The 288358-nt window shown below is 39.5% G+C and overlaps 3 protein-coding genes across 8 annotated transcripts; 1 reads left to right on the forward strand and 2 right to left on the reverse strand.

Moving 5' to 3' along the window:
- Window positions 1-13434: 13434 nt before the first annotated feature.
- CNKSR2 (connector enhancer of kinase suppressor of Ras 2) lies at window positions 13435-219318 on the forward strand. Of its 6 annotated transcripts, XM_058044931.1 has the most exons (22): window positions 13435-13815; window positions 49378-49541; window positions 61402-61604; window positions 72790-72877; window positions 87821-87862; window positions 97677-97796; window positions 104229-104288; window positions 109008-109076; window positions 124365-124511; window positions 134151-134284; window positions 137965-138176; window positions 142101-142190; window positions 143596-143810; window positions 161684-161732; window positions 162586-162758; window positions 164852-164925; window positions 167240-167311; window positions 173101-173168; window positions 177742-177842; window positions 179064-179604; window positions 214333-214529; window positions 217558-219318. In XM_058044931.1, exons 1-22 carry the CDS (start codon window positions 13752-13754, stop codon window positions 217771-217773), a joined length of 3099 nt encoding a protein of 1032 aa, XP_057900914.1. In that variant the 5' UTR covers window positions 13435-13751; the 3' UTR covers window positions 217774-219318. The 6 variants fall into 6 exon arrangements, with proteins under 6 accessions (XP_057900914.1, XP_057900916.1, XP_057900915.1 ...); XM_058044933.1 differs by lacking the exon at window positions 124365-124511; XM_058044932.1 differs by lacking the exon at window positions 109008-109076.
- Window positions 219319-221359: 2041 nt separating this feature from the next.
- On the reverse strand, window positions 221360-223147 carry KLHL34 (kelch like family member 34). Its single transcript, XM_058018975.1, has one exon. The coding sequence runs from the start codon at window positions 223145-223147 to the stop codon at window positions 221360-221362; it is 1788 nt and encodes a 595-aa protein (XP_057874958.1).
- A 21082-nt stretch (window positions 223148-244229) lies between these two features.
- Window positions 244230-285357, reverse strand: SMPX (small muscle protein X-linked). Its single transcript, XM_058018239.1, has 5 exons — window positions 285229-285357; window positions 281624-281683; window positions 276576-276665; window positions 272819-272972; window positions 244230-244742 (listed from the first exon to the last, which is right to left on the reverse strand). Exons 2-4 carry the CDS (start codon window positions 281660-281662, stop codon window positions 272832-272834), a joined length of 270 nt encoding a protein of 89 aa, XP_057874222.1. The 5' UTR covers window positions 281663-281683; window positions 285229-285357; the 3' UTR covers window positions 244230-244742; window positions 272819-272831.
- Between the last annotated feature and the right edge of the window lie 3001 nt (window positions 285358-288358).

Raw genomic sequence — 288358 nt, forward strand, 5'->3', positions numbered from 1 at the left:
GACTGTCTGCAGACAGATGAGAGATGAGAGATGGAGGCAGTGGGAAGGGTGGGCTGTGAAGCTGATGCCCCAGTGTCAGAGTATGTGCTTGGAGGAGATGTGAACAGCAGGGGTAGAGACAATATTCATTGTCACTACCAATGATGTCAGTCTGCTTTGGATGTGAGCAGCCCAACTCTACAGCAATGATTTCAGTGCGTCTATGAGCAACAGCTTAGAAAATAATTTGGAAATGAATTATAAAATTCATACCTCTCTGCGACTCTGGTTAATAGACAGCTCCTTATTTTCATTGTTTTTAAAGGAAGTTTTACATTCTCTGTGTAATCTAGATGAGAAAAGTGCAAACCTACCTCCTTTGGATGAAAAAAGTCTAAGCTTCATGGATACTGTTGCTATATACATCTTCATAACTCTGTAACTGGACTCTAGGTTCCCCATGAAAATAGGTCTTGGAGGAGAAAAACTGATTTTTTTGGAAATTCTAGAACTATATTGAGAAAAATGTATAATATTAAAATTACATCAAGAATTATAGAATACAAGAATTACGTCAATAAAATCCCAAAGTGATTTATCTTTTGCTAAATGATACCCTAAATTTTAATACTAAACTTTACATCTCTGAGTTAGTTTAGATTATTTAATATGACCATATGAAAAATCTTAAACTATGCCAAAATTTTGTGGTTGACCTCAAATTCAACTTCTAAAGAGAAGCAAATATATAGGGAACTTATGCAAGAAAACATGCACACACTTTTGGAACACTCTATAACCAAGAGTCTATGAGAAAAGGAAAATATGTAAAAAAGTGGAGGCAGCTGAGACAAAGCATCAAGAGTTAAAAATATTAAGCTGATACTAAATATTTTTTTAAAAGAGAGTTCAGAAGTGTTGCCTATCTTACTCTGGTATTTTTAGATTTCTTTACACTTCTGATGATCTGAAAAAATTAAAAACTTAGTATTATTTGGAAAGCACACTTACTAGCTAATTAATGTATCCTTGCTGCATACTGTAACTGATATATTGGGCATGCCAGGGCAGCAGCCTCTCCCCTCCCTCTCTGTCCACCACTATGTCAGGGCATCCTCCTGTGGACACAGCATTTTGTTTATTTCTTGCTGTACCAAACCTTGTGAGATAAAAATCTCAGGGTGCTGTGGGACAGTCTTTTGGGAGCATCTCTGGGAGTTGTGGGCTTTATTTTGGAAATGCCCAAAAGGAAAGAGAGCCTTGAGGCTATGGGGCTGAGCCAGGACTCTTGGGCTGCCAGCTGTGCAAGCCCCATAGCTTGCTTTGCCCTTCTGTGCCAAATTTTTGACCTCCACAAGAAGAGGAATATAAATATTTCAGATGGAAATATTACACTTTTCCTTGTTTTAATACTCATACTGCTTGAGACCCCTGAGTGAGAGATGCCATATAAATATGAAAGCAGTGACAAGCGGCTTTGTCAAGCACCAGGACAAATAGAGTGGAAGAGCTTAAAAGGCCAATCCCAAGTATGCACACATGAGTGCATGCAGGAAAGGAAAACCTCAGCTTGCTCAAGACATCCACGCACTTCTTGAGAGTTAATGTAAATAAATGGAATTGCCTGTATGAATATCATGAAGCAATATAGGCTGGAAACAATTAAATGAGTCTGCCTACTCTATTCTGTGGCAGAAACATAAACTACATGCTGTTTGCACTCAAATGTCACATCAAAAGATTAGGTGCATAAATTTGGATATGTGGTTGTGGAAAAATGCTTCTGGAGTACAGGAATATTAATCTACTGGTCAATCCTTCCCCAATGTAGCATGTTAAAAGATTAACTTCCCTTTAGTTCCAATTTCCTATTGAATATATTATTGAAAAATGCTAATTTTATGCAATTTTTAACTCTTGTGTATGAGTGACTTACATTGACTGCAAAAGTACACAATCCTGTTTTTCAGTCTGACATAGTTTTCTCTGATGGTTTGAGCTCCTCTAAGTACTCACTTGACTACAAATTATAACACACTTGACTTTTCATATCTAAAGGATAGCTTGAGATATTTTTAAGCTTTATTCAAAGTGTGCACACGCTGGATTAATATAAGTGCAAAACTTGCAAAAAACTCCAGTGTTTTCTCACCATGTGTTCTTTTTCTTTTATTTTTTCTGAAAATAAAAGAAGAGAATAATATACAATCTTGTGGTTACATGACTGTATTTCCACAGGTTTTGATATGCTTTTCTGTTGCAGTTGTTCCTTTAGAAAGAGCTAATATGACTGACAGAGCAGAACAATTTAACCTAGAACTATATATCTTTTTGTGGGCAAAAATGCCATGATGAAAGAATAACAAAATTGAAATATGATACAACTTTCGAAAACATGAAAAAACCCATTGCTCTTCTCTTTGACAAGCTTGTCACAAAGGTGAGACTAAAACAAACCTCCAGATACTCGATATTAATAGGCAATGATGAACAACAAGGTTCCTGTTCTCTCCTCATGTATGCCAGGGTGTTCAGGGGAAAGCAGTCTACCCTACCTAAGTCACTACATTGAATTCTCTTCCATACACTTAACACTCACTTGCTTGGTGCTTTGAAGTTAATGGAGTTATTCTGAAGTTAATTGGGTTTAACTCAGAGGAAAATTGGACCCACCAGAATGAGCACTAATACAAAAGGCTTTGGAAGCCAGCCTGCATTGCTGGTCAGAGATTAACAGTGCAGCAGAAAAGGACCTCTCAGAAAACAAGACAGGAGTCTGATGCAGAGGAAACTTGTCCACTCTTGAATTGGCAGCTGTAGCACATACTGTAGTGGGGAGACACTCAGCACCACTCTCCACCAGTTCCAATCAATTCTCTCCTTGGTTCTTCACCACAAAAGTAAGTGTACGATGTAGGATGAATAAAAGAGAATTTTCAGAGGGGTTAGCACAGGTCTGGGATAATGCTTACAGGGATCAAAATTAGTTAATCATATCTAATGTCTTGAAATTATGCATGCAACTGTGCTGAAAAAAAATAGATCCAGAAAATACATTTTATCGCATGTTGTTTAAAAATCTGTTCCCAAATTAAAAGGCAACATCACTTCTAGCTTCTCACAGTAACATTGGATCAGTTGGTCAAAATAGTTTCTGTGGTCTCAAACCAAGAGTGGTGCCACTAGCTATACCCTAAATTTCTTCCATGGTTACTGAGTGCATTTGCATAGTAATTGCATTTACAGTACAGTATGCAAGCCCACATAAAGTGCCCCAAATAAAATTAATTCCTAAGACTTTTATATCCTTCAAATGAATGCATATTAACCAGCAAGGTTTTATCTTTCCCATACTGACTCATTTCCTTCTTCAGCAAATGATCACTGTGTAACCCACTGACTTTCTCCATGACTACTGGCAGCTGTAAGAAAGATTTGTTGTGCTAACAATAAGACAGGTGCCATGTAAATTGGGTTCATTAATGTTGCTTTATACATATATATATACATAGAGAATTTAATCTATAATTACTGAAGATGGTGACAGCAATTTTCTGTAGAGTGCAAGATGTAAAATCTGCTCAACATTTTCCCCTGTTGAGCTGTTACTTTCTCTCTCCTGGACTGAAAGGAAAAATGGGCACTTGGTAATTTTTCAAATACACCACATTGAGTTAATGTTAGATTCATTGCTAGCATTGCCAGCAGGGAATACCTTTCCTTCTAATATGAGCTATGAACAAAGGACACACTTTTGGCTGTGCATGTTCTTGCTTGGCAAATAACTGATGCTGGTTGCCAAAAGTCTCTCATGAAAACAAAGACTCATCATGGTCATTTAGGCCATAATGGCCATTTGAGCCATCTCTGAAGGCTGGAGAAGCAGTTGGACTTCCTTCTCTATAGACCTTGCCTGTGAAATTACACAAGCAGCTTTTCTCCTCTGTTTGACACCTGAGTGTGACTGCTACCCTGATACAGCTGCAGGTCCAAGTACCTGCAGACATAAACCAAGAGGGTTTAGTGGGCAAGCAAGGACTGCAAAGGCTTTTGTCCCTCCCTACATCACCAGCTGGCATAGCATGTCATCCATGCCAAATGACCAGATCTGGTCAGGTGGCGATGGAGGCAGACTGAAACCAAAATGTTGACTTCACATAAGGGCTTCAGGGAGAGTTTTTAGCTGTGGAATCACCATGGGCCTTTCTGGCTTTTCTATTTCTATTGGTTTTCCATTAGTCAAGACTGATGGAACAATATTTTTCATCTGGTAATGGCAGGAGACCCAGTCCATGGCTGCCATATGCTGACTTGGTTCTGAACATTGTTGACTTCCAGGGTGGACAGATGTAATCCAGTCAGCTGAGAAACAACCTCAGCTCTGGAGTGGAAAATGTAAAATTCAGGCTGGTTCAAGAGACAGCAGCTGACCTGCAATGAGAATGAAAGTGGGCAAATAAATCATTGTGATGTCTGCAGACTCTGACCTGACCTTCATCAGTCCCAACAGACTCATTCCAGATAATTTGCAAGATGACTTATTTCTAAAAAGCCATATGGCCACATTTGCACAGTAGGAATTCACATCAGCACAATGCATTATGCAAACTCAGATACAAACCCTGTGCTCAGATGCAGGGCAGGTCTTAAATTGGATGCAGCTTAATTTTGGGTATGAAACCATATATGCTGCAGCAGTGCAAATGCTAATATGCACCTCTGCTATGTATCTGCTGCTGAAAGACTATTTGAACAAATCTGGATATGCTAGTGCAGTGTTCCCCATGCTGTTCAACATCACAAGAGGATGTTTTCCCAGTGTTCTCTGGGATTCACTCCTTCGAAAGACCAGAAGTCTCACAGTTATCAATGCTCTATGGCTAAAATGCAGGAGTCCTCTCTGTCAATGCTTTCCCACTGTAATAACTTTAATAACAGTAATAAAGCTACATGAATTGTGTGCCTTTTCCTCCTTCCCATGTTGAGCAAGAAGAGAACCAAAAATCTATATAAATTAGGTTATATGGTAGGCTCATTTAATTCTCTGGAATGCTCAGAATACTATGGAGAGGAGCACAATGGAAATGCCTTGGAAAATGAGATTAGATAGCTGGGATACCTGGGTGTCACTGGGATATAATAAGAGGGATTTTTTAATTGGGGTGGTTAAAGGAATCTGAAATGAGATCATGGTGTGCATTTTCTCTGAGCAATTATTAAAATTGCAGATGAGAGCTCTGCCAAAGTTTTCGATCTGTGACTCCCATGTCCTGACTTCCCACTGCTCATCCTTGGACAATTACAGAAACAAAAGCTTCTGGAGACCTCAGGACTGGGGCAGCACCATGATTACCATCAGACTGTGTGGATTGGAGGATGGGCCTTTCTGTTGGGACTTTGAGGCTCTGAAGGTAAAGGGAGCTAAGAAATGAGAGCAAATAGTTTCATTTGTAGTGTGCTATTGACTATTTATCCTCATCCTACTGCTTTTTCAAGCACAGGTATGGAGGGGCATGGAAAGGAAGCTGTTGTGATACTTCCAGTTGATTCTAAACTCTTTTGAGACAGAGCTTAGATTACCTTACCAGGTCACATCTAGAGCACTCCTTTGGGATTTATGACACCTTCAGGACATCCTTGGCCTTTGGTTGCCAAAGTACAGGGATTGAGAGACCAGATGGAGACTGTCCAGCCCAGGCTTCTCCTACTGGATGCTGCTTTCAAGACATAGTAGAGCAGAGCATGAATCAAGACATGGAAAGCAATGCCAGAGCTTGTGGTATGAATGCATTCCTTAATTCCCTAGGAGAAAATCTATCTAGATCCTGGAATATTTCCAGGCATAATAATGCTCAAATGTTGCCCAGCACAGCTAACATCTCCCAGACAAGTCCCAAGCTCTGTTAGGGTGTTGACATGGCCAGGAACCATTCAAAATATGCTGAGTACATGCAGCCACTTGGCATTGCAGGTAAAGGCTATTTAATGCTATGGATATGGGCCACTCTGTGGTGGCTGAGACCAATGCTTGAGAATGAGCCACTACTAATCCAGCAGAGCTCAATTCATTAGCTCTAGTACAACAAGGAACAAGAAAAATAAGAACAAAAAGCCTTTGTTGAGCACTTGGGCCTGTTTTGGGAGGAGCTTGCTTTCTTTGAATAATTAGTTTAACTACTTATCCTTGGCTGAATTCCTACTGAGTCACTTTAGGTATTTCAAATACACCCTGTCCAATCTACCTGCCTTTTAAAAAGAGCTTTTTTCCCTAAAATCTGTCCATGTTTTGGAGTTCTTAGTATTGACGATATTCACATTTTCTCATTTATTTCCTCCCATTTTTAATACTCTGCCATATCTTCTGACTTCACTCTTTCTCACTCTTTCTAACTCACCTACCCTTAATTCTACCTGTACCTACTGATTGATCCATACTAATATATATTTTCATTTCTTCTTATGCTTCCTGGTTTCCTCAGTTTCTTGTAATATTTTCTTCTGATTACTGTATTGCTTTCTGAAACGTATTGCTTCCTGTGTATTGTATTTCTTCCCTGTCACTTCTTTCATAATGCCACCTTTTCATCTTGACCCCTCATTCCTTTCCATACTGATACATTTCCTTCATTATTACAGCTATTTAATACTAGAAAAGTTTGCAGAAATATTCCTTGTCCTTCCCTTTGATAATAACAATAGTCCTTTTCCTTATCATTGTTTCTTACACTTTAACCAGGTCTGGCTGTAAACACAAAAGAAGCATAAGAAGGTGATGGTATAAAAAGGTCCAAACCATAATAATGATGTGATATATAAATGCTGTGTGGTATATAAGTCTAACAAGTACTCTGGTGAAAATCCATCTGCAGGCATTCTCTTGATTTGGCCATTAGACGCCCAAAAATTCCCATTGATTTCAGTGTGACACCATATGGATGAACCTTTAGGTCTATGTATAGTCCAAACAGACCTCCAGGAAGAATTTGGAGTCTGGGAAGGACAACTCACAGTAGAAGATCTTAGATCATAAATTTATCTGTAAACATGAAGCTGCATGCATTAAATCTCAAATAACTTCTAATCATAGCTTTATCAGGGCACATCAGAGCATATTTAATTGTAACACCAATAAGCTGCTGCACGCCAGGAATATTTGAAAATATGTGAGTTTTTCCTTTTCCTGTAAAGTGCATTTGAAAGCAACAAATGCTTCTTGAAATTCAGGACAATTTCAATAGAAACAATTTTTAGAGAAAGTTGTAAGGTATGAGAAATAAAGCAGACCTGTCTAGTTTCCCTCGTCAGTAGGAGCCAAATTATTGCTGTCCAGTTCATCCACAAAAGCTGGCTGATATGAAGTCTTCTGGCACTAGAAGATTTATATTCTCTTTAATTTTTTCAGAATAAATACTCTCCAAGCAGGATGAAGCCCGCACAGCACGAACAAAGAACATGCTATATTTAAGAGGTCATGTCTGACTTTGAACATATGGTAACGATTCTTGAAGTCAGAAATAAAATAAAATACTTGTAATATGGCATGTAATACTTTCTGTACTCCACCAAATTACCAGGGAGACAGATTGTACTTTTCTGAGTATACTGACAAATGTCCCTCCTCATTATGATTTTGCCCTTTTTGTATTACCATATCATTATTCTTTTTCTTCCGTACTCCAGTGTGCAATTTAGATGACTGCATTCTTTGGCAACATTAAATATTTTCAGGATTGCTTAGAAAATTATCAGATATTTATTATTTTTCGATATGAATTCATCAGTAGAAATATATACCTCAAGGGGACCCACCCATTGCATTTAGCCAAACCAGCCAACCATTCCAAAGGCAATAAAATAGCATTTATCACCAGGAATAAACTCTGACATTTCCTTCTAATGAGGTTTCCAAGCTGAATCTTGTTGGCAGCCATTTTACATTTGTGATGCTAATAATGTGGGGACCTGAGTAGGAACCTGATGTTAATAATTAGTTGCTGTTTTATTTTATAATCTTCTGTATGATTTTTGCACAGAAGCACACTTCCCTTGGGTTTCTCATTGTTTGGGGCAGGGCATTTGTGTGGCAGTAGTAGAGGTGGAGCCTTAGCCAAGCTGATGAACAAACAGGATCCATGAGCTCGTGTCTGACAAACAGAAAATGAGAAGGCCCATGTAGCACAACCTATGTGTATTTATTTTCACAAAGGAACAGAAAGCTATTCTTTGAGATGGCAGCTCCCCACATAGCTCCAACTCAGTGCTCCTGACAAACCCTCTGCCTCTGCAGGGACATACCTGTTGCCCCTCTGCCACTGGCTTGCACCTTCCTCATGTCAGCGTCACTCTTTCCCATCTTTATTGTGAAGCAGCACCAGCTGGGAGAAACCATGAGCTGCAGAAAGGCAAGAGCCTTTCACATTTCCAGACATTCCTCTTCTTTTCAGTGACAAAAGGAACCAGCAACTTGACTCCACATGGAAGGAAATGAGAAATGGATACATTTTGGGCCAGAGAAAACATGATCAGAGGAAAGATAATTCCCACCACCACAGGAAAGGTTGGGAGAATTTCTTTGGCAGGAATCAATACAGGAGAACATGTCAGATGGTTGGGGTGGTCCCTCCTGGTAATCAAAACCTATGAAACCTTTGCACGTCCCCCCAAACCTGGGAAAGGAAGAGGTCTCAGCAGGCAATTAATTGAGTCCACTGATTGAGAGAGGAAGTGGCACTCAAGTTGTGTGGTTTCTTTTTTTTATTTTAAATGAAGAAACCTAATTAAAATTATAAGAATTTCCTGGGGAAATTCTCAGCCTCTTCATTTTTTAAGAGCCTTTGTATTACAAAAGGTGTTTGAAGTCCTTGAATTTTTACCCTTTAGCCACCTTTAATCTAATTTTTAATCTCTTAATAGCCTTAATTGAGTTCTGAATACTTTAAATTATCAAACATCTTTGGGGGATTATGATTTCTATTTCTGATTATACAAAATAGTATCAATTGCCCAACAACATCCCCCCCCCCCCCCCCTTAATATCAAATTAAACTACCAGGGATGTAAGGCACATTGTAAGGCCAGGATATTTGCATTGAAAACACCTTAAAAGACTTGTGCTTTCAAGCAGGTTGAAGAAGATGAGTGGTAAGAAATGAGGGAGATCTCAATGTAGGTCCCAAATCATTGGAGGCTCATTGTCTTTTTGTCCCCTTTGCTGTACAGGTAGAGGCTGCCCATGGCCATGACCAAGCAGCGGCCACCTGCCAGGGCCATGGGCCATGCAGGTCCCTGAGGCACAGCAAGAGAGCCACCTGCTTTTCTCAGCTGGGATGGGCCTCCTTCCCATCCCCATGCTCCACTGCCAGGGACAAATGCTCAGATTTACACCTCAGTCTAATTCAGCTTGGGTCTTCAAGCGCATCTAAGCCCCTTTGCTCCTCTAAACTTTCTTATCTTCCTTATCTTATCAATGTCTACCCTTCTCAGAGGCTTACTGCCTTACTGTGCCTCTGATCATGAACCTTTTTCTTCCTCCTCTGCTTGCCCGTGGCCCCTGGAACCAAGACTATTTGTTATTTCCCTCCTCCTAAACCCTGGAAGATGCCAGCCCTGGCAGGGGCAGCAATCCTCACCCTGCTGAGGCACCAGTTCAGGCACTCCTCTGAAGGGAAAAAGGCTCTGGGGAACAGAGGACAGGCAGCAGCCCTCCCCTCAAGGAGAAGAGCAACTTGCTTTACACCTTGCTGCAAGCTGTGGAATAAAATATTCTCTAAAATGCAGATATGGCATCCAAACCAGGTATTTGTAGCATGAGCTAGTACCAGTGGAAAAGCTCGATTCTTATAAAGCCTCATTTGTAAAAATCAGGAATTTATTTGCTATCAAAATACAAACAAACTTCATTAATGTGGAGAAAGTATTAGCTTCTTTTCCACTTTGCTTGCTTTTGCTTTTTTTAAATTTTGCTCCAACTGTTTTTATTAGATCTAAGCTTTAGTTACTGTTAATTTGTCTCCACTTGTTTTCATCTCCCACCTAAGAAACAACTTTAATATCCAGCACCAGAAACAACATCTTTTGAGAGCTCAATTTGTTTCTCTAACTTCAGGGCAAGATTTAATTTCTGAGCATCTTGCAGGTTTTCTAGACACTCAAGCAAAAAGTCCATGAAGTTTCAGAGGCACCTCAGAACTCATCACTGATACCCACTGAGAACTCACCACTGATAGCCATTGTAGAGTCTGGCTTTATATTCATAAAACAAATGACTATTCATTGTACTATTGTTAAAACCTGGATCTAGCTGCCACCATTATTCAAGATGAACAGTGCTCTACTTCAGTTGTCCTATTGATGAAATATGCACAAAATGTACATTATTGGACAGACTTGAACTATTTACTGGTATTATTTTCAAATCTGCATTGCTGTAGCAGCTATGATTGCCAGCTGAGCTCTAAGTAGGTTGTTTTTTTGATAATGTACCATGCCAGAAAAAGCAGTATCTTCTGTGAGCTTGCAGTCTGAGGTGCTGATCCATGAGGTGTGTGTGCTCAAACTTAGCTGCTGAAGCTGTCCATCAGTATGTGTGGCTGCTCAGAGAATAGATACCTAAGCATATATATAGTTTTATATTTCTGAGTTCAGACTCACAGTTCAATTTTAAACTTATTCCTGTTCTTTTATTTTTTTTCAATATTGAGTTTTATTGTGTACCTTCTTTAACATTTACTACCTAATAAATGCTTTCTTAACAGGAACATGTATATTTAGACATATTTTTAAACATATTAATTTTTATGCACTATATGGATCAGAGTAATTCTAAAACATGAGTTAAGACATAATTCTGTAGTTCAGTGTCTCTGCAGGAGACTATCCCATGTGCTTTACGTAAAAGGCCTGACTCATACAAGTGTGATAGCAAGATGAAGGCCACTAAACTGAAAGATGAAAACACCTAAAAGACATTGGTTAAGGCATTTTGGCTGAAACACTTTAGTTTTAGAAGGTCAGCAGAAAAAGTCATTCAGCTCTCCTTCTTACCCTAGAAAGAGAGAACAATAATAAAATCAGGCAGAAATAAATTTAGAACAAATTAAAAAAATACTTTTATGTAGCACATGTCCTGACTATAGAATTCATTGCTGTAATAGGTCACCAAGTTAAATAGCATGGATGGATAATTTTATCATTACTCCTGAGCCAAGTCCTCCCTACCATTGCCAAGCCAACAATCTTCAGTGAAACTAAAACAAGATCTAAGCAAAACAGTGGAATTTACCCCAGTATTTATGACATGGCTATACTCTGTGAGAAGAACAATAAAGGTAATTAGAATCCATGCTCAGCACTTCATCTGTTTACTGAAGTGGAAGAGTGGACTCCCTTTTACCACCCCATAATTTGATAAAACCTCCATAAAGGGGTTTTAAAAGTAATAGACACTGACCATGGGGACAGTCTTGGGTCACAGATGCTTTACTGAAAAACTTGCTGCAGCTACATATTATGCTGACAAGCTATAGGAAACCCAGGGCATGCATAATTATGTATTACAGGACTACATACATACATATGTACTGAGAACCTACCACCCCGGTCCTCTCCTACAAGGAATGTTTCAGCCCAATAAGAATTACACAATGACGTTATAAATTACATGCCAGGCTTCAGTCTGATCTTGCATATTTAGGCTTTTAAACCTTTCAAACTACTGGTTTCTAATTAAAATTATGACATGCTCTTTCAACAACAATAACTCAGTATATAAGGATCCTGCATACCTTTCAAACCTTTCACAAGGAAAAAAGTCAGCCTTAGTTTGCAAGTGAGTTTATTGTTTCTGTGGCTTTAAGTAACACAACCTCGTTAGAAGCAGACGGCCTCGTCATCGTGCTGGCAGGAATGTGACACAGGAGACACGAGTCTAGAGCTAAATTCGAGGAAAATTACAGTGTGCAAGCCCCAGTTTTCAGTGAAAAGATTCTTCTCAAAGATAAATCACTACAACCTTTAAAGTGAGAGCCAAGTCTACCTAACACTGGTGGGGAAAGCCTTCCTGGGGCTCCAGGGAAAGGCATTCCCAACCCTATGGCTGCTTTACTGCCCCCCATCACTACTACTTCAGCCTCACATAACAAAGTGGGAAAGCTCCCGGCACTGCCTATACAGCACAAAGGAATTGATTCCTTTGCTATCAGCATTTCAGGGCTGAGGGAATCCTCTTTTTTCCTCACATACCCATAATAAATGTCAGTATCAGCAGCTGGCGCTCAGCAGCCAACGCTGTCAGAGGGAGCATCTCGGTGGTCATTGCTTCAGCCTCGGCAGGAGAAGCAGGGTGAATGCAAATACAGGCAAAGTCGTGTATTGGCCAACTTACCAGCAGGAAAATAAGCTTTAGCACTATCCTCTGCCTGGAGCTCCAGAGGGGATGCCACCTACTCAGAGCAGAGGCTCCTATGAAGGGTGCGGGAAAAGGGTGCCACAGCCATCCTAGGAGGAATCGCTGTGCCCTTGGGAGGGGTTCCTACCAAAACACTGCGCCACAGGGCCATGGGAATTGCCTTTTTGGGGTAACATCCAGGATGATGCAGCCTGGGGAGACAGAATGAGGAGAAAATGAACATCTCCAGCAACGATGACCCGCTGCAGGGATGAGGGATTTTCACACCTGCAGCCTCCATACGTTCGCGGTGCAACCCGCAGGACAGGGAGGCAGAGGAGCACCCGCGGTGCTCTCTCCATGCCGTGGTCGCAGGGGTCCGAGCCCCATTCTGCGGGCTGACTCCGCTCCCTATGGCCCCATTCCCGCACCCTCGGCGTGAGGCGGGCAAACCACAAGGTGCAGCTCCTCTCCTCTCCCTCCCCTGTCGGGGCTGCCCCCGCTGCCCGCACACCGCGGCCAAATGCCGCCACCGCACCGGTGCTGCTGGCACGGCTCCCTCGGGGCGCCCGGCGACACCGTCCATCACTGCCGTTTTACGGCCGGGCTTCACTCTCTCAAAAAAAAAAAAAAAAAAAAAAAAAAGACAAAAAAAATTACTTTTCCCGCCCACGCAGTGATGAATTAAGATTCAGGGAAAATAAAATCCAACAAACCCCCACTCGGAGCGCCAGCTCGGTGCCGCTGGCTGCGCTCCCCCGCTGCCCGGCCCGCCGGGAGCAGGTGTTCGGCGCTGCCGCCGCCCCAGACCCCCTCCCGCCGGCGGCGGCACCTTGCGAGTCATCCCGGCTCCCTCCCCTCCCCCCGCCCCGGGCGGCCGTCGGGTGTCGCTTCCCATTTCACTTGGAGATATTTTCGGGTGGCAGGAGCCGCCTCGTCATTTCCGCCAGGAGAAAAAGACACCGGCGCGGCAGCCGCGGCCGAGGAGAGCCGCGGGAGCCGCTGGGCACGCGAGCGGGCACAGCCGAACCAGTGCCCCGCTCGCCGCCGCCGAGCACCGACCTCTCGGCGGGCCCGGGAGCCGCCGCCGCTGCCCGCGGGTTCGCGGGGGCGGGAGGCGTCGGAGCGTGCCGCCCCCTTCTCCCCCTTCCTCCTCCTCCTCCTCCTCCTCCTCCTCCCCCTCCCCGCCGAGCCGGCAACATGAACTGAAATCCCCAGAGAGGCACAGAGGCGGCGAGCGAGCGAGCGGAGCAAAGGCAAGCGGGGATATAGCGGCTCTCTCCTCCCGCCGGCGGGATTCCGGGCAGCGCGGTCCCTCCGCCCCGCACAGCCTCGCCCCTCGCCCGGAGAGCGGCGGCCGCCCGAGCCCCGCGCCCCCGAGCCGCCCATGGCCCTCATCATGGAGCCCGTCAGTAAGTGGTCGCCGAGCCAGGTCGTCGACTGGATGAAAGGTGAGGAGCGGTGCCGGGGCCGCGCGGTGCCCTCTCCCATCACCCGCACCCCGCCCCGCAGGTGCGGGGAGCTCCGCGGCTTCCCCCGCGCGGGGATCCCACCTCCTGGCAGCGCCGGCTGCCCCCACGCTTTGCCTGGGCTGGGAAGGGAGGCGGGAGGCCGTCGGGGCCGCGCCGCTGGGGCCGGGGGCCGCGCTGCCCCCCTGCCCCGGGCTCAGAGCGGGGACGGCGGCTGGCGGCTGTCCATAGAGCTGGGGAGGGGGCCGGGGGCGGAGGCGAGGCTGAGCCCGGGGGTGCCCGGGGTGCTCCCGGGCGGCGACCGCGGTGTGGCGATGGAGCCGCCCCCCAGCCGCCGAGGGACGCGGGAGCGGGTCCGGCTGCCCGCGGCGGGCGCGGCGCGAAACGCCTCGGGAATGGAAGTGCGGCCGAACGTGCGGCACCGCCGGTGCTGGGGGCGGCCGGGGGAGACTCGGCTGCGACCTCCCCCGCCAGCAGGGGCCGGGGGCGCTCCGCGGGCGGCGGGGCCGGGGTCGGGGTCGGTCCGCGCCCCCGGAGGTGCCGGGGCTGCCCCCGCTGCCGGGAAGCCGCCGTGCCCGCGGGGGCCTCCTCCGGCCGGGCCGGGGGCTCCCCGTCCCTTCCCCGGGGCCCGCGCTTCAGGATCCGCGACTGAAGGGAGCGCGAACAGTCTGGGCTCTGGGCTGAGTGAGGCTGTTCCACTGCTCCGCTTCTCCCGCTCCCTCACCTGTCCTTCCCTCAAATAAACTCGAATGGGAATAAAATTTGGACCTTTTGGAAACGCTTTTCTTTTATTCTCTGTGTATGCCATTCTGACATGGCTTTAATGCTGTAATGTGAAAAGGTATTTTGTTGTGTAGTTTTTGTGTGAGGTTTTTTTTTTTTCTTTTCGTATTACCTTTAAGTTAGGCTGCAGCTGTGTTTTGAATAAATCACCATCTAGTGTTATATATCTCTTTATAAAGATAGAATGACCGGATGGGTACAAGTTTTGAACAACTGCCACATTGTGGGAGTTCTTTATAACACGCTGTGTGTTACCAATGTGACAGTTTCATCATCCTTAAAATTTCAGGCATATAGCATATGTTTTCAGTTATTCAATCCTGGCATTTATAGCTGGCAAGTTATAATTGTATTTAGTAACATACATAGTTTAGCACTTTTGGAAGCATTGTCACTCTATAGAATAATAATTGAAAAGAATGATGTAATACTTTATATCCTGGGAAATTAATAAATATTAATAAAAAACTTGAAGAAGCTACAGATGATCAGTATTAAGAGGAAAGCATTTTCAACATAAAAGTGTTTTTTACAGCAATTTAGCTTCCAACGTTTTTACTTCAAAATGAAAAGATTGTGTAGGACTTTTTTTCTAATCAGTGTCTGAGATACCTTCCCCATAATTTGGGGACTCCATAAAAACAATGAATTTGCAAGTAATGCATTTTTAAAACATCTAAAAAATGTAATGCATCAACTACTTTTCATAAATGACAGGTGAAGTGCGTTGCATATTCTGCTTTTGTATTACATTATTATAAAATCAGTAATTTGAAAAGAACAGGCTAAATGGTAGCATTAGAAATTGTGCAGTTGGATAAGGGTTTGTGGTTAGAAACCTGTGACTCACACTCAGAGCTGCAGATCTTTTAGAAATAATCATGTAAACTTTACCAAAAAAAAGGCAGTTATTGCAGTCGTGCCCTCTTTCTGGAATACAAAGCCTGCTTTTTAGTGTTTAACCTGTTTTTTCTGGCCTGAATGTTGGATTGTTTCTCTGGAGGACTTTCATTTTTACGGAGTGAATGCATATATGTTGCTTCACGCTTCCATTTCTTCATTTTGTATTCTGTGTAGCACGGGAACTTTCACTTAGGTGCTGCAGGGAGCTGAAAGCACCTGCCTGTGTCTGGCACTCTTGGAGAAGAAGCACCTGGGGAGCCATTCTGGTTTCAAAAGCTGAGCCTGGAAACGAGTATGACCAGTAGCTGGGGGCAGGTTTGCTCCTGCCTGATGGGTCACACCTTGCTGAGTTTGGTGGTGGTGGATAAGGGCAAGCGGTCTTTGCTGCAACACCTTTGTGTTCCTTACGCATAATTTGTAGCGTTGCAAACATTGGTATTGAAATCCATACGAATATCTGTTCTTCTAATGCTTTAAGTGCTTTGTTTCCAGCAAATTCTGTTTCTGAAAGTCCCCAAAATAGCTTATTTGTGTTTTAAGAGGTACCCAAGACAAGTTTGATGAGTAAAACACGAATGTGTCTGTCAGGAGAAGTTTGGAAGGAGTGCAGTAGTGGTCTTTGCATTACTGGCAGTCAAGTCTGGCTTGCAGAAATTACATTAAACTTCAAAATGTGAGAATATTTTGCTGACTTACTGGGGGTTATTTTACAGAATTATAAATGTTGAACTTGGTTTTAACCTCTTCCTTGAAGTAAGTGCCCTGCTATGTCAAATGCCTGCTCAGAGGAGCTCGGTAAAGAAAATTCTTCCAAATAGATTTCGATGTTCAAAGCAAAATCTTTCCTGAAAAAGGAAAATCCTACTGTTTACAGTTATCTGAAAGCAAGGGGAAATGAAACACTTTAGATTTTATTGTTCTTAGTGTTTTTGTGATGGTCTTGTGGGTATGACCTGAACATTTGCAGTAAAAGGCCTCATCTGGAATTCTTTATTTAGGCAAAAGAATCATTACCTCAGTGGCATTTTGCTCAGAGTAGTGATAAAGCATTGGGCCTGAAATTATAAGATGTGAGAAATGAACACGGGGAGAGTATTTCAACTCAAAGGGGTTAGATGAAAGTGCCAGTCCCTGGGCTGGATGTTTGTATAGGAAACAGACTCAAGACTGGGTATTCATGGAATAAATGCAGTTTCTCCAGTGTCTTGTCAGTTTTTAATTCCTTGACGGACACATTGTCTGTGGATCCCTGTAATGGCCTAATGCCAGTGCTGCTGAGTTACAGAGTTGTTCCTGAAACTGGTTATACAAATAAGTAACTACCTAGATTTTGAATATGAAACTGTGTATAACAAGAAGTTGTGGACCAAAGTACCAGTTAAAACTCTGTAAGTGAATGGGACAAAGTGAGGAGAGCCTGTGTCAGCATATGAGTTTTCCAGGGTTTAAAGTGAACCCAGAAGAGAAACTGTCATAGAGCTGGAAAAAGCGTAGATGGATTAGCTCATCTCTCCCACAGGATGGCATATTGTACAAGGAGGATAAAATGAGTATTTCAGTTGATTCAAACAATGCATTGCTGTGCTTTTCGTACATTTAGTACTAATTTTAAGGTCCTGTAGGGATCAGTGAGATGAAGGTGTGTCAGCCACCTCCTCTGCCTCCCCTCTGGAGGACACGTGTGGATTCCACTGCCGGGTCTCAAGATGTTGACGCGTTACAAAGGCAATGTCATCAAACGTCATGGCTCGCACTCACTCAGGAGGGGAACATGCCAGATGTAGTTTAGATTTCTGAGGCTCTGAGAACACTTAAGACACTCAGTTACTTACCAAACATTAGGATGTTTTTAACTGAGTCTTCTAATCTAACTTCTTTGGTCTGAGGTTACTGATGATTCCTATATTTTGATAAGGGCTTGCTGCTTTTAACAGTATTCAAATTTTGATTCAGTACCAATCTCTCAATGGCAGAATCTGTTCCAAAAGGCAGTCCACCTGAAAAAAAAAATCAATGTTACTTTATCTAACAAAGCTTAAATATTTATTTTTTGCTTGCTGAATGATAGCTCGTGGGGCTTATATGAAACTCGTACAGCTTAAACTGTTGTAATGGTAGTCATAATCAAGAAGTTGACATCTGAGGCATGGAGTTGCCTTTAAAGGCTTCTAATGCTAAGGAATAGGGGCTTTTAACCTCTATAAGGTCTACCCTACCAGGGTTTAGAAGGGTGCAGATATTTAGAAGGACTAGGGGGAGAGAAGCAGAAATATGAACGTGCTAGCAAAGTGAAAGCAGAGTGCAAAAGTTTCCCATCTGTATGATTAAATATCGCATGGGTTTGGGAGCTGTTTCTGTCTGCTGTTTGTGTGCTGAACTTCATGTCCATTTTCAGTGGCGTGTGTGTTTGCAGAGTCAGCACAGGCTGCCAACAACTGTGCTCCACTTGGTGTAGTGGGAATTGCATGTTATTCATCAAGAAAATGCAACAATTTGTGGGAATACTCTGACACTAAATACTCCAGTACTTAATGATGATTTAAAAAAAGTATTGCCATGGGGATCCTCCTACTCCTGTTGGTGCATATGCAGAGCCCTAGGAGTGCTTTGGCAGCACCCGGGTTCTGCTGCAGTTCCTGAGCCATCAGGTAGCAACAGGGAAGCTCATCAGTGGGGTCACAAATTCTCTCACAGCACTGGGATCTAACAAATCAGTTTAGGCCTTAAAAAAAGTCAGGGTGAATCCTGCCTTCAGGGTCACTATCAGACCAACCTCATTCTTGGCCATGGCTTTCTCTAAGGACTGACATGGACTGGGTTTAGGGGGGAGCTTTTTCTGGAGGATAGGATGGACCACAGTGTTACAAAGGCGCGTGAGCACCTGCTTTATATTAAAGAGGAGGTGTGCTTCCACAGATGTATGTGCCTTGTTTAGGGTTTTCAATTTTGCCTATAATTTCTAGTTTTTCTTCTAGTGGTCTATTAAGTTAAAGCTTCTTTCTTATGCCACTTCACATTGATTTTGGCAGGGCCTTTAAAAATTGTGACTATTGGAAATAGTATGGAAAAGGCTGAGTTGTCTCAGGGAAAAAAAAAGCCGGATGAGAATATGAAAAACACTTGCATTCTGAAACTTTGATTCCTTGTTAAGTGTGTGTAGGTGACTGATGAGCGTCAGAATAGTCATCAACTTAATAGTCATTGCTAAGTGCCATATGTGGAATAGATCAGGCATTTTACAATTTGTCAGCATGAAACCATTATTTTCTTTCTCCAATGTAAAGCAAACTAAAATTTTATAGTATTAGAGGGTACATGTAGTACTCCATTAGCTTTGAAGTGATGCTATTAAATGGATTTATGGCTTTTACTGTAATGCCTAGCAAAAAAAACTGTAGAAAAATGTGAAATAATTGCATAGCTGGAGTTTCATTTTGATGAGCACACAACCTCTTTAATTTATGGACAGTTACTCTGTAAGAAAGTAACAAGAATTTTAGTCGGACAAAGAGAGGGGAGTTTATACAAAGACAGGTAGTCAAGAGTCAAACTGCACTATTCCAAACTTTAAAGTACTCCAGCTTTAAAACTGGATTGAAAGCAGTGCTGGAAGATCTCTCTCTCTCTAGTTTATTTTTCCTGTGGATCTCCCACTTTTGTCTTGCCCTTCTGACATGAGGAGTTTTAGCAGTATCAATGGCTGCCACATCAATCATGATGAAATGTTTTAGAGCACCTTTGTTTGTGATTAGAAAACCTCTCCTGCCATTGTTTATCAGCAGAAAATGAAACTGCAATTGCAACTGGGATGTGTCAAAGCCTAACAGCCGGGTGTTGCCATAGCAAAGGCGATGTTACATAAGCAGCCACTCTGCAAATAATTCATGCAGCCAAATTTTAAGCATAACCTCAGAATTCATTTCTAAATTTATGATCTTTTTAGGAGGGAGCTTTCCTAGATGAGGTCATTTCAGTTGCTACTAAAATTGATGTGCTTAGTTGTGAAGCTCTTTTAGCACTGCCCATTTACACCTTAATTTTGTTTGAACATATTGTTCTATTTCTGAAACATCTGTTAGTTTAAATATGGCCTCACAATATGTTTTCTCAAGTGGTTTTTTGCAACAGTTCGGTACAGCTCTGTATTTTGATCTTATTCAAATTTATTTGCACAATGCAGCATTAAACCAAGCAATTTACAAATGCCTTTTCTGGTTAATGCATGTCAAGAATTTTGCAAGGCAGCAATATTAACCAGATCACTTTTCAGATGAGAGGATTGAAATATATATACAGATGTATTTTTAGAATCTTTGCAAGTAGTTGTCTTTAAGCACTTTAACAATAATAACCCAGGCAGTTTTATCTTCTAAACCTCAAATTGACAAATGGTCTAGCCTTTCTGTCTGATCTGCAGAAGTGTAGATAACCATTTAATCTCAGTTAAGTTGCTGTAGCTTGTGGTTGTACTGTATTTCCCTGAGTCAAGTAGTAATATTTGTTACCATTTTCCAGAGAAATAAGGAGAAGCTTTTTCCTGAGAAATTTCTCCCTGTATAGGCTTGTGTTTAAAGGTGTGCAATGAAGAAAAAGAACTAATTCTTCAAGGCTTCCATTCTGAGTAACTGCATTTTTTTTTCCAAGAAGTTGCAATATCATCATTAAATCATAACTGCACGGAGGATCACCTGTAGCAAGGGCTTACTTTCATCAGGATAACAACTTTAGATTTTTAGATCCAAATAAAGCAAAACTGTACTTTTACATTTACTGCTTAAATTATTTTCTTAATGAATACTCTAAACCTTCAGTTTAGAAGCTGAATAGTTACCAAGACAAATGCTGAAGAATAAGTTCCCAAATACCTTGTTAAAAAATCCTGTCTGGAAACACCGTGTTGGGAAATTCTAAAAGGTCAGACTTTCTTCATTGATTTCTTCCAGCTTTTCAAATGCATTTACTTTCTCTAAAAGATGAAGTGAGTGATGAAATTAATCTCTAAAAGATGAAGTTTTCAGATGAAAAATTTTGGGGGCTCAGTATTAGGCTCATGTTATAATAAATCTGCTGCCACAGGAATCTGCTCAGAGCATTGTCATTTTCCTGTTATGAGACAGGCCTAGCAGGGCAGCTCCTCTTCAATTTAAAATAGCTGACAGTCCAAGAGCAAGCATCTACTGCTCCTCATGATGTTCCTTTCTTGCACTTGAAGGATGAAGGGTTGGAAGACACAGATCCTTTGGTCTGGGGCAGTCAAGATCTGGCATGCTTAATGCACATCCTCTCTTAAACACATTTTTGCCCTCCCTCTGTAGGGGGTTTAGCACTTATCTGGGAGACAAAATAAATTTTTCCTCTAGGTTTTCAATGCAAGCATTTTTCTTATGCAAAGGGAGTCCAGCACTGTCTATAACCAGTGATTTTAGAGTACTGGAGGCTTAAAAATCTACCCCATTTTGTGCTACTTATCTGCCGGATAATATTATCTTGAAGAAAATAGCTGTGGATGTCATCTTGTAGGATGTTTGGCATTTCCAGCTTATCCTTTAAGCAGAAATTTAGGGCACTTGGTACCTCAGATGAAGTGGCTAGAACAGTAATTTCAAAGTGTTTGGCTTTACATGATTAACATCTGCTGCAGTGCCATATGGTGGGAATTTCCAAGTAAACTATTAATTAATATTGGAGTGCACCACAGTAAGCCTTAATTAAACTATATTCAGCTTAAGTGTATTATTTTAATATAGTCAGTTACCAAGTGGTGTACTTTTGTATCGATACCTTTTTCTGTCTTGTGAAAAAGAGGGAGAAATGTTGATGAGAATTATTTGAACCTTTAAATTGAAGGTTCAAGTAGCTTTTAAAATAAATGGTTTAGGACTCGCATCAGCCTCAAGCATCCATTGATTTAAGGGTCTATATTTGGTGATGTTGAGTTGTGCTTTGTGAATGCTGTGGTGACTCCTCTGCTAGGGTTTTGCTGGTGTGGGTGATCAGAGGGTGTCCAGCAGAACTGCATGTGCCATTTTCACAGAGCTTCAGATGTTGCTGGTGGGGTCCAGTAGCACTGGTGGAATGATACATTCCTGTGTGAGCTGGCCAGAACAGTCTGGAGGAGTGTTGGGGTAGCAGCTGAGGTTGTCCATGAGCGTGGGTAATGCTGGGACCTCTCCTGGCCCCTTGTGTTTGGAAGGATGAGCATACCCATGTATAGAGCTGAGCAGCTGGCAGGCTCACCTCTGAAGGGCTCTTCCTCCCACAGGCAGTGATTGTCAGCTGTAAAGAAACTGATAACATTACTGGTTATGTCAAAATATACAATTTATTTTTAGTTTGGCCAGATCCACCAGTTGCCAGTAACTACAGCTATAAATGACCTATTTTAAAATATGTATTATTTTTCCCTGTTTTCTCCTCCTTCTTTTATCTCCTTTCTCTCCTGGTAATCTTCACATCAATAAGAAGGTGAAGAAGTCCTTCCTCTGAGTATTGAGGCCAGGTAAATATAGGTGGGATGTGCCAGTGTTGTCTGAGTAATTCGCTAGGTGGCATTCTTCCCTCTGAGTCAACACTGAAACCCTTCATGGGAATGATAAGAGAACTTAGTCATTTTAGTGAGATGCCAACCTGAAATCTTGACCAGGTGTGGTTGCTGAAGGCTTGCTTCATTGTAGTGGCAGAGTTAGCTGCAGCACGCTAATTAAATCCCATGTTAATAATTAAAATCTTTGTAACTGGATTCCCCTCATCGATATCCATTACTGGCATGTGCCTGCCTTACTTTCTTTAATTGCTTTGCAGCTTTGTTGGTTGCTTTTGTGTACTTGATAGTTTGATTTGCAAGGTGCAGTGCTGTTTTTGTCCTTGTTTTGCTTCAGATTTTTCTGTTTGAAGAAATATTGGTAGAGGGATCTCTTGAACACAAAGAAGAAGTTGCTCTCTTAATAAAAATATCTTAGGTTGTGTACACTGAACAGTTGTGAACCTGCACTTGTCCAGTTTGGTGTGCACTTTTTAAACACCAAAAAAGTAACAAAACAATTTTCTTCTTGCTTAGTTTGAGTGAAGTGTGACTGGAGACTTTTTTGTGAGATATCCAAGAAGTACCTTCTTGAGTGTTCAGCATTGACTGACCTCTGGATGTCTTTATTGTTGCTTTATCATCATGGATAAAACCATGTGCCTTTTGTCTCCATTTCTCCTCAAACGTCAAGAATGGCTGCTTTTAGTAGACTTCATTTTATTAGAGCTAATATGAAAAGAACCCAAACCAAGTGTATTAGTCTGTTTTTATTTTGGTAGTCCACTTCTACTTGTTTCCAAAATTTTCTGTAAATGCAGGATGACAAAATGGTCCTTACTGCTTTTCTAGAGGTGTTAATTATTTCATATGTTGCAGTCTTCAAATATTTTCAAATAAAAGTATATGCTAGTTTAACCTAGAATGTGGAGGCTTAATGTTTCTTAAATTTCTTTTAATGTTTTTTGATATAGTGTTGAGTGTTGTGCCCCACAAGTCCTACCAGCAGTCTGTAAGTTCACTGTTGGATACTGGACTTCAAAAGCAGGTGTAGTTTTTGTTGCTTCAGTCATTATTTCATTGTATGTTTTAAACTGCCTGGATCTTAGCTGTTTAATGCAGTCTGGGGTCAAAAGCCTGTTTCTGGAGTTCTGATAACTGAGTCCAAGAGCACAGTGTAGTGTGAATAATTTGTCATGTTCTGCATGTGGATTTGACAGAATTTCAGTCTGGAAGTGTAATCATTGCACATAAAAAAATCCATATAAGTGTCAGTCTGAACTTTTGAGGGACATAGGACAGATTATCATTAGAAAAACAAGACAGGTTTATGACATAACTCCTTGAGAGCAAGTAAACTAATTTTTAAAAGAACTGGATAGTTCATAGCCTTCAAAGTACTGTATTAATTATGAATGCTTTAGCAGACTTCATTACTGAGAGACATTTGGATGTCTAATGAGTTGTGGTGAAGCTACTGTTTGCAAGTATAGAAAGTATAATGTATATGTAATCGTGAAGTTTCTGTATTTCCTATGATTACCATGTTTTCTTGTTGATTTGATAGGATTTTTTTGATGTGTTTTTTGTTGTTGTTCTTGTGGGGTTTTTTTCTCATAAATTGGTTTTGGCATTCCTGATGTACCTTGGCTGGAAGAAGACAGCTGAAGAGTAGTGGCCATGAAGAGGTGGCAGCCATCTCACAGAATCATAGGATTGTTGGGGTTGGCAGGGGCCTCTGGAGATAATCCTGTCCAACCCCCTGCCAAGGAAGGCTCACCTGGAGTAGGTGCCATGGGGATGTGTCCAGCTGGCTTTTGGATGCCTCCAGAGAGGGCGACTCCACAACCTCCCTGGGCAGCCTGTTCCAGTGCTCTGCCACCCTCGATGTAAAGAAGTTTTTCCTCATGTTAAGGTGGAACTTCCTGTAGTTTAGTTTATGAGCATTGCTTCTTGTCCTATTGCTGGGCACTATTGAAAGCAGTCTGGCACCATTTTCTTTGCCCCATTTCCCTTATGGAAATGTCAATATTTGAAAATGGTCTTGACTGTTTACCAGTCCAAGGTCTTAAGAAACAGCAAAAGAAAAATTACTTTTCTGTGGAAATCCCATGTACTGGGTGGTATTTGTTGGATGAGAAAAAGATTAAATCTGTTGCAGAGGTCTAAAGATAGTTTCCTTTCAGTTACTAAAATTCTACAAAGTTATTTTACAAGGAGCTCAGCAGTATTTTGGTTGATCTGTCTTGGACACTAAAACCCTTTCCTGTTACTTATTTGGGCATCATCTAACTTATCTCTTGCATCTTACCTGTTGTTGTTGAGCTCACTGTAAGCTGAGCTATCCAGTTATGAACTGGAGGTAACTAATGCTAATGAACTATGAATGAGTAAACCTGAACAGATTGGGCAATTAATGCCTGCCTCTGTTACCAGGGGTTTCACGGGTACTCCTGACAAAGTGGGCTGCAGTGGTGTGCTGTGATGGGGGACAGAGGCTTGAGTCTGCAGAACAGCATGTCCTGAATGTTTTTCACCTCTGCACATCTGAGCAAATTCCTCTTTAGAGGAGAGTGCTCCGTTTAATAGAGTAACTGAAAATAGAACTTCAATATGTGACAGGTCCCTTCAAAAACCCAAAAATTAATTAAAGTTTGTTTTCTAGTTCAAGAGAAGGTAAAGCTGAATACAAACCTCACTGCTCACTCTGTTACTAAAAAAAAAATTGTAAGACCTTTACTTTACAAATAATTTGTTTTTCGGTTGACAGTATATTGTAGTCTTTGGTGGGAATGGTGACATTTTAGATTGAAAGGGAAAATGAACATCTTAAAACTCTTCATTTGTGCATATACAAAGTCAGGCAGAATGACATAAGACCTAGAAACTGTAATATTGTCATTTCATTAGATTTTCTAACTTTGTTTGTGTTCAGCAATGTGATGTAGGTAATTCACTTGTATTTATACAAAGAATTAAAATTGTAAATCCTAAGAATTAAAATTGTAAACCCTAAGCCTTTCCCCTCTTGTTTCGTGCTCTCAAATACTATGAGGAGTTTCCTGCAAAATACTGTTTTGATAAATCTTACTGAATCAAACTTCAAAAATTACAGTGAGACCTCTGAAGGCAAAGATTGATGTGTATTGGGATTTAGTCTCAATCAATGGTAAATTTTTTTGTAAAATGACAAATGTATCTAATTTTCTTTTGATAGAGTCTTTGAGAGTGTTATAGCAGGTCACAAACTTGTAACTCAAAGTTTTTGAGTTCAAAGTATCTCAGTAATGCCAAATGTTTTAGGCCTGTACTCACTAGAAGGAAAGTGGCTTCCAGTTTACAATAATTCAAAAATGGGCATAGAAGGAGAGTTTTGGTGGTGTGATTTTGGTGTTTAAATCTCAAGAGATATTTTTAAAATTTTTGTTTGCTTGCTCTTGTTTTGTTTTGTTTTTGTTTGATGCTCACTATTTTAGGATTTTTTTTGTCCCTGTGGAACCACTCAAAATAATAAATAGTTTAATGGTAAAATTATACCATGAGTGTTGAGAATAATAAATCCTTGTAGTTTCTGTAGAAGAGCACACTCTTCTTAAGTGGAATCAAAGGCACTAAGAACAATTGGCTTGAACTTTTGATGAGTTCTTAAATGTGTTTCTTTCAAAGTTATTATCATATGACAGATGGGGAGTAAGCCATCTGGGAATTCAGAGAGGTCGGATATGGTCAGGTATAAAGAATTGTCTGCCTGATTGGGTTTTTGGGGATTTTTTTACCCTTTTTCCCCCCTTCCCTTAATGACTTTTTGCTGTGACATATGTGACTTAATATTTGAGTTTGCTCTGTGCACTCTAATCCAATTCCTTTGTTTAGTCAAATGAATGTTTTTTGTTTTGTTCTGAATTTTAGCTATTGGTTTCTGCATTAAATGTGCATATTTAATTAGGATATGTTATTAAAGATTAGATTCTCACAATGGGATGTGTGCCAGCTCATGAAATGAAGTCATGCTTGTCAGGAGATAGTAAATAATAAGCTTAGGAAGGTTTAAAAGATGTGTCTTGCAAAACATTAGCCCCTGTAATGAGTGCAAAGTGGCAACAGCACATAAATATCAATTGTTTTTCTCCAGTGGAGCCGTTTGAATATGAGTTTTCTTAATTTGAATTAAATTTTCTTTTACCAGTTTAATGAAACAAGCAAGAAGGGATATTTGTCTTTTCAGAAACCAGTTTCCCATCCCAGAACAATGGCTTGTTTTGAATTGAAGTGGAACAACCCAGCATTCATGCAATATCTTGTAATCTCTGTTCCTAAAACCACTTTAAGAAATAAGAAACTGCTGTCCAGTGAATCTCCATTTAGCTGCAAGGATGTGTCTTGGATTCCCAGCTTTGCTTCCAGGACTGTCTATATTTTGCTCTTCATTTTACTCAGGATCTTCTAATAATAATGGGTGGAAGGGCTGGGAGCTTAAGTTTCCCTGTGCTCTTAAATGCCTTGAGCATCCTGGCTGGTGTGCCCAGGGTGGCATTGGCAACAGCAGGATCTGGAGGCAAGGATGTGCCTGTCTGCATCCTAATTTGATCAGACAAAACTGCCTGCAATCATGCCCTGTGATCTGAAATTCAGGCATCTAATTTCTCTCTTCAAGTGCCTGAGTCTCTCTCCTTGGGCCTGGGCAGACTAAGTCTTCTGCTAATAATATGTGCAGTGGGATTTCCACTGATGTTTTTGATGTTGCCCCTGGTGCTTTTGGGAAAAGGAGCAGCTGGCACAGCCCTGCTTGGGTTGCACCTCCAGCACAAAGCAGAGGGAAGATGGGGACCTTATGTTGGAATGCAATTGTATGATGTGGAAAGCAGAGCCACTTAAGTGGAGCGGACAAAAAAAGGTCTATTATGCATAAACACATATTCTTAGTCCTTTTATTTTTTACATTATAAAATAGTGTGTCCCAAATATGCTGTGGGAACCATGCTACCACTTTTGGCCAACGCACAAAACATTGCTACTCAATACTGGAGGGACTTAGAATATCCTACAGTTAGTTATTTTTGCATGAAACTCTTAGCCCAGGTGTCTGGAAAATTATAGAAAATGGTCCTTTTTAGTGCTGATTTTTTTTTCTCTGTGCTGCTGGACCCCCTTTATTGCTGGCATTTCTGGGAAGTTACCAGTATTGCAGTATCAGGAGAAGGGGCTGCTCATCGCCTGCTACTTGGGGATATTGCTCTGGTGCCTCCATGTTATAAGAGAGGGAGAAAGTTTATTGTCTTATGTCATCCTCAGTTTTGGTGCACTGAAGCATTTCTGACTGTCTGCTTTTTTTAATGAAAGAAATTTGTCTTGTAACAGCTTTATATGCCCAGCTAATTAAAACCACTGTTATATTACTTGCCATGTATCCTCTTCGTTAGGCAGAAATTGTTTGCACTTTGGCAGATTAATTTCTTGTTGATATTAGTTTTGTAGGATGCTGCTAGCTCAGACTTATATAACTTAGAAATAATGAGCTGTTTTAAATACTGGCAAATACAAAGTTTTGTTAATCATTAACACAAAAACCATTTTCAGTCTTTCTTAGCTTCATAAGATATGGTTTGTTCTGCCTGTGTGAGTGCCTCTGCCTTATGTGGAGACTAAGCTGAGTGACCTTTAGTTTGATACAAGAAGCTTGGGAATGTGTTTTAAATAAAGAAATGGTTACAATGCCATAATCCATTTTTAAAAGGAAAAATGCTCTTTTTTAGTGAAGAGGCAGGATTGTCTATTCTTTCTTAGGCACTCAGTGGTGGCTGATGTCTTTCAAATTACTTGGGCATTGTGTGTTTGTTCTGTGGTATCCTCATCGCAGAGCTCTCATTTCTTCCACACCAATCTGAGCTTGCACAGGTGGGACCTGGAGACTGCTGGGCTGCCTGTCACTCCTGATTTGAGACTGGAGGTCTGAGGAGCTTCACCCACCTGGGAAGACTGAGCCACCTCCTAAACAAACTGTACTTTTCCTCCTGTCTTTTGCCAAAAGCTGTGGGGCGCATTGAGGATTAACAACCTCATTACTTTTGTCCCTGCTGTCAAGCAGTCCCTTGAAAAGGTTTTTGTTGGTCATGATGATGCAGATTCTTAGCACATTGAAAAGTAAAAAAGTCATTATTAGTGGCTTAAAATTTCACACATGAGGTTGGATTCTTTCTGTAAGTACAGGAGTCTTAAAAATTAAGACCAACCACCCCCACCTGCCCAAAAGTAAGGGATGGAGTGGCCTTAAGTAAGCACCTCTCTTCATCCCTGAGTGAAGAGGATGTTGCAGCCTGAATGGCACCAGACAAGGTGAAGTAAATAATTGTGTGGGTTATTTGGAGGAAGGGATCTGGTCACCCAGTGGTAATTGCTTACACTTCTGCCTGAGCAGTAGAAGCCATTACGTTTTGCTGTCTGGTTCACTATTATTCTGACTGACTATAGGAGAGATGAGATGTTTGTAATTCATAACCCATTATGTTGGAAGAGGCCTGGTGCCAGAAACCAGCTGAATGGGTGCCTCTTTTCTTGGGCTTTGTAAGATGTAGGCCCTGTATAACTTTGTCACATGTAGAAAGAGAAAGGCAATGTATGAGCAGACAGAGAAAAGGTACTGCAATTTTTTTTGTGTTATATATATTATATTATCTGATTATTTTAAGCAAAAGAAAGCCCTTCAGTATAAAATTCCTGCCTGGCATAACTTACAGGTCTGCTTTGATCTTGCACAGTACATATTACTGTTACATTGATAAGCAAGACACTGGAGAACAAATTTGTGTAGATGGAAAATAAGCGAATACACTAAAACCTACTTCAGAAGTTCCTTGAAGCTTCATGAGAAATACCAAAGCTGTGACAAAACACTGGTACATGGTGTTGCAATGGCCATATGCTGACTCTGCATCCTGTTTATTCCAGGGGCAGGTGGGGCTTCTGTACACCCTGCCCAGTAAGTCACCAATTGTGACTGTAATAGACTGCAAGGATTTTTAAAAGTGCTCTGAAGAGAAGTCAGTGTACCAGATAATTTGGTGAGTCTGTACAGTATGTTCATGTGTTAAAAGAAGCTCAGAATATCAGCTGAGGTCCTCAAGAGTACTCACTATTAGTAATGATAGTAAATGCTGACATTCTGGTAAGCTCTAGCTGTTATTTGCACCAGTATTTGAGATGTTTTTTAAAGGAACATTTTAATGGGTATTTATGGACTTTCTAAAGGAAAATTTGAAATTACATTATCTTACAGTTTGAGACTAAACTGTTTCTGAGTTTGCATAAAAGAAATTATGATGCTAAGATACCAACACTGGTAGTAAAAGCATTGTGACATAGAAATTACAGAAAGCAAAAGGTTACCAATGCAACATATCAAGTATAAAGGATGCACCAATTTTCTTGCTATATTTCCTAATGGTAAAATATTATGACAGCTGCTTATGGCATTTACCATAGGCCACAGGTGGATTACAGGGAAGGGCAGGTGGAGATGCTTTCATACTCTTGCTAGAGGGACTACAAGAAAGTCCTTCTAGGTGTGTCTTTGGCATATTGGTGTGGACACGGAGCTGCTGATGTAGGAGCAAGGTGAGGGTGGCAGGGCCACTGCTGGGCCACTCTGGTGCTGGCCAGGGGACATCTCTTGCCACAGCCCTGAGCCTCCCTGCAGCGCTCCTGGGTTATTGATGTGCTCAGCAGGGGGAGGTTGTCGGGCATGTGAGACAGGCCTGCATCCAAGGAAAGGGAGTGAGAAAGTCTCAGAGTTAACAAAGAGAATTCTTTCAGGTTGGTTGATGTGCAGACGGCAGGGGGAGAGTGGTAGTGGTAATATTGTGGTTTTGAGTTAGGTTCTGAAGTTGGTGACTGCCCTTGGGCTGTGAGGAGCAGGGGGAAGCGAGAGCCTTCCCAGCAGGTGGGTGTGAGCCAAGGCACCTGGTGAGACAGGTGGGAGACAGTGCTAAAGGGAGTCACTCTGTGTCAGCAGTGCTTAAACCAGCAGGTCTGGGATGTTCTGATTCTGACTCAAGCCAAGCAAAAGAGTCAAGTTTATTCATTGCTCCACTGTAGTGAGAAGCTCTGTGACAATTGACAATTATGTTCTGAACACTCATTAGCACTTCAGATTAGCTATTAAAGGACATGAAACATTTAATCACCATGTCTTTTCTTGTTAGCAGTAGTCACTAGCAGAATACTTGAAAAAAATTGTAATTAAGTGAAAAAATCGTACTTTAGCAATTTTACTTGGGATGCAGCAATTTCAGTCATTGACATTACTGCCCTGAGGAAACTACGTTTTCTTCTCCCTTAAATAATGTTTTTTAACTCTTGAAATAGTAGCATAATAATTCTACATGTCATTTTGAAGCTGAGAAGATCCCCTTTTACTGCCTCTATATGTTTGGGCATTTCTAGTGTGTCGTGCAAAGGTGGAACTTTTAGTCATGATTGAAATTGCTGATTTCTCATCTTCCCCAGTCTGCTATTTAATGAAATATAAGCGTGATACAGCAGTTTTCTGTAGCAGTGACACATTCATTGAATTGCTTTTCTCTTCCCTAATACTAGTTAGCTTTTAAAAAAGCTATTTGGAATAGACTTCTGACTAAGTTTAAGAAGGAGCTCTCTTAATTATAGATTAAAGGAAAATTTATGAGCCTCAGAAATCCTCAAAATACTGAAGCAGTCTTTTATAATGTTTTCAGCTTGATATTCAAAAGGTTTCAGTAAAATAAAACAGCTCGTTCTTTCAGGGTTCTGTAATTATAGGACCTATTTCTTAAATTGAGATCTGTTTCTTTGCACAGAATCAGCATTTAATCAAAATAATTTTCATATAACTACTTGTGCTCTAGAAGTACAGAATATGTGAAAGATAAAAACAAGCACCCATTTTTAATGGTATGTTCCAGCAAACTCTGAAGGGAATGCTGTGGAAATTACCAGTGAGACTTAGCTAATCAACGCCTGTCCTTCCCTCTACTCTTCTGAATAGCCCAGATCTTTCTCAAGTCGTGTCAGGAGACATCTTCACCATGAATGTGATGACTGTGGTGACTCCTGCCAGCTGTGCTTTTTAGGAGCTCTGTACCTAGAGATGTGTGGCATCCCATGGCATCCCATGGCAGGGGCAGTGGAGGAGGCAGCTGAAAGGCTGAGTGAAAGTGGGAAGATGGGGCTGTGGCTCCCTGCAGCTCCTCCCCTGGCTCTGAGGGGTGGGTGGCTGTTCAGCATGGGGGAGCTCTGAGCAGAGATCGGGGGGATTTGGGCAGAGACAGGGCATGGTCACACTGAAGTCTTCCCCAGATGGAATGGATGCAGTGAGGGACTCAAGTGTCCACACTGCAGGGCATGGACGGGGCAGGAAGAGCAATGGGTTTGTACAGGGAATTTGGGGATGAGAGAGACCTGGCTCTTGTGGGTGTTCCTGCTTGCACTGAAGTGTTGGAACTGGGCTGGGATATTCTTTTTTTCCTTTGCCTCAGCCAGCCATGGAGAAAGAGTGAGTGGAATGCAGGTGATGACTGCTGCAGTCAAAGGTCTTGGGAAGAGCTGAGATGCAGGAAAAATAGACATTTTTTTCCTATAAATGCTGAATGGTAAAGTTTTCTGTGAAACCTGACCATGAAAAATTATTATGTTTTTCCTGCATGCCAATGGGGTATGTTTTTGTGCTGGCATTTGGAGGGTGCTGAGTCGTGAGGACTGGATTTACAGTAGAAAGTCATCTCCTTCTCTCTGGAGCTTGGCTTCCTTCACGCAGAGGTAGGAAGAACAACCTCTTTGCAGGTCTGGCTGAAGTGCAGCCTTGGTAAGAGGTGCGCATGGTGAAATTGGAGATTAAGATGCAAACAAGAAAAGGTCAGTTATTACTTTTGTGGGCTTGACAATACAGAAAATAAAATACTTTTGTGGGCTTGACAATACAGAAAATACTTCTTTACAAAAGGGAAGAAGGATTGTGTATAATGCACAGCTTGTAGAATCCTAAAAAGGCATTTATCCTCGGCAAAGCATCTGAAGGTGTCAGGAACCATAAGATGTTACAGGCACCTCACAAGAAGACATCTGGGACCCTGATTCTTGAGATTTCAGTGCAGCTTTAGGCTGGAGAGCTTTTTCCTGTAGACAGCATGGTAGGATTTGAGATTCTCTGAAGACATGAGATGAAATTCCTGAAGTTTGATTATTGAGTGTTAATGTTCAAAACACTTGCAGATTTTTTTTTTAATACATTCTATATATATTATATTCTAACATCTATTCTAATACATTCTGGTTTTCCATTCTATAACATTGAAAATTCTTGAAGACCAAATTCATAAAAAGTTAGAATTTAATTATTTTGCCAGTATTAAAGCTAAAATAAAGGAACATGTCAGTAGGCCTTATGGTTTTATAAAACTGTATCTGAATTAATTTTGGAATATATTCTATAATTTAACTCTGTTTAGTAAAATATGTTTAATTGGAGGGCTTTTTAAAAATATTTCCAAATGCTGATGCTTTTGAGATTTTCACAATATTCTAAGGTAATGCCATTATTTTCTGAGAGAGACTGTGCAGGACATATACTTAGTCTGATCTATAAATTCCTTCAGTAATATCAATTAAATTATTAGGACATGAGTAGCTCCACAACTTTCTACTAGAACTAAAGCTTCATCACCTAACAAGATGTGCAAGGTCACGCTAACATAAAATGTTAGTGTGATCTGCATTAGTTTCAGTAGGAGTATTCACTGTCTCAGAGTTAAAATCATGGATGCTCTCAGAAATGAGGCCCATATTTGAGAACTGGAGTGTAGCTGTGGTATGAATACCTTAAAAAGCTTACTCTGGGGATTTTCTCATTTTGACTTGTTTGTTTCTGCAGCTTTAATTCTGCATTTTTGCTAGCATCTACCATTCAGTTTGCATGTAGTTGTTCCTTAGTTACTTTATTGAGGGTGGTATGTTTCTGGGTTGCCAGTAGCTGTGAAAATAATGTAATAATGAATAGTCCTGTAAAACTACTTTTGTACTGGCAAGGACCTCTGTTTTATCTGGGATGAAAGGTTTACTTTCTGGGAAGCTAAAAAAAGCACTTGTTGTTTTTTATGCCTGTACCCTCATAAACTTTTTCTAGTTGTTCTCCTCAAGGCATTTTAAAAACATTGCTTTCTCATTGGTTTTATTTAATTGCTTTTAATTGTTTTAAAATGTTTAGGCATTCACAGAGTGGTTTTTTTTCCCCTCAAGATGGGAATAGACTTTGAGAGGATTTAGAAAGTACAATTGCTGCCAGCTGTCTTAGATACACATTTAAGCTTGCTAATTTGCTTGGTAAAATTCTTTCAAAACTCAGAAACTTTAGGATCTAATGATTTAAGTTGGGCTGTGACAGCCTCTAATCCTCTGTGTCCAAACTAGCCTTCCTCATCCTGTGCACAGAAAGAAGGGAGACGTTTTGGGATGGAATTCAATAGCATCAGGCCAAACACTGAAAGATTGTTTGCACAGCTGTGCCTAAGCAGTGACCAAACTGTTAAACAACCTAGTGGGGAGAAAATGAATAGAAATGCCTGTTGGCCAGAGGAATGAGTTTCCTGGACAGTGCTCAGGACGTTATGAAGTCATTGCACATGCTGGGTCAAGGCTTTTACCCATATTTTCCCCTTGTGCTTGGGAAGACTTCATGCTTTGCTTTTCCATAATAATATAATTGGCTTAAAGCATCTGAGCAAAATTCTGCACTGACTGACGAATGATGCACCGTGGTGTACTTACCTTTAACTTCAATTAGGGAACCTTTCCCTGCCAGTAAACTGATTCACTGATGTGAGAGGAGACAGTGCCTGTATATCTGTCTTGCTTCCTTGCAAATTGTAGATTATGAAACTGGACTACTGAGCAATAATTTAATCAGTGGCATCAGAAGAGCATTAAGCTCCATTAAATGTTGGGTCACCATCAATGTCAGATGAGTATTAAATTATGGCTTGCAACTTAGTTGTACTCATCCAAAAACACAGTGCTTCAGTTCTTGGCAAGCATATAACAGTTTATTATGAAACAGATGCTTTAGAGCTTAACATATGACTGAAGTGTCAAGTTGTATCAGAGAAGATGGTCCCAGCAGTAATGTGGTGCTCAGACTTTGTGAGACACATGTTAGCAAATCACTCCCTACCTCAACGATGTGGGTTAAAATTATTTCATTAACAGCATCTCCTGTTGAATGCTTGGAGGTCAAAGCAGTGCTCTACCTGCCAAAGACTGGCTTACATAATTCTGTCTGCAAATGGTGGAGGTGCAGTTCTCCTGACAAGGAGGGAGAATCTCTACAGGCTGCTCACAGTTTGAGTTTTTATGTAGAGCAAACACAATTTTCTCTCTGGTTCTGGTGCACCACAACATTGCCAGCTTGGAATTTAGATGTCTTTGATACCTCTGTTGCTAGTGATGGATTTTCCAAGTGACATGAGTGAGGTGAAACTAGCAATGCCCTTCTGGGTGGCTTTGCTAATGTCAGCAGCAGTTCTCATGCAGCAGCTAAGTCTTTGAGGCTCTTGTCAGTCTGCTGTACAGCTCCTGCCACTTAGGAAAGCTGCAGGAGATGCTGACCTTGGAGCTGTGCGGGGAGGGAGAAGGATGAAAATTGGATGCTTGGATAAAATGTTTTTTCCATTCCTGTTTAAGTGGAAGGATTACAGGGTGGAGCTAAAGGAGAGAGGGAGTGGGTTGACCTGGGAAAGTAACAGATGTGCTGAGAAGAATTTTTCCTGGTGATGGTGCTGGGAAAGGAATAAATGACAGTGATGCTGATGTAGGTGGAGCTTACCTGGTCTTTATGCAAGCTCTAGCTCAGGGGTAAGATGGGTTCTCCAAACAGGAATCTGAAGAGGATCTCTGTACCCCTCTGCTGAAGATGGTGCTTAGGGTTCTTGCAGAAATTTTGTGTGTGGTTAAGATTTTCTTATCTGGTGGTAACCGCAAGTTGGCCACATAGTCTTATGAGCACAATATCAGGGCAAGATAGTTAAAGGAGTGTTATAGTTTTTTATTTATTGAGGGTTGTGTCACAGGTGCTCGGGTGTTGCCTAAGCAGCAATTTCTTATTGCTGTGCAGAAACCATAGTACTTTTTTTCGTGGCAGTGGACTGCAGATGAATATGCTGCAGTTTCAGCTGAAAAGGTGACAACTGGCTAGAAGGCAGTGGTTTTCAGGGATGAGTCCTATTAATTGGCTGCAGGAAGGGCTGCCTGAGGTGATGGAGCAGTGTGTTGCAAAACCACTCCAGTCAAAAGTCTCCTGAGTGTCCTTCTGCCCATAATTTTCACCCTAACATTTGGGGTTCATTTGCTTGTTTACTGTCCCAAAAATCTGCATGTCCTATATTTCTCTTTTCAAAACTCTATGAATAACTTGTTGAAATTTTGGTAGTAAGCTATTATTATCAAGTGTCAGATATTCTTTCAATTTGTACTTCTCTACCTATTACAGTTCTGAAACTGGCTGTTATGCACAGAACCAACTCTGATGGGAACTTCATCAGAGCAGAGCCTGTCATGAGGGGAATTGCACCTTATCTTAGGCATTAGAATTGTCATTTTCTCTCTACCAGAGCTTAACTTCATGCATGCTTTATTATTAAAAGCCCTGTTATTTCTGAAATAGTTCAAGTTAGGAAAGACTTCTAAAAGAACTGAAAGTTTTAAGGTATTACTCTTTCTTAATGGGGGATGTAGTAAAACACAAACACTAGCATGCATTTGATGCAATGCAAGATCAGAATACAGCTGATAGATACATGGTTGGGATTTAGAAATGGTGGTGAAATTTTGTGTTTAATACTTAGAGAAACACAAATTATGTGTTTCATAATTAGATATTTTTCTCTTAATAAAAATAAACAAAAAAGCACTCTAAGTCTCACTCAGAATGTTATTTTCAGTGAACCCAGAGGAGTTTGTGGCAGGTAGCAGGGACAGTCACTTCTTTCAGTTGTTAGCAACAAGTAGGAAGGCATGCAAAGTCAGCCAGCAGTAATATCAAAATAGTAATTATTGACTCATTCATGTTTTACAAGTACTTGAAATTATATCTGTCTAACCTTCTGTTTCAGGTATGTTTTAAAGGCTAAATATGGAATAAGAGAAGTCTTATACAGTAGAAAAATCAATACATATAAAAAGTCCTACTAAATTCAGCAGAGTGAAAATTCAGGGGTTTTCTTCTCCTTATTTTTGTTTTTGTCTTTCTTTGATTTCTTATTTTCCTGGCTTCTGATTAGGTATGGATGAAGTGCTAACAAAATACATAGGATTTTCATACTGTTCTCTTATCACTTTTCAATACAAATAATGCTTAAATGGGTAGGAGATAATGGAGCAAGACCGGGAAGTACACTACAGTTGGCTATATCCAGCTCGCACAGGAAATGCTAAACAGCACTTAGCATAAACCTCCTGCTGATGTCTTGTGGAAATGGGCAGGAATATCCATAATCAGTGCACTTTATCCCATGCTGACTAATACAAGCATTTAGTTCTACCAGCCAGGGTTATTGCAGAATAAAGGACGACGATCACAGAAAGAAAAGGCAACCTCAAAATTATGTCAGTGGCAAAATTTCACCTGTTTTGTTTTTGTTTTATTTTACTTTTCTTTTCCTTTTATCTGATAGGCTGAGGCCACAATAGACTAGAGTTGCAGTTGAAGCTCAACATTGTTTGTTTCCCATGCCTTCCACGTGCCTTGGGGCAGGGCTGTTTGTCAGTACAGCCAAGGGAAATGCAGGAGAGCATCGCTGTGCCTTGTGCTGCCTTCTGGAGGGCTCTGTACCAGCAGAGCTCTCGGTGGCAGCATGTTTTCTGTGATGTTCCTGACCTCTTTCTGCGTGAATTGCTTGGGAGGGTGAGTGTGGTGTGCATCTTCCACCTCCCCGCAGACAGTTGTCAGTGTTGCCTGAAAGAGTGGAAAGTGTGGGAATTTCAAGTTAGGATTTCCCAGCATTAGGCCTCTGAATGACTGAAGTAAATGTTTGTGTATATATCTGCATTATAAAATGTTAGTAGCACTAAATGACAGCATTTTGCACAAGTGTATTTAGTGTGTAATACTATTATTTAATGGATTACCTAACGCTGTCTTTGGGAAGGAAGTTTAGGGATTTATACCATTAATTTAGTGGTATGCAGTTAATAGTTAAAAACAAATTGTTATTATTTTTGTGTGTGCACATGTTACTTTCCATGTGAATGTTCATTTCACTTCTCTGGGAATGTAACATTGACAGGACTTGAAAGAGACTAATATGTCGCTGTAGATTAATTCAGTCTTTGAAGGGTCTAATTCCTAGTTACAGCTTTTTGCTCATATGGATAACTGGTACAAGCAAGTGATTATGTAAAATGAGAAACTAACTAAAGTGTAGTTTACTTGTCACTTCAACAGATTTTTTTTTAATGTATTTACAACCTCAGCAAAACTGACAACATTATTTTGAAAAGTATATTGCTAAAGAAAAACAACCCAACAGATATATTTTGCCATGATCCAGTTGTGTGGTTTGCATTTCCACTTTACAAGCTTGCAGTCCATGTTGTAGATTTTACATGATGGAATGTATTCTTCACTTCTAATGAGTGAAAGGAAGAGTGGAGAAGAGCACACATGTAAAGTTATCCTTGCCTATTCTCTTATGTAAAGCTCTCTGCTTTGGATATAGTTTGAAGCAGATTATGTTAGCCAGGAAGCTTAAAACCAAAATGTTTTTACTTCTTAACATATCTATGCATATCAGAATGTAATAAAGCTGTAATTACAGGACTGTTTTTAAAGTAATTTGAACATATTCTCTCCAATTATGGTTGATGTCATTGGGGTTCTCTCTTAATTCTGAAATCCTTCCTGAGAGCAGGCAGATAGAGCCAATGAATGCTGGATGATTTTGCTGGCCATAGAAGGAAAATCAAAAACAAGGAGAGGAAGAGTAATTTGAAGCATGGATGAAGTCATTGTATAAATACTCCCAACCAAACTTAGCATCTTGTCCTGTTGTTCTAGAGAGAGGTTCAATGTAACTGTAGCAAAACGATAGAATTGCTCCTGTTGCAAAAGAAATCGGTTTTAACAATCCTCCTGGGCTGTAAGAAAACCACAGACCCTTTGTGGAAACAGGACCAAATAAATCTTGAAGCCTTATTTGAACCATTAGCAGATTTCTCTAGTGGGTGGGAGACTGTAAAGTACAGAGGTAAATGAAAGCTTTAACAACTGTTGTATTATTTCTTCAGGGACACAGTGTTCCTGCTTGTGCCAAAAGGATGCCTTCTGGCATAATGAATTATTGGCAGCAAAGCTGGTTTTCATGGTGAAAAGCTCTAATAAAGACTGTGGAGGGGTTATCTGACTATTTTGCATAATAGCATGTATATTAGCCCATGTGAGGGAGGAAGAAGAGGAGGCCAGTTGTTCCTGTCGTGTAACAAGAACAGTTGGTTTCAGGTGGCTGCTCCAGAGCACGCTGTAAAAATGCAAACATGGGAAAGCATTTGAAAGAACAACCAGTACTTATTTACTTACTTGGCTGATGTCAGGGGTGTGCTTGGCTTACAGAAACATCTTTTGACTGTCTAACATATTATAGTTGTTTATTCTGTTTAATATATGATTCATTTATATTTTCCAGGGGTGTGGGATGGTTACTGAGACATTGTATATGAAGGGATGAATATTAGAATTATAGCTTTCCCTTTCTTCTTCAAGACACTCCTACACATATCGAAGTATTTGACCAGTTGTTTTAAGTTACAGATGTTTCTTTGTCATGTGCAGGGGGATGCGCAGCTTTTTCTGCCCACAACTCTAAAACCATCCCAAGTCTCACACTGTGCCAAGTTGTGTGAACTCATTCTAAAGAGTTTTGAGCCTGGGAAATGCATGGGCGTTGTGAGAAGGAAAAAGGAATGGGAGGGAGTTCACTCAGAGTTTGAAGAAACTTTCCCTCCTGTCCTGCCTGGTGCATGCTTGCACATTTGATGGCTTTGCACTTTCTATGGTTGTATGGTGTGAAGCACAGCTGCAAATAATCATGGGAGACAGTGAAAAGCTATGAAAAATTAAGGCTTTCATATCTTAAGTCCTGAGGGTGTGTTTCCGACTTAGCCTCTTCTAAAGTATTGAATAAGCCAATACCACACCTATTTAGACAAAGCCTGCCATCCTTAGGGAATATGGTGGTTGCATTTCAGTGCTTACAGTAATATTGGGGAATTTGATAGTTTGTCATTGTTACTTGGCGCAAAATTATTTGGGGGCAGGTGAGGCACATCAGTGCAGTTGTGCTCAGAGATGTGCAGCTGTAGCCCAGGGCTGGGACGGATGGAGGGCAGGTTTGCTTTGGTCCTTTCCAGCTCTGGCACTGCTGTCTATGTTGGTGGTGTGCTTGAGGATGGTGGTACTCCCTTCAGCCTGTTTTAATGTCGTCAGTGCTCAGTGCTTGCTAGAGAGATGTGTTGGAGAAGTAACAAAGCCACACTTATTAAATGGTCAGTTGTTTTTTCTGTGTAAACCAGTGGTTTAGCCTCTTTGTGTGCTGGTACCAGAATATTGTATTTTTGGGGATAAGCTGTGTTTTAATCTTATTAAAGATTAAAGTTGCTTTGTTCTTGCCCCCAGATACTCTAAAGTCAGAAAGACGCTGCTGAGAAAAACTTTTTGTTGTACTATTTGTATTGTATGAGGATCCAATTAGTAATAAAGTTACTCCTTATAGTTGGATGTGTAATAGCAAATTTGTAGGAAACATCAAATCCCTACAGTGGTAGGGGTGCAGACAGCTGTTGTACAAGGAATCATTTTAGAGAAGAAAAATGGTAACATTTGAAATTTTAACATTTAATGAAATATAAATCAAATAGGTGTTAGTTAATGGTATTTATAGCCCTAATTTTATGGTGGTGGTTGAAAAATTCCTATATGCTAAGATAATTGCAGTGTATTCTAGTTTATTTGTGATAATTGGAGCAGAAACGTGGTACTTGGAGGAAGAATGTTAGATTTTCCTTTCTTGAGGTATTCTGCACACTAGAGTACGTGTGAAAAAAGGGGAGAATGATTGTGAGAATACGAAAACTGCAATGTTAAACAGAATAGAAATGAAAGTAGCTGTTGAGGGATTTGCCTTTATTAGCTAGCCAGCGTGAATTTCTTGGGAAAAGAGAAGTATATTGAGCTTCTTGGGTCAGGGCCATGTCTCCTTGTATGTTACTTTGTTCAGTTTCTAGCATTGTGGGTCCCTGAATAAGGCTAGACTGGCTGGATTCTTAAAAATCATAAGCCTGGATCATTAAAATATATTATTACATGTAAAGTGCCAATGTCACTTTTACCTCTTGCTTTTGCAAAACTTTGATGGTACATTCCTGTCATCAGTTCTGCTCCAAAAATCATAAGGGCATAGACTTAAGTAAGAAAAAATAATGTAATTTCCTCTTTGAAATTTTAGGGGAGTATTTAATTCAGTCTTTATAGTCTTATAATCTTAATGCTTGGATAACTTTTTGGAGAACTTCTGATTTTGGATCAGATATTTCTGAGATGCCTCTCCTATTGGGCTGAACTTCTAACCTTGAACTTAAAAAGCTGTCATTTTATACATTCTACTATAAAAGTGAATGCACACTTTCTCTTCACAGCCCCAGTGGGGCTGTCCTAGGCCCCTGCAGTTGGGTATTGTGATTATCAAGAGTAAGTGAATGTGTTCCTTTCATTTTGCTTCATTTGAGGGATTCCTGATATTTAATGATGCTGTGGGTTGTTTGGCTCCTCTCCTTTCCTCTGTCAGAGATTTCTGCTGCCATTATCAGCTACACAAACTTTTCAGCACACTTCAGCAATTCTCATGTGTAAAGGCCACAGCTGTAGTTGAACAATGTGTTCATTGTAATCCAATAATAAAAGTCCTAAATATAACAATAATTATAACCCCTTACATTGAGAACAATATTGATAATCAGGGATACTAATCCTTGAATTTCATAAAAATGAAGCTCAACACTGGTTGTTGCAGTGTTATGCATGTTTTAAGGTTTAGAAGACTTTGCAAAACTGCTATGTGGTTGTGTAAAGATTTGGCTTAGCTATACAGATAGGCATAATGGAAGCAAAAAGTACCCAGAGAAATACAAATGATTACATTTACAGACAGCTAAACAGAACACTGTGGATATTATTCTTGGAATTAACAAGTCCAGCTTGCCATAATAAGCTCTGATTATAAGTAGTCTAAACTGATTTTATTAAAATAAGCCCTGTTGGACACAGCACCAGTTTGGTCTTGTGTGTCTTTAAGTCATGCTTATAGTTAGTTCTGCATCTACATTTTTGGTTTCTCTTGTCTCCTTTCGTTTTCTTTTTTCAATAGAACGCTTTTAAATTGGTCAGTGTGAAGTTCTTTGTATAGTAGAGCTTTAGATGAGCCACGTGTGATCCACAAAGTCTTTTAGAGATATTTCTTAGAGAAAGATATTTCTCTAATTTTCTGATAAACAGAATTGCCATGTATTGCCAACATGGTCATACAATTAATAAATCCAGATCTTATAAGAGGGCAATCCCAAAAAGAGAATGCACCTGTAGGCATAGAAGTAGCAGCTCCTTCACAGCTGGATTCCTTGAGCAGGATTTAATTTTTAATTGCAGAATTCACAGTGACTTGAGACAGTACATCTTTCATCTCAGGCTTCTGTTTTGATCCATTGCTGTCACAAAGGCACTCTTTGACTCCCAGGTTCTTGCCCAGTGTAATGCCCTCTCCTTGTTTGCTTGTGGCTTTCCACTGACCAACCACAGGTCCTTCTCCTGGCAAGGACCTTAAGAAGAACAAGTCAAGAGAGGCTGAATTTGAATTATGTTGCTGCTTTTCATGTTCACATCTCTCTTTTGTATTCTTCATTTTACAAACTTAGCATGCTTTTCTAGATGTAGTAATATATACCCAGTGGATATAAAGTGGGTTTTTTAATTCTGTTTCTCTTTCATTATCTAAAATAGTAGTTTTTAGTTAGCAGTACCTTTCAGCTAATGTTTTGACTGAACATTTGAAAATTCTTAGTAAAAAATACATTTAAACTAAACTGCACATAGAAAACATGTAATCTTATACTATATTCTATGAATACATGTTATGCTTGAAGGAATAATTATTTGGATGTTCTTGGTAATTTTTAATATTTCTCTTTAATGCTTTTGGAATTTTATTTTACTCTGCTATGTCATAGAGAGGGAGAGAAGGGAATAAGTAACAGAGTAATTCTACAGAGTGAAGAACAGATATGTTTTGCAGTTAGAGTGCTTTCATCTGAAATTACAGATAAACAGTGCACAAACTGATTGTCTTGCTCTTTTGCAAGTACTGCTGTAATCCAGGCATTTGGCAATTCTTTTTTTCATTAATCCTGTACCCATTCCTTAATCGGCCTGCAATTAATGTGCTGGGGTTTTTTTTCCAGTTTCAAATGTATCATAATGTTTTTTCAGTCTGTACTGAAAGCTGCTTCTGGTGGATCATGGAACATCCTTCCTCAGTGCTCCTCTGGGGTGGGGCATTACTTTTTTGCAGTTATCGTGTTCACAGTAGGCATTTGCCATCCACGGCTCTTAAAACGTTCTGTTCTTTGCACTGTCTTCTGGCACTAATAACTGTGACATCTGTTTGTCACATACGAAGCCCAGGAGGTGCTGAAGACCCTGAAGCAGTGAGCATCCCTTCTGTGGGCAGAGGAGAATTATCTTTGCCTTGCAGGTGGGAGGCGGCTGGCTTGGCTCGCCCCTGCTTTCTGTGCTGACATTCGGACTGAGGGGCATGGAGAGTTTCCAAATGCCCATCTCCCATGTACAGATTGTGGGGAAAACTGGCATTTCCCAGTCTTGCCTCTTATCTTTTGGTTCTGGGGAGAAAATGTGAGTGGGGATAATTGCCTGTTGTGACCTGCCAACAGTGTCTGTGCCCAGGAATGGCTCTCTTGGTGGAAGGGGAAGAGAGGGCGTAGTTTTCTGCTTGGTGGCCTTGCTCTTTGGCATAAGTAAAGCTTGTACTTTTGTACAATTGAAGTGAATAGACTAATAGCATATCAGCCCTGGATTAGTGAAGCCTAGGTGCAAATGCATATGTCATAGCAAAATTTTTAACTTACCTTCAAGTTTGAAACAATTTTTTAACTTCAGACTTTGAGTTTGAAACATATGTAGACTGATGTGCAGTCTCAAAGATTGACAGTCCTTAAGAATACTTGGCTTAAATTTAGTGGTGAGCAGGGATAAAACAACTGTAACTTTTGAGAGGTGACTTCCAGCATTCTGGTTTAGGTAAAAGCATTGCAAATAATAGCTTGCAATATGAAAAGGCACTGGGATAGTGCTACATATATGCACACCCAGTCTATATTACATTCTAGCTTACTTTTCTTTTTCATGGTTTGGTAAATTCTGTGCTGCAGTCCATTGCTTGAATTTTTATTTGTTAAGGTATAAAAGCTGTTGGAGTACAGGAACTCCTGTTCAGATTGAAAGATAATTTTGTTTGCCTTATATTTAAAGAAAAAAGAAAAGCCTAGACATTTCATTTTGTTTCTGATTTTTTTGGTTTTTTTTTTTAGTAAAGCTGTGTGCCTTTCCTTCCCATGCAAAATTATTCCATGGATTGTTTGTATGTTACTGCTTTTCAGTAAGTGCTGTATTTACAGAACAAGGACTTACTCAGGGAAGTTGTCAGTTTGTGTTCTCACTTTGATATACCAGAGTAGAAAAATATACTCCCTTGTCAAAGTTTCAGGTATGATAATTAAACCTGTAATGTTATCATCTTTTCCTTAAGCCAAACTGAAAAGGTGGCTGATAAGGACAGAAGGTCTGTTATTTCCACTGTAGTTTCCCAACCTCAAAGAAAAAAATTTTTACTGCCAATTTCGGGAAGAATATTCTACCTAGTTGACTCTGTTTTAGAACTGTATCTGAGCAGCTGATTTTATTCAGATCTAGCCATAGAAAGAGCCTATTTTAATATAGTCTCTTAGAGGTGGAAGAAACGACTGAACTGCTTGCAGAGAAGGAGCAGACTGAGATCAGAACCTCAAATATATTTCATGGAGAGGCTTATTTGAGTTTCAGTTATCACAGATGTGCATAACATGTTGGGGCACTGAATTACAGGGCAGTTTGTTCGTTGGCTTGTTTCAAAAGAAAACAGATGACCTGTTACACACATCAAAATAAGACAATTCCTCAGAATGATCATGAAGTTATTAGTTAGGAGACTGTGACATGGAGGATTTCTCTGGAGGGTTGTACTGGATCTTGCAGTCCAGAAAATCCTATGAATAAAAAAATAAAATTAAACCTTTCTTGATCACTTTCTATGATGCTGTTGTAGTAAAAGGAATTAATTACACAGAAATCTGTCTGATTTGCATCTGTGAAGTGTTAAAAATTGTTAGTAGTTTGATGAATTCTGAATAAGCCCATGCAAGGTAGAACTCAATGACAGAATTGGGAAAAAAACCAGCTCCAGTATGTTCTACTTGCAAGAAAAACTTTTCTAGATGAGGGTTGTGGGGTTTTTTTTGTATTTAAAGCATTGAGTCTTCTGTACAGTTTTTTTTGGAGGAGCATTTCTTACTTTCTTGCTGGTATTTATGTATTTAATCCCACAAGAGAGGTAGAGCTTGCTTGAGATTAAATGTAAAAAGTTGTTCCTTTTCTGTCAGTGCCAGAATGGTCCATCTGGTACACCAACACCTCAGGTACACACCAGCTAACAAAGATGGGCAGTGTTTCAACATCTTCATTGCTCTTGTAGGCGTGAATCGAACGGGCCAGGTAATGAGTGACAGTGGGGTCTGGACAGCATTCAGACTCCGTGGTTGATAAGCTCGGGTGAAAAGCATGTGGGGCAGGGGAGTTAAAATCACTGGAGATCTGTGTTACTGCTGGAACTCAAGACCAGGGATCTTTCAAGGAAAAAAGGTTATAGTATATAGTTTCCTTTAAAGAGTAGGTTTAAAAGGAAGAGGACTATCATCATCCAGTGTAAGAGGACGAGTGTCGTACTTTACCTCTCTTTCTGCTAAAACCCCTGTGCCTTTACATATTCAGAAATCTTACAGTTCTTTTGGGTGAGGAACAGAGTTGTTGAATATAAGACTATTACTTGTGTACTGACACCACAAAACCTGCTTTTTATATACTCCAGGGCCTTACACATCCAGAACATAATCATGAACCTGGCTTTTGGACTGAGGCCACTTCTTGAAATATCCAGGAGTGCTGGATGCACTGCAGTCTTAATCTCACACATGGCCAGGCACAGGGAGCAGTGCATCAAACCAAATTATTTGCTGGTATTGCTGTGATATGAGAGTTGGGTGACATCCTCTCATATGACAGAGGGGAAGAAGCAGAGCAGCCCTTGGCAGCTAGAAAAATTGCTAACTACATTGAGGTTGTGTGGAGTTTGGACTTGCAGGAAATTAGGACAAGACAGTACTCTTTAGGTGTTATTTTCACTTAGCTTCCTCTCCAGGCACCTGGTGTTTTTTGGTACATCTTGTCCTGTCCCAGGTTAATGGTATCATCAGCTGGGAATGCTCATTCCCTGCAGCTCCCCTCCTGTTGATTTGAAGGCAGCAGTGGCTGTCTGGATGTGTTGTGGCTTTGGGGGCAAAAGGTGTGGGAAAGGAATGCTGGCCTTTTTGTATTATTATCATCATCATCATGATTGTCATCATTATCATCTGTGCACAGTTTTGTTTACAAAAAGAAGAGTTCTCTAATTTGGAAATAAAATGACAGAAATAAATTACTTTAAAAGGATGCTTAAGGAATAAGGAGACATATTTGTGGCAAGCTATTCTGTAAACGTCATCCAGTATATGGTTAAATTATTTTGTTGTTTCCTGGCTGTAATTTATTTGAAATTGGTGAGTCAAACAATTGTCAGTAGTATTTTGTTCTCCTTAACTTTTTTCTCACCCTGTAGGGACTACATGCATCCATCTAGATTACATCTGAATGACAAAAATAGTTAGGTAGCAGGAGGAGGAAGAGTAATGCCTTTACGTAGAATTATCTGTCAGTAAGGGTTTATTAAGTGCATCTGTCATGTCTCATTCTGAATTTGTGTTGCTAGTGCCTTAACTGGTAATTCATTTTTTGATACCTGATGACGTTGATTATTTAATGTTATTCTCATTCAGGAGTCTGTGTGGGTTTTAAGTTCAGGAAGTGCAGAAGTACATTGAGTCCCTCATCCTGATCATCAATATTTTAAAATGGACTGGTCTCAACAGAGAATCCCGAAGAGCATCACTTGTGACCAGCCACCAGCTGGATTAACTCCATTCACCACCACTCCCAGAGCCCAGTCATCCCTCCAGTTTTATACCCAGCCAAGAGTACACCCATCCAAGCCATGAATTGCCAGTTTTTCCAGGAAAATGCTGTGGGAAATGATGTCAGAGACTCTTCTGAAGTCTATACCACAGCTTTTTCCTCATTTGCTAAGGGGGTCACCCTGTCACAGCAGGAGCTCAGTTGGTCAAAGAGAACGTGCCTTTTCTAAATCCGTGCTGGTTGGGCCTGATCTCCCAGTTGTCCCGTGTGTGCTGTGTGATTGCACTCAGGAAGAGCTGCTCCGTGGCCTTTCCTGGCATGAGTTCAGACTGAAAGGTTTGTGGGTGCCCAGATCCTCCTTCTAGCACTTCCTAGAGCTGGACATCACATTTGCTGACCTGCAGTCAACTGGAACCTCTCCAGTTAGCCAGGACTGCTGCTGTTTGGTGTAAAGTGGCTCAGTGAGCACTTGCATCAGCTCCCTCAGTACCCTTGGGTGGATCCCATCCAACCCCACAGACTTTTTTGTGTTTAAGTAACCTAATAGGTCACTGACCATTTTCCCTTGGGTCCTGGAGGCTTCATTCTGCTCCCCATCCCTGTCTTCAAGCTCAGGGGTTGGCTCCCTGGAGAACAACTGGTCTTGTTACTCAAGGCTGAGGCAAAGACATAAAGTACCTTAGTCTTCTCTTCATTCTTCCCTGCTGTGTTTCCCCCCACATCTGATAAAGGTGGAAGATTCTCTGTGGCTCTCATTTGGTTGTTAATGTATTTATAGAAACACTTATGTTTTCTTTTATGGCACTGGCCCAATTAAGTTCTAGTTGGGCTTTGGTCTTTCTGATTTTCTCCCTATATAACCTCATGATATGCCTGTAGTCCTCCTGAGTTTCCTGTCCCTTCTGCAAAAGTCATAAACTCTCTTTTTTCCCTGAGTTTCAGTCAAAGATCTCGGTTCAGTCAGGCTGGTCTTCTTTCCTGACAGCTCAATTTTCACCCTGTCACAGAATTACAGAATGTTCTGGGTTGAAGGGGCCCACAAGGATCATTGAGTCCAGCTCTTGAGAGTGGTCTGTACAAGGATCAACCCCCTCCCAGCTTTGGTGCATGTTAGTACCATGCTCTGACCAGCTGAGCTGATCTAAGCAGCTGCCTATGGAGGGGGCCTCTCCTGCCCTCTTAAGATTTCTTTCCTGAAAAATGGGTTGAGCAACTGATTGGAGAGGGCAGTGAAATGAAGGCAATAGCTTCAAGTGCTTGATTTACCTAGACCTTTAGGTGGTTATGTTTTGGAGGCAGAAAATCAGGCAGCAGGCTCTGGAAGGACATGGTTGAAGTCTGCTGGAACTGGGGACTTTCTCCTGTACCTTGAGACTGGAGCACTTTTTTTACAGCTTGTTTGTGTGTGGTTTAGTTTCAGTGTGTGAATTCTAGAGGTTAAAGCCACTCTGTCCATGCTATACCACCACAATATGAATATTGTGTTGGTGTAGCATGGACAGAGTGTGGGTGACTCCTGCCCCAGGGCTGAGCCAGGAGCAGCAGGCTGGCCTGCTACTGGGGCACCCCTGCCTGCAGCACCAACATGTTCCTCATGAGAGTCTCTTCTGAGGTGTGGCTACACCCTGAAAAGCATGAATGACAACCAAAAATGCAACAAAACCAGTTTCAGAGAAGCTTTATGTTGTATACCAGGGCTCTTACAATATAACTGGGGCTCAGCAGTCAGATCAATCTTTTATCTTCCATGTATCTTCAGATTTTTCAGACATTTTGATTAGCAAGTAAGAATGTTCTTGGTTTCTTCCAGTCTAATGAGCAGATGTCTTTTCACTCTTAGGGATTGTTTGAAGACATTTTTCAGAAAGGTTGTATTATCTCTCAAGAAATTAATGCATTTAGAGCTTTGTCAAGTCCTGTTGCTTGGTAGCAGTCATGTTGATCCATTGGAAATATTCAGACAGAAATGTTAAATGGACCACCAAATACCCAAGAGTCTTACTTATCCCGTTGGTACATGAGTGCACATGCTGCAGAGCTTCCCTGTACTGCCTGGCTCTCTTGGGCAAAGATGGATGGGCCAGAGATGTGTGATGGATTCTCTCACAATCTGCAGAGCTCTTTGCTCCAGGTGAATGTGTGGCCAGCTGAATATCACTGACTCATAATCAAACTGAAAAGGTAGAATATGGAGGCCCCCCAAAGCAGGACCTGTACAATGCTGCTTGAGCCATGTCCTAAGCAAATGTGGTGCATGACTTTCAGCCATGATTTTTGGCACAATGGGCCTGTTTCTGCTCCCTGTGTTCTGAGAAGTGCAGCCAGGTCTTGTTTTAAGTGGCTTTTCTTGCTCATTTGTGTAATGTCACTCTTTGCAGGTCTCTTTGTAGGACATTGAGCTGCATCTGCTGCTGAGTTGGGGCCCAGTTTTTGCATTTGCTGTGCTACTGCCTTTCGTATTCTCTAGAGTTCTTTGCAGCTTGTTTTAGAGGCTAGCATGATCTGTGAACTTTCAGGTGTCTCAGCAATATATTAGGGACCTTGGACTGGGAGAGATGCTGTGGTTTGGCACTGCCACTTTGACTGTTGTGTTCCATTTTCTCCTCTCCCCTTCCAGATGTGTGGAGGCATCCCTAGCATACCTGTTATTAGGGGCTGCCAGGTTGGCATTCATAGCACAGTAAACTACAAGAATTCAGGGCTTTTTTCAGGGTTCAGGATCAGTTGGTATTGTCCACAGGTATAAAAGCCATGGCTGTTGTAGCTCTTTGAATCTCAAGGTTCTTGGGTAAAATAAAGGTTTTTTTAATGTTAAAAGGCGTCTCTTAGAGATAGGGCAAGAATCCTCTTCTGCCTTAACTTTTGGCCAGTTTTATTTCCTATTAGGGTACAAAATGTTGCTAACTTTTGTCTTCCCTCCTTCTGTCCTTTTGTGCAGGTCTTGATGATTGCCTGCAGCAATATATAAAGAACTTTGAGAGAGAGAAGATTAGTGGTGACCAGCTATTACGAATTACTCATCAGGAACTGGAAGACCTTGGAGTCACACGAATTGGCCATCAGGAGCTTATCTTGGAAGCAGTAGACTTGCTCTGTGCACTGGTAAACTTCTTGGGGCAAATGGGGAGGGGTGAACAGTGTTCACATATTCACACTTCCTGTACTCAAATTGTTAGTCCTAAAGACTTGTCTAAGCAGCTCAAGAAACTCCTGATTTGTAATGTGTGAACAGTTTAGCATTTTAAACCAGGGGCAAGATAAAGGGAAAAATCTATTGATAGAGTTATGTTTGCTAAATAAACTCGTATCAGAGATTTAGGGCTTGCATATTTGTCTTTATAGAATAAAATTTTATCTGAGATCACTAGTTTCTAGAGAAGCTAGACTCTAGTTTGGAATGTAAAATAATTATATATGTGAATGGTGTAATTGAGTGTTGGTTGCCCTTTACAAACAAAATGTTCTGATATTAACCATGTCATTCTTCACTGGTCCTTTCATGCAAATTATGTTTTAGATGATTTTTTGAGCCTGATGAAACAGAGCTTCTTATATTTCACAGTTGAAAGGATTAAATACTGAAGTAATTACCTTATGTATAAATAATACATAAATTTTTGATGGGGCACATTGGTAATGGTCTTTTCAGTTAGGTCATGTCGTGCATAACTAGGATTATCTGCTCAGTGAGGGGTGTGGTGCTGACTTCACCCTCCTTATGAACTTCTAGTGTGTGTCTGTAAAGATTAGTGATAGATTGGGCACACAGCATTCTCCACTGTAGAAAAGATTGTGAATAGCTCTGTTAAGATGTACTTCACTGCCTAAGGTGCTGTTTTGTGGGTTTTTAGTACATGCTATTCTTCAAGCCTCAGAAGGAGCTTTTAAGAAAGCTGAATCCTGGGAGAGGCAATCAAAGACGGTAGGCTGAAAGGCTCTTCACAAGGGCTGGTTGGTTCTCCATATGCAGCAGCTTTTCGGAATACCCTGTTGTTACATTTTTGGGGTATTGTGAAATGTAATGAAAAGGAGAGAGTGAAAAAAAAACCATACGCAAAAAAAGTTTAAAAAAGGAGAAAGCTTTTTGGCACAGGAAAACATTTGATTTTAAACACAGATTATCTTCAGTAGAATATAGTTGCTAGTAGCGTTGCAGTGTGAGTCAGTGCAATAAGTTAACTCATCAATTTGTTTTTTAAATAAGGAAGCTGCAATCTTAAAAAAATGCTACTGATATAGAAGAGGACATAAAGAGTTATTCACAAAGTACTTTTCTTATCAAACAGTGCAAAAGAAAACAACAAAGTAAATACTTCAGTTAACTGAGAAAGATAAAGTCTAAGGGGTAGCACCAATGACCGTTTTTCCCAGTCATGCAGAGAAACAGATTGTGGCTCTTTGAAAAATAGATTACTGTTAAGGGAAAAAACCCCTTGTTTATTAGCTGAAATTTCTTTTTTCTTTGGTATGTAATTACAAATATAATCTTCAGACAAACAAACACAGCTTGTCTTTGTAGCTCCTTTATCTTAGGCAAAAATATATGGAACTAAGTTTAATATAAAATAAGGAATTTTTAGCAAAGGATAACACTGCATCTTAAATGCATGCAGCAAGACTCTCCCTTCCTGTTCTTGTTGCACATACAGTATTGTCTGCTTTTCTGAGTTTGTCTTAGAGAAAATTGCTAAGACACAGTGGCATGAGTTCAGATCGCAGCTTCTAATTTAGGATGAGGTTTTTGCAGTCTCACAATTGGCTCCTGATGGCTCCTCGAGGATACAAAATGTTATTGTTATATTGATTTCAGTGGACTTAATTTGAATTTATTGTTTACCAATCAGATAAACCTCTTGGAAAATTTAATTCAGAGGCAATCCATTTGGCTGGACTGGTCCTATACTTACAGGCTTTTTTTATTGCATCTGTGAGTGTCTATCCTGGGTAGGGCTTGTCCTTTCTTCTGGTTTGACTTTAATATTAGCTGTATTGTTTAGAAGAACATTAAGCCTATCACTCTCCAATATAGGATAACTGGTAATTCAGATAGTGGCTATGTAATTTTTTTTAAATTATCTGATTTTTTTGTTTGTTTGTTTGATAGGAGTTTGACAGAGGTTTCATGATAGAACTTAGCAAGAGTTACAAATACACGATCCAAATGAGTTAACATCTCTTTGGATGCTGGAGAATATGGTTGGGATGATGGACTATGAATAGTAAAGTTAATTATGCCTTGCAAGCTTAACTCCAGATTGATTTAAAAGCAAATATAAGAAAAATAAAGGATTGTTGCTTCTGCTTCTTCCCCCTTTCTCTCTGGGTTAGTGAGTGACCACCTAAACAGTTTTTGGCATTGAGTACAAGTGAGGGGACAGAACTTCTCCCACTGTTCATCTGTTCCCACTCTGCAGGGGAGAGTTTTCCAATGCATAGTTGCTGTCACTTAGGAAAGTTTCTGCAGTGTTGATTGCTGATGTGCTTTATTCCTGCCCCCCCCTTCCCAATATTTTTTGGGGGTAAACTTCTGCTTTCAGTTTCCTGGCAGCTGTGGATATGGCTAACAGCAAACCAGCTGCTTGTGTTGTATGCCTATAATTCACAGGGCTGCACCTTCTTACCAGGTGAAGGCAGAGAGCCTGAACAAGCATGTCTGGCTGGTATGGAGAGTGCAGGGGACATGCCAGTGGGGGCTCTTGGACTGTGCTGAACACACAAACTGCCACAGTAAGAGTTGGGAGCCAGTTATGATTGATACCACATCCTATTTAAAGGATGTTCTCTATGGGTTTTTGACAGAAGGTGGGTGGGTGGCTGGCTGTGGTCTCTCACATTATTTGCCTCCTGTCATCAGCACTTGCAACAAATGGATCCTCCAGAGTTTGTGAGCTGATCAGAGGACAAATGGTGGCGTGTGCTATCCATCTTTAGTAGAGTCTCTCTTGGCTGCCAGCCTGCCATACTGTGCTCTTGACAGCAGAACAAGCATTCAGGGGGTGATATTCACAGGTTTTCTTTTCCTGTGGTGCTTCAGGAAAGGAGGAATAAAGTTTTTGCCCAGCTGCTAGTGCTGTTATAGATCATGCTTGCTGGTAATGGTGGGGGTGTACATCCTGCATACCTTCACTGGAGCTGAACATGCTCTGGGAGAGGGCAAGCAGTCTAACAAAGGCAGTTCATCTCTTCCCTCTCTCCTTCAGACTGGGAAGGTGGGAGCATGTTCAATAGATGCATGCCTCGGTGCAGCTTTGTGTTTTACAAAATCCATATGTCAGAAAGGGCATGATAAAGGAAATGTTATCTGTGCTTAGAAGAAATAAGTAGTGATGTCTGTGATGGTATTTTGTTGCTGCTAAGAATTTGTCACGTGCTTTTTAAGGTGAGAAACCTTGAGAAGCCACCATGATGGATATATGCTGGCAGCATTACTTGATTTCCAGCAAGACAAATCTCCTGTTCTTGTCTTTCTGTTTAAATTGGGACATGCAATCAGGCTGGCGGTGTCAGCAGGTAGATTTTTACTTGATGTGGATGGGCATTTTTATTCATACTAACAAAATCACCCCAAAAAATTGTCTCAAAACTGGTGGAAAATGATAGACTGAGGAATTACATGTCCACCTCTAGAGATACAGGAAAAACTACTGAGTTGAGTGCCATGTTTCTCCACTATTCATAGGTAATAAAATACACAGTTGTTCATTAGTTCTAATAGTTGCCATTAAGATGTTAGCCTCAACATGATCATGTGTGAGGGTGAAGCTAGCCTAACACTGCCTTTCATTCAATCGTTAAACAAACAACAGTGTAGCGGACCTCATCATCACAAAATGTGATGAGCCTTGTTTCTTTGATGGTTGCTTTAAAAACTGCATGTGAATGAACAATGCCAGTAGAAAATAAATTGAGAAGAAAAGGAGATGATGCATTGGGAGAAGTGCATAATAAAGAACAAATACCTTAGATAATGCTGTCAGATCACTGTACCAGTCATCAGGTTTGGAATGCATTGGGGGATCTTGTAGCTTCTGCTATATGTAACTGGCCTGAAGAAAGCAAAGAAATTACATAATTCTTTTTCCATCATCTGTTTGTCAGGAGATGGAGTTTCATTTACGAAACTGGGTATGACTGTTTTTCCCTAAAAAAGACTACATGCTGCCTGGAGAACACAAAGACTGAAGACTGCTCAGCCAAACATGACTTCTTCCATCTTTAAGAAAATGGTCTAGTTATCTAGTTTACCACAATGCCTTGATAAATAAGATGCCAAATTAAGATTCTTTTTTTTTTCCTTTCCTGAATATCATGTTCATTGTGTTTGCATGAAGATTAAATTAATTTAATTTGATTTTGCAAATATTTTTAAACAGAGATGCTAAAGTAGATGTGTTGTTATAAGAATTTGAAAAGCTTCAAAAATGTATTTTGGATGCTTTGAAGTTTTTCATTAGCAAAGAACTTCATGAAGTTCCTGTGAATTTGCAAAATAATTCTTCAGGAAATCTTAACTTGTGTAGAATAGAGTTTAGTTAAAAAATAAAACAAAACAGCTTTTGCTTTATAGAGCATACTAGTTTCAGTACTAGTTTCATGCTAGTTGGTTAAATCTGCTATGGCTGTACAGGAATTTATTGCACACTATATTTGAATCTGTAAAGCTAGAAGATTGCAGCAGATGAAATAGCATTGTTATTTGGCAGAGAAAACATTGGTGTGCACTAACAGCATGAAATTACTTACCATTTACCACTAACACAAAACATTGATATGCAAATGAATGTAAAAAATAGACCTACTTTACCCACGAATGATTTGATTCCTCTTAAGAATTATGCCTTTTATCTTAATTTCATCTTCCTGCCATTTCTCACACAGAAATGCTTTTTTTGTACTTATCACTAGTCAGATCTTAAAACTGTTTTGTCAGTAACGGTGAATATTAGACTTAATCATTCTGGTGCTAAATGAAGTAGGCTTCATTTCAGAATGGAGATTTATATGTACTGAAGATGGAATTTACTGTTAGTATTCTGAATGCTCATAGCAGAAAAATTACTTACCGTTTTCACTATTGCCCATTGCAAGTCAAAGTTCTGCTTATATATCATATATCATATATCATATGACTCCCTGTCCTCAGCCTGAGCTAATCTAACTGCAGTGCAGGAAATCCTGAAGTCCATCACCAGGTCAATAAAGCTAAGGAGATAAAGAGTTTCTGATAGCTCATATAGATCACATCGAAAATGTGTTAGCAAATCTTTTTACACAGAACTGCAGTAAACACCATCTTGTGCCAAAGGCAGTAAATATATCTGCATGCAAAGGGTGAACATCCTTCTGCCCACCAGCCTCAAGAATCAGTCATGGATCCTAGATACTTTTTAATTGTGGATTTTGTTGGTGGTAGTCTTTTTCTTTTCTTTTCTTTTCTTTTCTTTTCTTTTTTTTTTTTTTTTTTTTCTTTTTTTTTTTTTTTTTTTTTTTTTTTCCCTTTGGACTGCTTGGAGGTTTGGGCAAGTATGAAATACATACTCTGGTTCATAGAGTCATAGTGTGGCTTGGGTTGGGAGGGTCATTCATAAAATTGTAAGCCCCAGTTAAAAGCAGACCAGATAAAAAGAGCTGTTACAATGTATAATGTTTCTAAAAGGTAATGTGTTCATAACAATACTTATTTCCTTTTTCAAACAATTATTTTGAACTGCTGATTAGCTGTTTAAGACTTTTGGAAATGCATGTAACTGGATATGGAACTGGTAGTTCAAATTATAGAGAAATAAGAGCATTTGGCAGGCTAGGGACTAAATTGCATGAGAAAGTAAAAAAACCCAAAAAAGTAATGAGCATTTGGTCTTCCAGAGGCTATTGATTGAATAAGAGAATGAAGAATAGTTTATATAATTGCTCTATCAGCACTACAAAGTATGGGCTTGGCTTGGCTTTTTGACATGTTCCTTGATTGTGGTGTAGAAACAGAAGGGCATTTTTCAAGGAGATAATGAAGATGACTTCAGAGTCATCTTTCCTGGGTTCTGCAAGGCTAGAAGTATCACACACCTGAGTGTTTTTCTGACTATAAACATTTAGGACAAATATTTATATTCTTTGAAACAGTTTGGCTTTTAATCAGTGCGTGTTTAATAATTGCAGTAAATCATAAGTGTCATTTGAGCTATCTGGGGTTTCTGTCCTTATCTACTTATTCTGTGTTGAAGAAACAGATGTGTCAGGATCATGTGTTGTGCACTTCTAAATTACCCCATATGCCAGTGCTATTTGAAGGAGAGATAACCTTAGTGTTAGCATTTCTAGATGCTGGAGGAAGGGCCGTTAGAAATATATGTTGTAGGCAGATCTGATGAGGTATAAAGTTACATAAGGCACCTTCCATATGACAAGCTGTGATATCAGTTGCTAGCAGCTTTGGGCTGGTAAGCTATCTGCCTCATACTTTGTGGGATGTGTTCAGCCAAATGTTTTGGAGAATGAGTTTCAGATCCATTTTGTTCATTTTTAAAATCAACTTCAGAGGTAAAGGGTGGAACTTATCTTGGTAAATTTTTGCCCACCACTAATTTTCAGGTGTGGTTGTGAAATGACTGCATGTGCTGTGATATCTGTGTGATGCTGTTTTGATTATTCATTTAAAATCTTCCTCAGGCTTTTCAATAAATGAGGATCCTGTGAACTTTACTGTTTCCAGGTTGTTTGTTTAAAAGCAAATAAATCATACGAACAGAAAGGAGTGTGGAAGGTGAAAACATTGGAAAGATAGTGAGGAAAAGAATTAAACTCACCTGAGGTGATTTTAAGTCCATTTCTTAGCAGCCATATTTATTCTTGCCTAAAACTCCTGTGAATAAGTGAAAAATGACTTTTTATTGCATTGGAGAGAAAACGTACTATTTCATTCTTGTGATAGTTATCCTTATTACTGAGATATATCAGATGTAGTTGAGAAGTTGCACTTCTTTACACATAATTGATTGCTCAGTACAGCTATCTAGACTATAAAATTTGTCTTTTCAAATGGTTGCCATTTTCTCTCTTCTTTAAATTATATTGTTTGTGTGTGTTACAAAAAATAGTTACCAAATTAAAATAAACCTTCACCTTCTTCAGTTTATACAGTCATGGTTGCATTCTGCAGAGGAGCAGCAGAAATTAATCAATGTAAGCACTGCTATCTGCTCCCTTGTCTGGTGAAGATAATGCTTTTATTTTCTTCTTGCCCACAAGCACCAGTATTACAGCAGGACCTTCAGTTCCCATCTCGTGTCTCTTCAGCAGAACTGAGCACTGGTCTCTGCATGCCTTTTGCTTCCCATGGTTTTCAGCAGTATTCTTTCATGCCTTTTGTTTCCCAAAGTTTTCAGATTTCTGGGCTGAAGAGAAGACACAGTGATTTAGAAAGGTAGGCAGAGAGGCCTGTCTTGGAGTGTTGGTAAGAGTCAAACAGTGTCACTGAACTTGATACAGCATTTGTGCTTGGAGACGTAGAGATATTCATGGTTGCATAAAAGTTGTGATCGAGACAGCTGTTCTAAGGGATTTCTGGGTTTGTTAATGGGACTGTGGTTATGTCTGTGTTGCACATTGTACTGAGTTTAGATCTGAGCTTGGCTTATTTAGGTAGCTGAGATGGCCTTGCACTTGGAATGGGCACTATAAAAATACCCAAAACCAAAGTCCTTGCATCTTCTAGACTGTCTGTCTAAGCCAGCAGAGATTAGTTAGCACTGTTCGAGTTTGGAACACTTTACTTTTTAGCTGTGCTAAAAGTGTCAGATGTATTTCCTACCATCAAGAATCAAGTGAATTTAACACAGGAAAGAGATGAGGTCTAAATTTTAACTTTTTTTTTTGATTGAGGGAAACAGGGAACATAACTAATGAACATTGATTAAACTATTTTAAGAAAAGTTTGCTTTATTTTCACATTTGGTTTGTGAACTCTCTTCCTACTCTTGGTATGCTCCTGCAAGGATGGGCTTGCAGAGGGACCAGGCTGGCTGTTCTCACAAAAATACCCTCAAAAAACTCCTCAGTGGTGATTAGAGCTGCTGCTTGTCAGCATGTGAAGAAAAGAGCTACAATTCCTCGCTCACACTGTCATGTTAAGTCACAGAAAAGTAATTAGCAGGTACAATGTCTATTAATAGCTCCCACCATCTTTAGTTCAAACACCTGCTGGCAAGCTATTACTCTGTGTAGTTCAGCTTCATCAAGTTCTTGTTTTATGATTGCCAGAAGGGACTCCATTAGAGCCTTTTCTGTTGGGGCAGGGTATCTGAAGACACTCTGTGGCCTCTCACTGGGGGAGTGGATGCCTAGGCTTGTGTCGCTTCTCGTAATCTCTACAGGCATGCAGAGATTTCTTTGTGGCTCTTTCAGTGACTGTGAATATATTTTGGCTAATGAAAGCACAACTTTTGTTAGTGCTGGCTAAATGCAGACTAGGGGAAAACAAAGAAATGTCTCCTTTGCCTGCAATTATCTTCTTACAGTGCTTGAAAATAAACGCAGTGCTTTTCTAACAAAACCGTGTTGTTAATAGTGTATTATTGAATATAAAGTATGATTCAACTTGGCACTTTTTATTTAAGCATGCTTTTTCCTAGTATTAGAACACACAGCTCTGGTTGCTTTTAACTTGGGCCAGAAATATTAGTGATAAACAAAGTGAGGATTTTGTTAGCTTGGCTGCTGCTTTAGGATCCTTCTACTTAAAGGCTTCAATAAATACAGCTGCCCTGAAATATATTTTGTCTGAAATTTCTCTCTGTATTTTCCATCTCTGGCTTTATCTGTATGATATTACAGATTTTCCAAAGCCATCCTCATCTAAGACTGAATTCACATGTGGCCTAGGCACAGTGTTTTGTGTTAACACACACGCACACACACACACACACACACACGTTTGATGAATAGGTGTTAAAACAGGCTTTGAATCTGTAATGCTGTCTCTTCCTTCCCTCATGATGGTGAAAAACAGCCTCTGAAAAAGAATGTGCCTGTAGGTGGCCATCACTTAGATATTAAGAGGGAGCGACTAAGGTTTTGTAGCTGATTTTCTAAAGTGTGTACATAAATGCAGCCTATTTTCCTGTTGTACAAAAAAACCGGAGTGTTTTGCCTGGTCTACAGTGTTCAATATTGCAGGTTTTCTTTTTTTCTGGTGCTTTACTTTCTGCTGGTGCTGCAGGTCTGCACGCTGCCTGCCAGGGCTCCCTCTGGGGTGGGCATGGCGGCCTGCACAGGCTGGGTACCAGCACCTGCCTGTCCGAGCAGGTGAGGGACAGACAGGGTGACAAAGAGGAGATGGCAAAAGAGGGGGAGCTGAAATAATCTGGGGTTGTTGAGGACCTTTGGGATCCCACCTCAGCATCAGCATGGTCTCCCCTGGCTCTGGGCCCTGTGTGGGGCACGGCTGGCGTGACAAGAGGTGCCTGGCCTTGTATGGCACCCTACCCACACACCCCTTCCTCACCCACCTTAGTTTTATTTTTGGATTATCAGACTCAGCTCCTTAGGAACAGCCTGCTGAATTAAGAAATTCAGCGTTTCAGTGTGTCAGAAAGAAGGCAGCCCTGTGAGCAGGCCCGTGGCTGGCCTGCAGCCTGTGGTTGTACCCCCACGTGTGGGAGTGTGAGTGCCATGTTGTTGGGGCTTGCTTGTGGCCGGTCTTTAAGACATTTTTGGTGATGTATCATTCATCCAGAATATTTTTCATTTATTTCTTCCCCCATTAATTTTGCCAAAATGAGCTAGATGCTCAAGAAGCAGAATGAAGTAAGAAAAAACCTGTTATCTTTTTTCAGCTTACTCCCCCCCCACTCCTTAATCGTGCTTCCTCAGCAGGCCAACCACAGAAAGCTACAGGAAAAAACAGATATATTTTTATCTGATGTTTATCTTCTTATTTTGGACTGGTTTAATAAGTTATGAGCTGTTTAGATGCATAATAAAGTGCATTTTTCTTTTCAATCCCAATTAATTGTTTTCATCTTGTAATCTCTATTTATAACCCAATACTATCTGTTGTATAATTGCTCTTAAATATGTACATGGTGGAAAGTTACTGCCTGAATATACAATTTGTCTAATTGGGATTGATTGTAGTGGCAGGGGACAGCATCTGTGTAGTTGAGAAACAAAGGCTGCAGAGCCTTTCTTGCCCGAGATAGGGTGTTCACAAAAGTTCCAGTAATGGTTTATAAAGTGCAATCTTAGTATATGGTCAGTGGCCTCTTCAGCAGAGTTCCAAAGTGCGTTTTCTGCTGCAGAAGGATGGTTGTTGGTTGAGCAGCTCCCTCACAAAGTGTGCTCAGTTTACAGGCACACAGAGCTGGCTGGGAGATGGCAGATGAGCTGTGTGCTGTAGTCTTTCCATCATGAGCCCCCTTGGCATGGGAGTGGATGTTGTGGAAGGGCTGGGAGCTCACTGGGAATGGCTTCAGTATAGTGTTCCTGCAGTCCCTGTGTAGTAAAAGAGGATGAAATTCATTTAGTAGGTGGTTTGGATTGGGAGCAAGACAACTGCTGTAAATAATCACTGCCTCACATTGTGCCCCCTCAATTCCAATAGAAAAAGACTAAGGTGAATAAGCTTCAGTAGTCTTCAATTAGCATTGATGAGTGTATCTTTTCTCCTTTCTCTCCTTGTGGACAGATCAGCATGAGAGGAGAGCTGGGGCTGTCATGGAGTGTCATTAGGAAGTAGATTTTTCTGTGTGCATCTGAGGGGCTTTGTGCATTCTACTTCATAGTTTGTGGTAGGAAATGGTCCATACTCTGTAATGAGTAGCCCATTTCATTGTCAACTGAGCAAGTTGTCAGCACCCCATGCTATCACCCTCTGATGTGGCTGAAGTGAGAACCTTCAAAATTCCGTAATTCTCTTAGAGGAGTACTAAACTCAAGTCTGTGCAACTGCTTATTCCTTTGCAAAGGCAAATAAGTCCTTTTTGTAATAACTATCACTCTTTGTGTATGTGAGGAAAACAAATCTTTTATAGAAATGACAAATCACTGATGGTACTTTATTCTATTGTAATTGAACATTAAATCAGGGCATTCTTGAGGGCTGTTTTGGTAACACTTGTACTTTTGAAGGATTTCCAGCTGCTGTTTGTTAATATTGTTTGTTTACTACTTTTTGTTAATATTTCTGCATAATTATTTATGTCTCTTCTGCACAGCTAAGGAATGTAATTTAAGCGAGTGACTCTCAAATGGAAATATAGTTTAAAACTTGACTTTAAATGAATGAATAATACAGGATAGAGGTTGTGCAGGGCAGCACTGTATTGTTTGGTATGTGATTGTGGTGGTCCTTTACTGCTAAAAAGAGCTTAAGTATGCTAATTAACTTAGATCTCTGAAGCCAACAAAACCAATTTAGTGCCACACCATGCCCATGCTGCATACTTCTGCAAGTTGCTGGGCCTGGTGCCAGGTGTGTCTGAGGAGTTGGACATGAGTATGGACATGAGGTACCAATCCCTTATCATCAGGTCTACAGAGAGAACCCTCTGATCAAGGCCAGGTTGGATGGGGCTCTGCTCTAGTGCAAGGTGACTGTGTACATGGCAGGGGTGTTAGAATGAGATGGTCTTGAAGGTCCCTTCCAACCCACACCATTCTGTGATTCTGGTAATCTACTGACAGTGATGCACTGCTTTGAAAAACAGTTTTCCAGACTAGGTTTTTTCTTTGAGATGTTTTTCTCACTACACATAGAACAAGCTAAAGGATCACTCATAATTTTGCTCTTCTTTTGTTCTCTTTTTATGCACTTCAGAAACAGAACATTCTATACATTTAAAAACTACTGAGTGGGTGTATTTCTGCCTTAATTACTAGGAATGAAGTAGAACATCAGTTTTGCTGTTCTTGGTTCTTCTGTTCATCTGTAAAGCTAACTTTCTTTTCTTTTTTTTTTTCAATGCAGAACTATGGTTTGGAAACAGAAAATTTAAAAACCCTTTCTCACAAACTGAATGCATCTGCCAAAAATCTGCAGAACTTCATTACTGGGAGGAGGAGGAGTGGTCACTATGATGGAAGGACCAGTCGCAAATTACCGAATGATTTTCTGACATCAGTAGTGGATCTGATTGGAGCAGCAAAAAGTCTTCTGGCTTGGTTGGACAGGTAAAATCTCCCAAATGTCTCACAGGTAACCAGATCATGCACATGAACAAGCTCCAACTTCTTTACAAAATGTAACATAGAAACTGAATGGAAGTAGAATTCATTCATATGTTCCAAGGGGATGTTGTACCAATTCTGCTTTTTTTAGGTCAGCATGCAATTCAGATTAGTGTTTCAATACAGTACCTTCAAATGCACTATGACCCTACACATATATATGCAACACATATAAGCAACAGGAGGACATCATTAGGTTATATATGTATTTTTTACTAATATAAAGCAGCAATTTAACTTGCATAAATCAGATTCATTGCTTTGATGCTATCAAGTTCCCAAAACTAATCATACTTTTCATTTTATGGATGTCAGCGTATAATTTCAGAGTGTGTGTGTGTGTGTGTACAAACATGGATGTTGTGTTTTAGATTTTTTTAAATAGCAGTGAAATACTTCTGATTTTCTAGAGGTAGTGCTCTACACTTTAAACTCTGTTACCTAGGACGTGTGTGGGACCAGGATTGAAGTGCTTTTGCTACATTTGTAGTGAATTTTTCTAATTATAACAAGAATAATACTCAGGTATTTAAGATGATCATTGAAATTCCTAAAGTGGTTAAAATTAGTCTATGTGTAAGTCTTTATATAATGCATCACAGTGGATTTTCATCAGAGAAAATAAAATGCTTATCTTGATTTAAAGGTGTATCTTATTTTGTTTCAAGCAGCTGAAGATGTGTTCAGAGTATATTTGTGTAACTTTTTTAATCCAACAGAATTATTTAGTTTTACTGTTGTGTATTTTGTTTTTCTGAGGAAAACCAACTACTGTCCCATAAATGATTTCCATATGAATGGTTTAGGTGAGGCCTGAATCTTTTCCACTTCTTAAGCTGAACTGGAAGCTCTTTGTTTTGTTCAGAAGATTGTAGCTACCATTGCTTCTTCTTTTCTACTCCCTCTCTAGCCTTTCCCCAAGGTTGAAACCCAGAGTACCTAAAGTTGGCTCCTAAATTTTTCTTTAGGTATTTAAGATCAGTGTGTAGGGAATTAGTGCAATCTCATGGAAAGAGTTTAGTACTGAGACTTGAAAATTTGGGAATATATTTTTAGCTCTATTCTAAACTGTTAGTGCTTGGAATATCTATAGGCTTCACTTTTTCTCCCCACAAAATTGTTATTGGCAGAAAGCAACGCATCATACTGAGTTTTGAAACAGAAAGAACAGTAGAAAAACATGTTCTTTTGCATAGATGAGTCAATTTTTGCCACAGATTTCTGTTGAGAAATAATCTTGTTTGGTTTCTCATTGAAACTGTGGTCATGATTAAAAGACTGTTGACTAGTAAGAACTCAGAGTTCGTTTTGGGTTTTGGTTGTTTGTTTGATGGAGTTTGAGTTCTTTTTTGATAGTCTGTTATTCAAAAGTAAATTTCATATACATGTACACACATTTAACACATTGAAGAACAATGGGTTATTTGCAACTAAATATAAATTTAATAATGGAAGTTCAGGAAGAAGATAGTTATTAATGCTAGAAAACATCTGTATCTGAGGACTGGTGTGTCACTGCAGTACTGTGCACTGCATGTACTTTTGCATTTAGCTGAAATGATCAGTGATCAAACCCAGGAATTCCAAGAAGTCAAAAATGAAGGAAATTATGGTGATATCACACTTTCAGCAATGCTGTCTTGAGTGTCCAAAAAAAGCTTCAGATTTCCAGGAAAGTTCTTTTGAAGATCTAAACACCTGGTTCTAAGAAATGTTTTCTAAAACGTTTTAAGAATTTTCTGATTTATGAATGTCTGGGTATTTTGGTAAAGTTTTTTCTTCCTAACTTGTGAAGACCCGAAATGAGGATGAAGGTAGGCCAATAAATACATTTTTCTCAGGAAATGGGAACATCTGGATATCGATATGATTCTGCTTCTTGTATGCCTTCTAAGAAAGTATTGGTGCCACTAGGGGGAGATAGAAAGATTTAAAAAATCGATTAGTAAAAGTTAGAAACATGGATTAAATTTTATTCTGCACACCTGTTACTATCAAATCTAGACCCCAAATCTTAGTTTTTTCATTGTTTTCTAGTACCAGTTCCATCTTAGGTTGTGAGAGGGGATGATTAGGATGAATGAAGTGGCTGTTAGGGTTGTCCGCCCCATTGCCCTGCTAGGCTGCCCCCGTGCAGTGGATTTTGAGATCATGTCTGGGAAAAGCAGCTAGCAGCAGCTCCAGCTTGTATAGACATGCAGTGATGGGGCTTTATACATAGGGAATGGTGACAACAACATACAGGTTGTGCTTCCCTTGTTGCTGTAGTGAGTGCTCTGGTTATGATGTTTCTGTGGGACACCTAAGATCGTAAAGGACTTTGTGATGCCTGGCACAGTTATCTAAAGGAGTGTGAGAGTTGTGATTTGCTGAGTTACTTTCACTGTGGTCTTGCAGACTGTGCAGGGCCGATCCAAGGACACTCTTTGTTTCAGGTCTTTGCCTGGAGCAGTCCTACTTCCAGATGTATGTCAGAAATTGAGTTTAACTGAAAATTAGAGTAGCTTTTATTGCCAGGCTTTAAAAGTGTTTTGGTTTAGTTTCATTTATGAGCTGGAAAACTTAAAAGAGAATTCTATTTTCAAAAAAAAGTTGTCTGAGGATTTTGGGGAGCATGGAATAACTCTGCTGTAACATGCTGTAAGGGAACTGTCATCACACTGATACATTTGAGTCTAATTTTAACTTCCTGTTACTTTCTCAGCCCACAAAATGTATCTTCTTTCGGGAGACTTCATAGCTTTAAAACCTTTTGTTTTATACTTTCTCCATTATCTTAAAATTCTTCCAAGTGAATTTCCTGACAAGATTGGTGCCTTGAAAACCCATGAGTCTTTTGTGAAAGGGTGATGCCTTTCTACTTGACTCCGAACGTAATGTAGACAGATGGAAACCCACACTTCAGGCTATGGCAAGAAACTGCTTACCTGATCAAAGCAACTTGGTATTGACTGTCTCCTGTGATACTTCTCCGGAATTACAGTCAATCAGGTCTTCTAATTACAGTCAATCAGGTCTTCTAGACTTCCAGATAAATCTCTGGAGTTCTGTTCAGTCTTTACTCCTGTAATTCATGAAAGTTATATTCTTTGGAATAGTAATACATGTCACCTTTCTTTGTCTTCCTTCTTCTCTGATGTGTCAGATTCCTGGAAATTCTTCTGCTTTCTGTAGGGCTGATTCACTCCATCCTGGTGAGGAATATTTAAAAATGTGTAAATTAATTAGGATTACTGATTAAAATTCACTACTGTGGATTTGCACTATGAATGTGTTGCAATTTTTTTGGCATAAAGGTATTTCTAACCTCATGAAAATATTTTTTTTCTATGCACAAGTATGTCCAATAGTATCTGCACATTTAATTGAAATTGAAATTAGGTATATTTACTTCTGTTAATCCTGATTAAAGTTTTATTCTTAGACCACACATTTATAATCCACCTGAAAAGCACTTTGTAAAATATTGCTTTATGTGTGGATGTGTTGGTATTCACTGCCTCTGCAATTTCTGAATTATGTATACATTATCCATCCATACATTATCCATCAATGGCTTTCATGATCTAAAAGGTACATATGAACACCTCAAGGATTTTGAGAGCTGAAGTTACTTTTTTCCATCTTTAACAAAATTCTGTTAGGATTTTACCATGTTACTTGCATCTTCAATGACACCAGTGAAAACTTCCCAGTTGTTGTCTAGAGGCAAGCATAAACTGGAAAGTAATGATATCATGGGGATCCCAGAAAATTCTTCTGAGTTTAGAGCATTTACCAGTGCCTATAAGTAGCTTTCTCTCTGCTTAGGACCCAGCCAGGTCTTGTACTGTACTCCCAGCTCATTTTTTTTCTATTGATTTGCTGATACCTATCAGTTGCAGTACTGAAATCACACTGAATCCTGAATTCCTGAGTGCTCAGATTCATTCAATAGATTTTCTCCCAGATCTTAGCAGACCACCTGACAGGCAAACAGAAAGTTGTATCTTCTTCAGAAGCTGGCACAACTCTGAGTGTTGAATTTGTCTCCTAATGAATCAGAAGCTGCAAAGGGAAGACAGCCTTGGGAGCAAAAGGCTTTTACAAATCCTTTAAGCACCTCATTCTTTCTCTTCAAGTCCCACTGTACATCATATGTTTTTCTTTCATGGGACTGCTGGATTTAACAGGTACAGCTCATTACTGTAGTCCTGACTGGGAAGAACTGTATTGTTCTTTGTGGAAGAGGAAGGATCCTTAGCAAACCTGGACTGAGGTGACATTTGAAGGCAGCTTCATGAGCTCTGTCTCTTCCCATTTCTCTCCTTGCTCTGCCAGCACAAACTTCTTGTGATGTCATCTCCTACGTTGTTCCTGCTTTGATATGTTCTCTTTTTTCACCCTCACCACATTCAGTTGTCTTTGCCAACCAAAATTCCTGGAAATCTGTATTTCCTGCAGATTGCACTAAGCAATAAATAGAATTCTTATTTGTGTTTCTGGGTTTCTTCCTGTCTAGTCCAGTGTTTGGGCCATGTTATGTGGAGTAAGGACTCCTTATGCCATATATCTTATGCAGCATCAATAGAACATTTTGGATCTTAACAATAGGAGTAATATCTGTATAAAGTATAAACACAGACTTAGAGAATTGTAGTGAAGAAGGATTGGTTGTTTTTAGGACTGTGTGAGTCCTCATTAAAGAGACTAAGATAATGTGGTAGGTTTTGGGGTTTTTTTAGTTTTAAGCATTTAAAAATACAGTCAACTTCCCATGAGATAACTACTACAGCGTTTTGCGTCTGTTGTTGTGTCACAGGTTTCAATAGTCGTGAATTAGGATTTGTCAAGCACCACTGGATTTTTTCGTGTACTGTTTGACTCAGCCATCTGTGTGGGCAGAGATTCAATATGTCTTTCACAGCAGCTCTTCTGTAGCTCTTGTTTTTCATACTAGCACTATCCTCTTTTTGAAAATAAAAAACTTGAAGTGCTGCTGCAGATTACACTGCAGTCTAAGTAGGAGAAACAAAGAGATTTTGTGGAGATAGATTTTTGTATTCAAGACTTTCAGTGCTGTGGCCAGAGAAAAGCTAGGAGGCTGACAAATGTGCATCAGTCTGATTAAGTTACCACTGCTGTCTGGACGCATGGTACATGAAGAAAATGGAAAAGAAAAAAGGTGAATAAAAACCTAACTGTAGCTAGAAGTTGTTGGTTATATAAAATATATGGTAAAATTGCTGATGGAAATAAAAAAAAAGATGTAAACTTTCACAGTGAAAGGCCTTTTAGGCAAGTCTAGGTTTGCTTTTAGGGTCATTCCCAGAATAGTGGGGTATAATCCTATAACTTGTAAAACTCAGGTGGGCAAATTATTTTGGTACTGGCATGAATTGCTACAATTCTGTGAAGCAGTTGTATCCATTCAGAAATCCTATTAAATAATAGTAAAACCTGTTCCTGAAGTTAAGGACATTTGAATGCTTCAGTGGCTGACAGCAGAACAGGATCTCCTTACACCATGGGCTTTTTTTGGTGATGCTTCAATGCATCAGAGAAGTGCAGCCTGCAATGATGTAAATGCTTTTGGTTTGTGACTGAACAATTCTGGGTGTTCAGGTTTAGCACACCCTCTAAGTGTGCATTGTGTAGAGCATTGTAGTAAGAGAACGCTCCCTACACCAAAATGGATGTCCTTCTTTTCACCATGGTGACATACTCAATGCATACATTTCCTTCCATTGTAGGTAGAATGTATTCAGCTGGGTTTCTTTGCCTCATTGTTTTTGGTGAATGAGCCCTGATGATGTTTATGGTGTGACTGTTTTGTAGTTTTAGTAAAGAGGTGCATTGTTTGTAAGCCCATAACTTCTTACTTACAAAGAAAGTGTTACTGGTTTAGTCTCCTTTATTAGAAACTTCATAGAGTCCTGCTAGCTGTGCTTGATTATTACTTGTCCTGACAGGGTAAATCTGCTTTGTACACAAGGTAGTGGGAGTAAACAAATGAAACCCAAGCAAAAAGAAATAAAAGACTTTAGTGGTTCTTTACTCACCCCACCAGTATTGCACTGTTTGTCAACTGGGTTTCAGCCTTAAACCTTTGAATCTTGTTTCCTTTATGCATTTCCCTTTTTGCTGGTTTGAGTGGTATACCAAACCTGTCAGTAAGTGCTGCCTCAGAATGCTATGGTACTTAACTGTATTGTGCTCCTGGAACAGCTGTAGAAGTTTAATAGAGCACTCATTTAAAGAGTTCCTTTGTCCAGTGTGAATTTTACTGCATTCTTCCCTGATTCTACATAAAGCAGTTCCATTAGAAATACAACTGAAATGTTTGTTTCATGAAAGCCTAGAACTATGAACCTTGGATGGCTTAGGCAGTGTATATACAACAGTATTGTGCATTCAGATTTTTATTTGACCTTAATATGTTGCCTTTGAAGACTGCATTATAGTACTGCTTTGGTTGCCTCTCTCTTGAAAGATTTTGGACTATTATGTTTAATCAAAAGGCTTTGAGGATGTTTTCCCTTGTTAGGGTGATAAAATAAGTATGATACTGGTTTTAAACCGCTCACAGTGTTTATTGTTATAAAATATCTCAGTACTACAACTAATGGTGAAATAGGATTAATTTTTGGTTTGGGTTATGCTTTTACTAACAGCAGTCTGAATTTGTCCAAATTGCAACTTTTTAAAGTGAAAATTGTTATTTCTATGTATTATTTCCCCTTAATGTTATATGAAGAAGACAGATAAGGAGGCTAAAGCGTATGAGGACAAGAAAGTTGATAATGTAGAAGTACTGAGGGTATGCATCTCCTTTGCAAATTTTTAATTGTTTTTGAAGGAGTTTTCTTCATGTGGAATCAGTAGTCGTGACTATTAATAGCTGTTGAATTGTATTATTTTCTAATTCTGTGATGGAATTAGCTGTGCTATGTTAATGTGGCTGGTTTTTCTAATAGTCCTTCAGGGTGGTTTCATGAATGAATGTTTAATAATATAACTTATTTTTTCATTCTGAAAGATGCTGATGCTGCTAAAAATGCTAATTAGGTCTCAATTCATAAAAGTGTACATATATGCATGTGTGTTGCAGCCTACATTACATGTGTATAAACAAAGTCACATTTCAGAGCTGTTAGATTATTTACGTCCAACACTGGTTTAAAAAAGTGTGAAAAGAACCTGTCGCCTTTTCATGCCTTATCTTAGGAAAACCTTACATACTATATAGATCAGGGCATTGAAGTTGATGGACTTTAGTGTTAATAAAAAAAAAAAAAAAGTAAGCACCAGTGTTTTTTCTCTGTAGATGAGGTGTTCAAAGCTCTTCATCTTACCCTGGTGTATCATAAGGTAAAGGTTCACAATGTGGGTTTGCACAGTGACAAAATATCATGGTTCCCACTTTTCCAGCTGTATTCATGATCAAAAAATGTCTATGAACTTAATTATCCTTGTAACCCATTACCCACTCATTTGTGAAAGTGGTTTGAAAATGACTAATGGCCTCAAGTGTTGGAAAGGAGAAGGATGGAGAAAATGGGAGACTTAAGGCAAAAAATACCATGTGTTTGCAAAAGCATTCACGTGATTGTGTAAATTTATTTTCCTTAAGATATCAGTTATAGAAGGGTTAGAGAAATAATGAAAATGGGAAACCAACAGAGGTTTGGAAGAGGAAATGTGGAAAGGGCATGTGGTAGGCATGCTGTGGAGCTACAAAGGTGTTTTCATGTGCGTGTTGTAAGGAAATCACAATTTTGAAGGAAGAACAAACAAATTACATGAGAAACAGTAAAAAAATCTTCCACAAAGAGGGACATGTGTATTGGAAATATCTTGGAAATGCCTGTGAGAGGTGAGACAATGAGACAGAGATCAATGTTACAGCAGGAAGTGAGACAACATGTGGCCCCAGAACAAGGCAGTTCTTTACTTCCTGTTTTAATTTAAAAGCACCAAATTGGACAGTACAGGTCCATTTGAAAATTGCAAGTTTTTCTCAGGGAATTTTCTTCACTGTAGTTGTATGAGGCTCCTCAGACCTGAAGGTCCTAGGTCTGTGAAAAATGTGGCTTTGAAAGAAAAGCATAGAAGCATTGCAAGTGATGGAAGTGACTTTGCCAAGCCAAGGATATATTATTTTTTTTTAAGTAGAGAGAAGTTGTCTAATTAAACAGGGAATTTCTTACACCTGGTGCAGGTCTCAAGGAAGAAAGTGTTTTAGCAGCCATGTGAAGTTATACTATATGTAGGCTTTATTTGCATTTATACAAGTTGATTCATCTATTCACAATCAATAATATTGTGCAGTATTAAAATTGTAAGCAATGGGTATATCACCAATGAAGAGTTTGTTTTTTTTTTGTCAGATTTTTCACTGTCTCATGTGAAATCCAGTTGGTGATACTACAGTGAAGTTTCTGTTGCTATTTTTTTAAACTGCTGGCATGTTGTTACACTGAATCTTGCTGGACTTTGGCAGCTGAAGTTGAGGCTTGATGGAATCCCAAAATACATTTCCTTTGGAGGCACATATTTAGAGAGGTCTTTCCCATTTATCCAGCTGCTTGTGTAGAAGTGGCTGTGTAATTGTGCATGTAGATTGCCTCCAGGGATGGGGTCTGAACTGGAGATGGAGAGAAAATACCCCAGAGAGGCAGAAATTGATGCAAGGGAGTTGGTTTAAAAGCTGCAGAGAACTTCCAGAGGAGGCAATTGGAGGATCCCTTTGGTTTTCTGCAGAAGCAGAGTTTATTTAAACTATGAATCTGCCTCCTTATCTTTTCAAGTTGTGAAGCACTTCTCAAAATCTTACATCTTAGTTGTTGATTTGTAGTAGTCTTCTTCCTCCTGCTGACACCCTTGCTGCCTGCTTGACATGCTGTTGCCAGTAAGTCTTCACTGGGATAACTTAAATGTAACTAAAGTGATTAATGTCTCAGTCCCTTTGCCTGCTCTTTAAAGTCAACAAAGTTTATTTGGGGCATTTCTAATGATTTTCACTAAGAGTAATGATGGTAAAAAATACTCTTATTTTTCTCATGAACCGTGAAACCAAACTAAATTATAAAAGTATGAGGGAGGATGATGTGGTATTAGAAGCCAAAGCCTACTGTGTGATTTTGTTTAGAGAAATGCTGGAGGCTGTGAAATGTCAAATAGATTCCAGTTGTGTAATTTCAGGATCAAATTGTATTAACACCCATACTTAAAGTAAAATAATACCATTTGCTAGTTTGATTCCATTCATCTTCAATAAAAGTAAGTTCCTAAATGAGCATGACCTTTTTAAATCAAGGTTTCAGGTAGATTTCAGAACCTCAGTAGTTAAAATTATGGAAGGAAAAATCAGTGGTTTTGTACATCTTGACTAATGTACTTCTTCAAACACAATCATCACAGAATCACAGAATCCCAAGTTAGAATGGACCCATTGTGATCATGGAGTCCATCTCCTGACTCTGACAATGACACCATGTGCCCAAAAGCATTGCCCAAATACTTCTTGAGCTCAGTTGTGGTTCATAACCAAGCAGTTCAGTTACCTTGTTACCTTTCATCCTTTAATATGCTCATATATGTCCTAAACTTCAGAAATAATCTCCGGGTCTGCCTGTGGGTTGGCCTGCTCTAGTGTGTCCCTACTGTGTGGTTGTCATATGCTGCAGGAAACTTGGACTCTGAATTGTGAGTGTATGTCTATGTCCAGTGACTATCATAAGGCACCTTTTGGAACTTACCTTAGCTTCCAGTGTCTGTACTTTCATTTTAAAAGAATGTACTGGTTTCCTCTCTAGAAAATAAAGGCAGAAAGTGGATGTCATTGTGTGATGTATTATATAAAATTGAAGCTGGTTGACTTAATTAAGCACCTCAGAGTTAATTCTGTTTTATGTACCATCAGAGCTGGATTGAGAGCCCTAGAGAAGAAAGAGAGCATGAGATGAAACCATCAGAGATAGTGGAGTTCACATGGGGTTATTAATGGACAATTCCAAATCTGCCCACACTAAAATTTCAGTAATTCTGTGTTTAGAATTAATGTAATTTAGAAACCTATTAGTACCAGTAGAAACAGAGTATTTACAGCTATCACTGGCACTTGCTTATAGCAAAGTTCTTTGTACTGGAAATATCTTTAGGCTTAAATAAGGAAGGCATAATACCAAGCAGTGCTGTAAAACTCTTCACTCCTCAAGGTAGATGCAACTGTATGCGAAGTGATGAAAGAAGCCAGTTGGGGAAGGTATCAGTCACCCATCCTGATATAAAGACAACCTCACTACCACCTGTTTTTTTGTGTGTTTTAAATGTTTGAAGCAGGTATATTAGAGACAAATGCTATCTTTGTGATGCTAATAATGCCCATAAAATCCTAATAAAGTCAAGCTCTTGACTCCTCTTAGAGAAAATAACATTCCTGCCTAGTGTTTGGCTACTTCTTGAATAAAGAATGAGTCACATACATGAGCTTACAGTTTGAGAGGCTTGTAGAACACAAATCAGATGACTGCCAGCTTCACTAACCAAATATATTTTAGCAGTGCCTCTAGAAGGCAGGCAAGCTTCCAGGTAGTCAAGCATTTTAAACATCCTGATATAAAGTTTTTAAAGGCTAGGACACATGTAGGTAAGGTCTGTGAATATTGGATTACACTGTTCATTTCACTAAGCAGTTCTGACTGTAGCACAGTGTGTGAGAATGTTGAGTTGTGCTTCCAGTTTAGACTTTGCAGCCACTTCTCAGCATTCATTGATGCATCTCTGGCTTTAAATGCTGTTTCCCCCTCTAGATTCTACCTATTCCAAGTCCCTCTACTACTTCTCCCAGATATTAGGTCAAATCCCAAGAATCCCAGTGAATCAGCCAAAAGCTTCTCTGATCTCATTCACATCTGGACACTGTTCATATCACAGGAGGAAGTAGTGCCTCTGGCTGTCTTTATAAGGGTATTCCCAAACCAGTGCAGAAGGCCAGCTGGGCTTCTGGGGGAGTAAAGGTAGTCCAGAAGTAAACTGTTAGGAATAATGCTTTTATAAATGGAATTTCTGAAAGAGGAACGTAAAACTGCGAGTGGATATCTGGTAGTGCTATTCAACTTTTATCTTTTTTTTCTTCTTTTTTTAGATCACCTTTTGCTGCTGTCACAGATTACTCAGTTACAAGAAATAATGTCATACAACTCTGTCTGGAACTAACAACAATAGTACAACAGGTATGAGACAGTTTGCTTAGCAGTTTATTTTTTTCTGAACTGTAAATGGCTATTACCTTTTCCCCCACAATTTTGTTTAACACTGGCTATATCATTGTCCAACCAAAATAAGGGAATACTAGTATTTAGTAAATGCTTTTTTAAAATTCTATTTTCTGGTTTTATAGTACTAGTTTCTGTTCTGTGTATATGGCTCTGCTTATCTCATCACTAATATTTATCTTGGGTTCTCTAGTATAATATAATCACTGTAAAATGAGGTAACTACCTGATAATTTGCATCTTTAATTTCTTATATTTTGTCTTTCAATTTTAATTACCTGTCTGGTTCAAATGATATATATTTATTGAACTTTAGTAATCCTTTCTTTCCTAAGGTTTGTATCATCTAGACAGCTGTTGAAACATGTTGCCATGGGGCAGTTAGACTATTTTGATTATATTTTTGTACATCCTACCTTCAAGAAATTCAGAAGTAGTTACTGAGAAGTAACTTGCTTAATGAGTTTCACTGGGGAATGCAAACCTGGGAACCTTCCCTGCCCTTCTGTCTGTGGGTTAGGTCTGTCTCTTGTTCTGCTGTCTCTTGTTCTGCTGAACTGTAAGGTCTCTGCTGCCAGGCAGAAGTCTGAGGGATGGTTTGCCCTTGAGAAGTTACAGTGGAGAAAAAGGGAGAAAGTGGGCTAGGCAGTAGGAGCACTGAGGAGACTTTCTGGTTTTCACAAGCATCACACCAAACTAAGAAAAACTAAACTTCTGACTCAGCTGTCCAGACTGGTCATTTTCCACTGTCCATCACTGTCTTTAGATAGTTTTTAGATGAGGGAAGGAGGACCTGATCAATTTTCCCTATTAATGAGAAAGTGGGTAAAGTAGCAACCACAGCAGTATTTCCCAGGAATTAGGTCATTATCAATTCTTCTGAAAAATTCATCCCTATCCATCATACTGCTAATTCACTGTGGTATAGGTTGTTATTTCTCTAGGTATATTTTTCAGTGTGGATGATAATAAATGTTACTATTTAATACCTTTGGAGAACAGCATTTTTACCTTCTCCAAAAATGACATAGTTCTGCAATCAGAAAGCGGTTCATGAATCCATACTTTGAAGTCAAAAGGAGCATTTATGTGCCTAAATCTAAGCATCTACTGAAATTGAATTGGGCTATATTCAGAAGAACAATAATGAAAAATTCCATTAGTGGTCTCAAACATGTGTTTTGTGCTCAACTTAAATGCATTCCAATGGTGCATTTCAAAATGTCCTAGCTGCTGTTTTTTTAATATGCTCACTGAACACACTGATTCTTCATTGTGCTTTCTTTTGGATGTAAATTAAATCTTTCAATATCACGTGGTTTTTCTGTCTCAGAGTCTTGTTTTCTTTTATATGCAAAGCATTTTATAGTACCTTACTAGCTTAGGGGTTTTTTATAAAAAATCTACAGAAGGCAATGTTGCAGTTTTTCTTTTTAACAGCAGAGAACAGTTTCTTACAATGCTTAAAGGTTTATAAAAGGTATACAGTCTGTACATTTTTAATACCTTTGAACTTTTTTAAGACTTTTGTAAAATTTAAAAACAGAACTTCAGTAGCTGAGTTCCATTAGGTGTTGATTAATTTATAGTCAATGTTTAGATTTATTAACCAAAACAAAAAAAATACCAATTCTGTAATCAATATGAAGAATAAAAAGCACTAAACTTAAAGTGGCTTGCTTGAATTATTTTGCACATTTTGAAGGCAATTGTAATACTGTGTTTCTTCATAGAGTTAAATTATATTGGGCATCTCCCTCATTATCAAAGCTAAGCGGATAATGAATTAAAATGACAGTATTGCATCACTCTTATAAGGATAAAGTCTAAGAAAACCTAATGAGTGTCTATGTTTTAACTTATAAATAATTAGAAAAGCTGGAGTTATAGACAGATTTTGGTATAAAATGTGAGAAGACACATGCTTTGTTTTAACTATCAGGTTTTCTATGTGTGTTGCACATTGCCCAAGGCCTGACAGGCCAGTGTGCAGTGGATATTTGCCAGTGAGAGCAGGCCCCTCAGACCACTGCAAGTTATTACTGTAGCCTGCACTAATCATCTGCTTCTATGCAGCTGCTTTATTTTGGCTGAGGTATTTTTTCCTCCCCCTTGGGATTTTAGGATATTGTTTCACGGCCTCTTCTGCAGGTTTTGACTCCAAATACTGTTCTCCTTGCTGATGGCTTCTCTAATTCAGGGCTTGCATTCTTGTTCATTTTTGTAAGAAACTTTCCTTGCAGAAAAACTAGAGGGGATAAAAAAGAATTTAAAAAACAAATCCATGAGACTGTTATTATTTTTTGCTACCATTTCCTTGCGTTCTCTCTCCTACACATATCTGTCTCTCAGTAGGAATTGAAGGCTGAGCATTATCTGTACTTTCTGTTTCCTCTGCTATGCATAAAGAAGGCATAGATCCTGTACCATCAAGTTCTTTCTTGATAGTACAGGATAGATGTCAAAGGGCCATGGTTGTGTGTATGTGAGATTGCTTTGGGTTGTGTTTGTTTGCCTTAGGTTCATTCATGAATTTAGATTTGTGTTGACAGAATTACTCCAGTCACAAATGTGTGTCAGGAAGAACATGAGAGCCTGTTCTTGATGGTGTTCATGGAAATCTTGCTGTTGACTTAGATAGCTGGGTTATTCAGCTTCAGTGGGAGCCAAGAACTGGTTGGTCCTTTTGAGTGTGCTCATTTTGGTTTAGAAAGGTAGTAGTAGCTAGACTGATAACTGTAGGGAACAGCAGATTTCTTGCTTTCTTTGGGAATCTGTAGATAGGTTTTATTTTTATTCTCAATGCTCTCATTCCTCAGAAATTCATTAAGGTTTCACTAAAGAAGCTTTCTTCTTTAAAATTGAAGCCTTGGAAATCTTGGGAATATCTGAAAAGCCTAATTTTATATTGACTTTGTAAGTTAACAGACAGTAAAGAAAATTTTGCTGCTGAACACACTATTTCTTTTGCTGCTCTTTAATAGTGATCATTAGTAGCCCTCATCACATGTTTTTTACTTTCCTTAATCAGCTTTCACAATGATTTGCAGTGTTTATTTCATTTTCAAACCACTGATGTTTATCTTGCAGCTTTAGTGTCTGGTGGGATTTACTCAGGAGTATGCTGCAGTAGGAGCATAGCTGTAGGCCTGTAAATGCTCCTTTAGAAAAGCTTCAGTGCATTTTATTCTCTGCCTAAAGACCTCTTTGAAGAGCTGTGGTGGAAGCAATGCTGTGTAACCGGGGTGGAGATGGAGAGCAGTCACTTGGCTGGCATGGATCTGCCTTGCATTGTTGCACAGAGCACACTTCTGTCATCAGCTGTCACAGCAACTTCTGGAGGTCACCTCAGATTTTGGATGACACAGGGTGAGAACCTGAGTGGTGCAATTTGGGAAGTGGCAGCCAGGATAGAAGATAGCAAAGAGAAACCAAGATAATCCTACACAAATGCACTGTCTGGACTTTATGGGCACCTGTGATTTTGGGCTAAGAGCTGTGCTATAGAGCACAAAGAAGTGCTCTGTGCACTGCTTTAGCTGAGAGGTTTGGAACTTTTTTCCCATTTAAAGGCATTTGAGATATAAAAGAGAAAGGATCCATATATTCCTTGCCCAATGGATGCACTTCCCATCCCATGGGATATTTCTGTTGGGCTTTTAGCCATGGCTGTCTCTCAGATAAAAGATGTTGAAAAGGATCACAAATTATTTCTTGGAAAATGCACTATTTTTTATGTCGTTGTGGGGTTTGTAATCACACGGCTGTAAACTCAAAAGAGAAATGTTTCAAATGTTAAGTTTCACTGAGAAATGTCAGTAGAGGCTTGTTTTCCAGTTAAAAGGATAAAATGGAAATTTACCTTCCTAGCTCCCCTGCTCTGACTCAGAATTCAAATGCAGTGATATAAAGTGGTTCTATTCATTTGCTAAGGACAGTATCAAAATCATGAATGAAGAAGAATAATTAATGTCCTGAGTGCCAGTCTTAGAAATTATCTCTCATCTTTTCCATCACAATTCCTCACTTTTGTTTTTAAGTCCTAATTATTAAGGACTTTAAGGACTCACGAAATATAGCTTAAAATTTTAAAATTTCAGGTCATATCAAATTGTTAATTATCTCAGGTATCTTTAGCTAATAAAATGGTTTTAATAGTTTAGTGGTGTGAAGCTGTGATTGGATCATCATTGAAGCTGCTTTAGGCCTCCAGATTGTAGGGATTTTCAAAGCCATGTGTGTTTGCTGGAGACAGTTGCATATTAAATTTTAAAGTTTTTTATTTACATTTTTAGCATTATTCATTCCACCCCAACTTTATTACCAAATGTTTGCATAAAAAATTGTTAGCCTGCTGTGGTAATAATAATTTCCTTCCCATCTGTTTAGGTAAAAATACTGCATGATTAGGAGGCCACATTCTTGAAGTTTCCTATTTATATGCATAGCACTCTGTTTATACAGTGTATATATTTTTTGTTTATACAAAACTGCCCCATATTTGTTGTGTTCAAGTGAGGGGGGAGTATACAAATAGGTAACTAGATAGATGTTGGGGAAAGTTATAACTAAATAGCTCCCCTTGAAAACAATTCACAGGCAATATCTGCCTATGTATATAAAATCAAAAGGGTATTCATATGAGAGTATTATAACTCATTGTCAGTAATGCTGACAGGAATTCACTTATCTTGTATCTTTCATGTGCTGCTCTTATGCAAGATTTTCTGTTCTATAGGTTTCAAAGCACCTCTCAGTAGTGGTGTTTCAGGATACATACTGATCTGTGCAGTTATTCTCTTCACTTTTGAAGGAAGTTAATGTGTATTGCATATAATGTATGTATAGTCAAAAATAGAAACTAAAGGATTGTGGGAAGCATGAAACTGTTGTTTGTTTACAAGAAGCTATATCAAAGTAGTTTAAATGTATGCTCATGTATGCTCTTTAGCAATGTTTTTCTCTTTTTCATAGTAAAGTAGCTTATTTCTTTTAAAGCACACTTTTATGGAAAATTTCAGATGTAATTTAATGTAATGTAAAAAGTGCCTGAGGTACTTAGCATTGATGCCTTTTTCTGATTCTGGTAGTGTGTTTCTGCTATTTGATTATACAGGTTTTTTTCCCCTTGAAATGGTTTACTTGTATATATATTCTCTTTTGATGTAAATTTTGAAGTGCTTTTTGAAATGGAATTGGGCATGGAATAACTGAAAGATTAAAAAGTCAATAATAGTCTATTGGGATGAACCTCTACTAGAGCTAATTTGATGACTCATTAGTTGTCCTTGAGATAGATGCTGTAAAGAGGTATGGGGTTTTCTTCCTAAAGTTGTGTACTGCTGTATATGTCTGTGATGTGACATTTTCAAAGTAGCTTATGAAGCTGCCACCCTGTAAAGGTGAATTTATTTTCTTTTCCCTTCTCAGAGAAAGTAATTTTCTTTTCCTAGGGGATAGAAGGAAAAAAAAACAAACCAAAACCAAAACCCACCAAAATACTCAATTGCTTAATAGGTAAAAAACTTAGTGACCAGAAAGCAAAAATGAGTTGGTATTGACTTGTTTTGTTATTTTTAGGCTTTTTTTGTTTTTTGTTTGCTTGCTTTTCTTCCAGATTAATGATTGACAGTATCTGAACATGGGGAAGAGTGAAACACAAAGCAGAATATTTTGTGAAAAAAGAGTATTCTTTTTCACAGGGCATGTGTTGGTAAACCAATGCAGCTGTTAAATTTTTCTAAGAAATGGAGGTTGAGTGAGTCAGGGTGAGACAGTGAGAGAGTCAGAGACTATGGAACCACATGCAGAAAGTTGCAGAAAAGTTGGTGAAAACTGAGATAAAGTGTAGATAGGAGAGAAAATGTGGTTTTGTATCTCATGTTTCCTTTAAACAAAAGCTTTCTTTACAAGGCTGATGTGGGCCCTGTGTCTGTGCACACTGAGTGGCATCACAGTCTCCATCTGAGTGAGGCACGCAGGATATGCCACTCTTACTGCGTAATTCTTTATACATGGCAACTTCCATGATTAATGGTGATGTGTGGTGTTGGTCATATCAGTAGATGTGAAGCCTGAGATTCTGCATTTATTACTTTGGACACTGAACTCCTTTCTCAGGGCCAGAGCACTATCTGTAATCAGGTACACTGAAGCACAATCCGGTTCAGTACAGTGAGTTACAGAAACCATGTGTTGCCAAGGAGCCAGTATAGTGTCTGTCTTCATTTCAGGACTATGAATGTGTTTGTTTGCTTAAATCCATTACAAATACATACATTTGAGATGATCCAATATGAAACATTGAAGTTGTAGCCGAGTCTGGAATGCTCTCTACCTAAATATTAGGGTTTTTTTTCAGTTCAAATAATTTAATTTTTTCTATTGGCAAAATAACCACCTATAAAAATATAAAACATGCAATATTTTGCTACAGTTGTATTTTTAAAACTGGGATTATTTACCATGACACTACTGGAAGAAAAGCAGAACTGAAAAATTAAGAAGTTATTTACCTCTAAATTGTCTTGGAAGTGACATTGAAAATTTAAGAACTGCAATACCTCGTGCTACAAGCTCTGTTTTGCATGCCAATAATAAAACAGTTTTGGATGCATGAGGCTTTTTTAGAGGTGTGGGAAGTGTTTTGAGTTTGTTTTTTTTTTCCTTTGGATGTACAATTTTTTCCTCAGTTCCTATCTCTCATCTGTTAATTGTTTCAGTGGATTTTTTTTTGCCTCTGAGAATGTCACCAAGTAGAGAAATCATCTGAGCAGCTGAAATTTGACTTAGGCCATGTAAGCACTTGTATTCTGAAGGATATATGAGCAAATATCAGTGATTTTACTGGGTGCTGAAATACTGGCTGTGGCTTCTGACTGAATGGTGTGCTGGCTCATTTTAGAAAAAAGAAAGAGGTGTAACTCTCTACATGCAAAGTAAGAATTAATATGTGACCAGATCCCTAAGGAAAGCAACATGATGTCTTTTACAGAAAGGAGAAATAATTGGAAATGGAAAATTACTTCAGAAAGATAGAATAAAAGAGCTTAGTGTACCTATTGCATCTCTCTTAATCCAGCAAGCAATTTTTCCCAGTAGTTGCTTGGTCTGTGGGTGATTTATGTAAGTTGTATTAAATTTCTACATGAAGTATTCTGTTACTATGGTGATAGGTGCCACTCCACACAGATTGTTTAAATAAAATTAAAGCAATTCTTTGTACTCAGTAAGCTGAGTAATTGCTATTAGTTTGTACACAGGGGTTATGAACTTAGAGTACTGCAGGTTTATTGCATTTTTAGGGAAAGGCTCTAGACTTCTAGAAGCATGTGTGTAGGTTGCATAAGAGATGTCCTTTTTTATAGCATTTATTTAGTTGGTTGCATTGTATTTTCCCAATAGAGATTTTTTCCTTCTCCTCTTACTGTGATGCCTGCTCACCATTCTGCTTTTCCCCACCTCTCTCAGTTCTTATGCACATTTCCAGTGGGCAGGGACAAAGTGGGTCCTGCAGGTTCAGATGAGTTTACTGGCATTAGTGTGGAGGGGAAGGGAATTAATTCTAATAGAATGAGGATGTTATAGATCCAGTGGCAAGAAACTGCAGGAATTGAATAACTGTAGCATAAATGAGAAAGAAAGCAAATATTTCTGAACGGCAGAGGGAATAAAATCGACAGGATTTGTGTGGGAAGCGAAGAGGAGTTGAAAATGGCACCCAGGTTGTGAGCTTGTGGGACATAAGGTGGTGGAGCTGTTGACAGAGATAGGGAAAGAAAGGGGGAACAGGGAGTGTTTGGGAAGAAACGTGATTGCAGCTCTTCAGCATCCTGTGTAAGGGCTGGTGGCAAATATCCAGAAGGAGATTCTGAACTGTGATTGTGAACAGAAGGGCTGAGAGATCTGTGACTCATCCACACAGAGATGATAATTAAAGCAGCATGATTTTAGGAGGCTGCTGAGCAATAGGGAGGAGGTTGCAGAAAAGGGGAGAGTTGAGGATAGAGCTCCCTGGGACTGTTGCAGTTGAAGCAGCCATAATGGGAGATTTTTGAGCAGCCCAGTGGAAAGAAAGTCATGGAAGTAGCATATTTTGGGATGGTTACTTAGAAATACAGCACAAATTTTAACAGTGTCTGTGTAATTTTAAAAATTCATTTCCTGTGGCAGCAGCAAAGGGTTACCTGTGCAAGCACTGAGTGTTGTATAGCTTGGAGGAGCTTGCTATTGCATTTTAGTTAGGTAAGAGACAGAAAAGTATTTCCTTTCCCCTTCTCTCTGTTCCATACATTTGTAATTTTCAGCGTCAAGGTCCATACCTTTTGTATCCAACAACCTGCCAGACCTCAAAATATAAGATGTGGTAAAGCACATCAGGAAGTGGCTGACTGTTTCATGCTCTTATTTCTTAGCATGTTGCCAGAGGGGAATGTTACCTAGCTTCTGTAGCTTTTGGGGCATTTAAGGTTTTTTGTTCCTTGTACTTTTAAAGGGGAGCTGGAGAAGGGGGTTGAAGGGAGCTATGTATCTGTCAGTTTGTTTTCTATTATTCCAGTAATTACCCAGTCAAGCTGTAAATCACAGTCTAAGCAGGATTCCATAATATCCATCAGTTTTCTAATCATCATGTTCTACAGAACACAGCATTTTGTCATAGGCAGCCATAGCCTGGGCTGCTTCAAAAGCAGATTGAGGGAGGTGATTCCCCCACTCTGCTCCATTCTGGTGAGATCCCACCTGCAGTGCTGCATCCAGCTCTGATGCCCCCTATAAGAAGGATGTGGATCTGTTGGAATGACTCCAGAGGACATCACAAAGATGATCAGAGGAATGGAGTCCCTCTTGCTAGGAAGACAGGCCAAGTGAGTTGTTGAGCCTGGAGAAGAGAATGCTCCAGGGAGACCTTTATAAGCATCCTTCCAGTGCCTAAAGGGGCTACGAAAGAGCTGGAGAGGGACTTTTCACAGGGGCGTGTAGTGACAGGACAAGGGGCAGTGGCTTTCAACTGAAAGAGACCAGTTTTAGATTTGATATTGGGTTGAAATTCTTCTCTATGAGGGTGGTGAGGCACTGGAACAGGTCTTCCAGAGGAGCTGTGGATGCTCCACCCCTGGCAGTGTTCAAGGCCAGGCTGAATGGGGCCCTGAGCAGCCTGGTCTAGTGAGGGGCATCCCTACTCATGGCAGTAGTATAAGAACTAGATGATCTTTAAGGTCCCTTCCAGCCCAAACCATTACAGGATATCATTCAAGTCTACTGTTTCAAAACTTTCATTGTTTATTCCTGCCATCAGCTGAATTAGATATATTTTCAATGTATTTTCTAATTAGTGAAAGTCTAAATTAACTCAACCTGTCTTACTCTTTTACCTGTTTGGAAACTATGTACCTGTGTCTTTGTGTGAGAAAAGTGGTAAGGATAATAATGAATGGAAGTACACTAAAGGTTATGAAACTTCTGCCACCTTCATGTGTTGGCCAAGCTTTAGACTTTGTCATCATTATTGTTGAGAACTTTTGTGAAGACCTTCAGTGATGAACAGCAAAACTCAGTCCTGTGGCTCTCTTGCTTTAGCTGAATTGGGCAGCTCATTTTCAAACCAAATGAGCCCTTCTAGAGCCAATGGCATAAGTTCCCTAGACCCAGCGACTCTCAAACAGGCACCTTGGAGCCAGAACAACTTATTTTGTACTCCTGAGACTGAAGGGGCTGGAAGTTATGATCTGGGCATTCTCAAGTTAATTATTTTTTATTGTTGCTAAGTAGCAAGACCAACAGATCATCCATTTGACTTACACTGCTATTAAAGTATTCAGTTACAGTTTTAATCAATTTGAGAAGCAAAGGGATGTAAAGGATTTTTTGATTTAATTCCAGCCAATGGCTACATTGCTCAAGAGGGTTTTATGCCAAAGGTTTGGCGATTTATGATAGTCTGAACCCCCTTTTAAGCAATCATGTAATTCATTATTTTTGTTACAAATAGAAAACTGGAGCTGCATAGCTTAGAATATTTTGCATGACTTGAAAAACAATGATGACAACAATTCCATTTGACATGTTTTTAAGCAATATGTAAAATCTAGCCCCCTTGAAACTAGACATGGAAGATGAGTGGGATTTCTCATGCATTTTCCAGGTAATTTTACTACTGCTTTTAAATGGTGTTCCTAACACATTTACCTACCAGTTTTCATCTGCCACATACTGGAAAAAACAGTGCAATATTAACATACATAAACATATATTAAAAAGCTTAATCACTTTGTTAATCATAATTAGCTTCCTGTAAATTCAGTTGGACTGCAGGGAAAAAGAAATTAGGAAATAAGTGAAGAAGCTCCACCACAAGCATCATAAAAGCTACCCAGAGATTTGATGATTTCATGGCAAGCTCTTGCTCTTCACAAGTTGCTCCAGTTGAATCAATCACACAGCCTGCCTTTTTAGGCAAGGCTATTATCATATGAATATACGAAGGGCACTTTTGGATTAATATGTTACCTGAAAATTTTGACGTTTTGTTCCTGAAAATTGTGTAGTCTGCTTCTATATCAGTTCTGCCTAGGAATTTGCCTTGCCTTATAGGAGAAAATAGATTAGGATGACTACATATACATGAGCAACTAAGGCATTCTGCTGAACAAGCAAATATAATGAAAGGAGTCCACTCCATCTCTGAGTGCTCTGATGTAAGGTTTACTAGAAATGCTGAAATGTTGGTGAAAGATTTAATGCATATATTTCTGCATTTCTCCCTTTTAAAAAAAATCCATTAACTATTTCTGTGTATATATTTCTTTTTCTGAACTAGCATAATTTATTCTGAAGTATGAAGTTGACAGGAACTTAAGACTGCCACGAAGAGTGCAGTGCATCAGCTGCCTGGAATACATGGCAAAACCATGAATAATAATAATAGTTGTACTAGTGCTAATAATGATGGAAAGTTTTAAGATTATAGCCTGCTAGTATACTGAGAGAAATGTTTGACAGGTGATTGCAATAGGTAATTTGACAGGTTGCCAACTTGGACTTGTAAACCAAATCATATAGATGCAAAAATAGAAATGTTTTCTGCAGAATATTTATCCCACAGTTATAGTAATGGAGAACTGCATGAACATTTTTTATCTGTGGGACATGGGAGCAGTAGGGTAAGTTGGCAGGTTGTCTGTACCTCAGTTCTTCACATTTTGAGTTCAGTTGAGACTTAATCAATGTGGGTGCAAAGAAAACAAAGAATAAGGAAGGTAGTAGTGTAATCAGCTGATCCCATTCCCCACTTCAGTGAGATTCTAAGACAAATGTTTAAAAAGAAGGTAGTAATACTGAGGATAGAAGAAACAAAAAAGGAAAATATAAAGCATCATAAACACTGCTTTTGGAAAAAAAAATCCACAGATATTTGTATTTTATGTGTTGGTCTCACATCTGATTTGTTCCAGCAGTGTCTGGGGTGTGATGGGTAAAATAATGTGTACATGTTACAGTGTTGTCACCAGTCAGTGGGTTTAATATAAACGTCCTCAGCAATTATTCCTTATGACATTATGGTAGGAACTGTGCAGATATAATTTTTTTTTTTTTTTGTAGAGACCATGTGAAGGTTGTGAAGGTCAGAACTTCTGGAAGAAAAAAAGCAATGCCTCTCAGTTACAGTGTGGTGTAGGTCTTGCTAGTCTTAAAATTAGGTTTTGAAATTGTACTGGGATTGAAGATGGAGAAGAACCTGCTCCTTGATTTGTGTGATTTGTTCTTGCTGCTCTTATCTTCCTCCCTTATTGCTTTCTTTTTTTCCTTCCATATTGGAGCTCTTGTTTCTCTTTTTTTAGGATAGTTCCAGCTGTATGACAAAGGTCCCTTTTGCCAGTTTTGTGTACGAGGCAGAGCTGGAAAGAGTGACCATGAAGATCGGATATTACTCATAAAGTTGTTCCATCATATTTCCCTTTTAAATCTCTCCTTTTTCTTGTGGATGATGCTCTGCTATTTTTCTCCCTTAAATTACTAATGCCAGTATTTGACTATATCTTCAGGAAATGTAAATCAACAGAATTTCTTTTTTTGCTTTATTAACAATGTGTGTCATTAATGTTTTCGAAAGTAATCCATAATTAGAAAATAACCTTACAGTGTTTCAGCTGAAGTTTTGTTTGGTTGGTTAGAAGATCACATAGCCTAGGTATACTTACAGTATGGCAGTGAATATATATGCAAAGTTCTGAGAATAAACAGGTAGAAGTAATACATCTCTTCCTTGCTGTAACCGTGCCTTTCAGTTCAGGGATAATCACAGTATTGGTTTAACTAAGTGAATAGCAAATTTTTAGCTTGTGTAGGAGTAAAGCTTGGTTGCAGATTTTTGTGCGTGTTCTTGCTTTTCTAAAGTAGAAAAAAAGTTGATGTTAAACTTGCATATGATCTGTTTCTTACCTTAATTGCAATATTTTGGTACTCTAGTTAAACAGATATTAAAGAAAACCTTTAAGGAGTAAGATATAGGCTTGTATGGAAGAGAAAGACATTCTCCAGGTGTGGGTGGTATTGCTACTAAGAATAAAAACTTATTTCTAATTGCATAGTTAGAGGCTTTTTATAGTTCTCAAGTGCTTTAAGCTCTTTTAGGTGAAATGAAATGGGCATAAAAAAGCAATAACTGTAAATGGTAGAAGCCCCCAGTAATAAGCAGTAAACCCAAGGGATGTTTGTGGAGGATGGGCACATTTCCTTTAGCCCTTGCTTAAAGACAAAGCACAAAGCAGCAGAGGGAAAGAACTGTTCCCTGTGACAGAAAGCGGCGTGTGGCTTTTGCTGCTGGGCTTGTTCAGAAGCAGTCTCAGTCCTTCTCTCTAGGGATGGCTGCAGGAAGTGGAAACAAGCTGAGGGATCTGCTTGGTGACCTTTTCCAAAGTTTCTTTGAGTCCTAGACTTCAGGGCTGCTCTGGATTGCCATCATAGTTCTTGCCATTCCTGCACATTTCCCAGAGTTCATGCCTGCATTATGTTTAGTTGAGTGTCATTCATGTATAGACAAAGTGTATTTTGGATTTATTTTTTTTAACCTAAGCATTGCATCTGCTGTCCTCCAGTCTTTCTGTCTTTTATGGTTTACTGAACTTTCTCTTGCCTGCATGTAATATCAACAATCTGCTGTTACTATGTGATGACTTACTTAGCAATTCTTTTACTCAAACCCTGGATTTGTAGGGAATGGTGTGTTGAGGAGGGAAATTCAGGGTGAATCTATTCATAGACTGGATGCCTGACAAGTTTTCCACTTGTTTTGCTATCTTTTGTGGATTCAGAAGCATTTTAATTTTTTTATATATAGTCTTGGTTTGCCAGAAGAAAGCATATTTCTTTACTTTCCTTCATGATTGTGGGGGAGTTTTCAATTCAAGGATTTAGCAATATTTATCTGTTATTCACTGCTTTCTTGTTTGTAATAAACTCCTACAGCATTTGAAATTAAATCTTTCTTCTCTTAGTAGTGAGACTTCTCAAACAGTATCCTCTTTAAACTGTGTTTAAACTTATAGTAAACTCTTCCTATTACCAATGAAATTGTCTGCTTAAAAGCACTTTTTTCTTCAATATAAATGTTGCAATCTCTTCCTGCTATTTTTACAAAATGATTCATAAGTAACCATGCAGAAAATAGATGTATCCAGATTGAAAATGTTACATGCCCTCCCACATATAACAATGAAATGTGTGTTTTGCTACTAAGATTGCAAATACTTCATTGATGTCTGCATATAATTAAATGTGTTAGATTTTCTTTCCGGCTAAACTTACTGGCAAATGTTTCCTGAATGCCAACAGCTGTTATTGGGAAAATGCTTCCCAATCAACATGCTACTTCTGCACACATGGCTTTATATAAAGCTTAAGGACACATTGGCTTTTCTTGCCTGAGTAACACTGGAAGTGTTTAATGGATTAAAAGTTCTTTTTTTGAAAGAGTTGCATATAAAAATGTTGGTTTCTTAGCAGGATAAATTGATTTTAAAATGAGACTTTAAACATGAAAACTTAGTCACATCTTGCATGTGGTTTGTTAGATAGGATGCAAAGCATCTGTTCCAAACAGAGCTTGCACTAATTACCACAAAGTTACAGCACCTGAATGAACTCAAGAGTGGTTCTTTCACCAATACTGATTGTATTCCGTGTGCTCTCTGCCTTGGGAATTCTATTTCCTTATATCCACTGAGATTCTAGCCTGTCAGAAAAACCTTTGCAGTCCCAGCCCCCCTTCTGTTGGTGTTGCTTATGGAAGCTGCCTCACATGCTGCATGAGGAACTGAGGATGTACCCAGGGTCCCAGCAGGCTGGGTGTGCCTCAGGTTTAATGAGTGAGCTTTGGGTGAGGTGTTTCTCCTCCCTCTTGTCAAGGTGTGTTATAAACAATCAACTCCTCTTCCCTCTCCATCAAGGTTCTCCTTCCCTTCTTCAACAGTGTGCAAAAATGTCAGTTCAGCTCAGCTAGAATTGTTCATCTCAGTCACTTAAACTGTTGCTGGAATCTCTGTTTTCCAGTGGGACCATTAGAAGCTGGTCATTTTTTTCCATGCTCAGGGGTGGCTGCTGGAAGGCACTTGGGTGGTAGACATGTGACTAGCTGGTACATGCCAAAAGCATGTAAAGTACAAAGAGTATTTTCTGTCTCAAGAAGGAAACAACTAGAGCTAGTGAATAGATAGAAACATTTAGCAGGATCTCATTTCCTTTAAGTGGTAGCTTCACACTTTCTTTCAGTTCTTTCTAAGTCTTTGAAATACTTTGTTTCATCCTAAAGACTTTTCAATTTGTTTCAAATTGCTTTAAGGGTAAGTAAAGACAGGGAAAATGATTGGACCAATTTAACCTGCTTTTTCTGCTTTCCTTTTTCAGGATTGCACAGTATATGAAACAGAGAACAAAATTCTTCATGTGGTGAGTACCACTTGGATTTCTCATAACCAAGTTTATAAAGACCACATAGAAGTCTAGAGCTGTGTGTTTTGTGCTTTTTGTATGCAGTGGCAGTTTGATAACTAACTAGACTGGGTATGACTGAATGAGTTTATGGAACTACTTGTGAGCAGGTCAGGAGCTTTGAAAGGGTTTGTGTTTGTCTGGCTCAGGCCCAGCTGTTATTTGTAAACCATGATTAGAAGAGTGATGTTTTTAAAAGGCAGTTTTTTGAGAGAGAGATGGTTGCTAGGCTTCTATGAAATAATTTATGTTTGTGTTAGTAATGTAGCTTAATTTATACAGCTTTATTCCCCATAGGAGCCAGGAGATAGCATTAATTTTCCTATAATTAGGCTATGTTTCCTTTTGAATTCTCAGCATAAATACAATTGTCTCTTCTGAGAATCTTTAGTGCTATTCATGGTAAATAAAGCAGATAAAAGTTATCAGGGTATCAGAAAACATGATGAGTTTAAAAGGCTGGTGTATAGAGTGTCAAAAGCTTGAGTAAACTTTGTCTGAGAGCTGCACCCAAATTTTGGGTATTAAATTGTATTTCAAGTTGTGAATGAGCTTTAGTGAGTATTAAGTTAACCCGCAGCTTGTTTCTAAAAGTTAGATATGAAGATAATCTCTTTAAGGGTGAATAATGAATTAGTTAAATTTATTTCGCATTCAGGTGGGTTTTGATATCCTACTGTTCTTATTACCAGAGCTTAAGCCAGAATATACTACATTTCTTTAAGTGATCTTCCCAGTAAATGTACTTCTTTTTCCATTATTTATTTTATCCACAGTGTACCTGTACAAAATGCTTGTCAGGCTGAATCCTGTAAGCTTTTGATGCTTTCATTTCACAGTGGAAACGGATGTGGAAAAAAAAGTCTCCTTGTATTTTTAAGTTTCACTGACATTTTTTCAGGTGTGAGACATAAAGAATTAGCAAATTTAGTGAGGCTGACATCGTCATCTACACTAGGTCAACCTCTGCAAGTATTTAAGTAATAAAATCTTTCATTACATAATCTTGGCAAAAGCTGAAGTGCTATGAGTTTGAAATTTATATATATAGCCTGGTTTTCAAAGCATGCTTGCTGTCTGCTGTAAGAGCTGAGAGTTCTGAAATCTTTTATATACACTATATACCTTATACAAATTGGCAGAAAGGATTGTAAAGAAAGCTGCCAGAATTTAGGACTGAGAAAACATCACTTTATACAGTCATTAACCGACAGTTTTGAAGAAACTGAGAGGAGTTAATTCAGGATACATGAGTACACAAAATCAAGACAGGTTTCAAAAGTTATTTTACATCATTCTGACTCTTGTAGGTTTATTTCTTTAGTCTGCAGTAACTTCATTGCGGTCACAGATGGACACAGGTATAAATGTACCTTCTGTGATCATTGCTCAAGCTTGAAAGAAAACATGAGCACAGACAGAGCCTTGAATGCCTTAGTGAAGCCGTGGGTTAAAAATGACCCTGTAAGGATTAAACACAACTATATGGATTACATGTAACTTGGAGCATTTCTGACCATGGTGCATATCAGCTGATCAGTGGGATTTGATGGGGAAAGGCTGACCAAAAGCAATTGGTAAAAGATAGATCTGTGACTAAGTAATTAAGTTATGGCATTTGAGATCATAGAGGCACGTAGAAGATACTCATCATATTTTCAGTTTGAAATAGTTTTTTACATGTGCAGGTAAAAAGGTTGATGAAAGAATTGGAATTGAAAGCAGTCACAATTCCCTCTAACCCTTTTCCTTGGAAGATAGAAAAAGGTGTCATGGGTTTAACCCTTTAGACAATCTGGAGGGAGCAATCCAACAGTGAAAATGGGTTTCTCTGACACAAAAACAGCAGTACTTGTGGGAAAGGCACAGAAGGAACCTTGAGTTAGAAATACTGGGAGAAATAGGAAAGATTGAGAGGACATGTGCGCAGATATTGTAGGAGAGAAAGTAAATTCTCTCTTTTTAAATTCTGAGATCACACCATTCCAAGTCCATTTGCAGAGTCCATTTCCCATCTGAAGTGACGTTTGACCAGTATCCTATCCAGCTGCCTTTGAATGATCAGATACAAACATAGAGCTGTGTTTGCTGAGCTGACTTAGACAAGAAGTTGAATTCAAAGCTGTGGGCTCATCCCATGTAATTTCATGTACTACTTTCTCTTCGTGACACAAGGAAACAAGTTTCTCAAAAAAGTAAAAAAAAAATTACTAACAATCAGTTAGCATTTCTTGCAATTAGCTTAAGGAAATCCTTTTTGCAAGGTATTCTTACTTAAGATTGAAGCCAAATTTTAAGAGAGCCTTCTTACATGAGTAAAATCGATCTAGAGCTACAGAAATAAAAAAAAAAAAAAAAAAAACAAACTTAAAGGACAGTTGTGTACTCTTACTTGTCAGGACACCAAGATATTTACCACCTTAGGAGCAGACTGTTGGATCAGAGTAGTAGATTTTTGTGTTCTGGGTTGAACATCTCCATTGTCCATGGAATGAAAAGTGGGTTGTTTTTTGGTTGTTTTTTTTTTTTGGGGGGGGGGGGGGGGTGTTTTGTTTTTTTTTGTTTTTTTTTTTCTTTATGATTCATGCTGTGGATCAAGGGCTGGAGCTCTGTAAGCACAGATCTCAGATCTCCTGTGGGGATGCTGCCCTCTTTCCCTTGGAGTGAGCCTGTGCCAAAGTGGGGAAGAAGAGAATGTGTGGGCACAACAGAGATGTGAGACCATCCTTGGCTATTGAATTACACACAAGGAAACCTCCAAAGTTAACCCATCACTGAGTCTTCATGGCTTCCTCTAGGGGGATAGAATACAGGAAAATAAAGATAGTGTAGAAAGTAATCTTATCCCTAAGGAGTTGCAGCTGGGCCAATTAGCAAAGATTAGGAGCAGGCCTGACTTTACCAGGCCACAGCAGTAACCAAGGAGAAGAAGATGCTATAAAAGAGTGGGGTGGCTGGGTGAGAAGGGAACTGGAGTTAGCTGGCTGCTTTGTGGAGAAGAAAGAGTCAGTGCTCTGAGGGGCTGTCCACGAGAAACACCAAGAGGGTGTGGAACTTCTGTGACAAGGAGACAACAGTATGGAGACAACAACCCCTGCAATAAGATGACAACAGCTTCCTCTGAAGCATGATGAAGTAGGCAAGAATCTCAAATAAATGACTGACTAGTTTGCTTTAATTAGGGAGGCCAAAAAAGAGTTCATGTGCTCATATTCTAACAGCACTAATTTTTTCTAAAAGCACATGAATGCCCTCTTTCCTTCAGAGGTGACAGTGTGTGACTTGTGGAGATGGCAGAATTGCCTTGTCCACAGACAGCACGTTTCAGTGTCACTTAATGTATTCACATGTTGACTTTTCAGGATTTGCTTTGTAAGAAATGGTATTTTGAAGACACAGAACTCTATAGCTTCAGCTTATATTCAGGGAAGATATATTTTTGTTTGCTCCAAGCAATATGAGTTTCAAATGTTTTTAAAAAGCATTTTGATTATCACTTATTGTATTAGGTTAGCCGGGAAATGAATCTATGTTATTCAAGTAAACATATAAAATGTATCTGAATGAAAAAGGTCTGACTGAATAATTATGAAGTTTTAAGATGCAATTACCTACTTGAATTTGTTTACTTCTTCTAAACGGACTTTCAAAGTGTGTCTAGGGAAAAAAATGTCTTTTCTATAATATTTTTGTCCTAGTGTTGAAAAAGCTATTTAAAGACACCTACATTTCTTACAATTTGGGGGTTTTTTTCTGTGACTTCTTTCTCAGAAACACTTGGTTTCTGTGGAATAAGAAGCATAAAACCGCACAGAAATAATGTGTTGGGTTCTGCTCATTAAATTTCTGAAATGTTCACGAATAAGGAAAAATGCTTTGGATTTCTGCCACCTCATTTCTCAGTATGTTTTTTCCAGGCTAGCTCCTCTAAGTCAGCAATGTAATAAATAATTAAATTATACTAATCATAATTTCTTGATATAAACAGAAGTGAAATAGCACTAGAAAATAATACTAACAGAAGTAGATGGCATTATTATTTTTTTTAGTATCTTAAAGAAAGCAGGTTTAGTATTACATATGGCCTAAATAGGGAAGGATAGGCCATAGGTGTGGTCCTGGCTTCAAAATTGAAAATTACTATGCTCTTGCTAGTTCATACTTAGAGTCTTTATATTGATTTAACTTGAGATGATAAAGTATTTAGAAAATTGCTCAACTTAAAAGGCTATCAGTTTATATCTGCTTATTTGGGGAATTATATGTTAATCCCTGCAAAATTCTGACTGGAGTTTTAAAATACTTGAAAAATAATTCATTGATTCCATCCAGCTGTTCAAGGCTGTATTTGATGGAAATACCCAGTTCAGATTAATCCACATGAAGCAGTAGAGTATTAAAACAAGAGCAAAGCTAGAAGAACTAATTATAGAAAGTAGAAGCCAGGCTTCGGTCAGATTAACAATAAGTTTTAACTGAAAATTTTTAATAATTTTTCTTTTAACTTTTTTAGATTAATTCCATAAGAAAAATAGACACTTTTATTAAGGAGTTTCTGTGTTTAAAAATTAGGCTGCATGTCCTGCAAACAGAAAATGCTATTTTTTTGAGTTGAAAAACTGTAGAAAGTGATCTGCAAAGGGAAACTAATATTCAGAAGTTTTTTAAAAAGCAAATGAGCTATGCAAATTTGAAGAGTTAAAAAAGAGAAACAAGCAATGGATCAGAATGTTCTCTTTTTCCAAGAGCCTCATTGAAACCACAGTGATGATAATTTGCTCCTGCCCACTGTATTTGAATCTTTGTTATAGAAGTATAATGGACTAAAAATACATTGTCAAAGGTATCATTTTATAGTCTTAAAAAAAAAGAAAATGTAACCACCTTCTGCCTTTCAAGAGTCTATACCTTGTAAATTGAACTGAACAAGCTTCAGTTTAATAGAAACTTCTCTTTTTACAGCCAAAAGCAGATGTGGTTTACTATTTCAACTTTATGTATGCATCAGTGCATGTTCAGGCCCACTTGGTTTTAAGACTGCTGGAGTTACTGATGTGTTCTGTACAATATAGCAATTGTTTTGGACTAAAATTAATTGGTTAATAATGATTTGGTTTGGCTTGAGTTAATTAGTTAGACTTCATTCATCTTTGACAGCTGCTACTAACTAAACTAACAGACTAAGCTTAACATTACCCAGACATTTTGTTTCTTACTGTTAGCCTTGAAAGTCCATATGTCTTCTGGGTATCCTGTTCCTCACTCTAATGCCATAGATGGGGCGCTGATGAGGGAGGCTGGTGCTTTTCTTCTCAGTCCTGGGAGCATGTTTAAGCCAGGACGTTTCAGTATTGCAAATACTTGGCAAGATAGAATTTAAACTTGGCCACTAGCCTGGGTAAAAGGAAGGGACAAACCTAAATCTGTTTGCTTGACCAGAAATGCTTGGTGACCCTAGAGCTGCCTGAGCTGAGCAGACAATGGATGGACAGACAGGTTGAGGAGAGGCCACTGAGGCTGTGTCCATAGGTTCTTCATCTGATGCAGAACACAGATGTTTTCCCTGCACAAACTGGAGTAGCCACAGAGAATCGAAGCAGATGCAAATCTAATTCAGTCACCTTTAGCTCCCCATCCCCCTGGCTGAAAGAAGGAGCAATTGTGGAAAAGCTGTTAGAAATTGGTACCTTACAGTCCAAAAATACAGGTAGAAACTAAGTATTATCTGTCATTCTTCATGCTCTGAGGCATAAAGAAGTTGCCTACTGAGGGAAAAATAATGTTTCCCTTTGAATTTCTACCAAACAATGAGGTGCTGTGTGGTGATATTTTTTGTTCTCCTTTGAGTCATTTAGCTTTGCACATAAAGACTGTGGTGTAGCTTCAATCTGCAATTATAGGTGTGTCACTTGAATAGAGAGGAGAATTTATTACTGAAGTGCACTGATGAGTTACTGCAAAAGAGAACTGAAATCGTTGCTTTAAAGGCTCATAGTGAGAACAGGGACCATGTGACAACAGGAGAAAATGTAATTATCTGTTGGTTTCTCTCAGTTAATCTTTTGTAACTTGCTTTTTTTTTGGTCTGGACAAATCCTTTCACTATGTGCAGATACCTTGCACACTGGGAGCTGAGTGCAGCTTGAAAAAGGCTGGGGATTTTTAATGCCTGCTGATTTCTGTGGGAGCAATTGGATCCTCAGCTTCCTGTGTGTCTTACTGTAACTAATACTGCATTGCAGCAGGCAATCAACACTTACAAAGGATAAAGGATCCTGATCTTGTTAACAGTGTTTTCATAATCAGAGGTGTAGTTTTACAAAGCCTCCCAAGGTATGACAATTTGAGAGGAAAGGTGACTGCCATCTGATTTTAGTGGAACTAAAATACATGTCTGTGGTACAGATTGTCCTGAATAATTCTGCTGAGAAATAATGTGCTCAAAAATTGTTAGGAACAAAATGAGTGGAAGAAGTGCAATGCTTGAGTGCTTTGCCATGTGGCTACATCTTTGCCTTGGAAGGACCTGATCCACTGAATGGCTCCAAGGTTTTTTCCATACGGATGCCTAATGGGGAGGAAGCACCTTCATGGCGAACAGACTGTTTTGTTTGTACACCGATTGATCAGCATGCTATCAACACAAATTGTGAATGAGAGATTCCTGAGAGTAAAGGCAAGGAAAAAAATGCATAATTTTGCCTGTGTCAGCCTTTGGACATGGTTCCAGTGAGGGCCTATGTACCCTGCTTTGCAGTGGGCAGAGAATATCTGCAGTGTAAGTGTGTGCTGCTTGCTGTCCTGACTCTCTCTGGACAAGTTCAGAGTTAATGAAAATTTGTCTTTATAGAATCACAGAATGACTAGGTTGGAAGAGACCTTAAAGATCATCAAGTCCAACCCATGCCCTAATCCCTCAATCAAACCATGGCACTGAGTGCCATATCCAGTTTTGTTTTTTTTTTTTTTAACACTTCCAGGGATGGTGACTCCACCACCTCCTCAGACAGGCCATTCCAGTACTTTATCACTCTTTCTGTAAAAAATCTTTTTCTAATATCCAACCTGTATTTCACTCAGAGCAGCTTGAGACTGAAACATACACCAAATAGATACCTGATCCTACTTATAGTTCAGCTCTTTAACCAAGGAATATTTAATGAAAATATTTAAATTTATAGTAGTTTATAGGGATAATGTGCTGCATTATCCCCATAATTAATTAATGTTGGACTGCAGTGGGAATATATAAGGAAGCTGTGAGACCCAAAAGGCAATAGTCTTTTAGAAATGCATTGAAGCATATGGCAGATTTTTTTTATCCTAGCAGCTTGGTGATTTTGGCACCTAATATTCCCAGCGCTCCTCTTGAGGAATATTCACACCATCTTTTTTTATGATTGCAGCCAATTAACTGTACTGGAATGCTGATCCCCACAGGCATTGCTGTGTAGACTGCCTGAACCCCTCTCATGGGGGGCAGAGGTGCAGCTGCTCCACAGGACTGTTTAATGCATCTCACCTTAGGCTTCTGCTCCATGCCACATCCTGGACTTGCCCAACTCCTCTCCTTTCCCCATCATCTGTCAAGGCAGCTGGGAGTGTGTTCTTCAATGAGGAGCCACATCTGTGAAATGCCATACCTTGTCTTAGGTGGTAGGAACACTCCTTTTCTGTGTATTTTGGCATCTCTCTGCAATGCAACAGTTGAAAATTGGAGAAAAAAATTAATTCACTATAAATAGAAGCTTTTCTGAAATTGCTAATAACTCCATATATTTAATGGGTTTAGAGGAGATTATTGGGAAGAATAGGTGGATGAAGTCTAAACATATATGAAAAACTCCATTTTCATCTGCAGAGAATAATTTATGATGTGAGTCTCTTCACTTTGCAGAAATAGCTGAGTGCTCTGTAATTTTTTAAGCAATTTTTCAATAATGCTCAGTGCAGTTCCAAGATGGAAGTAGAAATAACATGCCAACACTGTATTTAAAAACACAAGTCAACACAAATCTAAGCTTTCATTTTTATTATGTAATTTATTATAATTTTACCTTTTAAAAATGTCTGCTCAAAGCAATTTTCACGTGTCCAAAAGCCATTAAAGAAGCCCAAATTTCAATAAAGTTCTCTTTTTCACTTTTTTGTAGTTCAGCTGAAGCACAAACCATTCTTAACCTCATTTTATATATTTCTTGATGTCTTCTGTTTAGTAATGATTCTCCATCATGAAAAAGTAGAAGGGTGATGTATGTGACTGTGGTTGAAGGTAGTATTTTTTCTGGAAGAAGATCATGTTGGTATTATAAATTTTGTTACATTTTCCATTTGATTTTCTTATTCACCCTGAAACGTTATTGCTCAATAAAATAAGCAATTTTTACGTAAGCCTAAACTTTCATCTGTTTTTAAATACTTTAAAGAGAAGAAGAGTGTACTGGTCTGTAACAGGATTGAGATGTCACTATCATTGGTTGGGGTTTTTTGGGTGTTTTTTGTTTGATTTTTTGGTGGGGTTTGGTTTTTTGTTTTTTTTTTTTTTTTTTTACTTTTGTTTTGTTTGGTTGGTTTTTTTGGGGTTTTTTTTTTTTTGATGTTTTGTTTGTTTGTTTGATTTTAATCACTTTTTAAAAGTTTTCCTTTTTACATAAGGTATTTGTAGTTTACAATTTGAAATTATAATGGTGATTTGGCAGGAGGTTATATCTAGTTTTACATCACGTTTCCGTAGCATTGTTGCAGATGTTTTTACTGTAAGAACTGTACTTTGGGATCTTGGAAGATTGATTGGAACAACTGTTGTGTGCAGTTGTGTTTCAGTCATTTGAGAAGACTGGTTAGCTTTCATCTTTGGAATTTCAGAGGAGTTAAGCTGGTTCTTCATTGCTTTTGGAAATGCCCACAGTTTTGGGACCAGAACAATCTCCTAATCCCTGAATTTGCTGACAAAAGATGGAGTGGAAATCTGAATAGGGAAATCATTTAAAGTGGCTGAAAGGGGGCTTCCTAGAAAACATTGAAACTCTCAAAAATCATTTTCTTACAGAGAATGATAAGAAAGCCTCACAGCTTTCCTGCTTCTTAGAAGAGGTTGTTCAGGGAGTGAGAGATCAGGAGATGAAGCAGTACCAATTTCACAGTTTCAGCCTTTTTAGAATTTTTTTTCTGTCTTGCTGCAGAGGCTGCCAACTATAACTGGTTTAAGAGTTATCCCATTGTGAAGTGGCGCTTTATTGTAATCTTCATGTCTGCAACAGTAAATCATGTGTGGCAGCTGTAGAACATGGGAAATGCAGTCCAAGAACAATTAGCATGTTTTATTAGTATAGAACTTCAGAGTTAATGGGAGTTACCTGTCATCATCAAGAGCCTGATTTTCATCTGTGCTGAACAGCTGCACATTCAATGGAAAGCAGTGGGCTTTGAGACACTTACTGTCTTTGCAAAAGATGTGGGTGGGGTGGGAGCTGGGGTCACCACACATTCCCTGTGAGCCTGAGCAGGGCATCTATCCCTGAAAGTGCGTGGGAGCCCCTCTCTGTCTCTACTCAGATACAAAAGCATTGGCATCCTGTTCTTCCCTGATCTAATGCTGTTAGTTCAGGGTCATCACAGATTATGTATTTCATATTGTATTGCTGCCTGAGGCCTTTCCCCCTCTGCCTTGTATGAACTTGAGAAGCATGGTGATTTCAACTGTATATTGACATTCAAATAGTTAGCAGTGGTCTGCTTATTGTGACTTTTTCTTTTCTTTTTTCTTTCCTAGTGTAAAACTCTCTCTGGAGTCTGTGATCACATTATCTCGCTCTCTTCTGATCCACTGGTTTCCCAGTCTGCCCATCTCGAGGTGATCCAGCTTACAAACATCAAGCCAAGTGAAGGGCTGGTAAGAAGTACGCAGTTAATCAAACCCATCATCCAGGATGAGAAAGTGATGGTTTTAAAAGAAGTTGTATTTATGAAAATAAATAGGACATTTTAGCCTTTTCTATTTTAAAGTTTGAAAACAGTTTGATTCCTTTTGCTAGTTTGGTTTCTCATGCAGCTGGGCTAACAGGAAGAGATTTTGTAAAGCTGACTGAAGTATGCGGAGTTTAGTGAACAGGGAGAAATGAGTAAGAAATTCTTGCCATTTATACCAGCTTCTGAAAAATGGTTCAGATTGTTCTAGGATCTTGAAGTCGGAAGGGACTTAAATTGCTGAGATCAACTCAACCAAGAAGTTTGCGTGGGCTTATGCACAAAACCTGTCAGATTCTGGAAAATGCTTCATAGTGTCTCGGGGATACAAAGCTATTTTATAAGTTATTCCAGGGCTTCATAGCACTGCTGATAAGTAACTCATCGAATTTTACTGCAAGAATTCTGCATTCTTAATCAGGTGCTTGTGAAGGCTCTTAATGCAGCCATCCTGTGTTTTTTGTTCAAGAGCTGACCATTGATCTCTTGTTTACTCAAGTATCTAACACCCGCTGCATGGAAAAAACCAACAATGGTAACAATTCCAGATGTATGACTTTACATCTTTAATAATATCTGTTCCCATAATGTTTGGAGGTAGAAAAGATGTTCAGAATACAGTTAATTTTTTTTTTTGTCTAGAGAAATAGCTTTTGCAATTTCTGCCCAAGCTTATTCTCGTTCTATATTCTTGAATAGTCTTGAAGGAGGACTGTCATACTCTTTACAACAGGTTTTTGAAGTTGTCTGGTTGTTGCAGTTTTGGAGAATATTTTTGGGTGGTTGGTTGTAGCTGGGTTTTGGGTTGATTTGTTTTTCTTGGCAAAGTTGGTATGCCAAGTTATTTTGAGCAATTGTACACTAAATTAGTTTTCCATTCTTTTGGAAAATTACAATTGAAATATGAGAAAAACCTCAAAAACTTGGATGAGTAAATATGGCCCCATCCTTTGTTTTAGTCTGCAGTTTGTTTTCCCTTCCTCTTCTGGCTTTCTTTTTTATCTCTGAATCCATTTTAAACTTGTCCTTCAGGATTTCAGCTTCTCATGGATTCTCTGCTCCCTCTCTTTCCCTCCCTTTCCGCAGCAGTCAGCCTTTTGAAACACTTTCTTCTATTGTAATGAGAAAATCTTCCTCTTTCTCTTGGTCACCCTTTTTTGAGTGCTGTCCATTTTTATCTGAACTTGAATTTTTTTTCCTTTGTCTTGTGGCTGTTTTTTTTTTCTTTTTTTCCCCTTCATTTAAGTTTTCGTGTAGGTTGGTATGAACTCCCAGGGACCAAGAAATGTTGAATGGTATTTTTGTAACTAAGAGTGTGTTTCATGGGTCTGTTCCTGCTGGGTAGCTGATGAGAGAATCTCTTTCCCTCTCTGTGCCTCTGTTTTACACCCTCTGTCTGTCTTGTCTGTTTAAACTGGAAGCTCTTCAAGGCAGGGTTTTTTTCTTTTTATGTATTTGTCAACCAATTTAGCAGGGTCTTGATGTCATTGTCTAAAAAAATAATTATATGTAATTTTTTAAAAAAGGAAAATAGCAACCATGCAGTATACAAGCTTTAGAAGGATACAATGCCATTTTGACAGTCATGTTTTTTCCCCTCATCCTTGCCTGTGTGCCACTATTGTGTTGCCTGGGCCTTGTGCCTCTCCTGTAGATTGTGAGCTCTCCAGAGCAGGCTCCAAGGATGTGGACTCGCGCCGGGAGAGTGAAAATCGTCCCCTTCCCTCCGGAGCCGCGCCATTCTGGCCAGCAGACCACCTGTGTCGTGTGCTTCCTGGTGATTTATGTGCTCTTGGGCTTCTGTTTGCTTTGTAAACTAGTACCTGCCCCACTGAGTGCTGAGGGTGTCAGTTTAAGAACTGGTGGTGGAGCTTGGAGTTGTGAATATTCTTTGCACATCAGAAATGCTGGGATGAATGTGACGCTCAATCATTTCTGGACCTTCTTCCAGGATTTGTGCAATGATGGATCTGGAAAAAAGGTTTATTGTCAATTTTCCTGTTTCCAGATTTTTGACCCACATTACAGTTCTGTGCTGGCTTTACCAATCACCAAATAAAATGTTGTATAAAAACAGAAGGACTTCAGGCAGAAGAAAAAAGGCAAGGATGACTGCTAACTGGGAAGATTTTTTTGTCACCTATCATAAACGGAACATCTACCATCTCAAATTCAATAGCTAAGAAGCTAAAGTAAATGTGGGAGAGAAAAAGCAAAGGACATGAGAAGGAAGTTAAAAGGATTGGAAACAATGCTGTTGGTGTTGAAACAATTGGAAAACAATGCTGTTTCCCTAAACTCATGGTAAATATATGATGGAGTTAAGAAAATGCTTGAAGCTTTTACAATTAAAGAAGATTGGCATGATCAGGATATTTTAATCAGCACAAATAGTTCCTTCACTGTGTTTGGTCTTTTCATGTGAAAATGTAAGTATTTGTCAGAGGTAAATGTAAGTTTTCAGACTAATACCTGAATGAGAAAGGATTAAGTAAATGTGTTACCATGTCTCATAGATACTAAAACTAGCTAACATCTCTGACTAAATAACCTTTCAAGCGACTAATCCTGGCAAGCAGAAAAAACTGTTAGGGTGTGATGTAGAGAACCTTTTGTGTACTGGGTAAAGCAATGTTATGGGTGGGGTTTGGTATTGGTTTTGTTGTTTGGGGTTTTTTTTCTTTTTTTTTTTTTCCCCTCTATCCTTATGTCTTGTGACTGACTGCATTCATGTTCTCCGGTGAGTGCTGCTGGGGGAAGAGATATAGCCTGCAGTGGCTGTGCAGTAAGGGTGAAGAGTTCATGATAGGAACTTACTTAAAAAGCCTTGAAATGGATTAATGTGGTCAACTTTGCAATCACCAACATGCTCCCATGTTTAATCCTTTCTTTTTTACTATTTTTCCTTTGTGGATTTGGAAGTTGTTTCATCTGTATCAGTAAGAGAATTTAATTTTGTATGTTTTTACATTGTTCATATACAAAGAAACCAAACTGACTAGCTTAGGTAGTATGTTTTACCATGAAACAGACTTAAGAACGTCACTGTTTGACTGAAAACAGTGAATCTATTTAGACAAAAAGCAGAAAACCGGGTTTTTATTGGGCAGTTTTTCTGCAACAAAAAAGTCGCTTCCTACTTTATTTTTATTTTTAATATAGAAAAGAATATCGGAGATCTGTAGCAAAGGTTAATCTTGACTTTCAGTTGTTTCCTGTTCATGTAATCATTTTAATCCCAGGTAAGTGTGAAGTGATCTCAAGGGTTCAGAAACACAAAGGTAAATTCATCAGAATATGGGGTTCCTTTTTGCCTGCTGAAGCAAACACAAAAGAAAGCTGTAATGTAAAAAATTGCTCATAAAATACAAGTCATTGACACAGCAGGGTGTGGCAGCTGATTTAAGTGTACTGCCTACTCTCTTTCCAGGATTCCAGTGCACTACTATTTCTGATATTTCTCCTGAATGTTTTAGTTTGAAATACTGGAAGAGCTGGGAAAGAGTTATTAACAGTTGTTTGGGGTTAAAGAGGCACATGTGACTTTGGAGGGCTCCATGAAAGTCGAGTCAAAGTAAAAAATTCAGTTACATGTGTGATAAAATGAAATTTGTATCTTCTTTCTTCTTATCCAGCATTGCATAAATATTGAGAAATATGTTATAAATATATCACATTCTGTTTTCATTATTGAAAAATATAAACAAAAGCAAAGAAAAGGGGGGAAAAGAGCACAAAAGGTCTCTTTTCTAACCCTTAATCACCAAGATAAAGTGTAATGATTGGTTTGAAATTAGAGCTCTACCCATAACTGATCAGGACAATCTCTCATGTAATTAGGCACGAGTTACTCATTTTTTAATCTAGGCATACATTTATTCCTGATTACTAGATTGGTTATAATATGGTTATTTTAATAACAGGAATTATCTTTGCTTTTATCTGGTGTAACTGATTCTTGTAAATTCTTAGGGACTTATCTTTGAGTGTCTAAGACTGTATCTACCAATTTATTTCAGTGTAAATGGACAGAGCACACACTGATCTCCCCTGTATTCTTGATTGCTAAAAGTATTATTGATATTGTGCAGCCACAAGGAGGCAGAGAAAAGAAAACCTGCAGATGTGTGTGGTATTCTTATTTCCATTCCAGATCAAACAGTTGTAAGCCAGAAATGTTCTTTTCTCTGTACTATTTCCCATATATTGTTCACTTAAACCAAGGAGTGAAGAAACATGGGTGAAAAGGGCTTATTTTTGTGTTGCAAAATGTTACCTCTCCTCATTTAAAAGCTGCCTTATATCAAGAATTATGTTGGCTCTTGTAAAATTGTGACATGGTACAAATATAACATTAATTTTGCTGTTGTGGAATAAATATAATCTAGGGTGGATATTTTTCAGGTTCCTTCTTCCCTCTGTTTTTTAATGTGTGCAAAATCTAGATCCTAGCCTTTAAAGAACATTTTGCCAAAGTTCTTTCTCCTCTTTTGCATTTTCAAAGTCTTTTAAATTTATTAAAAAGACTAGATTGGATGTGAATTGTCCTCTGGAATGGTAGGACACTTGGATGAATTTACTATCCTTTGGAATAATGCTTTGCACAAAACTAAACACTGTATAACCATAAAGTGTGAGATTTTCCCTTGGCTTTCACCCTGATGTTTAAGGTTGAAAGTAGTAACTCACTGTGCATAAAAATAAAGATGTGGTTTTCTTCAGAAATTGCTCTGTTTGGGAACCAGACTCAAAGTTCCTGTCACCATGGTCACTGTGGTTTTAGCTCTTGCCATGTTGCAGGGTGTGTGGCCCAGTGACTTAGATGGGGATCCTGAGAGAGATTGAGGTCCCCATGAGTGGTGGTTTGAGGGTAGGTGTGCGTACCAGGGAACAGATACCAACATGATTCAGCCTCTTGTGTGGCTCATTATGCTTCCTGTAAGATATCTGTGTGAGTGTTAAGATGTGTGTATATTATTAGTGTTTCCCTACCTCACAGGGGTGTTGTGAGGATAAATGTATGAAAAAACCATTCTACATTTGAGTTAAGCAAATGCTGTGTGATGGAGCCAATCAATGGACAAATTGCTGAAGGTTCATAGAGATGCTGGAAGTTGAAGGATGATGTCAGGGGGTTTCTGACCATGTATTAATTAGTAGGTTCTGGATTATTTTACTTTCTAGCTGTGGCAGCTGAACATGATAACTGGGTGTGATGTGATTAACACTATGTAATTGTGCAGAACAAAATAGGAGTTCACTTTTGGGCTCCTTTCCAGAGAAACTCAGGAGGCCCCTGGCTTGTTTTACTAGGGATATTATCTACGTTGTTAATTTAGGTGTACTTGCTCATAGCTGCTACCAAAATGTGTGCCAGTTCTCGTCCCAATGTAGGTTAGTCCAACTTGATTTGTCTTCTTTGCCTCTTTACCATCCCTGCTCACCAGGGAGTGCACTGGGCTCCTCAGCTAGGGACGGATTTCTCTGTGGCACTCTGATTAAAAAGAGGAAGAGTAGGTTATGGAGAGGATGTTTACTCAGGCACTCAGTGTTTACCTGCTTTCTGTAAAGTGGTTGAGGTAAAGGAAATTCCTCAGAAATTATTGAATGCTCAGAATGTGCCAATTATCTCTCCCTTTTTCCTTCTCTCACTGTCATAGTAGATGTTGTTAAAATGTTTGAATTGAGGCTTGGTGGAAAGGCATATTTGAGACACTGTCTTGGACTATCCATGCCGGAACTTCTGTCTGTTCACAGGTTATCCCTCCTTTTTCATATTTTTTTGAAAGAAGTGGGGTAGCTAAGAAAGTTGATGTTGAATTTTCCATCATTGAGTTTTATAACTGAAGTGTTCATTGGGATGAGTGAGGCTATTGAGAAGGTCTTACAGCCACTTTACAGGCACAATTCCAAGCACTGGCTTGAAAGTTGTGTTTGCAGTGTTGCCTACTGAAGACTCCAGATGTTTTAAAACTCAATGTAGTTTTCAAAGCAAAACAGACATATTGATCATACTAAGGCAATTTGTAGTTCTGGGGATTTTGGGAAGCCATTGTTCTATTTGTAGTTGAAGAAGTGTGTTTAAAAATACTGGGAAGTATTTATGGACATAGCTGTGATAAACATTTTAGTTTTCTATTGCTAATTAGGGCCAAAATGATTTGGGCTGTTCTTGAAGTGTATAAAAAAACACTTTCTTGTGCAGAGACAAATTCCTCATGGCATGCAATAAAGTCCACATGTCTTAAAGAAAACAAAAAGAAAAGAGCGATTCTTTAAGAGATATGCAAGTTTTGTTTGGATGGTGATGGTTTGTGAAACACTTTAAAAATTCTTTCCCATAATGTCTTTTTCTTAGGGTATGTACATTAAGTCAACATATGATGGTCTTCATGTAATTACTGGAACAACAGAAAATGTAAGTATTGTTAATACTGTATGTTCAGACCTGGAAGCCTTTCTGACCTTTCCTGTGGTTAATGCTTTCCCTTTCCCATAAACTACATTTTGCTTGCAAACTTGTGCTGGTTGGCTGTTAAGAACCAATGGCATGTTGGACAGCAGAGATGCTTGTGCTTGTTTACCTCAGAATTGAAAGAGTTGTTTCCAGTTAAGGACCAAGAGAACCAGTCTTGATGTGTTCTTGCAAGACACCTAAAATGCTCTAGTTGATCCAGACAGGAAGCTGCTGCCTTGGAGTTACTTTGCTCTGTGAATAAAAGATAAATGTCTATATTATATGTAGACTGTTATGCTGAAGTTTGCTGCAGTATTAGACAAACAGCTTTTATATTTTCCATCTATCAAGCTTCATTTTTAAAGAAATGAGTGCATGGAAATGGACATCCCTTCACATTGACAAATAACTATGTATTTCTGCATGAACTTCTGAGTAATGCCTATGGAAAGGAACACTTATTACCAGTGTACTAATTCTCACTGAGGGCATTAAAGAGCAAGTAAAACATGACAGACTACTTTTCAAAAGCCTTTCAAATACAACCTCCTTCCCTTGTACACTATATTTAGGGAACTGGCTGTCTGTTAGGAGTTGAGAAAAATTATAATTTTGGAGGAAAAGACTTCTATCCCTGGTCTTCAATTAATGTGGAACAATCACTAAACAACACTGAACTGTTCCATAGTGGTTTAGTCAATTCCTTTGAAAGATTTTGATGGCATTTTCTTAAAATGAAGCTGTCAGAAATGTTTGTTTTATCATGCTACTGTGTCATCCTGTGGGATGTGCAAACTACCTACATGACATTTACAGCTGCTGCATCTGATGTGCAGTGAAGTTCTGTTAACATCTCAATAAAATAGGAATATTATTTTCATCCTTTCATAGGAGCTGCAATCTGATAGCCTTTTTCCTTTCTGTTTTCTGCTGTGGGCAGAATATCCATGGGTCATAACCAATAGATAATACTTGTAGAATTTGTGTGAATGAGATCTGTATTGGAATTTTAAAAAAAGTAAGGAATTTCAAGGAAAATAGAAATTCTAGAGTCAGGCCTACAGCTATAGACGTGATTAGTGAAATTAGCAAAACTAAACAAACCAAACAGAACTACAGTTGAACTTAATCTAGAAAGTATGTGAAATAAAGAAAAATTTTTATAGTTGAATCTCTCAAATTAAAGAAGGAACAATTTCTTTCCATAACTTGCTAATGGATTTAATTTCCCAGCGGCAAAGATAAAAATAAAATCCTGATGCATTCCCTCAAAACCCTTATCTTTTGTGATTCATGAATATAATTTAAAGCTATGTCAGGAAGCTTCAGTCATGATGACTCTTCTGCTGTTGTTACTGACTCTTTCACTCACTGTGACACCCTGGAGGTGCTCACAGACCAAGAAACTGCACTCTGTTATCAAGGGAAAAAGCTGCTGTGTGTTGAAGCAGATGTGAAAATGAGTAGTGCTTTAGAGAAAGAAGGATATCTCTTGCTTTTAAGAACACAGTTTCTAGCTGCTTTCTTTAACACACACCTGCACACACAAGCACAAAAGCACACAGAGTTTTGATTTTGGTAGATGGGAGGAGAAAGATCTAAGCAGCATGTCCAGAATAAGATCACAATGGTGCACATGTGATCTGACCTGCTGGCCTCAACACATTTACTCTTTGCAGTACAGTTTGAATCCGAATTCTCTTGCATTTCAACAAAAATTTGTGTCCTTTTCATTTCCAAGTCTTCTCTTCCAAGTGAGACAGTGACACAATTGTCTGAATGATCGTGGAGAGGAACGTGTCTGTATGAAACACAACATCATGGTAGTGCTCTCCACATTAATGTAAGAGTAGTTTTGCAATGACAGTTCTGCTTTTTCTGTCTGGCCTTTGAGGTCCTTGATGTCCAGCTGCAAAGCCCATTAGAGTTTGGATCTTACTGTTTGGCATTAAAACTCATCTTCTCCACCATATCAGCTCAGCAGATCAAAGCAACTGAGCTCTGAAGCTTGGACTGAGAGAGAGCAGTGTTCCTTACAGGTCACTGCCCTGTAAGGGCTTCTCTCTGGTGGCCTTGTAGCCTTAGAGCAAGCTCATCTTTCCAGCTCCTGTCTTCTGTCTTTTGTTTGGAAATAACAGTCTAAAGGGTGTTTTGATCCAGTGAAAGATTTTAGGTTCCTTGTTGAGTAGCCCATCTAGACCATATTGGAGAGATTCTTTCAATTCACAAACTGAATGTGTCCTTCAAATAAGACCATTTTGTCCTTTGGTTTTCCAATAAAAAAGAGCATTTTGGTAAAGTAATAGCATGCAGTGCATCTCCAGCAGGAATGTGGCTTTGGAGGGAGAGCTCCCAGTGTCAGTACTTACTGTGATCTGGTTTGCTTTGCACTGTGCCCTTAGATCACAGGGAAGAGAGATAATCAGAAGAAATACTACTAAAATCTCCACTGTGGGCATGCAGCAGTTGTGCTCCAGGGCCTCTAAACTGGACTTTCAGACAGTGTGGGTCTACCAGGGAAATAGGAAAAAGGCATTTAGCCTAAAGGGCAAAACTAAATCTATTCTAAAGCATAAATCCAAGCACGTTTTGGATAGCTTTTAGTTACTGATGTGTGAGCCTTAGTGACAGGTGCTTCCATCTCTTCAACTCCCTGTTGAACCAATTTACCAGCTAATGAGGATGCAGTTGTGGTGTGGCACACTTTGTTCCTCCTAGTAGGACTTCATGAGTGGATTCTGTGCTTAAAGATCAGCATATACATCTAAAAAAGAAAGACCTTATTGATTCTCCTCTGTTTTCCTTAAATAGCCATGATAAAAGATACTGTTTTACAAGCAATGTCTCTTTTTTACTGGAGAGGAAAAAGCAATAAGGAACAGGTGTTACAACCCCTTCATAAGACCACAGCCTTGACATATCTTTCTAAGTTTTTTTTTTTTTTTTTTTTTTTTTTTAAACCTCACCTTGTATTTGAGGCATAATTGCAATGAGGCATTTTTTAACATAGACTTTTCCAGTTTGAAGATTCTCAGACCATGTTTTAATGTCTTGGCAAACTTGACCTGTTTTTTCAAGATTTAAGCTGCAAATCCTGAAGACACTGTAAAGCAAAGGATGTATCATAATAAAGTCCTGAAGAGGTCAAGAGTAATGACACAGAATTCACTTGCATTTGTATTTTAAAAATCTTAGCTGTAATTACATCTGAGCTAAAATAGCTGTATTGCATAGGAGAATTGTAAAGATTTTAGAGGTATGAATGAGTAAGTGTGAGTAGTAAAATGGCAGACAGAAGACAGATTATTAGGACATAACCACCACTGTTAATATTTTTCCCCAGGTCACTCAGCCAATACCTTTATTGCTTAAGTAGTGCTAAAATATCAAGGCTGGTGTCCTTTATATAAAGTAAAATGATATTACCAGCCCAGTTTGATTTAGGATGTTCTGTGCAATGTCTGCTAGGAATGAGTCATGAGTGACCATTCTTTCAGGCTTTCGTGTCTCTTGGATATCTTTCATTTGTACACTGTCCTTAACATAGGCCGTGAATTGTATGCAATTGAACTAGAAAGTCATGGTTTAGCTGTGGGACATATGTTTTGAATGGGGATTTACTACATAGGTTATTACAAAAAGTCCACATTTCAGATGTGGAGCATTTTATTTAGATGACCTCTTATCTCACGTGAAAATTAAATTAATTTAACTCCTGAAAATAAAATTTATAGCAGTTTTTTTTTTTAAATCTGCTCCTGAGCAAAATGTTTCCTTTGGGTTCTTTTTTCAAACTGTCAGTCTCACCTTCTGCTGTGGAGTCAATTAAGTGCCTTCTGGCAGCCACAGTATTGTGAGAAAAATTAAAGTGTGGCTCTGAAAAACTGAAGGAATTTATTTTCCTTTGAACTTAGAACTATTCCCCTCAGAAAACAATTGGTCTACTGTAAAGAGAGAAGGGAATGTTCGGGGCTTTCATTTTAATGAAAGAGGCGGTTTTTGTTGTGGTTTTTATTTTTATTTGATTTTTTGTTGCTGCTCTCACTGAGAATTTTTTTGAGGCAAAAGCAAAGTACAAAACAACTTTGCTTTTTTGAGAGTGTGATCACTGTAGGATTCTGATGATGGTTACATTTCTTTCACCCTGATAGTTTTTCAAAACCACAGTTACCATTAACTTACTTGCTCTTCCTAGATTGTGCCTAACCCAATCTTCTCTTCTTTGCACTCTTTGCAGAACAGTAATTTACTACAGCTCTCTGCAACATATTGAAATGTTGTAGAATAAAAAGACAATTTTATGAAATTTGTTTAACAAGAATTATCAGCTAGTCTTGATAAGTTCAAAAGTCAGCCAGAGATTGAGTTTTGAGAGTTAAGATATGTCCAGCAGATTAAAGCATCCTTTTGGCAGGATGAAATTCAGAAGAAATCCTTAGGACTCAGTTACCATATATTCATACCTTTCTTAACATGTGATTTTATTGTGTAGAATAGTGCATATCATTTTTCTCCCACAAGAAAAAACTGATTTATTAAGTATTTCTTTAATTCTTTATTTCACAGTAGAATGTCTATCAATCTAACCTGATTTACATAGCTTAGCAATCATACTGCTGAAAGAGAGATGATGACCAGTAAGACCTGTATTCTTGATCATCTCTTTTATTTTAAATTCAGTCACCTGCAGATCGGTGCAAGAAAATCCATGCTGGGGATGAAGTGATTCAAGTTAACCACCAAACTGTGGTATGTATAACTATGTTCTGTGTCAATTGGAGATAGAGGTGTTGGGGCACATAGCATGCGGAGAGAAGAATTGTATAGAAAAATGTATTTTTATAAATCATTAATTCTTCTAACATCTAAGTTTTCCTTTTCTCTTTTGAAACCACATAGTTCTTAAGTCTTTAGCTAAACCCTGATCATCTGAGCATTACTGGAGATACCAAGTTAGGCTAAATATCTATGGCTTGGGAGATCTCTTAGGCTGTTTTCTTCTTGCCCATGCACAAGTTGGTTTAAGTGTAATGGAAATTTTGGGTTGAACGGATGCAAGGAGTTGGAAATACTGTGCCCATATGGGTTTCACATCAAGAATGCTTCCTGGAGGCTGGAAAACTTACTACTTTTCAAACACACTGGAAAGTGTAGAATGTGATTTTTAAGAAGACAAGCATGTGAAATTCCCATAGGGGTACATAGGGTGGTTGACCTAATGTAAAGAGACGTTTTAAACTTGGAATTTAAAATTAAACAGACCTTTCAGATATGATGGTCAAGAAAACTAATACTACGCAAATTGCCCTTTGTGGGAACAGATACTTGTTAGTGCCTGGTGATTTTATTTAGGATTAGTGAACTGTTAAATTAATTTACCTTTTCTGAGGTAAGGCTTTCTAAGAGAAAAGGTGGACTTACAATATAGGAGGCAGCTATTCTTTTCCCAAAGGATGAAGTTTCTTGAGAGTAGTGAAATTCAATATATGGTGTTAGTGCAGCAGCCATTTGTTAAAAGTTGTGTTTTGTCATTCCACATGGGACTCCACTTCCAGCTTTAGGCCATTGTACATCATGTCAGCTCGTCTGCACAAATTAGGGTAATATTTCACAATACCTTCCAGTTAAGTCGGAAATCAAATAAACTGTACATATGTGGACCTTAAGAGATGAGAAGCTATCTTTGGAGCTATGCAATGTAATTTGATAAATCCAAGCAGGTCAGGGTGAATTCTAATATCGTTTTGGCCATACAGCTTCTTTCTAAGTGTTGTATCCTATGATTAGTTTTCATGTACAGTTGATGACTAATTTCTCTGGTGTTCTGCACTGAGGGAGGTTATGACATCAATTTAATTTGAAAAACATTTTAGACCATTACTATTTTGGCTATTAAAATGTATACACATCTGAAGAAGCACATCAATAAACATTCAGTACTAGCTAGCTATTTTTCCCAAAAATTTCTGATGGTGCTGTAAAGTTGCCTTGTTAACTTGAAAATTTCCAGTTGGCTAGGTATTTATTCTAGTTTTCTTAGCACATCTGCACTGCATTTATTTGATGGAAAGATCAGATTCTTAACCCTAACACTACCAGTAATGTTTTGACTATCCTTAAGATAAGCTTTCTTACCTACATGGATGGAATATTTAATGTAGGATTTGAGTGTCTTGGCTTTTGCATAAGTGAAGTATTTTCAGAGGCACAGAGAGAAATAATTGTACTTTTAGGTAGAAGGCACCATAGAGAGCTGAGACAAACTTAGTTTAAATGGTGGATATATATAGCAATAGACTAAACCACACATTTACTTTGCTTTTCTTTGTTGTATCAACAATATAATTGAAATAGTTGTCATCATTGATATTGTAAACAATGTATACAAATAATTTTCTTGTGTCCTAGTGTTAATTTTCCACAGTGAAAGTCATCTAGGATTTTCTTAGAAATCTGATAGTACCTCTCACGTTATCTTTGCAAAAGTACACTGCATTCACTCTTCAATTTTATAAAGCCCAAATATTTATTTTTTTCTGTAGATTCTGCAGAATTTGATAAGAATCTAAGAAAATCCTTTTGTACTCCAGCCCCTGTCATGAGGAATTTACTGTCCAGTTCTAGAAATCTATTTTTCTGGGGAGAGGTATTATTCCTTACACTGACTCTTGCTCAGGAGATAAATAATTCTGAAGATAGTATATTTTGTTTTTACTGGTTATTGATTTTTTCACACTTGATGTACTACTCACCAGCAGCAGATACAGGACAACTTGCTCCCTGTAACTTATCATATATATCATATGTACATATCATACATATCATATGTAACTCATAATACTTATATCACTAGTACTGACCATAGAAATAATTTTTTTAAATCTCTGATTTTTAAAAATATCTAATTCTAAAGCTATAAGGAAGTGTTTTTCACATGGAGCTGTTATTAAGCTCATGTCTTGTAAATGAGGACTCAAAATGTAAAAAAAAAAATTAACTTTAATGTCTTTTAGACTTAAAGCCCCCTTTTGAAAAAATTTTCTTCAGTTATTTCAGTGTATTTATCTGTCAAATTGAAATGAATGTCTGTCTTATGTACTTTATATTTCAGAGAGTAAATACAAATATGAGGAAGAGAAGTTCCATACAATTGGTTTAAAAATCCAACTTGTTAGATAATACTTTTTACAAGGGTCATATTGTAATAACTATGAAAAGGCTGCTTTTTCAGAAAGTCCACTGGCTTTCAAATAAGCAGCATGACAAAGTAGGAGAATGATTAAGTGATTTATACTGATTTATCATTATGCATGTCCTAATACTGGTCAAATAGTTTTAAGTTATCTATTGACAGCCTCTGCTTTTAGTGATGCCTAATCTTTGTAGTATATTATTTGGCAGTGAAATCAAAGAATTTAAAGTGATTATTTTGATTGTTTGCTATTCAATATAAAACATGCATAACAGGATTATTCCATTTGTTGCTGGCAGGATGTTTGGACTATTGGAATCTTCTAAATTAAAAAAAATTATTAGGCCTAAAGTCAGTGAAAAGTTAATGTTCAGAAAATTGTCCTTTAAATAGTGGTTTCTTGAGGTTAAATAGCTATATGGGTCTTCTGTGTCAGTTTTGCTTTACAGGACAGATCTGTTCTTCAGTAGCTCTACAGTAACTAAGGGTTATAACTCCCTCCAATATGAGAAAGTCATGGACCTGTTAGATCAAGTCCAGAGGACATCACAAAGATGATCCCAGGGCTGGAACACCTCTCCTATGAGAACAGACTGAAAGAGTTGGGGTTGTCAGCCTAAAGAAGAAAGGGCTTTGAGGAGATTGTTAGCACCTTCCAGTAACTAAAGGAGCTGCAAGAGAGCTGGAGAAAGATTTTTATGAGGGCCTTTATTGATAGGCCAAGGGGAATAGCTTTAAACTGAAAGAGGACAAGTTTATATTCGGTGTTAGGAAGAAATTCTTTGCTGGGAGGCTTGTAAAGGACTGGAAAAAGTTACCCAGAGAAGCTGTAGATGCCCCATCCCTGGAAATGTTCAAGGCCAGGTTGGACAGAGCTTTGTGGGGATGTCTGTGCCCATGGCAGAGGGTTTGACACTAGGCGATCTTTAAGGTCCCTTCCAACCCAAATGATTCTGTGATTCTGTGACTCTTCTTTTAAGATTCAAAGGATTTAGACAATGTCTTCTAAATTTCCCTGCAAATTCCATCCTTTATCTTGTCTAAAAGCCTGCGTGTCTAAAATATTTCCAATGTAAACAAACAAGGAAAAACACCTTCCTCATTTGGATATTTCAGAATTTGCACTGCAAATTGATTCATTGCAGTACTCATGTTTCTGCCCATATATAATTCAAGAGCTTATTTTGGCTCAGGATAGTCCTTTCTTTAAGCAACTAAAAGTGCAGAACACTATATTACTGCTTAAATGAATTAGTACTCTCCACAATATTCTTCCTGGTTGCTGTTATCAGTGATAAACAGTAGAAAAAATACTGCAAGCAGAGAACAGGGATGTACAGACTCAGGATGGTATAGGATTTTTAATTAACAGTCTGTTCTTGTGTGATAGTTTTTTTATTTTGGAGGCATATTTGGCATATGCATATACTTTGAATACCATTATGATATGACTTATGGATTGAATACACATTTGATATGACGTGATAGAGTTGTGAATTCCCAAAATTTGTGTTTGTTGACTAAAACTCATCAGAAGTTATGTAAATATTGATGATGGGGAAATAATAGGTGACTATGGTCAATTATCAATCTGTTGCATGTGGAAGCTGGTAGGTTTAGTGTATTTAACACCTATAAGTTGGAATTGGTATCTTGGCAACTTGTAGTAGATAACACTTAGCTTTTATATAGCATATTGCTTACTGTGGAAACTCCAGTGTGCCAAACCAAGTCCACATAATATATGTACAGGAACTCTTTTTATATTTACAGTACAAAAACTTAGAGGAGATTTTGCGAAAATTCCTCTGAAACATGACAGATACATTTACAAGATCATACCTTGCCTTTTTGTAAGGATATGCATTTAAGGATATGATGCCTTTCTAGATACTCATCCTAAATTAAATCTTTGTTTAGGAAAATGAAGGAACAGATTTTTAAGTTTTACTGTATAATTTGTGAGGAAAGTTTGACTTTTGCAGAATGTCTTAAGATTTTTTGGAAGATGGTAAATTCCAGCTCATAAAAAATTCTGAACTTGGGATCCAAGTGAATCTCTAGAGTGTATGCACCCAAAATGGAGTTTGCAGTAGATGGCTTCTTATTCTGGGGGGACAACCAAACAAAACACCTCTAAGTAGAAAAATTGTGTTGCAAATATTTGTTTGTTTTTTCTTCACTGTTTCAGATCCAGCTAGGCTTTTTTTAGCACAGGTATTTCATTTATGGCCTTGTTAGCTTGGCTTTTAATGAGGCTGTGTTTCTAAAGAGGCTTAGTGGGGAAGTGGGCTGGAACAATGATGCCCTGAGAAGCTCCCTGGAACAGAGGCTAGACAGTGTTAAAGGAATAAAGTAGATGTTTATTGAAAGGCCTTCAAAGGACACACCTTGGGCAGTACAAGAGCCTGGCCAAGGCTACAGCCAAGATGGATGATGGGTCAGGCGTTTTCACACTTTTGTACGTTTTGGTCAATTTACATACTGGGGTTAATTGTCCAATTACAGCTTCAGGTTATGAAGTCCCATCCTCCCAGACTGCTCTCTTCAATTCACTGCTGTTTGTACTTTTTGGGCCTGAAGCTGTGATGGTATCCTTGGTTCTTGGCTGGAAAAGGATTGTTTTGTCTAACTAAACTGTAAAGAGAACTTGCTAACACTTTATATGAAGGTCAGAGTTATGTACTAATGCAGTACAGAATCTGGAAAATATGAAAGCTAAAACTTAAAGCATCAACAGTACAGGGGAGGGGACAGCCAGGTCAGTCCAAGCTTTTAACATAAGGTGTTTGACACCTTATACAGCTTCCATTCATAACATCTTTATTTAAAACAGTACTTTTATTTTCTTGTGAGGCTTGACTTGAACAAAAAAAAACCCCAACAAGTTTATAAAAGTTGATGGAAATAAGCATTTTGTTCAATTTCCTTCTATTGCTGTCATGCATGGGGTTCTGTGGAGGAGGAGATAGAGGAACAGCTCCCAAATCATGCTTTTAATACTTCCTGAATCCTTGGACTTTTTCTGTTTATGGAAGTTTGGTAAATGTTAACAAAAATATTTAGTTTTAAAGGTGGGATTTACATTTATAACCTTTATAGGGCTATCCAGAGACTTTCATGGAAGTCTTTATGGAAGTAACCTAGTTTCGTAGGGCTCTGTCCCAAACTCTTTGTAGTTTGCCAGGATAAGGGGTCCATACTTTGTGGCACATTTGGTCCTGTAGCCTGGGCTCTGGCATCTCACATCCAGTGTGCTCTTGGTTCTGTGCTCCAGAGCACCTGGTCCTGACCCTCTGCTGCAGTTTGGTGCTCTAGAATATGTGCTGGGCATGGTAAACCTCATCCATGGGATTGGTGTGGAACTGATGGAGCTGTGAACAGTCAAGCACTGAAAGGCTGATGTTGCTGTTCAAATCCTTTCAGGAAGTTCTTTCAAGAAGAAGTTGGCGCAACAAGAGATGGTCTTCATCGCATATGACTGGGACATGGCCTCAGTACCCATACATTGTATTTCTAGAGGTAGTCCCTGCCAGCTGATTATGGTCTTGCTCACCAAATGCCATTTGCTGTCCTACAGCTCAGTCAAAACCAGATTTCTTTTATTCTGTCCTGGCTGTACCTGGTGTACATATACATATAATCACACTTTACTTGTGTGATTATATGAACATACAGGGACAACATTCAGCAGACAAAATTCATACTGAGTTCTTAAATTATTTTTCTTTGGGGGGATACATTCTTTAGTAGTTGAGGGACATAGATTGCTCTCTACAGCTGTTGTTTAGGAATACACACCTGGGCTGACTTTCAGGCACCAAAGTATCTTTTAAAAGCAGTGTAATTGTGGTAAGAAATCCTCTGCAGACACCAATTGACTTTTTCTGTGAGTGTCACTGGTGGGCCTTCATAGTGTCACCACTGGCAATAGCCACGTTTCTGAGTCCATATCCAAGTCTAGTGTTTTATACAAGCTATACTTAGGACTATCCTCCTGAGGATGTGTTCGCTAAAAACTGCAGCAGTGTTCTGTGGAGTATTTTTGTGACCTAATTGATAAATTCATCTTTCTGCACAGAACACACTGGAAGATGATGTATTTTAATGGTTTTATTTTAGAGGATTTTTTTCTGGTTTGTTTTTTCCTCCACATGATAGCATTTCCATATGGAAAAAAACCCCTCTAAGTGGCTGTAAATGGTATTAGTATTTTCAACATAAATATTGAAAGACAATATACTGCCAAAATGTTTTGCATATATTCCTGATGAAAATTATTTTCATGTTCTCAGTAGTTGCTGCTGGCTATAAATCTAGGTACGATTTGTATTTGTAGGCAGTTTAAATTAAAATTTGAACAGTATGTTCTCTATAGTGAGAATACTGTAAATTCTGCAGTTAAAATGATTGTTTCAGAATATATAATTGAATTTTTTATGCCAGGTAGCAGATATTAAGTAGAATTAGAGTTTTATATTGTTAAAATTTTTGATGCCTGTAGAACAGAATACAGATTATGTACTTCTTTTTGTCTCCTAAGAAGAGGTTAAAAAGGCTTACTGTTAGTGTATGTTCAGGTGTGTGTATTTGAAAAGGAAGGCAGGTATTATTCTGCTGCTAATAATTTCCTTTTAACCGAGGTTGCTGAAAATTGAAGTACACTGTAGAAAAGATGATGAAAGCTTAAGGAGAGATGTCTTCAATGTTGTGCATATTAACACAACAGACATTACAGTTGTGCACTGGACCATATATGAGTTAGGATGGAATAATTTTGACTACTTCTGTGCTTTGTGCAGGTAGCAGCTGTGTGTACATGACACAGCTGATCTTCAGGTGCCAGCCTGATGTTCTGTTGCATAATTTGTTGTCTTATTCTGATAAAATTAGGAGCTAACTGTGAGGAAGTGTAAGACAGTGATAGTTGTTGTAAAAATTGGTCAAAACAGTAAGAAAAGCAAATCCATGCTCCCATGGGAGGAAAAAATAAAGCAAGGGAAATTCTATGATTTACTGTGAGCACGTTAATTTTTATTTTTAAAAAGTCAGTACCGGATTCAAACAACTCAGTGGCTTGAATAGAGTACGTAGTCTATATTTGATGATTTTAATGGAAATAAAATGAAAAAAAAAAAGAAAAGCTCTATCATGACTAAATAATTCCTGCATTTTTAAGACAAATTCTTTTAACTCCATATCTCTGTCCTCCCTCCCAGCTAAGTGATGCAGACTAAGTTTCCTTACAGGCTTATTTTCGATTTGGGTATTTTTTTTCGGTTTGCTTGGTCATTAATGTCCTTAATTTTGAGTTTCTTTGACAATTTCTATGTAATGTCTTAATTTATTTTCACTATATGAATTCAGTCTCGAGAAACATCTGCTTCAAGGGTAACAGCACTTGAGCTGGGGATCTCAAGTAGTTTATTTATACACTGAAAATCTGGGGGGAGGTCAAAGACTGTTGGAATTACTGACTCACTGGAATCATTCTAAAATAATGAGTTTTGATGATGTAAATCTAATCTGAAAGAAATATGCATATGTGTATGCATGTATGTTTCCATATGTTTGTTGTTGTAATTCCAGGACAAGCATTTGGGGATGAGACTGTGCAATGCACACACACCCAAGTCAAATTCTCATGGTGAGATTAAGCACAGGGCCACAAAAATGAGTTCCTGTAAGGCAAATGTGACTGTGGGTTAATACTGCAGGGTCACTTCTGAAGAGCACATTCCTTACGCCACATGAAGTGTGGAGAACTTGGCTCTTCCTCTCTCCTGAGGAAGAAGGAACCCATCCACATCCATACTGCAGCTTAATCTGTGGGAAAGCAGGGTGTGACCCAGTCTGCTGAAATTCTGCCTCAGCCTCCAGCTCCTGCCACCAGCTCTTTTTGCCTGTTTAGATGTCACTTGAGATTTCTTGGCATTCACCAGAGGCCACCCAAGGATGCTGAAAAGCCTCTTTGTAGGCTGGGGAGAAGCCCTGCTGAAATGAAAAGGCACCTGGGCTCTCCATATGTTCCTTGGAAGCCCTTGGAAGTGAGGCCAAGCAGGGACTCTGGTTGCAGCACCTTTGTTCATAAGAGTTTAATTTCTGTGTCCTTGCTGAAGAAAGGGGTAGGGCCTGCTCATCACAACAGGGCTCCCAGACCCTGTTCTCTGCAGTGTGTGTTAGTTTGTATTGCATTTATATTACATAAAAAAAGTGATGTTTGGGAATTGGGACCAGAGCCCTCATTGCCCATATGCCAGTGCAAGGAGCTAAAGGTTTCTTGCCTGTTGCATGATTGGGGTTTGTGTGTGCATAGTCCCATCAGCACAGTGCTTTGCCCCCATGGAAGTTATGCACATCTTGGTGCTTGAAACACCTTTGTAGTATTTGAAAGTATTTGACTGAGTTTAGTCCTTCTGAAGATAGAAAGTGCTGAGATCCATGTTCTGAAACTAGATGGAGAGTTGAGTAAAAACCTTCCAAATTGCCAGTAGCTGTCTTTTCTGGTTATCTGTGCTCCTGGTTGAAGAGAGAGATGCCTTGCAATTGCCACACTGCAGACAGCCAGTCACTGCAGGTACCCAAGTGAAGGAAAATGCTTCGAATTTCAGAGGTGCACCAAATCTGAGCTGGAACCAACCCCATTTTTTAGAGCCATACCCTAAAATGGGGAAATGAGACCCTTCTTCCTCAGAAATTGTACCTAATAACTGACCTTTATGTCTGTAAAATATATAACCAAACCCATAAAGCTGGAATCTGCTCTTCCAACAAATATGCTCATTTATTTGTTCTAGGATGTTGTACTAGCAATGACTCAAAAGCAATGGGGTAGCTCTGAGCTGAAGGTTGATTGTATCAGTACAAAATGAAAGGTAAGCATTGCTATTAAACAGTGTCCAAGCTTCAGTACAAAACTGATTCTCTGTTTCTGGATAAATCAAATTTTAGTTCCCTCACGGATAATACAGATGGTTGCCTCCTATACTGAGGTGCTCTGTAGTCATGTTACTAATATTTTCAAGTTTGTTGAATTATGATGGTACTTTGCTGTACTTGTGAAAGTTAAGCTCTGGGTCAGATACATGTTCTGACAAGGAAATGTGTTTAGGGCAGTTTAATGAGAGGTGGTGATTTCTGCACTCAACTCTCAATTTGGATCCTAACTTAGTTTATTCTTGGGAAAGTCTCTTAATTGTGATCTTTAGTATACATAGACAAAAATGAATTTAAAAATCACTTATTTCATGGCTTGATAGTAGTAAGCAGAAGATTTAGTGAAATATCAGGAATTATTCAAGTAAGAGATATGATTTTTTTTCAATGTACTTTACATACAAACTGTATTGTTGTGACTTTGGGGAATGATACAGTGCAGTATGATCAGTGACATTTTTAGGATGCACAGAACTGACTTTTAACATTGAATTAGAATTGCATTGATTTAAATAATGTAGCCAAGATACTCTTTAATTAGAATTGCAGCCTATGCAATCACAATATTATTAACCTCTCCTCTTTAGGAGAAAACCATTATGCAAGTAGGATGCTATTATCATGCTAGCTTAAGAACCTGGATAAATCCCTGAAAAGACATCTCCTGCTCTCCTGACACTGCCTGCCCTACTGCATACAGACACAGCTTTCATCTCTGTGGTGGTCCATGCTGTAAGCATCCTTTTGTGGTTCCCTCACTAGTTCTGTTTTCTGGAGACAGAAGACCTATGGCTTTCCATTAATTTTTCACCTTTTTAGGCATCTGCAGCAAAGGAAAGGGAAGAAAGATACTTGCTACTAACATTTGTTTCATGGGGCTAGTAGCTGACTGAGCTTGTTCCTGGCCAGTGTTCATGGAAATCAGTTTGCTAATTTAGCAACATGATGCTGTTGAATTTCTTGTCAGATTCTGAGTTGCTGAACAACGTGCTATGTTTGATATTTGTTATTTGAAGTGCAGTATTGGGGATTTTTTCCTTATGCACTATTTTTTTCATTAAATGCAAGATAGTGTTTGATATGGAAGTCTTTAAAAAAACCTATTTTTTGAGGTGAATGTATTTTTACTTCTAGAAATTGTTCAAGTTTTTTAGCCGAAAAGTTGAAGCCTGAAATGTTGATCAGTCAAAGTACTCTGGGTGCATGCAACTCATTACAGGCAACATTGAAAGAAAAAGAATTTTGGTTATCTTTCCAGTCCACGAACTTTTTAAAATTAGACACTAGAGTGGTTTTTGCATATTCCCATAGTTAGAAAATAGGAAATGGCTTAGCAGATTATATTTAGCAGCAAGGTATTATTTTTCCTTCAAAAGTGTAAGGACATTACTACTTTTACCTTTTCAAAATCTGCAATTTAGGAAATAATTAAAGTAATGGGGAAAAAAAACAGTTTTGTTTTCATGGATGCAGAAAACTTTCAGTAACTTTCATGGGTCACCCTTAGAATAGAATTATGCCTGTAAAAATGAGAAATCTGTTCTCTTTACCATTTGTCTGTTATCCCACCCTCTCAACCCTCACAGTTGCACTGTGTATTGGGTTTGCACACTGCTTTTAATTGATGTAGCTGTTCTCTGGGGATGCAAGTCATAGATTTTTCAGACTGTAGGTTATTTCATAGCATCCTAAAAATAGTTAGTGCAGGGCCATCCAATTGTATTTGAGCTGCCTGCTCAAATACTTTACAGATCTCCTTTCTGCATCATAACATACAGCAGTACTCATGAATGAGCACAGGACTATGGGAATACTGTCATGAGTGCAGCTGAGTGACAAAAAGATTCAATGAATGGTTGTGGTTACTTCCAGAAAAAGCAAGATTATTGCCAATCTTCTAAGCTTGTCATAAGGGGGTAATAGATTAATTTGGGGGGGGAAACCTATTTAAGAACAACTTTTAATTATTTAGAAGTGAAATTCTTGACAATTTAGAATAGGAATTCAAAATAAAAGTTTAATTTCAGGCTGTTGTAATAGTGTCATCCAGATGGACTTGCTGAAAGCCAAAGAAGCATAGAGATCTTTTAAATGTATCTCAGCTTGCTCAGAAGCATGTTTTTTTCCAGGTGATGATGGATGGGGACTTGTAACAGCACCCTTTGCTAAAGCTGCCTGTGATTTGGGTTAGTGGGTGCTTGGCAAGGAGAGGAGGAGGATGTGTCAGGGCTGTGCAGGGCTCCCTCCCCTGTGCCTCTCTTGCTCTGCTGAAGGAACCTGGCTGTCCTGAGTGACTCTGGAGCACCCTGTGAGGCTTCCCAGCCTGGCCACAGTCCCTGGGCATGCCGTGGTGGAATGAATGAGAAATGTGGAGGTGGCCTCATGCTGGTGCGTAGGCACCCTGTGTGCAGGCTGTGTCTCTGTGCAGGGTTCCCTCTGCTTTGGGAGTGTGGTGCCCCTGCCTGTGCCACCCCAGCAACGCTGTGGATCTGGCCTTGGGCCACCAGTCCATAGGTGTGGGTCACCCCTTGTGTCCCTCCCTGCCCTGGCAGACTCCTCCAGCAGAGCTGCTCTAATGTTGGCAAAACCATCTCACCCAGACCCTCAGGGCACCAGTGGCTGTCCTGGTGGCCATGAGCTGCACAGGGATTCAGGCACGGGCAGCGAAAGCCAGCGCTGGGCTTGGGCTGCCATCAGACACCTCTCCTGGCTGCTGCTTCCAGGGGCACTAGTTTAACAATGTAAATTTATGTTACTGTTGCTTGTTTTATCTTCCTTGCCCCATAAAGATGGCCACCTGGTCAGCATAGTGCACTGTTCTCAAAATTAATAGCTCAGGTTATTTTACTGTAAGTAAAGTAGTCTGCTAATACAGTCCTCTTACGTATATATTGAATTTTCAAACCAGTGTTGAAACTTTCTTGTTACTGTCCTTTTTTTGTAGTACATGGGCAAGGATATGATAGGAACTTTAAAAATTCTGCCCAAAATTTTGATGATTAGAAGTTGCAAATTTTTAAATGTGGTAATGAGAAAGGAGATGTTAGAGAGAGTAAAACCAAACTGTAGTTAAAGGGTAGGTTACTTGTCACTGAAGTGGAATTCTGAAAGAGTTTTCAGTTCCAGATATAGTCCCTGCTTTTTCCGCTTTGCAGCCTGACCTCCTCAAAAAAAATTGTTTTGTCTGTGTCAGAGTGAATTTTGAGAGTATCTGAACTATGTTGGAGCTGAAAACCAGGCCTCCTATGTGGGCATTGATTTCCTTCAATTGATTATTGACTACTTTTTATGTGACTTGTTCCTCTTAGGCCAGTTTAGTTCAGATTATGAGGAGTCATCAAGGCCTGTCTGAACAGCGAGAAAACTTATGTCAGGGAACTAGATAAAAGCAGAGGATGAACTTCATTTGAAATTTATAGTAAACTCAGAATTTCACTGTGAAAAATTAAGTTAAATTGTTTTTATTCATGAGCTTCTAAATTAAATACATCAGATTTAGTGCTTTGAAGCTATTTTTTTCTTTAATCCCCCAAACTCTTACGAAGAGACTAGATAATCTCCCATTTATTGCAATGTAATGCATATTTCAAATACACGAGGCAGTTTATCTCTGCAAAGTATGAAAGTACATTTAAAATTATTTTTAAAATGCTAGCATAGCCAAAAAGCCCCAATTTTATTTATATTCCTCTGGCTATTTCAGTGAGAAACACATGGCTTTAAAGTACAGTTTTCACATGCAGTATACTTCCAACTTAATTGGGAAGAACTTTACATCCTGACTCCATAACTGAGGTCAGGTCATGTTCTCCTCAGGGCTCCCTGTGCTGCTTTGTTCAGCAGGATTCTGCTCCACTAATCCCTCTTCAGTTGTTGCATTAGGGAATTACAGTGTGCAGTACCTTAGGTACAGAAATAGCTTACATGAACTGTAGGCCAGTGATTCCTTCTTTTGGATAGCAAATGAAAGCTCACATATGCCCACAGTGACATGATGTAACTGTAGGGAATATATTGCTTCTAAGCTGTGGTGAGAGTCTCTAAAATAAGAAAACAGTATTGTAAATAGCAAGGGGTTTTTTTAATAAGATTGCAGTGTCCTTAGACACACAGCTTAGGCTTGAAGATATTTTGTTTAAATGTTGTTGAAACGCAATGAAAAACTTCAGTGGGATGTGGGAATTGAGATGAAATTGGTTAATTTAATGTTTCATTTTGTTCAAAGTTTAATATCCACATGCCTAGTACATAGGAGTAAAAATAAGGATTTCAGCATGTTTAGAAGTTGTCTGTGAAAGCTGAAAAATATTTATAAATATGCATGTTATCAATACCCTTTTTCTTTGCATACAATAATCTTACTGTAGAAGTGCATCCTGGATATATTGGGCTTTGCTGTGGTGGAAACAGGACAGGTAGGTTCACAGGAGCTGGAGAAAGGGTGATGGGGTTTGAGCCATGTCTGTGATTCTGGGTTGTTGGTAAAATCAGTGTTGGCTCAGGTGGTTTGTTGGGGAGAAGCAGTTGTTAAAAGAAGTGATACTAATCAAAATAAGTGATACACCAATGCTTGGTGTAATAGGGAATAAGGTACAAAATAAGTAGCAAGAACCTACATGTGATTATCTTGCTTAGGCATAGGTAACATATGTTTGTGTCATGTTGCACTGTACCAGTGATAAGGAACATCTGTGCTCTTTGTTCACACTGTTAATGGGATTTTTCAATGTATTATTCAAATATAAAATAACCTTATCACTTCAAAGTTCTAGATCTTTGTTTTTCCTTTTCTCAGCTAGATAATTTTCTTCTTGACAGTGTTCTTGTACAAATTGTGAAAGAAGGAAAATGGCCATAACTGTGATCATTTGCAAATTAGGGAAATTTACTTGTTTGTTTAGCCAGGCAAGGGTGGGAAACAGAGCAAAAAGAGGTAGAAAAGCTGTCAAATTTACAGAAATAATCACTTTCTGGGTCTACAGGCCAAGATTTTGAAGGGATATATGATTCTATCTATTGCCAGTCTAGGTGCCAAAATTGAAAAAGCGTACTTTTACTATCCTAAAGCATTTTGCAATAGATACCCTGTAATCAGGCCATATTCAGACTTAAAACCATTGTCATAAATTAAAATGTTTTAGTATTTAAAGTACTTTTTTTAGTATTTAAAATACTTGAAAGTGCAAAATAAATTATTCAGACTCCTTGCATTTATAAATAGAAACTTGTTGCTTTCCATTTTAATCAAGGTTTTAATTTTAAAATATTTTGAAATGCTGTAATTAAATTAGGAAAATTTTATTTTGGACTAATGTGTAGTGACTGGAGTATATTTCTGTCATTGATTTACTGTATTTGTTTCTGAAATCATCATGAAAGAAACACTGTTTTAAAACAGGCCTTGTGATTCTGGCTTCACTTTTATAGCAGTGTGAAGAGTAGGTTTTCCTGAGCTGGTTTGTGCCTGCATAAGCTGCTAGGAGTAGTAGTGTATGACTACGTGTGGTTAGTGACGTTTGAATAGTAACCACAAAGTACAAAATGCTCAGTTTTGAAATGAACTGTCAATGCAAAAGGCAGGGCTTTTTAACTTTCTAGTCTCTAAAGTCTGTGTACCAGAGCTGAGTTTGAAAACACCTTGAGATTTAATTGTGCATTTTTCAGTGAAATAACAGTAGTTTATTAATTCTAAAACCTGACATGATGCATATACATCTTAATGCATTATAGTAATTATTTTAGTTTATGTGATTTTTATGCAGTAATTAAGTTTTGACATTTCTAGAGTTAATCTCCTTTATGATATATATACACTCCTTTATGTTATTTACTAATCTTATTTAAAAAGGGAACATTACATATTGAATAATGTACCTCAATTTTATTGTAATGATTTTACTGGTTACCAGGTGGGGTGGCAGTTGAAAAATTTGGTGAATGCACTACGAGAGGATCCGAGTGGTGTTATCTTAACTTTGAAAAAGCGACCTCAGAGCATGCTTACCTCAGCACCAGCTTTACTGAAAAATATGAGATGGAAGCCCCTTGCTCTGCAGGTAATGAAGCTTAATCATAAGTCATACACCATCATTTTAACTACAGGTTATCTCAATGATGCTTTATTGTGCTTCATCCTCAGCAGCATATAGATTTACTCTTGTATACTTTGAAAAATTGTTTCTGAAATTATTTCTATGTGATTTGTTCTCATAGGCTTAATTGAAATTAAACCTGTTAGAACTTTTCAAAGTTAAAAAATAACCATCCCAGTGTTCTACAATGCAGAAAAGTAGATAATCTTTTCTAGCTAAGGAGAGACAAACAATACTTCACAAATGATAAATTTTAGTTTGATTTCTTGTGAAGATCTCAGTACAGCATAACCTCAGAAAAGAGGGGATAAAAATGTTTGAGTTCTCACTACTGGAGTTATAGGAAAATTTATAAGGTGATTGTATTCAATAAATCACTTGACAATCAAAATTTCCTCACGTAAACAAAGCTGTATTTATGTTTGAGACCGAAGGCTTGCACGTAAGGAGGCATAGCACAGGATGTCTGGCTGGGCACATAATTTTAGTAAATCTGCAACGTGCTGAAAGCTGCGGAAGAATTTCATTAAAGCTTTCATGTTTAACTGTAGGATAAAATGTCACTGTGATTGATTACTCTAGGAAATAAAAGTTATGTTCAGACTGATGAAGGCATGTAACTAACTGATGCAACCAACAAATAATCCTTTTTTCCATTCAGTTCAAACAGAATACTCTTTAGAAATTTATTTTGTTTGCATAGAGAGTGCATTCTTTGGGACGTTTTTGTAACTGCACTTAAAGTTCTAATTAAAAATTAAGTACATATGAAAGAGAAAAGATGTCTGCAAAGTTTGAACAATAGGAAAATGAGATATGGAAATGCCCCTGCCATTATCTGTGGTCTTATGCCATTTGAAATATTAGGAGATACATTAAAAACTAATGCCATGAAGAACTTCTTTCATGTGTGTGTATATATATATATATATGTGTGTGTGTGTGTGTGTATAAATATTTATATAATGGTGAAATGTATTAGAGTCTTTGAAACTAAGATTTTAAATAATTGAGGTTTTTGGCCTTTCAGATATAAACAGCTGAATGCACACGTGACAAAAACTTTCAACCAGAAATTAGTATCTGGAGATAAAAGTGCAAATCTGGATGCATGAAATGAGTGTATGAATGTCTGTACTTGAAGGCTGTTTCCATAGCTTTAGTGAGAACATAAATACAAATTTGAAATTCACATCATTGCTTTAAATGGAGTCACATATTTTCAGTCTAAATCCTGAGTATGGGTGAGTTTGGTATTTCTTCAGGTGAATTGGACCAGGCTCCTAAATACTCCATTTTGCTTCACTTTATCATTTATTACCAGAATAATTACACTGCAGACCCCACATCGAAAGTTTCTGACAGGTACTTGGGTCTTACTCAACTGATCTAACTTTAGATCTGCTATGTAAATATCTACATGTCATTCAGGTTTCTCATTTAAACTCCCTTTGGCCAGCAAATGTGCATTAGTAATTACTGATCCATTCATCTTGGCCTGTTTTTGACTGATCTGCCTTTAGGATACAGTGAATTTGCTCCTGCACATGCCTCTTTCTCTGCATTTGATGATAAAGGGAATCTGGACAGCTGCTTTGAATGTGGATTTTCTTTACTGGTTGACATTGACCCTAGATGGTGATTTTCTGTAATGTTACAGATTTGGGGAATGGGGGGCAATGGGAGTATTGGGGTGGGAAGATCAGTTCTTGCTGTTAGCATGAAAAATATTAATATTTTCAAGGCTAAATAGAGCACAAATAGAGATACTGTTAAACATTGCAGATAGAGTTCTGGTATCATGATGATATTCTGATTTTATCAAACATGACACCAGGAAAAGGCCAGAACCTCACTCAGCACTTGTGTGCAGTGGGCATATGTGTGTCTGTTTTAATTTATAATTTTAGTGTGAGAAACAACAGTTTCCTTAAGTAGGCTAAGTGTGGACAAAGCTCCAGGGTGAAGTGCAAACTTCAGAAGATGCATAATGTGGAAATTTCTGTTGTTGATTTATGCAGATCAGAGTTGAACAGATGTTGAAGTCAGCTGATATTGAAGTTCAAGTGTAGCCTAAGTGTGATATCAGTACTGTATATTTTAGCAATAACAAGCATCAAAAGAAGTCCAAGTGCAGTGTAAATTTATAGCTGTTAAAATATGAAGAAATTATATTTAACTAATTGCCTGGAAAAAAAAATTCTTCAGAAAAACTCTTAAGTGTAACAATTGAAATTTGATGCTATGGCAGTTCTGAAATTTCTTATGTTCCTGATTCACATAAAGGAGCTGTTCTTTAATAAAGCTTGGGATGTAATGTGAGAGGAGAGGAAGGAAAGTGATAGCAAATACCAGAAAAACGTAAAGGAAAGCATTGCTTAACATCAACTTTGCAAGCAGGGGAGGTTATGCTAACTTGTTTTCCCATATCAGGATGTCTTGAAATGTTTGAGAATGTTACACATGTGCTGTCATCCCAGAGTTAAGTTAATTGAACTAAATGTATTATTCAGCAGACACAAGCTATAAGGAAATTGTGACTTAGTAATAATTCTGTTGAAGTGCAAAATATTCAAAAGATAATAGAGTGAGATATAGATTATAGAGTGAAATTCTGAAAAAATGGGAAATAGCATCAGCAAAAAAAACCTGCTGTGGTCTTTTTGTGTCTGCAAATAGAGTGAACACAGGAAAAATGTGGTGTCACAGCCTAATCATATTGTGATGAATGAGGGTGGAAGGTGGAAGTGTGCCCTAATGTAAGGAAGATGACACAAAATCAGACTGGATTTTTTTTGTATGCATCCCACCAATCAGTACATTTAATAGCTTATGCCATACGTGTAGAAGGTAAATTTTTCAGTGTATTAAATTAGAAGACTCATTTACATTAAAATTTACAATGTGATGTTTTAATTGCGAACCTCTGAAATTTAATTTTAGCTTAAAGTGAATAATGTGGAGGCATTATTGGTAAATGACATTCAGCTTGTTCAGTCTGCAGTTGCGTTTAAGAACATGAAGTTTACCATTTGCAGCTGCATGACAAACTAAGCTTAATGGAGAGATAATAAATATCCCTGTGAGCTGGGAAAGTGCTCAATGAGTGTCCCAGCTCAGGCAGTGTGCAGGTACCACCAGTGCATCGAGCTGGTTTGTGCGTGGGTGACAGGGTGTCCTAGGAGTTAAATTATAAACTGATAATGAAATGTTTAAGAGCTTTCTGCCCACTGTTAGTGATCTAGGTTAGCCATATGCCAGCCAAACATTCACAGTCTCCAAGTGTGGAAAATGCTTTTAGATCATTCAGATGTTAAATGGTTTTTAATTGGCATAAATGCTTCTTAGAATTTTTAGCTGTTTACTTTGAACAGCTCTGCCTTTGCATTGCAGTCTTGCCATGAGCTAGGAGTTAAATTCAGGCTACATAATTATTGATTAATTCTTAATTCTTGGTGAAGTTTTTTTTCCTTTTTAGCAGAAACACTTATATTTATTCTTTTCATAAATTTTCTTATCCTTAGAATAAATATGAAAGGCTAGGAGAGAGAAAGAAAGAAGAAGAAGAATTATGCATCTGATGTAGCCATCCTGAAACTGAATGGTTTGATGTGCAGTAAAATAATACAATTAGCCTTTGGCTATACCATGCACCATTACATAATGAGTTTGTATTTACAAGCGCACTAATTCCAGCTCTAAGGTCAATCAGTACAGAAAAAAAACCCTCCTTTTTTTTCCCCCTTGTGTCCTGATTAAAGAAAGTGCTGTTTGGTTGATTGGGGATTTTTTTTTTTTGTGTTTTCAGTGAGTTGATTGTCTGTTTTAATATCCATCAGTATCCAACCTCTTACTGGTAATCAAGGTTCTCCCATGATGCATTTTAGAATCATGTCCAAATTTGCGAAGTCAAGGGATTTTTCAGCCTGTGTTGTTTGTTACTGCTTTTTCAACAGTAGCATTAGACAGTTGTGGCCTTGGGGTATTTAGTGGTTGCCGTTCGCAAAGTTGAAAGTATTTATTAATATGGTATTGTACCATAAATGGTAAGGTGTTATGCCTGCAAGAAAAATCTTACTAAATTTGCCTTTCAGTTAACTTTTTTTGATAGACTGATCCATTGTGTGAGAACCTAGAATGATATTGCAGTTTGCAATATTTGTATTTCTGACTGCTACTGAATATAGTGAACCAACCAATTAACTTTAACCCTTATTTTTTTTTTCATTTTCCTTGTTTGATATAGAGGTGATTTTATCTTTGAACTGTCTAAATTTTTGTCTAGTTCAAAACCTAACCAAAATAAATTTCCTCTGCTCTAGATTGTCTGTTTTATTTCTCCTTTCCACTTTGTGTTGTTCTGGGGAGGTTTCAAAGGAAGGCTCCTTCAAGTGCTGTTGGAATAAAGGTGGAAAGTTCAATAGAGAAGATTCTCAGAGCATAAGAAATTTTGTGTAAGTTGCTGGCAGCACACTAGCAAGAACCTAGCTGCAAAGTCCTCCTTTGTCTTCTGGAAAAGTCTTTGTTAATTACTCAAAAGAAAATGGACTTTATTACAGCGTGGAAGACTCTTCATCCAGTTCTTTTTCAATACAGAAAAAGAGTGCCAGAGCAACCTGTGCCATGTTCCAGTTAATGTGGAATGCACCTGCTGGTGTCAGGGAGAAGGCTCTTCCTCCTGCGCTGAGGATGGGGCAGGTCCAGCTGCCAGTCACATCTGCTGTGTTGACTTGGAAAAAAATTGTCTGACCCCTCCTTCACCAAGTCTTTTTAAATGTCACCTTCTGTATATCTTTATAGTTTGCTGTACTGTTTTGTATTTGATTAAATTGTACTGTTTTAAAAGCCACCAGCAGCTCAGTATCTGTAGTTTTTGTAACAGAGTTTGTTTTGGATTAGATGTGCATCATATTTCCACTGTTACACATTGAGCTTTTCATTTTCCTAAGAAGCAAAGGCAGCAATAAGAAGCCCTTTGTTTGAAAGAAAATGATGCTTTTATTATTTTTATTCAGTGTATTTTCTTATTTGATTATATTGCCTCCTTCATTCATCTAGAAACAATGCTATACTGTTCGCATCATTTATGACTAGAACTAATGATCCTATCCTTTTTAATTATTAAATTTGAATAAAACACTCAATTGTTTGTTTTTAAATTACTTAGTTGTCTTTTAACTGCATGGGAACTGGGCATTCTTTGTAGCACTGTTAAAATGAACTCTGAATTAGTTACAGTGTCTCATTATTTCATGTCATGATTGTTATTATAAAAAAATATTGGAAACATTTTGTTCAATGTATTGTTGTAATTTTGATTCAATGTGAAAAATATATTGGTAGTAAAATCTGCTTATTGATGCAAATACTGTATAAAGATAATGAAATCTAAAATTTTGTATTAACTTTGCTTATATTTTGAAAAATCGTATGTCTTTTTTTGGAGCAATGTTTCTCAGACTTCTATTGCAGCTTCCAAGGGTGTTAATGAAAGGTTCAAAGAGTTTTGACATTTAAACATTTAAAATAATTTTAGATAGTGTATATTACATATTGATTACATCCATTGTTTAGATAGAAAAATCAAAAAGAATATGCTGATTCACTGGGACACCCTTCCAGTTTCTTCAGGACTGGGAGTGCAAAAAGCTGCAATGGGTCCTGTTGGCAAGAGGGGAGGTGGGGGCCACAGGGCAGAGCCAAACGGGCAGATCAGCTACTGAAGGGAGGGGACCTGTCTGCTGCCAGTCAGTGCTGACAGGGATTTCCTTTTTCCCAGCTGCTGTGAGTAAAGACTGTTGCTTTCCTGTTCTGCAGCCAAGCAGCAGTTTTGGGACGGTTCTGCAAAGACTAATGAACCTGAGGGAGGGTGGTGCATTCAAAATGTTTGAGAAATAGTACTCCAAAATATATTGAATTATAGCTTTTGTGTCTGTCATTGTGGATTAAGATTGATGCAGGGTCATTTGTGTGACATTTTTAGGTTGTTCCAGTTTTAATATGTAACTTCCAAACTTTCTCTGTCAAGCTTTTCCCATGGGCTAAGTATTCAATTCTTTAGACCTGAAAATGTTTTAGTTTTATTGCTGCTTCAGCAATCCCACTTGCCCTGGCCAGCCTGCCAGAAGGAACTGCAGCAGGAGAATCTCTACTCCTTGTCAGAGAATTAAATCAGTGATACCACTGATCTCCAAGGCATCCACTTGAGAAATACTTGACTGGAGTTGCCTGTGGTTTTGTGTCCAAGGAGCCTGCATGTGGCCCTCTGGGTGGCTGCCCCTGAAGCAGAGAACTGCATGAACTGTTTGCTTGCATGTGACCAGATTGACTTGAGCAGTTGAGGTCTCTAAATTCCTATGCAAAATGCTGTGTACATGTACCATACATTTAGGCCATGTTCTGAAGGCTTTCTTTTCAACCAGAGGGGTCTGAAGATGTTTTCATTCTGTACATAAAAATGAAACCTGAACTTGTACAGCACAAGGTGGTAGTTACAGCAAGGCTCTCAGTGTGTTGAGCTACTACCAGGAGAGACCATTTGTATGTTTTTACCATGTAAAAATTCTTACTAACCTACTGATTTACTGACGTAATCATGATAAATGCTGGGGTTTTTAAATTGGGATTTTGCTTTTTTTCTATTTGGACAATTTTTCTGTTTGTTTGGAAATAAGCAGAGTTGAGGTTGGCAATGCAAAAGCAATATTGAAAATAAATGAGACGTCCTAGTATGTTTTGGGACAATCCTAGAGGATTGTAGCTCCACATGGATTGGATTGTGATTTCTGTCCCCTTGGGAGCTCCAGGTGCCCTGGGACAGTGAATTTGCTTTGCCATCCTGTGAGGTACCACAGTCGGTCAGTGTCCACAGTTACACTGTGTCTCCACCTCTGACAGTGTCTGACAGGGAACCACTGGCCTTCAGTAAGTTGGATAGCTCGTGGCTTTCTGGGTTAAACTGAATACCATTTCTTCCTATTGCACTCACTGTTTCAACCACTTTCCTGTGCTAAAAGATAAACCAAAATACGCATTTGTCAAAGATGTCTAAACCCAGACTGATTTCCAGGATCATCCAGCAGTTTGCCTGGAGGACAAACTGACTTGTATGTCAGGGCTGTGTGTTGTACCAAACAGATTCCTCAGACTTCAGGTTTTTTTTTTTTTTTTTTTTCTAGAAGTTAGGACAATATCATTAGAATTTATATAGTTGCAGCCAGGTATTCTAGGCTGTAACACAAGGGAAATTCTTTCTCTATGTTCTCTAGCCCTGCAGCAGCTTGTCAGGATCACCAGAGGCACATCAAACTCTTGTAAGTCCAGAACACTTTCATGCTTGAGCATTATTTTCCCTATGTAAGATAAACCATAAGCTCACTGCTTATGGTTTGACTGACTTTGGTTTCATTGACTGCCACAATTCTGGTCTCCAAGTCCCCGTCTCCTCTTACCTCCCTTTTCATGCAGGTGAGGTAAAGGCTTGACTACTTCCTCTAAATGGAGAAGAGCAAACCCGTCTACGCAGTTTGTCTTCCTCTCAGTGCTTCTGCTGGTATGAGCCATGAGCAAACAGCTTGGGCTTAACAAGTGTAAACAGGATCTAGGTCACAAAATCCTCTTGGCTTACAATGAAAAATAATTCAATGGGCCACTCAGCAAGCCACGAAGTGTTCTTGTTAGAGAAGTGCAGGGTATCAGAAAGGTAGCAGACACTGTTGTATTAGTGGTTCAAAAACATCTGTGGCTACAGTGTCACAGATGAAAATATAAAGGATAAGATTTTTGTTTCTCTGAAAGAGAGAGGGAGGATGTTTAGGGTGTTTTTTATTGTTTTGGGTTGTTTTGGGGTTTTTGACCTGTTCTTGCCACCAATTTTATTCTTATTTTTGTAGATTTGTCTTGTTTTTAGTGGTTGTAAAGTCTTTTACCTGTCTGGTTTTTGTGTGTGTCTTTCTCCCTTTCTTTCTGTAAGTACTGGCAGTCTTTCTTTGGCCTGGCTGTAGGATACTCACATTAACTCTAATGAGCAACAGAAGAGTTAAGCAGTATCACTGTTTATAGGAGACAGATTTTGAACATTCAAAACCAGAAAACTTCTGTCAATTTATAGCTGTCGCTCTAAAGGTGGACTTGCAAAGTTTTAACAAGAAAATTTTAAGCATGTATTTTATTTTGTTAGGGCTACATAGCACCTAACACAGCTCTGTTCCAAAACAAGGCAGTAACTGGCTAAAGGATGAGGTTTCCTAAGTGATATTTGTTGTTCCTACGTACAGATTGTAAAAAAGTGGCACAGTGGTGGGGCCTTGGCTTGATAGGCATAGATTTGTATCTCTTATCACCAGCTGATGAAAGGCCAACATTCTGGCAACGATCCTGCTTTAAACTTTTTGGGTTTTCTGCTACAATGTCAAGATTAATATCTAGAAAATGAGAATTTATTATTCTGCACAGGGAACACCCTTTTGCTCTGTTATAAAGTATTGGTAACAGTGGTGAGAGAAGGACCTTTCTATGCACCCATTCAGTCCACATTTAGAGCTTCTCTGCTATCAATACAGTGTGAAATGTTTGTATCTTTAAGTAGTTACTAAGGTCAGAAATTTTAGGTATAGTGAATTCTCTTCAATCCTAGCACTTCTTTCTTCAAGGAGTAAACTTCCAAAAAGATGGAGGAGAAAAAACTCTTTCAAAGCAGAACTCAGTATATTTTAATATTGGATTCTTTTTTGGGTATATGAAGATACTCTTGAACTTGCTGTTCTGCTCTTTCTTCTACCTGATTTTAGCTGTCACACAAACCAAGCCACACAAGGCTTTTGTTTATAGACAGATGTGTTATTAAGTAGACTAAAGCAAAGTTTTCGTCTCATTTGATTTTTCTGCATCTGTGTAGAGACTTAGAAAATCTTGTGAAAAAATGTGATTAAGAGAAGGATACTGTATGGACTAGAATGATAGCTAGAATGCATTATTATTTTGAAAGGAAGGTACAGTTTATTTACCTGTGAGTAAATGTTATTTTGTGAGGAGTGTACCCAGGAGAATGAATAATAATAATAATAATCTCCAGTTGATTCTTTCATAGCGTGTGTGCTCTGAGGATGCAGCACCTGATTTAACAGCATCTGCAGGCATAAGCTGAGGCTTTTACAGTTAATTCTTAAGCTGTAGAGCAGATGGAAGGACTTGACATTCAATTTAATACCTACTTATGCACCTTTTGCTGTAAACACTAGACTTTTTCTTTACAATGTTAGTTTATTTAAGGAATTAACTGGATTCTGTTTGTTATTTACTCATTAAGCCTTCACCAGTGGCTCATGTGATCACTGATTTTATGGGCATTGGCAATAAACTTGCTGTTCTAAAGAGAAAAAGATGCAATCAGAGGAGTCAATTTTATAAGCACAATACGTGTCCATTTGTAGATCTGTCCTCTTAGCATGAGTGGGTTTTTAGTCAGTTTAAAATCACCCAGAATGTTAGAACTGCTAACTATTTCTTTAGACTTCTGAACTAATTCTGGTTTTGGCTTTTACAAATAAAAATGTGTAATATATAAGGATAATCCTGATTATTTCTCTTTCTCTTTTGAACCAGCCTCTTATTCCTAGAAGCCCTACAAGCAGTGTTGCTACTCCATCCAGCACTATCAGCACACCTACAAAAAGAGACAGCTCTGCCCTTCAAGATCTCTACATACCTCCTCCTCCAACAGAACCTTATGTTCCAAGGTAAAAAAGACCATTTCTCAGCACAATCGGATTAAAAAATGTTTGTGAAGTAACTGACCATTCCATTCATACCTATTTATTAGTCTTCCCTGTAGATAATACTGTATTAATACTGTATTTTGCAGGTAAACTGGTTATTAAGGGTAGATGTGTTGAATCAGACCCAGAATATTCTGAATCAGTATCTTGTCTGCAAAAAGTAGCCTTCAGAAAAGAAGGTCCAGTACCCTATTTTCTCCTATATGGGGTCATCAATTGGCTGCAACAGTCTCATTCAGAAGAGCAAAATTTACCTGAAACCCTCGATCTGTAACTAGGAAAGGAGCTCATATTTGTCCCCTTGCCCAATAATGATAATGCAGCAAGAGAGTCTGAGTTAAATGAAAGAAACTTTTCAACTCCAAGAACAGAACTGTTCAGTCCTGCCATAGTGTTTTCTTTCTCTGATATTTGAGAAATTTCAGATTTGTGTTTTAGTGTGGCCACTCAGACAGACTGTGCAGTAACCTTGCTGTTCCCTGTCAGTACAGCTGATACTCTGACCTGCCACCTGGAACAGCATTTTCATCTCTCCCAGGCCTCTGGACTTGCTGAGCCAGAAGAGCAGCAGATCCTCCTTGCAAATTCATTAGCCTACCTTTACACAACCACAAATGATTCACTATAATTCCATAATGTACACAGATTCCTGAATTCCTGAAATTCTGAGAGAATTATGGCCTACAAATAGTGCAAAAAGTGGCTGTCCAGAGTTTTAGGATTGTCTTTAAGAGGAATCAGAATTCCTAAAGCTTCCATAATCCTAGACACAGGTATCATATGTCCAGTTAATGTATTTTTAAATTAATTGTTGCTTTTCTTTTAGTTACCTTTCTTGGAAAGGTTATATGTTATATATATAAAGGTTGTATGTTCTTTCTTGCACCTCAGTGTCTCGTACCTGAGTTTTTCTTACACTTTCTTATCAGCAACTCCTCTAGCCAGTTGATAAGATGACCTGATACTGACAGGACTTTCCAGGGGCTTGTCCAAGAGTGAGGTATATGGCAAGTTAAATTGCTTCCTGGGGAGGAGGAGTTGACATTCTATGATAAATTATTACTTTTCAGATATATGAAAAACCTTCCAGGGCACAAGTGTGATTTTGGCTTCATGAGGATGTCAGAAGCCTTTTGTGAAGCCTTAAGCTGTGCCCCATGTTCCTTCCATGTACATGGCTTGGTTTCTGTTTCTCAGGGAAAAAAAGAATTATTTCAAATGTGGCATGTATAACCCAGTTGAACTCACCATACTTTAGTTTACTATAACTATTTTTTTTCTTTAGATTAAATGAGAGCATTCTTAGTCATAACACTTGAATTGTGCACAGTAATTAAATACATATTTTACCTCCCTGATAACAATTCTTTGTTATGCTCACATAAATATTTTAAGGGCACGGTTTTCAGAAAATTTACAGAAAAGAACCAAGTATTTAATTCCAATCCAAAAACATAAAAAAAATTGGGGGAGAAGAAAAACCCATCCAAAGAGTAGTCTTAGGTGTGTTTGTCTTTGAATGCAGTAGTCATTTGGTAAAAACCTAGTGCTCCTGAAACTGGTTATGTTTACCATCACAATATTTTTATTTGATAAGAAGTGCATCATCATTTTTAAATTATTTTTGCTAAACATTCACTACTCTTCAGTTTTTGAGTTCTGCGGTACAAATTGAGAACTTCCAAATGAATTGTGATTATTTTTAATAACATCTCTTAAATCATGATGATAATGCAGTAGTTTGGACCAATTCAGATTAAATCTTATAATACATATTAGTACAAGCTGTAATTTTGTTGAGAGATTAGGCTTGGTACATTTGAATTTTTTCATCAGCTTAATCCAAATGGACAGTTCTTGAGTTCACCTGTCTCATAGGGTGCAGTGTTTCTGAGTAATTTGTTAGGGCATTTCATCAGATTTTTTGCCCGTGATTAACTATATTAAATCATGTGTGTATTTTGGGTATTATCAAACTGCTCAACATCTATTTCTCAGTTTGTTGTTGCCATTCCAAAGGAAAAAAAGCAAACAATCAAGCCTCCTTTTGTTCCTAGAATAGAGGAAAAGACTCGATATTTTGATGTCAGTTGTAAAACCCAAAGGCTGGGTGATGATACCCACAGACAGTACAGCTGCTGACATATCCTCTCATGGATGGCATGACAAAAAGGGACCAACACTTGCCATGTGCTGGTTGCTTAGGAGTGCTGGTTGTGTGTTAGTGCCTGCTCATATTTATCAAGTACCTTTGGGGATGGGAACTGGAGCCCTCATCTCTAGAGGGCTGTGGCAAAGGGTGTTTGTCTGATGGCTCTGTATTAACTCCATGCTTGCAGTAAAGATCCCTCTAGGTCAGGCTGCACTGCCTTCTTTGGGCCAGCCCTGATGGTGGTTGCAGCATCAATCAGCATCTGGCTGGTTTATGTCAGTGTCCATCCTGTTACCTGCTGGGGTGCCCAGCTCTGTCAGCTCAGAAGGGCTCTCTGTGGCTGGAGGAGAGCCCACAGCCCTGTTGGGGCTGCACCAGCCTCTCCCCTAAGCCAACACCATGCCTGCTCTGGGAAAGCAGCTTGGCCAAAGTGAGTGTAGTGATCAGTGGGGGTTTGTGATGCTGCACTGTCACACCGAGGCAGGATGGCCTTTTCTCATCCTTCATGGCTGCCTGGGTGCCATGAGGAGGCTTTGGTTGGTCCTCAGATGGAGTCTCAAGATGCCAGGTGAAGTAGGGGTCAGCATGGTGGCCAGCTTGGAACTCACATGGAGGTTCACAGTAGCTGAAGGACTCCAACAAGAGCATATGGCCCAGCTTGTCTTTTGATTACCTCTTGAATACCACCTTCTCTCTTGACCACCTTTATTGTGCTGCCCAGAAATGGCTGTCTGATCAGGTCTTTTGCAGCCATCTCCAGGCAGTTGTAGCAGCACATTTACTAGACAAGTCCTGGTTCATCTAGTGCAAGAAAGGACTCCTAACCCAGCACTGCTGTTTGATGCCTTTGACTAGTTTCCATTTTCAAAGAGTGGGGCACAGGTGGAGGAAAGCAAAAAGATAATGGGGATCTGACACAAAGTGCAGAGTGAGCACTGTCCTGGGGTAGCAGCTGATAAGCAGGTGCTGCACACTGTATGTGAAACTGCGTGGATGTGCCTATACAACTTCTAGACCTGAAATGATTGTGCAAAACTATGTCAGGTGTCTGTACATCTTCTGTGCCTGGTTCATCTTGATCTGGGATAAAATGTGAGGAACCAGACTGAGTTTGCTGATGCTTACCGCGTAGACATGTCTTAAAAGTATGTGATGTAAGGCCAACATTTCTCCTCTTCCCTAAATCCCAAAGTGCTAGGTAGATTCCAGAAAAAACCAAGAAAAAATAAAAGAGTAATGGCACATCAATTTTATTTCTATAATAATTTTCAAGAGAAATCCATGAGATGGATAAATCAGTAACAAGCAGAAATGTGTGAGGTGGCTGGCATATAAATGCATATATGCTGTGTGCTCCTGATGTGGGGTGGATTTCATCTGTTTCAGCATATAAAATATTGGCATAGGCCCATGTTTATTGCAATATTCGCAGTATAAAAAATTCAGTGTCTTATCTCAATATATTAAAAACTTTTCTTTTTAACTGAAGGGATGAAAAGGGAAATCTCCCCTGTGACGATGTTGGCAGACATATAGTGGGCAAACCTGTTCATACAGGATCTGAATCTCCAAACTCATTTCTGGACCAAGAATATCGGAAACGCTTCAACGTGGTTGAGGAAGATGCAGTTTTGTACTGCTATGAGTATGAGAAGGGAAGAACAAGTGGTCCTGGAAGGAGAGAGAGCACACCAACATATGGTACAGCATTGATCTCATAAAGATAATCACCATTTGTTGATTTTAGGATTTTCATGCATCTGCTTTTGTTTTTAACCATGAAAATACTTCTGGTGGCCATTGATTTTGCTGAGAATTAAATACTACTTTAGTATAATTTCAGCCAAAGAGCTTATTCTGTTATAGGAAAGAAAAATATTTACTGTGATAGGTAAGTCCAGTTTAAAATTGATGGGATTTCTGTATATATATTTTTGCTATCAGCTTAGTTTTCCAGACTATGTTTCAGTATGATTTTATTGAAAAAACATATACCAGAAGCTCATATTTTTTTACTAAAAATTCAGAATGGAGTTTATCTCATTGGAAGGGCAAGATTTGAATAAGCTTTGGAATTCTTTGGGAATTCTAGGCTTTGGAAAATTTTTCTTAGGTATAACAACAATCAAATCCCTTCAGATTTACCAAGAGGTGACTTGCTGCTTTCATGCGGCACTGCTCTCAAAAACTCTATAATTCTTTAGTCCCAGAATTGAAGTATGACTGATGACAGTGGTCTTTTTTTGGTAATACTGTATTAACCTCCTGTAACTTCCTATATTACAAATGGTGGCTTTTTACATATAGCAGTGCCTTATTATTTGAGACCATAGGTTGTTACAAAAGGAACTTTGCATGTGAGCCCACATGTGTATTTGTGCTACATCCACATCTTGGATTTTGGCTTATTTTGGATGAGAATTCAGGAACAATTTCTGGTGAGAGTTCTGATGCTCAAACCCTTCTACTCCAACTTATTTTACCCTTGAAGCTGTTGGAACTCTACCTAGTGTGGTAACTGGTTTAGCTTTGGACTAGGAGACCTGGTTTTCTGTTGCCAACTATGAAATTGTACAGACATAGAGTTGGTAGGCTGTGGAAGAAAATGAATACGATATCTCACGTTTAAAAAAGTTATTTTGACTGCTGTAGTATTAGCTGAGCACACACTTGAACATTTTTTCAACCTACCTGCTGTGTTACTTCAGCTTTAAAAGTGAGCACAAGCTGTATGTTAGTTATTGTAACAGTCCTGTCATCATATCCCTTTGTGAAGAAAATAGATGTAAATTATGAGGAAGCATAGATTTAGTACATCATGCAGCTATGCCCCAGAATCACTTGGGAACCTTGATATAAATTGAACTTGAGCTGTGTAAAGTATCCTCAGGACCTGGAGCAACATGCTTGCACAACATGAAAGGTTGCATTTTCACAAAATGCACTCTTTCTACACAAGTACACCATCCTGCTGAAAAATCTTCAGAATCCTTTTGATTTCAAAGTGTTTTCAAGTGTTTCCTAACCATGCCCATTCTGTGCAAAATAACTAAGTTTTGAAAATGGATACATCAATTTTATTACTCCAGTATTTCAAATATTACAATTGGTGGCTGCAGTCAGTTCCATTAACAGAGATGTACTCACTGTTCCAGACATTAAATTTTAATGCTGGTGGTTGAGAGGGAAGAACACATTTCTTCTTCAAGGACTGCTGAATCTATTATTTTGTTATAGGATAGCTTTTTCTGCCTTTTTTTTTCTGTTAGCGGAAAGGGTCATAAAGACATGGATCAAAGACTCCACTGAAAATCAGTCATTATTTAACACATTTGTTTTACAGTCTTTCACTTTTGATCTCACTTTTTTAATGAATTCAATTCCATTTTTAATGAATTGTCAAGTCCATTTTCATTTAAGTGTATTTTCTAAAAATATTACCATTTCAGCATTAAATTCTAAAATTTCCCACATGCATTTGTTAGCATAAGGTTTGTGGGTAGGCATGGCCTTAGGGTTTCACAGAAATCTGGAAAATGACAATAACACTCTTCTGGCTTATGGTCACCCATTAAAGAAGGTTAGAGAGAGTTCCCAGGCCTAGAGAAATAATTATTTTCAACATGTACTTACCATTAATCTTGCGATTTTTTACAAAAATTTTCTCAGTTCTCCTTCGTGAGAGGTTAATAAGGCCCTCAGTAATTTCTTTACTGGAATTTTTTTATATTTTTGACAATGTTAACAAAGATATTTCTCTTTGTTGCTCTTACTGGCTTTGAGGTCTTCCATACTTGCTGCTAATTTGCCTTGGAAAGCTTCTGTTCACATGCAAGATGAAAATTTTCCTAAGTGTCCTTTTCATGGAAAAGAGATTAGGGAATCCATAGGGGTGTAAAACCAAGGTTGTTAGGAGAAGAAACAGACAAATGAAACTTGAATTTAAGGAAAGAAACAAATTTGATCATTGCAGTTTTAATGCCAGATGCAAAAGCAGGTGCTTTGAACAGCTGAAGGTTTTGCAGAAAATTTGTTGTTACTTTTAATAAGAGATTTAAACAATCAATTTTGTAGCTTTTCTATTTTATTAAGTGTGCAGTTAATAAGATACTATGTGTTTAGCCTTACAAAGAAAAGAAAGTTTTCTTTCTAGAAAAAGAAACTGTTGAGAGCTGTTTTTGATCAAGTACACATGAGCCGAATGCATTCCCCACTCAGGAAATGACTGTGTGCACTAAATCTCACCAGCTTCAATCAGACTTAAATATGTATCCCTAAATAGTAAAATTAATGATAAGAGAAAATTATGATTTTCCTGAGTAGTGAAGTATTTGTGACCTGATCCTGTGGTCTGAACAGAATGTACAACTTTTTTTGTCAATATTTTTTTTTAAGATGATAAAAACTTCTATCATTATGCTGGCTGAATGATGTTGGTGGGTTTTCCATGGACACAGTACTACAGCAGGGAGATGGACATGTTTCAATATTTGTTTTCATTATAAACATGTATTTTTTTTCAGTGTATCTTGAATTTAACCTCAAAATGTGGAGTAAAATTTTAATGTAGGAATTTTCTACTAAAATAATTTACAGGACTTTTGCAGTTTTTACTTTAAACTTTGCTACTTTTAAAATCAAACTATTTACTTGCTTTTTGGATTTTTGACTGGTAGATTGATTTAAAAAGAGCAAGGGCTGATCTTGTTGGGAAAACATTTTGTTTTCAGTCTTTCAGATAATATGCCATGTGCTATGCTTCTCTGTTTTGTTTCAATATATTATTTGCATACACTTTGTTTCAATACACTCTTTAACTTGCTAAAGAATTCAGACCATTCTAAGACTATTCTAAGTGGCCCCGCTAAGTTCCTTAGCACACTGATTTTACTGATTTACAGCTATATATGTGAAGTCCCTAAAGAGAAATCATAGTTTACAGCATTTTTTAAAATCAATTCAGCAGCTTCCAGTCAAAATTTAAAAGACAGAATAGTCTTCAGCTAGTTTTATTTTTTTTTTAATTATAAATATATAAAATATATTTATTTTTATTGCTGTCTGAGATCAAAGTGAATTTAGCAATAATAATGCACTTTGCTTTCTGTGGATAAAATGCTACAAAAGAAATGACATGTAGAGGTTTTCTATTTCCTTTCTCAGTCACTGATGGATCTTGTAAGCCCACCAGCAAATATGCTATTTGTGAAGGTACTTCAGTGATATGCACAAGTTTCTGTTACCAACAATTCCCATGTGCTTTAAAACAATTCTCCCATGTGTGTGCCAGGGGCTTCCAGAATAAGAAATAGATACTGCTCAGTGAAAGCTGAAGTAATTTGAATGTATTTTCAGTATCAGACGTCATTCCACTGATGACTTTGTAGGGCACTGGATTTATTTTCTAAACTTTAAAAAAATTCCATTAAATACTTAGCTGCTTCTTTTCTGTTAAAGAGAACAGAACTCATGTCTTAACCTCTTGTTCAGAGGCAATGCTGGATCCTCTTTCGTAAGCAACCCTGTAGAATTGCAGCTTAGCACATAATTTGTTCTTTCTTCTAAAGAATGTTGGGTTAATGCTGCCTTATGGTGCATGATCTCAATTTTTTCCTCTGTTTCCAGGGAAGCTGAGGCCTATTTCTATGCCAGTAGAATATAACTGGGTGGGAGATTATGAAGATCCCAATAAAATAAAAAGAGATACTAGGAGAGGTAAGTAATCTGAACACACATCTTATACAAGGCAAGGTTTTATCTTGCATTAAGCTATATATTTCAGCATCATTTTGCTGCCTGCTTAGCTATATATGTTTGTGAACCTGTTTTGGTATTTTCTTTATTATATATGCTTAATTTTTTGCAGAGTCTATTTTAGGATTAAGAAGTTGGTTGGAAAACATTCTAGACCAGAATGGGATTTACTTCAAAATCAAAGAGGATAAGTTTTTCTCTGGGTTGTGAGACTTGGATACATTACTCCACGTACAAAATTATGATAACAGCAACCTCTGAGATTGCTGTTATCAACCAAGAACAAGATGTTACAGCAATGATAGCTATTTCTGTAAAAATAACTAAATATTCAGTAGGGATCACAAAACGAAATACTTAGGAATTATTAGGAAAAGAATAGAAGACCAAATGAAATACTTAGGAATTATTAGGAAAAGAATACAAGACCAAATTTAGAAGCATTCTTATGCTGCCGTGTCAGTTGTTGTCATGGTATGTGTGTGGAATTCCAGTCTCTTAATCTCTTAAGAAAAATACAGTTGAATTCAAGAAAGTTTAGGAGACAACAAAAATTAATCAGATGCTTGAACTGACTTCTGAACTGGGGCCAGACTGCCCATTCTCAGTTTGGGAGCAGGACATAATAAAATTTTATAAAAGCTTGCGTGGACTGAAGTAAGGAAATAGGTTTGTCAGTGTTTAATCTGAAACAAGAGCAAAGAGCTCAAATATCCCTGTCAAATGCTGGATAAAAAGAAAATGAGCTGGTGCAGTTCATGTTCAAGCTGAAGAACATCTTGCCACAGGAGGTTGTGGGTACTAGAAGTTCACATTAATGCAGGGAAAGAGAGACAATTTTGTGAAAAAGAAATCGGATGAGGTTTCCTAAATTGACAGACATTGCTTCTGGGTCAGCTGCAAATTGGTACATGCTGAAGAGTATTCAGGGAAAGTATGTATGATATGGTGAATGATCCCCAATGAACATTCAGAGCAAATTAGTTTAAAATGTGTGGTGCCACTGACTTTTGTATTAATTATGACTCCTGGTTAAAAAAGTAGCAAAACCCATAAAATTATCATAGGTCCATCATTGCTCATTTGTTTTAAACTCCAAGACAAAATTTATTGATGTGCATCTTCTCTTATATTTTGTCCCCTTTATTTAAAACATACCAGAATAAGAGTCATGAATTTTCCCTACCAGAAGTTTTCTTTGTTATTAAATCTGAACCAAAGAAGCATATGGGTTTTGTAAATTAAATAGTCCCAAAGAGTTAAAATTGGCAGTAGATCTTAGCAAGAATATTGCATGTTCTGGAAGCAGGATTTACATGCATGTAAAAGTTCACAGTGATGTTTTGCATTACTTTCCTTTCAACAGAAAATTCATTGCTTCGCTATATGAGCAATGAGAAAATAGGTCAAGAAGATTACATGTTTCAAAGGAATAGCAAAAAGGATACTGGGAAAAAGTCCAAAAAGAAGGGAGACAAGAGTAGTAGTCCAAGTCATTACTCACTGTTGCCTAGTTTACAAATGGAGTCATTGAGGCAAGAAGTCATGGGCACACCTGGACCAGAAACTGCTATGTACCATGTAAGTAAAAGTAATATTAACAAAAGTCATTGCTCTGTGCTTGTGGTAAGAGACAGTCTTGATTTAATAGTGTTCTTCAAACCTTCTCTGGACTGCTGCTGTTGCACTGATTTATATTCTTCAGACAATAACTAAGTCTCCAAGAAATATTTCAGAATTCTTGATTTTGCTGTTAAGATGAAGGATGGACAGCATTATTTTATTTCCTGTATTTGAAAACGGCACTTTTGAAATGCGGTGTGGTATCTCTGCCTTGACTGACTTGCTGCTGATGGAAAAGGAAGCAGGAGCAGTTTCCTGACTGGCTAGATACCTTCTTCCCAGCATCTCCATCACTGCAGTATGCTAAGTGTTGTCAGACAGCCCCTTTACTACAGGTACTTGGAAGGCCTGATAATGGCAGGAAAACTTGTGGGAGGTGTTTGTTTTCCTTTGAGGTAAGAGGAGCTCTAATGCATATAACTGTTTTTAACATAAAGCCCTCAGGAATGCAGTTATAAATGTGAAGGTAGCAGTTCTGCTGGATAGAATGCAAAAGGAAAATTGCAGTAACTTGCTGGTTTTTAAGTGTGTCCGAAAAATAGAGTTAGAAGATCACAACATATTTAAAATAAGACATTCACCCCATAGCACTTTCCATGTATCAAGAGAATACTCATCTCTCAGTTACATTTGTTTCTCAGTATTGGAAAAACAGCTCCCAATATTATCAGTTCAGTATATGCTAAATTCCTGACACTATGCAGTAACAAAATCTTTTATTTTAGGGTGCCATCTTTTTTTTTTGCTTTAGTTCCCTCTGTAACATAGTAAGTCTAGTTTCCAAATTCTACAAAATTAACAATGCATACAGGAACTGGCGGATTCTCAAAGCTCTGGTTTGGAAGTTAATGAGCAACAGCAAGCATAGAATTGACAACAAGCATTTTTCATTTATTTTGGATATCCATCCACAAAACACTTGAAATGTTACCACCCCAAATTCCACCAGTATCAGCTAACCCTTCTTGTGCATCATTGCCATCTCTCTCTGTAATGCCGTTAAATCTTCAGCATCTATTTGAAAGTTTAGTTGGAGCTTATTACTTTATAAAAATAAATAAAGGTTATCCATTCTTTAGAATAAAAATCAGTATTGATCTGCTAACTGGTTATGGAGCAAAATGCTTGAAGTAAACTGAAAAAGGAATCTTGGACTATTGATTTGGTTATGGAACAAAATGCTTGAAGTAAACAGAAAAAGGAATCTTGAACTATTGATTTGTCCAAGAAATGGGAAATAGAAAGGAGCCCTTCACAAAGCATTTACAGTGCTCTGCAGCTGAATCTTGCTGATGCTGCCTCTGGAAGCTGGCTGCTATCATGCAGTTCCAGAGTTTCTGCTTAGTGGTAATGACACCCAAGTATTCTGGTGCTTATTTCTTTTGCCACACAGCAGAGTCAAAGGTTTTTTAATAAATTGGGCAAAACTTTTCCTCCAATCTTAAATAAACAGTGCAGTGAGCACACAAAGAATGAAGGAGTACAGATAACACACAAGGAACTCCTATCTGTTTGCAGTAAAATTTTATTAAGCTATAGATAACAAATCAGACAATGAAAACATACTTTATACTCAAATTACATCTTAAAGATCACTAAAAGAGTGGCTGTCCTATTAAAATTTTCTTTTTGCAATCAGCAGCTACCTAGTTTTTCCCAAAGATTTCAGATTATTTTTAAATTGAAGCCTCCAGATACGCATGAGTTGAGTGTAAAAGAACTACCCTGATAGCAGTGAAAGAGCTGGAGGGTTTTTTTTGTTTGGTTTGGTCTGGGTTTTTTCAGAAGTCAATGTTTTCATCATGCTAGAATATCAGGGGAAGAGAGAATACTGTGACTCTGTGCTGTGTATACCACAAGCCAGTAGATTTTTCTAAAGTAAAGAGCAGCCTTTACCATGTGCTTTTAGTTAAATTTGAACCTGTAGTGCCTCCATTGTTTGTATAAGGTCCCAGTGCTAAAGAACACTCCACCAGGCTTGTTAAGTAGCTCAAATCCCTCATTGCTCTTGTTTTTAAGAGTATTCATCTGTTACCCTGTGTTTACCTGGCTTCTAAGTCCAACCGTAATTTTAAATGTACCATTATCCATTATCCTCTGGTTTTAAACATCTTTAGTTACCAAATTTATCCCTCAATATAGGATTTTACAGGTTATAATCAAATAATTTTGTAGACTCCTCTTGCTTGCAAGAGTTATAATGATCTTCTTAGGTTTTTCTTCAAAAATTGTGTTTTCACATCCTTTCCTCATTCTCAAAATTCTTTCAAATCTTCATATCTAATCCTAAACTGTCTTAAGCATCCTTCCTAAAGTATGTATGCCAGCACAGCACATAAATTTCCAGAAGCTGCTTGGAAAGGTTACATAACCATTCCTGTTCACTACTTCTCTATTTAAATGCTCAAAGGACTGATTACTGATTTTATCCATAGCCTTGGAATGAGAGTGTGTTTGTTACTTGGTTTTAGTTTTATTTTTTCTGTAATGGTATTATTTCAAATCAGTTATAGGCAAGATGGATATTCCCAATCTAAAAGCTTTTATCTTGCATTCTTTGTTCTTAAATAGAGTAAATTGTATATGGTTGGTCATGTAACTTCTTGGATATGCTTGATGAATAATCCTTGTCTCTGAAGCAACCCTAAGTATGAAATATGTGAGGGTAAGGACTCTGGACCCTCAAACTGGACCCCCATGACTCTCAAGTCCATAAGAAAGAAGTATTGAAGCTCCAGGAATCTGGAGTCTGGTGTGGGGTCTCCTTGATCTGAAATTATATTTTTAATGTGTGTACTCTGTGAAATAGAAAGCATGCACATTTCATTTCTTCTTCTTTTTCTTCTATTTTTCCTTTTACTAAATTCCCTGGAGTAAAAGCCATGCTGCTCACTCAGCAGTAAGGTGTCATTCTCTGGTCTTTGATTCTGTGTTACCTTTATTCAGTGATGTTTTCATTCTTTTTTGACTCCATTGCTACAAACGTTAAATAATTTTGGACTAAAATGCATCCCACTGGCCTTTTTCCTTTTGGATTTTGCAGCCATTGACGTGAGCAGGTTGGTTACCTTTTTACTGTGAAGCTTTTCTGCAGAAAAGCAGCTTTTACAATAATGCTGACTTCAGCTCCTTCTGCTGCTTTTATGTATAGCTCTATAGAAAAGAAAAATCTTTGATCAAAAAAATACACTGCTGAATTAAATTACCACAGCAGAAATGGTACTATTTTTTGTGCTGTAAACAAAGTGGATGGTGTTAAAAAAATTACCATGGTAATGTAGAAGTGCCTGGTTGTTATTTGCTAAAAGCTATTCTGTAAAATGCCAGCAGATTCAAATTGTTATATTCTAAAATGATCACAAGATTGTGTCAGTCTAGCATTTTTCTGACTGTCAGGATACTAAACTTGTATTAAATCACTAGTTTCAAAAGTTTTTATTGTATTACTGACCTGCCTTTGCAATCAAAACTGGTCAAGGGTACATTTCAGTTGCAGCCTTGAAAAGTGAACAGGGTTTGCTTGTATCCACTGAACGTAACCAATATGATAGCCAATACCACAGCAAAATGAAAACTAATTTGTGTTGTGTCTGTGAACTAAACATCTCTTGTATCCTCTTCTGGTGTTTCTGAATCCTCATATATAAATTTTCTGAACTTCTTTGGTTTTTTTTTTCCATCCTAGAAATTGTTTTTGGTGTTTTGTTGATTTCTAGACAAGTTATTGTTCTTGCATTCTATTTTTCTTCCTCAGTATTGTAAAAGAAACCAACACAGTGTGTTAATGTTTTTATTAAGCTGAGGCAAACTGTTCGAGCTGTTGCTAATCTGACGTGCAGGCAGGTGTTCAATGTGATCTATTTCTGTAGGCAGAGAACAGCACATTTTGTCTTGAACTTTTGGGGCACAAGAGATGAAAACTCTGACATATTGTTGTAGTTTCTCAAGTTCATTATGTTTTCTGTAAAGGAATTTTCTTGGTGTGTTGTGCTTTGTTTTTGTTGAAGGAAAATAATGTGGTTATTTAGGAGGGAGATAGTCATAGGTCAGAAGAAGTTCAGTGTCAGGTTTATAATAATTTGCTGCTAACTGGATCAATACAACTTTCCCTTAGCCTAGAAGCAGCATTGCCATGTGAAGAAAAGCTTACAGGCTATTGTTGGTGGTAGTAAGTGAGATTGCTTTTTCTTGCATAACTCCCTGCTGTATACAATAGGCTGTAACCTCCACAGATAAACTTATATTATTGACCTTGTTTCTTCTCCCTTCCTGCATCCCATTATCTCTGCATTTTCCAGTGTATGCTCAGTTGTTCATGTGTTCTTACCAATACATAGTGACTCACTAGTTGTAGGACAAGTGGCAGAAAAATAACAGCTTCTCACTATGCTGTGATAACCAGACTATTTAAATTTGTTTAATTAATAGTGGAGTTTTCTTAGTTATTTTATTTGCATTTGAAAATAAGGTTAGTTTAGTATGAAATGTGTCACTTGAAGTTCATGTAACTGAAACAGATCGCTCAGTAGTGGGTTGAGCAGATAAATCAAAGTTTTGTACCATTGGGATTTTGCTAAATTTACGTGTGTTGATATGTACACATGCATTTTAATATTCCAGTTCTATTTTTAATAAGGGAGAAATGAAATAAAAGCTATTAGCTGGAGTTGTGCTGCAAATTGCATTAAGTTGGTCCAACTTTGGTAAACTTCTTTTTTTTCCTCTTTAGCAACGTATAACCATCCATGTGGTTGAAATGCAGCCTGATAACTCTTAATCACATAATTCACAGCAATACTTGCTGCAGTGAGCACCCATGGAGAGCCAGGCTCTCTCCTTCCTACTCTGCCAGGGAGGCAGCAAGGACCAGGGGTGTGAGCAGGGCTCACTTGAGCTGCTCCTCCCTCCACAACTCCCCAGGTGGCTGTGCCAGGGCAGCTCCTTGGGTTTCCTCAGCAGAGCAGGTGGGGCAGCATCAGCCGGGGTCAGCTGGCTGCAACAGTGATCTTGTTGAGAATACTTCAAGTGAAGAAGATTTGTTTATGGACCTATTGCAAAAGTCAGTTTTTAGCTAATAATATAAATTGGAAAGGAGACAGTAACTTTTAGCCAAAATTACTTCTACTTAAATCATGCATATTTCCAGGTTTTTCTTGCCTCCTACAAACCCCTCCAGAAAAAATACAGGAAAATGCTTTCTAAAAGTTGAATGCAAAATGTTTATGTTTAGATGTTGTCAATACAGAGAAGTCACTAAAAAACTCATGATTTTGAAAACCTCAGATCTAACTGAAGTGGTTGATTTTCCTTTACTTCTCCTTTTCCTTTCTGCAGAAAGGCTGAAAGGAAGTAAAAAGTGAAAATACTTTAAACTACATAATTTTTTATGAAAATTCTTGACTCAAAAATGCATGTATTTATAAAACCTTTAATCATAGTACCCAATAACTAGCATCTTAAAAAGTGCATAACATGTGCATATAGTTTCCTAATAAACTTATGTGCTAGCTACCCATCAACCTATTGCAAAAATTCTTCTTTATAAAAATGGCGTCTAAAACACATTAAATAGTGTAGAATGATTTACAAAAAAAACAGCCCTAACAAAACTACCCCACTGAAAAACTAGCAGTTTCCTACAATTTTGGATATCACAGTATTTAAAGAATTTCTGTTCAGTTAATTTTTTTGTTATGGGTATTTGTAAATAAACAAAAAATTTGTAGAGAACAGATTAAAAATGTGTTGAACAGATTTTAAGTAGGTGTCTGAAATTTTGAATGTCATTGTACCATTACAACAGATGGAGTTGGTTTTTTCGTAACTTAAAAGTGTCTGGAGTCCAACCATGGCATTATTTAAATAACAAGCCTCCTTTTTTCTTTTTCTCCTCCCTGTTTTCACAGTAGTCTATAGTTAGGCATGCAATTGTTATAGAATAAAAAACTAGCAGTTGGTATCAAAGTTCAGTTTAACCTGAGTGCATAGTAAAAAATATTTTCTAATAGAGTCTCCATAAATTTTGTTAATATTTGAATTAGTGTTAGTTCTTTGCTGTGGTCTTTCATCTCCATTTAAATATATGTATTAAAATAATACTGAAACTTGCAGATAGATTACAGACTTATGTGCTTTAATTATCTGCAAAGGAAATCTTAAACTCTCTTTTGAAAATGTAAGAATTATGTAATGTCAAGAAATTATAGTTGTGTTCCAGTTAAAAACCATTGGCATTTTATATTCCCAGCTAAGAAAGTGCACTGGATTTCAAGTAACTCTCCAGAAATTAAATAAACATAATGAACAGTTTTAGAAATAGTTGTGAAAAATTTCAGTGTCTAATTACCACAGTGAGAAATTATTTTAAAAATCATTTCTTTACTGCTTTGTTGAAAGTTATCCCTTTACAAATATAATTGTGCACACTGTACTGTGCTTCTACTCTAAAGGCAGAAAAATGCAAGCCTTTACTAAAAGTAGTCCATATGCTGTTAAAATGTCACAAGTGAACAAACTGTAATTTCTCCTGATGCCTGGACTGTTCAAAGACAGCTGTCTCAGACTGGGCTGGGAGGAGGCTCCTGGGTGCCTCAGGGCAGAGTCCAAGACTGAGCTGCTGTGGTGCCTGGGTTTCTCCTCAAGTGCTTCATGTTCATGGAGCTCCAGCAGAGCTTGGCTGGTGAGAGCTCAGCACCTGGATGTCCTCTCTGGAGATAACTGGAGCATTTAAGACATTTACATCTTTCTTCTCTAGGTTATACTGGTCACATCTCAGCTAAGTTTTTGTCGCCTTAGGGGGTTGTTTGTCTTGTTCTAAGACTTCAGCTCCTTGCTCCCTTTTCCATCAGTGTAATGAGGAAATAAGCTGTGATGGTAGCTAGGTCCACATGTGTGGAAATGGAAGGAACTCACTGCATTGCAGTAGAGCTGAAGAGGCTTATGAAGTTATAGAATAATTTGATTTGGAGTTATTTTAAAAGCCTCAAAGTCTATTCAGAGGCAAAAGTGCTAGTCAAATGTTTCATATAATGCAGTGCAGAGAAGCAAGTGCAGTTGTGCTGTGAAGACATCATGAGCTTCTATCCATTTCTCATCAGCCTAATCTATGGTTCAGGTATAGACAGCCCTTTGCTCTGAGAGACATATAGAAAGAACAATGCTGAAAAAATTAAGGGAAAAGTAGGATAAGAAAAAGAAACATAATAGAAAATTTTTACCTATTGCCTTTATGAGTCTGAAACACCATAATGTCCCATGGCCTCACTGGCCATGGGCAGCTTTGAGCGCCTACACATGTGGGGTTTCTTTCAGTTGGATACTTGTGGGTTTGTATATTTGGTTCAGACAGGAGAGCAGCATGTCTCACTCATATTCTAAAATTTGGAATAGTGGTTCCAGAACTTTGCCATCTTCTACATCCCAAAAGAAACCATCTAAACAGTACTGTATGTATCCTTTCATTTGAATGCAGCACTTCACAAATGTAGCAGACACAAGATAAGTGATAAAAATAGTGTTCATGTTGTTAAAATCTGCGTAGAAACTTCATCTAGGTCATAAGTGACCTGTATAGCATAATAAACAAACAATGCAGTGAAACAGTTAGTTAATAAGCAAAATATGCCTTTCTTGTGACAGTTTTATGCCATAGGCATAAAATTGTTGCGGTCAAAGGTAATTTTTGCTATTCCATCAGTTTAGTAAAAATTTGGTTCAAAATAAGTCTACATTTCTGAGAGAAAAAGCAAGAGAGAAACAGCATATAAATTCCTTGCTAATGGAAGTTGGCTTTATATTATTTTTAGTCTAGTGCAATCAACAGAGAGGAATAGAGAGGCCTGTGGGTCTAGTCCTCTACTATTACAGTTAATCTCTTTCACTTACTGTACTAAATTCCACATTCAAATAAGGTATGAATTGCTGTTACTAATGATGGGACCAGTAAAAGGTGATTAACTGGGTGAACGGGTAGCCAGTTGTCATAATTCCAAGTAAAATGTTGGATAGAGGGAGGAAAGACACCAGCAAGAGCAAGGCATCTAATGAATTTACTACAGAAAAAAAAAACCCAGATGCCTCAGAAACCAGCATAAAGTGCATAGGATAATAGGATAATTCAGTCTGGGAGCAACCTCAAGAGGTTCTGTGCTTGGTCTTTGGCTCAAAGTAGGGCAAGCTCTGAGGTCAGACGAGGCTTCTCAGGGTTTTGCCCAGCTGGATGCTAAACACCTCCTGAGATGGAGACTGAATGGACTCTTGGCCAACCTGCAGCACTGCTTGTGTGCCCCACGGCAGGAAAGTTGGAGATGAACAGCAAAACAGGTGTTTTGGCAATAGCTGAGAGGATAGCAACTTGCTCAGATTTAAGGGATAGTTTCTGTTGTTTCATTGCTCCTTAGCTAAAATCATCTTGGGGATGTGCCTTGGTAATCTCACATCTGTTTTCCCAGCTCTAGACTCTCAGTCCCTTGAACTCAAGACTGAAGAGAGCAGATGTGCATATGCAGCTTTTATATTTGAGTTCTGTTTGAGCATATATTTTGTGAAACACTAATACTTAGTCTCCTTGGGAGGGAGTGCTAAGTTCTTTTAATTATATGGAATAATATCTGCATTGTTCTTGAGGTATATTATTCCTGTCACAGATTAGAGAATATTTTCACATCTGCATTGTTTCTCTTTGAAAGAAATAGGTAATACCATTAATTTGCTCTTATTGGGGAAGTGGTTGCCCAAATGAAATGTGAAGGTATTGAATATGGGAGATTTTACATCTAATTCTATATACTCTCTGATCATTTCTAAAATCCAGAGTTACTTATTGCAACAAAGCAAAATCCTCTAGAGATGAGGTAAGATTTGTTTATGGGCCATCATGAAGCACAGTGGGAGTCTTCTGTGGGAAATTTTTGTTTAAACTTTCTCTATTGCCTTCTTTTGCATTGTGACCATGAGGGGAAAAAATGGCCTGTCATAATTTCTTTCCATAGCAAAGCTGGGGAAATCTTTAAAAATGAGAGAGTTACTGTAAAGGTCATCAGCTCTGCCAGTCTAGATTTATTCCTTACTGCATAGAATAAAATGATCTGAAAATGTAATTTTATATGATCTAGAGATGTAGATCCATACATTAATAAATCTCTCATCTCAGAACATTTCCTAATTTCCTTTCACATCCCCATTCTGTATTTTTTTCTGTTATGTATTTCATAGAATCATTCCTGATTTTATCCTGCTTCTATTACCTGATAGAGGACCATTGCTTTTGTAGGTATTAGCGTTGTTTGAACATGAGTAAGCTACATTACCTGTAGCTGGTACAATCACAGTAGCACAGTTTTATTTCTTATTAATGTAGAATAAGTGATTTAGTCCCTCAGTTATTCCCCTTTGATAAAGAAGAGATGAAGTCAGTACATTGTTCAGAGAAGTTTATGTCAGGTATTGCACAGAGGGGACTCAGCATGAGTTACCACTGCAATATGCTGGGGATTGTCACATCCAGGAAAACTTTGATCCAGGGCCTGCCTTGTCTAGTGGCTCTTCTCTGTTTTCCTTTCTGCACAAGGGAAAGGGAGATACCAGGACTCTGCAAGCATTTAACCAAGGACACTGGCTGGCATGTGTCAAGAAATTTGGCATTCTAAAAAACTTGTACTGAGTGGTGGAAATGTTGTTTGAATTAATGGAGCACATGTGCCTGTTTCAAAGTGCCATTTTATGTCAAAGCATCAAAATGCTTTGACAAAGAGCTCCATTGTTTCTGAACAAGGGATTTTTTTCCAAGTAGTGGTTTTGACTCCACAGGAGTCTCTGCCCCATTCCTCTACCCCACTTACACAGTGGTGGCCCCTCGAGCCTGCTGCTAGCACACAATATGGGAGATTGTATGGTTCCACCTGGGAGGAAAATGGCTCTTTGCAGCACTGCAGCTCCTGAACTGAAGCTGTTTTGTTGGGTGTTTCTGTTCTACTGGAGAGAAGTGCTTGTTGCTTAGTGCCTGATCCCTGAGTCAGCCAATCCATCTCTGCTACTGTGCTGTGCAGGAAAAAGCAGCCTGGTATTTTTCATAAAGCAATAACTGCTTTTTGTCCATTTCTCAAGTATATCCCTTTGCTTTCAGATAAACCCAAGTAGATAGCATTTCCAACACTACAGAATTCTGGCTTTAGAGTGATGTGTAAAATTTCTTGTAAGCTGGTTTGTACCCATAAAATCACTATGGCCAGCTCAGAATTAAAAAGACCTAGTGTTATCTTTCCCCACCTTCTGCAAAGTTCTGCTTCATCTTATGCTTAGAGGAAACCTTACTGAATTCCAGCAAGTAATGAGACCTTTATCCTGCAATGAACTGTTCTTTTTCTGCCTTAATTCATAATGGCAATGGAAGGATTTGGTATGAATTTTAACAGAATATGTAATTCCTGATGTACAGAAATTCTTTCCTTCTTTCCCCCCTGAAAACTTCCCCTCTTTTGAAAGCCAGAGGGAGTTTTCTGTTTCTTTCCCCAAAGGATATTATGTCCAAGTGCTAACAGAGAATAACTTGCAATAGTGTATCTTCTTTAAAGCAGAAATCTGTTTTCTCAGACCACCTACATCCTCTGCACTTTTTCTGTCACACAAAGTATGAAAGAGATCATGCTGAGGGGCACAATCAGAAGTGTTGCTCCCTCCTCCTGCAGAAGGAGGTGTTTGTGCTTGTCACCATAAGCAAGCACCAAGGTGTTGTAAGGGGGCATGAGAATTTTATTCTAGGCTAATGATTTTTCCTCTGCAAGGACCACGGGCTTGGTGGAAGATGTTGTTAATGCCCAAGGGGTGACTTTGTTTTACAGCAGTTTTTTTCTTCTGAAAAGGTCCATGTTGTGCTACAGACCACCTCTTGAATCCAATAGTACATCAAGAATAAGTTTCTGAAATCTGTTTGGATCATCTTGCTGTTTTAATGTTTAGATAAGCATACGAGGAAAACCTGCCTTCCCTGTGAATAACATAGAAATTTTCTAAGCAAACCAAGATTTTTCGTGGAGGAAATTGCAAAGTTTGGTATCTGCTGGAGGGGCGTAGCAGCAGGGCACAAGTATCCATGGGGTCTTTGGGGTGACTTGTCTCAGACACACTGTGAAAAGGACCAAAGGCTATGGACAAAAATTGAAATCCAGGAAATTCCATATAAACATAAGAAAAAGATACTTTTACTGTGAAGATGGTTTAACTGGAGCAGGTTGCCCATGGAGTTTGTGGAGTCTCCATCTTGGAGACACTGAAAACACAACTGGCCACAGCCCTGAACAGCCTTCTCTGCTGGAGTCTGCTTTGAGCAACAAGGCTGGATAAAATGATCTCCAGGGCTGATTTCCTGCCTCAGTTGTTTTGTGGTTTTTCTGACTGGTCCATTCTCTTCAGTAAGAGGTTAAATTGGGAACTGATGGGGAGTAGAAATCCAAATAAAGGGTTAAATACTGTTCTGTGACAGGTAATAGTTTAGTTTCTATTTTCCTTCTTAAATGGATACACTTGAAACACAGAGTGATGGGGCAACTGATGCATCTTGGACTTATGCCATTAAAGGATACATAGAGTTTTTGAATCCTCCCTTTCCCTCCTAGATTTCTTACTGTCAATAAAAAGTAGTGTGGGAGGTACCAAAATTGCATGTTTCAAAGTAGATGTAGAGCAGAAGAATGACCACAGAATAAATTATCCTAATGAGCAGCACTGGTCTAGTTTAACTGTTTATTCTCATTTGCTTCCAGCAGCTGTGACACTGCTGCAGTCCTTGTTATGTCAGTCAGAAAGACTGGGGGAATATGAGAACTCTCATTTAAAGTTAATGTTGTCCAGGAGTTTTGCTGCTTTGGTATTTCAATATTTCAAAGAGTCCTGTGGCTTAATGGCTAAGAAGGCAAGTCTTTCCCTAGTGGTGGAAAGCAGCACCACTGTATATTATTTTTTCCAAATAGCCGAAAGATTTAAAAAATCATTTTATTTTTGCATTCATTATGCTAACAACTTCTGACAAAATACTTGCACTACCTTCTGTAACTGCTGAGTTGTATCCAGCTACTGTAGTATTTGCCACAGATCCCCCCCCCCCAAATGATAAGGAAACATTTAGAAGTGGGAGAATGAATAAGAAAAGCTGTGCTTGCTATCACATTTCAGACAATCATAGTTCTGCCCTCAGCTAGCCTATTTGTCTTGGATAAGCTGACATAGGGGCAGTTGTATGAAAAGAATAGACATCTTAGATGTTATCAACCCTTGTAGATTATATGATAAGGAGACCATCCTGCACAGCTCATATAGCCATTGCTCACCTCAGAGAAATATATAAAATTTGGCAGCTTCAAAATATCAGCCTATGTTTTTTATGCAGTAAAAAGCTCTTGAGGCACACACATGCTGTTTCTTTCTTTTTGTGGACATTAACAAAATACAAGAAGGAATATCTGCTGCTGATTGGCAGGGGGTTTCAAACTTTCTAATCTGACAGAGGTCTTACCTCATCATATCTTTATTTTCCAAAAATATCCATAAAAATAATTAGTACTGTGTGCTATAGGCTCTTAATGGAGACTAAACAAGGTGGTAAACAGAAAAGATTTTGGCAAAATCCTGTGTTGTGAGTACCCTTAAGCATGAGATGTTAATACTGATATAAAGTGTGGTGTTGTATCTAAATAGGTTTGCATTTTCCCCCTTTTCAGTCTTTTTTTGGCTCTGAAAATTTTGGATCACAACACACCAAATGCAGAGAAATGTGTATGTGGTATATCAAAACAGTGAAAATAGAACATTGCCTGTGTTCTCAAAGCATTGAGAACGATCTCTCAAAGTGAGAGATCAATGATATGATTTGCAGAACCAGCTTTCATTTTTTTCCCAGATCCTGGCTTTTCCATCTGTAGCAGAAAGTTCCAGTAATCAGATGTGTTGCAAGCTATCCTGCTGAAACTAGAGAAAGCTGTCTTACAGTAACAGAGGGGAAGTGCCTGCCTGTAAACAGTTCCTTGGTGTCTAAACTTGCAGCTTGAGAAAAATTGGATTTGACCCGAGCTCTAAATAAAGCTATAGATATGTGCCATTTTCCCTTTCACTTAGACTCAGCCTACATTTGGGTAGAAGGACTGGATAATATTTTTTTCCATAACCTGGTTCTCTCTTCCAGCTTTTTTTAAATGAGTGAGTGAAAAATCTCAGAAGAATAGTGGAGAAACAAAAAAGCCCTTGAATGAGAATTTTAGGTGCTGTCCAATATAGTACTAGTTGCTGTGGTCAGTCTGTTCCTTCAGAGAATCTTCAGTTGTGCTCTTTTTTTGGTAGACCTACACATTCTGTAACCATGAAGAAGTTTTTATAACTGTTAGAATATATTTATGTTTTGGGCATGGATGTAATGTTCTGTAATTTAGGTCTTAGAGAAGTCTAAGGAACAGCTTAACCTCAAATCTTCAGACATCTTCCTCAGACTCTTGAAGTTTGTCAAAATAACTAATCTTCTCAAATTTATCATTTTGATAACCAATCTGTATTCTACTTTTATTTGAGCTATCAACTGGAATATAAGTTTTCTAGCTTTCATCATAACAGTTATATCAGTCTCCTCTTCTGATAGCAGTTTCATTCCAATTTAATATTAGTACTGAAAGACCATTTTATTAAGTTTCCTATTTGGCATGAAGCAAATAAATTCATTGAAACTTAAATAAATTCACACTTTCATTTAAATTCATTTTTCCAAATAGAGAGCTATGAAATTACTAGTAAATAAGTTACATTTTCAGGCTTCTGAACATTAATGACTAACTTTCCATCTGGTTTCCCTTCTGAACATTAATGACTAACTTTCCATCTTTTTTCTCTTCTGAGCAAATGCAGAGCAGTCACAGGACTAACCAATAATAAATACTTTCTCCCAGAAGAGAAACCTGAATAACTGAGAATGAGACAGAAACATGAAAGTCTCATTTCTTGAAAATGTGTTACACGTAGCAAGATGCTGATATGTTACTGTGTGCATGCAGAGTATTGATTAGAGCACCTGTGTGGGATTATTTTCTTGCTAAAAAACAACTACAATTACAAGCCATTGGTGATCTCTTTGGTTGGTATGAGCCTCCACCTGCAAGTTTTTTCCAGTGTAGCTGCATTGCTGTGTTATAATCCTAAAAGGCTTTGCCCTGGGGCAGGTTGCTCCTTACAGGTGCACAGTCTGCTGGCCTTTCGGAACTCTGTCAATCATTTTGAAGACTGTTAGAGTAAATCCAACGCACACAGCAAGTCTGGTAATGAACAGTTGCAGGAAGAGTGGGACTGTTGTGGCTCCTCCCTGAACAATTAAATCTCCATTGGCTCTGGTTCAAGCTAAGACCTCAGAAAAATAGGGCTAGAGGCATGCTAGAACATTGGTAAGAAAAACCAAACAGACAAAAAACAACCAAAAATCCTCACCCAAAAACCAAAACACCAAACCAGAAACAGAAAAAAACCTTTAATAAATGGTCTTTTATTCCTCTTAAAATACATGTCCTTTGAGGCTGCTAATAGGAAAGGCAGGCTTATATATACATTAAATGTTTCTTTGATATTCTCCTTAGAGATGCACTTGTCCAGGGGCTTTATTAAATAGAACAAGCTCAAAGATCACATATTACAGGAGAGAAAATCATTGTGTCTAAAAAAGTCAGTGAGTCTCAGTGTATTCAAAGGGGTTTTGATGAATGTTAAACATCAAGTGATACCTTGCTTTTGGGTAATGTAAAGTTTTTCTAGTTGTGTTTTGGATGATTTGAAAGCTTATAATTCAGAATATTATTAAAGAGTTTCACATTTTCTTCAGGAGTGCCAATTTCCATTTATCTTAAGGTACTCATCCATTTAATCTTTTCAGTGTCCATCTTGTTTCCATTTTACTCATTATTTTGAGTTAATAATGAATTTCTTTAATATGGAATGCTGTTTTCTATTTCATTTCGTGCTTGCTCTCAGAATTAGTAGAAGAGATGGATTCTTGGAAACTGGGACAAGATGTTTATGAAAGCAGTTACTCAAAGCCCAAGGTGTATGAGAATCAAAATGCAGTGAGCATACATTGAATCTGGCTTTGTGGGCAAGTGAATTAAGTGTCTTACAGCAAGTTTTTATTAGTACAGCTGAATTTCTTGGTGTAAATCCATGGTTTTAGGGTTCATGGCATTTAGAAGTCATAGTTACATTATTTCTGTATTTACCACATCACAGAATTAAGCTGTAAAAGAGGAAACATCATAGTGGCCAGCATTAGAACAGGTTGCTTAAAGAAGCTCTGGAAAGTACCTCTTTGGAGATAGTTTATCAAGGCTGGAGATGGATCCAGTGTTGGCTTCAAAGCAAGCCTTGCTCTGGTCAGGAGGAAGGATATGACCTCCTGACACCACTGAGAAAACAGCACTTACAACTGGTAAGGCTGTAGATTGCATTCAGTGAGTTCCTTACAAAGCAATAAAAGAAGCATTTTTAGATTTCATGCTCACTTTTTTGTTTTTGTTGTTGTTGTTCTCTAATTACATATGTTATATTACATATACATTTTCTGAGTTAAGAAAAATGATGGTGCTGTTTTTTGCAAAGGGTCAACTAACTTGAAGTCTGAAGTCTATGTAAAATAATCCAAAGTGTTAGTTAAAATCACTGCAGTGGAAATTATTCCTAGGAACTTCTCTCAGTTGTTGAATTTGCCCTTAATTATTATTTCATTCAATGAACTAATTTAGAATAATAGCTGAATTTAATAAAACCTTTCTATTTTGCAACATAACATAATGTATGGAAAAATGGTTAGACATGTAAATTACATGCTTTTTTCCTGTTAAAAACTGATACCCCTTCATTACCCTTTCTTCCCAAAAACTGACTCAGAAGTTAAGAGGTGTGAACTGAGGTTTGCAGGATCAATTTACAGACAAAACATCTAAAGAGAAGGCTTTTCATATGTTCTCACCTGCTCTCAGAATTACTTGTGAGAAAATGGAGCAGAGATTTTCCTTTTCTGTTTTGACACTGTGAAAATAATAGTGCAGAAAAGTCAAACAACAGAATGACATTGTCTGAGTTGTGAACTGAGAAGTGCTAAATTTTGGATTTGTATGTTTGTGTATTTTTTCATCCACTTTGAATTAAGTAAGATTTCCAGAGGGAGTTACTCATTTCTGCTCAGCCACTCTGTTATTCCTGGGTCATTAAGATCTCTTCTAGTCCTTCGCAGGTTGAAATATTTTGTGTGATGTAAGTGGGATGGGTGTTGCTGTCTTGGTTTGTTGAGAGCTGGTGCTGATTTAATTGGTAACCAGTAGCAGAAGAAAAAGGATAAGAGCCAGGAAATGAGAACGAGTGGGATCCTCTTTTTACTTCCCAGTGGAGGCCTACTTTGACCCACAGAGGTAGCAGTATAGGGGAGTAGGTTTTGTCAGATGTGGTCTCTGAGGGATCAGCACATCTAGCAAGTCAGTTAAATTTTTTAATTACACTTAATTATTGTCTTGCTAGTAATTATTCCCCATGGGCATGTTAGTTTTTGCTGCATGAAAATCTCTCAGCTGTGAGGCAAGAGACCCCTTTGAAGCTGAGTCTGCTGCATGTGAGCTCAGGGGTGTGGGAAGCAGGGAGGACAGACATTATTAGAATAAAGTCATTAAGGTTGGGAAAGAGCTCCAAGATTGCAAACTCCAAGACCAAACAATATCACATCAATTAAGCCATAGCACTGAGTGCCAGGTGCTATACCAAAGCTGCTCTTTGAATTGAACCTAGTCTTGTAAACTAGGGAGACCGTTTGTGTTACTACTAGGTACAGGATTTGGACTTGCAGAACTGTCAGTGCTTTTGCTTAGATTTATTTTTACCAAGTGGCACAGAAGTATTGATTTCTGTATTGATTCCTGGCAAGCTGAAATAGAAAGTTTTAATAAGCAGACATGCTAATGGTAACCTTTTTTTAGTTTTAACACTGATAACATTTGTCTGCCTTTCTAGAAAACTGAAGTTCAAAACAAGTCAAATCACATCTTTAAATTTTTGCTGATTCATTACACATTTATTAATTTTTTAGTTCAATGGGGACTGTGTTTATCTGAGTCACAGTTTTTAAACAGAAATTGTTATAAAATGTGTTAATACCTATTGATCCTACTAATAAACTAAGATCTTAAATAAAGGAGCAATTTCCATCCTGTCTCATTGTCAGGGGAGTTTGTGGGAGTGGATCAGCTGAAGGGAAATACTTCCACTTTAAAACCTGGTGAAAAAATAAAGTTCAGACTTTTTATTTGGGATACTTTTTTCCAGTTGTGATTAAGCAGAATTTACTGATGTCTTTCAGAATACTAGGCCTGGTTCTGAGAAAATTGTCTGATGATCTAATGACCGTTGTATGAATACTGCCACACCTGCATTAGGCAATGTGTTATTTTGTATATTTACATATAGATGTCAAGAATACTTTATTTAGTGTATGCATTAGAAATACATGGGCTGTGTAGCTTCATTACTGTACTAAACAAAGAGAGATATTCCTTCTTTATTAACAGAACAAGAGGAGAGGGACCATTTTGGGCAGAAACTACAGTTGGTTTGGCAACTTAACTGGTGATCTGTTTTGAGATGTTTGACAGTGTGCTTTTGCTTTACAACCTTATGAACAGGTGAACTAAAATCACCTTTATTCTTAGTCTAGAAGTCTCTTGGTTGGTGTTACCTGATATGACTTAATGTAACATTTCTTTTATTATAAGTATGTGGTTGAATATAAACACTGTAATTTCACTTCTTCCATTTTGATTTTCTTGTAGACATTTCAGCAGTCTTCTCTACAGCAGAAAAGTAAAAAGAAGAATAAAGGTAAAAAATAAATTTGTTTTCATACATGGGTACAAAGGGATTTGCCAAGATGAATTTTATGGTATTGCAGTATCTGAGGAACTCTAACTTGTTAGCTCCAATAAAATGTTCAATTCAGTTGATCATGTTGAGAATGTATTAGTCCATTTCTGATGTCTCAGTTACCTAATGTTCCTCTACCTTCATGTATCTGCTTTTATCTTTTTTTTTTTTGAATACTTAGACTCTAGCCTCTTTGGGGCCAGGGTTGGTTTTTCCAGCTGTGTTCAGGTAATGCCTCACTGCAGCACTTGCTCATTACCTACGCTCTCAGGTAATTTATATCATAGTAAATTTTTCTCCTTTGATTTTGAAGTACAAAGGCCTTAGGAACTGTTTAGTTTCAAAAAGAGCTGCAAAGAGAGGTTTGTGAACACCTGTGAAGTACTTAAATAGTCGTATTTGGTAACCAAGTGGGAAGTACATGAATTTATATGCTATGCGCTTTATTATAATGTGAAATAAGTTGAAAATTACAAACAAGCATTTTTCTTATTTTTAAATATCTTGCCTTTCTTTTCCCTATAGTGTCTTCTGTCTTCTCTTTCTGTGTTGCCTTTTTTTTTTTGTCTTATCCATAGGATATGAGCTCTGAGATGCTGAACATGGTTTGGTTTGGTTTGGCCTTTAAATTACGGTGGTGTGCATAAGCTTTGTGGTCAAAATAGAATGCTTATAATAATTTTTCATGGCAATTTGAGGTTGAAATTTTTAAATTCATTTTCTTAAACATATATATATGTTTCTGACTAGATATCTTGTTGATTTAGTGGACAAATCAAATGCTTTCACATCACCTTATTGTCATTTTCAGCTCCTATTCCTGGTAAAAGCAAAAGACGGATCTCGTGTAAAGATCTTGGTCGGGGGGACTGTGAAGGCTGGCTTTGGAAAAAGAAAGATGCCAAGAGTTATTTCTCCCAAAAATGGAAAAAGTACTGGTTTGTCCTGAAGGATACTTCTCTGTATTGGTATATCAATGAAGAGGTAAACACCTGTACTCATGGTCTTGATGAATGCTTTGTGTAGTGCTGTAGTCAGGATTTGGTGTGAAAACAGTGCTGTCAGTGCTTATATATGTTAATAACTTTATTCACCCAAACAATCATACTGAAATTAATATTAACTGTCTGACAATATTACCATGAAGATTTTGAGATATCTGTTCCTTCCAATTCACCTCTTACTACATGGAGAAATAACACAGTTTTCTGTGTCCTCATGACACCAGTTTAGAATAAATTTATCCTCAAACCCTTGAAAGTGAAAAGGTAATTACTTAATCCTGTCATTCAAGCTTAGTCATGGAAGTGTAAACTTTAATGTTGTGCTACCTGGTGTTTCTTGTTTATCTCTGCCAGGCAATTAAGGAAGATAGTTCTGTTTTCTCAGTTCTGTTCTCCTGTTGTTTCTTCTTTGTAGCTTTTGATATGATTTCAGTGCTCATAAATGCTGAACTTAAAAGCACAGGAGCATCCCAGCTGAATTGTGTACAGCTTTGATTATGCAACATTTTCTGCATTGGTACACATTTATTATATCAGCTTTAGCTGCAAAGCTTTTTGCCAGGGTTATGATACCTTGATTTTTAATCCTATTAGACTCATTAGTAAATATGCTGAGATAAAACCATTGTTAACATCTGTATGCACTCTGTCCGACTTGTTCTTTTAATCACATTAAGCATTTGTACATAACTTTTTCAAAGTAATCCCCAACTTCTCTCTGAGTAAACAGAGAGCAAGTTGTTCCAAAGCTTGTTTTCTCAGACTCATTCCATTTGTGCCTTGATCCCAGCTTCAGATCAGTGACCCTAACTCCCTCCTCTCCATTCTCCCTCCCTTGGCTACTACAAGGTTTTCATCAGGGCAGTAACTGATGCCTACAAGTGCAGTGAGTGGTCAGCACTGGGTCCAAGGAGCAGCTCTGAGCTGTGCTGTACTTTCCATGTGGAGTGCAGTGCTCTCAGCACCTCCATCTCCTACCCCATCCCAAGTTTTCCTGAGGTTTTCTGAATTTTGGTTATTTTTGAGCCCTCAGCTCCCTCAGCACAGTGTCTGTCATCACCAGTAGAGTCAAAGGCTGGTAGGGGGTGCCTCAGTAGCAGGTGGACAGACAAGCAAACGCTGCTCTTGCCAAAACTCTGCTTCTCTCGGCAACCATTCAAAAAAGAAATAGCAAGATTATTTTAAACAGTGTCTTTTTGATTTTAAAATATCTGCTAATGCAGAACCAGTTACAACCCTGTACCTTCCACATAATGACTTCAGCTCTAGTTTTATATGCTGATTTGTGTCTCTTACTTATTTTGAGGAAGGCATATAATCAAATGGACTGCATATGTGGTGTAAATAACCATTTAAGCTCTTAGAAAAAGATGTATATTTCTTCACATACATTTGTGTGTTTTCCAGTTTCATTTCTATGATCCTGTGTTAATTTTGCATGCAAAGTTATGAGCAGTTAAATAACCAAGTCTGTGTTATTGATGTAAGAGTATCTTAATATAAATAATGCTTTCAAACTGTGAAAAGTCAAGGGAGATTGCATAGCTGATAAAATAAACCCTGTAAAATCTTCAGAGGAGAGGGGAGAAAGGTCAAATATATGCTGAATCTTGTAGAGAGATAAAAGTAGCTGAAGAGATATCATGCCTCTTAGCTGTGATACATAAAATGATAAACAACACCCATTGAAATTGCTTTTTTTCTCTGTTTCTTCGACCAGGCTGCATTTCTCCTTACTAATTAGTCCATTTCCCCCAAAAATTAACTAATTACAGTAACTAATTGACTGAATACATTTGGTGATTTTGTATATTTTCAAATGTTGATTCAGCTGTGAAATTGTTTCAGAAAACTGAGTATTTAAAACTGTATTTTTCACCAAGGAATCTGTCTTTCTACCTCAGCAGAAGTCCCAGGGACTTCTGTGAGAGGTTTGCCAGAGCAGAGCAGAGCAGACATAAGTATTCCTTTTGTAAGAAGCAGGCAAGTGAAAATATTTGCAAGTTTTCAACAGGCTGTTTTTTTTTTTTCCTTACACTTTAGCTACAGTAATATCTGGAACTATCTTTGCAGGATGAAAAAGCAGAAGGATTCATCAGTCTACCTGAATTTAAAATTGACAGAGCCAGTGAATGCCGCAAGAAATAGTAAGCATGCTTAAAAATAATGCAATGATACAATAAATGAACTGCAAACATAAGACAAGGTTTTCCTTTAAAACAGGGAAATAATGGACTTTGTTACAATTGTCAAGAGGTTGTATCACAGAATAAGCTCATATGAAAAAAGCAAATTATTTTTTTCTGTTTGGAATGCCATCTTGCCCAAAGAAGGCTATTTTTTCACTTCATCATGAACCACAATGCTTGATTAGACCAAAGTTAATTATGAGCAAGAAGGCTGCTTGGCTGCTGCTGTCCCTTTATTTTCCTAGTTCTACTTTCCTTTGTTTCTTTTCTGTATGGGGTTGCTATTTTCTTTATTTGTTTGTTGAGGGTTGGAGAGTCTTTGTGTTCTTTATACTCAATAAACAGCTTTAAGCATAATACAGAGACCATCCAAATAAGAAAGTCCCCAAGTTCATGGCCAGGCATCAATATTGACTGTAACTCCAAATCCATTAGCATGATCTCAAAGTTTGCTGAGACATTATTTCAGTCCTGGGGCAGATAAAAAAAAGAGGATGACAGTGATTTGTTGTATTTTTGTTATATGACCTAAAGTCTCAAAGAACATTTCTTCTCACCTGTTTATGTGGCTGTCCAGGTTTGTGCTATTGCAGAAATCCATTTATTATTTAGATAAGTTCAAGCAATGATTTGTACATTTTTAAACGAGACTGGAATTGCTGAAATTTGTCCAAAACATAATTTTCAAATGCAATATGGTATGATTTGTACTACCTCTAGTTCTACAGAAAGCACCAACCTTGTATCAGTTGATCTAAATCTCTCTTTAGGATGAGCTCTACACTTCAAAGTGGTCTCAAAGGGCAGAAAATAAAAACTGTGAAGAAAAAAAAAAAGATACATTAGCTTGAGTCTGTTGTCCTGTGTTCTTGGGCCACATTGTTTCTTTTTTGGTGATGCAGCCGCATAAAGTCAACTCATTTTTCAGAATTGCACCCTGCTGAAATCGTTTAGTTTGGTTTTACTTGATTTAATGTCGTTGAATAGCAGCACATAAAATGTGGTTATTAAGATTCTTTGCTTGGGTGGCACATAAAGGGAAAAACCCACTAAGAATCCAGATGACAGATGCTGTAACAGTTTTAAGAAGTCCAGTTTTAGGTCTCAGTGACTTGATGATGTCTTTCTAAACTGGCAGATGTCACTGTACATCTGCTTTGACTTGCATAATACTGTTTGCTGTCATGTGATAGAGGAATCTGTTTAGTCTCAGTGTTATCTTCTCTAGAAGTAGCTTTCCTGTTACCAATTTCATTTGCCTGATTTCTAAAACACTGATATGTGTACATCTGTGTGCACACATACATGTATACTGAAAATTGCAAGCATGATAAGCATAAAAAAATGGTGATAAGCACCATTTTTCTGCGACTCAATTGATTAGAGAGTGAGAATTATTATATTACATTATATATGTGTGTGTATGTGTATATGTAGAAAATCTATTATGTCTCAGAAAAATGGTGATGATGCTCATCATGTATCATGTTTGCAGTTTTCCTTATTTTCTTTAGGACTGTTACATTTTTTGTTGTTAAGAGACACCTTCAGATTGTTCTCAAAATTATTCTTCTCTACTGTAAATTATTCATTATTTCAAATGCATTTGCTGGATCTTCAGGTACTTCACCGTAAATCTTTATCCAACATAGTTAAAAGACTCTTTCTAGTAATTTATTTCATATTATGTATGAAATGCAGTAATTCTCTCAGCCCAGTCATGTTGATTACTTTGGTGGAAAGGAAAGATGAGATGTAATTGCCCATTGCTTAGGATGACCTTATGTTGATTTATGACAGCTTTTCAGAAGTCAATCAGCACATCACAATTTCCTGCTTGAAATGCAATCATTAGAGCTAAAGGTAATGTCAAAGTCATTGGGATGTGGGAAATCACAAGGACTGAAAATTTTACTGTTGTATTGAATTAATTGTTTAGTCAGTTTTCTGTTCAGAAAAAAATTGATAGCTATATGTATATCAGCAAAATTACCCAATACATAAAATTCTATCCTTAACAGTACACTGCAGGTGATGGTTGAACAATTATTTATGCACATATGAATCAAGGATTATTTAGAAGGGTAGTTGAAGAGCACTTCACTTGGTGAAACCTGGCACAATCCTAAAAGTTGTATGTTCATATACTGTTTGGGGGCATGCAGAAATATGAACTCATCTCATTCCTTGGTGACCATGTGATCTTACATTTCAGAAAAAAAAAAAAAGAGTTGTGCCATTACATTTCTTTAATTGTGTTTTTCCTCTACAGTGCATTCAAAGCCTGCCATCCTAAGATCAAAAGTTTTTATTTTGCTGCTGAACATCTAGATGATATGAACAGGTAAGGAAATCTAGCAAAGTTCAAGGACCCACTCCTTAAATGTGAATTTTCTTGAAGCTACTAATAACATAGGTATAACAAATTACTTGCTAGTATAAAAAGATAAGTTTAGTTGCTGAGAAAATAGGTGCAGAGAAACATTGTTTCTGACTGGCTTCATATGTTAATTATTTAATTCAAAAATATTACCTCTTTTTTGACACAAAGGTTTGAAATCTTTAGAAACATGATTCCATGTTTCTAAAAAGAAATAAATACAGTGTGTGAAACAACATCCAAACACAATTTCAGAATTTCAGGTTTCTGTTTTTGGTTGTGTGGCACCTGCAAAGCTGAGGTAACTCCAACTCTGCTTCTTTTCATACTCCCAAACACATGATGCTTCCTCTGGGAGTCCTTCTGTTTCTTGTCCTGAAGGGAGTAAGAAGTTGGAGAAAGATTTAAAACAGTCATTGTTTTCTCATGCCAGTCTTGAAAAAGGAGTGGAAGTTACAATGAATTTTGCAGATTCTCTCCACTTCCATGAATTTTGAAGTGAAACTTTGGTTGTATTGGATTTGATAGGGAGCATTTCAAAAAGAACAAGGACTTAAGTCTTAGCTCTTTGAGTACTAAATTTTACTGTATCTGTTCTTGGCTACTTGCGCAATTTTTCAGAAAAATTATTGAAATTTCAGCACAAAATAAACACAATTCCTCTTAATTCATTTGAATGGTAAATTAGACCGTGAATCCCATGTTTATTCAAATATTAGGGGCTTTATTTCATTTATTTTCACAATATCAACAGAAATTAACTCAGTTCAAAATAATATGCCATTTTCATCAAATGACAGACAACACAAACAAAAATCAATTATTGCAGCCTGAGAATTGTTCTATCTTAGATAATGTCTGTTGATATCCTCACTGACCAGAGCTGTTTTCAAAACAGAGGAAAAAGGAGATAAAACTGAATCAATAAAACTTAGCAAGGCCTGTAATCATGGTTTAAGCTCTCCTGTGTGTACTAGATTCGACTACCTGGCAGAGCACCTTCAGGATACTGCCAGTTCATTGCTGATAATATTTGGGTGGAAAGGCATGCAGATGCTACACTGTGCCTGCTTTCCTTTAGAAATATCTGTCAACATTTTTTTCAGAAGTTTGTGCATGACTGAGGCTCACTGCAAAAGTCTCTTCACAGTTAGAAAACTTAAAACCTTTTTATTGGTTTGGGAAATTTTAGGCTTGCCTTTCCTTGATAATTCTGTCCAGCCAGTCACTCAAAAAGCAGTTTGTTGTGCAGCAAACAGAATAATGGCTTGGTCTGTATTCAGCATATCCTGAACCATAGCAGTAGCTGAATCATTCCTGTCAGCAGCTCCTCACTCAGTATGACAAGGCACCTTCTTTTTGAGGATAGAAATTTATATATTTTTTCAGTAATCAGAGAGCAGCAGCAAATGTGCAGCAATATTTTAAAAATATATTGCACAGTGAAAAATCCAGGAATTACAATATTTTTATTTTATCACCATAAATATTCTTTTTACCATATTTTGAAACTAGTGCATATTAATTCCTTTAGAATGATCTTGACAAAGTTTGGATCTGAGTTATAAACATGTAAATTTAAACTCTGTCAGGGTCTGTGGAATTACTTGAAATTCTTACATTTGAGTTGCCATCAGAGTCTCACCAAAGAATTTTATTTTTTTCTCTTTGTTTAATGTTTTAGAAAAATTATTTCACTTACACAAATATTCAGTTAACTCAATAGATGGGAAAAAATTTACTGAAAAATAGTCTTTCAAATGCAGGGATAATAAAATACTTCCTGTCTAAAAGTATTTTGAAGCCTAGATGAAGTAAAATATGGAATGAAATTATGAAGTTAAATTAGTTCTCTTTTGATCATTTTATGTTCTTTTTTTTGTCAAATTTCTAACATAAATTCTAGTTATGTATCAGGCAGTCATTTCAGTTTTGTTTATACTTGAAGCAGAAGAAACAACAGTAGAAAACTGCTAATATATGGAATGACTGAAAATTCAAAATCGTTCAATTCCTTCATCCCTTGTATAAAATGATTCAGTTGTTTCTATTAAAAAAATGTTTGCTAGCTATGAAGTTTTTGTTTGTGTGTATCTACTCACATAAAATGGGTATTTTAATCTCAGGTTATTCTGTCACTATTCAAATTTTCTTACTACTTTTATGACTGTGCCACACCATGGTGCTGGTAAGGAGTCTGGAGAGCTGTAATCACTGAATTTTGTTGCTGTGGCATCTGCAGTCCCATTAGTCCATATTGTCACAACAGCAAAATGTTCTTTGTACCTGTTAGCATGCTCTTTCCATGTGAGAAGAGGACAGAATATCCTTTATAGATGTAAAGTACTTTTTGTAGTGTAAATGTATGGTCATGGAAACATGTTGCTTGGAAATTCGTTGTTATTCTCTTCACTCTGGTTAAACTGCATTCAGGTATTCATAGACACTCTAAGGTATCCAGATTCCCATACAGCAAGTTCATCCTATAGCCTTGAGGTTTATGATTAAGGAGAATTTGAAACTCTGCTCTGACTAAATTTATTGCATCTACTTGAATGTGAGATAAGATAGAGAAGCGTTTCCTACTAGTCTGTGAGAGTGAGAGTACTGTGCATCCTTCCTTACATAAATTGCAGGTCTCCAGAAAGTCAGGGGGTTTTAATCCTGTTCTATGTGTCATAAAACTGTTTTAATTAAATACTGACAAGAAATGAATGTGCTGTTCTTAAAAAGAAAAAAAAAAGGAAACCTGAATGACTGCTGCAGTTACCAGTGACAGTGTATTGTCATACCTAGAAAACAGACTTTAGAATTCTCACAAGAAAATTGAAGCTGTATTTGCTGTAAAGAAACAATATGTTCTTGGCCTCTTGCCCTCCAAAGGTTACAGTGCCTACCAGGACACACACACTGAAGGGAAGAAAGATAGAAATCCTCCCATGGCCTAGGGCTTTGTATCTGTTAATATGCATATTAAGAAACATTTGTGTAGCTGTATGATTGGAACTTTTGTCCTCAGTGCATTGTAACCCAGGCATGTATTACTCCTCTTCCATTCTACAGGAGATCAGTGTGTTTCCTCTTTGATACAAGTCCAGTGTGTTGGATTTCTCATACAAGTCTGACTTGAACAAATCAGAACTTGAACAAACCAGAATAATGCTTTATTAAAATAATACTAATTCCCTAACCCTATCTGAAGAGGCTTTAGCAGCCACATATCAGAAAATATGCAGAAGAAGTCAATACCATTCCTTTAGTTTCCAGACTGGCAAACTGCTCAGAAGCTGTGGTTGTTCACAGTGTACAACCTCATCAGGGGTTACAGCCGCCTTCTGGTTCACCCCGCAGGCACTGCAGGTCACAGTGCACACCTCAACACAGATCATGACCTGCAGAAATTCATTAGAGGTGAAGTCAGTCTGCTCTCTCACTCAAGAGTGAGAGAATGCTACACATTTCCTGGGCTCTCATTAGATTTTATTTTTCAGGAAATAATGCTTTCCTGGAAACAGTCGTCTGTCATCTCTGTAAGCAGCTTCAATTGTCTGACAGTTGAGTGTTCATTAATTTAACTGGTTACCTCAATAATAAGCAAACTTACCAGGAAATGCTATCTCATGTTTAGGACAGAATGAAGGACAGGAGAATCTTTATAGCTCTATTGTCTAATGCTTTGTGGTCAGCAGCCCTACCCAGTGGGGCTCATAGGTGGCTGTTCCCTGCTGGCAGTGCAGGTGAGGGTGGTAAACCAGGGGTTGAACTGGGGATGTGAAATCCTGAAGAGGTGAGAGGGAAGCAAAGCACCATCCCCACGGTCTGCCATGCCATTTGACAGAGCAGATGCTTGTCATCTTGTGCTGCTTTACCCTCAGGGCACAGACAAGTCTCTGGCCTTTGCTGGTCCCTCTGCAGCACGGGGCTGGAGTGCTTTGGGTGAGGTCCCTGCCTCTGTGCCTCTGATTTGAGCTGGCAGAGCTGGCTCAGCTGGCAGCTGAGCTTTATTCCCCAAAGGAGGTCTTCACATATCAAAAATGTGAGCCTAAAATATGGCTTTTCTTTTGGCTTTGAAGGTGTAACATCATTGTCTGAGATGAGGTTTGTTGGATTTCTGTTCCTGTGTGCTGCTTGTTTTCACAACTGTATGGCACTTGCTAACAATTACAACTCAAATTTGAAGTGTCCTCTCCAGCTTCCCTATTCTTCTGGCAGAAATTTTGATTGTGTGGTAACATGAAGTATTCTGCAATCGCTTTAGGAGCAAATCCCTAGCTTTCTTCCCAATTTACAATGATTTATGGATCATTAATATGGTTTACAGATCAAAAATGTGGTCACTGTTTGACCACAGTGGAAAGTGTCCCTTCGCCCATGCCAGGGGGATTTGTAACTAGAAGATTGTTAAGATCTTTCCAGCCTAAAGCATTCTGTAGTTCTCTGACTCCATGATGACAGGAGTTAATTTCTAGGAAAGCAACTGTATTTTATGATTTGATGCTTGCTCTGCACTGCAATGTCTCAAAGGCAGGCATGCAGGAGACATTACAAAGATATGTCCTCTGCTGAGACAAACATCCTGTTTCTGTGCATGCAGTATGCAAACAAAACCCATCAGGCACAGGTTTCTGACATGGGGGTTTCCCATTCCTGAAGAAAACCCAAACCTGACTGCAGTTGTCTTTCTGTATACCCTAGCAGTTAAATTGCAAACCAGTAGGTTGGCAAACCAGGCCTGTCAAATTCTGGCTGTGGGATGACTGGAGCAAGTAATTCCAGGTTCACCATGGACTGGACAACACGGGAGATTGCCATGGTGGTTTAAAGCCTCGTTGATGAAGGACCTGATTCAGTGTAAGCATTTGGCTGATGAATACACTGAGAGCCCCATGGGGAAAGAGCACAGGTTGAAACTGCCCTGCCACAGACAGTTCAGTGTGTGCTTGGCAATGACAGCCCTACTAGAAGAGAGCAGCAATAGCTCATTTGCTTTTTGGATTGGGTTTTTTGTGGGTTTGTTTTTTGGTTGGTTTTTTTGTGTGTTTGGGTACTGGGGTTTTTTGTTTAGTTTTGTTTGGGGTTGTTTTTTTTTTAATTTGTGCAGTTTATAGAAGCATTTTTTCAAAGCTAAATTGGGATTAAAGCCTTAGATGTGAATTGCATTGAAGCAACTGTCTTTCTCCCTGCATTTCTGTGACACAAACACAAAAGTGAATTCTGATATGTCTCCTTGTCTTTGTACATGGCACTGTAGGTAAGCTCTAAAACATAATGGCATAATTAAACCACAATGTCTGTTTGGGAGTGAACCTTTTCTTTTTACTGCCATTTTCTGCTCTGTTCCTCTGCTAAGTTGCCAATTCAGGCCTTAAAATATTGCTTCAATCTCTGAAAAGTGGTATTTGTTCTTAAGAAATCAGAACAGCAGGAGTATTTGTGTAATGGCATATCTGTGAGCAGCAGACTTAACAACTCTTTGATTATCTCTAAATCCTTTATTTTACAGATGTTTGACATCATACATGGTTTTCCATTTGAAACAAAATCCTTGCTGTGAAAACAGTTTGTTCAACAGCAAAATCATAGATCTTTGGAGACTCCCTGAATAAAACTATCAAAGAGAACAGCTGTCTGATATGAAAAATAACATTGTCCTTAATCTCCTTCAGATGCTTCTAGGTTTGTTTTTGCTAGAAATGCATGCAAAAATTAAGAGGCTGGATGGGTATCACTGGTTTTTTTTAATATTATTTCAGATGGCTCAACAGAATTAACATGCTTGCTGCTGGCTATGCAGAAAGAGAGAGGATCAAACAAGAGCAAGGTAATGTGTTGTTATTTTGTTTTCTTCTGTCAGCTCTTATCACAAGTTCATCTGTTCTCTTTTCCCTGCTGTGTATCAGGCCTCATTCTCATCATCTGAAAGCAAATCACATATGGGTATTGCTGTTATTGCTTTAGAGAATTCCTTCTCTGACAGGAGCTCTGACTAATTCCTTCAGACTCTGATCTGCAGACACTTGTGAGATTATTTCTGAGAAGCTGCAAAAGATAGCTAAAAAAGCAGATGTACTGCCAGTAAGCTCCACTGTATGGTACCAAGGAATCTGTGTGCCTTATCAGAAGAAACTTTAGAATCTGGAGGCTAAAAAAAATATTTGAAACATTGCATTTGTGTTTGAATTCACAGAGGGCAGGAGTGCATGAAATTGGTCTTGGGAACAAAACCATTTTTCTAAAGCCTGTTGAGTTAATTGGATTTACTCTAAGGACTTTAATTTTAAGGCCACTTAAATTTTGTGATTCCTACTGGTTTTATTGTATTGCAGTGTGTTGCTACAGCCCTGTTGGCATTTCACTTTGAGTTGTAGGCTTACAACATTTTACATGTTTATTTTTTATGCCTAATATTTAATGGGTCAAAAAAACAGCATATATAAAATAATGTGTTGATTTTCTTTGAACTGTTGCAGTAGAAATTGTAATTGCAGACAGAAAAAAGAAAGGGTCAGTTCAATTGTGTTGTGGAGGCTGTTTCTTGGAATTGCCAGTGACATGGATGCACAGAAGGGTTCCTATCTAAGTATCTGCTTTGGCAAGCAGATAGCTTTTGAATTCATGCTCTTTTCAACATATGTGCCAAGCAGCAGGCACCAGAAAATTGCAGTGGTTGTGATGATCCAGAGCTTATCCAGATGCCTGTCTGCCTGCTTCCCACTCAGTCAAAATCTCAGTTTTTAATTCTGTGGCTCTGAAGCCTTCATCAGAAAGATTTTGGGTTTTGGGCCAAAAAACTCATGTCATTTTTGACACCAGGCCCTCTGCATTCCCACAGCCCAGGATAGCAGCACCATGCACACTGTTCTTCAGTCATGTTCTCAGTGCCTTACCAGACCTGGAAATCAGTTTGGAAACCATATTTCCAAGCAGCACTACTGTAACCTGTTAGAAAGAACCTGTGTACCATCTGTTGTCACTGCTTGAAGAGGCTGTGAACAAATTCTGAATCTCAGAGTCTTCGAGGAAATCCTCTGTTTTGGCATTCAAAGCCAAATTACAATTTTTATTGACAGCAGGTTGGCACCAGAATTACAATGCCATGTGGGGCAGTAAGTGAAAAGGTATATGTTATGCTAATGGTGTCCAAGTGCACAATTACACATTATACACCTTTCAAAATCCAGATGGACATGGAGAAATATTTTTGCTACTAAGAAATCACTGTGTAATAAAATAGCAGATGATCCAGATAGACATGAGATGATGTGCATTCAGGCCTCATGTAGCTTATTATTAAAATGTCTCCCTATTGAAGATAATCAGTGAATCCCCACTGACTATGCAAATTACATCCTAGGCACTGACAGAGTTCTTTATTACCACTAACACCATTCACTCATGTTGATTTGTTGCAGGCAGGTAGGTAGAACTGTTTCCTCTTTGTGTTGCTTAGTTGTGTTTAGTGTGGGAGGCAGTATCACATGGTCCCCTCACTGCCCTACACTGTTTTAATGCCTCTGGTGATTTTCCTTGGCTCCCAGCACAAGGGCTGTTACACAGCTCAGTATTGTCCCTAATTAGCAAAGTTAGCAAAGTAAAACCTCTCTATCAATTCGAGCATTTTTGCAATTATAGAAACTGTGAAGCTAGAATTTTCTATATTCAATGACTGTACCAATTGTCATCTGCATATTTGATTTGACAAAAGCTCTTTTCTTTCTGTGTGGTTCAGCCCTTTGCAGCAAAGCTTTATAATACCTCTGAAACAATTCAACAGGAGTTGTCAAATCTGTCTCAATTAAGAGTTGAATGGTTCTGAATCTAAAGTTCATAAATATATTTCAAGATCTTCAGAGATGCACGAATCATCGAATTGTGGGTGTACTGCTGAATAAAATGTTACATTCTGTACAGAACAGTTTTATAAAAATGCCTTCAACTTTTCATGTGAAATACAATGCATGTTAGCAATACATCAAGGGACTTCCTTGGATGGAGAAGTTATATACTTTCCAGTCACATAAATCAGAGGGAAAAAATCCCTAGTTTATATAAATAGAGTATATTTATTCAGGAAATGGCAGATCAGTGTTGGTTTATATATAATATATTCAGTCTGTTAGTCATTGAGAAAACTTTCACGATATGCCTGATGCATAGAGCTTGTCCATCACTGAATTGGACAAATCTACAGAGAGAGATACAGCAGCTGTTTCATAGCATCATACATGTTTTACATGGACTCTAATGAGTCAGTTGCCAAAAGCAGAGCATTTATAAAAATTGGTGGGAAGCCATTTTCATACATTTTATCTGAAAATTGACCCCTGTTACTGCAGAAATTTTCAAGACAAGCTATAGGCTGCCAACAGAATTCCCTGTCTGAGATAAGGTGTGCAAAAGCGTCATTCCACAGTGTTCTCTTGTATGTGGATTTGACAGGAAGAACACCTTCGTATTTTTAGCCAAAATTGGAACCTGCACTGAGGCTGCTAAATTTTGCTTTCAGAATAAACAGTTGAGCTCCAAGTCTGCAGAAATGTCACTGAGCAATGCAGTTCTGACAGGTCTCTCACCACACAGCACACCATTAGGCTTTGCTGCAATAGGAGCAAACATGCCTACCTGCCAATATTTTCAGCTGTTTTAAGTTGCTGGAAACAAGTTTTCTTAAAAGTAGGATTTATTTAGAAAGAGAGTTTTCACTGATTTAGTCTTTCATTCAGCAGAAAATAATTATTTGCAGATGTCTAGAGACATAACTGTTAGGATTTTTTTATTTTGTAGTCATAAAAGCTTTATTTATGCAACTTATTTATTATACTGTTTCAAGAGAATGTCTCAGCTGTAAGCTTGCAGAAAGCAAATGAAAAGGCTTGGAGTAAAAACAGAATTGCTATTGTGTGGGAAAATTGGATAGATAAATAAGGCTGTCCCCACCAATACTAAAATCTAAAAAAATACAAAACTATAGGGACTCCTGTTCAAGGTGATGTCATTTAAAGGTAAGTTTATGCTTTAAGTCTTGAATAAGATTAAATATGGTAGATCAGCGATCATACAATACAGTAATCGTAAGAGAAAATCATCAAAGACAAAATTACATGTGGTGCCAGATCAGATTTTTAGTTTAGATCATTTGTGAAGAAGCAATCAGTCTTTTTCTCCTTATTTTTCAAAGAGAGAGTAGTAATGGTGCACTTTGTTGAACATGTGAAGTGAAAATTGCCTGTGGTTAATCTGTGAGCAGTCTGAGCTATAGTGTCCTGTCACACTATGATTTACCCAAATACGGCGAGGTGATGCAGTCAGAAACAAAGTGACAGCAGAAATGTTTGCATAAGTCTTACAACATGCACAAATGTTAAGAGTTGTCTGTCTTGAACCGAGTCAGCAGTTAACTAGGGTTTGTTTGATTTTTTTTGCAGGAAATATTAAGGTTCAATGTCCTTTTAGTTAGGTGCTGTTCTACTTCAAAAAATATTTGTAACATAATAAATGCCCATATAATATATTCTTCTTTGTGTTTTCCCCTTTGAAATAAGCTTGGCCAAGACTTGATTTCCTGAAAAGATGAAATGTTTTAATTAAACCATAAACTTAACCCACAAAATCTATGTCCTTTATACTTTCTCATCCTTCTTTTTGAATTCTGTTCTTAAATGTCATTGTCATATTTTTCCTTACCATATCACCTTTATGTTCTTGCATGAACAACAGGGCAGCAGCTGTTTATGAAACAGATGTATGATATAAAGTTTTTTCTTTGTCTTGCCTTAAATACCACTGTTTGTTATTAGAAATTGAACTGAAAAACATGTCTGACTGGTAGAAAATAATGGAAAAAAAGGGTAGAAAAATAGCACTGATTATTCATGGGTGCAATAACTCCTACCTGTTTGGTTTTCCAGTTGGTTAAATACATTTGTTGTTGTTATTTGCAGTCAACAAGACTTTAGCAAAACTATGTTTTTAATAATTTCAGTTCAAAAAACATTGCAGGATTTTTCAGCCAATAAATATCTAATCTTAAATATTTTTGTGGCTGTATAAATATTGGAAAGTCTGATACACGTATTAAGAGTATTCTGTATGCCTGTTGCATTTTATATGGTGTGCACAAGAGTTAAATCTGTGGCTCATTTTCACATTGTTGTCCAATAGCTCTGTAATGGGACATTAGGTTTATTATACCTCATAATGTTTAGATTTTCCCTCTTTAGATTAAGACAATTCCAAGTTATAACAGGTAAGACTGACAGCATCAGCATTAGTATTTCACTGCCAACAATACCAAAGGAGGAATTTCATGTTGCTTTTGTGAAAGCACATCTCTGATACAAAACTGCATCAAAATGTGCTGGCAGTTTCTGACCTGATCCTTGTGTGACCCGTAGATTACTGGAGCGAGAGTGACAAGGAGGAGGCTGACACTCCATCGACGCCGAAGCAGGACAGCCCCCCGCCCCCGTACGACACCTACCCACGGCCGCCCTCGGTGAGTCACCTGCAGCTGGCCCTGGCAAGGGAATGTGTGCCCAAAGGGCCACCCCTGCAGCTCCCTAGCAATGGAATGTGTGCCCAAAGGGCCACCCCTGCCTGCTCTCCTGCCCAGGGGCACAATCATGCACCCAGGATGGAGCTCGACCGTGAGGTTTTTTAGTCAGTGCTTGACTGAAGGCATTGGTTAAGCAACACACATTGCAGACTTCAATGGCCACCTTTGCTGTTTCCACTGGTTTGTAGAGAACAGGGGTTTATAATCCCACTTGCTGTACAAAATAGATTAAATTACAGAAGTCTTTCTTCTTGTTCTTCATTCATGATGGACAGCTACTCATCCATGCAATCCCTCACCACCCTCTTACCAACTTTCTGAGAAAATATTGCCTCAGGAACAACAACACAGACTCTTCTCTACGGCTCCAGCAGTTGTTCTATGAAGCATTACAGTAACAAATTACACTTGAATTTCCAGAGAAATGCCAGCATAAAAATGTTCTGTCTTGTATTGCAAACAGCAGTACCAGGTGTTCTCATATTGTGAAAAAGTAGGTTTCTCTTATAGAGAAATATAAGTTAGAAAAAAGGGGGCTTATTTTGCTTGAAGCAGTTGTTGATATAAAACTACATTATAGACCTGTAGCTTTCTTTCCACTCTAAATTTTAACTTTCATCTCTGCATACTTAGTGTTAACTAATGCATCTTACTTGGATATGGATTTTGGAATTAACAATGGGGAAATACAGGGGAAAGAGAGCATTCATGATGTTTAATTTGAAGGCAGTACTTTATCTTACAAAATTATAGACCTTTGAATGGCAGTACTGAAGCACTGCAAGCATGATTCCAAATAAGCAAAATAGAATAACAGGCATTTGGAGAGCATTTTTAAGGTTTTGCATGAATTGGGTCTATGTCTTCCATAGTGCCATATTTTGCAAAGTTTTCTGCAAATTTTCATGGCTTATTTTATAGATTAAGTGACATAGTAAAGATACTTACTATGAATAACTATCAGTATTTGACCTACTGTTGTGACATACAGACATGGGTATGCATTAAAATTAGGATCAGGACAGGTTAATTAGGTAAGGTTGCAACTTATCAATGAACTGGGTGCCATGGCTGATAAGGAGAAGCGACATTGTAATTCTGTAATTAGGAGCCTCTCTCAGAGTGCATTGATCTGAAGGCTGCTCCTTGCTGCCGTTGCAGATGAGCTGCACAAGCCCCTACGTGGAGCCCAAGCACAGCCGCCTGTCGTCCACGGAGACGTCGCAGTCGCAGTCGTCGCACGAGGAGTTCCGCCCGGAGGTGGCCGGCAGCGCCACCGAGTCCCCGGTGCGCAAGACGGCGAGCCAGCGGCGCTCCTGGCAGGACCTCATCGAGACGCCGCTCACCAGCTCGGGACTGCACTACCTGCAGACGCTGCCCCTGGAGGACTCGGTGTTCTCCGAGGTGGCCGTGGTGTCCCCCGAGCACCGGCGGCAGTCCACCTTGCCCACCCAGAAGTGCCACCTGCAAGACCACTACGGCCCCTTCCCCCTGGTGGAGGGCGAGCGGATGCAGGCGCTGAACGGCAACGGGGGAAAGCCCCGAAGCTTCACCCTGCCCCGGGACAGCGGCTTCAACCACTGCTGCCAGAGCCTCTCGGTCGGCGCTGCCGACCACCACGAAGAAGCACAGCAGAAGGAGGTGGAGGAGGAGGAGGAGGAGGAGGAAGGCAAAGCAGCAGAAGAAAACCAGGAAGATAAAAGTAAGTATGGGATATTTCTGTGGCTTTTCAAGTGTCCTGTTTGTGTAATGTAGAGGTTGTTTTTCCTTTTTCCTATCAAAAATCCCCTACAGTCTTTCAACGTTCCCCATGTTTTACCAGGTCGCCCTTGTTGCACACCTCTTTGGTCTGCCTTGTGTATGAGGCCTAGTAACCAGAATGCTGCATGACCTCTCAATCCCCAGACATTTCCCTGTAGGCTGGTCACCAATCCCCTTCTACTAGTAATCCTTAGCTTAAATGGATTTTGCTTCCATGCTTTTCTTCATGTTTACACTTGCACAGTATCCTCCTCCAGTAACAAACATGTTTTTAAGGGACATACTTGGTAAGATTTCCAGCCAACCCCATCTGAGCTTAAAAACCTCTTGGTAAATCCTGGAGTGCAGAGTCAGGCTGTGATTGTGCAGTATCCGAGCAGGCAGGTCAAAAGACATCCCAAAATCTGTAAGAAGTTGAAAAAGAGAAGGTATTTTCCCAGTTCCTCTCATTGTGATTTATAAGGAAAGAAATTTAAAAAGCATTTCAAATCAAAAAAAATATATAGAGAACAACTGTGACCAGCAAGGCTTAAAAAAAACCCATAATGCTGAGTAACTGTCAGTCACCTGGCACAAAAACTCCATGGATATTAGTCCTACTTATCAAACATAATCCAAATGACCAGGGATTTGAGAAGGTCCCTGCCCCTCCTGAACATGTAAACACATTTTTGTGTCTGTTTCATGCTCTGTCCTTCACTGTCATTTGTGGAGCTTCTCAGTATGTGCTGCTAGCAACGTTGAGTCCACACCCAGGTTGTAGGGCAGTTGGTGAAGCCTGCACTCATGATTTGTGGGGTTGCACTGCAGTTAAGTTATCTGAAGAGGCAACGAAGGCAGCATAGCCCTTGAAGCTCTCCAAGAGTCTCTGCTATCTATTCCTTCAAATTCAGCTTTTTCACTGCAGTAAATAAGTACAAAAATGGTTAACAGAGAGGAAAGGGTAATGAAGGCTTTGTATGATTAACCATCTACCTAAGTTGATTCATTAAAGTTAGCACCTTTGTTGAGCATTAAAATTAATGTGGATGTTATTTGGTATACTTAGGAGAGATCAAAAGTTTTCCATTGTTCTTATGCTTTAGGCATTACCTTCTAAACATCTCCAATTCTTTACTTTCTTCTGCTACTTTGAGAAACAGTGGTTTCTCTTGCAGATATTAAATTTGATGCCATTAAAAGTTTAAAAAGGCACTATTTCAATTGTGTTCATGCATGACACTTTGCAAAAAGCTGATACATTTATTAGGGTAGTATTAGATTCTTACTGAACTGAAATGAAGCTGTCTAATTGACAGGGTTAAATTTCATCAACCATGCAGCACATTTCATCCTATTTTTAGCCTTCAGATTTGGTTTTCAAATGGGTTTTTACTGATAGAAATATAAAATTTTTTTCTAAAAATGTCCTTACTGAAATGGAAAGGGTCAAGGAGACTTTCCACTGGCTTTGCTGTGCTGTTTGGGCACTACTTACAGATACCATTGCAAGGTCTAAGAGCTTTTTTAAGTGTTTTAAATGTCAATTTCAATGCCTTTGTGTACCTGCTTGTAGCATTTTATAGCATGCTAATTACTAGTAAAAGGCTAGTGCTTGATTTAATCATCTGGGGTGTTTCTCCATCCTTCTATACTAATTTCCAGAAAAGGAGAACAAAGATGTAATGTTTGAAGTGATCTCCCTATATATACATGCTTATATTTTTTATTTGAGTGGGGAGGTTTCCTTGGTTGAAGCTTTAACAGATTATTTTTGAGTCACTGATGACCAGCTAGACAGGTCAAGTGCTCATGATGAGTTGTTGACCTTGAAATTTTACTCAGAGTAAAATTTTACTCAGAAGTAAAATACTGTCTTGTCTGTTGAAAAGTTTAACTGTTGAATTGCTTGTTGCTATGACTGCAATGTTCTGTTTGCAAAACTGACTTTTTCCAATGTCCTTACCACTAAAAGGCAGGAGGATTTCCTGCAAATGGTGTTCCTAAGTGCAAAATCCAGTGTCTGAGTTGAGAGGTTTGCTTACATCTGCTAAGTCACTACCTTGTGTGTGCTACCTCGCTGCCTCCTCCACTTCCATTGCTCTGGGAAAATGAAACACTGCAACTGGCTGGAGAAAGGAAATCCTCTCTCTTTCAGAAATGTTTTAACCTCACGTTGAATGTTTCCTCATGTGGTATCAGAATCTTTTAAATATATTTATTTGCCTTACACGTTTGTGATCCTGACAGAGTTCTGGGCTCTTGGATGATTATGTGTGTTCTTGTGTGTACTTGTGTGTGTTTTAAAGCTTAATCATTCCTATTGCTTTTTGTGCAAGACAAGAATGCAGCTCCTTTGCTGTTGTCAGATGCCATTGCCAAAAGTTTGTTCTCTCAGCTGTCTGTTGTTACATTCTCACTGTTAGAACCACCTGAATTTAAATTAGATAGTAAAACACAGTCCTGTTTCTTCCAACTTCTCTTGCAGAATTGTTTTCAAATAACTGCACCAGAAACTAGGAGCTCCACAGTTTTTTCAGATGCTGTCCCCAGCTGCTATAATTTAACATATTTCTGTTGATTTTGTGCTGAAGTTACGCTGATTTGCAACAATTAAGCATCCTCTCTCAGACAGTCACCACTTTATGTCTTAAATAGATATTTCAAGACTTTACTGATCCTGTAAATAGTTCTGTATTTCAACTCTTCTATAATGCCTAGATATATATGACAAATTGAAAATATGGATTGTCCTTTCCTGTGTTTATCTGTCAGGACCTAACTTTGTCGTGTGTTCAGGTGCTTATTTTTGTCCTGCTATATCACATTAACATTGCACTGCTAATCCTTAATGGATTGCTTTATTTCCCAAATGACTTTTGTGTAAATCATTTAGATGTTCCATATTGACACCATTTTGTAATGATCTCTTGCTTTGTAATCAAAGAGGATTCTCTTGTGGGATATTTGAGCTTTTTCATGTGTTTGTTCCTGATTATGCAAGTGGCAAACCACGTTCAGACCTGCAGCACCAGCATGCCCCTTGCTGTGCTGTTCAGAGGCAGCCTGAACACAGAGGGCAGGTTGGAGGCTGTGGCTCAGTGTTTGCATGTCTGTGATTCAGTTGTGAAGGAAAAGTTGGGCCTTTTCAGGTTTGTTTTCTGCTAGTGGGAGGTAATAGGAGACAGCAGCATATCATGACACTGTCACCCTCTTCCCCTCTGGCTCCACCTCTGTCTGCACTCTGTTTTGACAGATTCTGCCACTTAATGCAAAGAACACTTCTAGAGAGACTGCTTCCAAGTTTTGTCCCAGGAAAGCTTGTTTCAGTTTTTTCTTTATTTCTTTAAATTATCTTTGGTGGTGGTTCCTTCATTTTCAAAGACTTCTCTGGTTTGTGCATTACTAGGGTTTACTAGCTCTCTGCAGAGTGTAGCTAGCTGTTGATCCTGCAAGCCAACTAAGTCAACTTAGTTGCAGGAAATCCTGCACCTCTTTTGCATACTCCCTGAAAAAGTCTTTGGAGAACAGCTGTGTCTGGGGGAGTCTCAGGTGCTGTCATCTGCCCAGAGAGTGCTGGGACAGGAGCTCTGCTGCTGGCTCCAGGTGCTGCGGGGCTGGCTGGGGTAATACTGGCACACTTTCCAGGGACCTCACACCTGGGACCTGCAGCAGTGTGCAAGGGAGTTTTCCACTGTGCTGGCTCCATACAAATTTATTCAGGGAACATGGATAGAAAAGCACTGATGTCTGTGTTTGAGTCTGAAAAGGGATTTGCAGCAGGAAGAAATCACTTAGATTGTCTTCGCAGTTTTAAATCTCATTTCCTTCTGTGTTGTTTCTTGCCTCTTTGTTCTGCAAGTTTTCAGTCCTTTTTCTGCACTCTTAATACTATTGTTTTTCCTTACATGTGTTCAAGGACTTTTTTTGTTGCTACCCCATCATCTTAATTTCAGATAATACCTTCTGTATAGCATGGACAACTGTAAAAAAGTTTTACATAAATTCTAACAAATTACTGGCTGCCCTTCTGGGGCAATTAATGGCTGAGAGCCGCTTGTTTGCTGCACTGGTTTCACCCTCCAGAGTGTTTACAAGATGCTACAATCTCCCTCCTGTGACTTCTGCTACCTTTGAAAGATTTCACAGGGCTTCTGAAGGCTGGGCAAACTCACAGATGATCCCTGGCATTTTGCTGCATCACCACAATCTCTTGTGCAAGTTTCCAGCATCTCCTGGCATCCCATGCTTGGTCCCACACAGTCTTGTGAATGCTGCCCCAGAGGAACACAGTAGCCTCATGCTCCAGTCTCTGAAACCTGCCTTTTGACCCTAAACTTCTGAAAACACTGTCAAAGGCCAGAGCAGGAGCTAATGTTGGCATTTTGCAGCTCTGAGAGATGTCCAGTCCCTGTGAAGGGTTTCAGGAAAGCTCTCCTTTATGTCAGGGAGGGCTGGTCACTGAAACAGGTACCAAATGACTGTGCTGAGGTACCAAGCCTGAGAGGTTTTCTTCTTTTTTTTTCCCAATAAAAAACTACAAACCAGCCAGAGAATAAGGGAAACTCAGAACAATTTCTCCCATGTTGCAACTTCCCAGTTGCAGAAATTAAATTCAAGGTGGCAGTGCTTTCACAAAATAGGACAGAGGAGCTAAGGACTCCCATGACTGGCAGCAAGTATCATGCACTGTGCCCAAGGTGTATCCATGGGACATCCTACGCAGATTTGCTTTCAAGAAGGAGTTATTGCCAGTGAAAAATATACTCTCAATAAGGTCGGGTATTTCAAATTCTAAAATACAGGTCTAGGGAGGCTTCCCTCTTTGTAATGAGAGGGCTGCAATGCATGGTGCAAATGGTATGTCTCAGAAGGATCAATGTTTGCTAATTAAACACTATGTTGTGAAGTGGTACCCTGTGTACACTTCTAGGCTTTGCTTCTCTGCATTTTAGGCAGAGTGTCTTCACTTGGCAGGTTTTAGGCAGCAGTGAAATGTGGGAGTCAGGATGAATAACACATGAAGCCTGGATTGCACACCCTGGAGTTGATGAGGATGTGTGGCTGAATTTAATAGGACAGTTTGCTTTTTTGACAGCCTCTTTCCATTTTAGAGAGGACATCATTAGTGGTGTCCTGTTGTCTGACCACCTAGTTTTATCCTCACTGAGAGGCAAGGGAGGAAGCATTAAGATTTACTATATCTTCCCCTCTGGAATTAATGCCCAGGAGGGTTTTAAATAAGCAGAGTTATGAGAAACTGAGGTAATGTTTCACATTAGACATATTCCATATGAAACTGCTGCATAGCACAAAGTGCAGCACCTTCTGGGACACCGAGGGTGTTACTCTGACTTACTGCATCCACTATCCGTCCTGTGCAACCAGGAGCATTTAACAAGTAGGGGGTTGGGTTTTTTTGCCTGACATCCTTCTGGGCAACACAGTCCATGCATGCTCATACACTGGAGTAGGTTAGTGAAATGTCTACTTTTCCTGAGCTTTGTTTTTATAATCTGATTTTTCATTCCTAATTCCCTTTTGAGCCTTCCTGTGGCACCTGACTGGGCATTTGCACTCCTGTGGACTGAGCACCATCAGCATTTTATGCCTTGTCTACTTGTCCCATTGCCTCCAAGGCACTGATTTTGCTGTTAACTCAGATTGAGCTTACCTAAAAGTGCTGCCCAATTATGTTCAAAACTATGACTACCTTACATAAACAACTTGGAGTAGATATGTTAATTTCTGAGCATGTTCCTTAATTAAAATTTAAGATTTAGTAAATAAAGCTTTTTCAATTCTCATATGCAAAAGCAACTCCACTGCAGAAGTGAGTTTGTATTCTAAACAAAAATGATGGGATACAAAACCTCTATATCCTGATTTTAAATTTCAGTTCAAGGGGAAAAAATTGCCTGCAGTGTTTGAAAGCCAAGTATTGAATCATTTACTAAGTAGCAGTTCAGAAAGCAATATGAGCTGTCAACAAAAATAAGAATAGTTTTAATTTTATACTTGTTACTGTTTATACATATAGATGCATTTTGCCCACAAATATTTTGTTGCCACATTTAAAATTTTATTTGATTTCCATTGCCCATGCTGCTAAAAATACAAAGGAGAGATGAATTCCTACTTTTCTTTCGGTTTTAATAGCTTTTGGTGTCATTGCCAATAAAGGTCATCTGCTTTTGCCTGAAATATATGGATTAAATTATGTCTTTTTATGTGCAAAAGAAGTTCACAAGAGAATTTCTTACATGGCCATTCTTCCAAATTGCTTTTCTTGCTAAGTTTCCTCAATTCATTTTCTAAGCTGGGGACTGTCAATGGAGCTATGCTGTTCCCTACCAGAGACCCCTTTGGGTTGGGTGGTGAAACAAGGAATCTGTACATGAAAAAATATATTTCTGGTGGGGCTTTTTTATGTTCTGCATTAATTCTCTTGCCAGGTGTTGTGCAACCAGTCTGTTTTACATTTAATTTTTCCACTTCATGGTGTCAGCAAGCTCTGTCTCTGCTGCTGCCTGTCTGGGTCTGGCTGCAGAGATGCTCTCCTTGGGAAAGGTCACTCATAAATGGTAAAACACTTCACAAGCAGCAGAGGGAAGACAGTCCAAGTCCTCTAGGGATCTCTGTTTACCCCACTGCTGTTCCATCCATCAATTTGCTGGCCTGAAAAGTTTTGGTAGCAATATTAAAAATGCCCTTTTTTGTGCTTGCTGCTTCCACTCCCTCAATTCTTAATGTGCTTTCAGTCTTTCAATTCTGAAGCTATAGTCAGATTTTCTAAGTGAAGATACTTAGATTTTTTTGAAATTATTTTGTGGGTGAACAGGAAATCCAACTTTATTTTTTCATAAACCCATAGTTTTCCAGTGAAAATAGAAGGTTTTCCTGTCCTAAAATTTAAACTTACTTACATTTCTTTTGGTTTCAAACATGCAAAACATGCATTTTTAAAATCATTTTTATATAACTTCTCACTGAAACCTACGGAAAATTGTTATAAAGACATTCTTAGATTTGACTACTGCAATTTAACTGCAATTTTTCCATGACAAAGCCATTTCTCACTGGGATTTTTGCAGAACTGGCATAGTTCTTCTTTGAGATATAGCAGAGATTTGGGCTAAACTGAAGGTTTCTAAATGCAAAGGAAACAGAAATCCTCAATAAAATCTACTATAGAAAAAGTTAACTACCTATCATTTACATGAGAATGTTCTTTTGAAATGTATAATTTTAAATTTTCAAAGCTAAAAAATGATTAAACCCTTTCTATAATCAATTGCAATCAAGTCAGAAGATGATGGCATAGGGGGACTAGGGGGAACAGAGGAGTACTAAAATCTTACCAGAATGTCTTCATTACATCTCCAGGTGGTGCCATCTGTTGTGGGTGCCTCTCATGTTCTTTCAAGGCAATCATTAAAACAAGGATGAACTTGAGTCAGTAGTGCTTGCAAGGACATGGGAAGGATATGGTTTTATTAAACTACTGCCATGCTGAATGTCTGGAGGGTCACCAGACACATTGTTGTTTAATTAATATTCATCATGGGAAGGGGGATAGGCTATTAAAGACTTCAGTGCAAACAGTCAGCATCCTGCCAACATTTTTTTGCTGGACAGAGGACTCTAGAAAAGCTACATTTTTTTATGAAGCAATTGAGTTTAAACTATTTTTTAAAAAGAAGTCCTCAGAATTTTTGGATTTAAGATGAATATTTTCATGGAGGTCTGTGCAATCAATATTGTAGGACAGTTTTTTGTGAATTGTGAATTTTTGTGGATCCTATCATGCTAGCTTGGCCTTCTGGCTGCCTTTCCTTGCAGTCACTAGCTGCTGCTCCACAGGGTCACCTGCCAGCCCTATGCAACTTCCTTGGATAACCCTGGACAGCTAAAATGGCACTAGATGCTTATTTTTTTAGCCTCTTAATCTCCTTACTGGTTTCCTAAATCTTTCCAGTGCAGGAGGGCAGTGTATATAGGTTAAAGTCTTGGTCCCTGCAGTGACCCTGGTGAAGCTGTAAGTGTGATGTGGGTGCCTCGGACCCAGGAGCTGGAGATTATTTGGAAGATTTTCCATTGTAGCTCTGCCAACTAGATCTGGAGCTGCCATACCTTCCAAATTTAAAACACCCCTGGTGGTGGGCATTCTTCATTCCCTCCAGGCAGTGCTTTTCCTCTTTGCTGTTTTGGGAAGGAATAATTTTATTTTTTCCTGCTAATGGATATTGAATTGTTCCCTCTGCAATTTAAGCCCAGCATTTCCATTCCCTTATGGCACAGAAAACAGACTGCTCCATTACAGCAGCCCTTCTTCCCAGCTGAAAGGTTGCTGTGAAGGTTAGTTTGGTTTTTCCCATAGTTAGTGTTTGCTAGGACTGCTCTTGCTGAGCTTCCCTGGGTTTTCCAGGCTGACTCCCATCCCTTCTGCCATGGCAGTGTCCAAGCTGGGTGCATCACATCTGGTTGAGAGCAGGGAGCTTGCTCTGCCCTGGCTGTTTTATGCTCTGTACTGTGGTAAGCATCTGTTTGGCAACCATACTGTATTTTATATTTCACTCGGGGCTGTACAGTGTCCCAGATGGTTTTCTGCTTAATGCTTGTTTTTCTAATTGTAGTTGTTCTGATTTTTTTTTCTGGGCCTCTTACCTATCCACATTAACTAGCTCATGTTAATAAAAGCCTCAGCTGAATTAAAATGTCAAATTAATTGGGCTAAAAACCAACCAACAAATATATATGACATTTTGTAAAACTAACAGCCTGACTAAGTAAAAAAAAAAAAAAAACAACAACAACAAAAAAAACAAAAAAACCCACGAAACAAAACCTGGTGTTTGCCAGGCTCTGTGTCTGTTAGCGCAGCATTTACCATATTGATATATAAAACTTGGCAAGAGATTTCATCCTTCCAGATCATTCCAGCTCTGAAACTGTCCTCCAGCACTCTAGGAAATGTTTGCTCACACTTTGGTGCCTGTGGATTTTAATAAGTTTATTCTCTTGCACTGTTCAGGCTCTTGGTGCCATCTGGAGCTGTTTCTGGATGTAGAGCAGCCTCAGGGGAACCCCACATTGTGCAGCTCCTCCCTTTAACAGTGAGCCTCTGGTGTCTCCTCCATCTGGGCTTGGCTTTGCTATCAGAGGACACCTTGGATAGGAAAGGTTTAGGTATTGGGGGGCTAATATTGTTTACTTCTGAGAGCTGAACTTCTGTAAGGAAAATACAGTTCCCTGTGTCACAGACCTTCTGCATCTAAATAGCCAAGGCAGAAGCTACCTGGAGATGAGTGGGGAACAGAAGGCTCCTGCTTTTGTCACTTGGGATTCCATCCATCCCTCAAAAGTGTGCAATGCTCAGAGTTTATAGTAGCCATGTGTGTTTCATTTGTAAGATATTCTGTTAAGAATTAAGAATTAATTCAGAATTTCCAGTTCTTTTGAAACAAATGTGATAATACAGTATTAACAAACAAACAAAAAAGCCCTGTAATCTGGCAATTTTGCAGTTCTCATTCATTATTAAGAAAATAAATGTTTTGTCCCCTTTTGTGCCTCAAATTTGCAAGTTTTTAAATCTGTTGGATAGTTGACAGTCCAGCATCCTTGTACTAGTGTGGTGCTATTAGATACCATGATTTATGAACAAAGCATGAAAAAAGTGCTGTGCAGGATCTTACTGTATTTACATGAAGAAAATTACTGCATTTTAAGCAGGATTTTTGCTTTCTGGCTTCACTTTTTGAGTACTGCTGGTACAAAATAATATCAGCTCATTATCTCTTCTCTTCTGGATTCCAGAGGGATAAACTTCAGGCTTTTGGAATATAAAATATCACCACTGATTTCTTGAAAAGTATTTGAGTTGTTATCACCATCAGAGAGAGGGGAGAGAGGCTGCCAAAAAACTTCAATTTAAACCATCTTTCAACCAGTTTTGAAACGTTCATTTAATCATGAGATGATTTACAGGCTTCAAGGAGGAAGCAAAATTAAGGGAGCCTCACTTAGAAGATTTCTCCTGGTTTTAAATTCAGGAATGGCCAGAGATCAGGCAGTGGCAAGGGCAGGAAGTTTACTCTCATCTCTTTACCCAGCACTGCTGGTGAGAGTAAGCAAGAAACTCAGCGGGGGACCCTTGTGCTTTTAGTTCCATGTTGAAAGGAGCTCAGATTTTGAGTGAGGAGGGATGGCTTGGGGAGGCTCCAGGAACAGCTCCTGCTGTGGTACCCAGGGGCTTGGCAATGCCAGAATCCCCTGTTAGTGGGGCTTCCTACATGTGCAAAGTTGTCTTCATGGAATACTTGAGAGATGGTGAATAAGAGACACAATTAGAGAGTGTTTTCCTGTAGTAAAAGTAGCAAAATCTGGTTTAGAATTCACATAACAGTATTTCAATAGCTTCTACACTTGCCATTAAAGTGAGATTTTTTTGTTGTACTAATGTGCACACTTGAAAGCCAATCTAAAAATCATACTAAATCTATAAAAGACTTGAAGCTGATTATTCTGGGAGTTCTTGTTCTTTCCTCCCTGCTAGAATGTGTCCTGCCATTTATTTTAAATTTCTAGTTAAAAAAGAAAAATTATTCTCAAGACGTTTTCTTTTTTTTTTTTTTTCATTAAGCTAAGTATATGTACATAATTTTACAGCAAAACAGTTATATTTCTAACTTTATTGTAATGGCTTTAAAGACAACTGGAGTTGCTGGTTTCTGTTTCTTTAGAAGACAGAAGAGAGAAGTTTTATTTATTTACTTCTGATTGTGTAAAGAGCCTGGGGAAAATTCCATTTAAATTTTACACTCCAAACTAAAACTATCCAAGACTGAATTACTAATTTTTTGCATTGTTCTGCTTACCTTCTCCAGTGTCACTGTGTGATCTAGGTATTTAATGTCCTCTTTCTTAATGTATCCTCAGCAGTTTCATGTGATTATTTTAGGGGCTAGAAATACTTATTAATGAACTAGACTAATTTAACCATACCAATTTTTTTTTATACCAAGACACTGAAAATTTAACAGGATTTATGAAATGGTGAGACTGTGGAATAAAAATAAAATTAATAAAAAAGACCCAACAAACACAAATGCACTTTAGGCACTACTGCATTATGGATTAATAAATCAATAGTTTCCAAGTTCTCTGCTCACTTTGTGTTTTAACCTTGAGTTCACAAATTCTGTCAGCAGATAAAGATCTCTTTTTAGTGGCTATCATGAATCTTAGGCATAAACAGGTTGTCCTTGTATCTATGCAAATTGTAAGAAGTTGACAAAATTCATTTTATGAAAGCCTTGCACAATTTGTAAAGTATCTGTAAAATGTCTTTGTAGTCATATAGGAGGAAAAAAGATACATGTTAATTTTCCTGGGAATACTTGTGTAATACTTGCTTACTCGTGGCTGAAAGTTTTGGCACAATTATTGCTGAACTATTGTTAGAAGGTGGAAGGAAGGGTGAGTGTTTTCATAAAATTAAAAAATTATTGCCTTGAGTACTCACAGTTTGGAAATGGCTTTTACAGTTGATGCAACTCAGAACTATGTCAGCCACCTTCTTCTTGGCCTGTCCCATCCCAAAAGACAAATTTTCCTAAGCTTGTGTATGTAGTGGCTAAATATGACTATGGTATTTATAGGAGAGTATAAAAGTCACTTGAAGTAAAAACTAGATTCTTCACTTTTGAGAATAGAACTTGGATCTGTCTGGATTTCATTATTCCTGAAATTTAGAGGAGGTTGAGTGTGGAAGGATGAAGGCATGGTGGATGGCCATGAGCAGCCAGTACCCATGGCCCCTGTAGTTTCTACTTGGAGGAAAACAGACAGGGAGGGGTGATATTTTATATCCTTTATATCCTGCATGGATTTGGCTTTGCTACCAAGGCTGTCAGAAGGCTGTGTGCATTTTTCAGTACCACTGCTCCTTGGACTGATGGGGAGTAGGAGGTTGCTGAGAGTAACCCAATGAACAAAGGAAAGCACACACCCCCAGGGTGGTGGAGGCTTAATTTACCCCTTTTCTTGAAAAAGAAAAGAAACAGTTTGTGCAGTCTGTTCTGTAGCACTTGGGAACTGGAAACATCAGGGTGTAGCTGGGGAGGAGGTTGCAAAATTGAGTGGGGTGAGATGGAAGCAAAAAGTAGACTAGAAATAGGGCATAAATCTGTGATGGTGAGGTAAGCTATGGAACGAGTTTAATTAAGTTGTGATTGGTTTTTGAAATGAAAATCCCATCAGCCTCTAATTCTTTGTGCCACAATTGAGGATGATGGTGTTATAAATCTTTCCCCAGTTAGAAAAACTGTTTTAAAAGTATTTTATTTCTACAGTGTCACATTTCTCTTACAGCATAACCTACTGTAAATGCACCTATGCTGCTTTAGCCTTTATTTCAAAGATTTATGCAGTTTAGCATTTTGAGCCAAGGTGAGCCACGTGGATGGATTTTATGCTGGGACCATGTTCTGTGCATTGATAATGCCAATGCATTGAAATACTTCTCAGTGCAAGTTGTCTTCCAAGGAGGAGACTCTGACATAACCTCATTATTAAGTTGAAAACCCTGTAATATTAATGTCCATAATTAGTTGGTACAACAGTTATTTTTTGCCCCTCAGCTCTTGTCTTCTGAAAATACTAGCTGAGACTTTTTCTTCAGATGACTCTCTCAGTTGTGCTGTATGCAAATAGAGTAAATTTTTAAAAGAAAATTCATGAGGCTGTTTCTTTATTTTGTCGTTGTATGTTTTGCATTTCTCTAGTCTGATGTTGCTTATCTTTAGCAGTGTTATTAATGACCAAAAGTATACAGCCAAATTTTCATCTCTCATCCTCCTGGTTTTACTCACTTCTATTGCTCCTTCCAAGGCCAATGGTTGTGGTAGTTCCAGGTTGAGCAGGGGAGATTGTTCTCTGCACTTATACTTCAACTGTGGATTTCCAGTTCTGAAATCCCCCCAAGGTTTCTGCACACACCTTCTAAGGGGTTGTTTTAAACATCTGCAGCTTGAGCTGAGTGTGCTCTTGCTGTATTTTATAGTTCACAAAGTGTGTAAATCGTGGTCACCAACATTTTTCATCACCAGCTGTTGTGTTACCAGATACGTAACCAGAACAGATCAATTCTTGCCTGTTCCTACCTTCTCTTTTTCATAGAAAGAAGGAAACCTAAATATTCTTATTTTTCCATGGAGGTGTTGAATAGATCTGTCATATAATATACACTGAACTTTTTTGGTTACTCTGTAACTCCATGGAGTTGCCCGTTGCACTGATGGCAAGTCCTAGTGTTATAGTGGAAAATTATTGTATTTACTGACACTAGGTATACAACTTCTTTAAGAGGGAAGTCTGCATTATTCTGAAAAAAAATCCTTGCAAAATTAAAAATTCACTGAGCCTTTTATTTTTACTGTTTAATCTTGCAATCTAATATTTCCATTCTGCACAGCAGATGTGAGCTTAGCAAAAATTGTCTGAAACATTGGTTTGTCTAGTTCTATATCAGATATCAGACTCTGAGTTATTTGAATTTTAATAATTGAATTTAATATTTTTGAATCTTTCTTGTAACCCTTGATGGATCATTCTTCCACACAATAGTTTTATCAATTTTGAAATCAGGTGTACTTTGAGCTCTGTTATGTGGCAATAAGAAGTTGCACATTTTATCTCCTAACTAGAGAGACCAAGCATCTCTTCTAGTTAGTTTTAAACCTAGCACACAAACTTTCAGATGTTTCTGTTACTTGAAGAGGCAATTATGAACCTTTTTCTGCCTTTATGTCCTTAGAAAACAGGCTTCTGTTCCATCCCCCTTGTTTATAGGGGAGAAATCTTGATTAGCCCTAGACCATGTATTCCTTGCAGGAAAATCCTTTTGCACAACAATAATCCTATCAGCCCTTCTCTGCCTCTTTCAGTACTGCTTTTTTGAGGTGAGATGTCACAAATTAGTCTCTTTTTGTTTTTGGCTTCTGCTTTATCTACTCTACTTCCTGTATTTATATGTAGGTAGAAGCCAAACCTCCCTACTTCTCTGTTTTTGTAGAAGCTGATTTGACATTTTTAACAAGTGCAATCCAAGAAGAGAACTAAAGGGAGCTGTTTGGTATAAGATGTTTCTGCCTGATAGGGAAAAAAGAAAAAGGTTTGGTTTTGATGTTGGTAATGCATGAAAAAAGATGTATAGTACTTATTCATGTACAAGACTGCAGAGAAGAAGAAAGTGAAAAAGACAATGTAGCTTCTGAAGAAAATAGCAGAGAACAATAGCTAACTGAGCAGCTTGAGAAATGCATGGGAGGGAGGTTGCTGTTATGGGGTAAGAACAGAGCTCAGCTACACGATAGTCTGTGTTTTTCAGGCTGTAGAGAAGAAATTTTCTTTGTTTAGTTGTGGTATTTTGGGGAAAAGCACATAAGCAAACCAAAGCCAGAATGTGTAGCCAATTTCTGGGAATACATCCCTGCATACCAGCTCTGGGTTTTGGTGTAGCTTGTCCAGGGGACCCTTGCTCAGGCACGTGACTGGTGTGGACAGCAGAAACCCCTCCTTCCAAGCATCCTTTGGCTGACCATCCCCTGAGGGAGGGCACTCTTACCTACCATTTTCAAAAGGTGGCTGTTTTTACAGGTGACCCTTCCCCCAGCATCTCTGGGTGTTTTGGTCTGTTTGGATTCCCTTGCATACAAAGTCACCAGTTGTGGTGACAGTAAGGGATTTTCTCCTCGAGTCTCTTGATGCCCTTTGTGCTGCTGTTGGCAGGACCAAGGGCTGAGCACACAGCAGCTCTGGGCACTGGCGCTGCTGGAGGCTTCCAGGGGAGCAGGCTGAACCCTCCACATCATTACCCAGATCGAGAGGTTTCTTGTAAAACTAGTTATGTTTGAAAAGTGTCCCCACCTCCCAGCAGATTGCTACAGCACTGCCAGGGTCAGGTGTCAGTGGTGTCACTATAGTGGGTGCTCCCTCCCACCCAGCCCTTGCCTTTCTCCAACTCCTCTTCCTTGCCTCAGCCTGATCAGCCACCATCTCACACCAGCCATTCCCTGTGCCCAGCTGCTCCCAGAGCTGGGCAGCCCTTTGAGGAACAGCTGCCCTCACTTATTTCAGACTTCTCATTCCCTGGATATTGTTAACTTGGAATAAACTAAAAGTATTTTTCCCTTTTTGCGATCAAAAGACCTGGATGAGGTAGCAGAAGCTAGCAAGTAGTCATGGTCATTCTGAGATGATGGCACTCTCATTTCCAGTTGAAAACTGCAGAGATCCTGTTTTCATTCTCCTGAAAGAACACCACTTCCAACAACTCAAAAGGCTTCGAGAAGTGCCCATCTCCAACACAGCTCTGCTGGTTTCTGCCAGTAGAGGAGCTTGATGTACCTTAGGAATGGGGAGGTTGGTACCTGGTGGGCCCTGTGCACTGCTCCATCCCTCTAGGGGGACAGCAGGTCTCCCCCAGGCTCTGCCTTTCCACACTGGGGAGGGGTCAGGTGTGCAGGAGAACAGAACCAGGGCCTGAGTCACATATTGGTGCTGTATGTTCAGTGCAGGATTAATCTTTTCTGTGGAACAGTGCCATCATACAGAAGTATGGCAGCTACACCTCACCAAACTGTGTGTGATGGGCAGTTTTGGAGATGCTTGGGGATGAATTATGAAGGAAGAGGCTAAAGAGAAGCAATTTTCATACCTGTGTCTTTGTACCTCTGTGCAGAGGTCATTGAGGGTAAAACCTCCTGAGTTGGTGGAGGAATTGGTGGAAGAGTAGGAATTGATGGGAGTGTAGATGTACCCTCTTACTGGTTATCACCAGTTCACCAAGAACTTCATCAGGATCTTTCTTTGAAAACCACTGGGTGCACCACATCCTCTCACCAAGAGGGTCTCTGGTGGGTGAAATACAGCCTTTCTGTATTTCAGGAAAGGCTGGGAAGGAGGGCTAAGGACTCCTGCATGGCTGGGCATCATGGCCATGAAACCCTGGCATGGCATCCTTCAGCTTTGTCTAGGTTCCTGGCCAGTCTGATAAATCCCTTTTGCCATCCATTTTCATGAATGGCAGCCTTGTGATTTTCAGAAAGAGTTTAGCCAGCAGCTTGAACACATAAGGTGATACGACAAAATACTCCCTTGATCAGTTTGCTGGTTTTTCCCTCCTAAAGGGCATACTGAAGTATTGTCTTAGCAGGCTTCAGGAGGTACTATCCATGCTATATCTCATCCAGTCTAGCATGTTCAGGGATTTCAAATAATTTAAAATTTGCTATTTATTGCTATCTATAAAGTTAAAATACAGTCAGGAGATTCTGATGTTTTCAGCACTTGACTCCTATAACAGGAGTCCTTAGTGTAATGAAATCCCTGTGCAGCCCTGATTTTCTTTTATTACACTAGTGATAGCATTGTTTGGAATATGAAAAGTTTAAGATACACTTTTCATGAAAAATTTGTATCCCCTCTGAAAACAGCTCTTACACATTAAAAATATGCAAGCGATTCTTAACAAATAGCATAGCAATATTTGACTTGTCAGAAGAGTACCTTGCATAAAACCTTTCAGTGCAAGCTTTCTATATGGAGAAAATTATTCTCATAAAAAAATAATTTAAATTTACCAGATGAAAGTACAAGCCTTCAGCATCCAACAAGTGTGAAACATTTAATCAGTAATTCTTCATTTTATGCTCTCAAATAGGTAAGGAATTTCTCCCAGGCAAACAAGGAGGCCATTTCTGTGTTGGTTTGATGGGCTTTCAAGACACCATAGATAGCCAAGAAAGTAGCTCAGTCATTGGTTTAGAAAAAGAAAGGTGATTCCTGTCTTATTTTATGGGAACCAAAGTAATTAAAAGCAAGACTTCTAAAAGCAGTTTCTTTATATGCTAATTTTATGCAGTATATTTCAGGTTGTTGATAGGAGGGAGGGCTTCAGGTCTGATAGCATTCTTGTTACTAAATATGGTCCTCCTCAAACCTGAAAGACACCTGACTGAGTCAAAAATAGAGTTGGAGCAGAACAATAATTCTTGCCTGGGAACAGTCAAGGCAAGTTGGATTGACAGATGAAACACATGCTAGAACATGAGGAGAGGAGAAAGGAACACCTTTGTTAAACACAGCACAACCAGCCAGGAGTGGTGCCAACAATTCACTTGTTGGCCTTGCCAGGACAGTAATAGTAGAGTCCATGTTTTGTGTGTGTGCCCCTCCAGTGAGCTCCAAATTAAATTACAGTATCTCAACCTGATCAATGTTGGTATAACAATAATGATAATCTGCTCCCCTAATTTTCCTAGAGTAGGTTTTGACACCATTCCCATTGGAGCTTTTGGCAAAAGCTGCTGAAAGACCTCAGCTGAATGTGGCACAAAGAAGATAACACTTTTTTCTCAGTCTGTTTTACTTTAACCACATCTTATGCTGTCAGTAGCTTGCAGTGCTCAGTTGCTCTGTGCCTCTTTCATTGCCCAGTCACAGAAGGGGTCCAAGCCCAGGCTGGCAAGTTGCTTCAGCTGTCAGCAGCTGTGGCAGGGGCAGCTTCTCCATGCCCTGCCCTTGGATGTAGCCTGGCAGTGGGAACATGACAGTCTGGCTGGGGTTATTTAGTCACACCAGGGATTTTGTCAGTGTGTTGGTGTTTTTGTTATCAGGATGGAAAGCCCCACCAGAAAAAGCAATCATGTTACTTGATAACATAATTGTTATCTGTTAAAGTCTTCTCTGACCAAAGGGGATTCTACTGGTTGAAGTTAAAAATTTATTTGTATAAACTTAAATTTGTTATGCTATAATTAATTCAGTATGTTTCTGTCTGCTTTTGAAGCCCTGAATAAGTTAATGTAAAAAAAAAGTTCCAGAAATACAATTCTTGAAAAAGTAATTAGTAAAGTAATACACATTACAAGAATAATTTGTCACAATAATAAGACTAATTCTGCTTAAATACTCCTTATTACAAAAATCATTGATAACGATGCAACAAATTAGTCCGTTGCTTTCTTTTCAGGGTTGATGTCCAAAGCATTAGTCAGGAAACAGAGCTCTCATCTTTGTGTTGTACATTAACCCTTTCATGGGGTGATGGACTAGAACTACAGTTCCTGCTTTATGATCAGGAAACAAGGATATGGCTTTTCAAGTAGTTCCCAGAATAAACAATGCAGGAGGTTTAGTAGATTAAATTGAGTTTTATATTCCATTGCAGTCATAGCCTGGCTGATTCTAGCTTACAATACTACTAAGAATTGTATTGAAAGGAATTTCACCATTAGATATATGCCTTATGTACTTGTCTTTGGGATTTAACATAGACTTCTCCTAGGTGAGGCTTATCCCATAGGCTTATGTAACTTAACTCTCTGTGTAATCCAGCAGTTAGAGTGCCAATATGCAGAAATTTTAATATCATTATCAGAATTCACAAACTGCCCAGTGGGATGCTAAAGTTGTGATTATATCCTCTGCTTCTAAATCTATATAAAACTATGAGAAGTCCAGCCAGCTGGTCTTTTTTTTTTTCCTGAAAATGGTTATTCAGCTGTGTCTCACTGGTTATGTCCCAAATTAGAGGGCTTCCTTTCCTGGGAGCAGCTCTTTGTATTGCTTTGCAATTGTTACAAAATGAACTGCTCTGGAAAAATAACCTTATTTTCCGACATGACACTCAGACTGCTCCATCTTGAAGCTGTGCATTGTCACTCCAGTGAGACCCAGGTAATGAGCTGAAGGAGAGAGTTTTGCAGATATTAGAGAGATATCTGAACAGCATAAGAATAACCATGAGATAAACCTAATACGGAGGGACAAAATAGGGGCAGAATTAGAAATAATATAATATAATATATTACACTATTATAATATAGTAAGAGTTAGTGATTTGGCAATTTAATGTGCTACATTTTAGTTTGTTTAGTTCTTTAGTACTGGGTAGACAGGGTTATTTAGCAGTAGCTGTAGTACCTGAAGTGCATAGGAGAGCTGGGTTACATTTGCAATTTAGAAATACTGTGCTAAGTGGGAGGGAAAATGCCTGCTGAGCAGAGCCCTGTAATTTCCACTGCCTTGTTCTCATGGGACCCAGTGCAGCACCTGCAGAGGAGCAGGCACTGGAGGTTGTATGTGGGCTCACACCCTGTGCCTGTTCCTCACCATGGTGCCTTCCCATGGAGCATTTGTCCTCTTGGTGTTCCTCAGTGAGGACATGGGGCACACTAAAGCTTATATTGTGGTGTTGGAAAAGCTGAAACTTGCTTTTGGCAAAGAGCATACTCCTGTATTAGAATTGTTTGATTTAGTGCCCTTTACTGCAGCGTGCTGAGTGGCTCCTGCTATTGCTTCCATACCTGACTGGATTCCCACAGGATGATGTGGGCAGGCACTGCTTTGGAGTGCAGTGTTGGGGATCTGCAGCACCAAATCCCTCCTTCCTCAGGCAGTCTCACTGCCAGGCTCTACCAGCTCCCTTCCATCTCTGCATGGCATTGTCTGAGCCCTGGAGGTGGTGGGAGCTTCCCACCAGTGAGCAGCAGGCAGTTTGCAGCTCTGCCAGTGTTCCTCCCCAGCACTCTGTGTCAAAGGGCCTTGAGCCATTTCCCTGGTAAGGAGAAAGATGTATCTGCCAGTGCACTTCCAGCAGAGGCAGCTTTGTGGCACATGGGGAAGGTTTTCTCTTCCCTGCTGTTCTTTGCATTCATTCTTGTTGGTACCCTGATCACTCATGCAAAGGATTTACCTTTTGGGGAAAATGCACTACTAGATATGCTTCATTATAAGACTAGACAGTAGGTAAGGGCTTCCAGTCAAAGTTCTTCTCTCCTGAATATGTAGACAGATGCAGAAATAGGTACACAAAATAGGATAAAAGCTAAGGAAAGGGTAGATCTTCAAAAGGCAGGTACAGGTTTACTGATGGTCACTAGAGATGGGAAGTCTGAAATTTTCTAAAACTTCAGTATGAATTAAAAAATAAGTTAATTAACCTGCTATTCTTCAACCTAACCTTTCTTTGAAAAGAGAAGTTGTCATAAAAGTACCATTTAATGACCAGGTATCTTGTAGTCTGTTTAGGCAAAATATATCACGTGAAGATTGATAAGAAAGTGTGCCACTAAGTGGCAGTGGTAAAATCTTGTGCTTTTTATTATGAAAAAACTCATCGAAGTAAAAACCCTAACTTCATAGCTTCTCATTAGTGACTGCTGGTGTTCCCTAAACATTTATTTATAGATCAGTCTCAAAGAGAAAGAGTTGTATCACCTTCTGTGTCCCTTTCCTTACATAGGACTTCTTGTGTGAGAGTCATTTTGAGAACCTATTGATTGTGACTCTCAGATATTTCTCTCATGAGAACTTTCTGCTTCCCTTTGCTTCCATTTTTATTGGCTTTTGACACTTGGCCTGGAAAGGCACACAGAGCATCCCCTTGCTCCTGCTTGGTGGGCTGATCCCAGCCCAGGTGCATTCTGTCTCACCACTTTAGATGGGTAAAGTACCTCCTACTGCTGCAGCTTTGCTCAGATATAAAATTCTTCACATCCTACATGACCACTTCAGCTGAATAAATGGGCAGAGATTTACAGCAGACAGTTTTGGATCTGTGACCACTCTGGGGAAGTCCTTTGCCATAAAACTCATAATGCAGACAAAATTTGGTTGATAAATGCAGTAAGTTCACTTTGCTGTATTCACAGGGTCACATTCATTTTTGTATGTGAATGGCAGTTGTTTTATTTTTCAAAACGTTTCCAAGTCTCATGAGTTTCATAAGTTGTAGTGTCAATAAGTATCCGTCCAAAAGCACGTTACTCGTTCATTGTTATTTGTATTTGTTCTCCTTTAAAACAAATTTTAAAACCCTTATCTAGAAACAAAACCACATGCTGGAGATTTTTTACATAAATAATTTTGCTAATGTTAGTGATACAGAAAAAAAATGTGGAGTTTGTAAAAATAAGGAAAAATAATTTTTACTACTAAAAAGCAGATTTTCTAAACACTCAGTTACTATCCGTAAGTGGTATTGAAAATCTATTTAGAAAAGCCCCCTAGTGCCTAAGAATTGTAGTCACATTAAGATAAATAGGAAAGCATATGCTACCACTGACCTTAAGAGGTTAATGGAAGGCAGTTCATGCACAGTGACTAATCCAAACTGGGACAGTGAAAAATTACCAGTGTTTGATAATTTATATCGTTTATATAATAATAAAACCTTAGCAATATTATGGAATAGTCTTTACAAAAGTGTGTCTTACTAGCAGGGTTTTTTTCAGAAATAGTTTTCTAGTGTAAAATTTAGTTGAATTTTATGTACATAACACAAGTCCTGTCCCACCATGTGTTGAAGGTAGCAGTTCTTCCACAGATAGAGGACATGTCCCAGCCAGACTCAACTGAGCATGAGCAAGAGCTGGTATGGGCATCTGCTAGATAATGCCCTTGCCTTAACTTCAGTAACCCTCCTTTATTTCACAGCCACTTTGTTTCACAAAAAGGGAGCTTTCTTTTGCCAAAGCCTGACCTTTGAAACAAACTTCCTGAATTCTTACTGATTAAGTTGTATGAACAGCCATAAGATGACAGGATCTCCTGAAGCTACAGAAGTGATACCTATGAGGCAGCATTTCACTTAATGCCTTTTTCCAAATAAATCCAAGATTCTTATTTTCAATAAGAATTGAAAGCTACAACTGTTCATAGTATAGAACAGGATGAAATCTGAAAAACATTCCCTCTTGTGCTCTACAAAGTCTCCCTTTCCTCAACCCCATGAGTCCTGAAATGTGCTAGTTTGGCCTTTTGTTTGTCAGAGGGTTGGGGTTTGGTTTTGGGGGGTTGGGTTGGCGTTTTTTTTTCATTTTGGTTGTGAAATCTAATGGGGTTTTTTATTTTAAACAATAGGTTATGTAAAAGTTTCTCTTGACTGCTATACTTAGAATTTAGTTATATAAAGTGTTTTCCTCACACTTCTTCTTCCTCCTCTCCTTGTTGATGCACAGAGTCCCAGGAAATCTCAGTAATAGAGAAGAGGCTGAACTGGGTTTGAGTTCTGTGTAGCATTGCTCACCCTCTGCCTCTCTGAAACTCATTTTCCAATTGCTGCCATGTGTGGAGTAAATGTCACCAATGTTTCCATCTGGGATTCTTTCTACCTTGTGTTTTCTGTCCCTAAGAAAATATTTCTTGTCTGCTTTCAAGAACTTTTGTGATATGCTCAAGAATAAAAATGGCAATGCTTGATGCTTTCCTTCCTTTCCATCCTGTCTTTTGGAAAAAAATAATCTCTTTAACAGGGGTTAAACAAATCCCACCCGTTAATTGGAATGAGTTTGTACATCTTTACTTTAGGCACAGTTGAACTCTTTCCTGAAGTTGTTTTGTTTTTTTTTTAACAACAAAACATCCCCCATCTTTTCATATGTGGGATTCAAAATGACAATGGATGTTAAGATCCATGGAGTTTCATTTTTTATTACAATTTAGTGTAGTAGGCAATAGAATAGGGAATGCACTGAGAACAGCCAGGCTTTTGAAACTGCCAGTGAAGAGACTGCATATCCACACAGAAACTCTAAGTAAACAATTTAGCTGTATGCTGTTTATTCCACCTCTCTCTTTCTCTTTTCTTTGCTAACACAGGTCCACAAAGATTCTCGAGTTCTCAAGCCCTAGCTTATGGAAGTGTGTAATGTCAGTGTGGTTGCAAAATCACACGATCTCCTAGCTCTGTATCTTATCCTTCACCCACCATTGCACAACGCTGGACTGTCAGCTAGGAGAACGAAAGGAGCCAGATTGTGTTGTGCCACCTCTTTTTCTAGTTCTCGCATAAGTTGCCACCAGGATATTTTTTCTGTGTTTGTAGCACGTTCGGTGGATTTGGGGCACATTCTTTGCTTCCATTCTCCTCATTCATGTGACCCTTTCCCAGTGCTTCCAGATGAGCTAATGTGTCTTCAACATGGAGAAAACCAACTAAGTTGGTTAGGATGTGTATTGTTCTCTTGTTTTATTTGTGGGTTGTTTGGGGTTTTTTTAATTGGTCTTTGTTCTGTTCTTTTTAAAAAAACATATCTACAAAAAGAGAATATATAACTTTCTGCCCTAAATACCTCTTTTGCATCAGGGATGGATATTTTAATGGAGTGAGGTGTAATAGCAGAACAGTGCCATGTCTCTGTCCTCACAAGCATCGCTGCATGCAGATTAGAAAGGCTCTGTAGTGCTGCTACTGTATGCCAGATTTGCTATTTGCTCTTGTTTGCATGATAGTATTTCTAATTTACTAATATGATATGGAAATAATGGCACATCACCGATCTTTCAACATATTGTATCACTGCTTTATCATATTAGGCTAATACACTGCGAGAGTTGATAGCACCTCTCCATGTCAAATGGGAACCACATCTCTTGGCACTGAACCGATTGGACTCAAAGGTTGATAAACTTATCATTAGAGAATTGGCACGACGGAGACTCAACTTCAGCCTCTTGCAAGCAACCTAATGGCCTCCGTTCAGAAAGTCAGTTCTTCTTGAATAACATTGATGTTTATAACAGAGAACAGACCTGTTAAAGCATAGACAACCACATGCCTGAATATGAGGCCTCCAGGAAGGTGTCAAAGGGCATGGCCAGTCTTTTGAAGAATGCACCCTTTCCACAGTGGGACTAGGCACAAAGTCAGATCCAGTCTACATGGAGCACATTTGCAGAAAATACTGCCCCCCGCACGGGAGAACGGAAGGGGAAGAGGGTCTTGGCAGGGGAAGGGCTTTGATGTCACTCAGTTTTGTTCTGCACACCTCGAGGAATTAAAGAGGGATTCAGCCATGGTAACTGTAATTGCCCATTGCTTGTACTGAACTCCAGTGAACCCATTCAGGCCAACCAGACAGAGTCGTGTCATTTAAGCGTGCTTCACGTTAGTGAAGGAAGTTTCCTTACTGTGTCATGCTAAACTAAGTGTATTCTGTCGAGTGGAGGTATGTACAGACCTTTCAGAGACTTCCATTTATCCAGTGGTTTGTACTGAATTCCCAGAGGGTACACTGGCACTCGTTCGGACGGTGACGGAGAAGATACCTCACGCTGAGATTTATTAGACTCTGCAGTTCAATCTTTGGTTCCTCTTTATCTTCTAGGACTAAAACATGTGAGTGATGCTGCCTGGCCAAGCAGGCACAAAGTATTCTCTGTGTAACACCCAGACTCCGGAGGGCGGTTTTGGGGCCAGTATTTGTCTGGATGTCACTCAAAGTAGATTCAGATATTGTATTTATCATTATGTTCTGAGTCCCCTATGGGTTGATGTTTGCCTCTATCTCTGTGATTAGAATGTGGATTTTCCTTGATATATTTGGCTAAGGGTGTATTGTAATAATGTTAATGCTAATTACTTGATATTTCATACTATCTTACGGGGAGATACTTTTAAAAAATGTATTTTGAAATGTTTTCTTTCTGTTTGCTCAATGTATGGTATTGCATTATGTTAATACCAATAAAATTATATATATATATAGTTATATATATATTTCCCTTTTATAAAGAAGTAAATTATGCTTTTTTGCCTCACAAACAGGAAATGTGCAGTGAATAAAATTACATCATTCTGCCTTACAGCAGGTGACAAAGCTTATAATAGTTTTAATATTCTTTTTTTGAAAAATAAAAAGTATAGTATGACATAAATTAGTTGGAAATTTATCAAAATGCATGTTTTATATTTCTGCTCAATGGGACTGTCACAAAACAGCCTAAATATTTAGCAATGTTGTTTTGGCATCTTTAATTTTTTCTAATCAGAAACATGCACTGTATTGCTATTATTGATTACAAAACTGTACTGTCATAAATTTTTGCCTGTTGGCCAGATAGACAAACCCTCTGAGTTTGTCTGTAGAAATTGATTTTAAAATATAATTTAGTGCTCTTTCCAATGCTTGGCAAAGGCAGAATTTATTTTTTATATAAGGTTGCCTTTGAAGTACCTGCCTCTGCCAGGAATGATAAATCACTGCTAAGTACATAAAGATTCTGCAACCTGAAGGATATGTGATTAAAGTCTTGTTGGAATGGCCTGCAAACCCAGCCAGTCCTTTACATTCTGTCATTAAATTCCATAATTAGTTAGAGGTGAAATATTTTGGAAATGAATTAGAGAAGCAGAAGCAAGGATGTGACTCTAAAATGTCCTTTGGCTGCCATTTGGGGTAACACTGATGGCTTATTTGCTGCTTGTAGCCAAAGGCCAGCATATATCTGCACTAATGCCTATTAGATTGTCTTCAGCTTCCTCTCTTTCTTTTCCCCACCCTTTCTAACATATTGTATTGAGTATCTTTGTTTTGCAGAGGCATTCAGAAGGGCTGTAATTAGCAGTCCCTGGCATTTAATTGCATACACATTTGTTAAATATTTTTCTGTATGCCTTAAAATAAAGTATAGAAAATGGCAGTAAATGTTTCTTTAATGAAGGCATTTGATTTATTCATGAAGTTAGGATTTTTTAAAGGTGTTATTTTGGGCTTAATAAAGGAAATAAGCCAGCAAATTTTCTGTCTTGCTTTTGCATAACCATCGTCTGTCAGGGCTGACGTTCCGTTCCTTTCTCTTGTTCCTTTTGTGGCAAACACATTCTGCCCAATGGGGGAGGATTGGACCTTTCTGCTGTGACCACTCTCATGCCAGTTTTCTGAGCACTTTATGCTGAGGTTCATGCATGTTCACAAGGTCATTTTGACATCTGGTGACATGAGTGATGTCTGGAAGAGCCACGTGGAATTATTGCATTTCTCTCATCACAGCAAAAGCTTTTGTCCTGAAAGGTACCTTGAACTCTGTGTGGTGCTTACAGACCATGGGGGTGTGATGGGCATTCAGCAGCTGATGGGGGGTGCCTAATAGTTGGCAGTGTTGTGCCCTGCATAATTAAGATGTAACTCAGGGTGCAGCTTAATTAGGTTGGAATCTAATCAGTGCAGCTATCATAATGTGCAGTTATAAATCCATTAATAAATCTGAATATCTGAATAATTATGTCATCCTCTGGGATAACATTTTGGGAAGTATTTTGGGCCCCTTTCAGAAATGCCTCAGGAGGTGCTTCCCCAGCAGACCACAGTGGGTTACAGAGGTAACTGAGGCAGACATTCAATAACCTGGCCCCTGCCCACAATAATGTTTCTCCCATGTTGAAAGTAGAATTGCAGTTCCTCAGTGATGCATTTTGGAAAACTCCATTCCCGGTGCTACATTTTTATACAAAGAAGCAGCTTGGGGTGTGGTCTGAAGTGGAGTTCATGTTCAGGGTGGGTGTTGCTCCCCAGGAACGTGTCCCCCATCTGTTCAGGCTTGCTTTCAGGTATCAGTCCCATAAGCCTTGCCAGGCACTGCTGTTGCACGAGCGTGACTGTGGCTTGATTCTCACTGGTGAGTAATGTTGCTGGGTCCGTATCGTTTGTCACTTAACCTTTCACAACTTTGAGTGGTGCAACCTTAGGTTAGGTTTGTAATACCAGTATTTTCCTCAAGGAGTAATTGCTTCTATATATTACTTGTGATTATTATTTGTAGGGAACTCCTCGTCCTGTTCCAAAGCTACAGAATCCCCACATGTCTAGAAATTTTACCCAGTTTGCTCCAGCTCCTGCCTTTCCTCATAAATATGAGTTTTCTGTTGTTTTTGAGCTGCAGGGCCCAAGGGGAAGTGTACCATCAAAGTGGGATTGGTGTGTTTATTTCACTTCAGCATTGATAGCTTGTAGTAAAATTAAACAGCACTTATATCAGTGTGTGGCACAGAAAAATGTCAGGATATCCTATTTCATTGTGTAAAATTCTCCCAGAGAGTCACTAAAATCAGCAGATTAAGGTTAAACTAGAGCCTTTTTAGGCAGCTTAATGAGCAGAGTACCATATCCAAAACCAAGGAAGGATGCAACTATAACCCTACTGCAGAAAACTTCTGCCACTGATCAGAATTCCATTACTTTGGGAAGCTTTGGAGTGACTTCGTTCTTATGCCCAGGAATATAACCTCATGAAACAGCAGGACTGTGAGCTCATTTGAGGTGTGCAGGAGCTGTCAAGAGGCAGCACCAGCAGATAAAGTTAATTATTCCCTCTGTGTGTCCCCTTCTCACTAACACAATGACCCCTTAGCTGGCACCTGTGCTTCACTGCTCAGTGCATGTCAGGAATGGCTGAATGTCACTGTCAGCTGCACAATGCAGATCTGCAGGAGAGGGTTTTTCCTTAGTTTTTCCTCAGTTTCATTCCAGCTGTGTTTAGTAAGCAATTCCCGTTGTGTAGAAGGCTGCAGAGATGTGGCTGAGGTGGGTGTGGGACTCAGAGCAAGAGCAGCCCAAGTGTCCCATGAAGGTGGAGGCGGCACTGTGAACGTGCTCCAGCCTGCAGCTCACACTGCAGCAGCCAGCAGGGCACAGGAGCCTGTGGGGCCATGGCTTGTCCTTCAGATGTCCCCAGAAAGGTGACTCCAGTGGAAAAGAGATTCTCAGGGATCTGCTAACCCAAAAGGAAAACTGTTAGTGCCATAAGTAGTTCCCAATAAGAATTAGGCCTTGAGTGCCACAGCAAAGGCTTGGCATCTGTCAGGCCTGGCAGAGGCTAGGGCTGGATCTTTTAAAGGTGGTACCCACCTGATTCTGGTATTGAACTTGGCTGTAGTGGAAAATGCCTGAAATACCTTCAGACATCTGGCATTTGGAAGATGAGTTTTCCACTTGCTTGCACAGTTCACTTTATTTCAAGAAACCCAATTTATGCTCATGCATGTGAGAGGAGAAGCAGGCTGGTACCACAGGGTGTAAAACTGCAGCAAGTGCAGGACTCTGTTGTGTTGGTGCTTTCAGTGAGCACCCTCCCTAGGGAGTATCTTCTATTGTCTGCAGGCTTATGTAACAGGAGAGAATAGAAACTGTGTATAACTATCTTGGTAACCAAAAATACTTCCACTTTAGAGGAAATTATGGTATAAAATCCAGATTTAATACCTGTATTGAATAAATATAAAATAATAAATACAATAAATATAAAATTTAATGATACTCCAGCTACTGAAGTTTCACCAAACACATGGATCAAAGCTTGTTTTTAAACAATGCTCCTCCCTTCCTTGATTCAAGACTTCTGGGAAAGTCCTGCATTTTTACAAACACAGGGGCAGAAAGGACAGAGGATCACATGAATCAGAAGAAGGCAGGGAAAGGGAAGCAGTGCCAGAGAGAAGGGTTGCAAAGGTTGGATACTGCTCAAGAAACCCCTGTTTTGCTTTTAGTTTAGCTTTAACTCAACTTGCTTAAACTTTTCTTCAGTTGTAGAAAACATTAATATGCTCGTGTGTGTGTGTATAGACATACATATATATATATATATAAATATGTGTGTGTGTGTGATTACAGGTGTAATCACTTATCCAGTCAGACCTTGATGTTAAAGTGGCATAGGACAAAGCATAGGTATCTTTTGTACTTTAACGGGGAAATTGTTCTATTTTACCTAGAGCAGATGATTAGCTGCTGTTTCCATGCAGATCTGCATTTTGTTGCACCTCCTGCCTGCTGTACCATGCCAGGCTTAAATACTGTGTTGCTTCTTCCTTTTCTCAGTAATTAGGGATGTGACCTGTAACATTTTCCTAGGAGGAGCTGACTTTCCATGTCATTGTGGCTCCCCCATAGGTGTGCAGGAGTGACATCATGCACAGCCACAGCTCTGCAGACGCCATCTCCTTTAAGCCTTTCATTGATTTCACCACTTTGTTCCTTTTAGATTGTGGAGGGGGAAGGAAATACATAGCTTAGTCTGCCAGCCAGCCATCTAAATAATGTTAAAAATTATCAATTCCTGAATATTTGTATTTAAAGCATTTGGGTATGTCTCACTCTTGGGCAGTTTGGACTCTTAACGATTAACCTGACCAGCAGCAAAGATGGATTTAGGCTTTGCACTGAGAAACCAACTGCTTCTCTGGAGGATTTCCTTTCTCCCCTCCACTGCAACACTGCTAAAATCCACATCCACTCTCCTTTCATCCTTCTTTTTCACCTTCTATCTAGTACCTAGGGAGATCCCTTCAGTCTCTCTCCTAAGTGTTCCTGGGGTTTACAAGCCCAGCCAGGCTCTGGCAAACTGTGGCCACAGCCCTTGTCTGCCTGTTGGCACAGCTGGGGCTGCAGAGCTGCTGCAGGAGCTGCCCCTTCCCAAGGGCTCTGCAGGTCTCTGTGTTCTGCAGGAGCTGCCCCTTCCCAAGGGCTCAGCAGGGCTCTGTGTGCTGCTCTGCCTCCCTGTCAGTGAAACCACTGCAGGCCCAGGCAGGTTTGATGGTCCCTGTTGGCAGAGAGAACCTGAAGATTACAAATGCTTTCTTGCTGCTGGGATTATATCAGTTTTTAGTTAGCTTGTGGCAGACCAGGGTGTCTGTCCCCAGCATAGACACATCAGGGTCAAGAAGGCAAAGGGAAAAAAACCACCCAGAGGTTTGTGCACCCAAGGCTGTTTTATCTAACTTGAGACCATTTCCCAGAGGCCTGGGATGCTTCTTGTTTTGGGGGAGTATTTATTGCATTTACTGTCACTCGCAGAAAGTCTCTGGGACACTTGAGGTAAATGCCTCTCCTGCACAAAAGGTAAAGAAAAAGGCGTAGCTCTCAAATTGGAATCAAATCTTTGGGATTTGGAGGAAGAAAATAATGTGGCAGCTGCTTAATAATGTAATTAGTGATGCATCCTAACAAAATTGCCTCCTTAATATCCTGAGAAAGCTGAGGTTAGCTGGTTCCTCTGCCAGAGGGAGTGAGCTCACCGAAAGGAGTGAAAATGGGAGTTTAAATTTCAGTGGAGCCTGGAGATTTCAGTCTGACTGTGCCTTGTTCTCTTCCTGTCGCAGACTTCAGAGCAGCTTGGCTTTCTGGGGATTTGCAGAGGGTGGCACTTCTGCTCAAATGCAGGGCTGACTGCAAGGAGAGGAGTGGGCGTGTGTGAGAGGAGTTGCACAGCCAAGGAAAGTGCGTCACTGAGCAGAAAAGGCAGCAAACAGAAACGAGGAGAGTGGGAAATGGAGAATTCCATCAGGATGGCAGTGGTGTCCATCAGTCAGGATGAGAAGTCTAAAGGCAATGGGGTTGAGCCTGAGTGGTGTCTGGAGGCACTGGCAGAGACCAGAGGGGTCCCAATGAAGAGCTTTGATCCTTGAAAAACATCACCTTGTTGGCAGGGTAGGTGACAAAATTTATTAACTGTCCTTACACAGGCAGTTCTGTTCACTCAGCCCCACCTGAAATCATGGGCTCCTCTGGTACCTCACTGAAAGACAAAAACCATGCAAGATTGTGGCAGCTTGAGCTTTAGCAGAAAAGGGAATCACAGAAATGCAAGGACCTCCACTGAAAACTGCTGGAGGTTATTCCATCTATTTAGAGCAGATTTATGAGAAGTGTGTGCCTAGAGATTCTCTGTGGCCAGAGAGCAGTGTGTTAGCCAGCTGGGCTGCAGTGACCTTCTGCAGGGTTCTAATTCAGTACCATCTTCCTGAATCATCAGTTTACACAGACCAATCATCTCTTGATCCATGTAAATACCAATGGTAACTTTCTCTCTGGTCACTTTTCACAGAAGTACCTTATGATCTTGGTTTATAAGAGGGAAATAATGGAAAGATGAATTGCCAAACAGAGCCAGGAGGTGATTGCACTTTAGTACATCACAGAGCTTGGTGCTTGCTCTTTTCAACAGCAAGTGGCAACACAGTATGAGAAGTCCCACCAGTTCTTTCCTGAATGCCAAGAACCCAAACACCTGTTGCAGTTTTACCTAGTCAGCTATAATCTTCATCTCTCCCTCCTGAGAAAATGTAGAAGTCGTTACAAACATTTACTGCATTCTAAGAACTGAGGGCAAAGTACAAGAAATTCAGAAACTTTTCCTATAGAAAGCAGAATAGTGAAAAATAATAATAAACACAATGTTTACTAGACAAATGTACTCATTGTCTCCAGAACTGAAGCAAATAACTTTAGATTCACTTGAAGACAGCAGGAGCTTCTTTGTAACAAAATTCAGTGCCTGTATATTCTTGCATTTGGAAGACAGGGCTCTCACCAACTTTAGATCCCATGTGCTGCAGTTTTGCAGCTTTATTTCTGCTCCTGAGTTACAGAGCTGTTCAGGCTTCTGTGGGGCTGGGGACAAAATTAAAGCTTCAGAGAAGACACCCTGCTTTTCAGCAGTATGTGGAAACTGTGACCTGTACAGTGCACTCAGAGAAACAGGAAAGATGCAACCCCCTACTCAGCAGCTGAATGAGTGTGAAAAACAACTGTTGTGTTGGCTGCTGGTCTGAGGTCACCTGCAAATCCTATTAGACCACATTTTCTAGTTAAACAAAACATTACCAGAGGTCTTATTCCTCCTTAACGAGACAGCTATGCTATAAAAGCATGACTTGCATGCAAATCCACCAGTTTTAAAAAAGAAAACATGTTTCAAGCTCAGCTCTATATCTAACAGAATACCTCAGATGCTTTATGGTGCCAAGGGTTTCACCAACACCTACAGGAAATCAATCAAAGGCTCTAACAGAAGGCTGAGGGAGGGGAGCTGTGTGTGTAATCTCATTCCCGCCCACTGAGAGCCATTGAGAGCAGCAGCACCACCTTCAGCATTTCTCTGGAAAATATTAAGGGCTTGGGATGTGTTCTCATGCCACCCACTGCCATCTCCCCCACCATAGGTGAACAAGGCATCTTGCCCTCTTTAGAGCTCTCCCAGCCTCAGCAGCAGCAAGGCATTGAAGGGACTTGTTTTTCTTCCCTCCTCTTTCCTCTTTAGGAAATCCTGTCCCCTTTTTGACGTGCTGCTCACAGTGACATCACCAAGTCAGTGACAGAGTGTGGGGGAGGCAGCCCCAGCCTGTGGAGGTGATGTTCTGATGCCTTCCAAAGGCCTCCTGCCAGAGTTCTGCTGCCCAGCCCAGCCTGTGTCCTGCCCCACAGTCCTGTGCCCTCCCTGAGCAGCCTCAGAGCTGTGCCCATGCAGGGGAGGGCAGAAGTCCTGTGTCCATGCTCCCTCTGAGCCCACATGGAGCCTGTCCCAGGGGATGAGCCCAAGCCAGAAGAGTGGGGAGGGAGGGCAGGACAAGCCTCCCTGGCACAGGGTTTATAATCACAGGGGCCATGTTGCCATCCAGGTTCATTAAAGGCACTTGCATTCAGTGTTGAACCTTAGGGTTGAACTCAAAGGCTCTATTGTGCCATGGTGGGGAGTTGCTCTGTTTTAGGAAGCCATGGGTTTTTGATGGCAAACCTGGTGGGGTGGCTGGCTGCCAGTCCAGGCTCTAAATCACTCTAGCAAAGTGAATTTAGATGGTGTGGAACCAAAGGGCTGGCCTGCTGCTTCAGCAAGCCATCCCTGTCCTGATCCCCCCAGGTACAGCCTTGGCAGTGCTGCTGGGGAAGGGACACCTGAGGGAGGATCTCTTTTGCCTTGCATAGCAAGAGATGAGGAGAGAGAGAGAAACAGGTGTCAGATCCTCCTGTGTCAGACCAGGAGGGAGTTTCCCTTTGCCCTTTAGCAGATCACTCCCTTCCACAGCTGTCAGACTGGTGGGCATCAGCATTCAGCAATAGGAACTGATAGAGAGATCCCAAACTTCTGACCTCATTGCTGCATAGACTTCTCAAGAAAGCATAAAAATCAAGACCACAGAAGATTTTAACCACTTTCTAATTATTCAACTGCTGTATGTTTTGCCCTTTAGCCTATTAGATTTAGTTTTAATAAATTTTATATAGTTTAATTAGTTTTAATAAGAAAGAAAATTACAAGAAAACGAAAAGCATCACATTTCTATTTTATTTCAGTTCTGGCCACCATTGACAGTGATGAACCCTGCTCACCAAGCAGGGTAGCACAGGATGGGATGATTTAGGGAGCTCAAAATAATTCCATCAATAAAAAGTCTCCAACCCTTCTTCACTTCCATATCTCTTTAAAAAAATTAAAGTGTGTGCTTTAAAAACATTTCCCTTCTAAAAGGTCAAAGGAATAAACTGATGAGAGATGAAGCAAGATTAGTTGCTGATTGCAAAATTCTTGGATTGTGTAAAGATCTGTACAAATGCAAACACTTCTTGTGATGTGAGATTTGGGTTCCTGGAGTTCTTGCCTGAGCCTGAAGAGAGTTGTTGCCCTCCTGCATAGCATGGGCTCAAATGGGAGGTGGCCTCAGGCAGCTCTTGATGGACTAAAAATGTCACTTCTAAACACAAGCTGCTTCTCTCTTGGTGACTGATAACAAGCCCTCTAATCCCCTGAGGACACTGAGGCTCTTTACTGAAGGGTACTTCTGTATGTGGGAAACTTTCAGCCACTGGAAATCACTGTCTTGGGTCAGTCACAGGGTGAAGCTGATGCTTGGAACCAAGCAGCCTTCCTGCCAGAGCTTCTGGGAGAGCCTCTTGAGGCCACAGGCACCACTGTGAGAGCCAGGAGTGCCTGGGGAACCCAAGGCTCTGGGAGCAGCCAGGAGGCCACAGGCATGAACAGGTGCTGCATGAACCTGTGTCAATGTGCAAGGGACAGCAGGGACAGAGTAAGGGACACGGCCAGCACTGCCCCAAGGGCGGCCCTGGCTGCTCCTGATCCCCACTCTGCTAATCCTGGCTGCACTGGTGCTTGCAAAGCTTGTACAGAGTCACCAAAGAGTTTCCTCTGGGGAAAACATTGTGTGGAAGGTTGAAGTGGTTTGATGTTTTCTAAGTGAAGAATTTCAAATGCTCATATCAGAGTAACACTTCATGCCCAGATTTTGCTTGGTTTTGTTTTTAAAGAAGCAAAACCTTTCTTTTTTTTTTTTTTCTTTTTAAATGCTGTCAGTACTAGTTAGAACAAATATTTTAAACCTGTGATAAATAAATACTTCTCTTATTTCTATATTTTGTTATAGTACATTATAAATATTGATTTTTTTAAACCAAACCATAATGCAAACAGCTCTGTTTTGCTTTGCCATGCTGCCAGGTCATGCTTGTGCCGTTATATTTAGTCTCTAGTTTGCTGCTGAACCGTGAGGTAATAGTAAAGTAACAGACCAGCATAAGTGACAGCATTACTGACTATTGTACAACACTGCTGAGTTCAAAACTTAGAGACAAAAATAAGTGGACTTTCTTAGGACATGTCATTCCAGGGCCACCATCACATATTCTTGAGTGCTGTTATCAGCATTTCCAGTCTGAGATGTGATCCCTGATGGGCTCCTTAGCAGGGGCTTCCTCTGCTTGTAACAAGGAGGTCACCAGAACTAGGTAACTGCAGTACCAGAGATCTGATTTCTGGTAGTAAGTCACTGCACCTTGCACTATTTCTCTTTTTTCCCTGTTTCTCTGCATATCAAGTTTATACATTCTTGAAAGTTTTTCCCCCTTTCTTGTGAAGGCAATAGCAAGAAGGAGCAGTGGCAGTGCTCCTTTCTAGGACTTAGGAGGTGTGAAATATTCTCTTTATGGTCTAGTTAAACCTGTTAAACATTTGGCAAAGGTTTTTGATAGGTCTTCATGTAATCACATTAATGATGCATTGTTGCTTTCTCTATTTCTTCCTCCTTTTTTTTGTTTTCCCCTTTGTCTCATTACAGTTGAAACTATAGAGGAAAAAACAGCAGACTCCTTGCAAGATTTGTACAGAGCCTTGGAGCAGGCCAGCCTGTCTCCTTTAGGAGAGCACCGGATTTCCACTAAGCTGGAGTATAAGAAATGTTTTATAAAGAGATGTAGCGACCCAGTAGTCAATGAAAAACTGCACCAGCTGCGAATTCTGAAAAGCACTTTAAAGGTGAGATAAAGCAGGGAGGAAAAATCCTGCCCCAGGTTTGGATTGGGCTGTATTGTAATCAGAGATTATTGTGTGCAGCTGGAGTCCAGGCTGAGCCCAGTGTGCAAACAAGGGAGACATGGGGAAGCACTGCTTGAAAAGAAGAGGAAAAATGTGCCTGGGAGAGCAGTCAAAGTGAGGGGATCAGTTTTAATTTCTTTATTTTCTTGAATTTAATCTCAGTCAGCTGCTCCTCCTCTAGCTAGTTTAACAGAAGTTGACACACCAAATTATTGGAGGAAACCTTAATCCCTTTTTTGTCCCTGAACGTTTTGATTTACCAAAACACATTCACTTTGTAATTGCCAAAGTCTGAAGTTAGACAAAGCCAGCCTTTAGAAGGGAACAGTATCTCTTGCAACACTTGTCTGTTTTCTAATTGATGAGCTTGTCCAGAAGGAAGCTGTGTGCTTGCTTTCTGGTAAACTGATAGGATCATTGTATTTAATCAGTAAGATTGATTAAATAAGTGATGATAATGATAGATTTGAAAGTTTATCTGGTAATTTTAAATGTACTACAGCTCTTTTAGCCTCCTTGTCAGTTTCCTTTGTTACAGCAGTTTCAGTTATGCCCTGATAGAGATTTCAGCAAACAATATGCTGGATTTCCTCAGGGACCCTGTTAACTATATTAAATTACCACATTTTAAGCCACCAGATAATTTTACAGTGCATTTTGTAACAGCTTTCATCAAAGAGGGCTTTATAAACATTAATTAATTTAGTTTTCTATCACCTAGAGAAGCATTTAGACAATATTGTTTTCATGCTGTGGGGCTCCCATCCTGAAAAGAAATCCTACATGTGCTCAACTTTCTGTACTGTATCATCTCCTCAAAGGCAACTTGCATTATTATTTTGGTATGCAAGTCTTTGCAGGATTGAAGGCTGGCAAAACAGGGCAGCATTCACAGCTGTCCATGACTTCTACAAGCATGGGAAACTGAAACAAAATCTCAGTGCCCTCACACACATCGGGGTGGCAGGAGGGTCACGCCGTGGTTGTGGGTTTGTCCCACGGTGGGGTCACACCCCACAGCTGTGGTGCAGCACCAGCAGCCTGCTGCCGTGTGAATTGTCTCTTTGTTAGTGGTTTTTGATACCTGAGATGCATTATACCAGTGGCTTCCTGCAAATGAAACTGCTTTCCTTTAGGGAAGTCCAAAACACAGCACAGCCTCTTGATCCAGCAGTGCTTGTGTTTGTTCTTCTCTGGAACTTCTTTCCTTTGGACCAAGCAAACACAATTTTTTCATTCTCTGACCATGAGCTGTATTTTCTAAGCCTGTCAGCACTCTTGTTTGGATTGTGATTGGTGTGAATCATTGTTATGTACATGAGACCAATAATGGGAAATGTAATGGCAGCAAGGAGCAAAGACAGATAATTGTTGTTTTCTGCACAGAGCAGCAGTGTAGAGTGACACATGCTTGGTTTGCAGTGACATCATGGTAACTTGTGACTCGCTGTATTACAGCCCAGAGCTCCACCTCTCCCATACTCTTGGCAATTGTATCGAGCAGTAGCTGCTGCTATTACCCAATCAATTAGTCTTTCTTTCCATCAGTAACTTTGATTTCTCCTTCCTGAATGCAGCCAATTGCACTGGCCTGTTGGCACTGATATTCTGAACTCTCCTTGAATTTTATCCTACATAATAATATCCAGAGACAGTCCTCCAAACTGCTTCTGGCTCCTGATGTTCTAAGTCATTAATGAAAGACTCCTGTGCTCTCTATCTTGTGATAACACAAAATCATTCTCCTGTCATTGAGTATGAGCAGCCTTGGCTGGTAGTGCAGAGGTGTGAGACCAGCCACAATCTGTGAGAAATAAGTTATGGCAGCTCAAGCAGAGATCTGGTGATCAGGAGTTCCCATGGTTTCTTTTCCACAGCTTGCTCTCAGCTTGCCCTCTCTTTCTGGAAATGAGTATTCTAGCAGGTAGTGTTAATTTGCTGTTGTTTGCACACCAATGGAAGCACTGCTTATGGAAGATGTCTCTGACCCTTCTGATCTGTCCCATCATGCACAGCTTGGTATTTCCCCTTGCCATGCTACCCAGAAGGATTTAACATACTCATAGCATGGACATGGAAAATGTGAGTTAGCCATGAGGAGTGTGAAACCCATCTTGCAGGGAGCTTGGAGGGGGGATTGCTGGTGGCCAGGCCATTCCTGTGCTGAGGAGCAATGCTGGGAACCATAGGTGTGTGTTAGCTGTGTTTCCAGTGATTCTGGCTGTGGCATCCAGCTTCCTCCACTTGCAACAACCACGAGTGGCTGTGGGTACATCTGAGGCTTACTGTGACACTCAGCTCCATGAGCAGTCACCAGAGAGGGTTCATGGTACAGTCACTTCCCCTGCCTCCATGGGGCATAATGAGGCACCAGCAACTGTGTTATATTTCCCCTTTTTCTGCCTTCTCTCTGCCACATCAGTGGTAGAAGAGGTTGCAGCCAGCAGCCCGTGGCATGCAGTGGATCTGCAGTGAAGATGAGCTCTCATTCCCTGGGACTCCTTGCACAAACCTTTGCAGTGCAGAGCTCAGGTGCCCCATGGCAAGACTGTAAGGAGGTGTAGCTGTGCTGTGCCTGTGTCTGCATCCCACACACCCACACAGAATTTCTGATGTGATCAAGAGCAAACAGATGGCACTTCGCTGTGTGAAACCCATCCTGAGAAATGCAAGCAGCTAACAGTAAACAGGGCAGGGCTTTGTCTGAACAAGGGGGCAAGTGGGGGAATAGGAACTCTCACTGAGGGTTCTGGACAAGGCAAAGGAAGCCCAAGTCCCACAGGGGAATGTGGGACACCCTGTAGAAAGGCTCCTGTGTGTGAGTGCTCAGAGATCACATAGTCCCTGTGCTTTCAGGGGCTCTGAGGCTTGAGCTGTACCCTCCATTCCCTGCTTCCACCCACATGATTGATGTTGTCACTGACTGATCCCTTGCATTAACTCTCTGCTTGTTCCTTTTCTCTCACAGGCCAGGGAAGGAGAAGTAGCCATTATAGATAAAGTTCTGGATAATCCAGCCTTGACGTCTAGAGACTTTCAAGAATGGAAACAAATGTACCTTGATCTCTTCATGAACACCTATGAAAGCAGCCCCCGGAGGGACTCTGTTAGTGCCTCATCTGAGGTTGAAGCACTTATAGGCTCCTTAGCACACACTCACTCTTACATAGAAACACATGTATGAAGGTCTCTCTTTCTGTCCATTTGCTACACCCCAGCCCTTTACTTAAGTGCATAAAGTAGTTTTTATATCAATATGTGAGAGCTCTAGTAAATTATATTTTAATGTTACTCAGTTGTGTGAAACCTTCAATGGTCAGCGGTACCACTTCTTTAATGAGGATTTGTATATTTTATATGCTACCAATGCTCTGCTTGTGTTTACCTTCTGTGAATTAAAAAAAAACATAATCTTTAGCTATTGAAGAAAAGGATTTAAAAGCATTTTTGGAAGACTGTGGCCTTCATGCAGGAAGTTCCACATGCTATAAAGCTTTTGTTATCAAAGGTCATTTTTACAATGATATTTTATATTATATAATTCCAGTATTGCATTGCATTTTTGGAGTGCAGGTACTGTTTTGGTGGTGGGAGAAAACAAATTTTTATATTTCATGAGAAACTCTAGGAGTTTTCTTAAATAACAGGGAAAAGGTGTAATGCAGCTGTTGTGTTTCAGTTTTGTCAAACACATAAAAGGGTAAAAATCAGCAGACAAAGAAATTAATAATGTGAGTTTAAGTGTCAAAAGGTTAGGTCTTATTTCCTTGTGCTTTTTTTAAAGCCTGCTGCTTAGGTTTACCACCATTGCAAAGGGATGCTGGTTTGTATTATAATTAAGACCAAATTGTGTGTTGTCTCTTAATCGCATTAGGTTGATTTACAAAAAAAAAAAAAAAAAGAAAAAAAAAACTCATGGTACTGTGATTGATGAAGCTTTTGCACTGAAGGTATCAGTATAATGTGCAGATTTTGCAAAAGAGAAAATACAGATTTTCAACATCATTGGTAGCAGCATTTCTTTAGCCCAGAACAGCAGCAGTGGAACAGGTTTCCAATGAAATGCTTCAAGTCTGAGATGCTTTGAAGATTCCCACAATAGAAAAGGAGTGAACAGGATTTTTCAAGTACTTTCCTGTGTGTTTTCTGAGCTGTGAAATTTGGCTGTATTGTATGCAGGGATAATGTGTGATGAGAACAGAATTGAGCATGAAACCTGAAAAATAACCGAGGAGTAAAAAAGCTTCTGGTTTGCTTTTGAAGGGAAGGGATGTCTCTGGGCTCTGCTGAGTTCACAGAGCAATAAAAATGTTTTAAACTTCCATGAGATTTGTTATCTGCTGAAGACAACCCAGTGAATATGAGGGGAAGTAGCTCCTTAGAGTTAGGCACGTGCCTGAAATAAAAGTGGGAGGGAACTCTTAAATCATATGTTTACTTTTTATGAACTTGGTTCTGAGAAATGTTAAGAGCATGACACAATATTTCTGCTGCTGTTCAGTATTTTGCTGCGTAAGTAAGGACTCATGACATAATTTAATAATGCTCATGTGGAAAGAAAAAGCCTACTTTATACTTTAATGAGTTGTACTCTTAACCAACTTGAGACTATTGCCTGTACAGCTCAGTGAATGTACTTTAAACTTTATGAACTCTGATATTTCCTGGCAGTTATATCCATGAAGGGATGAAGGAAAGAATGGATGGATATATTCTCTCTTTCTCTCTTTCTTTCTTTTTCTTTCTTTCTTTCTTTCTTTCTTTCTTTCTTTCTTTCTTTCTTTCTTTCTTTCTTTCTTTCTTTCTTTCTTTCTTTCTTTCTTTCTTTTCCTCTTTCTCTCACTCTCTCTCTCTCTCTCTCTTTCTCTCTCTCTTTCTTTCTCTTTTCCCCCCTTTTACTTTCTTTTCCTCTTTCTATCCCTCATTTTATACCTTGTTATTGCTTTTGGATTGCAAATGTTCTGCAGATTTTGCACAACTGTACAGAAGAGTGGCCTTTCTGTAGCCCATTTTCAGTAATCCTATATTCAAGTTGTCTGGATGACAAATCATGTATTAACATTTGTATAGAATTCTGGATCCAGTGTAAGATTTGTACTATTAGAAGAATATTGTTTGTATAAACTGGACATTTATTTACTGCATGGGTACTGACTTGTATATTAAATTTGTGAGGTTTTTGTAAATTTCTCTTAAAAATGCTTGACTTGAAATGGATTGTGCTATTGTTCCAAGCATTTAGATTCTCTTGCTATTGTTTTACTGGACCAAAAGTAAATATATTCATATGAAAAACTCTTTATATCTGATGGATGTATATGCATATTGTGTAGTTGATTCCTTGTCAAAACCAAGGCAGTTCAGAAGACTTAGATCTGTTGCCATGCAACAGCCATTCTGCCTGCACTTTACATTAGTAAAGTTAGCTTGATTGCTTTAAAGGTGAAAATTCAACATTACAGTTTTTTAAGCTAGTCTAGTGACAAAGAACATGTGTCCTCTCCATTGTGCTGCCTTCTTTTAAGACTATTAAATGTTCTTCTATATATATTTTTATTGTATTAACTCTCAGCCTAGAAAGGGAACACTGTAAAAATGAAGTACAATAAATTTAGCTTTTAAATGAACATTTATGGCTCAAGATTCACTTTACTCCATACCAGATTGATTCTATGGCATCTGACCATTTTGTCTGCATTTCACATATCCATGTATCTTAAAGTGCCCCCTTGTGACTTCAAACACAGCCAGTGTGGCCAGAAGGGAGTGACACTATTGCTGATTTGTATGTAGGCAGACAGTGAGTAAAGACTTCTGAAAACCTTCAGTTACCTCCCTCCCCTTTGTACTCTTTGATGAAAGTAAACCTTTTCTGACTGCAGGGTTCTGTCATGCAGCAATTCAACAGCAAGGAAGCATTTTGCCCTTATGAGCAGGTGTGATAAAACAGCAAATGGTGCCAAGGTAAATGCCAAGGTGTCAGTGACATCCTGTTACTCCTGTGAGAAGCTTCTTGGAGGCTAAGGATAAGGATATCCACTCAGTTCTTGCCATCTAAGCTAACACAGGGCTGGGACACAAAAGAAATGTACATCACCAGTAGTGTGCATCTTTAAAATAGCACAAAATAAATATCTGGAACAGATGCCACTGAGAGAGAAATGGCTTCTATCAAACAAACACTGTTTTAACTTTCAGCTGTAACTGAATCTACGCAGTGAAAATTCCATGCCTCTGTCCAGTAATTTCATACTGGTTAGCTAAGACATTCTTGCCTAGTAAGTAGTATATCAAATAATACCTTTTCCTTGGCAATACTTGCTACTAATTCTTGCAGGCATCAATTTTCTAGTCTTTATACAGCTCTCTTTCCTTTTGCTTAGCCATAGCATAAAACTCAATAGCACTTACCAGCTGGGAAAATCACCTCTGATTAAGAAAACAGAAAAGACGGATTATATTTTTTAATATTTGAAAAATCCCACTTGCAACACCTACTAATTGCTATCTAGGTATTATCCAAAAGTCAAGGATTACAATTCTCACTCATCACCTCTAAGCAAGCTACTTGCTACATCCTTGCTCAGTGAGATCAGCTTCCAGCTTTATAAATCCTAGATGTGTTTCCTGTGCTGGAGCCAGATTTTCTTGCCTGTTTCCACCAAGCATTTGGCTTATCCAAGCAAAACTTCCACTCTCACATTCAGCGCCCCTGCAATTTTCTTCTTCTCCAGGACTGCCCTGGGATGGGCATTCCTCAGCATGGGAGCTCAGCAGCTGGGCAGCTTCTTCTGGTGGCTGTCACTGTCCTGCTCCTCGGCCACCTCGGAGAGCTGGAGCACGGCACACTGCAGCCCACACCAGGGCAGAGGGGCCTTGCAGATCTCCTCCCAGCCATCGTTGTCGATGTCATAGCCAACCACGTCTTGTGTGGAGACCTCCAGGGAGTTTTGCCACTTCTTTCCCCCAATGAGAAGAGCTGTTTCCTCCACCACTGCCAGGCCGTAGGAGAATCGATCGTAGACCAGGGGTTTCAACCGAGTCCATTGGTTTTGATCTGGGTCATACCTTTCTATTTCAGAGAAAGGTTCATATAATCCCAGAAAGGTGAATATGGATCCCCTGATTGTTGCCATCTGATGCCCAAACCGAGCAATGCTCATTGGGGCACGTTTCACCCACTGCCCTTCAAGTGAGCTCAGAGAATAAACGTCATTGCTGGTGCTGGCTGGGGCCGAGTACTTGCCCCCAGAGATGTATATGGTGTTCTTGCAAACAGCACCGGCATGACCATGGATCCTGCATGGCAATTCCCTGGCCTTGGTCCATCTATCCCTGCTAATATCATAGACTTCCACAGATGAATGCAGCGACCCGTCCTCGCCCCTTCCACCAATGGCAAAGATATTCTTGCCTAGGACACAGCAGGAAAACTGGCATCTCTTTTCCAGCATGCCCGTGATTTGGGTCCATGTGTTAAATCTTGGATCATACCGATGGACCTTGTTTGTAACCAATAAGGTCTTTCCAACTTTAGCATCACCCAGGGTACCAGTTTGTATTTCCCCCCCCAGGACATAGAGGAAGTTCCCCACCACGCACACGCTGTGGTTCTGCACCCTGTCCTGCAGCTGGGTGAGCGTTCTCCATTTGTGGTTGTAAACATCAAAGGCCACCACATCGGTGACGAGCCCCTCGCTTGCTGTGCCTCCCCCCAGCAGAATGATCCGAGTTTTCTGGTTCCTCAGCGTGGTGGACTTATCCTGCAGGACAGGCTGTTTGTATACAGATGTGTGATAATTTATTGCTTTTATGATCATGCACTTAATACCTGCTGAGAGGGACACTTCTGACTGGGTGTAGGTTTTTCTCAGCTCTTCCACTGGGATGAGACCATATCTTATGTGCTCTAAAAGGCTGCTTGCATGATCCAGTCTGGATTTATCCCGCTTCAACCACAGCAGGACAAGATTCAACAGGCGGCATTCTTCCACCATGGGGAGATCTGCTGATTGAATCACTGCTAGCAAAGACCTGAAGTTCAGCTCGAGAAGTCCTGACAAATCCAAGTCCAGCAGCTTCCAGACATTTTTGATAATGTATTTTTCTGCAGCTGCTAGGGCATCTGGCAGGTAGAACTTCCTGGCCACGTTGGCAGAGTAGCAGCAGTTTTCCAAGGCAAGATTTTTAACCAAGTACTGATTGCACAAGCCGATAGCATCAGTCACTTGCAAGTAGCTTGCAGCTTCCAAGGTATCCTCCAGGCTTTCAAAGGAAAGGGGCAGCAAGGATGTGTAAATGAAATCCAGGATGTGCTGGAGCCCAGTGGGTGAGACAACTTGTAGGTGAATGACACTGGCTTTAGACTCCTGGGTATAACTTTTGAACATGGCTCGGAAGTAGTCGCTGGAGCATGCCAACAAGGACTTGTGTGCAGGAAACTCATTTTCTTTCACTTTCAGCAAAATGTCACAGAGAAAGCCCTCTGATCTCAGGCTCTGGTATTGGGCGAGCACGGCAGTGCAGTGTGCTTTGCAGTAGGACAGGAAGTAGCTCATGGCAGACAATGCAATGTTTTTCCCTTGAGCTATTAGAGCTAAAATGCAATTAGATATTGAAACAGCTGCCTCACTCAACAGCCATTGCTTGAATGTCCAGCAGACCTCCAGCTGTTAGAGAAAAGCCCAGCCCAACCCCAAAAAAACCAAGTCAGTCTCTTGCCTAGCATAGGGGGACAGTTAGTAGTTTTGTAGTGAATTCAATTCATTCCTTTATAGAGAAAATAGCTGAATGTGTATCAGCTGTAGGATGCTTACTTTTCTTGCCTCCACACGTTGCACAAGGATGAAGGGTCCACGGTTGTGCCCAGCTCTTGCTTGGCTGGCCATCAGGTGACAGATGAGGGAGCTCGATGACGGTCCCAATCAATGGCTCTCCGTGTCTGTTCGGCCGTCAGCCCCAACCCTTCCTGCTCCACAGTCAGATCCAAGGGATCCTCTCTGCCTGCCAGCACGTGGCTCTGAGCACACACAGATGAGAAGAGAGCACCGACTTTGCTCCTCTTGTTTGTATTTTGAACTCTGATCAGTTGAGACGTCACCAGCTCAGGACAGCAGCTCCTTTCCGTCCCCTTTCCGTCCCCTTTCCGTCCTCTTTCCGCACGGCCCTGGGAAGCCTCGGCCGAAGATCAAATCAGCACCCGGGGATTATTACGGGAACATTTTCTGAGCCCATAAATCTTTCCCCGGCAGCCACTAAGACAACCAAAATACCGTGATTAGTCACTGGTCCGATTTGACATGCATTTCTGGCTCTTTGCTTCACGTGACACCTCCGTGGCTCACAGCTACCAGAATAGCCACAGGCTCATCCCCTTGTCCCCCTCGCCTGGGAGCCACCCCAGGCGGGTGAGAAATGGGGCCAGAGGAGCTTCCAGCGACAGCCACGGCCAAAGCAGCTGACTTGGAATGACCTGGCTGGAAATCACAAGGGTAACACATTCACACAGAGTGGGGACAAAAATAGATTCCCCCAGTTTGGCCATAATAAACCAAATTCTGTTTATAGAGAGGGCTTTGCATAATTGTGCTCTCAGTTACCAGCTGGGAGCAAACCCAGAGCCCCCAGGAGTGGGCCAGCGCTGTCTCGCTCAACTTTCTCACTCTCAGTTTGTCCTAATTAGAAGCACTTATTCAGGGATTATCCCTGATTTTCACCTGGGCACTTCAGGGTCTAATTTCTACCAGGAATAGCAGCTCTGGGCAGGCTACACATTCTGACGTCTTAAAGCTTGCTTTTATTTCTTCTTTTTTTTTTCCCTGCGTAACTCTGGGTGAAGATGTTCAGGAATTTCCTCCAGACACCTTTTTATTCAAATCAAACACCCTCAGGACTTGCAGACTTTGCCAGGGTTGATAAATGCCTGATCATTTTGCTGCACTGTGAGCCAGCAGACTTGGGAGCAGAGAAGGATCCCACAAGACTGGAAAATTTCACTTTTTGCTTAAGCCGAAGGTAAAGCCTTTTTACTGTATTTGTTTATATTTATTTATGTGATGTCATTAAATTCTGGCTTACCCCTGTAGCTGAGCAGTGTTTGGAGCTGACTGGATCCTAATATGGGCTGTGCATGCTGTGTGACTGTTCCAGTGAGCTTAAACTGTCTTGCTAAACAGACTGATACCTACACATGCTCTGCTCTGTTTGTGGGGAAGGACTCCAAAAACATCACTTTTTGTTGCTGTAGAGCTCTGAAAATGGATTTCTTGCTTGAATCCACTTCCCATCATGACATTATAGACCACAAGTCAGGATCTTGCCCTTTGCTAGCAACACAACATGTGTGGGCAGTAGGGATGAAGGAGAAAAGGGATGCTTGCTTCTTTTTCCCAGCGGTTTTGCCAATGTCCAAGCTGGGACAACTCTAAAGTATTTCAGGTGTTAGTGAAACTGTGCAGGTGATTCCAAGCTTCAGTTTTGATACTTCTCTTGTTCTGGAAGTAGAGAACAAAGACCAGGTACCTCTGTCACCCTTGGCAGTCACAAGTCCTAGTGATGAGGGACCAGGCCTTAAATGCTCCCACTCTTAGAGGTGCTGCTTTCCCCAGTTAAACCCCGGCAGGTACCAGATTTCTATAACATGAGATGCAGATAAACCTCTGCTGTTTTGAAATAGCAGGTGGGCACTGCACATCACAATTTCCCTGGAGCCTGAGATGAGAGGCAACAGTTCCTGTCCTCCACCAGCCTTAGCCTGTGCTGCCATAAGTGCTCTGACACAGCCAGAAGTGCTGCACAGGGAGAAATGGGGAAAACCCAAAACCAGAGCAGCAAAGAGGCCTCTGTGGCCCAGGCCAGGCTGCCAGCCTCCCTCACTGTGTGGCCTCCCAGCAGATGTAGCCCAGCAGAGCTGAGCATGGCTGGCTGGGTGCCTGGGGTGCAGCACCAGGAGGGATCCTGGGCACAGAGCAGCGCTGCTCTGCTGTGGGGCCAGGGCCAGCAGCCCCAGGGCACTGATGAAGGGCCACATGTGCTGGTACCATGGAGTACCTGGGGGCTGAGGACACATAAATCAATCCACTTCCCCTGCATCCAGATTTGACCAGAAAGAGGTCAAATGTATGGCTTGGCCAACTGAGGGTATTGCCAGCAGCAGCCAAGGAATATTTCTGACCCCCATGTGACACTCCTCCCTCCCAGGTGATGCACGCCAGTCCAAGGCAATGTGCCTTTTCCTCACCCCCAGCAAGGCACTGCCTGGTCTTGCACCAGTTTGGCTGGAATGTGTAAAGTGCCAGCACAGCTCCAGCCACAAGATCTGTAATTTCAGAGGCCAAACGAGGCCTGAACGTCCCTGCCTGTGCCCAGAGTGACTCCATGTTAACCCCACCAGGTGTGCATCACTTCATTTCTGTTGGGGAAGATGAAACAGGAAAGCCTTATAAATATGATTGCCTGACAAAATATTTTGAGAATATAGAAACTATAAGTGAGATTGAAATGAAAGCAAGTTTTGAGATCCCTTAGTTACTGAACAACAGGAAAACAACGGTGTGGCCGGCTGAAGGTAATCCCCTTTTGATGAAACATGACCCTCTGCTTGCAGACAGGTCCAAGAGTCCGAGCAGACTCTGCCAGCTTGGCAGAAGAGGTCCAAAGAGTAGTTTTTAGGGTTTAAAATGTAGCACAGTATGGTAATGTAGTGATTCTTATAAGTTGTATAGAAATGGTATAGGATTTGTATATTGTACTACATTGGTTAAGTGAGAATCAGAATATTCAACACAGACGATGATTTATTGTATTGTAACGGGAACTTCGCTGTCTTACCTCTTAGCTCTTACCTCTTGTCTCTTACCTCTCGCCTTTTATGCTCTTACCCTCTCATCCTCTCTCCCCCTCTCTTCTCTTGGGCCTGAGCTGTGGCTGGCAGCTCCCAGCAGGGCCCTGCACCCAGGCCCTTTGCAACAAACCCCAAATCCCAGCAGGGCCCTGCCCCCAGGCCCTTTGCAACAAACCCCAAATCCCAGCAGGGCCCTGCACCCAGGCCCTTTGCAACAAACCCCAAATCCCAAAAGGCCCCTGCACCCAGGCCCTTTGCAACAAACCCCAAGTTCCAGCCCTGGCTGCAGAGATCTCTCGTCTCCATCTGTCCCGACCGTCCTACCCCCCATCAATCCTACACCTTTCCAAATGAATTCCAGCTGTGGGTGGCTGTTTATACAGGTCAGCTTCTGGAGCTCATTTAACTGATTTAACACCAGTGCCAGGTAAGCAGGTCCCATAATTGTATGCAGACTTGCTGTGCTATTCTCTCTCAGACCTACTTCATCTTCATGGCAAGTCAGCTAATGGAAGTAGTAACAATCATGATCCTTATAAAGCTGTTTATTTGCCTGGAGATTTTTTTATCCTTTGGCTTATAATTGAAATAAAACCTCATCCTTTCCAGTTCCTTGCTCTGGAGTGATAAAAAAAATTATCATTATCAAAATGAGGTTTTTCCCTGCTTCACTTCCAGGCAGTTAGCCTTGTCTAACTAGGGAGCCTGCTCAGCCAAGACCCTCCTTTGTCAACAAACAAATTATCTTCATGCAGAAGCTCAGGTCTGCAGCACCTTTGGAAGAATATTTAATGTCCATTAGTGAGAGAACAGATGGTGACTAAACAGCTGACTTACAAATCTCAGCACCAGACCTAGCACTAAGTGGGATGCAGTGAAACCAGGATCTTATTTTCCTTGGGCATAATTTGGAAGATGAGATCTAATGTTTGAATCACTAGATGATGCTTAAAATTAGGGAAATATTAGTGTTTCAATGATGCTGATTTGTTGGGAATAGATAATACATTTTTAATCATGTGCATCATTTAGACTTTAAATTAGATTTAGATTTCAGGCTTTCAGCATATTTTCTGTTGAAGTGATTGCTCTATTACAGTAGGCAGCCTGAAATAACAAAAACATTCAGATGTGTGCTGTGGAAAATGCTGGCTTCCACGTATGCAAAGGTTTTTTGCTATACAAAATTGAAAAATGGCCCAAGTTGCAATGCCATGTTCAGTTTAATATTGCAAGTAGGCCATTGGTTAATAAACAATTGAATCATTATTTTAAATGTTGCCCATTATTTTTTAAGGGTAAAGATTATAGAAAGTGTTGTACAAGTGATACTAAGCTCATTACTAACAAGTGCCTTACTGTAAAATATTTGTTATAAAATTCCACAGCAGAGGATTACCAGGCTACATTTTGTTCCAAAAGAAATCAATGCAGTCCAGAGGACAACAGAGTAAATATTTCAGATGCTTCATAATGTACAAATGAACAAATAACAGCAAAATGAGCCAAGTAATGAGTGTAGCCATACAGGTTTCCTAGAAGTGCTAATCAGAAAGATCATATTGATTTAAGTTGTCTTGCAAAAATTGTTGGACTACAGTCTGTTCTTCATCCTTGAATAATCATTCACAGTAGTATTTGGGTCAGCACATCTATTTAAAGCAAAGGATGTTTAGCCCAGGAAAGCAGCTCTTAAGAGCAAAACAGTAAGAGGGAGGAATTTTCTTGCAGCTAAAAGCAGTGTCTGGTGAATTATGTCTGGTACAAAAGCAAAAGAGAAGGTGCCAGCTTGCACGAGGTGGGCTTAGCTGTGAGGGTTCCATTGGGGCAGGGGGGGGCTGGGGCTGCCTGTGGCTTTAAGCAGTGTCCCAGTGGTGCCCTGTGCCCACTGTCCCTGTGCTGGGGAGCAGCACCAGGCAGAGCCTCCCCCAGCCTGGCAGAGAAGTTCTGCAGACCCTCAGCACCCTGTGTCCATGCCTGTGCCACCCCAGAGGGGTCTGGGGACAGCCAAAGCTGCCAAAGCTCTGAGTGCAGGGCTCTGTCTGCCCCTGGGGAGAAGAGAGCTTGGTAGGGTCAGCAGCCAGAGCAGGGATCCAGGCAGGGCTTGCTGCAGGACCATGGCTGCTGGGCCATGGCTGTGTGGCACTCCTTTGTGCTCTGGAAAAAGAGGAGGAAAGGAGGAATAACCCTGGCACACCTGGGCTGGGAGTGGCCATGTCCCAGATGGGGCACTCCAGCATCCTGTGTCAGATTGTGAAAGGCAACATGAAATACCAGACTTTCAATCAGACAATGCCTCATTTATTTCCTCTCTCTGTTTTTTAAGGTTTTGTTTGCCTCCCATGAAGACAGAAGCTGTTCAAGTTTCCACTGCCATCTCAGTGGGTTAGACATGAGCTTCCCTGGTGAATAAAAAACAAGTTGGAAAATTTTAAACTTGGGTTCCTACTCCAGAGCAACTGCAGTGGGATGAGTCAGGCACTGCAGACACAGGATAATGAAAGAGAATGTGTATTTTAATGAGCCCATTCCAGAGCAGATGCACTAATAGCTTTCACAGCATCTCCCAGCTGAGGGTGAAGGGCTGCTTGGGGTTCATCTGTTCCTGTCATGGCCAGGTGGCACCAGAAATGCTCTGCATTGAGCCCTGACTTTCACCCCGGGCAAGCAGGGCTGTCTGGGCTGTTGTTGGGGACCTGCAACCCCTGCCCAGGAGCATCTTCCCTCTGCACCCAGCTCAGGGGTGCTCACAGACACCTCTGGCTGCTGACCTTGCACACCATGGGTACACACAGCCCTAGCTGAAGCTGCTCTGCTCATGGGTCCCTTCTGCACATATGGAATCCCTCCTGCTATAAAAGGAACATTTCTGACCCTCATGTGGCATTCCTGCCTCCCAAAGACCTTGGGGCTGGTTGAACTGTGTTCCCAGCCCTTGTCTGCTTGGGTACATGTAGTGGCAGCAGCTGCAGCCTGGGCTGTGTGAGCACTCCTGGCAGGAGAGCTGGGCTCTGCCTTTGCCCTGGCTGGACAGAGCAGCCAGCACTCCCTGCACATGCCCAGCCCACCCTGGCCTGGTTCCATGGTGATCCATGCATCCAGCACAAAACCCCTACAGCTGGGAAACACACCTCAGGTCAAAGAGAAGGATAAGGACGTGGGGACTGGCCTCCCACAGTTCACTCATCTTTGAATGCATTTACCTGTAATTAGAAGGAGGATGAGTTTTTATAAGGATAGAGATGTAAGGTACAACCAGTGCTCTGAGACCACAGAGGAGAAAATTGACATTCTCCTGTATTGGGACACCACAGAGATCAAGTAAAGCTGCAGTGTTGAAGAAAAGCTGCATGTCTCTGAAGCCAAGGTGCTTTTCACAAAAGCTGTTAGGATTCAGCTCTACCATCCTCTTTGATTTCCTAATTCACATTCATGCAAATGTTCTCCAAGACATGGACTGTTGGTGAGCAAAGTAAAGGTTACAGTGCAATCAGCTGCTCTTACTGCATGGGACAATGAGATCCTGATGTCAGCTGATCACTGGAAGTGTTCCTGGAGTCTGTACAGTATTGTCATCACTGCTGTGATCACTGTCAGCAGCACCATCACACCACTCACTGAGCTGGACTTGGTCCCTCCATGTCCTGTAAGTATCCAGCTTAACCTTGGGATTGCACCTGCACATGCTGATCCTTTTTCATTTATTCACAAGTTTTGAGAGTGGGAGAGCACCCATGGGTGAAGTGCAGCTGGAATTAATTTCACATGCCAAAGGATGAAGGATGGATGACAAACCCCCAGGTGTCTGGAGAGCTTTTTACCCTCAATGACTCTGACTGAATAAAGCCACACTGGAGTGTGACAAAGGCATTGATGGAATGTGTGTCATTTACCCCCCCCCCCCGATCTTCAGGAGTTACTGACTGATGTGTGACTAGCAAGCCTCTCTGATCACTTGTCAGGCTGATCTCAGAGCCAATCCATAGTGGCACAAGGTACTGGTGGCCCTGCTCACCAAAAAGGGAGAGAGACAACTCCCTCCACCAGACATGGTGTCTAAATTCCACTCCTGAAAGAAATTCCTAGGGTAGTTACAAAAACTGTGTATGCCAAATTTTTTTCCCCAGGCCAGAGTCCCTGCAGACCATGCAGGATTTCAGTCATCTCCCCTCTTTCCTGGTATGATCTGGATGCCAGCTGGGCATGCACATAAACTGTGGATAGCAGTGAGCCAAAACCTTCATCTCCAAGGACCTCTCCAAGAACTAATGTGTTGCCGGGCTTGCAAGGGCTTCTCAGGGGTGAAGAGAGAGACGAGAATCTTGACTTCATGATCAGAAGGCTGGATTTATTATTTTAAGATATATATTACATTAAGACTATACTAAAAGGAATAGAGACAAAAGTTCAGAAGCTGCTATGCTAAGAATAGAAAAAAAGGAATGAATCAACAAAGGAGCTCTCTCTCTGATCTGTCTCAGAGAGAGCTTGGCCCCTGATTGGCCCTTAATTGTAGACATGGAACATGGGCCAATCACAGGTGCCCCTGTTGCATTCCACAGCAGCAGATAACCATTGTTTACATTCTCTTTCTGGGTTCTCAGCTTCCCAGAAGAGGGAAAAATCCTAAAGAAAGGATTTTTCACAACAGATGTCTGTGACACTAATGTACTATGAGCTCACTTTTATTAATTTTAATTTGGAGTTCTTATGACAGGAACAATGCAAATACTGACTCCTCATGGAAGTGCAAAAAAACCCCACACAGTATGTCTTGCCTGCACAGAAAAAACACAGTATGCCCAAAACAGCTTGAAAGGCTGTTCTATATTCAGCAAGTTTATTTTGGTCTCATCTGTCTAGGACAAGGATTGACATAAGTGACTCTTGAAGGGAGTGACCACTCCTGCCCTGAGCCCAGCAGTGTGCAGCAGTGCAGCAGCATCTCCCTGGTACAGCAGCTGAGAGCCCAAGGGACCTTTGCACTTTGCCTGAAGTGGGAAAATCATTGCTGTGTGTTAGTTCTTGTGTCACACCCAAGAAAGGAAACCACAGACAAGTGAGGAAGAAGCAGGTGAAGAGGACAGATGGACCTGAAACTCTTTGGGAGGAAACACAAATTTTGAAATGTCTGAGAGCAACACAAGTTTTGAAATGTCTGAGAGTAACCTTCCCAGTCTGCAAAGACTCACCTGCCCATTGGACATCCTGGTGGCTTCAGGGCAGGGGGTATCTCTCAGCAGAACCAGGGGGGATCTCTCAGCAGAAGCTCAGCAGAATGTCTGACACTGTAAATCAGGACTGCAGCAGTGCCCCCGGGGCAGGCACACACCCTCCCCAGGAATGGGGTCAGCCAGAGGGGTGGGCTGGCAAAACCCCTCCTGCAGTAAAGAGAGAGCAGCCTTGGGGGCTGAGGGTGGGGAATACAGCTCAGCAGGATGCCAGGTTCTGACAGAAAATTCTTAGTCCTCACACACAAAAACCCAGTACAGCTGCACCTTGCTCCTTCATTTAAGAAAGCAGCACTGGTGTCAAGGAACCTCCTCTGATCCCAACAGAGCCATGTCCAAGGGGAGGATGCTAATGAGAGCTGAGGTTCAGTGAGAAATGTGGTTAAATGGAACTACCACACAATCGTGTCAATTCCATATCCCAGCATTGAAAGGAGGAAGAGAATAAAAAATAATTGTATATGCCTCGATTTTTTTTAAAATTACAAGTAATGACATAGTTAATATTTTCTGGAGGTCATTCAAGGACAGCAATACAGTGATTTAGGCCAGCTCAGCTTGACCAAATTGAAAGGGTGTAACTATGGCTTCCCTACCTTCATCCTCTGCCATCTTCCTCTTTGCTGAACCATGGTCCAACAAATAAGTTACCACAAAGAAAATCTCCTCAATTTGCACTGTGAAAATGACAAATGTGGTCAGAAGAAAACTTTCAAAAGGTGATTAGTTTTATATATGTAGATAATCTCTCTGCCTGCACCTTCATTTAGCTCACAGTAACATATGAATATGCCTACAGCCCTGACAAAAAAATGAAACCAAAACAAAATGAAACAAAAACAAAAACCACCAAAAGAAAAGTTAAAATATTAACTTCACAAATTAGACTGGAGGCAGACTTTCAGCCCATCATTATGCAGGCAGATACTATGCACTGCTGGTATAGCACTTCATTACAGCAGCTAAGTCAAAACTTCTAAAAAAAAATGGATTGTATTAGGTAAATTCTCCCATACTTCCCAACAGCAGCACCATAACATAATTTCCAGGGTTTGAAGATTGCACTTTCTGGGAAGAAAACACTCAAATTCAGGACATACCTTGAAATAGCCATATGCACTCACTTTTGACACACACCAGCTGTACATGTAAAATAAACAGTCTGTGCACACAAACTGCACACCCTGATATTTCTGCTACTCCTGACTGTGGTTTAGAGGCTGTAAGTTGAAAGTAGAAACAGAATATGAAAGCAGTCACCATACAATCACCTGTCTCTTTTTCCCCAAGCAGGTTATTTGCCTTTGATGATATAAAATTGCTCTCAGAAGTCTAACAGATCTTCTGCAGGGAGCTATATTTTGCAATTTTCTTCAAATGAACCTTATGGTTGAATAAGTGTTTTTCAGTCCAAAGTTTCCAGAGTTGTATGGAAATGGAGATTCCATACTTCAAAGCCAATAGAAATTTTGCCATCAACTCTGGAACAAGCAGAAGCAGAAACATAACTTTCTTAGCACAGAGAAACTTGGGAGGCTCTCTCAGCTTAATTTTTCAATTATTATTTCAATTATATGCTGTCTTTCTCACCTGATATGCAGGGTATAATCAACTCCCAATGGTCCTGTTAGAATAAAGGTCATTTTAAAGATCAGACCCTTTACAACTGAGCCCTTATCTCCCAGAGAAGAGAGTCTGGTGAGTTTCTGCCTACAGCACTTTATTTTTAATGGGTTAACTCTTGCTGTGTAGAGATTGTCAGTGGCTTGTATGGAGTGAGCAAGGGTGGGGAAGGGCACAATAATCTCTGCTAGGATGTTTCCATTCTGCAGCCTGCACTGGTGCTTTGGGGAGCAGAGTCCTCAGGCACCAGTGTTATGGGGGTGCCCTGCTGATCTCACCTGGGTTACTCCAGAAGCAATATTGTTTCCTACTGCTTCAACTTCTGGAAATGTTTAATTAAATTTTTAATAACAATAATTAATTTTAAAAGGTTGATTTTTTTCCCCTGCTTGTCAGATCAGGCATTCTCCTGATCTTCCTCTTGTTTTCAGAAAAGAGTTATTGGAGAAAATACTGCATTTCTACAGCTTCTGGAACTGCAACACATTGCCATAAGTCCAGAAAAAAAAAATCATTGCAGAGAACTTAATTTCCTATAGGCTATCTGTGGTTTCCTATGTACTGAAATTCTCAACTGAAAAGACAAACAAGAGGATAAATAGGCATGGCTAAGCATCAGAAACAAAAGTATTCAGGTCACTTTCAAAGGCAGAAAGAGCAGTGAGAAGCCAAGGTCCCATCAGGCAGCTAAACAATCCTAATGGCCACTGCTCCTCATGGCAGTGTCCTTCCTACTCACTAAAATGCTGTGATTCTGTCATCAAGGTGACACCAAACTGTTGGATTTGCTCAGGAGAGTGCAAGGGGCACTTCTGAAACACTCAGAAGGTGCTGGAAACTGCCCTCCCATGAGACCACTACTGTAAGGCACTGCAGTCAATAAATCCTTTTGCTCTTAATTGTTTGGGTTTCTCTTAGAAACAAATATTTACCAGCTTCTGGTTTGGACAGTGTTCTAAAGGTCACAAATGCTATCTCCAAGGGGAGCCAGGCTATTCAACCTTCAGCTATTTAACCTTGGCTTCCTGGGGCAGCCTGCACTGCCATAAAAGCAGGCATCACTATGGGATGAATGTGCAGGGATGGGAGGTAAAGTTCTTCTCCCCTTGGCCCACCTCAGCATGTTATTTTTAAAAGCTTATATGTTCAGTGATGAAAATAGACATCTTCCTTCTGCTTATCCTTTTGGGTGGGTTTAATGTGTTGGGTAATAATGGTACGCCAGGAAATTAGAATTACTTTCTCATTTAAAAAATGTGGATGGAGGGAAGAGAAAAGGATTTTCTTGTGATTGTTATTAGTAGTGAAATTTTGTATTAGGAATAAAAAAGGGTTCATGTTCTCCAAAACAACTTTAGTCCTTCTACATCCCCTACACTATAGGTGGGAAGCTGTAGTTCCAGCAAAGCTTCAACTCAGCTACTGGTCTCAGCTTCCTAAGATTATTCAGACATGAAATTATCTCTATCAGTATTACTTATACCTACCTTTCACTTCATCATGACCAAAAATTCCAACCAGGAGAATCGCTGGGGAAGGTATAATCCAACTTTGTGCCTTGACTCTTTTCAGCATAATTTCTAATTACACCAATCACTGCACACTCGTTTGGGCTCCTCACTTGTGAAGGTAAAAAAATGTGTTCTGAGCTGCACTTTCTGCAGGGTGAAGTGGTTTGGGGTTTGACTTTTAAACTTTGGTCATCTATCCTCTTCCTTTTTTCCTTGTTTTGGTTTTGGTCTGTTCTCTAGTGGCATTAGAGAAGGTGGAGCCTTCTCTCCATCCTTCTCTGGACTGGGAACCACTAGCTCTTCTGAGTGTGAGCCTTCTTGCTTGGGTTCAGCAAGAACCAGCTCACTTTCCTTTAAGACTCATTATTTTTGTCATCTGACCTAGAAAAATCACAAGAGACCAAGGTCCCCCCTTGCATGTAGATCAGTCATGCCTTGGGAAATACAGGGTTTGCTGTCTCACCTCAGGGAGGGAAATTGATATGGTTGTCATAATTTTCCAATTTGCATATGCAGGCCAATAATAACAGCTTTAAATCAGGTAAGAATTTCTAAAAGTAAAGATAACAAAAGGCTAGGACAAGTTGCCTAGGGAGGTTGTGAGGTTGCCATCGCGCATAGCATCATCTCTAAAATGTGCTGCAAAAAATATATTCCTTACAAATCTGCCTGGAGGCAAGGAGATGGATTAGATGGCATTTTGAACCCCTCTGAGGGCTGTACTTAAGGATCTTCTGCTTCTAATAAGTGTTCAGTCACAAAGTCCTCAGGCTTTGGTGATTCACACAAGTGATTTTCTAAATAGAGGTGCTTTACTGAAAAACAAAAGCTTTAAATAGGAGAAAGCCTGGGATGCATGCTGGTGTGTGGTGCTTAGGAGACATCATAATTGCTGTTTGCAAAATTTACTAAGCATGTCAGCAAGCTGAAAATGTACAGGACAGAGGGCATGCAAAGTGTCTGCCTGAAAGCACAGCCTCTCTTCACAGGAGGAGCCATTGGAAGGCCAGTGGCCCAACATCACTGCTCCTTATAAAGCTGCTTCCCAGAGATGTCATGACTTGAGAACTTCTGCTGAGACAGATCCATAAAAACGTATTTTTGACAACTGAATGCAGTAGTGTGGAAATGAACTCCACCATCACTGATGTCAGAGCTAGTTTTTTCTTGTTATTTCTCCTACATGTCATAAAGATGAATAAAACAGGTAATTTTCTTTTTTAGATTGGTAGAGGAGAAGTATTTCTTGCTCTGGATATTAGTAATTTGTATTTCTGGATGTCACTTTCTTCTCCCTTTTCTTGAGAGGGAACAAGGTGTGCAAAATATCACTAAGCCAAAAAAAACCAACAAGCAAGACTAACAACAGCCATCTGCTTCTGATTCATGCTGTTCCATACCAAGCTGAAAGAGGTGCAGCACAGAGACCCCCCTTGAAGAACTGGAAGCTGCTCTTGGTAAAGGTTTGCCAGACAATGCAACAGCAGTGAGACTGCTGGGGTACAATGAGACAAATTCTGGAGGAATTGTCTCCACACTGACATACATTGTGTTTCCTGAAATCCTGCAATGCAAAACCACTTCCCCATGGTGCTGGTTCACTTCTGCTCCAGCAGGACAGAATGACCTCACAGAGGAAATCACAGCCACAATAAAGAAGCTCACGGAGGGATGAGACAGTCTCAGCTTTGTGGGAAAGGACTGGAAATCCTGGCACTGGGCTTTTCCCTGAGAGGTGTGAGGAGCTCCCTGAAGGACAGCAGGGCAGGAAGCCCCAATCAAGCAGGCTAGATGGTACCATCCCAGGAGAGGGTAGCAGAGCTGGCAGAGCTACCAGAGGGAAGGGGAGGGAAGGAGAGGAGAGTTCCTGGCCTGCCTCCACCGCAGCAGGAAGGGGTTTTGGAGGCTGTGGTCCCACTTCATATTCTTCTGGATCAGGCTCCTCCAGAACTCCTGACCTGCTGGGGCTCTGTTCCAGGTGGAGGCTGGTGGTAAATCCATGGTGCACAGCAGCAGAGCTTCACCTGCAGCTGCAGCTGACCTGGCCTTTGGGTTTAGGTGAGAACAACTGATTTCAGCTGCCTGGCTGGATGTGTGGCATAGGCAGAGCACGTTCCTCTTCTCTCAAAGGCAAGGGAAGATCCCACACGTCCCATTTGAGTCATGACTATATGAATTTGATGTCAAATGAATTTTCTCAACTCTGTGGTGCCGTCCAGTGTCATTTTCCTAATTCCACAGAGCTCTTACCCCTCACACTGCCCCACCTGTTTGCCCTTACTGTGAGGATGCTCAGTAACATTTTATTGGAGAAACAGCCATAGCAGGGAGTTAAGGGGTGGCCTCATTCAGAGGTGTTAGTGGCTGAGTCACTGGGATGTCATTCAGGCATGGGGACAGACTGTGAAGGCCTTCAGATCACACGCGTGCATGACATTTAGAAGAGGTGGGTGACCTCACAGGAGATTATCTGTGAGCTCTAAATTGGCCAGAGAAAGTGGCATTGGAGGCCTTCATTTGCCCTCGATAACCTTCAGCAATAAAAACAGAGGATGAGCATATGGATGTGCATGCAGGGAGCGTACAACGAGTGCCGAGAACGTTGTGAAGGCCAGAGGGCTGGTAAACCATACCCCAGCTCCAGGGACACGTGTCTGTCATGGAAAGAGGGAGGAGGAGGACACTCTGTGCTTCACAGGGCAGAGGAGTTTATTGGTTTTATTTGATTTTGTGTCTGTGTACATTTGCTACCTCTCTGTGCAATAAGACATTTAAGAATTTGTGGTTTTTACCTAGTTTCTGCAGGAAAGCACAAATCTGGATATTCCTCTGACCCTTGTAATTCTAGGGGTCATTGTAATTCATCAGGTCAGGGCCAGGCTTGTCAGCAGTGGTGACAGCAACCAGCAACACTGAGAAGCAGAGCCCTATTTATTCAAACCTTGCTGTTTCCTCCATTCCTCACCAGTGTCTCCAAATCAGCACCTCAGCACACACAAGCTCTCTTGGGGGGAAGGAAGGAGAAAGATGGTTTTCCTAAGTTGAGTAACAATAATGATCCAAAGGGCCTTAAGGTTTGTCTTCAAGTCTTTGGCCTCTTCTAAGCATTTTTCTTTCATGGTTCAATCCAGCCCATATCTTTCACCAACCTGCTGGACCTGCTCGGGTGAACCTGCAGCTTTATCTGTTCGAAAATTTGGGAAGAAAGAAGTGGTATGGCAGCAGGGATTTTAGAATCACAGAATCATAGAATTGTTTAATTTGGAAAAGACAGGATCAGTAAGTCCAATCTTTAACTCAGCACTGTTAAGTTCACCACTAAACAGTGTCCATTGACCTTCTTGGACTCACTCCAGCCCCTCAATGTCCTTCCTGTAGTGAGGGCCCCAGAACTGGGCACAGGATTTGAGGTGTGGCCTCGCCAGTGCCGAGTACAGGGGGACAATCCCTGCCTTGGTCCTGCTGCCACACTATTGCTGACCCAGGCCAGGAGCCATTGGCCTTCCTGGCCCCCTGAATGCATGTTGGTTCATTCTCAGGCGCTGTTGACCAACACCCCCAGGCTGACCTGTTACACCACACAGCTTTCCATCCATTTTTCTCCAAGTCTGGAGTGTTGCCTTGGGTTGTTGTGACACAGGTGAAAGACCTGACAGTTTCCCTTACTGAACCTCATACAGCTGGCCTCAGCCCATCAATCCAGCCTGTCCACATCCCTCTGCAGAGCCTTCCTGCCCTCCAGCAGATCAACACTCCCACCCAGCTTGATGTCATCAACAAATTCTGCTGAACAGGACTGGCTCCATAGCTGAGCCCTAGGGATACCAGTTGTGACCAGCTGTTCTCTCAAAGTCGAAGGTGGCAGTTCTGCTGACCCCCCTCCTATGTCTCTAAGAATCAAAAACTTTTATTGTTTCATGATGGCTTTGCCCGAGACACCCTTCAACCATCACATCACCCACGAGTCCTCTGTCCACAAACAACAGTTCCCCCAGGGAACCTCCCCTGGGCAGCTCACTCACCAGCTGGTCAAGCAGTCTTCCACACACTCCAGGAACCTCCTGGACTTTTTCCTCTCTGCTGGAGTGTATTTCCAGCAGACAACTGGAAAGTTGAAGGCCCCCATGAGAAAAAAGGCCAGTGACCGTGAGACTTCTCCCAACTGCTTATATTTCATCTGTCTTATAAGGATACTTAATCTGCCTTACCTGAAATAAATCTTCTCCCTGCCCCGTTTCTCAAAGCAGTAACCTAACCTAGGCTGTCTTCTGCCTCCCAGCCCCACCTTCCCCATCCCATTTTCTATGGTTCATCCCTCTTGCATTATTCTCCTGCACTTGATGTGTTGATCTGCTGTGTTGGGTTTGCATAAGCCTGGCTTTCCTGGTAGCAGGAAGGCCACAGAAATGGCTGTGAGAAGCTGCTGGAAGCTTCCACTATGTCTGGCAGAGCCAGTCCCTGCTGGATCCAAAGATGGATGGTCTGCTGGGCCAATTAGAGATGGTGGGAACATCTCTGTGATAACATATTTAAGAAATCAAAACAAAAGTTGCGCCACAGTTGTAATTTTTGGCCAGAGAAGAGCAAGGTGAGAACATGTGAGAGTAACAACTCTGCAGACACCAAGGTCAGTGAAGAAAGAGGGGCAGGAGGGGCCCCGAGTGCTGAGCAGAGATTCCCCTGCAGCCCCTGGTGCAGCCCATGGTGAAGCAGCTGTGCCCCTGCAGCCCATGGGGATCCACAGGGATGCAGAGATCCACCTGCAGCCCATGGGGGAGCCCCACACCAGAGCAGGAGGATGCCTGAGAGGAGGCTGTGATCCTGTGGGAGACCTGTGGAGAGAGGGACCCTGCTCCTAGGCTGGAGGAACCTGTCCTTGGAGGGCTGCACCCTGTGGAAGAGTGACCCACACCCCAGCAGTGTGAGGGGGATTGGTGTCCATGGGATGGGTTCATGCTGGAGAAGTTCATGGAGAGCTGTCTGCCATGGGAGGGACCCCAGGGTGCAGCAGGGGAATGACTCCTCTCCCTGAGCAGAGGGAGAAGCCACGGGAGATAAACAGATCATAATCCCATTCCCTGTCTCCCTGCACTGCTGGAGTAGGAGGTGGAGCTGAAAGGAGGGAGGGGTGGGTGGAAGGTGTTTTTAAGGGTTTACTTTACTTCTCATTATCCCACTCTGATTTTGTTAGCAAAATCAGCTAAAAAAATCAGCTAGCAAGGGCAAAACAGGCTCAACTTCATATCTCTAAGTTGAGCCTGTTTTGCCCTTGATGGTATTTGATGAGTGATCTCTCCCAGTCCTTACCTCAACTCCTGAACCCTTCATTATATTTTCTCTCCTCAGTCCAGCTGCAGAGCAGACTGAGTGAGCTGCTTTGGTGGGTGCCTGGCAGCTGCCCAGTGTCAGCCCATGACATTTACTCATATGGATCCTCCTCATGCCCAAAAAAATGTGTGAATCCTGCCCCTTGTGCCCAAACTTGCCTCACAGGTTTGACAGCTATGTGCTAAGGATAGAAGATCCAGGGCTTGGATTGTCAATCTCCTGTCGGAAGGGAGATGTGTTATGGACCACTAAAACCCTGCAATGGTTCAGCTAGGAAAGAAAGTATTAGATGGAAGTGAAGTACCCCTGCATCAGATGAAGATCATTCTCAACAGAAACTATTGCAGTACCTGTAAAAAACATTCACTGTGGATGCAGCATGTGTAAGAAAGACAAATTTAATTCCAGTTTCACTAAAGATACAGTGGACTAAATCCCTTTTCACAGTATGATATCCAGACAGAATCAAATGTGATTAGTTACCAGACAAGATTTACTATCCACCAGTGCTTAAGAAACCCCCAGTTGGTATCAGGGCCAGAGAACTCTCACTTCACTGGTGCTTGCAGTCAGTGACCAGTCTTCTGCAGGATGCCTTTGAAAGCATCCACCTCACAGATTACTGCAAATTAATGTAGTGGGAAGTAAATAGAACATATGGATAGGTGGGCTTACTTTATAAATGGCTTGAAACTTCTTCCAAAGACACAGGAGAACTGGATTTTACCAGATTTGACTCTTCTTATATCCAACCCTCAGGGGTTTTTTTGTCTCTACAGAATATTTCATCTTGGGGCTGCAGTATTTTTTGAGGACTGAAAACCTGGCTTTAGGGGAAGTTTTCTTTGTAATTATTTATGCACCAGTAGTACTAGGCAGCCCATATACCAAAATTAGGGTCTTTTTCCCAAGTGCATTATTTAATCTGCAAAAACTCACTCGAATTAAATATGCACACATTAGGGAAACTGGGACTTAGTCACAAGGGCAAAAGAAAATTGTTTCAATATTCTGTCCCTGAAGCTAAAGAAAAGATACAACTATTTTTCTTGGATCCTCTTCCGTGATTCTCTTCTCTCAACATCAATTTTTTATAATAAAAAATGGTCAAAGTGCCAGATTTTTTAATGCCTTCACATAAATAATTTACAGATTGCATAAAACAAGAGATAAATAAAAGGACCTTCTTCATCACCCTTGTGAGTACACTGAGCACAGTCCTGGTGAGATGCCATTGAACCCAGTGAACTGTGCCTCCAGAATCTGATTTGGGGAACTCACATCCATAAACACAATTGCATATAACTACAGATGTTATACTGATACAATATGTAAAGCAGTACAGTGGGGAAGAACTGCTTGCTTTTTTTTTTTAACTGCTTGCTTTTACTACTAGCTTACACCACCACAGAAAAGATAAAACTGCCAGTTTAATTCTATAATTCAAATTAATGCATAAATCCAAGCCTCCAGAGTTTTAAGGCAAATAACACTATTTGCCTCAGAAATGCAGAAGCAATATGATCTTTTAACTGAAAGTGATTAAACCAGAGTAACCAATGGAGATACATTCAAACTCCCCAAAATTTTCAAGAACAGTAATTATTATTTTACCTCTATCTTTACCTCTAAGCTAAATGTGTTTGGATTTTTCTGTGCAGATAACCAGAAAAATCATTAAAGTGTGGTTTTGTTCACTAGCCAGTGAATAAAGATCTCTTCCCAGATGTGTTGTGGTCTTGCTGCCTCATTAGACTAAACCCTTTGCTGTGGGCACTGCATGACACCTATTTCTGTTTTTTCTAACAGAACATGTTGTCACAACATCGTTGAGCAATTCCTCTTAGATTAACAAAATCTCTTTTTTGGCATTAGGAGAAAAAAAATTTTTCAATGCAGAGCTCTGGATAGGGAGTTAACAAAGGAAACTCTCCCCCAGCTTTCATGCCCAGCGCTTGGTGACACAGGGGCAGAACTGTCCCTCTGATTCAGTCTCACACCAGCACCACAAGGAGACCAGGCACGGAGATGGCACTGAAATCCAGGTCATCATTTTGCTTTGTGTCATGGGTCTCCTTCTGGAAGGGTCAGGCACAGGGGTGGAGGGGAGCTTGTCTCTCTGTGTTTGCTTTGGTGCAGCCATTGCTCTGGCTCCACTCTCTAGGGGTGATCACCAGGGAGGTGCTCACACACTGACCCTGTCAGTGAGTTTGGCCCACTCCCACAGAGTCCCTTGTGACCACAGGACAGGGCATGATTTTAGCATGATCTGTTATTATGTGTGCTCATTCTTCACTGTAAGACCTCAGTCCTTCCCTAAATTTGTGCCAGACTCTAACATCTGGGGGATGGAATGTCCCATGCCAGAAGCACTAGGCTGCAGAGCTGCCTGGGACAGCTTTCACGGGCCTGTGTGCACCCTACAGTCAGAACCTTTAATAAGGCTTAGATGAAAAATAACATCACTAGCACAGGATGGTTCAGGCCAGCTGTAAACTGTTTGCTAGCTGAGACAGAATCTTCACAGCCACCTTTTTTCCTAGTGCTTGGTTGCTAATTTCATGTTCTATTAAGGATTTCTTGTAGTCCTTAGACTTAACTCAGGGTTCTCACTGATCCCCACTCCCCACTAGTTGTCAGTCTCAAGGGAGTGTAAAAATTTTAATTTAAAATAAAGATAAAGCTCAGAAAAAGTATTCTTTGCCTCTGACTGGTCCCTCCCCACTCTGAAGATGTTTCAGTGGCCCCCAGTGGTACCCCTCTATCTGGTAGCAAGGATTTGAAATCTGGCAAAGGAACCACACTCCTCTGTGAGGGGTAGGTTTTCTTTCTTTCACCTACACATTCAGGTGTGAAGACTGGAATGTAGCCCCAACTCTCTCCATCCCCTGGAATTTATACTGTGAATTTTCCTAACTATAAAAGCAGGAGGGAAATGAGGTTTTAGCTTCCCCCAGTTCTCTGAAATTAGTATTTTTTAGGTGAGTAAAGAAAACAAAAGCCAAGGCCCTGACTCATCTCACCTTCAGTGTGCTTTTGGATCAATGTGTTTTCTCCTTTTTATCGTTTAGACTGGTAGGAACAATGCAGTCCAATATCAGTGACTGATAGTGCAGTGTTGGGGAAAACTGTTCATTTTTGATTGAACAGACATGTTAATCTCATTGTGATGTAAATGAAAACTGCCCCTGGTACATTCCATCTCTTGACATTTCCATTTCAACCTGTCCTTCAGGGATGCTCACCTTCAAGAAATGCATTAAAGGAAATCAGAGCATATAAGGATGAAGCAGGACAGTAAGCAATGTTGATATTGCATATTCAAAGCAAAAAGTACAATAATGTCATTTTAATTGAGCTGCAGAGAGTACAGCTCCTTTCTAATTTCCTGTACAAAGTAATGCAAATATATGGAAACTTAAAATTCAAAAATCATTTCAGTTAGCTCTGGTATTATCTGATAAAGCAAACAAGAATTAGATGGATGTCATTGTAAGTAATATTCAACTTGAAATCTGTTTTCTAACCAGAATAATTATCTTTATTTTATTTGAATAAACAAGAGCCAGGCAGAGAGTTTCAGAGTATGTAGAATAGTTTCAATCAACATTAGAAGAATATTATTAAAAACAGCTCCTCATATCCCTTTACAGCAAGTAACATAAAAGAGACCATGGAGACACAGTGTATTAAATTTCTCTTACAATAAGATCTCATTTCCAAAAATGGAATATGCATCAGTGTTCTTTTATGTACAGTCCATATACCGCAAGCATCACGCAAGCATCAAGGATTAATCACTCTGTGTAATGGGTGCTGTGATCACACATTACTTTAGCCCAGCATCCATGTTCCAGTGTCCCCTTTTGATTTGAGTTTTGAAGATAATGATCCTTCAAGCTGTATTCATGAACATGTTCCATCAAGGCTGGATGACTCTTTATTTGAATAAAGGTTGCATGTTTTTTGTCAGAGATGTTTTACCTCACATCTTGTATATTCATTGTATAAAGGCGATGTATAAGTATCAGAACAGCAGTGCATTTTAGATTCCAGAGGAAAAGAAATACTTTGTCTCTACAACAAAGGAAGAATTTAGCTCAACTCACCAGAAAGACCATTGCTCTTAATATTTTAATTTCCTTTATTACACATGATACATGATTCCTCTTCTATAACTAGGAGCTCATAGCAGAACATAAGATGTTATATCACTCATTTATTCTGCACTTTCTGAATTAATTTAAAAACTCTTTTGTACACATTGACATTTTTCAAAAAGAAAGAAACTAAATTAATTGAAAATAATGATGTAATTATTTTAAGTTTTTTCTATTTTTGCTCAAACTTCAAATTACACTACTCCCCATTCTCAGGTCAAAATCATTCCTGTACATACACATATGTACAAAGCTAGTTGCTTTGTTCTGTTTTATTTCAGCACTACTTTCCTATGTTAAACAAAATGGACAAGGAGAAAGCATTGATATAAATGTACAAAGAAGATGCTTCTTATGGGGTATTGAAGAGTTGGGAAGTTCATAGTCTTCATACAAATATATAAAATATTTGAAATTTCCTCCATTCGTTGGAATCCATTCTGTTTCACTTGTAAGACCTGTGCAACAAATACAAGACCAGAAATTAATCATTATCAGTGCACTCACAGGTATTTTCAGATCATGCAGAAAAGCTGTGAGGGGGATGACACTCCCCACACCTGCAATTTTTCCTTCTCTGACAGCACTTGTTTACAGCCAGGCTTAGGAAATACAAATCTTTGTGATCCAGTAGCTCTTCCCACCTGCTCTCCAGATCTCTGTCTGATGAAACTTCATGATTCTGTCAAGACTTGAGGCCTCTAAAGCCTTGAGTGTTGCCCTTGGTACAGGGTGCTGGGGTTCTGCCCTATCCCATCCCATCCCACCCTATCCCATCCCATCCCATCCCATCCCATCCCATCCCATCCCATCCCATCCCATCCCATCCCATCCCATCCCATCCAGCAGAGCCTGGGGCAGGCAGGTCCAGCCCTGCACAGACCCTGAGCGGGGCTCAGCCCCAGGGAAGCTCTGCCACTGCTCCAGCAGGCACAGGAGGCAAATCCTGCCCTGTGGCTCCGCAGTGTGGCTGTGCTGCAGGGAGCAGGGATGCATCAATCCATAAAAATCAAAATGGTATTTAATTTTACCATTAAATAATACTTACTGATATATACATATATATGTCTGTGCATTTTTAATTTTTTAACTGCTTTGGTTATCCCCTTCTCTTGCCTTTTCTGTTCTACCCATTAGAGTCTTCACTGGTGAGACTCCACACTCCATCCAAACTGAATAGTCCTGGGAAATGTTTAGCCTCTCTTCTTTTGGTAGTAACTACTTTTGTCACAGCTCCACTTCTCCCTATTTCTGCTTTAATTCTCATGATGGACCAGCACTAAGGACAGTATTCTAGAAACAGTAGCAAAGTATCTTCTGTGTTCTTTTCCCACTTATTTCTTTATTTATCTAAAGCAAGGTTGAGGGGGTACTAAGCTTCTGTCTGGGGAGTGATGAGAAATTTCCTTTGACCCACCTACAGACTTTTTTCTGCACAGTCACAGCTAATTTGAAGCCCAGCATAGGGCCTCTTTCTGCTGTCTTTGAAGTTAAAAAATACCATGGTTGCTATTGAGATCAGTGGTTCTAGACAGCTCAATATTGAAAATCCTCAAAAGGTCAAGACACTAACTTTCTCAGCATCCATGTTTAATCAGCTAAGATATAAGTATTTGAAGTGGAGGAATATGTCTACCTTTGGTATATTTTATTGAACTCGTGAACCTTTAATAAACACTTAGAAAACAGAGAAAAAGTCACAGGACAGAATAAAAAATGACAACCTTCTATATCTCACGATGAGTTACATGAAGGGAGTTTTTTGCTGTGCTCCTGAACACATGCAGGCTGTGCACATTTGAGCAAACAGTGGAGGGACATTCAAAAGGCTGGGACTGCTTTGCTTTTAGAAGAAACTCTTCCCTGGAGAAGAGAGCTGCTATTAAGAGAAACCCTGCATGGCTTACACTGACTGCTTGAAAGTGATGGCAACCTTTAATAAAGAAATGAAATAATGAAATGTTAATTAACTTGTCTAGAAAGAGAGTGAGAGGGAGTCATTGCCCACATGAAGTGGCTGTAGCACCACAAGTAGTGTTACCAACACTCCGTGGCCATTAGCAATCAAACAACGTGGCCATCTCATAGCTGGGCTCAGTAAGGCAATGCACTGCTCTGTTTCAGCTGAAATTTCCTTCCAGTCAGGTAATTTAAGGTGTTTCTCTTTCTGCTCTCAAAAACAAAACCCAACTTTAGGGCTGTATTTGATGGCTCCCTGGGATACACACGCACAAGTAATCCTGTCCTATATAATTACCTCCTGCCTACACACACTCTCCATGTGCTTCAGCATTCAGGATTATCCTCCTTTCTCTTTCAAACTCTTCTGTGCCTGTTCCTGAGTATCACAGGGTGGCTGTTTTCAAGTGGTATGTAAATAAAACTCTTCTGGCTATGCCTGAACTCAAGGGCTCAAGCCCGGGATCAGGAGAAAGAGTGTGCAGGGCACAGCAGGCAAATCTGAGCACAGTGTGGTCCTCAGCATCACAAGCGCTTTCTGATCCTTCTGCTGAAAGAGGCCAGTGACAGGTTCTGCCTCCAAACACATCGTGGGCAGACTGTGGCATGATGGACAGCTGTAATTTAGTGGTTTTTTAACCTTTCTAGCAGATTCAGCATCTTAGATTTAAGGCTGTGTTTTCTCCAGGTGTCACTCTGGAGGACGCATCTGCCTTGCATGGGAGCTACATGCTTATCTTCTTTAAGTAGTTTAATCTGTCCTTACTTCCTGAGTTCTTCATGACAGCCACCCTGTGCTGGGCACATCAAGCACCCAGGGATCGTGGTAATACAAAGAAGGTGGGTACAAAGCTTTTGGGTACAAAAGGATGGAGACAGACTTTCCCCACTGAGCTGAGTGACAGGAAAAGAGACAAAAGGCACAAATTGAAATAAAGGGAATTTCATCTAGATAGGAAATAAAACTTTTACCATCAAGGTGGTCAAACACTAGTCCAGGTTGCCCAGGAAGGTTGTGGAATCTCCATTCTTAGAGATACTCAAACCCTGACTGGACATGGCCCTGAGCAATGACCTGAGTAGGACATTGGACTGGATGTTTTCCTGAGGTGGTCCAGGGGGTCAGGCAGTCTGTAAGTCTGGCAGAGGCTTTGCTTGTCCCAGGGGAAGCTGTCCTCTGCTCAGGAGGGCCAAGGTGGATTCATGGGCCATGTGCAAGGGCCCTCTTGCCCGTGCCTGGCCTTGGAGCCATCAGTGAGTTTACAAACTAAAACAGCAAGGTGCTATAAACTGTATTACTGTGTTGCTAATAAGAAAAGTAATCTGGTTGATGGGATTACTTTTGGTCACATGCTCCATCGTTTTTAATACTTTTTTGTCCTTTCTTTGTTTTCTCATAGTTCCCACACCTTTGACCTTCAGCTCCCATTGAAATCAATATCCCTTAACACCTTCATGATCTGAGGATTGAAAGGTCCAAAGTGGCACTGTGTCCCATCCAGCCAAGCAAGCACCTCTCTGTTCCCCTCCTTCCATGACTCAGATCTCTCACTAGGCAATGGACCACCAAAAGACCTGCTGTGCCCAGTTCTTCCAGTCCCACCTGGGACACAGCAGGTGTCCCTTCCAACCAAAGGAAACCCAGCCTTCGAGGAGACCATGTGCCTACAGGAGTAGCTAGTTAGCAGGAGGAGCAAAAAACCCCAAAAACTAGAGTTCCCAGGAATGATGCCACTTGCCACCCAAAATAAACAAAAACCAAATGGCCATGATAAATATTTCCATGGGGTTCAGGTGCTGAGGAAGATCAAGCCCACTTTTCTAAAATCTTGTCTAAAGCATGCTGCTTGCAAGTGGTGCTATTTTAACACCTGGTAACTGTATCATCTTTCTCTCAGGTATACTCTCTGCTCTCTGGTTGCTTATAATTACTACCTGAGCTCCCTTTGCAGTCAGTGGACTCTCTATTATCTCCCTGTGATGCTCTAATCCACTCAGACCTCCCACTGGCCAGCTGCAATTCTCCCTGTCCCAGCTCCCAAAGGCACGTTATTTTTAGAGCACCAACTCCTCCAGAGAGCCATGGGAGCCTGTAAACTCAAAAATAGGTTGCTTATGGTACATTAGCAATGCTCACAGTTATGTTCTCTGGTGATTCTTTCAGCTGCTGCAGGTTATCACCAGACTCCCTCGCTGCTCCAATCAACCTCGCCCCAAACAACCCTCAGACATTTAAAAACAGAATATACTTGAGAACAAATGCTTAAATGTTGTCCTGATTAAGGGTGGACACAAGTACATGCTCAGGAACACTTTGAATCATGGAATTAGAGGAGTTTTCAGCCCTCAAGACCTTCTCCATTCCCTGAGTGAGAATCTGCAAGGCTGTGATTGCAGTCAGTTGGATGCCAGTGTTGTTTTCTGGAATAAAAAAGACTGGATCCCTGAGGTTTCTGACCACAGAAAAAAGCAGTAGCTATTTTTATATAAGAAATTATTTAATGTATGTGCTGTTCAACACAGATGCAGCTTCAAAAATAAATGCAAATAAAGAAATGAATTGCAAAAATCTCACTATTTTTTTTCCTTTTTCAAAATTACAGTTTTTAATGCTGCATCTCCCTTTTATTCTCTGAACACACTCAAGTAGTTAACAGCAAGGACACAAAATATTTATTCTTAAAAAAACACTAGTAGTTCCAGTTGTCAGTGTTTTGTGTTCTTAGAGAGCATGCTAGCTGAAAGAAAAAGAAATAGGAAATCTATCCAGATTTTGGCTGTGTCTCCATATATGCAATTAAATGACCACATTTGGTGCTAATATTATATAATTAAAGACCATGCATGAATCACTTGAGCACTGAATAATTTTTTTTTTAATTTCAATTGTTCCCAGCCCTATATATTTAACCCCAAAATTCTGTTAAGGCATCCTATTTTATAAGAAGTAGCTTTACACAGGATGAAAGAGACATTAGCACTTCGAAGAAGATCAGTGATTACAGCAAGTGCACCAAGGTTCAGTAAATGCCTCCCACTCAACAAGCTTCCAAAGTGAACGACCACATGATGTTTACTCCTCACCAGAACCCATTTATAGATCTCTTACTCACCACTACCTCAGCCATAAATGCAACCCTCAAAAAGAGGCAGCAAGGAGAGCTCTATTTGGGAGCACACAGGGAGTCCACAGTTGGAGAACTGGCCCTTGTCTTCACAATACTCTTTAGCCAGGCTGTGGATCATGATTTAAGTCATGCACACTCTAAAGATCCCAAACTACTGAAAGTGTTTATTACATACCAGGTGGATTGCACACAGACAACAGGTGTGGCTGCTTGGGGAAAATTCTACACCATTTGGAAAAATTGATAAAAAGGGTTAAAAAATGCCCCTCCAAAAGTGCAAGTGGGAAATGCAGGTAATGACTTCTTATGGAATTAGGAGTCCTAGGAAAGAGTTTTGTTCCCATTATGTCATTTAAAAGACATCTGGCCATTCCCAGCAGATAGCACACTGGGAATGAAAAGAGTATCAGTTACAGTAAGGTAAGAAGGGGACAGAGGTCGTGAACGTCTGTGAGTCTGGAGCAGAATCAGCCTAGAATTACAAACACACTGCTCTACAGAAGGAAAAACCTGGGCAAAAGGTAAACCCAGGGACATGTCTCTTTTCATTGCTCTAGTGAATTGTCAAGGTGAAATAAAGCCAGACTATCTCCTTAGACTCTCTAATTCTCCTGCACATCTGGTAAAAGCCTTGACCTTTTGGAGACAGTAACCTGGAGTGCCAGGGGATCTGCTTTAATTCCTCTCCCCTCACTTCCCTTTGATGGGCAGCCCTTGCTGCAGTCAGCTTCTCCCATGCAACTCCTTTAATATTTATGTCATATCAAGATCAATGTCCACACAGATGCCAGAGGAAGCAGTAGGAAGTCAAATGTGCTCCAGGTTAACATATTAATACTGTGATGGGATGCCAGAGAGATGTTTTAAGTTGCAAAGGGGAGGGAGTTCATCCCTTGACTCCTTTCCAACAATATCTGGTTGACTAAATGAAAGATCCTACTCTAAATTCAACTATTTTAATTTCCTGTGTGGTTTTTTTACAAATTATTTCAACACATTTGTTATATTTCTGTCAGGATAATGAGAGCAGCTCTCATATACCTGAGCACATATCATATGTCTTTTAAAATATGCTTTCTCTCATTATATTTTCTGAGCATTGTCCCTGTAAAATATAAAAATTCCCTGGAAAGATAAAAATTTATGCCTTTTAAAAAAATTATTTTTAACTCCTTTTTTTTTTTTGCCCTTTACCTACAGTCAATAAAAATATGTAAGAAAGCAGCTGAAAATTGAAATGTAGGTTGCACATACACATACATGCAGGGTTTTGAAACAAAAAGAGAAAGGTCAGAATTTTTATCCTTCCAATTTGCCTGACAAAGAACACTAGGCAAAAAATATTTTCTACCAAAACACAAAAATAATCTTTTAAATAACAAACATTGCTATCTTCACTATGAAGAAATTATTGAAAGCCATCTGCTCCTTTTGACATGCATATGTTCTTTCTCTAATTTAATCTCAGTTCAGACAGAGTGACCTGGGGAGTGAAGGGCAGTTTTGACCCTTTCTCTGTTTGCAGCTCGGTAGTGCACACACAAAGGAGCTGCAGCCAAGTGCTGTATAACAGCAGGTCTAGCCAGACACAATAAACCTTTTATTAACACAGGAAAAGTCAGGTGGAAACATTGCTTGTGTTGCACTCTTATCAAAATTTCTTGTTACCTGCACTGACACAAAGCTCTGGCACCAAAGGAACTTGGAAATGACACAATTTCCCTCAGTGGTTCTGAAATGACAGCTGTCAAATAGAAGTCTTTCAGGTCAACTTGAATTCTAAATATGTGTTCTCCAAAAGACCTAATGTCCATAAAGACATGATACCTGTCATTTATTCTGTTGCCTTTTTTTTGTAAGTGGAACCCCGATGCCAATGATCCACAGGTATGTGGCCCAAGATCTTGCAATAAGTAGCAATTCCAAAAGTGGAAAAAAAAACCCCTCAGATATCAGCATTTTCAGTGAAAAACAAACAAATAACCCTATCTCTTGACTAGTACTAATTCAGAAGTTTTGGGATTTGTAGTGGGCTACAAACACGACAGCCTCTAGAGCATGGAAATGTGTTCTGAACTTCCACATCTCTTTATCCCTACCAGTTATAATTTTACTTTTGTTTGGGCATTTCTTAGCTGAGATCAGAAAGCTGCCTAAAACATTATGCTGGGCTGCCAGTTCTCATTTACATGAAATAGAACCTTAATGAGCATGGGGGTTTTTTTAGCTAATGGATTCACTACAAATGCTGATACAAATATATTGTCTACAAAGATAAAAAATCAACAGTTTCATAAAGCTGGTAAAACATATTTTGAAGTTTATCATATCTGAGTAATTAAAAAAGAGACTGAATTTTCAAGGACTGATTATGCAGAGCGCTTTAAAATGCTATTACAAAGGAAACCCTATATAAATTCTAGTATACTTTCTGTTATTTGTATCATTACTACTTCTGCAATGACTTTTTCTAGAGCTATCCTTTACATTTTCTCTCTATCCTGTACAGGCTTAAAGCACAGTGGCTGTAACAAATGCTAACCTCACAATAAATTCAAGTTTTAATTCAATTTTCTGCTTTTCATTAACATTTTCACTACAAATTCTCACAGCATAAAGTGTCCCCCCTATAAAAAGATTCTGCAGACCCATCTTCAGTTGCTTTGGGACTGTATGAGGTAATTTGTAATTCATAATGGCCAGCAAAGATTAAGCAGCATATAGCATACGCTGTGATTAAAGTTGTTGATAAGGAGCTGCAGTGGCTTTTTTTACCTCTGTTAATTAGAACTTTGCTGCAGCACTTTCTACCTTTTAAATTAGTGTCTTCTGAAGGAAAAAAATAAAAAGATTTTTCCTTTCTATCTCTTCAGTAAGCTCTGCCAAGTCCATGCAGGTGTGTGCCTATAATTATTACTCTTTCCAATTATTTATCAATATATAGGGAAAATTGTTCTCTGAGTTTATGTTAAGTGCTTCTCATTCACCTATACAATCTCTGCATTACAAAGCATTTGATTTCCAGTGTAGGCATCACTCAACAGCTTGGTCACTGCTGTCAGTGTCATCCTGACCATATTAGCAAGTATACCCAAGTTGTCTGTTAATGAAGCCAAATTACTTAAAGAGCTTAAGTAGCAAAAAGTTTATGTCAGTGAGATTAGAGAGGGATTTCTTGGACAGTTTAATTGTATTTCATTTTCATTGCCCATAACAGCAGACAGTGAAACTTCAGTAATCATCATTGTGGCAAATTCATCAGTAAGGAAGCCAAAGCCTAATGGCTGATCCTGCAAAGTGTTTATTACCTCCTTTGAGGAGCAACAAATCCCATTGATTTCTCCAATAATAACCATAACCACCCAGCTGCTTGCAGGCACAGAGTGGAAAATAGCCAGTAGCAATGCACCTGGCTGGTGGAGTAGCATCAAAAAGAAAAGAGGTTGCTAGGAGCCATTATGGAGTGGTAATTTTGATGTCTATAAGCCAGATGAAGTGTTAATACAAATAAAATAATGATTGGTAAAATATTCGGTCCAGAAAAGCAATCAAACAAACAAAAAACCCAAAATAAACAACAAAAATATTAAAAGAGAAAGTAAAAGAAAGCTGTGACATTTAAAACAATGGGACATCTTTCTTATACTGAGAGCAGTGATGCAATATGAAATCCACTCTCTGAGAGTTAATTGCCTGACTGGGGTTTTCCAGCCAGGGAATATCTCTGAAAACAAGTTTCCAGCTAGGAGAAAATGTGCATGGTGCTGAGTGCTCTTGCTGCAGAGGCTCCCTGCAGCCAGCACCTGGCAGCCCAGCCCAGAGATGATGTGGGGAAATAACCTCAGAGGTGTCTGCAGCGGGAGTAAGGGCAGGAACACATCACTGGTGCTGTAATCTGTAACCAGATCAAACACGGTCAGATTGTTACACAGCCACACCACGGGATTCCTGCTGTGAGAGATGAGTAATGCCATGATTGACTCTCACAATTAACAGACAAATATCGTGTATATAGGTTAAGAAAAGTTTTGTAGATTTATAGTTATGTTTTACCTTGTTGCATTGTTATCAAGGGACAGCCAGGGTTGGGACAGTTGGGAGGGCTGGTTTGTCACTGTGGTGACATCTGACCTCCAGCCAGGATCTGAGGAAGAGATCTCCACTGCTGGACAGAGAAGAAGGGATCAATGCACAGAACTTTGGGAGTGATTAAAGGGTTGAAAGGCAAAACCTCCATTATGTGGGAGGGAGAGCACATAGTGGGGAAAACCCTTTGCTCCTAGCATTGTAACATTTTCTCTATTCAGTCTTCTGTTGTATTTTTGATAAGGTTTAATAAACCTTTCTAAAATTAGAAAAGTGAGTAGCTATTTGTCACACTGCATTGCTTCAGAAGTGCCTGGTGAGTGTGGGGCCACAGCCTTCAGGCTGGATGGTGAGGGAGCCCACCAGAAGCACTACAGTTCCAAAAAGCCAACCCCTCTCACATCCCACCTAGGACAGCACAATCAGGGGACCAAAGCCATTTTGCAGCTCCCAAGCCATGGTCCAAAGCCATTGTTATAGATGGATAATGAGATGATTGGCTCTCACAATTAAAAGATAACTGTTGAATGAATATTAAGAAAAGCTTTAGTGATGTGTAGTTATGTTGTTGTAGTTTAGATGCCCTCTGTTCTCCCCACAGTTCCCTTTCCCCCCTGTATTGTTGCCATCAGTCAGCCTGGGCTGTCCATGACAGGTACCAAGAAGCTGCACATGTGTCCCTTGCCTGGGGCAGGTGGGAATGGAGAAGCTTGGTGCTTAGGGGGTGAGCATGGCAACACCCGACCTCCAATCCATTTACAAGAAAGCAGTTTCCACTGATAAATGGCAAAGAAGAGCTGACTGACAGACTTTGGGAGGGGCCAGGGCTGGCTGATGCAACCCCCAGGGGTATAAAAGACTGAGACCCCATCTTGAAGGTGAACTGGCCATGTGGTATTCATGAGGGCAGTTCCCAGCACTGCAAATTTTTCCTTATATAGTCCTTTTGTTGTATTTTTGTCCAGGTTTAATAAACCTCTTTAAATTTGCAAAGTGAGCAGTTGTTTCTCACACCTCACACGTCCCACTTAGGACAGCACAATCAGGGGACCAAAGCAATTTTGCAGCTCCCCGGCCCTGCCCAAAGCCATTTTGCAGCTCCCAAGGCCTGGCCCAGTGCCATTTTGCAGCTCCCCAGCCCTGGTCCAGAGCCATTTTGCAGCTCCCCAGCCCTGGCTGCCCTTCTCGTGGCAGTCCCTCTCACTCAGTGCTGCAGGATCCTCGCCCAGCAGAGCCCAGGCCAGGCTCAGCTCAGACCCAGCAGCCCCAGCCGTGCCTGGCACGCTTGGGCGGAACTTCCCAGCCTTGTAAACCCTCCAGCAGCCTGGAGTGGAAAACTTCATCATGATCTTAATGCTTGTGTCTGCACCAGACCCACAGCACCCAGCACTGGAGCTGCTGAACAGCTGTGGCAAACACTTAGAAATGTTGTTTGGGGTGTACAGAGAGCTGGAAATCGAATAAATCAAAGTCTCTTGACAAAAGGACCTGATTTAGGTTAAAAATTTGGATTCGTTCTCAGGAAATGGAAAATCCCCAGATGTGGAGGGATAGAATGTAAGAAAATAAAAATAGTGCAAAAGGTAGTCTCATACCTGAGGAGTTTCAGCTGTACTAATCAGCAAAGATTAGGAACAGGCCTGCCCTCAATAGGCCACAGCTGTGTCCAATAAGAAGACAAGTGCTATAAAAGACTGGGTTAACATGGTGAGGAGAGAGCTGGAGTTTGTTGTCTGTACTGAGAAGGAGTCAGTGCTGTGAGGAGATGTCCATGAGAAAGCACCAAGAAGGTATGGGAGACTTTTGCAATAAGATGACAACACCCTGCTCTTTTCTGGGAAAATTCAGGCCACCCGGTTTTTGTTTTGCTAGAAAAATACTTGATTTGGGGAGGCTGAAATTTGGAGAAAGATGATGTTATTTTTACTGACATTTTTATGGTAGGGGAAAGACTCTTCCATGTGACTCCTTTTGGCAGTCTTGTTGTAGTCCCTCAGAGAGTGCAATAAAAGCCACTCTGGGGTGGGCTATCACCCTCAAGATTCTTCTGCCTCGTGCCATGTGAACTCTAAAAGGCACAGCTGTGTTACATAATTAAATTATGAGCAATGATTTTCAAGCTGTTTTGCACAAAGGAGATTCTGGAGGAGGCACTGGCCTTGGACTTCTTTTATGCTGGCAATTCAATTGTGCTGGCTCTCCAATCAAATATTAAAGCTTTACCTGAAATTATGTATGAAACATTCTCACAAATCCAAATGCAAACTATCACACAGCAAAATGCTGCTGCTGGGAAGGTTCTATGATTTCACACCTGAATGCTCATGTCTTTTGCTATTGTCATGCTGGCTGCCCTGGCTGCCACTTCAAACTCCTGATAAGCTGGCATTTTCTCCAGAGACACACACCCAGTGCTAAGCAGCACTGCTTCCTGTCTGGATGATTTTCACATACAGAGAAGGGTTTAAATATTGTTTGTATTTTTTAAATTAAAAAATGGTAAGCAAAAGGTTAAGGATTTTTTTTTTTTTTTTGCCGGAGATGGTAGAGCTGCAGGGACAAAGACTGTGGAAAGTGAAATATTTGGCATGCTGCTGATTCCTATGGAGTCCCTCACTAATGGCATTTCTAAGGTGCTGTTGGTCTTTGTTGACAGCTGACTTTTGTGGCTATTTCTTATTCACAAGAAATTGAGGAACTTAATGATAAAAAGCACATATTAAAATAACATTGAGTTGATAAATGACTCTCATAAGCATCAGTTAATCAGTCAAAACTGAACATGAAGCCTAATAGTGATTATTAATATATAAATATTAAGAGATCAATACCAAGTTTTTTTTGCCCTATACTTAAAGTGAGGTAGGCTACTTCAGAGGCTTACTGGTATGTAAAAAGGATGATTCAGCATTGCTGTGCTTGTTTTGCAACCACACATAATTTTGTAGCTATGAGATAGTATGAGGAAAATTGTTATGAATCATAAAATTCAGGCAACACAATATAAAGCAGACTGTACAGTATGCTAATTCACATGCAGTGACAAACACATAAGCACTCACCCTTAGCTTCCATATTGCCTCAATTTTTACTTCCTATCAGACTTTAATATTGTCCAAAGATTTTTGTTTCATTATCCATAGGAATTCACATATTGTCCAGGATCCTAGCTCTGCCACTCATTTTTTATTGTATATGCTTTCTATTTTCATACAACTTTAATGGCTGAGAAGAAAGGTCTAAGCACTGGGTGTTGACTGGTTGGATTTTTAAAAGGCATGTGCTCAAACTTTGGCAAGGCAGACTGTTGATTTATGTGTGTGCCTGAAAAATAGGCACATTTTATGTTGATTTTGGAAATGACTATGTTAAAAAAGTTTTATATAAAAAAGTCTAATCATGTGTATCCTGTAAGTAATTGATTTTGGGGTTATTAGTGTATGCTTACTTTGGGATTAAAATTATATGTATATTTAGATCGTGACTTTTTATGAATTTCAAGTTGCTGGGAAATGGAAATAGAAGCAAACGGCATCTTGGTGTGCTGCAAACACGCCCTTTCTTCCTTCAGTGAAGCAAAAGGGTGAAATGACAAGAGAATTATCAGGTTGGATAATTACTGGAGAAAAAGCCCAGTTTGCTTGATTTGTTGCTTGAGAGTTGGCATGGGCTGAGGCTGCTGAAATTTATTTAAAATGCAATCAGTTTTTGTACCTTAGAGTATGCCAAGAGTCAAAATGGTCCAACATTTTTCTGATGGAACATTTCTCCACTGGGAAAGTTTTGTGATTTTGAAAATATAACTTTTTATGGAAAGATTTTTCTTTCAGCAATTCTCCTGATACAACATGGAACACTGAGAATGACTGATCTGGCCAGGTTTTTATCCCAGCAGCTGCCCAGGAGGCTGGTGCTGCTCTTTGGCTTTGGGAGCTTCCAAGGGTCAGCAATTTCAGGTCTGACAGACTCAAAAACCCTAATCCCTGCTCAACAGTTTTAACATGCAGAAGCTGCTGGACATAGCTTCCAAAGTGAGAGGAGAAATATCCAATTTTTAAAACTGTAAATAGTATGGTTTAACTCCAGCTATTCCTGCTCCCTTGTGGTTCAGCTGAGAGCAGGGGCTAAATCTGCAGAATAACATAAACTTGGCATTTCTAAACTGGTTCCACAGTCTCTGCCTCATCTCAGTCTCCTGCTGCATTGATCTGCACCTTCATTCAGGTGTGTGATGCCAAACACTTTAATGCTGCCCTTCAAGATTCATTTTGACAGCTACAAGCTCTAAAAATGAGCTGTATACCCAGTTTCCCCCAGACACAAAGACTGACCCACAGGAAATGAAAAATTATTTTTATGAATGGGTCAGAAGCCAAGCCCCATGTAGATGCTAAGCAATACTCACACATACAACAATAAAGATAACAACAATATTAATAAGCCCCTATTTGGCCCACAGTGATTTCTAGTACACAATAAGACACAATTCATGGCACAAAAATTTGAGACAAATGGAGGGATGGGCAAAAGACAGCTCAGTTATATTGGGTATAATAATCAGCAGACTTAGAATAGGAGCTGCTTGACTGCTGACACACAGCAATGACTATTATTTTTATGCAGCAGGCTTCCTGAGCCCTCCCAGGGCAGTATTTTGAAAGCATTTAGCTGATTAAACATGCCAGCCCCAAGGAGTGAGGCACTTAGCGTTTCTTTGGGAAGCTGAGGAGATACCTAATTGCAGGTTTACAGAGCTCTAAGTACTTTAGAAGTTTGCCCTCTAGTTTCCCTGAAGAGTTACTGCCATGATGCAGTATTTACCGATATATTTTGACTGGGATTTATCTCACTGTTTTTTCCCTGTTATTTCCCCTGGTTTTTTTTCCCCACCAAAAAGGAAAAAATAATTCCCAAACCACATCCTACCAACAATCAACAGTGTAAATTAACTAGATTCACCATTAACCCTTTGGGCAGTGTTTTGTACTAAATCCTTATATCAGTAGAGCTGACAAAACCACAATTCATTTGAAAATTAGTGCTTGGGGGAAAAAACCAATCTTTATTAATGGCAAACTCAGAAGCATAAGAAGAAAAAAGACTGTCAGAAAAGAGTCTTTTGCATTCTTAGCACTTCAGATTGCTGAAGGACACACTGTTCCTTTACTTTATTACTAGTGAGAAGAGGCTGGGGAAAGTAAAACAACCACATTTCTGTGGTAGCCAGGGAAACACAGAAGAGCAGCAGCACAACCTACCTGCTTCTGCTATTGCAGTTAAAGGGAAAAAATGCAGCAGTGTAACCTGTACAGACCCTTTTTGAACAAAGGGCTGCTGCCCCTTGACCTGCCACCCTGGGGAAGAGGGATCATCCTGCAGATGCTCCCCTGCTGCTGCCTGATGTGCTCCCCACTTTAAAACTAAACTGCAATTGAAGTTACACAGAGAATCCACTTCAGAAGCTTCCCAGAGGTGAGCACTAGTGAGGGCTTTGCCAGGATCTGTTTGTTTGGAAACCTCAGGAAAGGAACACAGCTGTGCTGTAATTTCAGCTCTTTCAGGACTTTGCAGGGATCTGGGGGGCACTTGGACAGGCTGAAGTTCTGTGAGAGTAACAACCAGTGTTGTGTGCTGCTCTGCTACTGAAGGAGAAGATGAGCACAGAGATCCCAGTCAGCTGCAGTGAGATTTAGTGGTCCCTGCTGGCCTCTGAAGGCAGGGGAAGTTCCCTCTTCTCGACTGTGAGGCTGGTGTGGAGCCAGGTGGCTCCTCAGTACAGCTGCACTGCAGGAACAGGGATGGGCAGTGTGGGGCTGGGACAGCCAAGTGCTGCCAAACCTGAAGCAATCCCCATCCCTGAGCTCTCTGTCTGATTTCTTTGCTCTCAGTGCATTAGCAGCAAACTTTGTGATCTTGAAGTCACTGAGAAGAGGCTCCTCTCCAAGAAAGACAAAAGAAATCTCAGCTATCTCTATTTGAGCAATACCCAATTTATTCATCATGAGTTCTGCCTCTTCTGCCACTTTACCCAGTCTGTACTGTAAATAACCCATATTTGACTTTCTGTGCTAGTTACAGTTTCTACTTTCTCCTGGTCATATGGCTGCTTCTCACAGAATTCATAATGTGTGAGTGAGTGTTGTTCCATATAAATATAGTGTATGTCTGATATGCCTACAGATAATATCACAGCACGACTGAACTATGATTAATTGTGGTACTTATCATCCCCCTGTTTTCTTTCAACATAACTCTGGCACGTGCAGTAAAAAGAGTGGGCCTGAGACAATGGTCACATCCCTGCAAATATACTCACAGATGAGACAGAAGTTGGCTCTGGTTTTATTTTCAAGACATTTAAATTGAGGCTTAGTGGTCTCTGGGCACTTTGCAAATACTTTTCCTGAAATTCTTAGCACTTTGTATGAAGCAAAATATATTGAAAAATACAGCAAATGGGAGGAAAAAGGAAAGGGCAGTAAGAAAATGATTGCCAACTCAAAACCCAACATAGTTTTTACATAACCCACATTCTCTGCAACCTCTTCTGCATATCTAAGTCTCATTCTAGGTTTTATTGCTCCTTTGCCATGGAAAAGTGAGAGTTCTTAATCAGCTTGGGAAATTTGACAGCCGTCTTGCTCCTAACCCAGAGGATCGCCTCAGAGATGGAAAAGCATGAAGCCAAGACATCATATACAGGCTGTTAATTTAACTTGACATGTTACTGACTGCATCAGAAAACTGTGCATTCTGACATCTGGTCTGTACAGGATATGCTCAATTCTTCACATTATCTCACTTCTTCAAAGCTACTGCAGGTAGTGGGGCAGTTTTAATACATAAATCTACAGCACACATGTTTTTATATCAATAACCAGTATATATATATACATATAACCAGTATATACATATATATATATGTTGTGTTTATAGAATTTTGTCATTTATTAGGGTTTCAAAGGTAAGCCCATATTTTTCCAAGGAATAGACAGGTTTCTTCAAAACATAAATGAAAGTGTTACAACATGTTGCCTGTCGTGTTAATATTTGATTTGCAATCTGTGACAAGTGAGCATTTAGAAATGAGTTATTAGGATTGACTGGAAGACATATGGGAGAACTAAACTTTCTCACAGCACTGTTTCAAAATAGAAAATTGTTTTTTGACTATACAAATTGAAAAGGAAAAGAATATGTTTCCACAGAGAAATAGAAGGAAAAGCTGTGAGGAATCACCTGCTGTTAAAACACAGGCACCAGAGACCAATTATATTTTGGTTTTGAATTTGCATGGCCATGATGTACAGTTTCTGTGGAAAATATTTCTTTAGCTCAGCTTGGCAGAAAGGCTCCTCTCAGAGGTGAGCAGCAGCTCCTGCTGGAGCACTCACACAGCTGTACCAGCACAGCTGCTGGCTCTGGCTGCAGAGACAGAGTCCCATTCACTCTCAGCAGTGAGCAATATGCAATTGGAAGATTCAAACTTGGAGTGTGATTTTGACATGCTCTTAAGTGATTTATGAGCACAGTTCCCACTGAGTGACCTTGGGGTTGAGCTCCTTACCATTAAAGGACAGCCCCAACAATATGGAGGCCTCAGGTGCAAATGGGATGCAGGTACTTAAATCCAAAATTGTGGTCCTCAAAACCAGCTGCCCCATGATCTCAAACTGTGCTCATGCCCATCTAAAATGACCTGAGTTTAAATAACCCTGCTCATCTGAGTGCCAGGGAGACGTGTAAACCTGAGCAGCACTCAGAATCTTGGTGGTTTTCCACAGAGTCTGTCCTCCTCAGCACCTATTTGATTGCATCAGACTGTACAAAAACACAGCAGCAGCCATCCTGGTTTCTTTCAAATCATAGCTTGAGGAGACTGTTGCTACACAAATTATCCTTTAGACATGGCATGCAGCAATCCACAGGCTAAGGCACATGGAAGCAAGTTTCCTCAGTGCCAGGTGAGCTCCACATTGCTAAGCTGCCATCAGGCTGACTTATCTAGAGATTAATTCATTTCTGCACAGAAGGTGAGCTTTAGCTGGAAGTCTAGAAAGGGCCCCCCTGCCAAGCTAGCCTGGAGTCTCCAGGGAAGGAAGAACTGTGGGTTTTAATCCTTTTGAGGCAAAGAAAGATCTGACCTGGTTTATTCATGCTTCCTAGCTGTGTATGTGTGATAACCACTGAGCCAAGGCAGAAGGGAGGGGCCACCAATACATCCCTTCTCTTGCATGTTTGCAAATTTTTCTACTTGCTTTTTTAAAAATTTGAAGCATATCTGGAGGAGACAGTTCACACTTTATTCAGGGTGATGGGAAATGTCTCCTGGCTTTACTGAGAACATTGCTGAAGCTCCAGGGGAAAAAATCTGATTGTTTTCAATTTTTTTTGTTAACTATGTCTAAACAGCTTTCCACACAAGCTTCACCATGCTGCTTGCAGAAATGTTTCAAGGGTTCATAACAGCACATCCAAAATCATCTTCTCAAGATGGCAGAAGTGTGGGTTTCTGCAGGGCAGAAAGTTTCTGAAGGGATCTATGTGATCAGAGGCACTGAGGACTATGGGTGAGACAGGACTCTCTGCCTCCATTTTCCTCTCTCTGTAACCTTGTACATCTCTTTGCAGCCTGTTGGGGGAAGCCAGGACTTATCCCAGAGAAATGCTAGAGCACCTGGAGGGGAAGACAATTCTGGCCTTCATCCGTCCCTTGGGATGCTGCAACTGAGGCAGAAGGCAGTGCCATAATGTGGGCCAGCTGCACTCCACTCCTGCCTGCTTTCAGGGTCTGAGGCACTCAGCTCCCCTCTTTAGTGAGGGAGCCAGTGAGGCAGTGAGTGTTTACAGAAGCTGCAGTTCAGGCAGCTGTTCCCCCTGGTAGATCCTGCAGAGGATCACCTCCCTGGCCAAGAGAGCACTGGGGGACACAGAGATGAAGTGCCTCCCTGAGGCAGGTCAGAACAGCAGTGCAAGGTCTGTTCTGCCATCCTGGGTGGCCATCTGGAGCTGCCTGCTTCATTCTGCCCAACATGGATCTGGTCCCTGTGCTGCTCATAAAGTTCCAGACATTGCTGAGGGATGTGAACTAAGGCTCCATTGGCTCAAGGTATTCCTCTGCCATTGCACATGGTTTTTGTACCATGGGTTTGCCTTGATGGAAATGGTTAAGATGCCAAAAATCTCACTGGAGATGGAGCCCCAAGGACTTGACTTTGCTGAAGCATGGTTAATCTTTAGTTCAAACATGAGGCTTTTAGCTGCAGGTCAGCACAAGCTTCTCTGAGAGCCAGCCTCTACTCATCTCTATAGTGTCTATTAAAGCAAGGAATTGAAGCTGACACCCTAATTGTCATCCTGCCTTAGGTGTTCTTAATTTCAACCCAACTGCAGATAACTTCACACCTGGACATGGCCCATGACTGCTTGTCAAGTGAGCTGTGGTGTTCTGTGGCCAGGATTAACACAAGTTTGGCCAGGTTCTTGTTCTCCACACATGTAAGGCAAAACACAGGCGTGGTTTGTGACAGACTTTGAAGCGTTCACAAGCTCAGTCGTGGCTCAGGTGTTGTCTGCTAATGTGTTAAACTGTAGTAACTGGAGACAGACAACACTTAGCTGCAGAATTAATTTGCCCCAGAGTAATTATTCACATATATAGCATATTGATTCTGTTCCAGAATAAAAAAATTAGAAGCATATAAAAAGCAGAAAGAGATGCACTACTACGCTATTCGTTACTGTTTTAATTAAGGGTTTAAACTAAAAAAAGGGTACATGTGTGACAGACCCATCTGGACTCGCTTTCAGCAAAATGGACTGAAAAACTGAAAGTATGCCTGGTCTTGACAGAGAGAGCTCTTCTTTTCTTGAGAACTAAAAGAAAGAAATATTACATATTTTTCAAAAATAAATGCTTCTATTCAAAGCCTGGAGAGACAGATCAATTTAAGTGTTTTCAGACAAAACCACAAAACCAAGGAAATTGAGAAATTCAAATTTAAAAGGTTTGGGATCTTTCATTAGGTATTTAATGGAGGTCTGAGATCCTTCATTAATTTTAGCAGAGGACATACTGTATCCCATCTTTAACAATCTTTGGGAAAGGTACTGCACTCAAGAGCAGTGTGAGTTGTAAACACAGAAAAACTGAAGGTATTATTTTCCCTGTATTCTGCCTATTTCAGCTCAAATATTTGTTTTCAAGTCTGCATATGCATTTTCTTCCATTTCAATACATACTTCATGTTGGTTTCATCTTCTGCACAAAGGCAGCAAGCACGTTTCAAAGCTTTGAAACAGCAATATCCAGTTATTGTCATCATCCTTCCCTCAGAACAGGAGCAGTTTGGCTTTGGGGGAAGCTTTTTGTTCTTTGATGTTTCCCCAGTAAAAGCCATTGCTGTCCCTTTGTCCCAGCCCCGTTCCTGCATCGCTGCCAGCGGGGCGATCCCGGCCAGCGCCTCCCTCCCCGAGTGCATCCCTGCCCTCTGCCATCACTGCTCCAACATCGCTCTGCTCTGCCCTCAAAGGCTCTGCAAATTCACGTAGGAGGAACAGCAATTTTAAGACAAGGTGTGCTCCAAGGCAATAAATGAGAACAAAGACCCAGGAGAGCTAAAAGCTGAAGGACTCGATTTATTTCTTTTATCCATTGAATAGCTGAATTATTAAATTAAAAGCAATGCTACATCAGCTTTACCAAGGTGGGGGAGTGAGTTCTGAAGAGCAAGACTGAGGGTTTTATTCTGCTATTATGGAATCCATGTCTGTACATGAACCTCAGCCAATTGCAGTCAGAAGCAAATACAGTCAGAAGCAAATACAGCCCTACTGTTATGACCAGTAAATGGCAGGACAGAAAACCAGGCATTATACTTGTTCCCAAGTTGAAGTAATGGTTAGTTCAGCTGAGTCTCCCTTCAGCTAGCTAAAACCCATAGCAAATCAAATTTGAAAATTAAGTTATGAACAACACTGAGAGTAAAACTAATACATATTTCTGCAGGGAAACGCTCATTTATGCTGTGTCCTTTGTTCACATGGAAATACAGAGTATTTGAGACTCCATTGGCAAATCAAAGGGAAATTAGGAGATTAAACCAGCAGCAGATAGGGTCAGCAAAACCCAGCTACATTGGAAGCTTAGCATTTCCTCTGCAGTGTTGACAGTGGGGCAATGGATCTTGGGATCAGTGTCATGGTGAGCTCCACCTACATAGGATGTTCTACCCTAACACACAGGGAGCTCAAGCACTACAAAATGTTATTCTCTGAAGAAATTTGCAAACAAGTGTGAAACAGAAGTAGCCTTGGCACTAAAAGAGCTACATTTTTTTAAAAGAAGGCACACCAGGAGCAATTTGGTGGCTGAAGCAGATGTAGTCCTGAGTACAAAGCAGGGCTTGGGACACTTGTAGATGGCCTGCTCCTGGACAGGGGGGACAAGGCTCATGCCACATAGAGCCAGTTCTGCAAGAGATGACAAAGTACAGTAATGCAGCAATTTATGTGGTTTTTAAGCACAAGGCTGTGAGAACATAATTAGGTAGTCTTCTATCAAATGAAATGAATAAAATCTATAAAACAAAATGATGAGGCACTAAATTTAGAAGAAAATTCGTTTGATTATCACATCAGAGCTGAGATATTTCAGATCATACTGTCAACTTAATTGGCTACAATTTATGTAGATTTGATAAAACTATCTGAGCTGTTACTAAGGTGGGAAGTCACACTTCATGTGTTCCAAAGCAGTTAGCCTTTTCACTCTGATGTAGTGCTTGAAAACCTTGTGCTGAACACATTTTGAACTGTATAAGGTGGGAATGACTGGAATTGCTTATTATTTTGTGTTTCGGATGATTTCTGTCATTGCAGTGTCTGATTGCTCCAGGCATACCTAACACTGGCAGGACAGTTCCCAGAAAGAGACAAACAGCATTGCTCTCGTCTCGCTCATACCCATCTAGCAGTGATCAGTAGGATCTTGTTCCTGCTCTCCAGCTTCTCATGTCCACAGTTCCCTGGTCAGAGCTAGTTCTGCATGGATTTATATGAATATGACTTGGGATAGGTGCCTTTCAAGTCACAGTATTCATCTAAATACTTGGACCTGTTCACACAGCAAATAACAGAAGTTTTAGGGATTCCTGATATCCTGTTCTGAGATTTCCAAGAGGAGTACATTCCAGTAGTACCTGTTGTTAGATGCTGTAGTTCATGGGCTAAGTCTTAACACATCTAGGAGAGATAAGCCAAAAAAAGACTGTTGACTGTATTCCTTCTTCACATTTCACTGATCCCTCAACATCTAATATCTCATGAGACCTCCTGCCTTTCTGAGCTTTCTCTGAGGGATGTCACCCCAGAAGTTGCATCTCACTCAGGCAACTGAGTGTAAAGTTTATTTTTTATGAAAATCTTTCATGAACAGCACCAATGGAAAGAGAGGGGTTATTTTATAAAAGAGTTCAGGACTAAGTAATCAACAGAATGACTACAGGGAAGCAGTTATTAAATAGCAGTGAGCTATGAAAATTTTCAACTTTCAAAGAAAACTCTTCCAGAAATGGTTCTCACTTGAGAACAGAGCAGAGATTTGTGGGTCCACATTGCTAGCATTGGAAATATTTTGTTACTTTAAGTGCATTAATGTTTCAAAGGAGAGGGTCAATGAAGACATTGCTCCTGTCCCTGTGTAGAGGCCTGTTCATCTCCACATGTCTGCAAACTCTCCTGTGTATGGTGTGGATAGAGCAGTAAACAACATGCTCATCTTCCAAAAATTAGGACAGACTTCTTCAAGTTATTACTTTATGCTTGTCTCCTCCAGTAATAATAATTTAAAAATCTCTGTTTGAATATACAGTTTGGAAATAAAAGGCTATTTTTTTCATATTTGTTTTGAAGAAAATACAAGCATCTATTCTTGTAGTTTGCTTTGAAGCAAAATGTTTTCTGATTCTTCAGTGTTTGTTTCGAAGTTATTAGTCAGTTTCCAGAACCACAAAGCAAAATCTTTTCCTAACTAGTTTATGTAGAAGCATTTGTGGTTTATAAGAATATGCCCTGCTCTTTACTTGGCAAAATTAACCTCCTAACACACACCTTCAAGCTTTCTTAGGCCTCCAGAAAGCAGACTCTCTCCAGTCTGTTTTCCCCATCCTCTTCCATAATTCAGCTAGAGAATGAGAAGGAAATTTCTCCTTGACTTGCAAAGGACTGATGTATGCTGGGCTAGAGACTCAATCCAGGACAGACACGTGCAAACCACACTACAGGAAATTGGGCTGGTTTGGATGGGGTGGAGTTAATTCTCTTCAGGGTGGCTGCTATGGGGCTAAATTTGGGATTTATGCTGAACACAGGGCTGATAATACAGAGATATTTTTGTTATTGCTGAGCAGGGCTTGCAGAAAGCCCTGCTTGCAGAAAGACCTTTTCTGCTTTTCCTACATCCATGCTGGTGGGAAGCTGGGAGGAGACACAGCTGGGACAGGGGACTCCAGTTGTCCAAAGGGATATTCCAGACCCTATGGCATTATGATCAGTATATAGTGGGGGAAAAAAGGAGGAAGAGGAGATGTTTGGAGTGCTGGTGTTGCTGGTGTTTGTCTTCCCAAGTCACTGATGTGTGCAATGGGGCCCTGCTCTCCAGGAGATGGCTGAACTCCTGCCAGCCCTTGGGAAGCTGTGAATGAATTCCTTGTTTTGCTTTGCTTGCTTGCATGATACTTGCTTTACCTATTAATATGTTTTTATCTCAACCCACAAGTTTTCTCACTTTTACCCTTCCAATTCTCTTCCCCGCAATACTGGTGGGGAGTGAATGAGCTCCTGTGTGGTACCTGGTGGCTGGCTGGGGTTAAACCATGACAACTAAATTTTTTGTTCTGCTCACAGAAACTCTGGGAAACATGATTTTTTTTTTCTTAAGGAGGTAATAGGATTACAACGGTTCCTCTGATACTAAATAATGTCCTGGATATTCCATTTTTCTCTTTGAAAAGAAATTTCTAGCTCTTCCATTTTAAAGTCTGAAAGCACATCTTAAATACACCCAAAAAACCTGGAAGGCAAACCAAAAGAACTTTAAATATGCTATTAAAAAATCCTACAAGCCTTCAGCTACCCAGTTTCTTAGGACAGTTTTACAAGAAGAAGGGACCTGACAAAGTTGATGGCTGGCCATAAAACCCTTGAGTGCGGCTGGTCTGGGAGTTCTGAATCTAAAACAGCACAATGCTGGGAAACCATAGATAGAGGAAGACAAGAAGACTTTGAAATTAACACAGGCCTCATAGCGAGTATGTTGGGGGATGCCCAGACACTGGGCACCACCAAGAAGAGCCTGGCTCTGTCCTCTTTGCACCCTGCCTTCAGGCACTCATGCACACCGAGGAGATCTCCCCATGACCTCTCTCACTTTGGCAGAAGGGTTCTGTAGAAATTCTTGATGTACATCTTCCCTCTTCACCCCATAGTTCCCACTCCAGGAGATTTTATATCCTGACCTACCCTGGCATCCTCTGGAAGCAGGATTCCCTTCTCTCACAGAAGCTTTGGCTGCTGGGACTCAATTAAATGAACACATATTCCTAAAACTGCAGTGCTCTTTCAAGAGCTCACAGCAGGTCAGAGTTCCTCTACTAGCAAAGCACTGTTGTGTTTGTGAGAAAAAAGCAATAACCTTGCTTGTGACTGTTCTGCAGTTTAAATGTAGCTCTCTGATCCATGTGAGCACAGGGACAAGATGCAAACACTAAATTGTGTGTAAGAGCAGGGACACCAGGAGAGGTAAATGGCTGCTGCAACTGAGGGGCAGCTTTAGAGCAATATGTAGCAGGAAACTGTAATTAAGTCTTTAGGGGGCAAAGTTATAATGTGCATTTTTAGCCTGAGGTGATAGACAAATTTTTTAAGGTAAATAATTAATAGCAACACCAAGGAATAACTAATAGCACACCATCTTGTGTGTATGGATATAAGACCTTTATTCCCTTCTGGGACTTCTGTTATGGCTTTTCCCCCTTTCTTTTTTCCCCAAGTGATGCCAATCTCAGAGGCTGCTCTGCTGACAAGATTTCTCATTTTATGTGGGGCAGAATTCTCTGCATAGTGCAAAGGCTAAGCTGCCCTAGAAAGCATTTGCTAGTTCTTTAGACTTCAAAATAGAGTTCCCTTGCTTCTGTAATCTGACAACAGAACTACCTTCTGCAATGAAACCACCCTCCCCAGTAGAGCTCCAGGTAAAGACAATGATTTGTCTGCAAGTACTGCATTAGATGGTGAGAAACAATCTCATCAACATTGTGATGGGGATCCTGACAATCTCTTTCTCCAAACACAACCAGAATACAGTGCTGGGAGTGCTGCCCCATGTCCATGACAGACTGTTTTGTAACTTCAAGATAGTAAATTTCCCTTTTTGCCTTTTGAGAAGTTCTTCCACTAAGAATGCTTTCTTCAAGAGGAAAGGACGAGACCCCTTTAGCTGAAGGTTTAGGTCCTCTGAAACCAAAGTCCAGCATTTAGATTCCATGGCCCATCACCATAAAAGATTTGTTACACAGCCCTCCACACTTAGGACACAAAGGTGAAGGGATGCAGGATGAAGAATGAACATGAGCTGCAGAAGTAACTGGCTGCCATTATCTATATTCTCAGGGGAAATGCCAGTTTGTGCTCAGACCCATTTCCAAGTACAATCACCATGCTAGTTATCACATGAGATATCACAACAATTGGCAATAAATCTCAGCCACAGCAGGCTCCATTTGTCACAAACTGCTTCCTACCATTGCTTATTCAATAGAGCATATATTTTTAATGTATGATATTTTGCTACTATTTTATTTTGCATATGCTTCATTCCTGTGCATGTAGAAATATCCAGGTGTGAAAAGAGCAGAAAAAAATTGTAGATGGAGAAAAGGAAAATTGATCATAACTCACATTGTATATTAAAACTAGCTGCATGTAACACATCATCTACAGGTATGGAAGAAAAAAATCTTTATGACAGATTATGCTAATTAGCTAATTATAGATGATAGACCAGATCCCCATAAGGGATGACTACAGTAATATCTTAACTGAGGAGCACTTGATGACCTTTAGTGGATTCAGCTTCATGACATCTCCCAAATTACATTTCTCCCACAAACTGTTGTAGTCACCACTACGATCCTAGCAAGTCTATTCATGTTTCCTAATTTGGAGAAGAGCAAGACCAAAGACATTTAATAGAAGTTACTCTAAAGTGAAAATTATGTAGGAATGGGCTTGCAAATAATGAACCAGCCTAATGCTTTGTAGGTTTCTTATTTTTGCTGCTGGGTTTGCATGCTAAACTGAGCAAGAAAACATGGATCAAAATTAATACAAAATTAATCAGGTCAGCTTACAATTTATTGAAACTAACCATGAAATATGAAAATACAGGAGGTAAAGTTGGAAATACCTGCTGTGGTTCTAAAAGCTTTGATATCTGTGGCATGTTAAAGTGTATTTGGGATTTTTTTTATTGCATGATATTATAGGATCACAGAATAATGGAAATTATCCAGAGTATTTGGAGTTATTCTAACTGTTTCAAGTAGAAACAGAGTTTCCTACAGAGTACCACAAGAAAGAAAAAAATAATATCAAAGGGAAATCCCTCAATAGTGAATATCTGAGAAGATTATAGTACTGATGTAAGAGAGAATTAATTTCCAAACTGTGAAAACCAAAGAACACTCTCATCTATCAGTACACACTCTGCACTGGCATATTCTATTGACCAGTCAGCTCACCATTCTTTTGAGACCATCACATCCAAAGGATGATCTCTAACCCATTCTTGTAGATGGAGCAAAGTATTAGGTATATGTGATTGTGAATTTCTTGCAGACTTAGATAATCTTCTCTAGATTTGTACAATCAATCATAAAACAGCTTTCTGGCAATATCACATTTTATACAAGGCTGCAGGCAGGAGGCCTTAAGCACTGGATCTGATTAATTTCCTCTTACAGGGGTCAGTCCTTACATTCAGTATCACTCAAGGTTGCTGGATGTGGCACCTAATTAATTTACATCTCAATTTTATGTGGCATTCAGGCACATGCTTAGTTTTGCACAACATCCAAACTCACAGGCTACAGTGAGAACTGCACCTGCAGCTCCTGTGAACACTGAGTTTTCAGATCTGATCTGTGACTGCACTACCCAAAATCTAGAAATCTATATACCTGTCAGGACCTGATAACCAATACATCAAAAGAAGGACAGAGACAGAAATTACTTCTTAATAACATCACTGCTTTCAAGATGCCCTTTACATGGCTGATGTTTCTGTAGAAAACTTTAGAGTGAACATCTGAGCCTGCCCTAAATGTCTCTGTCAGATTCTCAGTAAGGTAATTACTAAAAAACTTTTAAATGTTAAAAATAGCAATCATCTGAGAATAAATATGGGGGTAAATTTATGTTGGAATATCTCTTATAGGAAAAAACCTCCTTAAAGCCTCACATTAAAAATTCGTATTTCTCTGGGCAGTGCTTTACTGAAATTACTAAAATGTTACATTTTACAAAATGTTTTTTCCCCTCCCCCAAGTTTCCTGAAGAGAAAGACTCTGTTGCATGTTTAAAATATCAGGAACATTATGACACAGCAGGGTAAAAGCAAGAAAAAACTCAACACTCTTTCCTTCCAAATGGCATATTTATGCTGTACATAAAAAATAATTATGTTAATGATGCAGAGTGCACTGGGGTAATGCACTCAACTTATACACAATTTCTTTTCATATTCTTGGTTCTTAGCATTTCTGCATTCCCAAAACCCCTTTGCATGACTTTCTGTTTTCCTCTGTTTTTCATTTATGTTTCTGTGCAGTAAATTCCAGATGATTTTCTCCTGCTCAACTCCTCTGTCTCTCTTCAGGATAAAAAGGATTTATCAGTCAGCATGCACAACTAGCAATTCAGGTGAGTATTATGTGACACAACTATCTTTTTCTTACTGTAGCCAGGGTGGGGATTTTTTGGAATTAAAACTTCTCTGTACATCTGGGTTTTCATTGAAAGTGCCTGACACATCTTTACTGACTCAGGCTTTTCAAAGAAATCAGAGGATAATTTCATGGACAGAAGTTATCATAAATTTCTATAAGGTTCAGAATGTAGAAGAACAAAGGCTTATGGGTCTAGTTTGAAATCAGATATAAATTTTTCTGAAGTTGGCACTGAAGTGCTGAATACTTCCTTTTGGAAATATTCACTTGGCACTGAATATTTCCTTTTAAATAAAATGATCATAGAATCATAGAGTGCTTTGGGCTGGAAGGGATCTTTAAAGATCATCTAGTCCAACCCCTCTGCAATAAGTAGAGTCATCTTCACTAGACCAGGTTGCTCAGAGCCTCATCCAGCCTGATCTTCAGTGTTTATGGGGCATTTATTTACAACCTCTTTGGGCAACCTGGTCCAGTGTTTCATCAAACTCATTGCAAAAAACTTCTTCCTAATATCTAGTCTGAATCCAATGCCCTCAAGTTTAAAACCATTACTCATTATCCTACGACAAGAAGACCTACCAGAATTTCTGTCCCCTTTTTTCTATGAGCCCTCTTTGAGTACTGAAAGGCCACAGTGATGTCTGCCCAGAGCCTCCTCTTCTCCAGGCAGAACAACCTCACTCTCTCAGTGTGTATTTCACAGAGATGCTCCTGCCCTCCCTTCACCTTTGTGCCCCTCCTCTGGATTCACTCCAACATGTCCATGTCCTTCCTGTGCTAGACTACAGCAAGCCCTGGAGTGCCACAAATAGCATGGGGTATGTTTGTGTGGTCAAATACATGGAACCATTAGTATGTAAATTTTCAATTACATAATTAAATTAATATCAAATTACTAATGTTCCAAAGAAGCTTTTTAAAAATACTGACCTACTTGACCTACTTGTCCACCACTGCAATAAATTTATTTGCATTGTAAAACATTAATTTCTAGTTATATTGTAAAAATACAAGTTCTATATTTTAAAAAACTGGAACTTATGCTTATGAAGCAATACATTCTTTTTAAAGTGATTTTGATATTCCAAATGCACTGAATTCCTAGTATGCTGAACAGACTACTTCAGGCGGGTTGGTGGGTGCCATTTATCACTGGATTTAGTCTCCAACATGATTGAAATAACAGCAAATCCCAATTATGAGTTCTAATATTTTCTAATATTCTAATATTCCTTTGAATTATGGTGTGTGACTCCAGGTCCACTGGAGTAGTTGAAAAACCATCTTTTTACTTAGCTTTCTGGATCAGCCTGCTTCTCCCAGAGCCATGCAGAGAAACTCTCTTCTACTCACCTGCTTCTTCCAGCTACTGTTCAGCTTTGGGGACATATTTCAGCTCACTCTTTATGTTCTGAATCTCTGACAAGTTGACAGCAAGACCTGGAAGCTTCTTAGCTCCTGGGAGCAGTTTCTTCTCTTTCTCCTCCTCTGTTGAAGCAGGAGCATTCTGCACAAAAGGACACCAGTGACCTTCCTGCTGCAATAGCAATCTCTTGAACATGAGCATAGATCAGTTATTTGAAAAACAGGAAATGATGTTTTTATTCTAAAGGCAATCCCAGTGGAAAAAGGGGTGGAGTCATGAAGAGATAAGTTATTTTGTTGGTTGTTGTCTACAATGTCTAAAACCATTCTAAAAAGAATGAAAGATGCTCAGTGTAGAGGAATGAGGTTTAGAATTTATAATGCCAGGCAATTATATTTCTAGAAAATAACTGGAGAATTAAAGGCAACTTTAAATCTTTCATATTTTAAATGATTAAAAAAGCAGAAAAACCATTTTTTATCATCTAATTCCTTTTAGAGTTTAGAGTTGCCCGACACTTGGAGAGGAAGATCATCATGTACTTCTGCAGCTCTGGAGAAGAGTGTTGATAGTGGGTTATGGACTCCAAAAGCTCCCTGCAAGATCAACATGAGTTGAAATTTAACTTTTCATAACTTCAGTTGCAAGACCAGAAGGGGTTTTATCATTTTATATTTGAATTAGGGTAGTGCTGCATGGCTATTTTCCTGACATGTAAAAATGCCAGTTAAATAACAGCAACTACACAACAGTGAGCAACTCAGCTCATTTCCCAATGGACCACAGTATTTCAGCCCTTGGTACTTCCTCAGCTCTACTATTGCTTCTAGGTGAGTAGAGCAGGTATTTTAGACCATTTCTACTCTAGACTGGGTAATCTTTCCAAGGAGTAGATTTCCAGACATGAGTGTACTGTTGTTCCAGCCTGGTGTGTATTTTATAAAGGTGACATAAAGGAGGAATCAAGTACATGTAGAGATTAATTTCTATTTTACTATAAATAATTTCATTATGAAATTATTTTTTCATTTTTGATTACTCTGTGAATGTCCTCTTGTGATGGGCTTTTTATAGTTCAATCATGATTCAGATTTATTAGCCACCCTTTTTGAAAAGGGGAATTAACTGTGAACAGTCAATTCTTAATATTTAACTTAATTTTTAAAATTCCAACATTACTTGTCAAATATTATTGGCCAGTAAACCCCTCTTTTTTTTCTCTGTTGACTAATGGACTAATGCTAATCAGAAAAAAGGCTGCAATGTCAAACAAACAAAGTATTGGAGAAAACTGCCATTTTCTTCCTATCTGATCTTTAGGACTTTCCTAAGATCACCAGATATAAGAAAATGGAATTGATAATTACATTTCTTGGCTTGGTAGACTTGTATTATCTTTTCTCACATTTTAGCCAATGCACTATTAATTATTCCAAGATAATACTAATAATATTTGACTATTTTTTGCTAGATGATTTCAAATCCCAGCCAGTAATTCATCCCCAGGAACTGTATGTACTGCCTGATACCTGGTTTAATGATCTAACATCCTGAAACAGTAGCAAAGCACTGCAGGAGTATAAGTAAATTGATACAAAAGCTGTTTGGAAGGATACACAAAATTGTATCACTAGTCAAAGATGTAATGAGCTTTTACTGTTTCCTTTGACAGTTTTCCTAGATAATCTGAATAATCAGGGGAAACAAGTACTCCCTGAACCCAGCAGTACTTATTAGTACATAGCAGAAGCTATCTAAAAAATCCCATTTCAAGTCATGTGCTATACCATTCCTCTTGTAGAACAAGTAGTGCAAGCTTTGCCCACACTTTGGAGATTTTGTGCTCCATAAATTGTTGTCAGCTTTCTCTTCCATCTCAGATGTTTGCTGTTTAGGACCTCACTGCTCCCTGTATCACTCACTCCATGTGCAACACAGAGCTGAGCTTAGACTAAAGCCTTCAGTTTTATGGAAGGAAGCCTGAAGAGTTCCTTAGATATACAACAAGGGTTAAAAAATACAAGCATGGGAATGCTCTGACTGAAGAAGAGTTATTTCCTGTAATTCCCACCCTCCATTTCTTTTCATGTTAACATGTCTGCTCCACTGACCTTCAAAAATAGACATTCCTATCTGACTCCACCACCCCTTTGAGTAAGATCCATATTCCCCTCATCTCCTATGTCAAGGCTTTAAAGTACAGTGGATAATGCACTGTTAGCAGTGATTATGCACCGTTTGCAAAAGTTGCAGTTGCCTAAAACTGCTCTGAAAAATCATGAGCTGTATGGCAAAACTTAACAAGGTGAGAAAATTGAAATGACAAGTTCACTGGTAGCATTTTTATTCTATTCCTATAACAAGATCTTTGTCTGTAGTGTTTAATCCCATTGGTTTGGTTGAGTATTGCCCATAAAACATGGGACAAGATCTTCCATAATGTCTGTCTCCTATAGGTATTCATGCAGCTGAGAAACCAACATTCAATTACCCAAACAAATGTAATTATCAGGACCAGTCATTTATTTTATTTCTCAAACATTACTAGAACTCACACATGCTATATTAGTTTCTGCTTAATAACATCCACTCCTTCACCAGTTTAATTACTGCTGAGAGAATATGCTTTGATTCCTTTCCAAGGGAGAAAGCCACAATATCTATTCAAGGTCATTTTGTATGTTTGTTTTCTAAATCTTCTGAAGAGCCAAGTCAGCCTAGGTTTGATTATTTCAGGAAAGTTCTCTGTGAACAGAGCACTGTTTATATCAAAATATGGCAAAACTCAGAGAAAAAAATCTGCCTGAGACAGGAAAAGAAGAATTGGCTCTTACACAGCCTGTCCTGCCCTTGGCTGTGAGGAGCAGTGGGAGCTCTGGCCCAGCAGGATGAGTTCTCATCTGGGGACTGTGAATCCAAATAATTAAACTGGCCAGGAAAACCAGGAGCACCCATCTTTTTTATCTTGCTTGGAATATCTACAACTACATTTTCTTCCACTGTAGGTGTTAGGGCCTCATTTATTATTGAAGTTAATGGTAATTAAGATGCTCTAATATGATTCAGAAATATGATATCTGTGTTTAATCATAAATTTTGTGATCAATGTTAGTTAAGGTATAAATTGGATTTTATATTCAAATCTCAGTGTCAAACGCTTTCGTAAAACACAAGCATGAAAATACAGAATTCAGTCTAAAATGGAGTATTTTCACCCCTGGGCAGATAAATAGGTTTGGAATTTCTGTTTTAACTTGCAAGTGTCTTCACATTCAATTTCTTCTTGTTGATAAACCTTCTAAAAAGCGTTGTGTTTGAAAACCTGTTCCAATATTGTTAAGCTGTAACAATAAATCACACCACAGGGTGACAGATAGCAGCAAAGTCTTCCAAAGCCTTGCTATAACTTTTCCTGCTGTATCTCATCATCTCCCATCTAGAGAAATACTGCTGGTGAAATCCTGGCTCTCTCCCCTGACAGCAGATATCATCCTGCTGGGAAAGCAGAGCTACACACCTTTAAAGCTGTTTATGTTCCTATAGGTGCCTTGGCACCAAAAGCAGAACTATTTATACATGAAGTGTTAGTAAGTGGACATTTATTTTCGTGAATGATCAGTGCATGTCTGGCTGTGGTACCTAAGAGGGGTATGTGGAGCTATAAGATCACTTTAAAGGTTTTTTCCATTTTATGGCAGGGATTCTCCTCAGAAAAAAACAAATCAAAAAACCTTTTTTGCTTACCTCCTCTACTTCTTCAGGTGTAACTTCTTTTCTTTTATGAGGGTGGCCTGCACCAGGGCGAAATGCTCCCATTGGGATGTTAATATTAGCCTGTGAGAAGGAAATTTGATGCATTTAATAGTGACTGATAAATGAAGATACAGTTGGTAAATGGCAAAACTCAAAAGGAGTGGGACAAGCATATAGACATTATCATGCTTTTTCCAAGCACTTATGTCTTCAATGTATGCATCATCACACCACTCCTGTGGAAAGAGAAGTGCTTTCATCTCCATTTGCAAGAGAGAAAGTGAAAAAACAAACTAAAAAGCTTTCAAATTTCTGCATTTTAGACTAATGCTTTCTGATTTCATTGAACTTTAAAACAAATGAGTACTGGACACTAAAGAGTCTTTAGGCACCTAGGTCTGCTTCAGTTTGGTCAAGGTCAAACAGAGAGTGACTGCCAAAAACAATGTTTAAGTGTAAATCATGCAAATCCTTCAATAACAACCAATGACTGGACCACTCTCCATTCTCTAATGACACCACTTTTCACCTCACTTAATCACAGGTATCTTAGAAGGGAAGCCTGTCCTGTGTCATCTTAAGCCATAAGTATTTAAAATGTGATTTTACCAATAAAATTTACCCACAGTTGCTACGAACTGCAAATACTTGAACCAGCTCCAACACCGGGCAGACCACTGGCCCCTGGCTTCTGCAAACTACCTCCAGAATTACACCCACACAACTGCATCAATCTCATCCTTTATCTGGGGCAGAAAGCCAGCAGCCATAACATAATTGGGGCTGATAATAGATATCTTAAAAGTAAAAATTTTGGGGAATAGAATAGCACAAAACACTGCTTAGGAAAGAGCAGCTGAAACGTATCCATTTCCCAATGTGACCCAGCCAAGATTGTTTTAAAAGTCAAATGGCACGATCAACTAAATGCACAATTTATACTTATTCTTATCTCGTGATCTCAGAAGAGAAGCTGCTCCTAGGAAATGTCATCAAAATACCACGACTCCCACTGGTAAAACCAGGGGTTGAATTGGTAATGTTACGGAGCAGAAGCAGAGAGCCTTCTAACAGAGAGCTCTGCTCTTGTCCTTTACCACCTGACTGATCTGCATTAAATGAAGACAAATAATCCCATCCTCCTGCTCAAGTTATGGTCTTGCAGATCATGACCCACTTGGGCAACCACAGGAAAACAGCTCACGGTTTTCAGTAACAACAACTGTTCTGACAGCTGTAATCAAATGGCAAGCAAGTCAAAAATCCATCTGCCAAGAAATGAATGCTTTTCCCTCTATTCTGTTTACCTGTTTCCCATTATCTTATTCATGCAAGATGACACTGTCATTTCAGCGGGGCTGCCAAATATCTGCAGGGTCACAGACAACCAGGCATTTGTTTCATAAAGGTCTTCCACTGGGCATTAGTTTGGATACTGTGAAACTTTTCACCTGCACTTTTAAAGTTCCATAGGGACAGGGCATTTTCAGCCTCACAGTTCCTAACTCTCTATTTCATTTATGGGTGAAAAAAACCCAGCTTTGCCATTTCTAGTTTTAAGTAACTGCCCCACCAAGCTCCCGTATCTCCAGTCAGCTTCGATTTTTGGAACAGGAAACTTCTCTGCAAATTACAGCTAGCATGGTCATACAAGTTTGCAGAGTTGAACCTTTAAGAGATATCTCTTCTTGTGGTGCACATCTGGAACTTGGACATTCCTTCCCCTTGGAGGCAGCCAAAGCAGAAGCCAGCCTCCCACAGAACACTACAGCCCTTGCATTTCTCACTGTGACTGACAGACCAGCTGCAACTAAAAGTGGTTCAGAAAGCAAAAGTCCCAGGCTGCTAATTAAATTCAATAAAGAACTCTTTGGTCTGCTTCAGCACTTTCCCAGTAATCTGTGTCACACTAATGCAGTTTGTACTTTTTTGTCTGCAGTAGGGACATTCATGCCAGAGTTTGAGCAAGAAGTATGCAGTTTTGACAAAATAATTTAGTAAAATGAGCATCCTTTAAGACATAGTTAAAAACAGTTTGGATCTGATAATACATACTGTAAATTAAAATATTTCCAGCATGAAATGAAAATATGACGTTTCCAAACAATTCCTGACCATAGGTACCAAAGTCCTGAGCTGTCAATCTCTCTTAATCCGGAGCTGGTCCTCTCTTGCAGATGAGCAGCTGTGTAATGTGTGTGCCAAATTCTGTACAGCAGCATAGCCCTGCAAGGACTTGTGCTGTGTTGCCTAACAACTTCTGTTGTTTAACAAAAAGACAATTCTGTTTTAAAAATATGTTTCAAGACTTTTGTCACCTGTGAGTTGAGATGGAGATATGACCCTAGTGTATCTCCATCCAGTAAAATGCTAAATAGGAAATTTTCTGTTCTAGACTCTGGAAATCCTAAATTATAATTGCTTTAATCAGAGTTTCTAGGTGTGATTGTTATGTTTATCCATACTAATTATGAAAACTATTGAGTTTGCCTCTTCCTTTGTTTGAAAGGCATACCATATTTAGTGCCATGCAGTTTTTGCAATGACTGGATAGGTGGGCGCACTGATGTACTCTACCAGGCTCCTTCTGAACAGACCAAAGGAAAAATACCTGTACAAATGACATACTAATATATTGCTGGTTTGACAATTGAATTGGTACTTTGAGATTTTTTTGTGTGCTCTTCTTTCTGTTTTTTAGAGAGAGGGCATTAACGTTAGGATTCAGCTGATGCAGCTGTGCATGAGTTGAGGACTGTTATGGATAAGTCCTTCACAACATCACAGCCATTCCTGGCTGTCCAGATGAATGACTGAGTAATCTGCAAAGACACTTTTGTATAAATTAATGGGAAGGAAGGAAGGAAGGAAGGAAGGAAGGAAGGAAGGAAGGAAGGAAGGAAGGAAGGAAGGAAGGAAGGAAGGAAGGAAGGAAGGAAGGAAGGAAGGAAGGAAGGAAGGAAGGAAGGAAGGAAGGAAGGAAGGAAGGAAGGAAGGAAGGAAGGAAGGAAGGAAGGAAGGAAGGAAGGAAGGAAGGAGCTGGAGAGAAAATGGAATGAAATCCAGAAACAAACAACAACAAAAAACCCAGAAACCTCCTCACCCTTACCTCTGGGCAAAGCAAGAGTGTTTAAATATAGAATAATTTTCAGTCAGAGCTGTTCACAGCCTTTAGTACAGTGAGAAGGGGAGGTCAGCAATTGTTTCCAGAAATTAACATCTTTTGGTCCTCTATTGCCCCAAACTACTCTTGGGAACCAGCTGCTGCCTTTAACTCTTACACATCTGTATTTAGTAGCTATTAGGAAGTGAACATTTTTGTCCATATCTAGCACAGAAAGAAAAAAGCCATTTCAGAGACAGAACACCATGAAACACTTCAGTTAGTGAGGTGCCACTACTTTCCCTTTGCTGCAGCACGATGTACATTCCCCAGGGCACATCAGTCCTATTATACCAGCACACAATAGCAAAGGATCATAAGATATGAATCACAATGTAGAAAAGTAATGTGACATTTTGAGTCATAGTTCTTAGACTGCTCAAAGCGTAAAAAGCATCAATTCAGGTGAAAGTCTCCCGACTAGAACCACCTTTGACCCAATGCTTAATAGATATATATTAAATTTTTGCTGTAATTTTTCTCATTATTCAAGTCACCTTTGCAAAAAAATAAAATTTCTTAAAATATAATACTTAGTGCTTAAATTTAATGCATTTTTAAAATGAACAACCTAGGAGCATTGTTTATATTTAGAAGTTGGAAGCCATCCTAGAAACAAAATGCAGCCTATCATTACATCTCTAAGAAAAAAATGTAAACCAAATAATTCCTTAGAAATGTTTGTATGTACCTGTGGAGATTAAAGGAAAAATGTAAATGAATACTTTTCAGCTATTAAAGATCCATATTTTTTCATTAATCCTACAAACATTTCTATAGTCATTGTAAAAGAGGGATTTAAATTGAACTGAGTGAATTCAAAAGTCTGGCAAAATGGCACTTTTTTCTAATTTCAAGTGTACAGTATTTTTCATGCCTATTTTGGTAGAATTGATGATGATGATAAAGAGAATCTGCATTTTCACAGTGCCTTGCATCTTTAGTATGATGCCTAGCCCCTGGCTGATTAATCTTGATACTCCAATCCATTGCATTAGTATTATCTCAAGAAAACCGAGAACAAAGAAGACTTCAGAAATTCCATTTTGTGTTTCTTAGGTAAGGCAACTTGAACTCCTAGTAAAATTTCATTGGAAGTGCATTTTACAAAATACATGAGAATTCTGTAAGATTCTTCAGTTGAGAAGATATTTTGGCCTTTTGAGAAGAACCAATGATAACATGAACTAAACACGTTCTTCATGACCTTACTTCATGATGATGTTGGAATAATTCTCCAGCTGTTTATTTTATAAGTATGCAAGTATCCTTATAAGCAAGAAGTGTGCAACAATCAACTCCATCTTCCTTCAATATATCATTGAAGAAGTTATGTGGCAGACAAGAATGTTTCAAATTAAAATATCTGTGTTCCTCTCATTTTCCTTGGGTTTCTAAATAAAATGCTTCTTAAACAATTATTTGAACTTGAAGGTTTTTCTCCTTAAGAATGCAAACATGAAAAACTTCACAACACCCATGCTATCTTTTTAGCCTATCATTCTCCCAGCATTATATTGGCTTTGTGGCAAATCTAATGGTTGCAGGAATTATTTTTACTTAACAGTTACACAGATGCATTACCATACTTTTCTTAGATGATCCTCCACTAGGCATAACCTAACACTGCAAAGACCAAGCAAACAAGTGATTAATGAACCTATCTGATCCAGTTTTTCTATCAGTTCAGATCAAAAGATGATCTCCAGGTCATGCTTTTTCAGTGCTTTCATATCTACTAAGCTTTTCACTTTAACAGAATAACCCCAGCTAGCACTCCTATGGTGCTTTGTCTGAGTAAAAATGCAATCTGCCAAGCAATGGAAGACGATATTTATTATTTTATTATATTAAAAACATAAATGCTATCTCTTACCTGAATGGCTTTGACATGTGATGCTGGTTGTTTTGACATTTTTACGACAGAGGCTTATCCCTGCAAGCAAAATTGGAAAGTGTTACAGGCTCTGACATTCTGATAGCTGTGGAAGATAAGCTAGAACTTAACCCACACTGCCTCTTGACAGGCATCCATTTCATCTGCCCAGCTCCAGTTTCCATCTCAGTTTCCAAGCTGCTTAGTTATTCCTTCTGATATCAGGAGGAGACAGAACACCTGAGCTTCACCAATTAATCTTTCATAGCCACAAATGAAGCTATCTCTTTCACATTAAAAACAATAATGAGTAGAGATAAGGAATCTCTCAAACCTTAACAGCACTGTAAAATGAGTAAGAATTAAAGGAAGCTTTTGAGGATAAACAGTGTATGATTAGCTCAGTCACAGTATGTGGGAATTATTAGAACTTTCAGTTTTATTATCATTTCAGTAGTATTAGTTTAAGCCTTCTCTCAAATAAAACATAACTTGTTAGAAAATATTGATAAATGCAAACATAACCATTTTCTGACTCAATCCTTGCAAAACTTTAATGCCCGTGGACTGAAAGTTATCAAGACTGTCAAACAGAAACGTTCTCCTTGACAATTGCTAGAGCACAAAGTAGCCTCCCTTCAAAGTTTTGGATCATATAGATTCATCCATTTTCTTAAGCAATAAGATCAAAAATAACATATTTTTCCATATAATTTTATGCAGGTGGAGAAATACAGACTGATACACTATTATTATACAATAGCAAAGGGAAATACACCAAAGTAAAAAGGAAGAAATTTTATTAGCAGATGATTTGAAACACCATCTCAGCCTTTCATTCTCTCACTGAGAAGTTACATTTTAACTGGACTAGAGTTTCATCAAAGTCTTGTTATTTAACTATTACAATATAAAGTAAGGCAGTAATTCTAAAGGCTGAGAAATTAATTCACCAGAAAAGTCACAGATCACCACCAAACTACAGCACATTTTTGATACTGTATTTAATCTTAGATAGGAAGGGAATAATGAGAACAGAAATAAATGACATAGGAGAGAATAGCAGAAATACACTGAGAAATTAAAAGTGTGTAAAGACTTGGCTACCTCAAAGAGTATAACTGCCACATGAGGCAGTTCCCAAAATACCAGATGAGTTGTAGGTTGGCTTCAACTTAGAATATCAGCAATATCAGCCTGAAATTGTATTGCTGGGACTGACTAGAAGACTTCCTCCTGCATATTCTCACATCAGTTTTAAATCTGTGCAGGATGCTGAGCAGAATTAAAAATACAAATGACCTGCCATTAGAGGTCTCCCTCTGGTCACACTCTCAGCTGCTAAAAGTGGCGTCCAAACCCACACAGCATTCAGACAGATGACAATCATATTCATAAATTGTTTGGGTTTAAATTGCTTCTACTAAATTAATAAATCAGAAAAAATCCCACTGTGCAAAATAAAATCAGCATTCTTTTAATGAGCTTTATATTGTGGGTTTATATATACAATTTTCAAATGAGAGGGAGTTTTTAAAACTTCAGAATTTACTTTAGGGGATGTAATCTCAGCCACTGACATTTGTGATAAAATTCAAACACATTTCAAAAACACAAAAGGATTTACTAGACTCTATCTCCTTTAGTTTTGAAAATCTTTCTTAGGCATATAAATAACTGTTCCATTGATCAGTGACTGTATTCCAAAATAAACACAAAATAATTCCCCAACTGACTGGGAAGATAGAAGTCATAATACAGAATGTTTAATTAATTTTTAATCAAATTCTCATCTTTCTAATCAGAATGAAAAATGGAAACAAAAGCACATTTTAAAATGTTTAAACAACATTAAACATTTTGAAGCACAGTGGATCTACTTCCCAAACACTGTCACAAAGAAATTCTTGCCAAGATGTACTTCATCTTGCATGCCTGTGCATTGCAGAAACACCCATACACACCTCTTGGGGCACTTAGAGATAAATGGCAAGGATTTACCCTGAACCTCAGCTCTGAAACAAGCCCAGCATTAGTGCTCCTCAGCGAGGTGCTCTGGGTTCACAAGCAGCCAGTGCTGGAAATTACTGCAATCAGACACCGGTGCCTAAAGAGGGATGCATGATACAATTGTGTAGGACTGCTTTTGGAGGAGGTGATTTTCCTAGCAGACCATGCTGTCCTCATTACCGCCACAGAAATCAGGACAACAGCACACTACTGAGTAAAAATAGATCTCTGGCTCTTTCCCCTTCCCTCCCTTCCCCGAATTTCCTTACAGAGCAATACTGACCATCAATCACAGGAAAATAAGCCTTAGATTACACAAGCATCCATTACAGAAGTGATAAGTTAATTTTTATCAATTCCTTTGCTCTTTCACCACGTGTCTCAGAGAGAGACAGTCAAGAGTGCTGCACTGATTGTATTATTTCTGGTATTCCAATCAGCTCTGCAAACTTGAAAAAATCCCACTTCACCTTCATTTCTACAGCAGGATTTAACGTCTCTGGCAGGCAGAGAAATGCAGACATGCAGCCTGTATTCCCTGGTGTCTTTTTGGCCTCCCCACACCTTACCTTTTACCTTTTATGGGCTGCATGCTGAGCCAAACTTAGAAAGCAGTGGCAGCATTAGTTCAATTTGGAGCTGGTTTATGGCAACCTTCCCTTGCAAATTCCCTCGCTTTGCAGTGAAGTACTCACGAGCAGGACTACTTGTGAAATACAGGACTATTGCAGGGGAATAAATGAGTGTTTTGAAGCAAAACTTTGTAAAACAAAGGAACCTATCTTCTGTCTCTCCGCTAAAAATAATTTCTGACAGAGCTGCACCAAGATAATAAGCTGATTTATTCAATTTGTTTTAAATACGATATCATAATGCCATCTTTTGTAATGCACACAAGAGATGTACAGTAGCAAACAGACAACAGCAAGAGCCCTCCCCCTGCCCCAGCTGGAAGCTGTCCTCTCCCCCCACTGCATGCACAGCATCAAGCACAACGGGCATTTTGGAGACAGAACTGCAGTGTATTATCTTATTAAAAGACTTTGACAGGAACTACATGACTGTGAGACCTAAGCAATTTAATGAAAGAAGAGAAACCTCTACTCTGCAGCTTTCAGCCTGTTACACAAAAACTTATTACAAGCTCTAGGCAAATGTGGTCACATTTTCCGTAATACATAAACAATAATCTGTGTTACAGCTGCCTGTTAGGCTTAGTGAAAGAAACCTCTTAGATCAAAACCATAATATTTCACTAAATATAATAAACATACAGAAAACAATAGCCTTCTGCCTATCTACTACAATATTCAAACTCATACACACTTCTTATGAGTCATGAGGTACTTAAGTGACTTTTATTTTAAATTTTTAGATCCCCACAGACTATGAAGTAATAGCGATCTGCTCTGAATACTCTGATGCACTGCATGAGACATTAAAATAGGCAGAAAACCACAACTATTGTAGTAAACATAGCAATTCCTAAAGAGTTTTCATGAGGGTCTTTCAAGATTTTAATTGACCCCTTCAAGAGTAGCTAACTTATTTACTTATATAAAAAAAGTTCCAAACCGTCAAGTGAGTATGCACACCTCCTTTTGATGCTGAAAGAGGTACCTTCTTCTACCAGCTGAGGTATTGACTGTGACCCTTTTAATGTGTCTGAAATAGCTCCGATGCTTTCAGCCTGGACGGCACTGAGTGCTGCTCCAGGCTGGAGTGGGACTCGGCAGAGAAGCAAAGTGTAAAAGGGAATTCCTGTCATAGCTTCCAGTTGTTCTTCCTAAATATAGAGTTTGATTCACCCTGTAACTTGGTCCCCTGTGACACTTGACCATGGTAAAAGCAGGGCTCAACTGTCAAGCAGGAGGTGTTGAAGGAACACACCTTTAGGTCCTTTTTCTGCCCTCCCTCTCCCTGTCATTCCAGGCTTTTCCCAAGTGCCAGGCATACAGCAGTAGCAGGTAACACAGAACTCCTCCCACAGCATTTGGGGCAGTGTGTGCCTCCCTACGCCACACTGCAGAAGGAAATAATTATGGAGACATAATTATGAAGAAGTCACCTCAGAGAAGCTATCCAGGGGAGGTGAATGGTGATCAACATGACCATATTGCTGCTGCTTTGGGAGCAAACTCACCCAGCAGCTGCCCTGGGGTGTCAGCAGAGCCTTCCCCCTGCAGGACAGCCCTGCTCACCAGGGAGGGCTCCTGAGCCTACGAGGCCACAGTGACCAGCTGCTGAGCCTGTGGGCGTGGGGATGAAGAAAAGCCAAAGGAGGAGTGTGTATGTGAGAGAGAGAGACAGAGTTGTTATAGCTCATGAGTGAAGTACAACATTACATAACTATGCTCATGCTGGCTGGAGTATTGTCTTAGTGAGGGCTACTGATGGAGCTCTCACAACAAGTCGTGTGTGGGGCATATCCTCAGGTTTCCACTTGCAGAAGTGCAAATTCCTGGTCATCTGTGCATCTTCACAAGAATGAATTTCCCTCTTCCTCACTCCTCTGCTGTACCTGATCTCCACTGGACCCACAACAGTAATGGTGACAAGAGCAGTGTCATTATGGGTAATAACTGTCAAGGATCTCCCTTGAGTTTAACTCATTTGACCAATAACCCTTTTAATTTCAAGTATCTGAAATACAAAGGTGGCCAAGCAGGCTGCTTCATTAAGCCTGTGACTCACTCTCCACTGCCCTCTTTCCCAAAAATGTTGTCATCTGGAAGCTGATAAAGCTGATGACTTGCTCTGGGAGATTGCTGACTACCTACAGCCACTCCCTTCCCAAGCAGCCACGAGAAGATGAATGACACAGAAACAGGCCCACAACCAGGACATGCATTTGTGTAAGGCAGGACTGATGGGTGTACACACAGCCACCAGCTCGTTCCACAGAGACCTCCACTCCTCAGGTAGGCTGATGCCTGTTATGCCTGTTGCCAAAGATTTTGAGGCAGGAGAGGACTACTGCACTTGAAACGTGGTGGGGTCCCCAAGAGGGCTCACAAAGCTGCTCCTTGGCCAGAACAGAGCAGTCTGCAGTCAGTTGAAGGCCCTGCCTCCCAGGTGGTTGAGACCACATTAAAACAAAGCCAGACTCAAGTGAGTGACATTACATACCTCCTTCTGAAGGTTCATATTTACCACAAAAGTACCAGAAGGCAATGGAAGAGGCAATACATTTTTGTAACACGGTTCTGTACATTAACTTATTTCAATTTATATTACAATAGTAATATTACAAACTAGCTCTTGAACATATAGTTCTTTCTCCCATGTGTCATTAATTAAGCAAAGGTAGACCATTGTTTAGATTTTATAATTTCTTCATTTTGCAAATATGCCTAAGAAATATCAGCTCAACAATGTTCCCTTCAACAAATTTTCATAGCAGTGACAAGTAATTTAGTAGTCTTAGTGAAGTGTAAACAAGAAAAGAGTCTGTCACCCACCTAACATCCAGTAACTATCACTACACCTGAACTATATTAAATTGTGAGGATAAAAGGAGTAAACTTAAATCTTATCACTAATATCAGAAAATGCAGATCTGAGTAGATTTTTAAGGGAAAAATAGTCACTCAGCATTATTTTGCAGCATATCATTGCCTTTGAATACCCTCTGGGATGCACAACCCCATGACTTGCAGAGTCATCTGGTAAATGCATACAGCAGATGAATTAGCAAGTAAATAAGGAGGCATATGCGCATTTCACATGATGGATTCAGTGTCTGGCAAGTTAGGGCCCTGTACATTGACACACATGGCATAAAATTACTATGTCTTGTGTATAGAGATCCAAAAGATATAGTAGAAATGCATTTATTTGAAGTGTAAAATCCCAATATAGTTAAAAATAGACTGTTGTGGCATAGCTAGAAGCTTATCTAATTAATATGCTTCCTGGCGCAACTTACTAGTTTTAAAAGTGAAGTTGATGGTGAACAGAAATGTGTATGTGTCTTACTTCTCCACTGAGATATTTCACTGCATAATGTCAGAACTGTTTTTTAAAGCTGTCACTACTTAATACATTTACGTAAATGTTTTGCTTTCTGAGAAACCTCATGAGCATAGATAAAACTTCCTGAGCATGCCAAAAGAACTTATTTTTCTATTGTAGTCCACAATGTTTCAGTGTAATGCAAACAGTGTAATACAGTTGAAAGTGCAAGTCCATACATAAGAAGTCCCAAGCTCAGTTCACTTGAAATAAGACTTCTTCAAAGTAAAAAGTTAAAAAATACATTTCTGGAGTTTTGCTTCAAATTACAGATCTTTAGAAATGCAAAACTTTGCTTGTCTGTCTTAATCTTAGCTCCATAAATTACAGTTTATTATCAGGGAAGAATAGTGAGCCGATGATATTATGTATTTGGCTAATTAATTCCTATCTTTACCTTCATTTGAATTTTTTATGAAGAATACGCAAACTAAAGTTGCTGTGTAACTAGTACAACTATTCTCCTCAGTCAACACACCAAAATTACTGGTCAAGATGTAAAAATAAGAAACCTGCTATGAGACAGATTTATCAGAGGACTTATGCAGAGGATCCTGAAAAAATCCCAGACTCATCATCCATTTTGTAAGTCACTCTGGTTTTATTTGTATTTTTGGGCTCTTTCTCCTTAGTAAAGATGCATCCAGGTAGTAATGACTTGCCACATAGACTTGATGGAAGGCAGAGAATTTTAGCAATGGTACCCAGTCA

Source organism: Melospiza georgiana, chromosome 2 (assembly GCF_028018845.1).
Source record: "Melospiza georgiana isolate bMelGeo1 chromosome 2, bMelGeo1.pri, whole genome shotgun sequence".
NCBI classification, from domain to species: domain Eukaryota; kingdom Metazoa; phylum Chordata; class Aves; order Passeriformes; family Passerellidae; genus Melospiza; species Melospiza georgiana.

Coding starts and splice junctions, on each gene's coding strand:
- CNKSR2 (XM_058044931.1), top strand. CDS start 13,752: ATGGCCCTCATCATGGAGCCCGTCAGTAAGTGGTCGCCGAGCCAGGTC. Junction 104,289..109,007: donor TTACTGGAACAACAGAAAAT/GTAAGTATTGTT, acceptor TTTTAAATTCAG/TCACCTGCAGATCGGTGCAA. Junction 142,191..143,595: donor AAAAAGAGATACTAGGAGAG/GTAAGTAATCTG, acceptor TCCTTTCAACAG/AAAATTCATTGCTTCGCTAT.
- SMPX (XM_058018239.1), bottom strand. CDS start 281,662: ATGTCAAAACAACCAGCATCACATGTCAAAGCCATTCAG. Junction 276,666..281,623: donor CACATGTCAAAGCCATTCAG/GTAAGAGATAGC, acceptor TCCTTCTCACAG/GCTAATATTAACATCCCAAT. Junction 272,973..276,575: donor CACCTGAAGAAGTAGAGGAG/GTAAGCAAAAAA, acceptor CCTTTTGTGCAG/AATGCTCCTGCTTCAACAGA.
- KLHL34 (XM_058018975.1), bottom strand. CDS start 223,147: ATGAGCTACTTCCTGTCCTACTGCAAAGCACACTGCACTGCCGTGCTC.